The sequence below is a fragment of the Lichenostomus cassidix genome, chromosome Z, assembly GCF_008360975.1.
Source record: "Lichenostomus cassidix isolate B80296 chromosome Z, HeHo_3.0, whole genome shotgun sequence".
Taxonomy (NCBI): Eukaryota; Metazoa; Chordata; class Aves; order Passeriformes; family Meliphagidae; genus Lichenostomus; species Lichenostomus cassidix.
This window is the reverse complement of record NC_139511.1, coordinates 73,029,151-73,286,640: the sequence shown is the minus strand read 5'-3', so window position 1 is coordinate 73,286,640 and position 257,490 is coordinate 73,029,151. Positions and strand designations below refer to the sequence as shown.

General features: G+C 45.9%; 2 protein-coding genes across 9 annotated transcripts; both read left to right on the top strand.

The window, feature by feature from the left end:
• The first annotated feature begins 14,588 nt into the window (after positions 1–14,588).
• Positions 14,589–148,157, top strand: ZBTB7C (zinc finger and BTB domain containing 7C). Of its 2 annotated transcripts, none has more exons than XM_085042031.1 (5): positions 14,589–14,719; positions 53,927–54,023; positions 97,252–97,333; positions 135,028–136,221; positions 141,666–148,157. In XM_085042031.1, the coding sequence occupies exons 2-5, from the start codon at positions 53,972–53,974 to the stop codon at positions 142,300–142,302; spliced, it is 1,965 nt and encodes a 654-aa protein (XP_084898157.1). In that variant the 5' UTR covers positions 14,589–14,719; positions 53,927–53,971; the 3' UTR covers positions 142,303–148,157. The 2 variants fall into 2 exon arrangements, with proteins under 2 accessions (XP_084898157.1, XP_084898158.1); XM_085042032.1 differs by lacking the exon at positions 97,252–97,333 and adding an exon at positions 70,847–70,904.
• A 25,169-nt stretch (positions 148,158–173,326) lies between these two features.
• SMAD2 (SMAD family member 2) lies at positions 173,327–223,413 on the top strand. 7 transcript variants are annotated; one of them, XM_085043480.1, is made up of 12 exons: positions 173,327–173,474; positions 184,262–184,554; positions 206,605–206,694; positions 207,830–208,023; positions 208,488–208,622; positions 211,698–211,772; positions 212,714–212,776; positions 213,393–213,446; positions 214,524–214,736; positions 216,458–216,595; positions 216,751–216,895; positions 221,413–223,413. In XM_085043480.1, exons 2-12 carry the CDS (start codon positions 184,319–184,321, stop codon positions 221,534–221,536), a joined length of 1,467 nt encoding a protein of 488 aa, XP_084899606.1. In that variant the 5' UTR covers positions 173,327–173,474; positions 184,262–184,318; the 3' UTR covers positions 221,537–223,413. The 7 variants fall into 7 exon arrangements, with proteins under 7 accessions (XP_084899606.1, XP_084899608.1, XP_084899607.1 ...); XM_085043482.1 differs by lacking the exon at positions 206,605–206,694; XM_085043481.1 differs by lacking the exon at positions 212,714–212,776.
• The last annotated feature ends 34,077 nt before the right edge of the window (positions 223,414–257,490 follow it).

The window sequence follows — 257,490 nt, the reverse complement described above, 5'->3', positions numbered from 1 at the left end:
GTTGCACCAGGGCAAGTTTAGATTGGATATTAGTGAGAATTTCTTCCTGGGAAGTGTTGCAAATGCTGGCACAGCTGCCCAGGGAAGTGCAGGAGTCCCCATCCCTGGGGGGATTTAGAAGCCATGTGGATGTGGCACCTGGGGAAATGGGTTAGTGGTGGGCTTGGCAGTGCTGGTGGAATGGTTGGACTCAATTTTAGAGAGCTTTTCCAACCTAAATGATTCTGTGATCTGGGATTGGCTTTGCAGAGACATGAGCTGCTGGCCTTGAGTTCCTCTTGCTGTGGTCTAGGTGTTTGGTGGCACACACACTTGCATTTGAAAGGTCTGTCTGAGACTCCATGCCATCCTAGAGATGGGGCTTCTGTGGTCCTCTTCTGCTTAGACACTTAGATAGATGGGCTGTGCATCAGAGTTCTTCTGTTTGCTTTACTGGGGTTTTCCTTGAGATTTGAGGACATCTTCTGGCTGGATGTCCGTTCCCCACCAGCACCAGCCAAGATGCTTCCTGTTCTCCTGTGTGATCTCTAGAGCTGCTGTTGTCTCCTGCTGCTGCTGTCAGGCTGTGTATTGATGGCACGGCCTCAGTCATGGTTGGCACCTGAATGAATTACAGCAATACAAATAAATAACAGAAGAAATAGTATTTGCAAGAGCAATGGGTTGAAGATCTAACATTTATGCGGTGCCATTCATCAGAAATGACACACAAATGCTCTGTAAACTCTCACATGCACATAAAATGCTGCTCCCAGGCTTCAGGGTAGTGTCAACTGTTTAATAACAAAGCTGCACTATGGTTCAGGACCTGAAATGCAAAATTACTTCTACTTCCCCTGCAGGGAAAATTCAGGTCCACAAATAGCATGAACCCTATTTGAAATTATCGGACACCCCTATGAACATGATGTGGACATTTTATTTATGTCTTTCAGTGGGTAAAACTGGCAGCTCTGTGGCTTATCTGAAAGTTGTTGTCTCTGCCAACCAAGAGACATGGGCTCTTTTGGGTTGTGGGGTGCACTGTGCTCTAGAAAGTCGTAGGATTGTTTGGGCTGGAAGAGACCTTAAAACTCATCTCATTCCACCCCCTGCCATGGGCAGGGACAACTTCCACTATCCCAGGCTGCTCCAAGCCCTGTCCAGCCTGGCCTTGGACACTGCCAGGGATCCAGGAACAGCCACAGCTTCTCTGGGCACCCTGTGCCAGGGCCTCACCACCCTCACAGACAGGAATTCCTTCCCAAGATCCCATCTCTCCCTGCCCTCTGGCACTGGGAAGCCATTCCCTGTGTCCTGTCCCTCCATGCCTTGTCCCCAGTCCCTCTGCAGCTCTCCTGGAGCCCCTTTAGGCCCTGGCAGGAGCTCTGAGCTCTCCCTGGAGCTTCTCTTGTCCAGCTGAACACCCCCAGCTCTCCCAGCCTGGCTCCAGAGCAGAGTTGCTCCAGCCCTGGCAGCATCTGTGTGCCTCCTCTGGACTCACTGCAGCAGCTCCATGTCCGTCTGCTGTTGGGTACCCCAGAGCTGGGAGCTCTCCAGGTGAGGTTTTACCTGAGCAAAGTAGAAGGGGCACAGTTTTCTCCCTTGACCTGCTGCCAAGTCCCAAGTAGCCTTATGAGTTACTGATTTGCTGAGAAAACTGGAGCCTCCCAACCTGCTGTTGCTGCTTCTTGCAGGTCTTCTGTCTCGTGGGTACAGCATCTACGAGTCTGCAAGGTGGCCTTTGTTCTGTGGGACCTCTTGGTCTCTGTTCCTGGTGACATGAGCTTTTCATTGCATCATGTTTAAGAACATGCATCAGAGGAGAAGGAGGTGGGGAGGGAGGAGAAAAGTTTACTTCTTGCCATTTTTTGAAAAAATTTTATTTTTTCTTTTTCATTTTAATAAAGGAATCCCATTTTAATTTATTTGCTCTGGCCTTCTCCTTCCTCCAGGCGTTGTCTAGCGTAAGACCTGAAGATTTGCATGCTTGATGGAGTCTGATGGCAATAACCAAATCAGCATTAGCAAATGCAGCTCACTGGCAGGAGATGAGCTCCATGACTGCCACAAAGATGAGCCCGTGTGTGGAGCACGTTGTGCCTTGGCACAGGGGCACAAGTAGGAAGCCATTGGCAAGTTTGAAATACAAATCCCTTTGGGGCTTTTGTTTTTAGGTTGCCTTGCTCTGTGGTGAACATGTGATCAAAGTGAGGCTGAGAAGAGGGTGGGCAGGAGCGTGGTGACCTCTGCCAGCTCCTCAGGGAGCTGGAGGCTGGAGTCCAGAAGATGTGAGAGAACATATTTGGGGTATTCATTGTCTCTTTTAAGCATCTTGATTATGAATTAAATGGGCCAAAAGAAACCTAACTGTTGGTAGTCACTGAGGTTGCTTGGGTAGTGCCTTCACTAGTCAGCCTGGCCTTTGGCAACTGTCTTTGTTTTTGGTTGTTTCCATCTTAGAGTTTCTTTTTGGGGCTGGAATTTCATATTGGGGACCTTGATCTTCTCTTCAACCCAAAGGTACCAGGTATTTGTGAGACCAGGAGTTGGGCTTTGATGATCCTGGTGGGTCTTTCCAGCTCAGGGTATTTATTCTGTGCTTCCATGGTTGGTACAAAGCTGGTGCACTGGATTAATTAAATTAATGTCTGATATGCAGTTGTTGTTTTCCCCACAAGAAGATAAACACTTCTTGGTCAGCCTGTTGAGAAGCACAGAGCTGCCATGTGAATTGTAAGCAGGACACAAGCAGCAGGGTTTCTTTTAGCTGTTTTAAACTATAAGGCTGTAAAATGAGTCCTTTCATAACATGTAATTAATATGGTGATGCATTAATTTCCCATGTAAAGGTTTTAAGTTAAAAGTGACCCAGCACTGACAGGCTTCACTAAACAAACGTCAACTTGTAAATTAATATTGTCAGGTTAGAAATGACCCATTTTAGGATTCCTTTTCAAAATATGAAAAAGAGAATGTTAACTTAATTTTTTGTCGATGCAACTTGAGTATCCCATTGAAGCAGATTTGTCTCTACATATATATACAGACTCCTGCAACATGGTCTGTGTTGTTTTGATGCCTTTTTAAGTGTCCTTTATGGAATGGTTTGGGTTGGAAGGGTTCTTAAAGCTCATCCAGGACACCTTCCACTATCCCAGGTTGCTCCAAGCCCTGTCCATCCCAGCCTTGGACACTCCAGGGATCCAGGGGTAGCCACAGCTTCTCTGGGCACCCTGTGCCAGGGCCTGCCCACCCTCACAGCCAGGAATTATTTCTTTATAACATCTAATCTGACTTTACCCTCAGTTTAAAACATTTCTCTCTTGTCCTATTACTACATGCCCATGTAAAAAGTCCCTTTCCATCTTTTTTATAAGCTCCCTTTAAATGCTGAAAGGAATATATCTGTGGATCTTCAGGAGGAACAGAGAAGCAGATCGTTTTACCTCCTCTGAAATAATCTAAAAATGGGGTGCTGTATGTAGCACAGCTCTAAGTTGTGATATTTTTTTTTTGGGTCACCTCGATTGGGAGCCTAGTATGCCTGAAAACTATAAAATAAAAAGTGCTCCAAGTTTTCCATAACTGCAAATCCCCCATGTTACTTTCACATGTTGCAACAATTTATACTTTAAAGGCACCATTTTAGTAAAGCTTAATACTGCCTCTCCTGTGTTTTAGACTTGCATAGTTGTGCAAGAGATAATTGCCTGTTTGGGAGACAAAAAGCTAATTTTGCCTCAGGCCCTGTACTTTTTCTTAACAAAGTTGATCCTTGTTGCAAAGCAGCTTGCAAGTGGTGTGTGTGGATGAGTCTGGAGGGGCACAGATGGGTGGATGATGTGCAGGTGTGGTTTATGAAAAAAAACCCCAACCCACAGACCATTTTTCTGGATGCTGCTGAACGTCTTTTCCTCACACCCTCTGCCTCATCTCCTGCTCCACCATGAGCTCCTGGGGATGGGAATATCTTTGGAGGCTTTGGCAGCCGTCCTGGTCGGTTCAGCACGGGGTGTGCACCCCCAGTGTATTTGCAGTTGCTTCTCTTTTGCTCTTACTCTATTTTTATTGGTATTAGGGGGTGTTTTTATGTGGTTTTCAATATGCAAATGTTCAGACAGTGTGCCCTGAGGCTGGCGGCTCCTTTCAGTGCTTCCCCAGGGCTCCCCACACCGCGCAGGCCGCGGGGCTGGTGGTGCCTGGGGTGGCTGAGCTGGCTAAGGAGTGTCTGGTGACTCATGTCCTGGGGACACCCAGGTGATTGAGATGACCCAGAGGGCTAAATCTTCCTTCCCTTTGTGGTGCTTCACGCTCGGGGTTGTCCTCTCCTGCTCCTCCATCTCTGGTGTCTCCATCACTTCAACCTTGTGCTGTGGGTCTTCCTCAGACTCCATCACCAGGATGATCCTCTCCCCACCTTCCCATGGGCTCTCCTTCTCCTTTACCCTGAGGCAGAGCTCGCTGTCCAACCCCATCCTGGTCAGGTCCTTCATCAGCTGAGCAAGAGGAGCCTCTGCTGCAGGAACAGCAGGTTGGCTGGCCAGCTACACCTATAGGTTATCAATAGTAATTAATTGGGAATGTAAAGAGGTCATGCATCTGCATGGAGCAGTTTTTCTGCATGGTGAGGGATGGGTGCTGATGAGGGATTGGGGTAGGTGGCTCTGCAGCATGGCTGGGCTTGGGAAGGGGCTGTGCCACTGGACGCTGTTTTCGGGAGGGACAGCAGTCAGGTTTTGCTCTTAGCGCTGGAAGTGCTCAAGATCAGTCTCCACAGAGGACAAAAGGAAAAGGGAATCCTCCTCAATCCAGACTGAGCACTGCAGAGCCCCACGAGGGAGGTTTGCAGCCCTTCTTGTCTGAGATTGGAGCCATGCAGAAGTGGCAGATCTTCAGTCTTTACTCAGGGTGTACCTCACCGAGGTGTACTTGGCAAGGTGACCTTGTGCTGGCTGGTGAGATGTCAGCTGAGAAACCTGCACCATTTCTCACCCTCTTTTGCCTCTAGTTTTTGTTTGCAAAAGGGCTGTAGCTCACTGAGGCTCAGTCAGACCTGACAAGGCACCAAAATCCCCAAGCCATGTGCTTGCTCTCTGCCCATCTTCCTCTCTTCTGCTGGAGCTGGGGGCAGTGGTGGGATTGCACCCTAACCCTACAAAAATCAGTGGGAAAAAGGCAGACCATCTTCATCAGCCAACTCACTGTCCAGCTTTGCAAGGCCCACTGTGCTCCAGCTAATATTAAACTAAAGATGAGGGTGAAGAGCTGGTTTGTTTTTTATTATTTTGACTTTAAATTTTGAAAACTGTTATTTGAAAGAGGAATAAAAGGGTTTTCCTTCAAGAGGAAAAAGCTCTGACACGGAAAAGAAAAACATGAGCTAGATGTTTCTGCTACAATTGATAATTTTGTGTTTTTTTGGTGTTTGCATCTTCCAGCACTGAGTGCCCCAGCCAGCTGTGGGGTTGACAGAAGGTTTTATAGCTCATGGAATCAAAGGAGCCCTGGTGTCTGTAGAGTGAGAGCTGGGCTGAAGGGATGCTGTGATGATTGGTACCAGCTAAAGGTGAAGGGACACTCATGGGCAGGGATGCCTTCCACCATCCCAGGTTGCTCCAAGCTCCATCCAGCCTGGCCTTGGACACTTCCATGGATGGAGCAGCCACAGCTTCCCTGGGCAACCTGTGCCAGGGCCTCACCACCCTCAGAGGACAGAATTTCTTCCTAGTATTGACCTTTCGAAATGCTCGTGTGATGCAGGAGGAGAACTTGTGTCTGTGGACAGTTGTTAAGTTGGGGTTCCTCTAGGGTTTTGTTCTTAATGAGATATACCATCAATATGAGTATGTGTAATAGAGATTTTGGTTCCTTTCAGGGTGGGCTTCTTAATTTATACGAAAATGGCATTTGTGCCTTGCTTGTTTTCAGTATGCTTTAAGTGAGGAGTGAGAGTTGGTCCTGAAGAGATACAGAGAGAGTTTTGGCTGAGGATTGAAGTGTCAGTTCTGGCTCTTTTACAAGGGAAGACACAATAGGTGAGACACCGAAACACCAGGAAAAAGAGAGAGATTAAAAAAGCCAAACGTGATATGGTGGGATGTGCTTCAGAGGGTGGCTGGGCATTTGGGAGATGGTTCATGAGCTGCAGGTGAAGGATCTGACCCTAGGCCAAGCCTCAGTTTTGGGGAGGGAGGAGACAAGCTCTTGGGGATGGGATTGTCCCAGTGATGGATTCTGGGGAAATCCCACAGCCTGCAGCTGTTGTGAAGGAGGGACCACTGATGGAGGAGCAGGACAGGTGAGAATGGGAGGTTGGAAAACACCCAAGTTTTGAGCTTGACTTCAGAAAAGTGAGGGCAAAAAGTTTTTAAGTCTTCCCAGAGAGTGCAGCCAGGACCCTGCTGGAGTCACAGCCCTCTGGGAGATGGGGTTTGGGGAGGCCACCAGTGTGGGCACCTCAGCTGGGTGTCACCTTGCACACAAGCAGGGCTGGGGGCAAGGTGACAGAGCTGGGGGACACAGCATTTCCCCTGCAGGTGGGAGCAGTGGATGGGGTGTAGTTCCTTCACCCAGGCTCTGCTGCCCAGCCAGACCCAGCAACGGGTGGCCTGGTGGCCGTGATTCCTAATTAAAAAGCGGGGAGAAACCTGAGGAGCATGAAAGTATAAGCCCAATGCTAAAGCAGACCAGATGCTGCTCAGATCACGATGCCCCACGGTCCACTGGAGCGAGGATGCAGAGGCAGTCACCTGTAGCCTGCCTGGGGGTGGCAGGGAGGCAAGGGGAGGGAGAGCACAAGGCAGAATAATCCCTTTCTGGTTTTTCTTTTTCCTCTGGAGCGTTTTGGTCTCGCCCCTGGACAAAAGCAGGATAGTGTGGTGTGTCATTTCCTCCCTAGCAGCCATTCAGCCTGGCACCGTGTGGGCTCTGCCACCCCCTCCCCTGCCCCGGGCACAGATTGCTCCTTGTTCCAGTTGTCTGTACCACCCAGGGCTTCCTTTCCAAGTTTTCTCACACCCTTTTATAGCTGCGCAGAAGAAAGCTTTAAAGCCACACAAAGGAGGAACCAAGCAGGCAGGAGGGATATCTTTAAAAACCAGGCGTGTTTCTCTGCAGAGCCTCGGTGGTGGAGAAGGGCTGGGTGAGCTCTGGCCAAGAAGAACGGGCTCAGCCCTTGTCTGATAGCCAGGAGGGCAGCTGGTCATGTGTGCTGTGTGTCTGTGAGGCTTTACATGTGAGATCAGCTGTGTTTGCAGATCCCAGTCCAGGCACAGTGACACGCTGGGAGCACCAGGTCCTGAGTGGGATGAGTCTGAGCTGGGGACCACTGGATGTCCTTGCTGAAGAGCTGGTTGGGTACAGTGGCCTCGATGGCATTGGTGAAATCATCAACGCCAGTTGTGTCTCATACATTTTGGGGATGAGGGAGAAGTCCAGCTTTCCTGGTCTGGGCACAGAATGAACATCAGACTGTCCTGCTTTCTGTTTCTCTTGTTTCTCTTGGTCAGCAGCTCATTTCACCAAGGACCCATCCCAAAGGCAGGACCTTTCGCCCTCACCAGTTTGCTTAGTTGGCAATCAAACAGATGACCTAGAGGCAAGCAGCAATTCATTACAGCCCTCATTTAGCATGCAATAAAATGTGCTGTATACCTTGTCTTTTGATCAATAAGTTGTATATTATACACAAGTCAATGTGTTTACATCACAAGGAGGCTTCTCGCTGGCTTGTTTCTGCTGGGCTCTCTTGGCCTGGGATGATGGATCGACGCTGGGATGGTGGGGAGGGATATTGTTAAACAGTAATTGGTTACTGAATTATTTAGCTGCACAATCCCTGTAGCAGCAGCACCACCATTCAGTGCTTAACTTGCAACTGTCTCAGCTGAGGAACAAATACAGGGCCCTGCAAACTCAGTGGAGCCTGAGGCAGAATAATTCTGTAAGACTGTGCTTTGAAAATGAGGTTTACAGTTATTTTGACCGTGATAGTCTTATGCAGTGGGAAGTGTATGCTAATCGTTTACAGGCTGCAGCCTTTTAATTTGTAAGCAGAATTCTGCTGCTTCCATAAGGAGAAAGTGATGTTGATCCGTTGCAGGTTCCCCAAATTAAAGGTGAGCATCTCCCTGCACCTTCTGACTCCAGTGGTGTTTGCTGCAGGTGCAGCTGGTTTGTATCTCTTGGGCTCCTGGCCTGGGTCCCTGCAAGAGATCGGTTAATTCACCAAGGAACCTGAGCTGGCAGGCAGAAAACCCCACCCAAAACACCTGCTTTGCCCCCAGAGCCTTGTTGCAGTGGCTTGCAGCTGGTTGAAGACCACCAGCCCATTCCTGGTTCCAGACCAGTGGTGATGCTCTCCTTGCACTAACCTGCAGCAGAACCTCACCACACACGATTCTCTCCTGAATTTTCAGGTTGGCAATTCCTGAAAGTCCTCTACCTTTGAGGTGTGCTGAGAAAACCTTTCAACAGATTCTGCTCCAGCACAAAACCTGCTCCTGGTTTGTGTTTCCCTGCATGTTTCAGGCAGCAGAGCCAGGAAGGAGGCATTGCACACTGGTGCTTCTTCATACCAACTCCCTTGTGAGTGTAGCTCTTCACTTAAGGCTGTTTCAGTTCCACCCCTGCCAGGCAGTTCCTTTTGTCCTTTTGGTTTTTGTGTGTGTAGGAGTATCCAAGAACTATCTGGTGACTCTTCAGGCTTTGCTTTGGACTGGCCTGAGATCTGGTGGCTTAAACTTACTTCTTCCTTGTAGATGCACCCTGTGTTCTCAGTGTGGATGGCAAGACCCTCATTTGATGCTCTTCCCTTAACTAAAAGCTCAAAGCTTTTATTTTGCTCCTGTGGATGGATGGCAAGCTGGGAGGGATGTGGAGGAAGGAGGTGCAGGCAGTTTGCAGTGGATTGTTCACAGTTAATTTGGCACTGAGGAATGGGAGGTTCCCCTAATGTAGGGGTGAGGTGTGTCATCCATGGCACACTCCAGAGTAGCAGAGGGTCTCCATGAGCATCACCAGGGACCAGCAGCTAAAACTTTCCATCCATCACGTAGGCAAGACCACTGGTTGATGCTCTGCTGACTTTCCCAAGCACAATTTGCTTATTGCTATCAATTTTACTGACTTGCCCCAGTGCCTGGCAGATCCAGCACTAGGGCAGGCCTCTGTTTTGCTGCACAGGGCATAAATATTCTGCTCAAAAGTCCCAAATGTCCCTGTCCAGTCCCACAGCAGGAGGTTTGATGCTCACCAGTTCAGCCCAGCTTTGTTTTCCCTCCCCTTCTTGCAATTCTTGTAATGCTGCGTAACCAAGAGCAGGATCCAACCCTGTGATTCAGACCTTCCCAAAGACACATCTTGGGGAAGATTAATCTCCCTAATGGAATCTAGCCTGGTGACAGCTGTGACTTTCAAACCCAAGTCCCAAATAAACCAGGGAGATCTGGGAGGCTCGGAACTTTCTAAGCAAGTGATGTATAAAGCTAAATAGTTATAATTAACTTCAAAGCATGAAACCGTTCAAGAAAAAACAGTACCAGAAAAAAAAAAAGAAAAAAAATTCCTCCCTAGACTTGGGTAAAAATGAGTTGATTCTTCTGTCACATAAGCTGTGCCTTTAATATACAGAAGATACTTCTAAAATTTTGAATTGTAATGGGTAACTGATAATGAAGTTCTCTCTTTCCTTGGAGTAGTGTGGTTCTGTCACTGGAGGGAGCTGCCTGAAGCTGGTATGTTTGGAAACAGGGTTATTGTTCTGTAAATCAGCGTGAGGTCACTTAATTAAACACAGCCAGGGCTTTGTGGGTCTCTGAAGAGAGCAGTGGAGTGGTGGCAGGGCTGGTGCAGGGGATGGGGACAGAGCCTTTTGCACAGTCTCTATATACCTGTATATAATCTACCTTGTGGCTGACGGGATAGAGCATGGATGGATGGATGAAGAGCATGGGAAGACCGTAGGGAGCTTTAAACTTTGCCCACCACCCCGATGGATTTTTTGGGGTGCTGTATGGACCCTGTGCATGCACCCCAAGCCTGAAAGGTTTGGCTGGTGCTTTCCAGGCACCATCCAGCAGCTCTGGCAGTGCAGCCCCACTGTCTCCTTCCTGCACGGAAATGCCGGGTGAGTTTCTTCCGAAACAAACTCCACGTTGGCAAGGCAGCCCCATCTCTGTTTCATGCATCCTTGCTTTCAGCGTGGGACTGGAGCTTGCATCCCAGGAAAATAATACATGTCCAGGAGGCCAAGACAAACAGTGTCTGCTTGCTTTTTTTACGACCTCTTGTTGCTCCTCCCAGCCATCACCACTATTCCCTTAATAAGGGACTTTTTGATCTCCAGAAGGAACTTCCTCACTTCTCAGGGTTTAAACCAAGGTGGTTGGCAAAGGGAAGGCCTGGAGAAACAGGGGACTCCTGCTCTCTGCAGCCCTTTGCATGGTCATGTTTTGATTTAGAGCCTCATTCTAGTTCAGAACTGGGGATGATCATCAGGTTTTTAACTGCCAGAGGGCAGGGTTAGATGGAATATTGGGAAGAAATTCTTCCCTGTGAGGGTGGTGAGGCCCTGGTACAGGGTGCCCAGAGGAGCTGTGTCTGGCCCTGGATCCCTGGCAGTGTCCAAAGCCAAGTTGGACGTTGGGGCTTGGAGCAACCTGGGATAGTGGAAGGTGTCCCTGCCCATGGTCAGCATTTTCTGTAAGATCCCTTCCAACCCAAACCATTCTGTGATCCTGTGGGAAGGACTGTTAGGTTTTAGAGGAAAATGCAGACAGTGCATTTTGATGAGAGGTGAGATGCTCCAGGTGCCAGCCAGCTCCCCCAGGACTAACCCAGCAGCAAGTCTCATGCTGGTGACTTCAAGCACAGATGGTGGCCCTGAAACCCCCAGGGCCCTGTGAAAACCCTGCCAGGATCATTGGGTAGATGCAAATAATTCAGCCCAAATCTTGGGACAACAGCATCAACAATCCACTTGAAGCCCCAACTCCTGGTATCAATTGCTGGCTGTCCACTTTGGTCCGTGGACTGAAGGGGAGAGAAGGATCCACTTTTACCTTCATGGTTTGGAGCAGAAGCTCAGAATCTTGTCTGCCATTCAGACTTAGAGGCAAAGAAGTAATTTGTTTAAGCCATGGGAATTTTTTTCGTTTGGAAACTGCCAGGGGGGTTTTGAACCTCCAGGGCTTGCAGTTCCAAGTGTGACAATTAAAAGTTTGGGGTATTTAGTGAACTCTGCATAGCTGTTTTTCCTCTTTCATAGCTCCATCATACCTTCTAATTAATTCCCTTTAATTGCTTTTAATTTCCTTTCCTCCTTATTTCTCCTTCCGTATAACTAGTGCTGTCATCCTTTTAGTCTGCCTTTCATGTTGGAGACTCTCTATTTGATTTCGTTTCATCCACGTTGTGTCTTGCAGCTATTTCATTCCTGGAAAGCTCCAGCTCCGGTGATAAAATCTAAGTGGATTCAGAGAACCTGAAAGGATCGCATGCTTCATGGTTTTCCCTTCAGTAATATGGGAGATAAACAGGATGTAATAAGGGATCCGTCCTCCTTGGAAAAGAGCCATTTCCCTGTGTCACCTGTGTTTTTGTGGTACCGTCATGCCAGGGATGCTCTTAGTCACTGGTGACAAGATAAAGAGCCTGCTGGTCCCTGGTGCTGGCGGGTGTCTGGGGCTGGAACAAGCCCCTGGGATGACACACTGTCTCACTGCGTTTTGATTTTCCACTGCTGCTCTGCCCGGCAGCATTCCCACTGCTGGGACACCCAGCACGTGGCCTGGCAGCCTGCTGGCAGCCCTGGTCCCTGCCTGGATGGAGGGGACACAGGGAGGGTGGCAGTGTGCTGCATTTGGCCAGATAAGGTCAGATTATGAAAATCTTGACATTTGTCTCTGATAGCTTTTGGTTTTAATGTGCACTAAGGGCACTGTGTGTTTTGACTGAGGTACTTTCCAGCCCAGTCAAAAATAAAAAGTAAAAGCAAGCAAAACCTCTCTTGAGCACTCAGAAGAGTCCAAAGGGGTTGAATATGTGGGTGACTATCAGCAGAGCTCTGTGGAACTTGGTCAATATTCACCATTTGAAGAGCTGGCTGAGGGTTGGGAGTCACGGATTAAAGTTTTATACACCTTTGCTTCTTGAATGAAAATCAAATTGCTTTGTCTAATCTAGCATTTTTCTTTGCTGCTTCTCCATTGATAATGGTTTTTTTAACACTGCCTGCCCTGATGTTTTTCACCCAGCAGAGCTAAGTGGGGGCTTCCTCTCTTTCTTTTCCTAGGAAAAAATGACCAGCAGCATCTAGTTCTAGCTGGAATTGGCCCAGTTGCCTGCTTTATGTTGTAATGCTGGTAAAACCCTGGAGTAGTTAACACTGGCATCATGAGAAATGTGGCTGGAAGTCAGCTGGGGGCTTTGGTGGTGAGGAAAGTTCTGGAACTCTTGCTGGGAAGTAGAAGGTAGCATGGAGCAGCACAGGCTGTCCCAGAGCTGGGGACATGCGCCTCTGCCAGGGTTAGGTTGTGGGGCAGTTCTTTGGAGTCTGGTGAAGAAACTTTGGGCTATCAGGCTGCTGGAAGGGAAGAAAAAGCCGAATTTGCGTGGAAAATGATAGTAGAGGAAGCTGTGGGAGAAACGTGATCCCAGGACTTTGAGGTGCCAAGAAGAGCAGTGCTACAGACAAACACATCTTCTGCCACCAAAAAAGACTGAGTCACGCTGCCTTGGAAGTTTGTTATGGATTATTAGTGTTCTTCTACTGGCAGTGTGAATGGCAGTGAATGGCTCCCTGAGCCTGTGGTGGTGAATGTCTGTCATGGTGAGTTGGTGCAACAGAATGGGTGGGAGATGTTCAGGACTGGTCCATGAGCTGTAGGTCTGGTTTTGCAGATCCTAGCAGCCTGAAATCCCCTTTTAGGGGATACAAGACTAATGAGGTCTTAGTGAAGTTCCTGTCTTTGAAAGGGGAGAAGTCCCACAGTTCTCTGCTCTGTCCAGGTGGGACCAAGCTATGGGCAGGAGCTGGTGGCCTCCAGGTTAGCCCTGGGCTGTCCCCACTGTCTGGGCGCCCAGGATTGAAGTGGCTCTGCGCCAGGCAGTCACCAAGATGTACTATTTTGCAATAAACTGATCTGAGCACTTTGTGCCTTTGCATTTGAGGGTGAATCATCCTGGCGAGAACTGAGAGTGAGCAATCTCTGGTGATGGCAGTGGGGCAGGTTGCTGGCAGCCCCAGGCTGGGTGGCAGTTGTGGGGGAGCCTCCTTGTCCCCATCCTGGCTGGGCATGTCCTTGTGGCTGAGTCTGGGGCTGAGGGAGAGCAGCTGGCTGCAGACTTGACCCCTGGTCCTGAGAGCAGTGTGTTCTTGGATCTTTGGGGGAATTAGGGAATTGTAGAATAGTTTGGGCTGGAAGATCTACTCCAACCCCCTGCAGTGAGGAGGGACACCTTGACCTGGACCAGGTTGCTCAGAGCCTCACCCACCCTGACCTTGAACAGTTCCAGGGATGAGGCAGCCACAGCTCTGGGCAACCTGTGCCAGGGCCTCACCATCCTCAGTGTAAAAATTCCATCCTTCACCAAGTCTAAACCGACCCTCTGTAAATTTAAAATCGTCATTGCAATAGGCCCTGCTAGAAAGTTTGTCCTTACCTTTCTTAGAAATCTTTTTTAGGTACTGGAAGGGGCTCTGAGATCTCCTTGGAGCTTCTTTTGTCCAGCTGAACACCCCCAGCTCTCCCAGCCTGGCTCCAGAGCAGAGTTGCTCCAGCCCTGGCAGCATCTCCTTGGCTTCCTCCAGCAGCTCCAAGCAGCAGGAGCTGGAGATCCTTCTCCAGGGTGTGATGGGGAGATGCATGTCTCCTCTTCGGCATGAAAAGCCACCACAAGAAAACTGTGGGGAGCCAGCCTTGGGCTACTGCCCCACCCTGAGAGCTTGGCAGACCCTGCAACCCCCGAGCGAGACAGGATGCTTTATTTCCTCGGCAGCCAGGCTCTCGGCCGAGCATCCCTCGGCACTGTGCTCCTGACTCTTCCCGCTCCCATCTTAATAACTGTAAAGATCGGGGTTGCCAAGGTCTTCCCGTTGCTATAGTGAGATTAGATAGGGCAGAGTGCTGCATTCCCTCTGCTGAGGGGAGAAATCACTCCCATCCCTTCCCTGGGCTTCACCAGCCAGGTTTTTTTTCATCCACCAGCAGCAGCCGCTAATTGCACCTGAAAGACACGCCACGTATTTCACTGCAATTAATATTTCATAGCCTTAAAAAAAAAAAAAATTAAAAAAATTTAATTATCAAGGCATTTTCTCCTGGAACCAACTTAAAGAGACTCTCCGGCTGGAACGAGTTTACAGCGCTAAACTGTGAAGTTAAAATATTTATCTTCATAAACACGTCACTCGAGCCGTGCTATTCCTCGCAGGGTCATTAGCAAGAGGCACGTTAGTCCAATCAGGAGGTGCCTGGGAGACAGAGATTTGCCTTTTGCTTCTGGGCGGGGTTAGGAGATGATTTATTAAACGAATTTGAGAGCTGCGAGTCTGGCCAGACCTCTGAGTCAAACGGCTGTAGGAAAAAAAAATCCCACCAGCCAGAGGCTTTTGCAGGCAGAAGATGGGGTGCAGTCATTTCGATACGGTTGGTTATTTGCTGATGTGGAGGTGTCCTCCCCAAAAACTCCTGAGGACATACAGCAACTGATCCAGGGAGCCGTCATATTGCAGGAGGTAGTTCGCATTTTAATTTTCTTAGTTTTAATTTTAATTTTCTCAGGTTTTATTTTCACTTTCTCAGTTTTTGTTTTAATTTTCTTGGCGCACCTGTGGGGCTTGGGTGGGTTTATTAAGAATTCAGGTGAGATTTCCCTGAGTACAGGAGTGCACAGCTTGGGGCATGGCAGGTTGTCGTTCCCCTCCACCTCCTCTTTTGGGTTTAAAATGTTGGGTTTGAGGCCATGAAGTTTAACCCCCTATAACCCATTAACCAGACATGCCCTGGAGAGTGATGCCTGTGATCTGCTCAGTGTGTGGGGAGGGCATGGAGGGTTTAGGTAATAGTTTAGTTTTTGGACTTGAGGTGGTATTTTGTGCATGTTGGGTGGTGGCATCTGAGGACATGGAATGGGGTGAAGGACATGGGGTTTTTTGGAGGTGTTGCTGCATGGTGTGCTTCCCAAAACTCATGTCTTGGGAGCCAGAGGTGGTTGTGTCTGTAATACCTTCTGCTCCTGAGAGTGGGGAGGAATATGCATGGGAAGAGCTTTTGGTGGCTCCATATCCTGGAAGAAGATCCTTGGCTGAAGCGTGCTGAAGATTACTCAAGCTGTAGATCAGTCACTGGGTTTTTCCCCTGTGAAATCCCCTTCTACTCTCTGGGTCCCCATCAATTTATTTGTGCAAACCACACAAGCAATGTCACAGGGGCTGCCCAGGATTGTTCCAGGGTCTTGCACCACAGCTGGTGCATGGGCTCACCCCTTGCTGCAGCTTGAGTAGGTGGGAGTGGAGAAGTGTGTGATACCTGCCAGGTTGCACAGGTCCAGAAGAAAGGCAAAGAACAAGAGATGCTGTTGGTGATGGGGGAAGGCTCTTGTTTCTCATCCTCTGAGCAGACAGATGTAGCCTGAACAAGGGCTGAGATACCTCAGCCTACCTGCCCAACAGCAAACCTTGACTTCGAGTGAAATTTTTGAAAACAGATCTCCTGAGCAGCACTTTGAGCTGTCTGTGCAAAGAGGTGTGTTGGATGTTCTGTATTCTATAGGAAATGAGTTCTTTCAGAGATTTTCCAGAGGGTCCCAGTTTGTGCTGTCTGCCCTCGTCTCTCCCACTTGCTGTCTGCCGACCTCCCCCAGACGTGCTGAGGCTTTCAGCCCAAGGTGTTTATCAGGTGGGCTTTCCCTTTCTTTGCTGGCACATTTGCAGTAGCAGACATCACTCAATGTTGACTGTCTGGTCTGCTTTGCTTCGGCAACCTCAAATCTTGATGCTCTCCTTGCTCCCACCGCTGATCTTGGCTTGAGGTTGGACTGGGAAGCACCCAGTGCTTTCCAGGTGCTCTGTTCACGTGTTTTTTTGGTAGGTCTGTCATGATTTCACATGGTCCTCTTCCAGCAGTGATGGCACAGGGTGTGCTCAGTGCTGATCACCTGAAGGAGGTGTGTTCAAAGGTTACACCCTGGTGGTAAATGCTGTGCAGTTCAATCAGGGCTGATACTTGAATGATCGTGGAGAGCCCTCCTCCCAGAGAAACCCAGATCTTTTGGATGCAGCAGGACCTAACCACCATTTCTGGGAAGTTTTATTGGCTGCCCTTTTCCAGCAGAAGGTTCCTGCTGGTTGCAGCTGCCACAATGAGCATCTTTGGTTTACAGGAACCTTCTGGAGGAGCTTCTGCCTCACCATGGCATGGCCAAATGTGACCTGGTGGCATTGTGGCCAGTGTCCCAGATAGGGGATTACTGGGATGACTTCTGGTCTCAGTCCTGTGCATTTTTGATATAAAAGAGAGGAGGAAGTCCCTGGTTTGTGCTCTCAGTTTGGCTTCTGTGCCAGTGGAGTTGAGACTCCATGTGTGGAAGGGACCTGGTAGAACCTGGGTCCTGGAATGAAACCCACCTGTGGGTGTCCAGGTGAGGAAGTCTCTTTCTGGAAAGCCACATGAGCTAAAGGGCATGGTTGCCCTTGGTAGAGTGAGTTTATTACAGTTTTAGGGAGAAGAGTGTTTTGGGATTATGTAAAACTTGCTATAACATTCTCTCAGGGGTTTCCAAGGGTGTCTAAAACTTAGTGGGATTTTTAGGGAAGGACCAAGAGTGCAGGAAGGGAGGAATTAGAGTGGGCTGGGGAAGAATATATGAGGGAAAATAAGGGGAAAAGCAGAATCAAAGCAGCTTGCCTTCACGTGGAGATAAGGAGGGGGTCACAGCTGGGGTGAGGGCTGAATCTTGATGTCTGGGAGTGTGTAGTGGAGGCTGGATAGCAGGAAGGTAGCTGGGATGGTGATAATGAGGTCGGTGGTGGATTGGTAGGGGGAATGGGAAGGAAATAGCAGCAACAAGGAGCAAAGGAGCAATTCCATGGAGTATTGTGATACTACCACAGACTTCTGAGTGTGGGGCGTGTCACACCTGGGAAAGTGAGTGGTGCTTACAGCTGATAAACTATTCAACTGGCTTTTTCCATACTCTGTGAGAGCAGGGGGAATGTGTGTGAGCAATATGCTCAGCCCTCATCCAGGCTGAGGAGCAGCAGATACCCACGAGCAGGTAGGTGCCACCCACAGCCAAACCACCCATGTGTTACTGCTGCAATGGAGAATGTGGGGAAAAAGCTGGGAGCAGAGAGATAGAGGAGAGCCTTTGGGGTGTGACAGGGCACTTGGAGCTGTTGTGTGGTTCTTGGGGTGTCCAGTTCCCCAGCACTGCGGCTGGTGCTGCCAGCTGTGGTGCTCATCTCCCGCTCCCCCAGCCGTGCCAGAGGACATGCATTATGCATGGCCACTAAAACTCTCACCCTGTTGCTTCTGATTACAGGGAAATTACGGGTTACTGGGCCAGACTGTGCAGCTGGTGACGTCTGTGGGGCTTTGATGCCCCGAGCAGAATTCGGTCAATGATGCATTGCTAAGTGCAGGTGCTTGGCAGCAGCCTGACCTCAGCCCTGGAGCTCTGCGTTATCCCAAGCCTGGATTTCACAGGGAATTTGCAAGCCCTGAGACTTGCCTCAAATCGTTTGTATAAATTTTTTTTTTTTTTCCAGTCTTGCAGAGCTTTGGCAAGGCATCTGTTCTGGGTGCTGTTTCCCGTGACTCAGAGGGTAAATAGCAGTTGCTGTGCTCACCTGGTTTGCTTGCTAAAAATGAAAGCGGAGCAGTCCAGGGGCTTGTTTCCTGGTTGTTTCCTTCTATTTCAGGCGAGTTCATCTCTCATTATGGGCTGTCAAACCTCAGAAATTCCTAGCTGCCTGTCCACTCTCTAATTTTTTATTTTATTTTAAATGGAACAGAAAAGGAACATAGCCCTCTTTGAGTGGAAAGTCATAAATACTCCTAGGAGCAGGTGGATTTTGCAGGGCTCCTGATATATAGCAGATGAGGATGCATGCCTGGGTAGAGATGCAGGCATGGGGAGCAGCCCCATTTTTTGGCAGTGGACAGTAAGTCCTGAGAAGCTTTATCATGAACACATCAAAATATTTACATCCAACTCCACAGATTTCCCTTGGGCCATTTGTTGTGACATGTTATACTGGGAATGTCATGAAGAGCAGGGCTGTCTTTCTCTGCTACATTTAAGACCTACCAAACTGTAATTACAGTCATTATTTCAAGGCTGTTTCCCATTTTGTGGTGCCCAAGTGGGAAGGCAGAAGGACAGAGCTGAGCGAAGAAGGCGTTGGTGTGGATTTATGTTCTGGCAGGGTTGTGCTTGGTGTTGGAGGAGATGGGGAGGAGCTGGTGTGAATCTGGAAGGGGATGGATGCCCACACAGTCACAAAGGCACAAACCAGTACCATTGCACACACTTTTTTATTCATGTTGGACACTGCCCCAGCACAGACAGTGATGTTTCCCTCTGCCACATGCTGGAGCTTGCTGAGATCACCTTGGCTTGCAGGGGACTGGGATAAGGTGGAGCATCTCTGCTGTGGGAAAAGGCTGGGAGAGCTGGGAGTGTTCAGCCTCTCTCCAGGGAGACCTCAGAGCTCCTCCCAGTGCCTGAAGGGTCTGCAAGAGGTCAGACCATGACAGAGAGGGATGGAGTCCTCAGCAGGACATGTTGCAGTAGGACAAGGGGTAACAGTTTTGAAATAAAAGAGGGTTTGTTTAACCCTTTAATAAGGGTGAAGATTTTCACAATGAGGCTGGCGAAACACTAGCACAAGTTGCCCAGAGAGGTAATGCATTCTCCATCCAGGAAACATTCAAGGCCACATTGAATGGGGCTCTGAGCAACAAGATCTAGTTGAAGATGTCCCTGTTCACAGCAGGGGGTTGAATTAGATGAACTTTAAATGCCACTTCCAGCTGTAACCCATCTGTGATTCCTCCTGGATCCTGGCATCAATCAGCTCATACTGGCAGCTGGGAATGCTGCTGTTCTCCACACTTGCTGCAGAACAGGTAACTACAGACAGATTAGCTTGTGGGAGGAAGTAAGGTGAGGACAAGTCACTAAAAGCTGATGTTGAGGGCTGTAATTCATCCTAGGAGGTGAGGATTCCCTGAGGAGCCTGGGGTGTTTCCCTCCTTTGCTACTACCTGGCTGTGTGACCACAGCAGGTCACTCCAGGTTTTGTGTTTCCACTGCCTGTGGAGCATCTCTCTGCTTTTCCAGGGCAGGAATTGTTTTTAATCTTGCAAATAAAGCAGTAGTAGCTTGCCTAGCATGATAATATGCCCTCTTGCAAAATCTATGGATGTCTCTGTAATATGGTAGGGAAATGTAAGGATACAACATTCAGCCAATGCCCAAAGCCAGTAGTTGTGGTTCTTCTGATGTCTCTGTCCTTAAGGAGGTGGAAGATGTTGAGGTCTGCAGTGAAATGACCCTGACTTGCACTAACTATCCAGACTTTTAGATTGTTGCCTCCTCAAACTTGTACAAGATCCAAAAATAAAAACAAATGGCTTGGATTTTCCCCTTTCTCCTCAAATACAAGGAACCCCCAAATTTGTTACACTGATCCTTGAAAACTATATGGAAGGCAGTGGTAGATTGACATGGGTGGGACAATCACCTGGAAAGGAAGAAATAAATGAAGGAGATTTTGGGCAGTGAAAACGTGGTGGGGAGCCTTAGGCTGCTGGTTATCCAGTTAACCTAACTACAGCCAAGGAGTGTCCATCTTCATGGGAAGGGCTGTTAATTACTGGGAGAGGCTGTCCAGGGAGGTTTGGAGTCTCCATCCCTGGAGGTGTCCAAGGAATGCCTGGATGTTGCACTCAGTGCTCTGGGCTGGGGACAAGGTGGGGATCAGACACACTTGGACTCAGTGACCTTGTGGTTCTTTTCCAACCTGTGTAATTCTGAGATTCTGTGATCCCACTAGGATGTGGTGTCATCACGGTGTATGATACACCTGGTGGGAGGTGGGAATGGCTCCAGAAGGAGAGAATTTGGGGTATGGAATTGGCAGCCAAGGCAGGAACACACAGCTCAATCCTTTCTGCCACGAGGCTGGAGCTGAATGTTGTGCTGGCGCTCATTTCTGCTAATGAGCAAAGGGCAGGGCTTGAGGTCCAGCTGCTCCATGGGTGGGTTGGTGCTTCAGGAAAGAACAGGCTTGGATTAATGCAAAGTCATTCAGATCTGGGAAGTAGAGTGCTTTTATTCTCCCTTTTAAATCTTCTTTGGGCTCTTCACAATTAATTTCTGCTCAGGCTCCATTCGTGACGTTGAGCAAGCCACTCTAGGCTGAGATACATGAAATTGATTTTGGTGGATACCTAAATAAGGCTGGAATCTCTTGTTTATGTGGTCCTCAACTGTGAAGCCCATGAGTTAATTCCATGTGGGAGACTCAAGCACATAGGCTTGAGCATTCTTATATGGTAATTGAATTCCTGAGCTCTTTTATCCAACTGCGGAAGCAAAGACAATACTTCTTCTCCCAAGCTCTGGGAGGTTTATCAAGCACCTGGAAATTGGGTTTATCAAGCACCTGGAAATTGGGTTTATCAAGCACCTGGAAATTGGGAATGTGGAGCTTTTCAGAAAAATAGAGGGGAATTGGCCAGGATACTCCTTGTGATTGTGATTTGTAAAGCCAGCTGATGCCCATGATCACAGACTGCTAAGGGTGGATCTTTCAGGTCTCTGCTGCTCCAGCTCTTTGCTCGTCTGTGGGTGGAGGTGGCTGGAATTTCAGGCCACAAATCCCCAGGAGACCATCTGAGCAAGTTTATTTTGCTGTAGTTTTTTGCATCTCGTCAAGGGGACTCCTCCCTTCCCCTTCAAACCCTTCCTCTGCTCTGCGTTTCCTCCTCTGAAATCCTGTTTCCTTCTTCCACCAGGATTCAGTCCCTACCAAGAAAATCAAAGCTGCATATTTTAATGTTTGAGATATATATAACATATGATTGAGGGTCTGGGCACCTCCATTTCAAAATGCCTGCAGTGCCTGTTTGGTTTTCCCAAACAGCCACTGCCTGCAGTTACTGGCCAGGGGGAGGCTGGCATCTTGGAGAAGGGTTTTTTGAAAGAGGTTACTGTGTGCTGGGGTTCGTAAAGTGATTAAATGTGTGCTGGTGATTCCTTTCTGAGGGTTTTCCAAGCCCTTATTCCCACCTCCACATACCCAGGGAAGAGTCTGGAGGAGTACCAGCTCTCGGTTCTCCTCATTTTGCTCTCATTTAGAAGCTCTGATCAGTGCTGCTGAGAGCTTTGCCCCTGCGTGGTAACGGAGGAGTAGTCAGGGTTTTTAATCACTTCTTCCAAGTGTAATTCCCAGGCTGTTCTGAGTCACATCAAGAGCTGCAGAACAAGGCGTCTCACCCCCGTCCCTCGTGCTGGAGGACGATGACATCGGTGAGGAAGAGCATTCCCAGCCCTGCCTGCCATGCCCTGGCTCTGCACACACAGCCTGGGAAAAACGAGGGCCCTGTCTGGTAGGAAAAAGAAATGAAATGGGAGCCAGAGGGCGATTTGCCATGGTGACAGTAAGTGGGGCTGTTAAAAATTGTCTATGGATTGTGTTGCAGGGCTGTGGTGTGGTGTGAAGCACACAAGCACAACAAGACACGTGGCAGGCAGGGGAGGTGGTGCATCTCAGGGGGAGGCTGTGGGTCGGGAGGTGCCTTCTGCTCCCTGCAATACAGGTTGCTGTTAGGCCGTGCAGAGATGTGGCTGTTGGAGGAGGAAGGAGAAGGATGCAGTGGTGCCTCTTGATGTTGCCTGGAGAAGGGGTGGATCCCCCATCCCTGAAAATATTCAAGACCAGTTCAGGCAAGACTCAGAGCCTGATGTTGTTGAAGATGTTCGTGCTCATAACAGGGATGCTGGACTAGATGACCCTTAAAGGTTCCTTCCAACCCAAAATTCTATGATTCTGTGGTTCCCAGGAGATCTGCATTTCCCATAGAGCTGCTTTGGGTGAAAGCTGGAGAAGCATCAAACCAGGACTGTGGGTGCCCAGATATGCTCAGTGGGAGAAGCAGCCTCCTAGGAGAAGGATGAGGTTTTTGGGAAGGAAACATCCCATCTCCCTCAATGCAGCAGTCTGGGGGAGACTGGGTTAACATCTCATTATTGCAGTTGCACTCAGGAGACAAGGCAGTTTTACTTTATTTTGATATTAAAGACATCATTTAAAGAAGTGTCATCCCATAGACTGTCACTTTTATAGTTAAAAAATTGTAGTTGCTTGCCTGGGGTGTATTTGGGCACAGCAAGGAAGAGACTGTATTAGATTAATAAGTGAGGGTTTAATTAATTTTCATTATTTGCATAATAGTGTCCTCTAATTAATATGTAATGGGCAGCCTCTGAATTAATGCACGAGTGGGGTCTCCAATGATGCCATTAGAGAAGGGTTTTATGGCTGGGAAGTGCAGTTTTGCTTAGTCTTTTTAGTGAATTTAGTAACTGTGAGAGCCAAAGGGTGTCTGTGACAGTGTGTGCTGTGCCTGGGGTGGAAAGGTCTTTTAGGGACAGGAGGCATCTTCCCTAAATGCATCAGACCTGGAGTGCAACCAGGGTTTTGTTCAAGTCTGTTGCTGGCCTACTGCAGGCAGAGGCCAGACAAGAAGCTGTTCTTGTGTTTTATTCTGTCTCCAGTAGTTTGAAAAGTAGTTGCTTCTGTCGTGGCCGTGGTTTTCCCCTCGTTTTTGTCCTTAAAAATCCCTTATTTGGGATTTTGTTGTCATTTTGCTGTCATTTTGGTGTCCCTTCTTCAGCTGGGATGTTCCTTTCTGCTGGTCTACAGGCACATTGATGGTTCTAGTCAGAGATACATGCTGGAGGGGATCTCTTTTCTCCATCTCCGTTTCTCCCTTCTTTTTTATGCTTTGGTTATGACAGTGTTTGTGATAAATGGAATGACTGACATGGAATGACTTAAGATACAGAGCTTGGTGTAAAGCAAAACCTGGTGTTAAATTTGAGGATTGAAAGGAGATGTGAGGCCAGCCTTTTCACTACAGATAGGTCCTGGAAGGAGGTAGGACTGAAGGCTACGAGAACTCAGGATGCAATCAGCATCCTGGAGAGTTCACCATGTCAGAGGAGATGGGCAGAGGGATGCAAATGTGGGAGAACATTGGGGAAACAATGGGGCACAGATCCAGGATAACTATTCCTTCTTTTTCCTATCGAACCACCCTAAACCTATCCCACCTTAATTTTAAAGTATATTTTGCCCTTTTCAGTCAAATTCAGGTATTCTTCCCTACATCCTAATGTGCAGTCAGACACTGGCATGGGTTGTCCAGATCAGCTGTGGCTGCTCCTGCATCCCTGGAAGTGTCCAAGGCCAGGCTGAACAGGGCTTGGAGGAACCTGGGAGAGTGGAAGGTGTCCCTGCCCATGGCAGGGGTTAAGAACTGGCTGAGTTTTAAGGTCTCTTCCAACCCAGGCCATCCTGTGGTGTTACTTCCTGCAGTGATAATCCTGCTGCCTTCAGAGAGATGGGTGTGGATGTGGCTTTGGCTCTGTGTTGGAATTTGCTACCACTTGTACCAGCAGAGAGCTGAGACCTTCGAGCTTATTTAATTTTCTTTCATTTAATCCACCCCCCATCTTCAAATGAAAACTTCCTTTATGAACCCAGGGAGTTTTTCCTCTCATTTTCCACTGAACTCTTGTGAGATGCCATGATTTTTGAGTGATGGTTATAAGCTCTGTCAGAGGAGAAGCATCATTCTGACAGACAGCAGGTATTTTGGAAATAAATGACAAAAAAAAAAAAAAAGACCAGGTTGTGGAAGTAAAAAATGTGTATTTTTGTTGCTTCTGTGGTTGTGAACAATTTCTCCCCACCAAAGGCAGCTCTTCGAAAGAGGAAGCACAATTTGGCTAAAACTGCTAGAATGAGGTCATAAAATTACACTCCATGAATGGTCCTGTTATTCACAAAGCACAGTTGTTTGGGTGGAAATTGCTGAAGACCCTTCACTGATACAGTGGGGAAAAGAGATAGGTTTCATGAGCCTCCCACAGTTTAGCTGCTGAGGGGTTTAATACTTATGTAACAGCCAAACATCCTGTTAGAGACCATTTGTACTCTACCGTTCTCCAGGGGCTGTTGCTCCTTGGATGTGATCTTGAGCAGAGCTCATCAGGTACTGCTAGCAAGAAAGTACATTTGTGTTATACCTTGATTGTATCAACATGTGTATCCAGGATCCTCTTTTCCAAAGCCTGGAGCTCTTCCTTGCCATTGCTCCTTTAGGGGAGTCACTGCTCATGCATGGGGTGTTTCTGGATGTGGGATTGGTGGGAAAAATTCCCTCATGCAGTAGGATGCAGAGGATACTCCACTCACCTGGAATGACAGAGAACTTCTACATGAGCAAAATAGTTACCAAGATTATCTCCTGTGCCAATCAGCAAGGCCAGGGCTTGTTCTTGCGGAAAAGAGTCAAGGAACCTTTAATGCATCTTGCCTGGAAGAGTGCATGTGCATCAAGTCTTGGATATGCCACCTTAGTGCATTGGTCCAGTACTAATACACCTGGTGTGCTCAAGAGGATTTCCTTCATGGCCTTGGTTTTCAGCTGGAGGATTTGAGTTGATGAAAAGCCCAGATCTGACTTTATTACCAGCAGGTTTTTAGTTTAGGAGTCCAGAGAAAAGGAGCAGCCTCCTTAGGAATACTAAACTGACAGAGGGCAGGTTCAGATTAGGTATTAGGAAGAAATTTTTGCTGTGAGGGAGGTCAGGCCCTGGCACAGGGTGCCCAGAGAAGCTGTGGCTGCCCCTGGATCCCTGGCAGTGTCCAAGGCCAGGCTGGACAGGGCTTGGAGCAACCTGGGATAGTGGAAGGTGTCCCTACCCATGGCAGGAATGGAGCAGGATGAGCTTTAAGGTCCCTTCCAACACAAATCATTTTAGGATTCCCAGAAGCCCTGTATTTCTCATAAGATTGCTTTTTAATTTTTTTTGTAGTTCAGCAGATGAAGAGCCAACTTCATTTAATAAGGGATGTTGGCTGAGCTTCAGGGCATGGATTAAATACAGTAGTGTGTGGGGAATGGTGAAAAGGCTGAATGTGAAGAGGCTGGTTCTTCTGTCCCTAACCTCAAAAAAAAGCAAGAGGTAAAGGGATCCAGAGAAAGGACAACAGGAGAGAAAAGCAAAATATAGATCTTTTCTTTTCTTTTCTTTTTTTTCTTTTCTTTTTTTTTTTTTTTTGGCTATTGCATTAGTTCTTTTTTCTGCAGGTGTCTTACAAAAGCAGTGTTTTGTCATCTTCTGTATTTCATACCTCCTGTGTCCGTGCCAGGATACCTGCTTTTATATGGTGGACAATGGGAGTGCAGCTGGCGCTGAGCCGAAGCCTGAGCTGTTCTGCACCTCATGTGGATTCAAGTTCAAATAAATAGTTTGACTCACTCAAGGAGTGAATCAGAAGAAGGAACTTGAGCCTCTAGCCTACAAGCACCGTGCTGTGCAAGCAAGGTGTATAAACATGTAAGTTTTTCTTTAATGTGCAGTTCAATGGGAAGCTCATGCTGGTGCAGAGTCGGCATTTCAGACCCACCATAGCCCTGCTCAGGAGAGTGCAAGGATATTTTGGTTTAGACCTGATATTACAAACATCCAGGAGAGTGGAAGTTTGTTGTCTGTATTGTCCTCAGATCTGTCTTTGGTGCTAAGTGCTTTCAGTATGAGAAAACTGCAGTGTTAAAAAGTGAAAACAGGGAAAGCAAAGTCCTGGAGCCTCCACTGCAAAATGGGGATAAGGTGCTGATCCTGCGTTCAGATTTCTTGCTGCTGGAAGAAGTTGGTACCTTGCTGATGATGGCTGGGGGCAACTTCTCCTGGCCTGGATTGGCTTTGGTCCCTCAGTCACCCAGCGAGGTCACACCAGGGTGGTGATGGATTTAAACCTAATGGTACAAGTTTTCCCTTAGCCACTGTCTGGATGGTTCCAAGCTGGATTGGAACCATTGAGCCTGACCAGGGGGAATAGTTTGGAACCAAAAGAGGAGAGATTTAGAATAGATACTGGGAAGGAATTCTTCCCTGTGAGGTTGGTGAGGCCCTGGCACAGGTTTCCCAGAGAGGCTGTGGCTGCCCCTGGATCCTTGGAAGTGTCCAAGGCCAGGTTGGATGAGGCTGGAGCAACCTGACCTTGTGGGTATCATTCCCATGGCGGCTGGGGATGGAACAAAATAATCTTTCAGGTCCCTTCCAACTGAAACCATTCTGTGATTCTGTGTGACATCTCCTAGAAACACAGTGGTAGGACAGCTACATCAGGCTGGACAGCCCAGGTTCTTGATGAGCTTTGCAGCTGCTCTGAGGTCTCTGCTGAGTCCCACCAGCAGCCTCTTGGAAGGAAGGGGTGTGACCACCCCAGAAGGGGTGTTACCACCCTGGTGTCCCCAGAAGTCTTCACCAATGCCTCAGGCTGATGGATGTGCTTATCTGCATGAGTATTACTCATCTGAGGAGGGGTTGTGAGATGATACCCTTGGTTGTCATTGCTGGCTGTTTTTGTCATGCCTCCAAAGCCTTGCAAATCACTCATGGTTGTCTGTGCCTGTGAGGTGAGATGTACTCAGAAATTGTTTTTATTATGTGTTAGTGATAGCAGATAAATAATGTTTCCTCTGGCTTGTGCATGGGGAGATGGTTTTCTCCCGTGCCTTCAAATCAGGTGATTAATAACAACCATTAATCCCCATGAATGACAGCAGTATATTAGGAGCAAAACACATGTTAAAATAATTTGAGAGGCTGTTGTTGGGTCATAGGCTAACTCGTTCTTTTCATATATAATATCTTCATAACGGGTACGTATTTCTAGGCTTGAGATGTTGGCGGGAGATCAAGTTTTGTGTATCAGCATCACTGTCTAGACCCAAAACTGAACTGAACTTCCAGTGTAAGTTAATTAAAGTAGATTTAGATTGGATACTAGGAAGAAATTTTGTAATGTGAATGGGGTGATGTCCTGGCACAGGGTGCCCAGAGAAGCTGTTGCTGCCCCTGGATCCCTGGCAGTGTCCAAGGCCAGGCTGGACAGGGCTTGGAGCAACCTGGGATAGTGGAAGGTGTCCCTGCCCATGGCAGGGGGGTAAAATGGGATGATCTTTAAGGTCTCTTCCAATCCAAACCACTCCGTGATTCTGTGAATTCAAAAGTTGAATTTGGGAAAGCCTGGACTATTCATAAGCTTAAATTGAATTTGGCAACTGGACATGTTGAAAATCCCCAGCGGGAACTAATTTATTTTTAATGTCCAGGCATTTCAAGTGAAATGTCAGAATGAAATATGTCATTTTGGAAATGCCAAAACATTTACTTTTTGACAGCTTCTCAATGAAGCTTTTCAGCCTTTTGTTTGGGAACTGCAGGTAACAGAAGGAGGAATGATTAAATAAGACTTGGTAGTAGTGGGCTAAGACATTTAGTTTTGATTCAAACAAAACGTGGAGAGGTGGAAACTTCTCTTTTTTTTCTGCATTGCCGAACCTCTTTCACTTCCCTGCAGATCTATTTCTCATTGACTCAAGCCATTTTCCTCCTACTTTCAATACAAGTAGTAGATGTCACTGGATTAAAAAAAAAAAACCAAAAACTTATTCACCCCTTCCAACTCCTGGAACGCCCTGGTTTGGAATTTATGAAGGCAACTGATGGAAAACCCATGCAGGAATATGTAGAGCAGCCTGTTAATGTCTGGTGATCCTAAATTCAAGGTTTCATGGCAGGGTTGTAGGGCTGCCCATGATGCCCAGTGCAGCAGCCCAGCCCTCTCTGGCCACCCTGGTCTCCACAGTAGAGCAGGTGAGGCCCTGATTAATCCACTGGCAGGAGTTCCTGAGGCATCATTCCAGGGCTGGAGGAGAGAATGGAGCACCTGGGGGAGCTGGCACCACAGCTTAAGGGAGCGTTGTCCTGACTGATCCTGCCAAGCACAGCAAGGTGGGTTCCCCATCTCTGGCATTGTCCAAGGCCAGGTTGGACAGGGCTTGGAGCAACCTGGGACAGTGGAAGGTGTCCCTGCCCATGGCAGGGGTGGAACTTGGTGGTCCTTCCAACCCAAACTCTTCTATGATTTTACAATCCTGAGCTGCTGCACTGCCCATTCTCTCTCAGCACCATCTTCCCACTTGCCTAAAAGCAAACTCTGGGATTTTTTCAGGTCATTGCCCCTTTTTTTTTGGAGGGTGAGCTCAACAGACAGCTCGGTGATGCAAGATGTTTTCCTTCGTAGGGCTCGTTACCTCGTCTGGCGGTGGAGTGACATCATTCTCACTCTGGGGTCTGCAGTGAGCCATTGATCTTGATGTACCCTCTTTGCAGGCAGTAATGTGTGTTCTTTCCGTAGCATTTTGGGCAGGAGATGCATCATGCTGCCTGCTGGAGCCCGGGGAGGAGCATCATCAAAATGAGGGATGCCAAAGGCTTAATTGGTCTTTGAGGATCAGCCCCCAGCTCATTTCTGTCTTCAGCTCCTTTCCACTGTAGCTGTTCCCCTGGGTCTGAAGAACTGGTAAGACAAAAGAGTTTTGCATCGGTGTGAGTCTCAACTAATTTCATTCTGGGTTCTGGAGGAAACTGTGTGATATTCAATAGGCAGGAAACAGATGAAATTGAAAAAAAATAGAAATTACAGGGTTGTCTGTGAAAAAGCTGAAATTACTCTGAAAAAGCTGCTGATTTTTCAAACCAGAGTGTGAAATCCTTTACACTTTCCTGCCCTATTTGAACCATCCCTTGGCAACCTTGGGGGCTGTAATTCTCTGTTGTGCTGTCATTTGCTCCCACGAGGCAGAGAGCAGCCCTGTCCTGCCGAAACACTGGAGGCTTTCTGCAAGGGCAACACCACCAAAAAGAGGAGCTGAGGACACTGGAGGTCAGAGCTGGACATGTTGACTTCCTCTACCCTAATTAACAGGCTAAGCTTCCAAATGCAGCCCAAAAGCAAGTGTGTGGTGGTGGGGGAGGCAGACAGAGTTGGGATGCACGGAGGGGTGAGTGATCCCTCTGGAATTGCTGGAGAATTCCCGTGCCCACTGGCGACTGGGAGCTGTCAGCGGCACGGCGGGTGAGATGGAGGTCTCAAACCTCTGGAGGAACATTTTGCACAGTGTGGATCCAGTAGTTGTCATCCACATCCGAGGTTTGGGAAGAGCTGTGTGCAGGGGGATGGCAGCAGCCCCGTAGCTTTTGTTTCTTTAATTGCTAACAGCAAGGCACTGCTGTTCTCTGGAGGAGAGGGGAGATGCTCGGGTTTATATTTGCTCTTCTCTTGTTACTTTCACCTGGCTTGCTTCAATCTCTGCTGCTGAGCTCTGGAGGGTTTTTATGCTGTTAAAATAGACTTAGCCAGCACCAAAACGAGGTTTTTTTTAAAAAATCACTTATTTAACTGTGAGACAGCAGTGGGGAAATGGCACCAAACTTTTACTTGGTTCTGCCTTCAGGTTGGTGTTGCAGGGCTTTCAGATGGTTGCCCATATGTGGGGAAGACACATTTTCTGTTACTCATACTGCAAACAACTGTCTGGAAAAGACCACCTGCAGCTCTCTGCTACGGGGTGCAAAGCAAATTAATTTTCTGTGGCAATGGCAAACTTTGGATGGGTTTTAGAAGTGATTTGGGTAGCTGATGGTGTGAAAGTATTCCTGCTCTGCATGGTGGCTGTTCTTTTGCTTTAGCTGCTATGGCCCTAATCCTAAAACAAGGCTGAACTGTCATCCTTGGCCTGTTTTGTCCATGTCCCTGCTGCACCAGGGTTTGCAACTGAGCGTTGGTGGAGATGTTTCCACTTTGCACAGTCGGAAGAGATAGAGAGTCCTAGAATGCTTTAGCTTGGGAGGGATCAAAAGATCAACTTAAAGCTAACCTTGTCCCCTCCCCTGCCATTGGACAGGGACACGTTCCACTATCCCAGGCTGCTCCAAGCCCTGTCCAGCCTGGCCTTGGACACTGCCAGGGATCCAGGGGCAGCCACAGCTTCTCTGGGCACCCTGTGCCAGGGCCTCTCCACCCTCACAGCCAGGAATTCCTTCCCAAGATCCCATCTCTCCCTGTCCTCTGCCACTGGGAAGCCATTCCCTGGGTCCTGTCCCTCCATGCCTTGTCCCCAGTCCCTCTGCAGCTCTCCTGGAGCCCCTTTAGGCCCTGGCAGGAGCTCTGAGCTCTCCCTGGAGCTTCTCTTGTCCAGCTGAACACCCCCAGCTCTCCCAGCCTGGCTCCAGAGCAGAGTTGCTCCAGCCCTGGCAGCATCTCCGTGCCTCCTCTGGACTCATTCCAGCGGGTCCATGTCTTGCCTGTGCTGAGGACCCCAGCGCTGGATTCAGGACTCCAGATGGGGTCATTCCAGAGCAGAGGGACAGAGTTCTCTCCCTTGACCTGCAGGCAATATCTCCCCAGATATCATCTGGTGTAGTGGGTTGACCCTTGCTGGATTCCAGGTACCTACCAAAGCTGCTCTCTCACTGCCCTTCACAGCTGGACAGGGGAGAGAAAATGTAATAAAGGATTCAGGAGTTGAGATAAGGACTCTGAGAGATCCCTCACCAAATACCATCGTGGGCAAAACAGATTCAGCTGGGGAATATGGTTTGAATTTATTAACAACAAAATCAGAGCAGGATAATGAGAAGTAAAAACAGACCTTAAAACACTTTCCCTGCACACCTCTGTCCTTTCCCAGCTCTACTTCCTCCCCCAGTGGGGCATGGAGATGGGAATGAGGGTTAATGGTCAGTTCAGAACAAGATGTTGTGCCACTGCTCTGGGAGAGGAGTTGGAGTCCTTCCCCTGCCCCAGCATAGGCTTCATGGGTTTGCAAGGGGCTCAAAGCCTCTCTCAGGCATCCCCCTGCTGCAGCCTGGGCTCCTGCAGGGGCTGCAGGTGGATCTCTGCACCCCTGTGCCTCCATGGGCTGCAGGAGCACAGCCTGCTCACCATGGCCATCACCATGGGCTGCAGGGCAATCTCAGCTCCTGCCCTGACCTTGGTGTCTGCAGAGTTGTTCCTCTCACATGTTCTCACCCTGCTCTTCTCTGGTGATTACAACTGGGCAACCACTTCATTTTCTTCCTAAATCTGTTGTCCCAGAGACATTATCATCATTCCCGATGGGCTCAGCCTTGGAGTCTGTCCTGGAGCTGGCTGGCGTTGGCTCTCATGGGGGAAACTCCTGTCACCTTCTCACAGAAGTCATCCCTGCAGCCCCTACCACCACCAAAACCTGGCCACACAATCCCAATACGTCTGGGTAAGAGCAGTTTCCACCCACACACCCACAGGCAGGTATGAAGCCCTCATGGACATTGGGATCTCCCATCCATCAGCTTCTGCACTCAGTCAGTGTCTTCAGGGTGGTCAGGATTTGCTCTTCCAACCTGTGCTGTGGTTAACCTTCTCCAAACCCAGCAGGATGTGTGCCAAAGGAGCACATGCTTGTCTGGCTGAAAAAAACCCCAGCAACCCACCCTTGAGTCTATTTAGGGTGCCTGTGATTTATTTTTTTCTTTATACAGTGCAAATGGGGAGTGCCTGTGTGGCAATACAAAGCCGGGAGAGAAATGCTGCTAAGTGCTGATTATTTCTTCATGGGGGCACAGCAAGGGTTCACTCAGAGGTCTGGGGAGAATGGTGTTTTTGTGATTCTGTAAATGGCTGAACTCAAAGGCGGTAATTTGAATTTCTCTAGTCCCTAATAGATATATTTTATGTAATATATATATGTATTTATTAGCCTGGGTAGAGCTAGCGGTGAGGCTTTGGCTCACCTGCCCCCCCCACCCCTTGTTAGCAGGATGCTTCTGTTATCTTTTGAGATGAAAGGTGCCCCAGAAATGTAAACCACCGACAAACTGTGCTCCTTTTAATGTAAAACAGTAATAATAAATACTGTCCTGCTGTTCCCCTCATCCCTTGCCGTCACAAAGCACTCCATAAATTGCACTCCAGCCTCTTGCATTCCAGCTGTTGCACGTACCGAGACAGCCGTGTGTGGGAATAAAAGAAATACTACCTTTGGGGTCACTGCTGATGTTACCCACAGGTTAATACGAGCGGTTTGTATTTCCCTTCACTCCCCCTTAATCCAGTCTCTGATCCATGTTGATCTGGAGGCTGAGTTCAGCCTGCAGCAGTTTATACCTTTATCTCATTTGAGTCCTAATGCCAGCTGGCACAGGGGCTGTCTTGCATCTCTCTGGCCTGGGCAGTTGGTGACCTGGTCTCTGCTCGCCAGGCAGTGGATTTAGGCTCAGTGAAGTCCTGGATGTTCACCTAGAAACAGGACAGGGTTGTGTTTTTGACAGCCTTGCTTTGCTGCCTTTTCCCATGGATTTAAAACTGCTGCCTGGTGTGATGTGATACTCAGGTTTCCCTTTGGCAAGCACTGTTCCTCTCCTCCTGGGCTTGGGTCTGTGCTCATGAAGAAGAGTCTGAGCCATCCCTAAATCATCTTTCCTTCTGTCAGCCACACCTCCTTCCCATCCAGCATCCACTCAGAGAGTGAGTGTTTTGGAAGGAGGGACGAGTGTGGCTGAGCTCTGCAATGTCTCCATAGGGAGCTCCTGGCTCCTCAGAACATCCTCGAGCTCCCTGATTGTCCTTCCTTCCTCATCCTCATGCTTCGGGCCAAGGAGAGAAAATCAGCCAGTAAGTCACATGCTCTCCTGGCCCACACATAACAGCTGAAATTCCCCAAGTGAAACTAGTTTTTTAATTTCGTTAGACATCCAGAACTCTTTCTTAGCACTTAACCATCTATATTTTGGAGTCATAAAATGGTTTGGTTTGTGAAGGTCGCCTAGTCTACTTGTAATGAGCACTTGCAACATCTTCCATTAGACCAGGATGCTCAGAGCCCTGTCCAATCTGGCCTTGAATGTTTTCAGGGATGGGGCAGCCACATCTTTTGGGAGTTTTTTTGCCCTCCAGAAGTAGAAGGCTAAAGATTTAGTTGATGTGCAGCTGCAAACTGGCCTCTACACACATTTGCTGGGGCTCAGGCATATCCAAATTATCCAAATTCAGACCAGGCTCCCGTGATGTGGCTGCAGGCTGGGGGATGATAACCTCCATCACAAAGGTCCCATCCTGCAGCCTGGGTTATTTTAAAGCAGATAAGTGGAAGAGCCCACTGAGATAAATGCTCAGGTAATCACACAGGTCCAAACCATGAAACCACCTTATGTCATCAAAGCAATTTGAAAATCAATTTGATGTCTGGCAGGGAGGCAGACACGTCGGGTCCCTTTGGCGTTCATTAGCATTCAGGTGGCAGCACTCTGCCAAAGCTGCTTTTTCTGGGAAAGCCATTGAAAAAAAATTAAAGGAGAGGGAAAAAATTAAAATTAGGCATTAACCATAATTTCCTCTCATTAAAGGTAACAACAGCCCCAGCACCAGCCTGGAATGGGGCTGGTTGATGGGTTTTTAAGATGGGGAAACAGAGTGCACACCACAGAAGTGGAGTGATGATCAAATAAGAAAGCAAATGAGGCTCCCCCCTCGTTTTTAACAAAGGCAGGAGTGGGGCCAGTGGCAGAGTGGTTTAACTGAGCAGTTAGAAAATTGGAGGTCAAAGCCTGACATGGCTATTGATGAATTGAGGGTGTTGGAAGAAGAGTAGCAGACATCACGAGTGGGCTGTAGGGACTGAAACATGAAGCAAGATTAAAAGAAGTTAAGTACCTGGAGGTGGTGTGGCTGTGCAGCAGCGAGGTGAACCATAATTACAGTCACCACATGCTGCAGACTGGAGAGAAACCAAGGGAGAGAGGATCAGAGTGGGGTAAGGCAGAGGAAGGAGAGGAAAGATTCAACCTGTTCCAGATGTGTTTGGACAGGTTGTGTGGTGCAACACCTGCTGGTCAGCTTTTTTTTCCATCTCTTCTGGAATTATTCTAGTTCATGCCCTGATGTTTCCCATATAGCCACAGGTCATTAATGAAGGGCTGGATTCTGCTCTGCTGACTGAGGATGAGGCTAAGGCAATATCCTGTAAAGCCTCCTCATGGACATGGGGTTCAGTGTTTGAAGGAGCAATTCCTTTGAAGCTCATACTCTATGGGCCATACTGGGCAGGGTATTGGAGCTGGCTGGGGGCTGGTAGCAGCTCTAAGGAGTTCCTGCCTGGTGTGTTCTCAGGTGTGAGGCTCTCATTGCAGCTTTTCTTGCAGTGGTGTCACTTAGCTGCTCTCACTTGATGAGGTCGCTTGTTTTCATGAAGACTTTATGAGCTTCATATATTCCTATCATCATGCCTCCCTTTGAAACTAGAGTGGAGATGATGCCCTGGGCAGGTGATGTACTGAAAATTGTAGATGCAAAGACTTGCATGTATTTTTTTTATTAAGCTTTCTGGTTTACAAAGCCAAGTTCCAAATGAATCCCTAACGACTGTGACTGCAAAATTATCTCAGTGAATCCAAGCGTAGCAGCACCTCCCTGAGTCTGCAGGTAGCCTGAGACAGTAAAATAATGGGTGAACACTTCTGCCTCTTACCAGATGCTTCAGGGAACTCAGCTTGGTGACTTTGCCTGGATTGGTCTAGACTAACCTTTTTCCGTGATGATTATTTTGGTGCCTTAAGTGACAAAGGGAATGGACTCAGGAGTGGTATGGGGATTGCAAACAGGTGGTCTTTAATGTTCCTTCCAAGCCAGACAAGTCTGTGATTCTATGGTTCTCAATCTCCCAAAGCCTGTTAGCACCACACTTTTCTGTGTTTGCACTGATTGCATGATCAACTGATTGACTGAATCCATGTTGGCATGTAGCATTTTTCATCCTGGCTCCTCAAGGAAAAAATCTGAGACCTGGCTCTTTCTCTGCCCCATCAGTAATTCTTGAACCATGCAGTGGGTGAGGGTCAGATTTGTTGGAGAGCTAGCAGTAATTTGAAATGCCTAGATTTCTTCAGAATAAATATCTCGCCAGAGACCCTGATGACCCAAGTGAGGGAAAATCTGCAGCGATGGTAGAGCCATGCCATGTGGTTGCCACCCAACTGCAGATGGGTGGATGCTTTTAAACAAATTAATCCTGAGGGTGCCTGCAATCTCTGTGCAGCCAGACACTCCTGGGATAAATCCTGGACCTAATTCCAAGCTGTCTGGCATCTCATGTAGTCATCCAGCTTCGCAGAGCAGGGACAGGGAGCAGCCACGCTGGTGTTTGACTGCGAGGCACTGAGGGATTGAACCTTTTGCATGTGTCTGAGCCAGGCAGACGTGAGTCTTGAATCAAATTAAAAAACACAGCAACTTGTGAGTTTGTTAGACATGACTAAGGGCTGCCTGGGTTAATGGAAAAGTTGACCAGAGCTTAATTGTTCCTGCATAAAGAGCACATGGAGGAGCTGTGGAGGCAGACAGAAGGGATATGTGTGAGGTGTTACTTGGGTGCTTGTAGGGTGGGAGGGAGTAGATAAGCCAGCATCACTTCAGAAAAAATATAAAACTAAGACTCAGAAGCTTTTATTTTGAGGGCTGTTGGTGCCAGAGCAGCTGCAGCAGGGAGCTGGCCTGGGATGCTGTGGTTCAGCTGTGGTTCAGAGTTTTTTTTCTTTTTCTTATTTTTTAACACATTTGCTTTATGTGGGGGGGATTTTGTGCCAAATGAGATACCATGTGCTGGTGACAATCTTGCTGTGTGCCATGTGGCTGTCTCCCACAGCTGACACAGAGCCCATCTGTAAGTGCTGATGGGTGGGAGGTTGTCTGTGTGTCTGCAGACCCCTGTCAGCTCTGAGTGATGCTAGACACATGGACTGAGCCACACACCCCAGGACTGCTGGGGAAATTGTGCAGGGACACAGAGAAGGTTGACAACTTCCTCCCTAGAAGATTTCCAATGTCTTCTCCAGCCATCCTAGAACTCTGCAATGGTTTATGTTAAGGATCACCTAGTTCCACCTACTGCCATGGGCAGGGACACCTTCCACTAGTCCTGGTTGCTGTGACAGAGCCCAAGGGTGGAAAGTGATGGGCAGGAATCCTTCAAATCTCTCAGCAAAGCATCTTCCCTCCTCCCTAACCACTCCATCCCATGACAGGATGTATTTTTGCCTCCCAGCTTTCCCTTCCTTAAATCCCTGGTCTCCATGACCAGCCTCCGCTCTTTGCTTGTGCATCACTTGCTGATTCGTTTTGCAGTTGTTTGGGAAGGTGGGAGAAGAGGCAAAGAAGAGAGAAAGGGTTGGGAAAGGCATTGCAGTTGTTGGGGTGAGTGGTCAGATCCCTGCTGCTGCCCCGAGGGGAGACATGGACACCAGGGTGAGCGTGGGCAACCCTAGCCAGCATCCAGACCCCTCCATCACAGCTGTAAGGAGTAAAGGAGAGCTCAGTGTTATATCAACACAGAAAAGCATACTTGATGCAGAAACCTCATGAGGTAAAATAAAAATTTTATACACCTTCTCTTTTTCTTTATCTGTCTTTTACACCTCGGTAGCACACACTGAAGTTGTCTGGGTGGATCTGATCTCAGTGCTTGGGTCATTTTATGACTGTTCCTGCTGTTTTCTTGGGAGTCAAGTGATTTATGTGCATCTTTGCAGATCTGGGCCTTTAGCTAATATCGAAGTGCACACCCACGCATACCACTATGGCAACATCTAATAACCCCAGTGTAGAAAAATATTTCCTTTTCATTGTAGCAGTTAAGCTGGAATTTCTGAGAGGACTGATGGCATGAAGTGCTGAACTCCCACCCAGGTAAATAAGAGTTGAACATGTTATTCTTTCCAATTCCCTTCTTGACAAACTCCTTGGAGCGTGTCTCTGCTGATGGTAGATTGTGTGGGGAGAGGAGACAGCTGGAGCTTGGGTGGCTTCCTGACAGCCACTTTTGCTGGTAGTTTGGAGCATTTAGGCATCACCCCAGAGCTCATGTGCTGGGGAGAGCCATCCAGCCAGTGCTGTGCAGAGCAAGGTGGTGCTGGGTGGGGAGGATGCTGAGGTCTGACCTCAGCTTTCCTTGATAACTGACTCACCCAGGGTGACTGCAGAACTTGAACTCTATTTTGGCAACTCTGGCTCCTAACCCTGCTGCCTTCAAGGGCTGCACCTTCCCTGGAAGAGGTTTGCACTGTGATGATGATGCTGAGGTCCCTTCTGGTCCTGAGCTGAGCTATCAGTTGCCAAATGCTCAGTGTGCTCCGATAAGTGCTGGTTTTCTACCAGGACTTAAGATTTAGCAGAAGCATTTGTCCCCAGAATATCTCTGCCTGGGTCACACTGAGGGAGGTTATGTGTGGATACCAGGAGGAGATCCCTGAAGGTGTTTGAAAGCTGAGGGGAGAGAGGGGAGGAATTAAATAAAAATAAGAGAATGTTTGTCCCCCCTAGCCAGCAAAGTGGGATTAATGAAATTCTGCAGAGGGCAGAGGGAGGACAAGGACACAGTCAGCAAAAAATGGATCTGGATGGCTGTAACATAAATATGGAGGAGGATGGAGGAAGCTGGAGACACTGCCCTGCAGAATTAGCTCAGCACTGACCATATCTGGAGCCCCTGCTGGCCTCAAAGGCCTTCATTCAGTACCCACTTTGTTTCAACAATTAGAAAGACCAAAGAGCATCTGTTGTGCAAATTGTATGGTAGGACAGATGCCCAGTGTGAGGTCCTGCACTGGCAACCAGTGGTTCAAAACAAACAAGCAAAAATGTCCCTTTCAGTCGAGATCTGCTGTTGGGTTGTCTCCAAATGCCTGTACATTGACAGAGTATGCTTTTTTTCTCAGGGTGTCCCTCCAGAGCTGGGCTGTGCAGCAAGACAAGCTGCACAAGCTGTGTGCATCATGAGTTAATTACCAACCTCTGATCACATCTGGTGTGGCTGTCCAACAGGCCATGTCCTGGCTGTCATTGTGACGTGGTGAAATCTGGTGATAAAGCTGAACCTGCTCATCCTTCTAGGTTTTCCAGAGAAGCTGTGGCTGCCCCTGGATCCCTGGAAGTGTTCAAGGCGAGGCTGGATGGGGCTTGAAGCAACCTGGGATAGTGGAAGGTGTCCCTGCCCATGGCAGGGGGTTAGACTGGATCATCCTTAAGGTCCCTCTAAACCCAAACCATTCCATGATCTTCTGTTAAGGAGCTCCTAGAAACAGTTGTGGAGCACGCTGGAGGAGAAGCACTGAACAGTTTGGGTTGGAAGGAATCTTCAAGACCATCTAGTTTCAACACCCCTGTCATGGGCAGGGACATCTTCAACAACATCAGGTTGCTCAAATGCCCATCCAGCCTGGCTTTGAATGTTTCCAGGAGTGGCACATCTACCATTTCTCTGGGTAGCTTGTTCCAGTGGATGGGTTGGGTGGCAGAATTCCAAGGGCTGATCTGATGCTCTTAAGCCCATGATGATGCGCCTTCTTTGCTGCTGGGTAAATGCCAGGTCCTGTTGCGGGGTGAGAAGGAGCGATCTCACATGTCCTCTCAGCTTGAAATTGCAGATGGAGAGGAAAAATGGCTTTTCACTCATTCATACAAATTGATGTGGTTGGGAGAAAAGCTGCAACAGCATCTTGCCTTTTTTCAGGGCACATCGCCGTTCCCTGGTGAGAGGGGTGGGAAGGGTGGTGGTCCCTACTCACAGAGTGCATGAGAAGAGATATTTTCAAAATGTTCTTAAAATACATGATGGAAACAGACTTTGGGGTCAATACTGCTGAAGCATCAGTGACAGGGAGCCCTACTGGAAGTGGAGGCAGGATTTCCTGGGAGAGTGTGGGTTTGGTGGATGCTTTCATGGGTTAGTGTCCAAGGCTGGGTAGACCCAGTGGTGGTTCCCATTTGGAGCGTGTGGATCCTCATGGAGAGGGCTGTGGGTTGTCCTCCTCTCAGATGTTAGGACTGCTGGGGTAACAACCCTTCTGATAGAATAAAGAGAAAAAGAGCAGATGACTCTCCGAACAAGTCCTGTAGGCACTTGATTGGAAAACAAACGATGGATTCCTCCTCTTGAGGGCTTTCAGACACTCCTCTGTGTTTCGCTTTGCTGGACAGTTTAAAGGAAAATGCTGAGAAAGATGAAATTTCCTATTCAGCCCTCTCAGTTCATTCCCTGAAGCTCGAGGAGGGCTCTTTGGCAGGTCAGCAGCAGCTCCTGCAGTAGCGTGATGGACTCATTTCCCTTTCCCCACCGTCCCTGCAGGCAGCCCCGTCTCCAGGCCCTGCTGTCACAGTGCAGCTGTGCGAGTGGCAAAGTGCAGATGCTCGTTTTTTTACGAGCTGGCCGATCCTTCTGCCGTCCCCCAGCTTTGGCAGAGGAGGCTGCAGCTCCACGCACGGCATCTGCTGGAGTGCCCGGGGGGCTGGCAGAGCATGAAAGGAGCTGCAAGGCCAAGCGGGAGGTGCTGGGGTGGCTCGGGCTGGATGTGGCCTCGGGAGGGGTTGGGAGCAGATCCTGGTTTTTTCCCTTCTTCCCCCGTGTCTGTTTGTGTTGGATGTCCCAGCCAATTGTGCCCTCTGCAGATGGGCTTTGACCTTGGCTGCCACCCAGGCTTGCTCTGCTGGGGCAGGTAGGGGTGGGATGGATTCACAGCCTTTGAGGACCAGCATTTGGCCCGTAGAGCATTTTCTAAATATGAGGTCTGATTTATGCCTGGTAACTACCTTTTTCCACTGTAAGGAAAAAAAATTGGTAATTTATTTTCCCAGGGTTGTGGGAAACTGCACTTACTTGAGCTTGAGGTAACTTCAGCTGAGCTTGTTGAAATCTCTGATCCATCCCAAGGCTCCTGTGTTCAGAAAATAAAAATAAAGCAGTGATAACAATCCCAGAGTGCCCCATGAGAGACAGAATGGGGCAAATAGCAAGAGTTCGGCGAGTTTTTTATCTTGCACATTGATGTGCTTCATGGAAAATAAACGCACTACAACTTTAAGGCTTTGCCTGCAGCTAAATATAAGGGTGTACTGGCTCCACCCTGCCGCTCTGTTAGGGATACAGGCATTTATTTTTCTGGGGTGGGTTTTTGCTTTATTTTATTCCCTTCTCTTTAATTTTTTTCCGGGTGAATCTCCACCATGGAATAACCGACAGTTTTAAGCGAGTGGTCCTGGAGCGTGCAGGAGAGGTACCTCCTAACGTTCTCCCCATGGAAAGTTAAAGGATTGGGACTTAACCAAATTTCAACTTCCATGTAAGTGCTGCGTGCTGTTGTCTGATGCGGAGATGAGGATGGCAGGGATGAAGTCTTAAGGCAGCAAGTCTGTTTTAACCTGACTTTCCTGAGCCCCCAGCCTGCCTGGTGTTAAGCCAGGTTAGCCAGGGGAAGCTCAGCTTCGTGGCTTGGGGATGGTCAGCCCTGAGTGGATGACTATTCTTTTCCTAATTTTTTTTTTAGGTGAAAACTCCGTTGGTGTTGGTAAAACTCAGCAAGGTGGTGGCAGGGTGTGTTTTCAGTCAGCATTTGCTCAGTCTAAACTTATTTTTTCTCTGACTTTCTGTTTTTGAAAGAGAAGCCAGTTTCATCTCCATTTTCTATAATCATCTGCTTATTTTATTAGCTTTTTTCCAAAAGGCTGTATTTCCCCCGATGCCTGGCCACCTGTTTTCTATGAGCTGCTGAAGGTCTGAGCTCTTGCTCTGCGTGTGCAGAGCAGATTTCTTTCAACAGGCCAAAAGAAACGACACAGCTATAGACTAAAAAGGGCAAAAAAACCCACATGCTGTGCTATTTTGGTAGTAGCAAATTATGCGTCCTACAAATTACCATTGGTTATGAACATTGTCCGTCTGTCTGGATGACAATGTCCTGCTTTCAGACCACTGCTAATACGTTTAGAATTAGGATAATACTCATTCAACTCCAAAGCAGCTCCTCTTTTCTTTGCCCTGATTTATTCCTACCAGCAAATGTCACATGCAAGTGGAAGTTTTATGGCTGGATAATTCACAGCCTGTTGGGCATCTTATTAGGAAGGACTTGCACTTTTTAAAAAGTGACTTGGGGTTGTTCTTTTAGTATTGGGAAAGTATCAAATTCTCTAGGTTTTCTTGCTTGCTGACTTTCTCTTTTCATTTTTTTTTTTTTGTTCTTGATCTCACCCTTTTTTGTTTTGATTTTGTTCTCTCTTTCCCTCTTTTTTTCTTCACCCTACTTTTCTTCTCCCCCTTTTCTCCCATTTTCTTTGTCCCCTTTTCTCCTTTACTTCCCCCTTTTCTTCCCTGTTTCTTTCCCCCCTTTTCTTTTCCTCCCTTTTCTTCCCCCTTTCTTTCCCCCCTTTTCTTCCCACATTTTGTTTCCTCCTTGTGTTTCCGCTGTTTTATCTTGCCCCCTTTTCATATTTTTCTCTCATTTTCCTTCTTTTCCTTCCTTCCTTCTTTCTTTCTTTCTTTCTTTCTTTCTTTCTTTCTTTCTTTCTTTCTTTCTTTCTTTCTTTCTTTCTTTCTTTCTTTCTTTTTCTTTTTCTTTCTTTCTTTCTTTCTCTCTCTCTCTCTCTCTCTTTCTTTCTTTCTTTCTTTCACTCCTTTCTTCGCGCCTTCTTTCTTTCGCTCCTTCTTTCTTTCGCTCCTTCTTTCTTTCGCTCCTTCTTTCTTTCGCTCTTTCTCTTTCGCTGTTTCTTTCTTTCCTTCTTTCTTTCTCTCTTTCTCTTTCTCTCTTTCTTTCTCTCTCTATTTCTCTCCTTTTTTCTCTTTCTTTCTTCTCTCTTTTTCTCTCATTTTCTCTTTCTCATTCTCTCTCCTTTTTTCCTGTTTTTTCAATTTTCCCTTGATTTTGCTTCCTATTTTAGTTTTACTTCTTTTTGTCCTATTTTCTCTCTTCTTTTTCTTTCATTCTTTCCAGTGAAGCACAAGTTGAATTGAGGGCTTATTTGCCTTTCAATCTGAGCTTCATGCACATCAGCTTTGAAATATAACTCCGAATCCACACTGAGGACTGTGGTACTGTAAACACAGCAAGAAATAGATGAGCATTGTATATAAGGATTTTCCCACTACAGTATCACAAGCATATTCAGCATTTGATATGCCTTGCAGAGGTGATTCATGCCCACATCTTGATCTGTGGTTGGTCTTTTTAGGCAGTCTAGAGTGAGTGCCCTAAGCAGATATTTCCAGATACGAGGTTGCATGGGGGTTCATGGGCAGGGGTGAGCGCAGGGTGAAGCTGGTGCTGCAGCCCTGTGGTGGGGTGTCTGTGTCTGCTGGGTGAATTCCAGCACAGGAAACCCAGCAGGCAGCTTTCTCCTGTCCTACAAACCCTCTCTGGACCAGAGTGTCCCTTGCAGCCACACCAAGGGCAGGTTATGCCCTTTCCAGCTGCGAGGCTTGAGAACAGATGGTGTCTTGTTCCACTTTCACACCACCCCTGGCTTCCTTTCCAATTTCCCTGAGTCACCTTTTTCACAAAAGGGATTGAGAGGAAGAGACTGGCATGTCCATGGGCGCAGGTTGCTTTTTCCCTGCCGTGCTGCCTGGCACACTGCTGTTGGAGAGTGTCTGGTTGGCACTTCTGCAGCATCTCTGAGCTGTAACGCGTCTGTGCTGCTCCTCTCCGGGGTTTTCCATGCCGGTTATCAGTGCCAAGCAGGAGACAGGAGGTGAGCTGCTTTGCTGACTGTCTGGGGGGAAAATGGTGCTGTGGTCTCGTTTCATGTTGGGTGGGTTCAGGCATTGCTCCACAATTAATTCAAAGGCCTCTTCCTTCCTTCTCTTCCTCCCTCTTCTTCTTCCTCTCCCTCTCCTTGTCCTTTCTCTCCTTGGCTGCTTCCTTTCCTTCTCCTCCTCTCCTTTTTTCCCTTCTCCTCCTCATCTTCGTTCTGCCTTCTCCTCCCCTCCCTTCCTTTTCACCTTTTCCTTCTTTCCCTTCCTTTTTTGCCCACTTTTCTTCCCGTTCCCTCTCATTGTCCTTCCTCTCCTTCACTGCTTCCTTTCCTCCTCCTCCTCTCCTTTTTTTCCTCCTCCTCATCTTCCTTCTGCCTTCTCATCCCCTTCCCTCCTCTCCACCTTTTCCTTCTTTCCCCTCCTTTCTTCCCCACTTGTCTTCCTCTCCTTCTGCCTTTCTCTCATTCTTTTCTCTCCTTCCTTCCTGTCCTTCCTCCTACTCCACCTCTGTCATAACCACTGCTGCATGTTGGTGCTGCTGCAGGATCCAGATGCTTCACAAATCCACAGCAGCATTCCCAGCTCTAACTGCCATGTCTGTGACCCTTATCCCATGCCAGAGCTCTGTGTCCCTTGCACTGCAGAGGCAGCTTTTGCAGAAGTGAGACCCTAGAGCATCCCAGCTGAGGGGTGGTGGTGTGGGACCCCCCAGGAGCAGCTTTTGACGTTCCTCCCTTCAAGTCTCAGGGGTGTTTGTTGCCAAGATCAGTCCCACTGAATGCTGCTAGGGTGTCTCAGGGCTCTGGGTGGCCAACAGCAGCCTTGGACCTCCTGGGTTACATGCATGGGCACAAGAAAGGTGTGAAATCCCCATCATTGTGAAGGTGCTTTTCAGAGGGCTCCATGCAGAGGGACCCATTTTCAACAGGCTTTTATCCATTGCAGGGTGAGTGCAGGGTTGCCTGGGCTGCATCCTTGGATGTTCAGGAGCTGCTTTGGGTGGTGTTTCAGGTCATAAAACCCAAGTGCTGTGCCTGGAAAGACAGACTGAAGCCACAGCATAAACAAATCTCTTGAACTCAGGCAGCCAGCAAATTCACCATGTGCAACCTGTGTGTGTCTCTCCTCCCCTCTTGTGCTTTCCTGGCCAGACTGAGAATGGCTTGGGCATTGAGGGAAAGTCCTATGAGGAGTGGCTGAGGGAACTGGGTGGGCTCAGCCTGGAGAAAAGGAGGCTCAGGGGGACCTTGTGGCTCTGCAGGACTCCCTGACAGGAGGGGACAGCCAGGGAGGGTCAGGCTCTGCTCCCAGGCGGAGAGGACAGGCTGCCCAGGGAATGTTCAGGTTGGACAAGAGGAGGAATTTTTTCACACAAGGGGTGATTAAAAAATGGGCAGGGGCTGCCCAGGGAGGTGGTGGAGTCCCCATCTCTGGAGGTGTCCAAGGAGGGACTGGATGTGGTACTCAGTACTCTGGGCTGGGTAACAAGGTGGGGATCAGTCACAGATTGTACTGGATCTTGGACCTCTTTTTCAACTGAAACAATTCTGTGATTCTCTGATTGCTACCCTCTTGAGAGGGCGAGAGGTGATGTGTGTAGGTGGCAGGTGTCTGTTATTTAAAGTGAGCCCCATGTGGATCCCACGGAGCTGGGACTGGTGTGAGATGGCACTAAAGCTTCGTCAGAGCCTTTGTCATCCTGTCTGCATCAAACCTGTGGGGTAGGAGTGAATTTCCTGTCCTCTGAGTGGCTTTGGAGGAGCTGTGTAATGACTGCTGGAACATGGATGTGTAAATCCCTTCTTACAGATCCCTGCACTTGTGGCAGTGGATAGAAATTAAAGGCTGTTTTTGCTGAAGGATTGATGAGCTGCGGCTGATGCTGCTCGTTGATACACCTTTTCCATCCCCTAATGGCAGGAGTGCAGTGGCCGCTAGCAAACTGAGCAAAAAGCTCTGTGGAAAGCCTAAAAAGGGCTGTGTCTGTCTGTGTCTGGGCTGCAGAGGGGGAGTGCACGTCCACTTGGGGGTTAGCATTGCTGAGAAATGGCAGTTCTCCTTTGGAAGCCTCAGTGAGCACCACTTCCCGGGAGTTGCCTTATTTAAATCATCTTTGCTCTGTTTTGTCCTATCCATTATTTTCAGCTGTCAACATTAAGTGCCACAAAGACCCTGTAATAGGCTTCTTTCTGCTTCCCTCTTATAATCCCAGAAACAGTCACTGGTCCCTTTGTCTGGGGCTCTGTGATGGCTCTCAGTGTTCAATTTGCTGGAGAGGAACCACTTTGTGGAACAGTAGGACAATCAGTGAGGCAGGGGCTTGAGTGCTGCCATCCTCACTTTGAAGAGGCAGGAGAGGAGCGAGATGGAATTGTGTTTTGCCCATCATGGTTAATGACTTCTAAGAAAAGCTTCAATGGCAGCTCAGCCAAAGTGATCCTGGCTAACAAAAATAGATGCTTGCATTTAATTTGCCCCAGAAGTTGTTGGGGGTTTAGTGTGATCCTTGGAGCTGAGTGAGAGCAGTGAGATCTGGTGTTCAGGTCTGGGTTAGGACTCAGAGTCTAAATCCAACAGGAGGGTCCAAGCCTTGCATGTCAAGGCCAGGATGAAGTCCAGCAGAGGTAAGTGTTGCATGCCTTTCTTGGATCTTTGAGGCATTGGTGGGATCCAGTGAAGGGTCTTTACATCGATACCAGATCCACTAAGGAAAAGGTGAAAGGTGAAACACCAGGGTCCTGTCAGTGGTGTGGATGCATCCTTGGCAGTCCTGAGCTACACAGACATTTCCTTTGAGTCCTCAGGGATGCCTGCTTTGGGCTGAGGGGAAACCAGAAGGCTTCTTGAGGTCTTTCAGTAGTCAGGTGCTACAGTCTTTATGTCTTCCTGCAGGGCTGTGTAAGGCATCCCATGCCTAACTCAGCATAGATGGGGGAAACTCTACCCTGGTTTCTTACTCCTCATCTTTTACTGAAGTGGAGGAGCAGCAAGTACCTCCATTGCCCGAAACATCTCAAAATATCCAGCATTCCATGTGATTCCATACACTGATTTTGTGCTAAGCTTTCCTTATCGTACTGGTGCTGCTGCTCTCAGCCTTGCCCATCTCCTGCCTCTTCTGCCATCAGTTCTTGCTCCAGGTCTGCCCTCTCAGTCAGACACCAATCTGCTTCAAAAATTCCCCTTTTCAAGGGATCAGCTTAAGGCAGCTAAAAGTACCCTAATTACAGCTAAAAGTACCCTAATTACAACTAAAAATACCCTAGCAGTGCTGCATGGGGGGTTAGAAGACTGCTTCTATTTGTTGGTCAAGAATGGCTCTGTGACAACCTTTTTCTAGAGATTTTAGGGAGGATAAAGGTGTAGAGATGGAGTTTGATGTGTTTTTGAGGATCTTCTCTATGCACTGCCTGTGATTCCTTTCTCGTTCAGCCCTCTGGTCCTGGATGTGAAAGGTAGCAAGACGGAGGGAGTCAGGGATGCCTCAGAAAGCAGGTGAAGAAGGCTGATAATTCAGCTTTTCTGTAAGTGCATAAAGAAATAAGCCATTACAGTGGGAACATAAATAATGAGGAGAAAAATAACTTTCCAGGTAGGTGTTACAAGTAGAAGTCAGTTTGATCTTTAAATTTGTGCTATGCATGCAGAAGCACAGGATGGTTGCTTCTGAGTCTATTTAATCCTGAAACTTGATTCTTACAAGGGCCATTGTCAGGGGTTGTTTTTGCCCTGGTTTTATGTTGACTGGTGCTGCATTTCATCTGCCACCTCTCTGCTCAGTCCCTTTGCCTGCTGCTTGGCTTTCTTGAGTCCTGCTGGAGTGTCTGATGGGTTTTAGTGGCCTCGAAGCTTTATTCCACTCTGTGCTAAGACAGCAGCTTTAGGAATGAATAACGAGTTTAAAAATGTTATTAAAGAAAAGCTGTTGGTGTAACACGATTTTTGCTCAGTCCCATATGGCTTGGGTTAGGCTCATTAAAAAAACCCACTTAAAGTGTGCTGTGCCTCACAAATGTCCCACAAATGTCCCCTTGATGTTCACATGGCCTGTGGCTACACCTTGGTGGAAATCTAAGGAAAAGTGTCATGACAAAATCTGGACTTGTTTAACCCACTTGGTTGTGGAAAGAAGAGTTGCAAACTGGACCTCTGAGCAATCCCAAAGGAAAAGAAAAAAACTCCTCTGTGTTTAGAAGGAAAATGGAGAGGGAGCTGGGAGTGTTGAAGGCAATCTCATGGGTTTGGGATGGCGTGAGCTCTGGCCAGGGCTGGCAGTAAAGCTGAGGCTGTGGTCGAGGAGAGAACTCGCCCTCTGGCTCTTCTTTGGGCTCAAGGAAGGTGGATTGTTTTCCAGCGATGAAATTTCCTATTGAAAAATTGAATGCTTCCTTCTCTCCCTTGTGAATGGGATGCCCGGGAAGCGAAGCATGCTGGTTCCAATTACCAGCACAGCCAAGCCAAGTGCTGCAGTCAGTCAGGAATTTATACCTTTTCATATGTAGGAGAGATAAAAACTTTTTCATTTTTAATTTTTTTTTTAAATTCTTTTTTCTTTTTCAATCTGTGTAACGAGTTCAAAGCAGGAGCTCAGCCAGACTGCTTTTGATTTGTTCCCATATTAATGTTTTATATCTTTAATATGTGTGTGATCACTCAAATCAGTCAAACTTGCTACTTCAGTTGAGCCCAGAAAAATGGTCCCAAGCAATGCAGGCTCATTGATAGGGCTGGAGCACCTCTCTTGTGCAGACAGTCTGGGAGAGCTGGGATTGTTCAGCCTGGAGAAGAGAAGGCTCTGGGGAGACCTTATTGTGGCCTTTCAGTACTTAAAGGGGGGGTTTATAAGAAAGACAAAGGACAGAGCTTTTGTTGTGATAGGACAAGGGCTGATGGTTTTAAAAGGGAAAAGGGGAGATTCAGACTAGGTGTAAGGAAGAAATTGTTTTACTGTGAGGATGGTGAGGCCCTGGCACAGGTTTCCCAGAGAAGTGGTGGGTGTCCCATCCCTGGAAGTATATTGAGCTGGATGGGCCTTGGAGCGACCTGGGATAGTGGAAGTCTGGAATCCCTTCTCCCCAGACCTTTCCCTGCCTGCGTGGGCAGGGTGGATGTCCCAGTTTTCAGGCTGTGCTGGTTGGAGCTGGTGTGAGCTGTGGCTGCAGCTGGGCCCGAAGGCTCCATCTTTGCATGATGCCTCTGCAGATACCTGGCAGAGCACAAAGGCCTCGTTAAGGCAGCCAGTTTGACTACCAGGGCACAATTGACTAAACGGTGCTGCTCCAGAACCAGGCTATTGCATCCCCACGTTCCTGTTGATATTTAAAGTACGAGCTTACATGTCTGTTACTGTTTGCATCCAGTGAGGCCTACAGCTCTTCAGGCAGGATCCCTGCTTTCCTGCAGGGTTGCACAAAGCCTCAGCAGAGCCAAAGCTTGCCCTGCAGTCTGAGACAAGGGGCATTAGGCAGATTGTGGAATCACAGAATCGTTTAGAATGGAAAAGGCCTCTAAGATCATTGAGCCCAACCATTCCCCAGCACTGCCAAGGCCACCACTAACCCATGTCCCCAAGTGCCACATCCACATGGCTTTTAAACCCCTCCACAGCCCTGGGCAGCTGTGCCAGGCCTGGACAACATTTTTCATGAAGAAATTTTCCCCAATATCCCATGTAAACCTGCCCTGGTGCAATTTGAAGCTATTCCCTCTCTTCCTGTCCCTTGTTTCCTGGGAGCAGAGCTCGACCCCACCTAGCTGCACTCTCCTGTCAGGGAGTTGTGGAGATTCAAAAGCTCTGTCTCCTCTCAGACTCCTTTTCTCCAGGAGTAACTAGCTGGAGGAGAATGAAAAAATACACAAAGCAGCTTACAATGTATGGAAATGTTGGATATAGATCTGTGTGATAGCAGAAGATTCCCGTTGTACAGTTGTGTTACCGGAGTCATTAGGAGTGAGCTGGAGTGGGAACACCTGCAGGGCCAGAGTTAAGGGTGATTATGCAGCCCAGCCCTGGCTTTTCTTCACTTTGGAGAGCTGCACAGCATAATTTCATCATGGATTTATATACAGCTAATTGGCATATAGTTTGATATGCAAATAAAACCATATAAATATCAAGAGAAAGACTTAAAGCCGTGCTTTCCACTGTCATGTTACAATCCTTGCTTTTCTGGTCAGCTTAATCTACTCGATTGCTCCTTTCATCATCTTGTGTTTTGAAGACATGCTATCTCTTTCAAAGAACATCTGTCAGACGTATATTAATTAGTTAATTTTTCTGCATGGAATGTAAACACGAGGGTGGAGAACCCAAAGCCCTGGGGATCTGATGAGGTGTGTGGCCGAGTAATTATTTTGGGCTAATGTAGAGATGTGGCCTGTGCTCAGTCTATGAAGGCAAGAAACAGGTTTCCTACCAGAGATAGTTTATGCTAAAGGCTGAAGTGAAATTGTCTTGATGTACGCTACAGAGCCTGTGTCATAGGCACAGCATGGAGATGGCACTTTGAAACTGAGCTTTCTAAGCCAAGGCTGCTACTGGCAATGCTGCTGAAGGTTGTTTAAATTCAATTTTTAATTGAGAATATTAAGCTTAAGTAGTTTAAGAATGGGAGAAAGCATGGAGAGAGCCTGTATTTTTATGTTGAAGGAAAATTGAAGGAGTAAATTTGTTAGCAGGTAGCACCACATTTCACTCCTAACTTAGGGATGCCTGGATGCTTCTCACGTGGTTCACACTGAGAACCAGATTTACTGGGATTTTTATGTTGTGATCTTGGGTGAATATCTTTTGCTGTGACTGTGAGTCTTGAATCAGATATATTTCATGTGATAGCAAGAAAAAGTTTTTATGTGAGGGGACTGTGACCTGGTACATGGACATCAGCTGGGCTGGAGAAGAGCTTGGGGTGCAGGTTTGGGGCTAAATCCAGTGCTGGCAGTAGTGCAGTGCAGAGGAGTGAATTGAAACAGAGCCATGCACATGTAGGTGCAGGACAGGAATTCCCAGAGTGTCCCCCAGTGCTGGAGCACATCACTGGCATTAGAGCAGGTCTTGCCATTGGGACATTCAGGAATCCTGCTAAGGCAGGATCCTCGCTGTCAAATCCCTCCTTGGCACCTCTGGTTCTCCAGGGCTGAGGTGTCCCGAGGCTCACCTGGATTCCCATTTCTGACCCCATGTGGGAGAGCTGCCCCTCCACCTTCAACAAGGCTCAGAAACAAAATGCACTGTCTTTGCAGGGGAATGTTTTGGATTTCTGCAGGTTGCACCAAAGCCATGTTTAACTTCCACCATCTGTCTTTACCATTTCTGCCTTTGCTTATGTGGTTTTGTTTTTTTCCAATTTTCTTCCAGTCCTTTTGGTAGTGTGTGGACTATTAATGTATCCCAAGAGAGCAACCCTGCTCATGTTTTACTTCTGGAATAAGGATTAGATAATATTCCTTATTCCTTCTTCTTTTATTGCCCCCCCTACCCCTTTTTAGTTTTTTCTTTTTTCCAGTCCTTCTCATACAGAGCTGAACTCCACTGATTCACAAGTTTTTGCCAGAGCAGAGGTGCCTGAAGGCTGTAAACTGGTCTCTGGGTGCTGGGTCTTTTACCAGGTCCCTTGGAGTGGGAGGAGCCCTGGGAGTTCACTACACTTTAAAAGTTGGTTTGTTTTTTTTTTTTTTTTTGTTTTGTTTGGTGAATGCTTCATGGTCTGCATCTAGCTCTGGGACCCTTAGGATAGGAAAGACCTGGAGCTGCTGCAGCCAGGCCAGAGGAGGCACGGAGATGCTGCCAGGGCTGGAGCAACTCTGCTCTGGAGCCAGGCTGGGAGAGCTGGGGGTGTTCAGCTGGACAAGAGAAGCTCCAGGGAGAGCTCAGAGCTCCTGCCAGGGCCTAAAGGGGCTCCAGGAGAGCTGCAGAGGGACTGGGGACAAGGCATGGAGGGACAGGACACAGGGAATGGCTTCCCAGTGCCAGAGGGCAGGGAGAGATGGGATATTGGGAAGGAATTGCTGGCTGTGAGGGTGGTGAGGCCCTGGCACAGGGTGCCCAGAGAAGCTGTGGCTGCCCCTGGATCCCTGGCAGTGTCCAAGGCCAGGCTGGACAGGGCTTAAAGCAACCTGGGATAGTGGGAACGTGTCCCTGCCTATGGCAGGGGGTGGAATGAGGTGGTTTTTAAGGTCCCTTCCAACGCACACCATTCAGGGATTCTTTGAGTTATGCAATTGTTCAGTAGAGTGCAGACAGTTACTAAAGGCTTTTTTTAAAAACATGCATTGTTTTGCCATACCCGTCCAGCCAAATAATCACAAAAACGCCTCAAGGAGAAAGAGAGATGGCATCACCGTCAGCTGGGGATCTGTAAAACACCATGTATCAGACTGTCAGTGAAGTCATGACACTGGCAATACTAGGCAGAGGATTTTTTTCCTGGGGCTCATGGTTTCCTTGCCTCACTGGATAAAATAAAACCTGCCAAAGCAGCGGCAGTGAGCTCCCATCTATCTGTTCTCATACTCCCAGCCGCTTTTGCCTGAATTATTCATGCTCAGTAAGTGATCTGCAAACAGTTCCTGTGATCTCCCTGTGATCTGTGGGTATGCCAGACTCACCCCTGCTTAGGTCAGGGCATTTTCTTGTTTCCTTCCCCGCGGCAGGGAGTCTGTGGGAATCTCCAGATTCCTCACCGCCTCTTTCTGATTAACCCAGACGTGTATTTATTATTTACGTGGCAGGATTTGTTCTGCTGTCCCAGGCACATGGTATTATCAGTGGATAAGCAAGAAGACTCACTGCAAACATCTGTAGTTGTTGCTTGACAAATCCTGTTTGTATAAATAATATTAAGGAGCTGCAGAGACTGTTGTAGACTTAATACCCTTGTGACTAAAGGCAGCACTGCCAGCTTTTCACCTGAATGTGCATCTCAATAGAGATTTACTGGGCTGTTTTACATATATATATGTAAAACATATATATATATATAAAATAATAATTTCGTTTAGTATTTTAGTTCCTTCCAAGGCAAATTATTCTGTGATTCAGTTATATATGTATAGATGTTTTATGTACTTACCTGTTTTTCACCAGCTCTTCTCTTGTCTTTATTTCAGTTTTTAATTTTTTCTTCTGATTTGGTAATGGAAATAGGTTGGCAAAACTGGTGAGAAGGGCAGTTTGTGGGCAGATAATTGGCATGTATTCTGTGTACTTTGCTATCCATATAATTAATGAAATGGAAATGGGCTGTAGGCCCACCTCTTCCACCACATCCACCCCAGGTACATCTTGGATCTGCCCCTCCAGTATCGTCTATTTCAACCACTCTTTATTTTGGGATGAGGATTGAGATGCTTCAGGAACCATTGCCAAGTGGAGCTGGAGTTAATCCTCTCAGCGAAGAACATGGGACCCCCAGGTCCCTGTCCCCAGCTGAGGGAGTAATTTGGGGTGAAAAATCTCCATTTAGGCTACCTGCGTTTTTACACTAACCCTTAGGAGGACCTGTGCCTTGCCTAGGATATCCCTCACCTATGACATAACCGGGATACAGCGAGTTTGTTAAAATGTCCTGTCTCTCTGCATTCTGGAAAGAGGATTTTCTATTAAACCTTAGGGAAATTACTGGGCTTGTTAACTAGTGTGGAAGTAATGAACCACAGCAGGGTGACTCGGGAGATTTGGGCCCTCGCTTCGTAAGACTGCATTGTTTCTTCAAATGAGAGAAATAATTTAAGCAAACAAACGAACAAAGAATTTCTGGAAATTAAAGTACGGTACAAATGGGATGATTTGCTCATCCTCTGTTTAATAGGAGCGGTGCAGTGAACAATTGTGTGGTCGACCTCAGAAGTCTATCCATGGTAACTAGTCACAGGAGAGAAAAATAGACAGCCTGCCACCAACTCGGTATTAACATTCTATTTTCCGTTTTTTCCACGGTTGCGGGCCAGTCAGGGACTTTCCATGAGCAATCAGCATAGCAGAAATCCCCTTCTGCTCCATAGCAGCCACCTCTGCTGAACAATCAAAGGTGGTTTTTATACTGGTTTTTGCTGAAGTGGGATTTGGTCCTGGTTTTCTGTAGGATCAGGCTGGAGCAGACCCTTCCTGCCCGAGGCACCCTGCTGAAGCAGGCCTGAATCACAGAATGGTTTGGGTTGAAAGGGACCTTAAAACCATCCAGTTCCAGCCTCCTGCCATGGGCAGGGACATCTTCCATCTGACTGGGTTGTTCCAACCTGGCCATGCCCCTTACATGTTGTGGCCGAGGCATGTTTGTGGTGGGGTGTCTGGTGAAGGAACCTCATCTTTGGTTTTGTCACCTCTACCAGGTGCTGGATGTTGAATCTCTAATGGGGTTTGAGGTCTCTGTAAGCCCTGCATGACCCGTGCAGTGGCTTTGGGTGGGTCCTGCAGAGCAGAGGAAGGACAGAAAGACACTGCCAGGCTGGAGTTCATCCAGAAATAAATAAAACAGAAATACTGGGCCTTCAGGCCTGATGGTCTGTTCCTCAAAAGACAATTTTGGACGGGATCACTGTGCTTTTGTTCTTCCATTAGGCAGCTGAGGAGAGAGCATTGTTTTCCTCCCCTCATCCGTTCCCCTTGTAGGGGAAGAAGGAGAACTTGGCCACCCTGAGCCAAGCATCCCAGGGGAGCTCCCCAAACAAAGGGTTGCATGGAGGAGGATCTCGTCATCCTGTCCCCATCGTCCTCTTCCCTCCCTTCACCCTGCTCTTGGCACGGCCATGCCTGCCTGGGGCTGGCCTGTTGGGGAGCATGGAGAGTTCCTCTCTGGAAATCCAGCTAACTTCTCTTGTCTCCAGGTTTATTGCTGCCTGTAGACTTGGCAAGGCAACCCTGCTGGGGTTTGTCTCTGCCAGGAAGGTATGTGAGCCCTGCGATAGTGTGGCAATGTGATGTGTCCAGGTGCAGTGGCTTGGATAACACAGTGCTCCTGAGGAATGTCATTCAGTGTTCCTGGATGTGCACTGAAGCTCTGTGGACACATCCTGGTTTAATTTCTCTCCTGTGTGCTGCAGGCGTCCATCCTGATCTGCAGAAAATGCCTGTGGGTTGGAAAGCATCTCCTCAGCCACTCTCTGCATGCCCCTTGGGTTAATTCCATTCAGCACGTGGAGCTGGCATGGTTTTGGGTTTATTTTTTAAAATTATAGGTTGTGTAGGTTTATTTACAAATAATTGGACTAAGACCAACCTATTTTGTTTTGCCCAGGCTCCAAGACTGACCCTGCTGAGAGCTCCTGAGATACTGAACTCTATGAGCGGAGACCACTTGACTGCACTCAGCACCTTTCAGGATCAGGCTCTAGGTAATTATTCTGATTTTCTGCCTGGATGATGGGGGAAATTTGCTGTTCTGGACTCTACAGACCATCTGAAATGACATTCCTAGTTGTTCATCCCATGAACCTGTGGAGTTCTTTTTCCTGCTGAGGGTTGTCGCTTTAGATCAGTGGCTTGACGCTACACTAAAACCACTGATCCCTTAAACATAAAAATAAAATACCTGTTTTGCTTCTGGGGGGAATCATAGAACGGTTTATGTTGGAAGGGACCCTAAGATCATTTAGTCCAACCCCCTTGCAATGGGGCATATTCAACTAGATCAGGTTGCTCAGAATCCCATCCAACTTAACTTGAATATTTCCAGGCGTGGGGCATCCACCACCTCTCTGGGAAACCAGAACTGCTGGATAAGCATTCTGGTAATGTTCACCAGCTCTTGTGCTTGGGAAGGTCTCCTGAAGTTAGCTTGCAGAGAGCTGTAAAAACAATCAATCAATATCAAGAAAGGTTTTCACTCCCATCAAAAGCAATCAAAGGCTTAAAATACCAGTATTTGTTGGCAAGGATGCTTGTTCAGGTCAGGCTTTTAAGAATTGCTCGAAACCTACAGCTGCAGGAGCCCGCTTTTTAAAATAAATCCAGCATCTGGTTTATCTGGGTTTACAGTAGCTGCATTCTCTCCTCCAGACCTGGCCTCACTCTTGTGCCTTTGAGGAACTTTAAATCCTTGCTCCAAGGTGGATAGATGGAAATCAAAGAGCCTGGGGCCTGGCACTGTCCTGCTATGCACCTTCATGGAGATGTGGTGCCTTGCCTGAGGGCTGTGGGCAGGATTAGACCCAAGGTTTATGCTTTTATCCCAGCAAGGGCAGCTCAAACACAAAGCACGAGCTTGAGAGGTGAGGATCTCAGGGGTGGGTTTTAAGAGGAGTAAGAAGGAAGCCAGCAGGATGCTGTGGATGTTACTCCAAAGCACTGAGGATGAAGGATTTCCTGTAGGACTGACTTCCTGAGCGAGATGACATTCCATACAAAATTCTCAATGCTGGTAAAAGTATCAGTCAACAGAGGGCTATCCTTTTTATCCCAATTTGCTGAGTTTTTCCCCAAGTCAACAAAAGACAGCTCCATGCTGATTTCAGCCGAGGTTAAAGCCCATCTCTCTGGATCAGAGTGGCATGAGGGCAGATGGTCTCACTGTCCAATCTCCCAGGGCATCCTCTGTTTTTGCAGGAACAGAGGACTTTTCTCCATCCCCTGCAGCTCTGTATGGTGACATTTTCAGGACCCAGGCAGGAGGACGTTGACTGGGTTGTTTCCTGTTTTGACAATCTCCATTTCAAATCCCCTGCAATACAGCATTGTGCAGGGAATTAAACACCACAACCCATGTCCTTCTCCCTTAAATATTGCATTGGGGAGCTAAGCTCATGTTTCCAGTGGGGAGGGACAAGATACAGATGGTGAAAGAGGCTCAGAAAGTGAAAGAGGGGAAAATGAAGAATATGAAAGAAGAAATATGTTCAGCATCAGGGCTGCAGTGCGATGTTTTTCCTTATCCACTCAGAATTTGTAGGAATGGGGTGCTCCCTCGGTGCCAAAACTCATATGCTTTGTGTTTAAACTGCTGCTGTCAAAGCTTGGAGAATAACTAAAACAAAAAGGTCACAGGTCAAGTGGATGTTTTCCAATTGACCGGAGCTCAGTATAAATCCTGGGGAAGGAAATAACCCAACAAACATCCACCAGCCCTGTGTCTGTGTCCCCTGCTCTGGTGCTGGCTGCTGGTGGCAGGTCCAACTGGGACATGCCATGGGCAGGCAGCTGCCTTGGCATCCCAAAATATTCCTCAGGTAGCATCCCCTCCCCAGTAAATTTTTGTGAAAAATTTGACAGAATCACATCCAGATTTGATCTAGGTCAGCAATTAGGAGGGTCAAGAGGTTGCTTCAGGTAGGAGAGAAAACACCTGCCTGTGAGGAGCCTGGGCTTGAGGCTCTTCCTAAGCCCCTGCAACACATCTTCAGCTGAGGGCTGGTATTTACTGCTCTGAATTCAGCAGGTTTGGGTAGGCAGTGCTCCTGGGGAACATCAAGGCAAATGTGTCTCTGCCACTGCTTCTCATCGCCCCTCACAATGTCCTCCCCGAGGCTTCGGTGTGGCCAATTGCTCTTCCATGAGTTATAACCTGAAAATAGGGATAGATAAAGGCAATATGTTCTGGGAACCATGCCAAGCCAAAGGCACCAAGTTGTTTAAGAGATCCATGTCTTGATAACGGATTTTTTGCTCTTTATCGGCTTTTAAGAGAAAATACAGTGTTTGCAGGAGCAGATTGGGATCATCCTAAGGAATGAAGCTCTCCTTTTCAGATTGCATTGCTTTTATTATTATTATTTTAATAATAATAATAATAGTATTTCTGCAGTGAAGCCATATATGAGAATGTTATTTGTGTAGGAACTGGAAATGAACCTGAAACGATCAGCGTATTTTTTAAAGGCACTTTACAAGTCATTTGGCATTGGAAAAGGTACAACTATCCATCAAAGCAGGTCTTGGGGATAAAATAATTAGAAATCACACAACCATAGCAAAGGAAGATTAGTGCTAAAATTAGAAGCCATAAAGTTGTTTTTAGATTAGTCTGGAATCTGGGCAGGCTGCTTTATTGTACCCTGTTACTTAAAAAAATGCAAGGTGAGAGGTGTGAATTGTCTGCATTTGGTTGTGTCCCAATGGAAGTGCTGTTGTGAATGTTGGGTGAAAGGATCTATGAGGTGATTCTCAGGGAATCCTTAGGGGCTGGAATTAGAGTCCCATGGGAAAGATAGAAAGCTGCTAAAGGAGCTGGGGTCAATGCTGAGCTTTTCTCCTCATGGGTATCCCCATAAGGTTGGTTTACTCCCAGTTTTGTTTTGGGGCTTGTAGTGACCAAGTACCCACACAGCATCCAGAAAAGGTGGTGGGATGGCTGGAACTGGGAATTTAACTTGGAATTCCCACCCACAGATGGGGTGGGTGCGAGTTGGAGCTGCTGTGGTCACCAGACCTATGTCCTTGGACCCAGAAAGCAACCTCAGATGGGCACAGCCCATGGGGTTTCATCACTTTATTCTTCTGCTGGAACTCCTTGAGCATGAATAGGAATGAATCCTCTGTCAGGGACAATCACAGAATTGATTAGAGGACAGATTAGGAGAGCTGGGAGTGTTCATCCTGGAGAAGAAAAGGCTTCAGGGAGACCTTAGGGCCCCTTCCAGTGCCTGAAGGGTCTCCAGGGGAGCTGGAGAGGGACTTTGGACAAGGACATAGAGTGATAGGACAAAAGGGAATAGTTTTACGCCAAGAGGGGAGATCCAGACTAGATAGAAGGAAAAGATTGTGATATTGGTGGTGAGGCCCTGGCACAGGTTGCCCAGAGAGGTGTATATTCCATAAATGCCTTCAGGAAAAAGGGTCTTGATACTCAAACCCTTCTGATACAGCTGGAAGGGTGTAACATGAGCAAGAATTTGGAGGACAAGGTCAGGCACATCCAGATGTTTCCACCAAGGAAGATGCCAAGTAGAAGTCCCTTCACGCAGAAAAAGGTGACTTCTTCAGTTCCGGTGCTTTTAGACTGGGGACTGGGGGATTTCTGGGAGAGAAACAGAACTTTGTGGGATGTACTGTCTAAATACAGACACAATTAGGTGAACCCCTTCCCCTGGTGCCACCAGAGGTACCAACTGAGGTCTCAGTTTCCCTGCTGGCTGGGAAGCACCAGCTCCGTGTGACCACCCACAGCATCTTGCCTGCACGTGCATTTCCCAATGCCTTTAGGGGAAAAGTGGAGTTGAGCAGACTGCCTGCTCCCCCCGGCGTGCTCCCTGCTGTGCCTCCAGCTCAGTGAAAGCAGGACAACTCCTCATCGACTCTTTGTAGCCCGAGAACAGAGCCTTGGAAAAGTCCGGCAGCGGGAACTTTACTAATTCCAACTAATGACTCCGAAATACTGACTGAGGGGAACAATTGCGCATCATCAAAAGTCACAGACAAAAGAAATACACTGCATTGTAATAGCAAACGAAGCTGAGTTTGATCTGATGGAGCACCTTTCATATTCCAAGCGTTTCAAAGCCCTTGGCAGAGTAATGAGCTGCATGCTGACAGCGGGGCCGCTGGACCAGGCTTTATGAGGCCAACAATAGCTGGCACAGTTGTTGGCAAAGGACCTGCTCATGGTGGGAGAGGGAATGTATGGTGGCTGAGATCTTTGGGTTATCCTGTGCTTTTGTGGTTTTTTTAGTGCTGCTGGAACTCTGGATGTCGTTTGGATGGGCACTGGAGGTGATCAGGAAGGTCCTGTTGGTCTTTCTTGAAGAGGGCTTAGAAGAAAGATACAGACAAAGGTTTTAGTAGGACCTGTAGTGATAGGACAAGGGTTGGTGGTTTTATATTAAAAGCAGGGAGATTCAAAGCAGGTATGATGGAGAAGGTCTTCATGATGATGCTGATGAGGTCCTGGCACAGGTTTCCCAGAGCAGCTGTGGCTGCCCCTGGATCCCTGGCAGTGTCCACGGCCAGGTTAGACAGGGCTTGGAGCAACCTGGGATAGTGGAAGGTGTCCCTGCCCATGGCAGGGGTGGAATTAGAAGATTTTTAAGGTCCCTCCCAACCCAAAGCATTTCAGGATTCTGTTAAAGAGGGGTGGAGAAACATGCTCAGACACACGTGAGGATCCCTGGGTGCAGCTGAGAATAGACCTTGGCCTGCCAGGTCACCATCTGGCCCTCTAATCTTGTGGTCCCTATGACAGTTTCATGAAGGCCCACATACAACTTCAGCTCTTTAATTTTAGCCAAGCCAGAATAGCATTGGTGCAGCTGTGGGAACAGATATCTTAGTCCTGGTACTATTTCTGTGGCAGGGAAGTTTCTTGCCCATTGCGAGGAGAGGAAAAGGTTAACTGCATATTTTTTTCCTTTTTTCTTTCCTTTTTTTCCAAAGAGGAAATAAATGTACCTACCCCACCCTAAGGAGACAGCACAAATCTGTCAGCCCTTGTCGGGTGGGGGCAGGCAGCTGGGCTGTGTTAAGGAAGTCACCCTGGGGAGGGAAGGGGTTCAGGGCATGGGTGGGGGGCCTTGGCTGCCTGCCCAGAGCTGCAGGCAGAGAGGGGGCTGTGCTTCTGGGCAGAGACCAGGCTCTAATGATGCCTGCAGAGCTCTACAATCACAGAATGGTTTGTGTGGAAGGGACCTTATAGCTTATCCCGTTCCACCCCTGCCACAGGCAGGGACACCTTCCACTATCCCAGGCTGCTCCAAGCCCCAGTGTCCAGCCTGGCCTTGGACACTGCCAGGGATCCAGGGGCAGCCACAGCTTCTCTGGGCACCCTGTGCCAGGGCCTCACCACCCTCACAGCCAGCAATTCCTTCCTGATATCCCATCTCTCCCTGCTCTCTGGCACTGGGAAGCCATTCCCTGTGTCCTGTCCCTCCATGCCTTGTCCCCAGTCCCTCTGCAGCTCTCCTGGAGCCCCTTTAGGCCCTGGCAGGAGCTCTGAGCTCTCCCTGGAGCTATGGGACTTCTGATGAGTTAATCTCACCCAGGGTTGGAATAGAAGATCTGTAAATAAGCCTGGTTTGGAGTTAGAAAATACACTGAAGGGTGAAGGAGATCTCAGACCTTGTCCTGTGTTACCCAGGTCCTTCGCAAACTCCTCCTTCCTTCGGCTCCCTGCTAACCAAGACAACTAGATCCCAGCAGTTTCCTGGCTTTCCTGGAGGAGCACATTGGGTTGGCATTGGGTTTACTGCATCACCCCCATCCCAGCAGTTAGGGGAGGGTGGGAAACTAATCTGCTTTGGAAGCCTGGATCCTACTCACTCCATCTGTGTTTCCGTGCGCTCCAACTGGGTCGGGCTGATGCCATGGCAAGACTTCCTCTTGCAGACAGCAGTCTTGCATGCTGTCATCCTGCAGCAGGGGCTTGATGGTGTGCAGATGGATTTGCTTCCTGTTTCCCTTCCTGTCAGCCCTGTGCTGAGGCTGGCCAGCCCTGCTTCCCAAGCAGGAATATCTCAAGTGGCCGGATCTGCATCTCCGTGATGACCCAACCTTGTGTAGGTGTTTTGTTTCCACTTTTGAATCAATGCTCAAAGGAATATATAAAGAACCAACATTTTAAAACCAACATTTGGGAGCTGATTGCAATAAAAGATACACAGAGCCTTTCCAAATCTTTCTTGCTGTGGTGTTGTATCAGCAGGGCTGGTGTGATCAACCTGTGCTCATCATCTTCTGTGCCCAATCAGAGGCAGATTGGCCCTGGGGGCTCAGGAGAGGCTGTGCTCAGAGGAGGAGCAAGGGAAAGTGGGGTTGATGTTGGTCCTGGTGGTGTGTTTTAGGTGGATTTACGCCTTTACACTTCACCAGAGAGATGCTTTGCCCATGTTTCTCGTTTCAGCTGAATGTTGCGGTAGGAACAGGAGGGAAGATGTTAGGAAGGCAAGTGTTGGATTTGTAATTCCAAGATGGCACTGTTTGGTGCAGGAGAGCATCAGTGGAGCCTGGGTGCTGTTTTCCAGAGGAGGGGCAGATCTCCTGAGCCTGTGCATCCCCATGGGGCTGGGGGACAGTGCTGTGCCCAAAGCTGAGCCACAGCCCTGGGGCTCAGGGGGCTCTCACTTCCCCCTCTGGCACAGCCCTGGGGCAGTGGGCTCCTCTGGATTCTGCCAAATAGCTTTCCTTGCCTCCTGTCTGGGATTCACCATGTGTTTGAGCTTTTAATATCACTTCATTCTCCCTCCCTACATCCCATGCCCCTGTCCCAGATGTATTTGTTTAAGTGGCCTTAATTAACTTACATTTTCTTGTGCGTGACAGCTCCTTGAGGCTTTGGTAGCTGTTTTCTGTCCTTCCACAGTTGTCACTGACATGTAGCACTTTCCCTGCACACCACCCTTCAAGCCTACCCTGTTTTTCCCCTGCTCTGCAGAATTATTTTAACATACTGAAGGAAATGGTTTCCATGTGAGCATAGTTGCACACACTCAATTGATTATTAGGTGTGATTTTCCTGATCCCTGCTAGTATCTATGAGGATTTTGAGCAAGGAAGCCAGAGTGGCGTAGGATGATGGCTTAGGTCAGATAGATTTATCTTCATGAGTGACAAGACTGATAACTCTGGAGTGGCATGGCTACAGGTGTTATCATTTGGGTGTCTCGTCAACAGTGAAGGTTAATGTCTTGCCACTACTGATCCATCACAGTGTTATCTGCAGGATTTACAGGTCTTCTTGAGCCTTTCCAGCAGCAGCAGTTCCAGTTTTCTGGAGCTCAGAGCTCTGTACCTGCTCCCTGCTTGCAGCACCCATAGGGATCATGTCAGCAAGCCGTTACTCTCATGGATTTATTTAAACTCAGACTTAGGGATAACTTCTGCTTGTTATTGCATAGTTTTATGCTCCCTCAGTGGGGGAAGGTGAGGTGGATTGGGACAAGCCCAAAGGCTGAGTCCTCTGTCAAGGGAAGGCATCACAAGATGGTTTGGCTTGGAGGGGACCTCAAAACTCATCCAGTTCCACTCCCTGCCATCAGCAGGAACACCTTCCACCATCCCAGGCTGCTCAAAGGCATCAGGGAGATGAAGGCAAGACAAGCCTTGATCCCAAGGATCACCCAAGAAATCTGACCAGGAGGATGGAAAGGAGCAAGGAGGAACTCAGATCTGAAGTAAAATCTCTTGGGGGAGAAAAAAAAAAAGGAAAAAAAGCAAGAGCAATAAATCCAGCAAATTAAAATGAAAAGGCAGCTAACATGAGTGACAATTGTACAGCATCAGATAACGCTACATCCTGAATTCCAGTGGGATAGGAAATATGAAGCAAAAATCACTCAGGTGCTTCTAGATAGAGATAAGGAAAGCAATTCCCATTTACCGGTAGAAATAAAATAAGAGGTCGTGATAAACCCTCCATGACTAGACTGGATTAGGGCTCTGGCTGTGAAAATTCATTACAGGCATGCAAAAGAATGTGTATCGTGCCAGCTAAACTGACTACAAACACCATTTATTTGGAGAAGAGACGATTCACTCAGAATAAATAGATTTCTTTCAAAGGGAAGGGAGGGTGATCTGACACAAATCTGTATTCCTGCCTTGTCATTTATTATGCAAATAAGTCTCACACCTTTCTAAGCCATGAGGGATGAGTTTATGTTGGAGTTTTATGTCAGGAGAATGATCTTAAGCTGCTGCAGGAATCCAAGGCCAGGTTGGGGTTTCTTGCACACAGTGGCAGGAAATGCTGATTTCAGGAGGGGTTCTGATGGCATTGAGGGTCATGCAGGTTGGTTAGATGTTTTCAGATCTCCTCTAAACAAACCCATTGCTTCACATTTTTTCCTACTGTTTATGATGTTTTGCTTGGGTTTATTTTATTTAATTTTGTTTTATTTATTTTATTTTTCTTTATCCTATTCTATTCTATTCTATTTTTAGAGTCATAGAATCACAGAATGGTTTTGGTTTGGAGAGCCTTTAAAAACCTTCTAATTCCACCCCCTGCCATGAGCAGGGACACCTTTCACTATCCCAGGTTGCTCCAAGCCCTGTCCAGCCTGGCCTTGGACACTGCCAGGGATAGGGCAGCCACATCTTCTCTGGGAAATAGATTTTCTTGTATTTTCTTTCACTTTCTACTATTTTATTTAATTTTATTTGCTCATTCTCTGTAGGAATGACCATATAAGGGGGTCATGTGCAGAAGGGAGCCTGTGCCATATTATCTATCCTTGTCTGCAGTTCTTTTTGGCATCAGCACCCATTAGAGCTGCATCACTCTGCTGGGCTCAGTGGAGCAGGACATGTTTGAGGTTCAGACTCTGAGGTGGTTGTAGATGGCTGCAGAAGCACTTAGCCTGATGTGCAGGGACCGAAACGTGACCTAACACCTCCTGCTCTAGCAATTACATCTCTCAGGATGCTAATTTTAGAAAGAGAATTGAGCTGGCAGGAGCCACAAATAGTGGATGAAACCCTGAGGTTCCGTTTGGTGGGGAGAGGGCTGAGCCAGTGTTAAAAGAACGAAAAGCACCAGCAACAACAAAAATGAAACAGAAAGGTTATCTCTAGAAGGAGATACTGACGAGGAGGTTTTAATTTTTGTGGTTGTATTTTGGAAAGATGCCCTATGAATTGTGTGGTCCTGAATTATATACATGTGAACAAAGCTCCAGGGATGGAATCCTGACCCATAAATCCACCAAGCTCCCATCTCTGAGATGGGCTCTGGGCGTGAGACAGGCCAAGTGAGTCTTCTCTCTAAGGCAGTGTGGAAATCAGGGGGATGCTTGGAGAGTAGAGGGATCCAGGTGGGACATTGTACAGTGGTAGGACACGCAGAGAAACTGGGCTGTAGCAAAAACACACTCAGAACTTTCCTAAATGCTTGATCCCAGATCCTTCTCCATCACCGCCAGTCATGGTATTTGCACAGATTTTCTGTTTCTGGTGGTCTTAGGAGACCACAGCAGAGATGGCTTATGATGGGAGTAAGGGGACAGGGAACAGGTCCTTGGATGAACACAAGGACTGACCACCCAGCCTCTGCTGGTGTCTTCCTTCTCCAGGGGTATTTTACACTTGTCCTATACCCTCAGCATTTCTGTGGTGCTGGACTGGCTGGGCTCCTGCAGCACTCTGGAGAGATTCTGCTAATGGGATCTGACCTGATGGCTTCGCATGTTTTAAGTAAATTAAACACAGCTGCTAGGAAAATCCGGTAACCTTAACAGCACCACGGCTCCGTTGTCTGCATTGTAATTACAGCGGCAACCACCGGGAAGTTCTACTTTCTGGTTTATTTTTAAATAACTTCTGAGCCACCCTTTGATCAGCTGCTTCATCCCCAAGTCCTGCCTGTCCTATCCCAAGGTTTAACCCTTGATGTATCTTCAAGCATCTATCTCATTGCACTTTCAGTCAGTCGCAAAGACAAGCAGCTGATTGCAAAAATTACTTTTCTCTCCAAATATATCCTGTAATTTTGACCTGAGGGAGAATTTTAAGTCAGAGCTTACAGGGTGCATGCAGACTGCAGACACTGAGTGGTGTTTTATGGGTCCTGGAGAAGTTGAAATATGCATATTTTTGTAATGCTTTAGCCAAAATCCTTTGTACCCCTGCAGAGAAATGGGCTTTCTGTCGTAGTGACAATAGTGAAAGGACTTAAGACTTATGTAGGAAGCAAAATTAGAAGCCTAATTAGTTTTTCCCTTTTCAACCCTTGAGTGGAACCCACGCCTGCAAGAGCAAATGGTCAGCTCATGGCACAGGCGTAGCTGCATTCTCCTTTCCTGCATTAAAAACTCTCAACATCTTCTCTGAAGGAGCTGCTTGGGTTTAAATTTCTGAAGGACATCCAGCATTAGGGAAATGACTTGGAGTATTCCCTCAGAGCCTGCAAAAGGGCTTGAAACAGCTTTTGAGCATGTCCCAGTGCAGGGAGGTTGGCTCAGCATCAGGGGATGGCAGTGCCACCTTGATGGCAGTGTGTTCAGGGCACCAGAGCTGCTGCCCCTGAGGTCGTGTTTTATTTGATTGTGGAACTGTAGAATGATTTGGGTTGGAAGTATCCTTTGAAGGTCAGCTTGTTCCACACCTGCAGGACACCTTCCACTATCCCAGGTTGCTCCAAGCTCTGTCCATCCTAGCCTTGGACAATGCCAGGGATCCAGGGGCAGCCACAGCTTCTGTGGGCACTCTGTGCCAGGGCCTCACCACCTTCATCATAAATCATGGTTCTGGCTATGCTTCATCCTGCTGGACATGGAATGAGCTGTCTAACAGAGATCTGAGGCTACCTTTTCCAGCTTGTTTTCCAACCTGACTCCTTCTCTTTTCAGCCAAGCCACTCGGATCAGGCAGTGGTGCCCTGGTCTACTCTCCCACCCGCTGTCGTCAGCACATTGTTGTGTATCTACCTCAGAGAGTAAACCGGGTGTCTGTGCATTTGATTTGGGTGAAAACACTAGCTGAGTGTGATTGAGGTTGTAAAGTTTATGAGATTCTGTGTTTTATGGTAAATTTTAAGTTGACACTGCAATCAGGAGCATTAGGGTTTGTAAAGGAAAGTCGGTGTGATGTGTTGCAGAACACAAGGTGGTAATTTCCTCTCTTATGCTGATCCTATCAACAGCAAAGAATGAAGCAGCTGCTTCTTGCAGAATTGTTTTTTTAATGCACTCATTTAATGTAATTTATGGAGTATTATTTATTATGTGGGGTTTTTCCCCCTTTGCTGTCTTTTCCCTCTGCCCCCATTTCGAGAAGAGTGCAGCACTCCTACCTACCACTTCTCACCTGTAGATTTCAAAGCCCTTTCCAACCACAGCTTACACTGTTGTTTCCATTTTCACATAGGAGGGGGAAAACTGAGCATTGGAGATTGGAAAGGATGTCAACCCAAAGATGCAGCCAGGTCACTCCTCCCTCTGAGCACGATCCACACACTCAGTTCTTTCCGAGCTGGGAGGGATGATCTGTCTCAGGGAGTTTCTTTTGGGTTTTTTTTTGCTGGAAGAAACAGTCCCTGGCAATAAAAAAAAACGCCAGCAGTAATCATCCCAAACATTCTCCTAGGCAATGAAATGTCCATGTATGCCAGGGCATGGTAGAAATGCCTTTTCAGAGTATGTTTTCCATGTGGGATTTTCTGCAGGGATGTGGGTGACTTGGCTTCCATGAGTCCAGAGGGCATCTCCAGGGCACTGCCCTGTTTGAGGCAACACAGGCTTTCAGTGAAGCTCAGGAATAGTCTGGGGAGTTCAAAGACTCCTCAGAGTGTATGAAGGAAGTGGGCAGAGGCCTCTAGGAGGATTTTGGGGGTTACCTGGGCATGGAGGGAGATGGGAGATGAGCTCTTCCTTGGGCTTAGACTCATTTGCTGTAGCTGAATCACAGCAAAGGGTTTTTTTAATGATGTTTGGTTTTCAGATATGCCAAGAAGATTCAAAAACAACTGATTGCAAAAGTCCTGGGCATTTGGAAGTAATATTTAGTGGGAATTTATTGAAGATGCTGTAATACAGCCTACTGTAGCAGCATCTGCTTCCCAGATTAACAGAGGGTTTACAAAAAGCACTTGGGAAGCAACCTCCAGTATTTCAAAACTGCAGAACAGATTTGGTGAATTACTTAAAACATGGATTTGCATATCAGTTGCTCTTTCTCCTTTCTTTGTCAAATTTATTTGTTTCAGTCCTGTTGTGCAGAAGGCACATGAGCCATCCTGGAAGTATGGATCTGCCAGAATTGTGGTGCTCATCACAGCAGGGGCCTAAGAATGCAGAGCTGCAGGGCATCCCCATCCCATGCAAATAGAGGTTTTTTTGGAGCTGTTGAAGCTTAGACCAGGAGCTGGAGGTGGGCTGCAGTGGAAGATAAAAATATTGACTTGGTGCTCAATCTCCTTTTAGAGTCAGTGGAGTCTGGAGGATGTTTCATACTCCGAAAAGATACTGAAGTAATAAAATGGATCACCAAACACCCAAAAATCATGCTAAGTGCATCCCCATGGGCTGCAGTAAGAGCTGGGGCAGCCACCACATGTGTAGGTCACAATTCAGCTGCTGGACATCAGTGTCCATTTTTACTCTACGACATATTGCTTAGTCTCCATCTGTCAGCCAGGAGGGATGCAGGTCCAGGGTTTTATCTGGCAAAGCCAGATGGGTCTGGGATAGCTTAGGGAGTCCAGTGCAGCATTGAAAACCTGCATTAAGGCAACTAAAGCCAGGATCTGCATGTGGACACCCCTGCTGAGATATCTTAACTGGAGCTGACTCCTGCCTGGTGTGCCAGAGACTGGTACAGGTTTGTCAGGCTGTCCCTGGGGTCACCCTCAGACATGGACACAGGGAAGGGATGCCCATGGTCTGTGCTGCTGCCTGTCAGTCCAGGGCAATCCTGTGCATCAGGTGAGCTAAATTCCAGCTGCTGCTTGGTCAGGGCTAGAGCATGGATGGCAACCTTGGAAATCCACTGGAAATGTGCTTGTTCTGTGGAGAGCAGGGCTGTTCCCAGTGCAGACACCCTGGAGAGAACTTTGGTGGTCCTCAGTGTGGACATGGACCTCTTGGAGTGAGTCCAGAGATGCTGCCGGGGCTGGAGCCCCTGAGGAACAGCAGCACAAGGAGCTGGGGCTCCTGCAGCCAGGCCAGAGGAAGCACAGAGATGCTGCCAGGGCTGGAGCAACTCTGCTCTGGAGCCAGGCTGGGAGAGCTGGGGGTGTTCAGCTGGACAAGAGAAGCTCCAGGGAGAGCTCAGAGCTCCTGCCAGGGCCTAAAGGAGGCTTAGAGGAAAGATGGGGACAAACGTCTTAACAGGGTGTGCTGCAAAAGGACAAGGGGTGATGATTTTAAACTGAAGAAGGATCAATTTAGATCAGCTGTTAGGAAGAAGTTTTTTACAATGAGTGTGGCACAGGTTGCCCAGAGAAGCTGTGGCTATCCCAAAACATTCAAGGAAACATTGAATGCCCCAAAACATACCTGGAAACATTCAGGGTCAGGATGGACAGGATTCTGAGCCACCTGGTCTACTTGAATATGTTCCTGCTCATGGCAGGAAAGTTGAAATAGACAGCCAACCCAGACTACCCTGTGATTCTGTGATAAAGGCTTTTTCTTCAAATGGGCTTGACCTCAAGGGCAGGACAAGCATTCCCCATCACCAGTTTATTTGGGAATCATGTTTCCCAGCCCAGCAGCTGAGCCCAGCCAGGCGATGGGGAGGCAGAAGCTCCACTGCTGGAGACACATGATGAGAGGGGCAGCCCTGCTGGGTGAGGTGATGTGGCACATCAGTGGTGCATTTGGGGAGGGTAATTAGAAACCTGACTGTCATCTGCAGGAGGGTGTGTTCCATTCATTCTTCAAACCACCCCAAGAAGTTAAAAGGGGCCTTGTGGCTGAAGGGGAAGCCACAGGCAAGCCTGGTTGATTTGTAGCTTCTCATTGCACGTGTGTTTTGGGAACAGGAGAGTGAAGCCTGGGCTGCTCTCAGCAATGCCCATCCTATTTTGGAAACTGCTACAAGGCCACCAGGGCATCTTCTGGTTCAGAGGGTGGATCATGGTGTTTGTTCCAGCTACTCTTCTTTGAGGGTTGATGAAACTGTGATTCAGGTGCAGCCTTTTCTTTGCCCAGAAACTCCCTTTTATTGCTCCATGAGAATTCTTCCGTGCTTCAAACAGCAATTTGAATGGTTTTTCGGTGGAATCATAGAATCACAGAATCATTTAGGTTGGAAAAGCCCTCCAAGACTGTCAAGCACAGTCGTGCCCCCAGCTCTGCCAAGGCCACCACTAACCCGTGTCCCTAAGTGCCACATCCACTCAGCTGTTAAATCCCATGGGGTGGGGACTCCACTACTACCCTGGGCAAACTTATGCCAGGGATGGACAATGTGTTCTGTGAAGAAACCTCTCCTCATACGCCGTCTAAACCTGCCCTGGCTCAACTTGAGGCTGTTCCCTCTTGCCCAGTCGTTTGTGAGAAGACACAAACCCCACCTGCCTGCAACAAGGTGTTGCAATACAAGCTGAGCTCCCCTTTCTGGAGGGAGCAGCTGCAGTGAAGGGCCTGTGGAGAGAAGGAGACTTCTGCTGGAAGTTAGAGCTGAAGCCCAGCTCTGCACAAGGGAAGCGTGGTGCCAGCCCCTGATACCAGAGGGAGGTTGTGCATTGACCCAAGCAGAGCTGATAAGCTCTGCCATGAAGCCAGAATCCATTGCAGGATTTTTGTAGCCTCCCCTGTGAATTTTGCCCTAAACAAAGATGATGGTGCTGGCCCAATGTGGGCATGTTGATAGTGGTCTGCGTTAAACTCCTTGCCCTCTTGCTGATCACTTTTGGCTGTCAAGTGGCAAATGAGCTATTAGTCCTCAGCAGTGGTGGCTCCTTGTGAGTTAATGATCTGAACAGGGCCCTGGCTAAGGAAGGAGGTCGTGCTGGAGGCCACCAGGTCACAGCAGCTACTGTGACTCATTAGCTGCAGGGAAATTATGTTCTTGGGGCTGATCATGGCCCCAGGGCTGGTCTGAGCCACTCTGTGCTCCACCACTCACATTGCCTACTGCCTAAATGTCCTCAGACTGCCAAAAAGCCCTCAGGCTGATGGTTGTAGAAGCACAAGAAGGAGAATTAGAGGCCATCAGAAAGGTTACCCGTCATGGCTTTGCTGTTCCTTGAGTGCACATGCACAGCAGTTATTTACCAGTTTAATAAATTGGCTAGGGTGTTCAGAGCCCCATGGTTTCTCCAGGTGTCAGCCTGACTTGGAAAATGTTGTTGACACTTTCCCTTGAAAATAATGAGAATGAGAGTCCCATAAAGGCTGAATCAAGATCAGTGGCTCCATCCAAAAGCAGGGAGAGGATCCCAGTTGCTTCCCTATGTCATGAGTAATGGGAAGTAGTGCTGGTGGACCCTGCGCTAGTAAACCCATTCAAGGGCTGCCTGGAGAAGAAAAAGAGGTGCTTGGGTAATTGACTGAGTCAGGAACCTCTTGGGGAACCTGGCAAGAGAAGGCAGTGCCTCCATCTCCAGCTGCCCCATGATAACGAGCATCTCCTTGCCTTGATTTCAGCTTTCTCCTGTAAAAGGGAGAGACTGCAAACAATGAGTGGCTGTTCCTTGCTTTGCACACCCCTAAGCCTTGGCAGAGAGGTCCTGTTCCCCTTGCAGCTTCCAAAAGCAGGAGGGAACCTCTTGACCCTGGCCAGGACTCAGGTACAAATCCAGATTTAAGGACAGGTGTGAGCTGGTAGTGCCATTTTATGGAAAATACCCCAGATTGTGGCTTCTTTGGCATCCAGATACTGAATTTCCATCTGACTGCTGAGCCGCAGGAGCAATTTCCAGCTAAGCACTCTCATATTGTAGGTGCCCAGTCTTGTAATAGCCACAATGGTCTTTCTGTCCTTACCCAGGAGAAGGCCTGGGCCACCTCCCCAGGCAGTACCAGGGGGACTCAGGACCCTGTAGACATGATGGCTGCCTGCTGGTGGGGGTCTCACACCTTGAGATTGTTCTGAAGTGGAGTAAAGAACCCCAAAACATCCTCCTGCTGATCTCCTTCATCAGCTCTGAGTCCTGCCTGCCTCCAGCCAAGCTGCTGGGCCTCCCACATAGAGGTGTCAGCTTCTGGAAAGGCAAGCCTGCTGTCTCCATCATTTGGAAGTGCAAGTGGTGGCCAGCAGCTTTGGTAGAGCTCCATTTCTCCAAAAGGTTGCTCCAAGCTAAGAGGAGCAGGAGACTTTTATGGGCAGAGCTGGGGGATGCTGGTCATACACTTTCCCTCTCTGCAGCCCAGCACTTGTGGAATGGGGATTTATTGCAGGTACTACTGCAGGTACCACTGAGCTACCACTGGCAGCTGAACTGGGGGTGTGGGAAGCCCTGGGAAGTTGATAACCCCAAGGGGACCGAAGTGTAATGTTTAGCTGTGGGGTGGGATGGGTGAAGCAGCCCAAAGCTGCTTCGGTGTGATCTGTTCCTGGAGAGTTCATCTCCCAGCTGTCACTGGAGATGTGATACAGTGGGAGGGTGGGATGGGCTTGCACCTCCATGGCACGGTGTTGCTAGGTGATGTTGTGATCCAGGGAAGGGCAACAAGCAGATGAACTGACCATGGAAACACATGTGGTGGGAGAACAGGAGCAGGCCTGGCTCCGTGTTTTCTCATTATCCTGGCAGAGCTTCCTCCAGAGCTTGCCCTTCTTAACCATGTAATCAGTCCTGGGTCTGATGAGGGGTTTTGTTTTGGTTTTTTTCCTCTCTGTTTTTCCTTAGGAAATGGTCAGAGGAGCGAAAGGAGTGTCACCATTTTGAAACAAAACCAAGGGTACTGGTGAGTACACACTGGGGTGAACTTTGAGGGGACAGCTGGCAAGCAGGGTGCAAACTGGGGAGTACATTGTGGTTGTCCTGATACCTTTCTGGGGTCTTGCAGTTCTGATCTGCCCATCAGTTATTGAGATTTCCTGTGGGAGAGGACGTAGTTTGTCATGTTAGTGGATCAGCACAAATCATCTTTACCACCACCACCACCATGATTCTCTGCTCTCATCAACGACTGAACCTCTAATTGCTCTTCCTGTAAACCTGTGGAAGATGCTCTCATCAATATGCGTGTTCTCAGTGCTGAGTGCTGGAAGGAGCAGGCGGCAGATACGCTGGCAGCTGCACAGGAGTGCATCGAGCAACAATATTTGTTAATGTTTGGAGTGCTTTTGGCTGTTGTTGTGCTTGGCCCCGTCCAGACTCAGTCATGGGGCTGCGATCTGGGTGGCATTTCAAGGTCCTCTCCAGACCTGTTTTCTGCAGCTGTCATGCAGGAGGCTGAGACTTGGATGTTTGCCTAGAGATCTTGTACAGGAAGAAAGGAGAATCCTTTTTTTGTCATCTGAGCTGGTTCAGATATGCCAGAGCCAGACACTGAGCTGATGTTTTTGAACAGAGATGTTTTGCATTGTGTAAGGCAGGAGGCTGATGTTTTCTTCACCATCTTCTCATGAGCAACTTCCCAGTCTGCACTGGCCAAACCCTCAGCAGAGCCATGCTGTAAATCTCTGCAGGTTCCCATCCCTCAGGGACCAAATTCCCACAACTTTCCTCTGTGCATCTGTGATGGATGCTGAGGAGCATCTCCGTGCTGAGGTATCACAGAATTGTAGTCCCAACTGTGGTTTGGGTTGGGAGGGACTTTTAAAGCTCATCCAGTTCCACCCCCTGCCATGGGCAGGGACACCTTCCACCATCCCAGGTTGCTCCAAGCCCCATCCAGCCTGGCCTTGGACACTTCCAGGAATGAAGCAGCCACAGCTGCTCTGGGCAGTCTATGCCAGGGCCTCACCATCCTCATCATAAAGAATTTCTTTCTTGCATCTGTTCTTACATCTCTGCTGTAGCCTGGACTACAGAAGCAGTGCTGGTGGCAGTTGGGTCATGGGGAGATGCATTTTAATTTAAGACACACCTCAGCTCCTATAGTGCAGTTTGAGTGCAGATGAAGGGAGAAGCTGACACAATGTGGTTTCAGGAAGCAATCTTCAGACATTTAAACTCATGGGGACCATCTATAGTTAGTGGAGATGTTTTTATCCCACGTTACATCTGATCTAGTTTGGGCAGCTCTCAAGGATGGGCAGAAGCCAGTTCCTCTCCTCTGGCTGCTGAAGCAGCCCAGGTGAGGGGGTGGTGTGTCTGCAGGGTGACCTCCTGACAGGGCAGCCAGGGAGGGTGCTGATACCCTGCTGTCCTTCAACACCCCTGCCAGCAGAAGAGCCTGGTAAGGGTTTCTTTGTTCACAGGAATCATCCCTGACTCCAAAACAGGTTCTAATCAGTGCCTGGAGCAGAGACAAAACTCTCTAGCTCCCACACCTCCTACTGCTTCCCTGCTGCCTCTTTGCAATCAGCTAGAAAATAAACCCAGACTGTCTTCCTGGGAGCAGCAATCCCTTCTCCTGTAAACAGGGCAGCCAGAAAGGCTACTGTCTGGAGAGCTGAATGCCATCTCCAGTCTGGGGTGCTGAACATGCTTCCCCACCTCAGGGACCTCTTGCAGCCCATCTGCTCCCAAATTCCAGCTGTGTTTCCCCTCCATGCCCCCCAGTCCCCAGGCAGAGATGGTGATGAGTGGAGTGCCAGTATGTATCTGAAGCACCAGGTATTTCACCTTGCTAGCTTTCCTGACTTACACCAGTGGGGGTTTGGCCCCTTGAGCTCCAGCACTCCTGAAGTGATCCAGCTTATTAAACACCCGTTTGCGCTGTCTTTAGCATTAAATAATTGGTTCCTCAGCATATTTGAGTTGGAGGGTCGCTAATAATCCTGTGAACTATCCGTCAGGCTCCATTATCATCTCTGCACTCCTGTGCCAGCTGCCTTGTGTCAGCTCTGCCTGGGGTTTACAAATAGATTTCATTTCTCCTGCAGTTTTGCTTCTTTTCTTGTCTCCCTTTCTCAGAGGAGCTGTTCCAGGCTCCTTAAAAATTTGTGCAGACACTCCCACTGCATCTTTGTGCTGACTGGTGAGCGCTGGGTCCCGTCCTTGTGCTGCCTCCACTCCTGACAGGATCCCCAAGCAAAAACTCTTCATTTACCTCGAAAGGAATAGAATTGTTGTCTCAACTGAAAGAATTTCCACCTGCAAACTGATAAGTCATCGAATTGTTGGAGTTTCCTCCTTCCTCAGAGGATTTGTAGGACGCACAGTGATGACTTGTCAGCTGCCCTCTGGCAGAGCAGCACTGCACCACTCACATGCAGGGCACAAGCCATGTGTGTCCTGATGGCATTTTAATCAGGATGCTTAAGGGGGCTCCTAAAAAGCCTCCTAGCCAGGTGGGCAATGTGAGAGTTGAGAATAGAATAGAATAGAATAGAACAGAACAGAACAGAATAGAATAGAATAGAACAGAATAGAATAGAATAGAATAGAATAGAATAGAATAATAGAATAGTTTGGGTTGGGTTGGAGGGGACCTTTAAAAGACATCTAGTCCACACCCCCTGCAATGAGGGGCATCTTCAACTAGCCCAGGTTGTTCAAAGACCTGCCCAGTCTTTATGTCATATCATCTTTGGTACCTGTTGCTGCTACTGCCATGCCAACTATGGGAGAGATGCTCAGCTTCCTTCAAAAATCAGGCTAGTGCTCACCTCCCTGGGTCTGCAGCATCCTGGAGGAGGTGGATGCGCTGGGAGATTGTATCCTTGTGGATCTGATTAGCTTTTAGAGCTAATCCTAAAATCATACACACCAGGGCCAGGGGTTGCAGATGCATATATTCCCATTTTTACAGGCTTTGGAGGTGCTGCTGGATGTTTCACCACTATCAGGAAAGACATAGCTGGGTTTTATTCATGCAAAATGAACTTCTCCCTTTTTATGTAGCTTAAGAAATAGTCTTCCCAGTGAAATGCTGGGGTTATTGAGGCTGGTCTCTCAGGCTGACAGGATGGAATTAGACCTGTCTCTTTTATAAACATCTTCCCATATAGTTTGAGGAGTGGTTTCCTGACTTGTTCTAGAGGTGTCTTTTGCTCCTAGGGTATAGAACATGCAAGGCAAATTCCAGCAGCTTCAGCCCATTTAGGAGTTCTCCAGTCTGTCCATTAAATTATACCCCCGCATTTCAGGATTGCCCTTTAAAAAATCTTTCCTAGTTCTAACCTGTCAGGAGGAGATTGGTAAGAGGAATTTAATATCCTAAAATAGCCACCTGGCACTTCCGTAAAAACATGTCAGTGTGATTGTCTAAAGGACAAAACCATGGTATTTTGTAGTGAAATGTGTTTGCTTTTGCAGTAGTAACTTTCACTTTGCATCCTTGCCATGGGTCCAGTATATTGTTGGACAGGAGCTGTCTTTAAGCTAGTGAGCTTGCAGTGTTCAGAGGAAAAACAGGGTGGAAAAAAACCCGCTGTAAACAGGGTAAATTATTACAGAACAGGGTAGATTATACGGAACAAGAGGTATTAATTCTGATTAACACAGGGAGGAGACCAATCCTGGATGGTGTAAAGTGACCCACCAAAGTCCACATACCTTCAGCAGAGGCAGAGACCTGGTTTTCTGAGACATTTGCAGTGTTTTAAAGCCTACGAATTCTGCTTGTCCAGAAGACGTGACAGCACTCCGGTGTCACCGTAAGACAAAAACCTCCCTGATTCCTGCGCCTGTGCCCTAATGTCATTACTTTCCTTCTTTTGCAGATCCGCATAATGACATTCATGGTCACACATGCACACAAAAATACTTTATATAAAGAAAATGAATCTGGCTTCAGCCGGCTCTCGCCTTCTGCTGCAGTTACCTCCAGACCCTGGCTCGCCCAGGGTGAAATGAAAAGGGGAGTTAATGTGGCGGGGTCATTTCTCACTGCTGAATTGGTCAGCCGTCTACGGAGCCAATTTCTGCAGCTTTTCAGTGGCGTGGCAGACCCCTGGGTAATATTTGCCTGAATAGAGCCCTAAGTGTTTAAGCTGTATTGCTAGGAATGGCTGTTTTATCCTATGCATCTGAGATTTCAACTCATCAGACATGAAGCAGGTCAAGACTCTCATGCCATTGTGTGCATTATAGTGAACAGAACAGAATATGCTTGATAAAAGGGAGGACTTAAAAGAAATGCTTCTTCAGACCTGAAACTTTCAAGTCCCACAATGCATCAAAGACCCCTCGTATAGACTTTGAAAGGGGTGAAAGGCATTACCTAATATTTGGAGGAAATGAATAATAAAGCATCCCAAGTGCCTGGAAACTAATTTAGGAGTGCACGCTGCACTGTATTGCCTCTGCTGGATTTGCTCCCCAGAAGAGTTGCTAACAAAAGGTTTAAAAAAAATAAAATAAAATGACGTTTGGCGACCAACTTTTCTGCCTTGAAATGCCCCCTTTTTTGTAATGTTTCCCGGTAAGAGTTACTTATGAAAAGATGAAATACAGCCTGTGCTGCAAACACCAGGTCTCAAATGAATCTCGGGAGCTTGTAAGGTTTCCCACCATTCCCCTCCCCACAGCAGCCTTTTGTTCCTTCATGTTGAAAGCACTGCTTGCAGGATGCTTGCAGGATGCCCAGGCACTACCTGCTTGTGGAGTTTAGTCATATCTTAGGAAAAAAAAATCAACCTATTTCTGTGGCCTTTGCTTTTGTTCCAGCAATACCACCTTTGTGTAAAGCTGGGGCTGCTCTCTTTGTGACCTGTGGCTCCTTGCAGCAGGAGCTGGGAGCTTGGCACCCTGCTGAAGGTGCCAGTTGTGTTTCTGGCATCCCCATGGATGCTGGAGGTGCTGTTTGGAGGCTGAGACATTTATCAGGGAGTCACAGAATGGTTTGGGTTGGAAAGGACCTTAAAGCTCATCTAGTTCTAAACCGCCTATCACGGGCAGGGACACCTTCTGCTAGACCAGGTTGCTCCAAGTCCCATCTGGCATTTCCAGGTGCTCCTGGCCATCTCTGCCTCTGCGATGCAGTGGCTCCTAATGCAGTGCTCTCCCAGGCTCCCATGGGATTTGGGAGCTGCAGGGCTTGTGGGCTCAACCTCTGCCTTGTGTCATGAGATGAGAGTGGCTGGTGGGACATCCACCCCGTTGGGCTTGGTGGGAGTGACCTAATGGCTCTGGGAGCATGGGATTCAGCAGAGGGGAGGTTTTGCTTGCAAGGATAACCTGCTTCAGAGCAGACAATCAAACCTTGTGGCATGCAGACTTTCTTCAAATCCCATGAAGTGTTGGGAGATGAGCTCAGCTGGGCATCCACAAGGATGTTTGGGCAAGAGGGGCTCTGCTGTCCTGCTTGCCCTGCCCTTGCCCATCCCCTCTGCCTGTGTTTGTCTCATTGAGCTCCATTTTTACCATTTGTGGAGATCAGTTAAATTCGTGTGCTTTCTTACCTGCTTCTCCCCCAGGCCAGGTTTAATTGAGGGCAGGAGGGCAGGCAGGAGTGCTCAGGCAACATATGCAAGAAGAAAGGGATGTTAATGGGCCAGCAGGGCTGCATCCATGGGGGATGGAGATGCTGGGCAGTGCTGGTGAGGGCAGTGAATCATCTCCCACTTCTTTTTTTTTTTTTTTCCCAGTGACCAGGGATTATTAAAACCTTAGCTTTGTGTCCAAAAGAGTTAAATCTGGACTCCTACCCATATAAAACTCTCAGTGCTCGGGCTGCTGTTTCAGTGGAACCTTCTGTAGTGGGAAAACAATGGGATGGGGGAAGATGCCTGTGAGTTAACAGTCACTGCAAGGTTGGGGGATGGAGAACTTTTAACAAAATGATGTTTTCTCTTATCAGAGCTCAACCCAGCAGCCCCCTTAGGCTGGGCCCAGTTATTTTAGTTTTCAGTTATCAGAGAGGTGGTGGATGTCCCATTCCTGGCCAGGTTGGATGGGACTTGGAGCACCCTGGTCTAGTGGAAGGTGACCCTGCCCATGGAAAAGGGACTGGATTAAATGGCCTTTAGTAGTTCCTTTCCAACCCAAAACATTCCTAGTTCCTATGGGTCTTTTTAGCATTTCTCCACAGCATCCTTCCTGAACAGGATGTGTGGAATTGTTGGTTCGAGGCACTGAGGGTCTCAGCCACAAAGCCCAGTGGGTAGATGAGACACAAGAAATGATGTAGAGGGGTGACACACAAGTCCCAAGCCTTTCCACCCCCTTTTTTCCTTAACACTGGGGAGCCAGGTGACAAAAGCCTGACCCATTTTTGATAAAACAATAATCAGAAACCAGGATAATATCTCATGGAAAGGAAACCTGGCAGTGCTGCAAGGGGAGTTTCATGCCTTATCTTAACGACACATCAGTGTCTGGGGACTTTTTAGTCTTATGCTTGGGTTTTATGATCCATATTACTTCTCTTTTAATTTTTATTGCTTGGCTTTAGTTTTTGATACAGTGCTGGCAGCACCTTGGTGGGCAGAGCTGGCTCCCTTAGCACTAGCTGTCACCTTGTGGCTTGACCCACATTTCAGGGAGGAGCAGAGGGGCCAGACGTGGGCTCAACGTGTGTGAGCTCTTTAGTGTGGTGACACCCCTGCCTGTGTCAGCTTCTGCCTGCCAGCCCTGAGAGCTGAAGGGTTGGCCTTGCTGATCACTCCCCTGGGCTGTGCTGCTTTCTCCTGGGCTTCAACCAGAGCATAGCAGGACATCATCTTTTCCCCTGCAGAACATCTCATTCAGGGGGTCTGTGGTTCATCCTTGGTTTCCTGGGACATTGCTGAGCCAGGTAAACCAGGTAAGGCATTGCTGCTGGCTGGCCCTGGTATCTTCTTCCCAGCAGATCAGATGAGGGTTGCTTCTCTTCTGTGTGGGTCACTCTTGCTGTATTTTTGTTTCTTATTTCTACCAGTTGCAGAGAGAAATAAAAGCTTCTCTAACATCATTCTGATAGATAAAGGTAGTAAAATGTGGAAAACTATGAGGTACATCTGGGAAACTTGAATATTTCAGGAGTACTGGGGATCAGCCATGCTCTCCTGAGCTGGACCCTCAAACACAATCCTCTCTGGTCTGCTGGTGGCTCTTGTCTCAGAATAGCTCTGGGTAAGATGTGCTGTCAGGGGAGGCAAAGGGAAGGGATTTATTTAGCCTGAATGGGACGCTGGCATTGTCCAAGCTTTATGGTAATGGGGTGACATGATAAGGAGATAGTCAGGCTGCACTGGTTGGCACCTCAGTGTGAAGGGATACCTGCCCTGGGTGTCCCCTGGGGCTCCCTCCATGCCAGGTGATAACCCATGTCATTTAGGAGAGGTTTTGCTCCTTGCTGCTTGGCATTCCTGCTCGCTGCTGCAGGACAGATCCAAACCCCACCGGCGTCAGGAGAGATTTTCTCTGACTTCAGCTGGCTCTGTCCTCCCAGAGAGAAGACGTGACACAACTTCTGTGTCGTGGTTTATTCCTGGTGACAAGTGCACCTTCCCCAGTGACCTTTCACACCATGGAACGGAGGGAATGGGATGCTGGTCCCCTCCCAGGCAGCCCAAGAGCAGGGCTGTCAGAGCCAGGGAGCTTGCATGCAGTTGAGAGAAACCCTCCCCTCAGTACCCAGGGGACCTGCGTGCTGGTTCAAAAGGTTGCAGAGCACTGTCAGCTCCTGTTTGGGGCTGCTGTGCTGAAGGGAGATCTTGCCAAGGAGGTCACAGGCTGAATTTGAAGTGATTGTGGTTAGAAATGATCTTTCAGGTTTGTCAGCCCTGTCAGAATTTAGCTTGTGTAAGAGCAGCCAGAAGTTTGGGGTGTATCAGGCTGGGTGAGCAGCCAGCCAGAGAGGGTGGCCTTACAGGTGACACAGCTGGGCCCTGGCTGTCCCCAGCAAGGCAGGGCCCCAGTTCATCTGCAGCAGGAGATAAACTGCAGGTGGCCAGCAGAAAGGAAGGAGCAGTGACAGCAACCTCAGCATTGAGTCTGCCACAGTGCTGAGGTCCTTCTGACCTCAGTGGTCAGAAGTGTGGTCAGAATCCATCTGTCCATCCATCCATCCATCCATCCATGCATCCATCCATCTATCCATCGATCTATCCATCCTCCATCCATCCATCTTCCATCCATCCATCCATCCATCCATCCATCCATCCATCCATCCACCCTCCATCCTCCATCCATCTACCTATCCACTCATGTAATTTCCAGACCATGGGTATCCTTCCCCATGCATGTGGCTCCATCCCTTTCCCTCCTCTCCTGATCAGATCTGACATTTGCTCATGTCCATAGTGGAGACTCTGTTCACTTCCACATCTCAGGGTGAATCTTGCTGTGCTTGTCTTCCACCAGCATTTCATCTGAAATCTAACCAGCTCATGAATACTCTTGCTCCAGGTTTCTTTATTGAAACACTTTGTAAATAAAATTAGAATACCAAAGCAGCAGAGCCTAGCAAAAAGTAAGGGGGAATATTTCTTGGCATGGAAAAATATCCTCAATCAAGCAAAAGCCTAATTTATTCTGGTGAAGCAGAGAGAATCCAGCAACCTCCCTTTTGTTGTGCAGTTCACATGTATTGCTATATTCACACCTGAAATCTTTTACTTAAAGTTTGGCATAATTTCTTCCCCTTTTGCTCAGAGAATTGCTAGATTCAAAGTGGCTTCACCCCTTCTGGCTCTCTAAGAGCTGATTCCTACAGAACCCACAGCTACCACAGAGGTGGCATCGTTGGGCTGGGAGCTGCAGTCTGCATTTCATCGCCTACCAGGACTCCCATCTGTCAGTGGGAGCTGCACAGTTCTCCCCTGCTAACAAAATTATTTATTTTGTCCTGTCATTAAGGATATTCATGCGGCAGAAATGGGAATGATCTCTGCTTTGTGAGTTTTAGAAGCCCATTTTCTATTTGTCTTGGTGGTAGAGGAGCAGTAAAGAGCTCTGTGATCTCGCCTGTTACGATAAGTGAGTTTTGGAAGAGGTTTTCTGTCTGATACTCTGTCTAAAAGCGTGGGGAAATGCCATTCTAAAGGCTGTTAAAACACAATTGCTCGCTGATTTACACCGTCAAGGAGTGCCTCTTTACTGGGAGATGTACACTGAATAAAAGCAGTTCAAGTGGTGCTTTTAATAAATAGATAATGGAACGGCATTTTATCTTCTGCTTTAATCCGTTATGTTAGCATAGGGTAGTGTATCCCTCTGATAGATTTTGAGATAGCAGAAACTGTGAGTCAAACCACTTTCCTTCTCAGTCTTTGAAGAGAAATTGCTCACTGGTGAAAGGTACTGGGTTCTCAGTGAACTGGGATTTTTTTCCCATGGATGGGTTCAGTTGGGTCCTGCTGGGTTTCTATTCAGGGCCCTGATATAGGATCATGAGTGTCATGGAATATCTTGTGTGTCCACGGAAGGGAATGGAGCTGGGGAAGGGTCTGGAGCAGCAGGAGTGGCTGAAGGAGCTGGGAAAAGAGAAAAGCCCCTTCTCAGCCTGGAGAAAAGGAGGCTCAGGGATGACCTGGCTCTGCACAACTCCTGACAGGATGGTGCAGCCAGGGGAGGTTTAGGTTGGATATTGGGGAAAATTTTGTCATGGAAAGGGTTGTCCAGCCATGGCACAGGGCAGTGGTGGAGTCCCCATCCTTGGAGGTGTTTAAAAGCCACGTGGATGTGGCCCCTGAGGACATGGTTAGTGGTGGCCACGGCAGTGCTGGCAGAATGGTTGTATTCAATGATCTTGGAGGGCTTTTCCAACCGTAACAAGTCTGTTATTCTAAATTGCAAGGAACCTATTAGGACCACCGAGTACAACTTCCCACTCCTTGCTGGACTGTAAGAGCATCTTCTAGATGCTCCTTGAACTGTCAGGCGTGGGGCCATGACCACATCCCTGGGGAGCTGTTCCAGTGCCTGACCACCCTCTGGGGGAACAGCCTGTTCCTGATTTCCAGTCTGCAATTTCTCTGATGCAGCTTCATTCCATGACGCCTTGGCTTTGGCCGTGGGGCTGTCACCTTGCTGCGTGGCAACACCCATGCTTCACATCCCAAATGCCATGTGGGATCCTCTACAGCCCCCATGGGTTTGAGTGGGAAGGGTATGGAGCCACAGGGAAGGAGGTTCCTCTGTGGGAAGCTCCTCTCTAAGCCCTTGGGCTTCTCTAGAGGCACCAGGTCTCTGGGGCTGAATGCCTTGAAGCTAAATGAGCTGTTGGCTGCTTGGTTAGGAAAGAAACAGGACACTTTGGGAGGCAGGGAAAAGGTCATTTATCCTGTTGCTGCTCATCCTTGTTAATTCATTGTTTCCGTTGAAAACCCTGCACTTAGCTGCTTCATGAATGAACCCAGTGTCTGTGCCTCCAAAAACAACTTGGCTTGGTGAAAAATAAGACCTCCTTTCACCTCCTCTCTGCTCTGCCGTGTTTTTTCCCCCTTATTTTCTTCCACTCACATCCATCCTGCCTGGGTGGCAGTCCCAGTTTTCCCAGTGGAGCCCAGGGGCTGGAATTACAGAATGGGTTGTGTTGAAGGGATCTTAAAGCTCATCTCTTTCCACCCCTGCCATGGCCAAGGATACCTTCCACTATCCCAGGGTGCTCCAAGCCCTGTCCAACCTGGCCCTGGACACTTCAGGGGTCCAGGGGCAGCCACAGCTTCTCTGGGCAACCTGTGCTGGTGTTTTGTCACCCTCAGCATGAAGAATTTCAGAATCTCCTGTGCTCCCTGATCACAGGAATCCCCTCTGTAGGTAAGGTTTGCTGGGATTGAAACTGCAGAGACACTCCTGAGCCAAAGGGGATGGGAAAGCTTGAAGGAGAGCTTTGGAGAAGGGGAAGTGACTCAGCTGGCATGGCAGGAGAGACTGTCAAGGAGGAAGGGTGGGTAGGGAGATCCAGAAAGCGTGGGGAGGCTTAGTGTAGGGGGCAGAGGGGCTGGGGGGTGACCTGGATGCTGGGATGGGGCTGAGACATTGCCCAGCTGTGGCAGCTCTGGTGAGCAAAGCCTTTTGCAGTGATTCTGTGGGTGTGGAAGGGCAGATGGAGCAGGGAAAGGTCTCTGCACAGTGGTGGATGGTCTGCTAATGCCCTTTAGCAGCTGGAGTGGAGCAGAGCTGGCACCACGTCAACACTGAGCTCTCCAAGGACCATCTGTGAGCCAAGGGCAATGAGAACAATTACCAGCCAGAGGAAAAAATCACTGAGAGAGAGGCTGGAAAAAGCTGTGGGGGGGATTTAGAGCCAAGCAGAGGCAGGGAAAAGGGGATCTCTGAGCTAATGAGTGGCCAGAGAAAGTATGCTGGATGTTTCTGATCTCCCTATCTCACAACACAGGGTCTGTTTAAGGAAGCAGCTGTGTCCATGAGAAAATGTTTTCCCCTTGGGTTGAGTCTGTGAAAGTGGCAGCCAGGGGATGCCTCCAGAGCCGGGAATTTAACACTCAGATAAGGCTTGGATGTTGTTTGGGAATGGTAACGAAAACAAGAGTTATAAATGAGACCTGGAGGAGTGATCACTCTTTATTCAGGGGTTTAAAACAATCTTGAGCTTCTTGGAGTTGAGAGAGCACCTTCTTGGAAGGGCAGCTGGGGCTTGGTGCATCAGCCTGTGGGTGTTGGGCTGTGTAGGGCAGGTGGTGAATCCAGGGTGTGACCTAAAGCCATAATGCCAAGCTGCTTGGGTATAGGACATTGGGGAGTACAGCCTAAAGAAGGGAAGCTCCAGGGAGACCTCAGAGCCCCTGCCAGGGCCTAAAGGGGCTCCAGGAGAGCTGCAGAGGGACTTGGGACAAGGCACAGAGGGACAGGACACAGGGAATGGCTTCCCAGTGCCAGAGGGCAGGGTTAGATTTTATACTGGGAATAAATCCTTCCCTGTGAGGGTGGGCAAGCCCTGGCACAGGTTTCCTAGAGCAGCTGTGGCTGTCCCTGGATCCCTAGAAATGCCCAGGGCCAGGCTGGATAGGGCTTGGAGCAGCCTGGTCTGGTGGAAGTGTCCCTGCCCATGGCAGGAGGGTGGAATGAAATGATCTTTAAGGTCTCTTCCAACTCAAACCATTCTGGGACTCTGTGATTGCTGGCCTTGTCCACAGAGCTTTTCTCCAAGGAATCCTGCCAGCAGGGAGAGCAGCTTTGAAGCTTTTCCCAGGGTAGGGAAGAAACCAAGAAAAGAGTAGGTATTTCCTAAGAGTAATCTGGCTGGTCCATCTGGTGCTCCCAAAAAGGCCGGTGAGATGGCACAGCACGGGGGGGAGGCTGTGAAAGATTGGAGGCATCAAAGTAGAAGGTGATTAAAACCCAAGCAAAGTAGCAGCAAGGATGGTCTCAAGGGAGGGAGAAAGCCTGGCAGAGCTCCATTGGGGAGGGTTAGCAAAGGGAGGCCGGAAATTAAAGCAGGGCAGTAATGAAGGTCAAGCGTATCTCCAAGGCTTTGGGAAGTAGGAGTATCACTGACTCTGAGCTGCAGAGCTGCTACTCCAGGGAAGGGGGTTGGGAGGGACACATTAATTTGTTAAATGGGTAGAAATAAATTAGTGTATAAACCTGTAACATTGGCTTCCCCAGTCTGAAGGGGAGAGCTGCGCTGAGCCTGGTTAGGCTGATGTTTTAACCAGGTTTGCTGAGGTTTTGCAGGTTTTTAAGCCAAGACTCCCTTTTGAGTAGCCTTGATTATAAACTCTCTATCCTGTCTGCCAGTGAAACTATGTGCACAGGGGATGCTGCTTTTCTGACCTCTCTGTTAAGTGCTTGGTGGCTCTTTTCTCCCACAGCCCTGGAGTTCTGGGAAGGGAATCTGGAAGGGGATGGACTAGTTGGGTCACCTTGTCCTGGATGTCGCCACTTCATCAGTGTCACCCCAGCCCTAACCTGGCTTAGGCTGCTGGCCCCTCCAGAGCCTGTCACCTTTCCAGGGCTCTTCCCTTGCCTGAAAGGGTCAGGACTCTCTCATCCTGCATCCCCCACCCGCATCCCACCAGCAGCAGAACAAAGTGCTCCCTGTTAATGAGGCTCGTTAGGCTCACACGGGGGAGTGGACATGTGGGGCCCTCACCATCTCTCATTCCCTCCTCCTGACTGTGCATCTCTCATTCCCTCCTCCTGACTGTGCATCTCTCATTCCCTCCTCCTGACTGTTCCAGCTGTCTCTGCTCCATCCTTCAGCTGGGACAGTGCCTGCTCTGGCACTCAGGCTGGGGGGGTGTCATGGGGGCACCTGGCTGGCCACCAAGCTTTCCCCACCATGAGCAGGATCCCGTGGTGATGGGGTTCAGAGGTGGGCAAGGGAAGATGCTGCCACAGCTTTTGGTCCCCACTCTTTTGCTGAGCTTTCTAGAGGGTTTTCACTGCACCCACACACCTTCTATCTCAAGGAACCTCCAGGAGTAGGTGGTGTAGGTGTGACTTGCTGTTTGAACAGGTCAGAATTTGTGTTGAAATGGCCTGGAAGTGCCTTCACCCCCAGCTGTGAGGGGGGCAGCTCTGGCCCACATGGGTTTGCTATGGGATCAGAGCCCCACTGTCCTTTCCCAGGGACCCACCACAGACAGCCAGGACCACCACCTTGGCCTGGAGCACCTGGAATTTGGGTGCAAAGTACCCCCAGCTAACCTAGTCCAGCCACCCCACCACCAGCACGGGGATTACAAGCTCTGGGCTGCCACCATTTCCACAGCAAGCTGAGCATGACCCAAATGGAGGAGCTTTTAGCAAGACCAGGCTCTGCAAAACAGCTTTTTGATGTAAAGCACATCTCTCATGATTGCACTCCCTGAAGCGACTTCTTCTCATTTACAGTATCTTGACCTAAAGACCTGTCCCAGCAGGAGAAGAACAGGTGGAAATCATGGTGCTCCCCTGCTTCTGTAAAGACCCTGATTGCCTTTTTGTCTCTTTGCCGACTTTCTCTGTTCCCATTACCTCGTGATGGGGGAGTTTTCTAAATAAGTAGGTTTGGGAACAGCAAGGCCATGGAGGTAAGAGCTGAGATGACTCCTGCGCTCAGAGATTCATTACCTGCTCCCATGTAAGCCAGGAGAGAAGCAAGCCTGCTTTTCTTTTTCTTTTTGTTAATAAAAATATTGCACTGAAAAATTTTAAAAATCAAATTAAAGCACAGAAGGACCTGAGAAAGTGTGGGGGCTACAAACTACTGCTGGAGCCAAAGGGCTCATTAAAATACAAATTATTTAGGAGGACAAACTGGAATGCCATTATACAAAGTGTCACTGACTCTGAGTCCAGCCTAGTGTTCGGCTGCATTTGATAAATGAGTCCATTCTACTCCTCCTTTTTTTTTTCATATAAGGGAGAAAAATATGCAATTACAAGGTTCAACCTGTTGAAAAAGCCACATCTCGCTGGAGCAGTCAGAGCCAAACCTTTCAGGTCTTGCACATCTCCCTAAATTTGAAATCTTGGGTCCTTTCCACCTGCTAAAAACTGAGTGCCTGGGTGAGCACTTGGGGACCCTGTTGCTGAATTTGGGAGGGTGCTGCAATGGGGTGCCCAGAGCAACCCCAGCACAGCTCCTGCCAATGCAGCATCACCTGAGCTTGGTGCCAACCTGCCGTGTGTGCTGGCTGAGTGAGGGTTTTAAGACAAGAAGCCTTTGTCTGCTGTGGTTATTTAATTTTATTTTTTTTCCCTTCTCTTCTAAGTAATTTACTCTGGCTGCACCCTCCCTCGGGCTCGACTGGAGCAGGGGGGTGATGTTCTGCCTCGTCAAGCATTAATTGTGGCAGAGGAAAAACATGCTGTCCCAGGGAGCTGAGTTGGAGGTGAGGAGGAAGGTGGGAGTGGAGGTAATACCTTTCTTGGAGGAATTGAGTGGCCATGCTGTGTTCCTCAGCCTGGCTGCTCATGGATGCAGAGCCGGGGAGGAAGAGAAGGTGGGAGGCAGGCAAGGCATTCCCTGGCAGAGCTCTCACCCACTGAGGGCTTTGTGCCAAGCAAAGATATTTAAAGGCATGCTCAGGAGTGATGCTGTGGTGATTCTGTCTCCCCTTTAGTGCACAGAATCCTGTAGTCCCAGAATGGTTTGGGTTGGAAAGGACTTTAAAGCCCATCTCATTACAACACCTTGCTCTAGAACAGGATACTCAAAGCCAGCTCAAACCTGACCTGGAATGTTTCTGAAGTTGAAGCAAATAAATTCAGGTCAAGTAGAAGAAGCAATCAAAACTGGTGACTCTTTGGGGAGATGAAGTTTCCTGTGAGCTCCTGACGGTTTGGTAGTTCCATAGCAGAGAAGATGATCCTGTGTCCAAAGTTTTTGGCTGGTACCTGCTGCATCTTCCCAGTAGCATTTGCAGGTGAGACCCCTGATGGTCTTTTTTTGGATGGGCACCTATTTTTTACCTTCCATCTGGGCAGCCCAACAAGGTGGCTGCAGCATTCTTGAAGAAAGCTTCACCTTCAGTTTGGATCACCTCACCAAAACTCTGCTGGCTGGCATTCAGTGATTTTAAAACAAGCTGGCTTTTTTTTTTCTTTCTTTTTCTTTTTTCTTTTGGCAAAGGTTGAAACATTTTGTAATGTCTAGCATTAGGTAAGACGTTTGATTTAATGCCTTATCCTTTCAATTCACCTTCAGCAATAACAATGTATTCTAATCCACTGCTCAGGTGTTGATGGATGGGGCCTGTTTGGGTTAAACATTTGGGATTTGAATTGTTGACCTCATTCTGTCCCTGGAGCAGGAGCAGTCAGAGGAGCCCTTGAGGAACATTGTGAGCAGCAGGTTCTCCATCACTAGCTAGTGGCAGAGTCAAATGGAAACATGAGGGTAGCCTGGCCCTTAGCCAGACTTCATCTCCAGTTCCCATGGGAAACGGAATGTTTAGGACATGTGCCGTATTAACAAATGTGTCTGAAAACCCTGACAGATGGAAAAAAATAGGTTGAAAGCTAAATTTTTCCTTGAATTGGATTCAGGAGGACAGAAAGACATGAGATAAAAAAAATTCTAGCTTTTCTGTGAGGCTGTTTTACAGAGACCATTGCCCTGCTTTGTTATGCTGGTGGAGGTGAGCGATCCTTGAGCTTGGTTCAGGCTGGGATTGGGGAACAAACCTCCTGGGTTCTCCCACTGGAGAGATGCCACAGTGTCCATCCAGTGTGAGACCCTCCTCCCCATCCTTGCTGCTCCAGGGACCTCCATGAGGTCCAGTGAGGGTGCCTAACCATGACACTGGTCAGGGCTTTCTTGGCTCTTGAGATGGACAAGTTTCCTCTCATCTTTTGTGGGATTGAGCTGATCTGGTGCCTTCCAAGGCAACTGCAGAAGCAGAAGGAAGAAGAGAAGGTACCACACTGTCCTTCCAGACCCAGGAGAAGACACAAGTGAAGGCTGGGCAAGAACCTCTGCTCCTGTGACCTGGTTTGGTGTGTCCAAATCACTAAGGACGTGTTTCCTTGCTCCTGTGGAATTCTGAAGACTGCTCCTGGGGTTTGAGAGCTAGGAGCACACATGAACTGGTGGGCATGCACTCTTCTCTCTCCCACAGATCTCTCTTCTGCTCTTAACCTAGAGAAATGCACTCTCCCATGAATTTCCTGAGCCCCACATCTCTCCAACATCTGCCCAAGCAAGGGATGGATATTGGCTGGCCACAGCCAGGATGAGCAGCTTTTCCTAAACAGCATTTGTCCCATGTAAATACGAGTAACTTCTGGTTTTCGAGGATGGGCGAGTAGAAATAAACCAAAGTAAAATTGAGTTGAATTGAATTGATGATGCCTCAGAAAAAAGAAGACATGTTGCTGAAGAAGGTGCTAGAGGTAGAGTAAGATACTGGTGTAACTACAATGCGGCAAAGCTGCTTCACGTAGGGTTGTTTGAGAACTTAGGCTTGCTAAAGGTTTCTGAAAATCTTTACTTTCCACTAGATTTCTGGGTCTGGAGCAGCATACAAGACTAAGGTGTCCAAGGTGCCCACAGGGGTATCACTCCATGCCTGGTATCTCTGCACTTCCCTTTGGGGGGTCACTGAGATTTCTGCCCATGCATTGAGTGTTTTCCCAAGGGACAGATCCCAAAGCTCAGGGATGCAAAAGGCCATATGGGATATTCCTTTCAGGTAAATCTCGTTCAAGCTTTAGTTGATTCCCTCAGGGTCACAGAGGTCAGTGTCTGGGTCATGCATCCTTTCCTAGGCAATATCCACTCCCAGATGCAAAGTCCTGCAGTATGGAGTTGTTCCTCTCAGCCCCCCTCATCCCAGGCTCTGATCTACCTCCTGATACCCACCCAAGAAGCTTTCCTTAGGGATGTGTGACATCCAACCTTCTGCCCTCTTCCATCTCCCTGGGGGCACATAGTCCCCACCACCACCTGCTACAGCATCACTGCCCTGATTCTGAGCATCCCACCTCTGCTTTTCCTCAACTGTCCCCTTCCTCTTATCCTCTGAGGTGCAGTGATGACCCCAGCCAAATGCTGGGCTGTCATCATCTCAGCTCTGCTCAGATGGCTTGGCCTCTCCTGTTTGTGTACCTCATAGCTGATTTATCAGCAGCGATGTTGTATTTGCTTCCAGATAAGAAAATGCTGAATATTGGCGCTGGGATTGAGCCATGTGAAATCCCCCTGGAAACAGCCCAATTCCCCTCAGACAGCTTTGTTGGGATCACCTGCGAATCCCCTGCACATGAGCTTAATTCTCATAATGCAGTGCTTATTTGATAATCAACATGCCACGCCCTAGTAAATCAAATGCTGTACAAAAGCATATGTATATTATCTCTAAGCAATTATCTTTATTAACCAAACTTGTAATCTACTCAAAGAATGAAATCAGCTTTGTTTGACATGGTGTGTTGGCCGCAGAACCGCTCTGACAAACATGAGCTGCATTTCCATCCTTTAATTCCTCTTCTGGGTGACTTTCACTAGGGCTCCCATTTTTTTACCCATGACTGATGGCAGGCAAGCCAACCTGTTCATCAGGCCATCCCACTTGCCCCTTTAGCAGATTAGTGCAGTATTTGCATGCTTCCATCCATCTGGATCTTCCCTGGTATTCCAAGATTTATTAAAAATTAACATCAGCAGGCCAGAGAGCTTCTCAGCCAGCTGTTGGAGGGCTCTTGGGAGCAAGTTATCCAGGCCTGCTGATTCAAAATTGTTTATCGCTGGTAGATGCTGTTTAACAACCTCCTTGGTTACTAATGGACTGGAAAGTGCTTCATCCTCCTCATGTGATACAAGCACCTCATCCTGCCTTCTTTCCAGATGCAGAGCAGAAATATTGATTGAACACTTCTTGCCTTTTCTGCATCATTACTTTTCTCCCCATCTGAGGCTGTGCTGCTGATTTACACAAAGGCATTATAATATTGCCAGGATTGTTCGCCGTCCCTTTTCCATATGCAGCCAAACATGCTGTGGGCTTTGCTCTGTGCCTCTGCACCGACCAGAAGTCTCTGCTGTGTTGCCTCTGTTGCTGGGAGGTCAATTCCTTGCATTGACACAGTGTAGGACCCTGGGGGAGGCCTGAGGAGCAGAAATTCCTCTCCCTGCCCTCCATCGCTTTGCATTCATTGAGGAGGAGTTAGGAATTTGCTGGGCCACCTCCAAGAGCTCCAAAACCATCAGACACCTCAGCCCTTCCAGAAGGGATGAGATTTGACCCCAAAACTTTGAGATTTTTTCAAGTTGTGACCATTCTGCATCCCAGCCTGTCTGTAAACCCCCCACCTCCAGGCTGCCATGCTAATTTTAGGTTAATCACTCTTGGATGTACAAGCCCTCGTCTGTCCTGGCAGTTTGTGGCTGCTTGCTCTCTCCCCTGACCTAGGGCAGAGCTGCTGTTTCTTTCTCCCATCTTGCCTTTGCAATTTTAATTTCCTCCCATTTTCCCAGCTGTGGGTTGTTGCAAGAACAAATGCCACAGCTTGTGGCAGGGAGGGCAGGTGAGCTCGATGGAGGGGTAGAGATCTGTCAGGGGCTTCTTCTGCTTCATGCTGGTGAGACCCCACCTGGAGTCCTGTGTCCAGCTCTGGGCCTTATATCAGGATATAAGGAGACATGGAGCTGCTGGAATGAGCCCAGAGGAGGCCATGGAGCATCCAAGGGCTGGAGCAACTCTGCTCTGGAGCCAGGCTGGGAGAGCTGGGGGTGTTCAGCTGGACAAGAGAAGCTCCAGGGAGAGCTCAGAGCTCCTGCCAGGGCCTAAAGGGGCTCCAGGAGAGCTGCAGAGGGACTGGGGACAAGGCATGGAGGGACAGGACACAGGGAATGGCTTCCCAGTGCCAGAGAGCAGGGAGAGATGGGATATTGGGAAGGAATTGCTGGCTGTGAGGGTGGTGAGGCCCTGGCACAGGGTGCCCAGAGAAGCTGTGGCTGCCCCTGGATCCCTGGAGTGTCCAAGGCCAGGTTGGACAGGGCTTGGAGCAATCTGGGATAGTGGAAGGTGTCCCTGCCCATGGCAGGGGGTGGAAGGAGATGATCTTCAAAGTCCTTTTCAGTCCAAACAATTCTGGGATTCTGTTGTGAGATACTGTGGGAGATGCTTGCAGCTCTCATACTCACAGGATTGTAGCCTTCAAATCTCCACTTTGGGAAGAGAGTCAAAATGTTTTATGTAGCAGAAAAAGGGTTGGTGTGATGAGATGCTCAGAAACTGGAGTTAAACATGTCCAGGCAAAAAAAAAAGGAAAGAAAAAAAGTGCAATTTCTTTTTCATAATGAGACTGATAAACTTCTAGAAACACTTGCCAAAGGATCAGGGCAAGCCCCCTTGATTTGAAATCTTCCAGCCAAGATTGCCTCTGCTTCTAAATGCTGTAGGGCAGGCAGGAATGAGAGCCTTGCTGCAGAAATTACTATGTGAATTATTTTATTTTGTATGAAGCTGGAGGGCAAAGTACATGATCATAACGGTCCCTGTTGCTTGGAAATACCAATATGAAATAAACCTTTGTTTTGTAGCCTAAATTTCCTATGAAGTGTGGTCTGAAATCCATGAGTAGATTTAACATGGATGTCAAAACCCTGAATAATGGAGTGATGGGTGTTAAAATCTTGAATAATGGAGTGAACGTTGTGAGGGGAACAGGCCAAAAAAATATGTTCTGCTGTAAAGTTTGGGGTGGCAAGGGATGAGGATGCTTGGGGAGTAAAGATGGGAGCTGTGCAGGAAAATCCTCCTGCACCCACTGGAGGGGGATTGATCGGTTGTGTTCAATATTGTGTGTAGCTCAGGTCCTCCCTCCCGAGTACGGCGTGAAACCAGTGGAAATAAAAGCTTGGCTTTTGCTAAGGAAAAGAATGACCCACAATGTCAATTTTTTTTTTTTTTCAGTAGGAAGAAGGGCTGAATTCAATGTTTTCCTTTCTCGCTCCATCCTGCCGCAACGCTTCGCTGTGCGGCTGGGCAGGCTGGAGAGCAGATAATGAATCTGCCGAAATGTGGTTATTGATATAGCTGAGATCATTATACCTGAGGGTCTTGTGAGCTTTCCCATCTAAAGAGGCATTTTTCAGAAGGTTGTGGTCATGACATAAACAGTCTCATTTCGTCTGAAATCTCAGCTGGCAAAGTCCTGAGCCCGGGAACATTTTTTTAAATGCATTATCAGAAAGGTAAATCGGGTCAGCTGCATTTTTATTTTTTCTTTCAGCTAGGAGAAGTAAAATGGTTCATTTGCCTCTCTCTATTAATGTGATGCTCTGCAAGGAGCTGTGGCCTGATCCATAGCTTTTGGAAGCAAAGGAGATTTGTTTCCACCTACCTCACAGAGCTTCTGTGGGATTTCTTATTCCCTTGTAAGGATAAGTTTCCAGTTTGGGAAGGAAAGCAGGTGATCTGGGCAGAGGGTTACCAATGCCTGGAGGCTGAAATGCTGGGTGTGATAGGCCATTGGCTTGGTTTTCCTTAGCCCATCCTCCTGTGGGGTGGTGTGAGTGGGACTAGCAAGAAGCTGCAGCTCATTTTGTGTGAGAGCAAAGCAAAAATAACCCATCGAGAAATTACGAGGCAGGGAAAGCATTTCAAAATTGCAGCTGGGACTGTGAATTGCACAGGGAGGTGTAAAGTGATTGCAGTGGAGGTCAGGCTGCTCTCTGCAGCATCAGGAGCATCTGAGTCTTTGCAGATGCTCTCCTTCACCTCCCTTCCATCCCACAGCAGACTGGATTTAGGGTTTTGCCACCCATCTCAAATTTGGTCTGGGATGCTGGGGAGGTCTTTTGGCACTGGGGATGGTGACAAATGTAAAGTGGATGTTTAGAAGCTCTGTGTGGTCCGAACCTCCTTGGGGGCTTTCATCTCACCCAGCCCTGGGGTGTGACAGGTGCCCCCAATAAAACTCTGCATCAAGCCACCAACCTCTGAAAAAAGGGTCTTTGATCCACATCGAGCCTTTTATTGTTAACATCCATTTGTGTTTAAATTTAATTTTATGGCCATTTATTTTTAGCTGCCCTCACCCAAGCCCAGTCCTGCATCAACACAAGCTGTAGGAGACTCAAAAATCTTTCTCAATGAAGAGAAAGGGAGGACTGAAGCACTAAAAACAAGTAAAGTCACCTGGTCTAGTGGAAGGTGTCCCCATCCATGACAAGGGGGTTGGAAAGAGGTGGTCTTGAAAGTCCCTCCCAACCTAAGCCGTTCTGGGATTTTTATGACCAGGATGTTGCCTTCAGGCATGTGTTATCTAACCAAATACAGGTTTAATTGAAAGTTTGTGCAAAAGTTTTGCCATATTCTTGCTTATGTAAAATCTTCCTCATACCCTGAAGCTGCATGGGACCAAAAAAGACTGGGAACTGTGGATCAAGAAGGATTTGGGAGCTGTGGGGCCCAGAGGTAGCTGCATTTCCAGGTCAGGGGGGCAGTCAGGGGGAGGTCAGGGAGGCAGCTCTTTCAAGAGTTTTTCAGTGAAGTCATATGATGTAGAAAAATCCTTCCCTGTAGTTGCACATATATTGTTAAAACATATACACACACACACCTGTTCAATATCACCATGGCTCTGTCCAGCCTTGTTCCTTGAAAAAATCCAACTGTGCTTTCATTCCTTGAGGAAGACTCTGGGTACCATAACTGACCATTTCCATTGGAGACAATGGAGCCTCATTGTCTTCTGCTTTCCATTACAAAGCACTGGGGATCCCTCAGGATCAGTCTGGATTACAACCATCAAGGTCTCAAATATGAAATCACTGATATTGTTTAAGCAAAGCACTTCATCAGTGTTGGTTTCCACTGATTTCCTTCAGAGCTTTTTGGTTTTTTTGATAAGAGCCTTGCTGCCCTTGTAAAATCCTTGCTCACTTCTGTTAGTTTGGCTAACTAGAAAAGCATTCTGGGAGTGACCCAGCCAAACTAGAGGTGAAAAACAAGTTACATAATTGTAAAACAATTATTAGAACCAATAAGTGCTCACACTGTGGGCCTGGTGATTGGTTACATCCGATGCCTGTTCCTGTTGTGATCTATGGTAGCTAGTTAATCACATTTGTTGTACCACACAGGTATATAAACTCATAACAAGCTAACAGTTTAAAATACCTAAATTTTTGCAATGAAGTGTCTTTGCTGTACCATTGTAGAGGTTGTGTGTTTAACGCCGCAAGGGTGTTATGGCAGCAGCAGCTTTGTTTTTAGACACATCCTGGACCAGTGAATCTGCCTAGTCTGTGGCATGAGGTAACTGGTAATTCCTGCTGGAAACTGCAGGGTGTGGGGCAAGGAAATATCTTCAACGATTCACCCCTTCACCCTTTCCCAAGGCCCATGATTCCCTTTTAAAAATGGAAAACCAGCAGCTCATCCTTGCGCCATGAGCACAGAGACCTTAAACGAGTTGGGTGATGTCCCCATCCTACTCCTTCCTGCCCTGCTGGTGCCCCAGCCATGAAGGTGTTTGTCAGGATTGTTGGCTCACATCTCTTCCTTCCCCTTCCTCTGTCACCTTTAAAATAAGGCCAGCATTTGGAAGCACTTAGGCAAGGCTTAGCTTTATGGCCATGTTGGAGTTAATGGGGATATGCAGCACTGCAAACGGAAATGCATGTGGGTGTGTGGGATGGACACCTCGGAGGAAACCTCCCCAGGCTTTTCCAAGTTTCCCATTTGCAAGGATCTTCTGTGAGATTTGGGGGGGGAGAATATTTTTCTGGGTTCTATTTCTTACCAAAATCAACCCGTTAAAAAAAAAAAAAAAAAAAGTGGGGTTTTTTTTACCACCGTGGTTTGGCAATGAAATAGGGATGTTTGAGGAAGAAAATTATTTTCCTTTGAAAAATATGACTGATGCAGCAAATCTCATTGCAAAAAATACCTTCCTTTGGCTCTCAGAGAGCTGTATTCATTGAAGTTGATTATTGGGCTCCAACTAGAAAAAGCTTCAAACCAGCCTGAAAAACGGAAGGACAAAAGGTAAATACTGTACAAATTCACAAACCAAAAAAAAGCCACCCCCAAAACTGTGTCAAAATTTATTTTGCCCATGAAAATCTTTGCATTTGATGATCAATTATTTTTCTGATTAGAAAAGCTTCCTTCAAGTACTCTTCTGGGAAGCTTTCAATTCAATATAACCGAAATTAGAGTTTTCTTCATCTGGAATAAGCAATCATTGCAAGCTTTTCGATTGTATTTTTACTAGGTGTTTCCTGTTGTCCTTGTGAATCAAGGTGGGGCCTGGCACAACTCTTTCTTTTCTTTATCCTGCTGTTCTTATTTCACACCCTCTTAGAAGTACTTTATTTTCTTCTCATTAGTAGTGTAGGAGACCTGTTTGACCTTCCATTAATGGTGATACAAAAAAAAAAAAAGGGAGCTAATTTCATATGGAAAAGGGCAAATAATTTCCAGGGTTCAGTGGGGACTTAATTGGTCTGCAGTGGTTTTGGACTCAGTTATCACTGACATGTTTCAATTGTCACGGTCCACACCCAGGTATTTTTCTGTATGAAACTACTGGTTTTGCCTTGCAAGGATTTGGGGTTGGAATAGTTTAGGCTAGAAAAGCCCTCAAGTCCAGCCATTCCCTCAGTGCTGCCAAGGCCACCACTGATCCACGTCCCCAAGTGCCACATCCACGTGGCTTTTAAATCCCTCCAGGGATGGGGACTCCACCACTGCTCTGGGCAGTTGTGCCAGGATGGACAACTCTTTCCACGAAGGAATTTTCCCTAATATCCAATCTCAAACTCCCTTGGCACAACTTGAGGCTGTTCCCTCTCCTCCTGTCCCTGTTCCCTGGAGCACAGCGTGACCCCCCTGGCTGTCCCCTCCTGTCAGCAGTTGTGCAGAGCCACAAGGTCCCCCTGAGCCTCCTTTTCTCCAGGCTGAGCTCCTTTCCCAGCTCCCTCAGCCTCTCCTGATGCTCCAGACCCTTCCCTGGACACTCTGCCACAATGGTGCTGAGGACATTTCCATACTCACTGATTATAAACCATCTTGAGAAGCAGGACAATGAATGATGTGCTTTGCTGGCATGGGACAGATGTCTTTTTTTCTTCAACACATTGGCTTTGGTGAATTGATGAAGGCAAATCCTTTTGATGGGAATCAAGAAAAAAAAAAAGTAGGTTTTGTGGGAAGTGAAGAGTTGCATGGTTTTGTGATTGAGGAGCTTGGGTGGGTGGTTGCTTGGGTGCTCCCATCCCACAGGGGATGTCAGCTACAGGAGTACCAGGAAAAGCAGTGGGTGGCAACTGGTGTTCCTCTCCATGCCGACTTTGGCAGTCACTGGATGCTGCCCAAGTTTTGCTCTACGCTTATCTGGGGCCAGACACATTGTTCACTCCGACTTCATTTACTGATTTACCCAGACACTCCTTAGAAACCCAGTAGTCAGTGGAGCTGCAGATAGTGGTTTGGGTGTGGGGATGGAAACAGCATTAATTTTTTTTCCTACAGGCCAAGAAAGTGTGTAATAAAAGTTTCAAAAGTAACCATGCGCTGAGCACGGAGCTCTTCCAGGCTGTGTCTGGGAGTGCCAGGTTGCCCCAGGCTATCTTACACTTGATTTTGCCTTGTGCTTCAGAAAGATTTCCCTTGTATAAACAATTCTGGTTGTGATTTGGGGCTTTTTTAAAATATGCTTCTTTAAAGGAAAACCATCAGAAAGACATGTAACGTGGAACTCAGTGTCCAGCTGCTCTCATCAGATTTATTGGATTAACAAAAACCACGTATTTCCTTGTTGTCATTATACCTGTGCCAGAAAGGAACTAGCATTTTATGAAATGCAGTATTTTACTCAGTGTGACTGCTTAATTTGGGGCAGAGTCTCATGAACAAGCTGTTCATGAGGGCACCCAGTGAGGAGGAGAGGCGAGAGCCCAGTTACTGATCAGTCAACAGGATGTCCAACCCTTTGGGGTTGTGTGCATGCCAGGGAGCCAGGCTTAGCCAGGAGAGGCTGCTCATGGCTGCTGAGATGGGCTCCCGAGGGGTGAATCCTGCTCTGGGGGCATCCTTGTGGCCAGGGGCCATGGGAGGTGCGTGTGGAATGGGATTATTGGCCATCTGGTGCAGCTGAGGTGGCCAGGAGTTGGCTTCCAAATCTGGGTGCTGAGGGTGGGGCTTGGAAGCCCCACGCTGCCCACTTGGGAAGGTTTTCCAGTCGGGCATTTCCTGGATTGGACACCTGGGTTGGGGTCTTGTCACCAGGGTAGCTCAGTGACTGGGGACTTGAGTAAGCAGCTCCCCCATCTGAAGACACTTTGCCTCCGTCTTCTCGCTTGTTAGGGTCATTCATGCGCAAACCTGATCTTTTACTTAAATTATACTCAGTTCCTTTTTTAAAAGAGGTGGTTTTCACCCCCCTCCCCTGGATTTATCCGTCTCAGATGGGTGCATGGTTTGCAGGAGAAGTGGAGCAGATCATAGGAAAGTCAATCACAGAGTAACCTCTGTGGGGGCACGTCGGGAGTCGCCAGTCAGACCAGGGAGTCTGGTTCTCACTGAGCAGACAACAAAAAGAATGAGATCAATCTGCTTTAAGAAAAATGAGATTTAAAAAAAAAAAAAAAGCCTTAGAACAAAAAAATCGAAACCACAACCACCCCCAAGTTTTTCTTTCTGAAGAACTTTGTGTGTCCGTTTGTAAAAGGAAACACTAACAGAGCTGGTGAAAATCAGTCCGTGTCCCACGTGTTGTTTAGACCTTAATAGTACAGGTGGACGAGGAGGGCTCGGTGCCAAATACTTTTGGTTTAGAGGGAGTGGTGGGAGTGAAATCTCCCAACCGCTCCTAGAAAGGCTTAACTTTCTGCACACAAATCAATGACAATCTCCGCTTGGCTGCAGACACCCGTGGAGCGACGCTGCCGGATTCCCCGCAGCCACGGCAGCCGGCGGGAGGACGAGGGTCGGCACCTGGACAGGGAAGGTGGGTCACTCGCTCTATTTTTGCCTTCTAAAATGTGTGATTTTTAGTTTCAACCCCCACCTTTCCCCCCCAGCTTTTAGGGTTTTTGGAGGATATTGCGGGGAGGGGAAGGCTCTTGAATTTATTGCTCGGAGGCTAATCGTGTTCGTGTTGGAAATCTTTGGCGCTTCGTAGCGATCCTCTGTACTAATCTATCGCCATTTACATGCGTTCTTAATTGCTGTTTGAACTCAAACCCGTGAATCTCCTTGATTTCCTTCCTTGGTATCTTGAATCTTTACCAAGCCCGGAGATTTTGGCTCTATATCAACACCTGTACGATACAACCTCTCAGTTCGCGGGGCTTTTTTTTTTTTTTTTTTTTTAAAGTCCAGCTTAGTTATATGTTTATTTGTTTTAGATAGAAAATACTGGTGCAAAAACAGATCTGCCAGTGTGTCCAGCTGGGTAGGCAGAAGAGATCTCATGAGGCAGTTGATTAATATTTAAAATAGAGTAGAATAGAATAGAATAGAATGGAAATATGTATTAACAAATATGTTAGTAGATGGAAATATGTAATAGAAATATATGTCTATAATAATAGAAGATACTATCTGTCATATTCCATTATATATTTCTAATACTTGTTTGTTAGTATTTGCGTTGAAGTAGTTTTTGTTTCAATTGTACTTTACAGACAACTTGTGGGAAAAAATCCCATTCTCTTTAATAGTTAAAAGGTCTGGGCAGATTTAATGCTGGCAGAGAAATTGTGATTAAAGACATGCTGGGAAGCATGGTTGGGAGGAGGTTGGTGCTTGGTGCAGAGTTAAGCCCAGCTCAAGGCTAACCTGCTCTGCGCTGCCCATGCTGCAAGCAGGGCTTGCATGGGGAAGCTGCAGGTCCTTTTCCTGGACACCCCAAATCTGGAGCTTGGTGTAAATCTCAGTCTATCTTGGGAACTTTTTGCTTCTTCACTAGCAAATGGGATGCAGCAGGACAGTGTGTTATACCTCGTTAAGCGCTTATATTTTTAACAGCTCCTTCTCGAGATGAAACGCTGTTTCAGCAGCACAAATCCCCTCTCCAGCTCCTCTGACCCCACGTAGGCAATTCCCAGATCTGCGCCGCGGATAAAAACAACAGTGGTGGTTTTGTTTAAGGTTGGGCTGAATGAAAACAGGAGGGGAGGAATGTGCTCAGTAGAGGAGGAATCGGCGCTCGGCTGTCCCAGCGCTGCTTCCCGGAGCGCGTCGGGTGGACAGAAACACTCAGCGCGGTCATGGGGGAACCTGCAGCTTGCTCTGCCCTCAGAAAGGGGATGTGGAACCCCTTCCAGTTCACTCAGGGGCAGTATATGAGCCTGAATAGGACTTTTCTCTCCTCTCTGCTTGGCGGAAGTGGAATCGAGGTTTCTCCTCCTGGGAGGATTTTGACATTGCTGGGTCTTTCCAAGAGCTGTTTGCAGGGAGCAATGCCATGGGCATGGCCAACCCTTTGTGCCTTCAGCATCTCCAGCACCTCACACCAGAGAAGACACCTTTCACAGGCTTCTCAGCACATATCCTGATGTATCAACAGCAGGACAGCCCAGCGAGACTCCTGGAAGGGTAAAGGAGATGTTCTGTGATCTCTCCCTGATCTTCCAATGCATTCTGTCACTCCCACCAGGGCAGCAAGGACTTTCCAAACGCCTGCTCCAGAACAGGCAGCATTTAACACTCACTTTTTGCCTGTGCTTGACACTGTTTACCTCAGGTGCTAGGCAGTGAGGAGTCAGACCCAGCGTGTTTGAGCACTGAGCAAGCATCAGCTGGAGAAACCTGGGATTTTCCAGCGAGCCCGGGGCTGTCCAGCACCTAACTCCCATAGCCTCCTTTGAAATTCCTCCTCTAATTAATAAATAAGTAGCAAGTTTCACTGACATAATTTCAGAGCTATTGCTCTTAATTAAATAACAAGTTATTAAAATAGTTTCAAAAGTAGAGGCTTCCCTGCCCAGTTCTTAGTCCTGGTCTTTTTCCCATCAAGTGTCCCCGGTGGAATGCCTTTATACACTTGAAAGTAATTGGAATAAGGTGAAGGATCTCAGACCACAGAGAAACATGATAATATTGTGTGGGGATGATCCTGGAAAAGCAGGCAGTGATGGGAGGACTCATCCCTCATCCCTGCCCGTGCCTCTGCCTTTCTGGAAGGAGGGAGATGGGAATGCAGAATCATGATGGGTCTCATCTGTGTGGTGTTATTCCCCTTAATATTTGTATTACTTTAAATATATATATAATATAAATGAAAAATAATATATATATAAAATATATATATATATAAAATATTTTATAGAAATACTTTATATAACATTTAGACACATATACACCCATGTAACTTACATTTTCATGTGTAAGTATAATGCCTATTATAAATTTACATACAGTACATAAATTAATATAATGTATATATAAAATGTGCTATTTTATTGGCATTTAATGTTGGAGAAGGGGCAGCCAGCACCCAGCTGCACCCTGCTGCAGGTCGGGTCAGCGAGGTAGCTGCATGGTTTATTTTCCTTTGCCTGAGAGAGCTTTAGTGATGAATAGAGGGAGGGGATCCGAGGCTGGGATGCTTCTGCCAAGAATGATTTGGAGGCCTCTTTATATTAGTCAGAGGTTTTTTATTCCTTACTGGAAGCCTGAGAGGAGCTGTGTTCCTGATGGCAACTTAGCTTACAGGTCTGCATAATTCTCAAGTATCACTTGTGTGAGCAGCTTGCCTTAATTGCAGATTTATTTCTTGCTGCTCTTGGATTGCTTTCTTCTGTATTCTTCAAAAAGATGCCCTTGCACCTAAGGAGTGGGTGTGTGGTGGTCCTGGGTGATTGTTTTTGAGGTGGGCGAAAGGACACCACATCCCAGCTGTTGGTTTTGCAAGGGACTTGATGTTCTTGGCAGCTGCAGAGGAGGAGGAGGGAGAAGGAGGAGGAGGAGGAGGGAATGTCCACACCATGAAGTCTCTGTGCCATCTCCATGTGGGTTCAGGCAGATGTTGGGACCATCAAGTGACTTCCACTGCCCAGGAGAGGCAGCAGCCCAGCACTGCCATCCCCCACCCTGCCCTGCTGAGCAGGGAACCAGTTTGGGAAGTGACTCCGTGTTGCCTGTGGATGAGCCAGCCCAGGAGGAGGAAGGAGACCACTTTGGATTGAGGTCCTGGCACTGCTGGGAGGAGGCAGGGTGGAGGGATGGAGACCAGCCAGCTTCCTAACTATGCAAACAGCCCACACCCATGTTCAGTGTTTATCCCTGCCGAGCCCGTCACCATGGTATCTGGGCACCTTTTGCCAAGGTGAGTTGGAGCTGATGGAGCAGATCCTCAGCCAAACCCCAGGCTCTCTAGGCATGTGCCTGGGAGGTCTCCTAGATCAGCTGGATCTTCCAGAGCTACTGCTGCTGGGATAATCCAAATCATTTTGCTGCTGCCTTTGGACCCCCTGTCGCTACCTGCCCGGTCCCTGGCTGACTCCTGTTGCCATGAGCTCTGCCAAGCAGGTGGATCCTCATCTCTGCCATGGAATTTCCTTACACTGTGTCACACCACGGTGCCAGATGGGCAGCTGGAGAGGTGGATCCACAGCCCCCTGTGCTGGCATGAAAATTTGGGCCCTTTCTCCACCATGTAGCTCTGGGAGTGAAATGAGAGAAGAGAGACGAGAGCAGAGAGCAAAGAGGGAAGAAAAGCAAGAGCGTATTTTTCTTCTGCAAGTCTATTTAGCCGAAAAAAAAAAAAAGAAAAGCTTTTCATTGCCAGTGTTGAGCAATTTCAAAATGGGAAATGTCCCCTCCTGCCTTACTAGCGAGTCACTGCCCTGGCCACTCACTGAGGGGGTGTGGCAGGAGATGAGCCACATCAGCTCATCCCTGTCTCCAGTGTGCCTCCAGACCTTCTCCCCAGCCTTGCAGGGATGCAGGCTTCTGGTGCAGCTGCCTTCCCATCACAGAAGTAATTGTGCAGGGCATGAAACTCAAGGCACTCAAGGGCATGAAACTCAAATCCGTGGATGGATTTGGTAGCTTCTCATTTCCTAGTGGCTGCACAGTGATTGCATTTTTGCTGCTGTTGCAGTCTGTGCTGAGGGACTGAGTGCCAGCTGGGATGGGGCTCTAGAAGTTCACCTCAGCTGGGGTTAGTATCTGCATGCCACAGTTGGATGCCTAAAAGGGATGGACTGTGAAAGAAATGTGCCAGATTTGCTTTCCTTTGTTGTAGAATGGTTTGGGTTGGAAGTGACCTTAAAGATCATCTATTCCACACACCTGAAATGGGCAGGGACACCTTCCACCACTCCAGGCTGCTCCAAGCCCTGTCCAACGTGGCCTTGGACACTTCCAGGGATGGGACATCATCACATCCAACTCTCATCATCACATCCATCTGTCTTTAGGGAGATCTTTTGCTTCATGTTGAATTTATGGATGAGGCAACCTTCTCCATGGACAGGAAGCCAGATCCCAGCCTCTTCAAGATGCTGGGTGGCTTTGGGAGCTGCAAGGGAACATGATAACCTCTAAGTGTTGCAGGGTTGTGATTTACATCCAGGCCTGGGCCTGGTTTACTTCAGGTAATTTATACCCTCTTAGTCACGTCTAAAGATAAATTAAAGAGATTAGCTCCTCTGAGCCTTAATTTCCCTGGATGTAACATAAGTCCATAGTTGCATTCCATGAGTCTTGGTCTGTCTTTGAGAGGTTTTGGATAGCCCCTGGATGTAGGGTGGTAAAATGAATGCTGAGTGTTGTATGGAAAGAGGATGACAGATTTTATGCTTGTGGCTGCAACAGAGGAGTCAGGTTGCAATATTCCAGCCTTTCCACTGTGCACATGCACTTTCCAAACAGTTTTGTTGCAATTAATTACAGTGCAATTAAAGCAGAACGACAGTGCTAACTAAGGGCAAAATCTTGTGAAACAAATGGTGTTTGGGCTGATTTTGTAATTGCTCCAGGTTCCCCAGATACAAATTACAGTGTCAGGGCTCCTGATTTATGGTAGAGCAATATACACACAGACAACTCAGGGCAAGAGCTGTCTGCGTGGGCTGCAGGTGCAGAGGTCCACATCCCATCAGTTGTCCTTGTTGTTGACCCATGAAGGGTGGATTCTCTTTGTACTGTCCCTTGGCCAGCAGGACACAGGTGGCACCAGCTGTCCCCCTCTGCTGCATCCCCAAGGCTTCCCATGAGGTTTCCTCACCAGGGAGGTGTTGGGGCTGTTCTGGGTTCAGAGGGATGCAGCCACGAATGGGGATGTGGTGGGCAGAGGGATTCCATTCATCCATGATGGTCCAATCTATGGAATAGCGTGGCTTGATGATGTGGGAGCATGTCCAAGGAAGGGCAGTGGACATCAGGAAGGGTCTGGAGCTCAAGTCTGAGGAGGAGCAGCTGAGGGAGCTGGGAAAGGAGCTCAGCCTGGAGCAAAGGAGGCTGAGGGGGACCTTGTGGCTCTGCACAGCTGCTGACAGGAGGGGACAGCCAGGGGGTCAGGCTGTGCTCCAGGGAACAGGGACAGGAGGAGAGGAAATGGCCTCAAGCTGCACGAGAAGAGGTTCAGGTTGGATATTAGGGAAATTTTCTTCACAGAGTGGGTGGTTAGGCACTGGCAGAGCTGCTTGGGGCAGTGGTGGAGTCCCCATCCCTGTAGGGATTTAAAGGCCCATGTGGATGTGGCACATGGGGACATGGGTCAGTGGTGGCCTTGGCAGTGCTGGGGAATGGTTGACTCAACAGCCTTTTCCAATGTGGATGATTCTGTGGTTCCACTGAGTGTTTTAGCGCTTGTCTCCCAACTTTTAGGAGCTTGCAGGAGGTCCCAATGAGGGTGAGCAGGTGAGGTTTGTCATTGCTAAATCACAGACAGACCCTGCTGCTCGATCCTTCTCGGTCTGTCCTGTGGGGCCTTGCAAACCACGATGGATCACCATGACTCAGCTGGGGAAGGAGACCCACAGAGGCAATACAAACAGGTTTGCCCTGTCTGCTTGTCCAAGGGGTGCCAGGCATTTTGTTTCAAGGATTTGATTCCTCTACCTCTGTTTCCAGCTGTACAGGGAATATCACACTTTGATTTTGTGTGGGAAGTCCCTTTCCAGATGAGAGAACTGCAGTGGGTTTTTTCTCACCTGTAATTAAAAGGAGTGAACCTGTGAGTTTTTAGCAAAGTAATCCTGTGTTGTGAGTGTTTAGAGGTTATTAGAGTTCAAGCCTTTCAAGAAATACAAACAAAAAACCCCAGATAATTCAGATATCACTATCTGGAGTTTAAAAAAAAAGTGAGGCAAGTTTCTGAAAATGTCATGATATCAAGCAAAAAATGAGATGAGCTTAAGTATTCATTCTTATAGTTAAGCCTTTCTGTATTCATTTTTTACCACTGGACAGTGGGGTTTGGGCTGTGAGTTGATGTTCCAGTTCTGCCATGAACCTGTGTGGACACACCAAGGACTCCCCAAAGGGTCATAAAATCACAGAATTACAGAACAGTTTTTTGGAAGAGACCTTCAGGATGATCTAACTCCGGCCTTCCCTGGGACAGGGACATAGACACCTTCCACTTTCCCAGGCTGCTCCAAGCCCTGTCCAACCTGGCCTTGGACACTCCAGGGATCCAGGGGCAGCCACAGCTTCTCTGGGCACCCTGTGCCAGGGCCTCACCACCCTCACAGCCAGGAATTCCTTCCCAATATCCCATCTCTCCCTGCCCTCTGGCACTGGGAAGCCATTCCCTGTGTCCTGTCCCTCCATGCCTTGTCCCCAGTCCCTCTGCAGCTCTGCTGGAGCCCCTTTAGGCCCTGGCAGGAGCTCTGAGCTCTCCCTGGAGCTTCTCTTGTCCAGCTGAACACCCTCAGCTCTCCCAGCCTGGCCTCATAGGAGAATATTCAGCTGTGGAGTTACAATCTGTTCACCAGCCGCCACAAAACCCTGTGGTGTTCACGAACATCCTTTGCTGTGGGTCTCAGGTGTGCCTGCAAAGCCAGGGTGGTTCTCACCGCCACCCCAGCCGTGGATTGGAGTTGAGCATCTTCCCCAGCAGGCTCTGGTGTTGGTACCAGTGCTCCCTGCTGCACTCCCTGCCATCAGCCAGGCTCCTGCTCTGAATACTAAATCCTGAGACAGAGAGAAGGAGCCGAACACTGATTAATTTGAGCCTGCGCTGCTCTTATCCTGGTTTCAAAGTAATTGTCTCTCTTGTCCACAATTTTCTCTCCTTACATTTCACTGCATATTTATTAGGTTTTTGTGAGGCTATCTGCAGCCACATTAAACCAATTTACTTCTTGAAATGTCTGACCTTTGATCTTCCAGCCACTGCCTTTCGGAGCCAGAAAAAGAGCCTTTAATAACGTGTCACATGAAAGGCTGGCTGCAGAGCCTGTCACTTGCACACCCCAACTCCAGTTAATAAACTATCGGATGAATCAATTATTGCCTCATAATTGTTACCTATATTTTTGTGCCAAACAGGAAGAGTCTTTCCCCCCTCTTCTCCCAGTCTCTTTGCAAGGTGAACGCGTGCAAACAGCTGTAGCTAATATTTCTCAAAAAATATCCTCAATCTTTTTAGCCATTTCTGATCTTGGCAGGGGCTGGGGGGGTTTTGCAGAGACATTAGACTGTGTGAATCTCATTTTATGAGTCCTTGCAGCATCCCTGTGTGCTGTGTGTCCCGAGCCCCTCCAGCTGCCCACTGCAGCAGGCACAAGAGAGCAGAGGGGGTTTAGTGGGTTGCAGAGTGCTTTGCTGGGCGTATTTCAGTTGTTTTCCAGGCAGCAGCAGTGAGGCAGGGCTGTGCCTGGACTTTTTTGTCACAGCAAGGTTGGAAGCAGCCACCCCAGTGACCACACTCCTCATGGTCACCTCCCAGCACCTCCTGGTGTCCTTGTGCATCACGGCTGGATGCTTCTGTGTCGTTGCTGAGGGACAGGCATCCTGCCCCAGGGCTGATGCCTCATCTCCTAAGCCATGGAAAGGACAGACTGGGGACAGGAGCCCTTCCAGTGGGCTGCTGGCACTGTTGGCACAGCCAGCTTTCCACGATCTGAGTCAGCACAGCTCACACTGTAGTCTTGGCTGCAGCCAGCCACACCATGTACCTTGTATTTTGCATTGCAGTTAGGTAGTTGGAGTGTCAAATGTGTTATCTCTTATTGCTACAGAGCCACGGAGCTCTTGGGGGTGTGAAAAATAGAGGCAGATGTGTCCAAGCTGCTGTTGAAGTAAGGATTTGGGGATGGAGCTGCTGGGATGCAGTGTAGCTGCCTTGGGCTCTCTGCAGCCTCTGCACACCAGATGTTGCTGCCCTGAACCCCAAGGAGACACTGGCTCTAGGATCCCTTTTTTTTCAGGCTGCTGGCTCTCTGCACCTGGTTTGGGCTGCTGTTGGGGAGGATGAAGAGCACTGTTCAGGTCCTCAGGGAAGCCAGAGTATCCACAAGGCCCCAGGGGTACGAGGAGCCCTCTGCTCAGGCTTTGGGGAGAGGTATCCCTAGCAATCCCAGCTGCTCTGATCGAGGCACATCCATCCCTCTTCTGCTGAAAGCAGCAGCAAAGCTGGGTTTCACGGGGGTGGAATGGGCAGTGAAGTTTAAGCACAGCAATTACAGTTTCTGTCACCCACAAGGTTTTCTGATGCATCACTCTGGAGCAATGTCTTGCCCAGGAGCTCCTTTTCACTCCCAGTGACATCTCTCCAGGGCAGGAGCAGGCAGCTGTCCAGAGGGTACAGATCCATCCTGGAGGTGGCCTTGGCAACACACTTCAACCTCTATGTATTATTTATTTTCCCTGACTCTTTTCATCTCTTGTGTAGTTGCTTAACAGCACCAGCCTTTCATGAAGGGATGGACAAGGGCTGAAAAATGCAGGAGGCAGCCCAGGTCTTCTCTCTCTGCTTTAATCTTTCTAGAGTGACTTCTTGCTTGCCATATGGGGAAGGGATGTGCTCTTGACATCCCCAGTCTGCACAACACCACAGCACTGAGCAGAAGCAAAGTCTCGAGTTTCAGGGGAAGGAAAAACCATCTGCATTGCTCTCTGGCACATCTGTGCTGATCTGGCTCTGTGAGGGCTTGGTTTCAAGCTTGTAGAATTCAGCCTTTTCAGAAAGGCTGGGATTAATTGCTGAAATGAGAAATGCTAAAAGCTGTGTGAAGAAGAGGCAGAGAGATTGAGGGAAGCATGGAAATACTCTGGGTTGGTAATTCCTTCTGTCAGTCTTGAGTTTATTAAGGTTTATGGTTAAGATTGTGCTGTTGGAGATCATCTGCTGGGCTTTGCCTACCATGGATGCTAGGGGTGGGAGAAGTGAGCATCACTGGGGAATCATAGAACCACAGTTTAAATTGGAAAATCCCTGCAAGACCATCGAGTCCAACTGTGCCCCTAGAACTGCCAAGGCCACCACTGACCCATGTCCCCAGGTGTCACATCCACATGGCTTTTAAATCCCTACAGAGCTGGGGACTCCACCACTGCCCTGGACAGCTGTGCCAGGGATGAACAAAGCCTTCCATGAAGAAATTCTCCCTAATTTCCAACCTGAGCCTCCCCTGGCCCAGCCTGAGGCTGTTCCCTCTCCTCCTGTCCCTGTTCCCTGGAGCACAGCCTGACCCCCTGGCTGTCCCCTCCTGTCAGCAGCTGTGCAGAGCCACAAGGTCCCCCTGAGCCTCCTTTGCTCCAGGCTGAGCTCCTTTCCCAGCTCCCTCAGCTGCTCCTCCTCAGACTTGTGCTCCTGACCCTTCACTGTGTAAATTTCAAAGCAAATCTCAAATTTGAGATGAGATCCGGATGGTTTTGAAGACCTTCATAAACGTTCATGAAAAAAGTAAACATGCCAAGCCAGACCTACTCTTCATTGTCGATTACATTTTGGATAGAAGCACTTAATCTACTTCCCAGCTTTAATCCTGATTCACACCTTGCTAGCTGCTTCCCAAGGCAGGTAAAAAGTCATGATCAGGCACACATTTTATTCAGGACTGTTCCCAAGCTTCAGGGAGGGAGTTAGCCTGGAGTAAGACAGAGATGGGAAGAAGCCACATGACCACATTGACATGGAAGTCCGGGAAGCCTCTGTGGAAACTTCCACCTTATCCTTGGGTGTCTCAGAAATCAGCAGTTTGCTTTCACACATCCCAGCAAGGAGAGCCCTGGCACTGTGGGTTGATTCTCCTTAAAATGATGGTGTCACTTCTGCCTCTGTCTGACATTCAGCACCCTGTGGTACCCTGGCAGGAGCATCCCAGCTGAGGTGCTGTGCATTATTTTCCAGCCCCAAATCTGTGCATGCTCGTCTTTGTGGCCCCCACCATACCCCATCCAGGTGGGCAGGGAGAAATTCAAGCCTTTTTGACCTTCAGCTTTCCTCCTTGGTAGATGAAATTAATACTCCCTGCCATACCTTGGAGGGATGCTGCTGGGATTAATTAGTTAATAGAACAAATCTCGCTCGCCTGCCTCTGTGAGGGCAACCGCCCTGTGGCTGAGTCTAACATTCACCTTTCCAATGACCACAGGGGCCCTTGGGTTTCTGTGGCTGGGATTTTGCCACGACTTGGGCGGGAGCATCCTGTGGATCCTGCCAGGACCCACCCCTGGGGTGGCAAAGTGGGGCTGTCGCAGGGATGCCGCGGATGCCTCCCTGCAGCCCCACACCGCATAATTCCAGGCTCGCAGTGCTGCCTCTGCAAAGGTAGATTTGGTTTCTATTAATAAGAGGATAATGGCACGGGAAACCTGGCTGCAGGATGGCCCATGCCCAATTACTGCGGTCGCTGGGCTACGGCAGCAGCTTCCCTGCAATTATCCCACCGCGCGCCAGCACAGCACAGCCCTCTGTGTTTTATTCTTAGCAACAGAGCCCCGGGCAAGGTCAGGGGGGTCCCTGCAGCGAAACCCTCTGGCTGGGGGATGCAGAAGTTGAGATGAGGGATGGCAGAGCCACCTCAGTGTCGCCTGCCCGTGATGGGGTTGGTGGGGATAACATAGAAGCGATGCCCCCCTGCCCTGGAGTATGCAGCCGTGAGGCTGGCAGCAAAGCAATGCCCTGTTTTGTCCTTGTGCCGAGACAAGCCGTGCCAGGGGAGTCCTGGTAACCCCCAAGGGGCATATTGCCTACTGTGGGGTCATAGCAATCAGCCTCGGTTTTTGGGGAGGCACAAAATTCCCAATTAAGTCAAAATTCAGGGTGGTCTTTGCCATGCTGGGTTAACAGTTGGACTTGATGATCTTAGAGGGCTTTTCCAACCTAAAAGATTCTGTGATTCTGTGATGTAAGGCTGGATGTGATGCTTGGTCTTGGTTCCAGTGTAAAATGGGTTGTATGGAAGCTCTGCTGGTTTGCACCCACTGGGAATTAGCCCATCCAGCTCAGCAAGCTGACATTGGAATCACAGAGATCGGAAGGGCAGGGGATAGTCTGGGGATTGAGATTTGGGAAAATGAGGGCAAATTTCTTTTCCAGCACATTCCCTATACATCTCTGTGAAACGACTTTTCTTCTTCATCCCTCGAGTGGGTATCCTTAAACATGGTTAATGGCCTGGTGAGAGAAGAAGTGCATTCCAGACAGGGAGATGCTCAAAGCCAAGCTACCCAAATCACTCTAAAAATGCAGAAGACCGTTCTTAAACTTGTTTTGGTTTTGGGAAAGAGATGAATGAAAAATATGTGCCGAGGATAAAAAGTGATGCTTAAAGGGCAGGAGTAAAGCCTTTCTGTGAGAAAAGTCCAGCTCGAGCCTGTGCTGTTTCAAATTAAGTTTTTGGTTTCCTAGAGGCAGCAGACAATGGTTCACTCAATTCTCTCCCCACTGTCATTAAAACTCGAGTGTGTTGTCTGGATATAGTATTTTGCCCTACCTTAAGAGCTCTAATCTTTTTAGGACCATTTCTTGCTGCTATCTGCAGACACTCGAAAGCCTTCTCAACCGCGGAGTGAAATACAATCCCTGTCTTGGGGAGCTTTCCCTCCCCTTTGTCTTCTGCACAGACAGAGGGAAAATTACCACTTAACAAATCTGCCAGGTCTGAAATTTTCTCCCCCCCTCCTTCACCCCTTTTGCAGCTATCATTTGTCGGGGGTTGCTTTCTCCCAGTGCCATCTGCCTTTTGCAGGGAGATGGCGAGGAGCGCTTTATTGTTTGCCGAACAATTCGCTGCAATTTGCTGTTCGCTATTTCTTTTGGGCTCCTTTAATCCATTTTTTTTTCACTTGCTGCTGCTTATTTTTAGCTTGCACGCCATTTGTGTTTGTTCCCCAAAACTGTTTGTATTTTTAAAAGCCTTACTTTGTTGGGATGGTACTTTTTTGGAGTGTCCCTCCTTGCATGCAGAACGCTCCCTGACCTGTCCTTTCTGCAGCACCCTATCAGGCTGCGTGATGGATGCAACAACTGTCATTCCCAGCTTCCCAGACTATCCCTGTTTTTCCCTGGAATCCCACTCTTCTTTCATGCCCACATCATTTTGGGTTTGTTAAGTGAAAATCCCAGCTGAACTGTGATGCTAAGTGATGCCACCAGCCCAAACCCGGCCAGCCCCAGCCCTTTTTGGGTCATTTAACACAGTCCTCGTGCAAACCAACACCTTCTGGCTTTGCCAGGTGCCAAAACACTGCCAGTGATGGGCTGAGCCACCTGGCTGCCAGGCTGGTGCCACCAACCATGGTGTGTGGGCACAAGGTTCAGCATGTGGCAACCATCTGGCATTTGGGATCCACTCAATGGTTTAGGTTGGAAGAACCTGAAAACTCATCCAGTTCAACCTTCCTGCCCTGGTTAGGGACATCTTCGTCCAGACCAGGTTGCTCCAAGCCCTGTCCAACCTGGCCTGGAACACTTCCAGGGATGGGGCAACCACAGGTTCACCTGGCAACCTGTGCAAGGGCCTCACCATCCTCATTATGAAAAATTTCCTCATATCTAATCTAAATCTCCTCTTCTTTAGTTTAAAACCTTTACCCCTTGTCCTGTTACAATAGCACTGTTAAAAATAATTTGTCTCCATCAAAGCCCATGGGGTAGCCCTGACCTGGAGCCTCTCTGAGCTTTAGTGTGTCCTTGGGATAAAGCTGAGCCTCAGACTATAGCTTGTTCAGGCTGATAGTCCAGACAGAGGGGTGAGCTGGGATTTGGAAAAGCTAACATCAAATTTTGTCTCTGCCAAGGGCTTCATCCATGGCCTTTGCAAGTCATCAAGTCTCTCTGTTCCTCTTCTGTACAGAACAGGCAGTCTCTTTTTTTCCTCCACTGTCTCTTTGGAGCACAAGCATTTAGGAATGGATTATTCCTTCCTTGGTCTCACTTACACAGTGTCTTTAAAAGAATGAATGTCCAGCTTGTAGCTATAAGACACTGGTGCAGTTTAAATGGTCACTACAATTAATAGTAATAGTAATAATAATAGTAATTGTCGTAGTAGTGGTAGAAGAAGTAACAGTAATAATAATAATGATGATAATAAAACCTTGCCCAGAAGAAACTGAGTCACATCTGAACATGCTCTGAGCTATCGTCAGTAAACAGTAATATTGGATATTTTTATTTCCTTGCTTGTATGTGCACTGGTAGAGCTATGCCTCATTCCTGTTATTCAGTGCTGCAACTGGAGAATTAAAATCCATCTTTCCTCCAGCCCACTCTGAGGATTCAGAAATTCAAGCAGGACTTTGTTATCTGTTCAAACACCTCCTGATCTGCCCCAGCTGACTGCCCTGAGGGCAAGTAGCCACATCCAGCCTGACCCCCTCGTTCTTGAGCTACCCAAACTGTCTCTGCTGTGACAGCCAGAAATATATATTTCATTTGTCCCTGGTGGTCCCTTCTCCTCCCTCGTTAATATTGCAACAACCATTTCTCCCCAGGAACAGCACCTGTCCTCCAGGAGGGCTCTGAGCCTCTCTTTTCAGGCAGGTACATGGTAACTCTGCTATTTCCATCCTTCCCACAGACTTAAAACCACTGCCCTTTTCCTGGGATCACCCAGAAAGTAGATTTATCACAATCAACATCTCTTCTATTTTTTTTTTTCCTTTTTAGTGAACAGGTGAATTTATGTTGAAAAAACAGCTTGAATTTGATTGACCTCAAAAATTATTAGGATTAGATCTGGAGACACTTTCATTTTGCTGCTTTTTTTCTTGCTTTTCCTGGAGGTGCAACCCCAGAGCTGCATCCTTAATTGCTGTTTTCATGAGCATCACAGCAAATGCGCTGTGGTTTAGGGGAAAAAGGAAAAAAAAGTGGGATCTCTGTTAATAACCAACACATCTTGCTGCCGATATCTCAGACCAACAGAACAGTGTTATTTCTCCTGTCTCATAATAACAAACTGATTTTCTTTGTTGTCTTTCAACATCTGATGAGTTCTTGCTCCCATTTCCCTTTAATAAGTGCTATTTTGTTTCCATTATTACTCAATAGTAAAATCTTTTCCCTGCGACTTTACCAGAAGTAGATTTACAGCTGTGAAAATAAGCTTGGGTGTGATGAGATCTTGTCATTTTATTATCTATTAAGTGCCTCGTACGACTTTGTCGTTATCAAAATGTAATTATGCATTTAAATAGTTCCATCATCTCTGTTTGTTGGTTTGTTTGTTGGTTTTGGTTTTTTTTTTTTTATTTTAGGAGGGAAATTATGAAAAACTCCAAAACTGATGCTTAATATAACTCAAAATATGAATGCCACTGGCTTTGCTGGCTTCTTCCAGGGAAGGGCAGGAAACACCTAGCGCAGCGACGGTGCGGATCTGCCCGGGGTGATATTCGTGTTAAGGCACATCTTTGGTTTGGTTTTTTTTTCTTCTCCACGCACATGGAAAAAGCCGGCGTTTCCTGGTTTGAGATACGGTATTTACTGATCCTCGCTGGATGTTAATTGTCGTCGGAGGTTCTGGGCGTGGGCGAATCATTGTATAATGCCCACACCCTTCGGGTGGCTTAGGGCGCGGCGTTGTCTTTGCCTCACCGTGCAGCTCTAAGATGTATTATTACCCAAAAGCAACACGCCCTTCCGTGCTTCTTTTGTTTTTATTAGGGATCGCTCTGAAGCAGCGCTCCCAGCACCTGGCAGAGCCGCCGCTGGATGTGCAGCTCCTAACTTAGGCTTGCCCGGGCTTCCCTCTGGGATTCCCTGCGGAGCAACTCTCACCGCCGGTGCTTTGGGGTGGGAATGGGACAACTGGGGCATCTCCGTGGGCTTGGTGGCTTCTAACCAAAGGCATCTGGTGGGGCTGAAGACCACCAGGGGTTTGGGTTGGTGTTACCTAGGCTGAGCTCCCAGACAGCGCCTAGCTAGGCAAAGCTTCCCCCAATGAGGAGGGGTGGGAGATGGAGAGGAGGGAAAGGTGTTTCTGCCAGAAGTGGACAGGGCAGGAGAGGATTACCCCTTTGCAGAGGACTTGCAGCCTGATCCCTGTTTTGGGCACTTTGGCTGGAGATGCCCCATGCAAGGGCTTTTGAAGTGAGCTGCTCTGCCTCAGTTTCCCAACCTCCTGGCAGCTTTTCCCACGTGGTGCAGGTCCTGATGGTGGCCAACACAACCAATTATTTTTTCAAATGTAATAATTTCCTTCAAACTGTTTGGGAAAGAGGTGTCTCACTGAAGAGCCCACTTCATACATGTCATGTAGCCTTTTGCAGAAACACACCACAGGTGTCACCTCTCCTCCACCCTGGCACAGCCACCGTGGTGACTCTTCCACTGCCTCCACCTGGACAGCCTCAGGAGCATCCCAGGTGACACCCCATTAGTGGTGACTTCTTTTCTCACCTTTAGGTCACCTTCTCCAACCACCCAGTTTTCCTTCTGTGAAGAGTTTTATTACTTTTTCTTGCCTGAAGCAGGGGGCCATATTTAAATGAAACACATCCAAGGCAAACTTGCAGACAAATCTCACCTTTCCTGTGTGGCATGATTGAATAGGGGGGCAAAGATGCAACCCCCTTATTAGAGTAATATAATTTTCCATCTCAAATAGGAACCAGGGATGTTTTAATGATTGGGCTCATTAGGTGGACTTTCCACTTAAAGTGTCTGTCTGGCAATTAAGTCTGGAAAAAGCATGACTGATGACCACACCTTCTGTGACTTAATGGGGAGTCTGAAGGCTGATCTTATTATCACACTGATACAGTCTGTGATAAAACAGAATTTAAGATACTCTCCAGAGATTTATTTGCCCATTAGGAAACTGCCAGGAGAAGGTTAAGGGAACTCGTAAGGTCAAAGCTGAACAGAGAAAAGTACTAAACACTTGGGATCCAGATGGGTAAAAACAGGAGGACATGATTTCCACTCTTGGCTCTTCTACTGACCTCTTCTATGGCCTTCACCAAGTCACTTTCTTCCTGTTTTTTCTAGTGTGAGTGGTCATCACCTTGTTGGGCCTTGCGGTGGCCCTGCAGATACTTGATGTAACAGCACTGTTCTTTGCCTCAGTGCTTCAAGTCCCTGCTGCCATCCACTGCTGGATGAGCATGTGGAAAAAGTGGTGTGGAGTGGAAGGAAGTACATACAGTCAGGAGGAAAGGGATGGTGATTAAGGCAGGGAGATGAAAGAGGCAGAATTTCTGTTCTCCTCCAAAAGGATCCTCATGGGTCCTCAGTGATTCCCTCACCTATTCTGTCTGCTTTAAAACATGACCTGCTGTAATATTTTACTTAAGCCCGGTGTTTAATGGACTGGAACTTATTGTAGAGCTCACTGTGCTGGCTTCAAACCTCCTGTTGGGTACCATTTTACTGACATTAGCTTGCCATAGCTTGTCAGTGATTTTAACTCTGCCGATGGGTTGAATGCCCCAGGATAGAGGAGCCGACTCTTCCGGTTTTGTACTTCACTTTAGCGTCCTTAAGTGTGCTAAAGAGGGGAGAGATAATTCAGCTAAATATGTTTTAGTACAAAGTGAAGGTTTTGATGACAAAAGAAGTGCTCTGCGTCTGGGCCAGTTTTGTCAGATTTATGGAGGAATTGTGAAAAATGGAAGCATTTCATTTCAGCATCTACAAAGTGAAAGTCTTGACTTTCACAGGCAGCGTGATTTGTTTAACTCGGCTTTTGCTGTGTTTTTGATTAAACAGACTCCTGGAATTTAGGAAAACATTTTGTTTCAGGCTGAGTGAGTCAATTTTTAACCTTTTGCAGTTCCAAAAACAAGTCCTGCTCACTCCTATCCTTTTTCTCCTGAAGAGCCTCCTCCGCTTCGCTCCGTGTCCTTCACAAGGGGGTCTTGCCAACTCCAGCCTGTCTCATCCATTAGAAAAACAAAGAGTCCCAGACTTCTCTTATCATCCTTCCACTTTGTCTTCCCTCTGTATCAGATAGAGTGTTGGGAGGCAATCACCCCCCACACCCCCATATACTACTTAGGTTTGTGTGGAAACTAAATAATTGTATATAAAAGCATTTGCTCTATGTCTTCAAGGAATCCTTTTGAAGTTGACTCTTTTGACCTTCAAGGCCCTGCATAATTTTTCCTTCTCCGTTTTCCTCCTCTTTGTTGTTCCTTGCACTCCTGTAATCTTCTCTCCTGCCTGCTTCCTCCACCTCCTCCCACCCTGCTCCATGACTCCAGTTATCTGCTCCCTGTGTTTGAAGCACTTGGTGGCTGGTGCAGCCAGCATCCTCCTCTGCCTCACAAGCCTTCACCTCTCTGCAAGGAACCTCTCCTGCCCACTCTGTTCTCTCCAGATGGTGTTTTACCTGTGCTCTTTCCACCCCTTGAATTGCTTTTTTTATCTCCCTCCCATTGGGAAATGTTCAATTAGGGGATGTGCCTTAATCTTCTGGCTGGCCAAGTGCAATACGTCCACCCACAGCTTCCAGCAGGGGATGAGCTCCCTTCCCTCTCTCTGGACAGAAGTAGATCTCCACCCTCCTGTGCTTTTAGCCTTGTAACTCTGTGAGCTTCCTGAGCTGAATCCACATTGTGTCCATCCCCACTGATTTCTCTGCTGGCCTCGTGGTCTCCCCATGGGGGGTTGTATGTTCCCACACTGCCCAGCACGCAGCAGGGTCCTGCATCCCCTGACCAGGCTCTGTGATTCACAGAGTTTGGAGTAATTCAATTAAAGAGGTTGGAGACAGTGGGGGGAAAAAACGAAAACGTTTAGGTAGTATGTAAGAACTGCTAGAGAGTCTCAGTTTTACAACTTCAGGGAATGGTTTCCTCTGTTTTGTCAGGAGTTGCAGCATCCCGGGGGTGAATAGGAGGACTCAGCTGACCTATCACAGAATGATAGAATGGTTTGGAAAGGATCTTTAAAGCTCATCTAGACCATACCCCTGCCATGGGCAGGGACCTTCCACTATCCCAAGTTGCTTCAAGCCCTGTCCAACCTGGCCTTGAACATTTTCAGGGATGGGGCAGCCACAGCTGCTCTGGAAAACCTGTGCCAGGACCTCACCACCCTCAGTGTAAAGAATTTCTTCCTTCTTTCTAGCTTCAATGGGACAAGCAGTCTTCTTTCTAAAGAGTAAATACAGCTCTGAATAAAGGATGTGTACACATGCACACACACATATTTCACAGAGATATTTAGCCATGGGAGTGCTGGTATTGGAGGGGAAGCAAAGCTCTCACCCTGCATTTATCTGGGCAAGGTTTTCCTGCTTATTCACCAGGTGGGAGGAATATGGATTTGCTCCTGGTGGAGGTAAATATTCACAGTGATTTCATGAGGACTTGCACTCCTCCTGCAGCAAACGTGTGAGCTGAGAAAGAGCAGCAATGGTTAGTTTTGTGAAGAACTGCTCTCCCTCCTCGTCAGGGTACAGAGTTCATTTTTCCACTGACGCATCCCTGACAAACACCCAATGAGAACTGGCATGGGCAGCCAAGTGATTGTGTTGTCACGGCAAAGACTAGTGAAAGAGGAGCAAGATTTATATCGTGGCTGCTCATGGGTTTGGAGAAAAATGGCCCAAAGCCAGGAGTCATGCAGGCACGGCTGATACTGTCTTCAGTCTTTTGCCAAGTGTGGGCTGGATGGTGGCTGATGTGAAATGGGCTGCAGAGTCCTGGTCCAAGTCTTGGTGGGCATGGTTCCACATTGCAGAAACCAGCCATGCAGTTGACACTTTCACTAACAGTCTTAGCAGAAAGATGAGTTGCTGAATTTGCCCCGAAGTTGAAAAAAAAAATTGAAACTCAAAAGAATTTTGCAGCAGGAGAAGTGTAACCTTCTACCAGGGAAGGAGATGACCCCAGAAAGCCCAGCACACATAGACAGGGCTGTGGTGATGGGTTTAATTTACTCAAGAGCAGTGAAGGTAGGGCTTTAGGTTGCTCTGTGGAGATATGCCTCAGGTGCAGGTTGCCTGCATACCTGTGGTTGTGTTATTTCATCTGCTCTGTGCCTTGGCTCCCTGTCTGCACAACTGGAGCATAGAGTCAGGGAATGGTTTTGGTGGAAAGGGCCTTTGAAAACTCCTGATCCAATTTCCCTCCTCTCAGTCAGGCTCAAGCCTTTGTGTGGTTGAGTTTTGAGCATCTCAAAGGATACAAAATCCCAGCATTTCTCTGGCTTCATGGTTCAAGGTTTGACCAGCCTCATACTAAAAATATGTTTTTCTTACTTCTGATAAACTTGCTTTGCTGAAACTTCTGCCCATGGCTTCTCGTGCTCTGAGAAGGGTCTGACTCCTTCTTCTCTGTAGTTTTGCATTAGGAAGGTAGATGAAAAAATGAGATTCCCCCGTCATGCCCTCTTCTCTGGGCTGAACAAACCTCACTCTTCTCACCGCAGTGCTCCAGCTCACTGACCATCTTGGTGCCTCCACAGTGGCAACATCTGCCTGGAGACCCCAAGCTGGACACAGTGCTCCAGCTGTGCTCTCACACGTGATGAACAGAAGGGAAGGCTCACTTCCCTTGACCTCTAGGCACCACTTTAGTTCATTCAGCTGAGTGTGTGCCCAGCCATTTTCACTGCAAGGACACAACATTGAGTCCTGGACACCTTGGTGGCCACCAGGTCTTTGTCTACAAGGTGTCTCTCTAGACAAGCACAGGTGGTAATTGCTTCCTCTGAGGTGGTATGGATGGGAAGTGCCAGGGTCTTGGCAGAGTTTGGCTGATTGTCCATAAAAATGCAGGCTCTGGAACGTTACACGGGGCAAGAGCTTGGCCATGTCATGTTCCTGTCTACACCAAGAACCAGCCAAGGCTCAAATGTATTCTTTGAAAGAGGGAAGCCTGCTAACTACAGAGAGGTGAGGTGGCTGTAGGAGCTGGAAAATGCTGTAGAAAGGCTGAGGACACACAGAAACACCTTTTTTTTTTTCATCTCAAGCTTGTTCAGAGGAGGTGCAGCTCATGTAGCCATTGTGGTTGCTGATTCAGTACCTGCCCTACAAATATAATAGGAAGATTTCTGTCTCCACCACTGCCCATCCATCACCTTTCACAAGCCTAGGAGCAAAAGGAGGAATAAGAGGAATAACAAGAAAATAAAGAAACATCGCAGCCAGAAAGCTATCCTCTGTGTTTCACAATTCTATAAATTATGCCCTTCCCTTCCTCTTTAATCGCCAGGCATATAAAATATGCTTGCAGCAGAATCATATCCTTCCATTAAAGTTTCAGAAGAGAAATACAGGTCCCATCTGCCTGTTTAGCAAAGCCAGACAGTGCACAACCGTTTCTTTTTTTTTCCCCTCAAAATCTACTTTATGGCAGGAGTTTCCTCTTTTAGGACTGGCTGTTTATTTCATTTTCTAATTTCAGCATGTGTTTCCACAAGCAGTCTCCTCTTTGTTCTCACAGGGGTCTTTCTCCAGTGCCTTCACACTCAAATGAACCTAAAGAGCAGAGGTGCAGTCTGCCCTTGGTGAAGGTCAAAGGAGAAAGAAGGGCTTTTAGGACTTGAGCAGGGTTCTTGGGGGTGAGTTTCTGCTCTGCAGAAAGGACAGACACTGTCTGAACAGCAGGAGTCGACAATAGTGAGAATTATTAAACTGGACCGTGGAGGTAACCATGTGCTTCACTGCCCATTGCTGCTTGCTCCCAAAGATAATAATATTTGTGTTGTTCTGGAGTCAGGATAGGCTTGAGATCTTAGGGATCTAAGATCCCTGCTTAATGGAGGAGTGGGTGTGGCATTGTGCCCTTTCATACAGGAGCTGTCCCCATGCACCCTCTGTGCAAAGGGCAGGGAGAGGAGGTAGCTTTGGGGTGAATGTCTGCGTGTAGGGTGGGGTGTAAGGGGGATGGGAACATCCAGGAGGACATCTGACACAACCTGTGTCTGGTTGGGCATGTGGACAGGGCTGACTTACAGCTTTGGGAAGCACTGATGGATGGGAAGGCACCACAGGCCCCATTTCTAGTTCAACCCAGTGGGACTCCATGGAATCACGCAATGGTTTGGGTTGGAAAAGGCCTTTAAAGGCCAAATAGTCCAACCCCATGCCATGGGCAGGGACACCTTCCACTATCCCAGAGGGCTCCAAGCCCTGTCCAGCCTGCCCTTGGACACTGCCAGGGATCCAGAGGCAGCCACAGCTTCTTTGGGCACCCTGTGCCAGGGCCTCACCACCCTCACAGCCAGGAATTCCTTCCCAATATCCCATCTCTCCCTGCCCTCTGGCACTGGGAAGCCATTCCCTGTGTCCTGTCCCTCTATGCCTTGTCCCCAGTCCCTCTGCAGCTCTCCTGGAGCCCCTTTAGGCCCTGGCAGGAGCTCTGAGCTCTCCCTGGAGCTTCTCTTGTCCAGCTGAACACCCCCAGCTCTCTCAGCCTGGCTCCAGAGCAGAGTTGCTCCATCCTCCTGATAATTTTTGTGGTATTCCCAATGCCTGCTCAGTGTCTCATCATGGCTTACAGGAGACACGTGCAAACTGGCTTGAATGATTATTTATAGCACTGCACCCTTAGAAGTCTCTCCTATCCAGCAGAAGGACATGTACCTCTTTTTTACCATAAAGCCTCATTTTTATTCAGTGGCATTCAGAGCAGAGTGGATCCAGAGGGCTGGGGCTGTGTGTCTGCTTTTTCCGTGCCTGGAGATTTACACCCGCACTCCTGCTGCCATTAAAAGTGCCCTGCTCCAAGTATAAATCAGACTGTGCTCTGGTAGATGCTTTATGTGTTTCCCAGAAGTCGTGTGCAATGGTAGGAAGGACCCACTGCAAATTTTGCCCTGGCTTTTGGGGGCTTTTTTGAATGCTGCGGGGGGAATACAGCCGCAGGAGGATTTATATTCCCTTTTCCTGAAGGCTTCATGATAGAAGAGGCTTTGCTTTATTTTTTTTTCACCACCTTGGGCAAGAAGCTTGGTTTGGTTTGATATAGGTTCAAATTTTATTTTTAAGCAAAATATGAGAAACACAGGAGAGGAAACCACACTCTGTTCCTTAAAATTAGTGGAAGAAAAGACAGGGCTACAAAAATATTCTCTGATGCACACACTTGATGAGCATGTACCTTGGTTAACACAGCATTGAGGGGCTCTGGATGTCCAACAGAATTGTACCTTTTCATCTAAAGGTGGTTTTTTTATAAGGATTCAGCACTTGGGCTTAAAATGTCCTGTAGTGCATCTCTGTGTGTAAAATCTGTGCAGCTCAGATTGGGCTCTGATTTTGCAGTACCATTTGGAAGAGGGAGCTGAAACCAAACCCATCTCAGACCACAGCCTTTCAGTGCTTACAGGGAGAATTTAAAAAGAGATGGAAGGCAACTTTTTACGTGGGCAGATAGTGATAGTACACGGGAGAATGCTTAAAACTTCCAGGGGCAGGATTAGATTGGACATTGGGAAGAAATTCTTGGTTAGGAGGGTGGCAAGACCCTGGCACAGGTAGCCCAGAGATCCCAGGCTGCCCCTGGATCCCTGACAGTGTCCCAGGCCAGGCTGAATGGGGCTTGGAGCAATCTGGGATGGTGGAAGGTGTCCCTGCCCATGGCAAGGGGTGGCACTGGATGAGCTTTAAAGGTCCCTTCCATCCCAACCATTTTGTAAGTCTCATGACCTATCTGAAGGAGCTTGTGTCCAAGGGCATAACTTAGGGAAAAGGGAAAAAAAAAGTTGTGGGTAATTTGCCTGTCCACCTCCCCTTAATCCTGTTCCTGTTACTCCTAACCAGGCTCTCTCCTGGATTATTTTTTAAGTTCTCCATGCTTTGCCTCCCCTGATTCAATGCTCAACCTTCAACAACCACTGAGGAAGACTCCAAATCTCCCTTTTCCACCCTCCACAAAATTTGGACCCACCAGCAACCACCTGGGCAGGGGGAGCAGCCCAGCTCTTAGCCACATCTGCGCTGCGTTGCACACACGCCCACAGCACCATTACCTTGTAATTAAATCTCTTTTTCCCCGACTGGAAAGATCCTGCTATAAACAAGGGTTTTCTCTAACCATAATTGCGCCCGGCGGAGGGCACAGCTCTGCCATAACTCGGGGCTTTGTTCTGAGAGTCCCTCTGCCTCTCCTCAGGTATGCCAACAATGCGAGCGGAACTCCCCGCGACCTGACATGAATCCCAGGGCAGGGTTTGCAAACACAGGCAGTGGTCAAAACGGGCTTAAGTGCCTTTATAAATATTTTGAAGTGCCGGCTTGGAAAAGGAAAGTCCCCGGCGTGCTGCGATGCTGGTGTTTCATCCAGAGCTGGTGTGTGGCTTTGAAGTGTGGTGTGAGCAAGCTGCTGGGCTCCTGCCCATCCCTGGGAAGGATTGAGGGAACAAATACACATATATATATGTGTGTGTGTGTTTAAAACTTTGCAAAACACAAAGGATTGTATCCACACCCCTTTTTGTTGTATGTCTTCATGGACAAACAGGGGGAAGAAATTACTGTGCTGCAAGGGGTGTTCTGTTCATGTGGTGGATGTGTGAAACAGCATAATGGGGGTTAGAGAGATCCAGAAATGGGAGGCAAGGTGGGTGAATGGAGAGGTAGATGCTTCCAAGTGTAGCCCCTTACCTGATGAATTTTCCTTCTCCTAGGGAGTAATTTTTCATTTATATTTTGTATTTAACCAGAGGCTGTCATATTTGTGCTGTGGAAGGAGATGCAAAGCACAGACGGTGCGACGGGGGAAAAATGGGGTGAAACACTGATGTTTTCCCACCCAGGACAAAAAGTAGGTCCTAGGATAGCGTGAGGGATTCCACATGTATGCTGGTGCTCTTCAGAACATTGCTCAACCACAAACACACACCCAGAGCATCCTCCAGTCCTTTGCTCAGGAGGTGAATCAAACCTGCACCCTGGAAAGAGTATGAAGAGGCAGCCATGTGCTCCCCATGCACGTGCAGTGCCCTTTTCCAGCCCACAGATCCTTGGGGTTGCTGTTATGTTAGATGTTTGCTTAGTTTCTTTTCTTTTTTCTTTTTTCTTCTTTTTTTCCCCTTTTCTTTTTTGGTGTAAGTGAGCAAGAGCAAAGCAGCTGCTCCGTAAGACACACTCTGGATAGGAGCTGAGAGCTAAAACATTCATAGGTAAGGATATTACTGACCAGTTTGGGTTGGAAATGTCCTTAAAGATGATCTGATTCCAACCCCTGCCATGGGCAGGGACACCTTCCACTATCTCAGGCTGCCCCAGTCCTCATCCAGCCTGGCCTTGGACACTGCCAGGGATCCAGGGGCAGCCACAGCTGCTCTGGGAAACCTGTGCCAGAGCCTCACCACCCTCATGGGAAAGGATTCCTTTCCAATATCCCATCTCTCCCTGCCCTCTGGCACTGGGAAGCCATTCCCTGTCCCTCCATGCCTTGTCCCCAGTCCCTCTGCAGCTCTCCTGGAACTCCTTTAGGCACTGGAAAGGTCTTTAAGGTCTCCCTGAAGCTTCTCTTCTTTAGGCTGAACATCCCCAGCTCTCTCAGTCTGTCTCAATGTGTCACAATGCACTGCAAGGTTGATCTGTAACAACCTCTAGGTTTCTCTGGAAGCTGTAGCACTTTAACTGGACCAGCCTTGTTAGACTTGGGCCATTTCCCCCTAAGGAGAGGCAATCAGAGCTGTACAGATGTTGCCTTCTACATCCAGCTGTGCCAATGGAAAATATGCCTCTCTTCTGGAGTTTGCTGCTGGAACCATACTCCAGGAACACCAGCCAAGTTCTCTTCACCCAGCTGCCCATAGCAGTTGGACAGAACCTGATTTCTGCTTTTTCTGAGCAGAAATTGGGATTTTCTTCACATCTCAAAGGCTGAGCTTTTTTGAGCAGTTACCTCTGGCCTGGTAGTGGATGGGAAGCTGGGGTTCCTTTCTTATGGTTCTGGCACACCTTGGATCAGAAGGAATCAGCTGTCCTCAGTTTTGAAGTGTTGCATAGGGGGTGTATCTGTGAAAGGGGATTAGCCACCTTGATTAAACATGCTTTTGCAGTGGTGTAGCTGTCTTTGTTCTGCACTTCCATATCCCATCCCTGGAAATGTTCCAGGCCAGGCTGGATGGGGCTAGGAGCAACCTGGTCTGGTGGAAGGTGTTCCTGCTCATGGCAGGGCCTTGGAACAGGATGGGCTTTAAGTTCCTTTCCAACCCACACCATTCTAGGATTTGTGATCTTCTTAGAGGCTCCAGAACAGCATCAGTTAAATCACTGGAGTCAATCCAGAATTACACCAGGATAAATAAGAATACATTTTACCCAGCAAAGCCCAAATACAGTGTAATTCAGTCTCAGCAAGGCCAAGTTGAAGCTGTAGGCAGTGCCCTGTAATTCCAAGACTCCTTTGGACATCCCCTTTGAGTTGAAGCATTTGAGCAGCTTCCCTCTTCCCTTAAAGCTGTTTCCTTGTAAAGCTTCTGTGAACTTGTGCATGTGTCGATGTTATGGTTATCACACATGTAATTTCATCTGACATTGTAATGACAGCATGGGGAGTTCCAAATGTAACAGTAAATATAGTTGTTAGGGGAAAAAAAAATACCAACATCCTAGCCCATCATCCTGAATGCCTCTTCACGTCATGGGAGGGATGAAGACAGACTCCAAACACCATCAGCATTTCTGGGTTCCAGTTGGAAACTGCCTGGAGTTCAGGATAGGCCAACACAAACAGGCGAGACTGTCTCTCTGCATGTCAGGGCTGCATTTTCTCCTCCTTTTCCCTTTTTTTTGTTTGTTTTGGAAGGGTCACCCCTCTAAAGAAGGAAGAGTCTGGGGGTTCCTGCGGCTTGCTTGGGGTGTTTTATAGCCTGTGGCATGATGGCCCCCAGATCCTGCACTCACCCTTGGCCGAGAGCTGAGTCCTGACTCGACCCCTGGTTATTTTTGAGTGCTGTCGGCTTGCGATGCTGCATTGAAGGGTCATTTGCCAATTCCATTATAAGCCTCATTTACAACTCAGCTGGTTTAAATCAGATCAGACTGTGAGCTGGCATGTGCAAAGAGTCAGCTGGGACGTAGGACTTGCCTGCTGAGGGACCTGATCCCGCAGACCCCTTCCTTGCTTGCAGAAGCATCGGCTGAAAAAAATTAATCCCATTGATTTTCAATATTATTCTTTTCCACGCGTTTGAGCGAAACATCTAAGCAGTGGATATTTTTCTTTTCCTTCTTCCAGGGAGAGTTCAAATGTTTTTTTTCTGTTGGTCCTCGACCAGCTTTGACTATATTTACCAAGCTGGGCATGGGTGGGCCCCGCCAGATCGCACGGATTGCTCAGTCGGGTGAGGCTCTGCAGGATCTGAGCACTCGGCTGCTGTTTAGCTTGCAACCAGGCTGGCAGAGAAACAGGGGACTTTGCACACACAGAAGGAGCTGAGATACAAATGAAATCTGAATCTGACCCCAGATCTTCAGTTAAATTGCTCTGTAACCTTGAGAGCTGGATTAAATCATCCCTGGAAGACAGGGAGTTGCCTCTGGATATTTGGTGCTTGGGCCACGCTATAAGGTTATGCCCATATATTACCTATGGTCTTCAGAGAGCTCATTAGATGGTTGGTTTACATATAAAAAGTCTGGATGAAAGTCTTATCCCCCTTCCCTGACAATCCTGTGCTGAAACCTGGCAGCATTTCCACTAGAAATGCCCAGCACAAGAGTTAGAGATGTGATGCATCTCAGTGGGGCTTCAGCATGGTCAGGACAATGTTGGCTTGCAGAAAAAAATGGTCACAGGACCACAGAATCATCAGATGGCTTGGGTTGGAAGTGACTTTTGAAAGTCATCGGGTTCCAGGCTGCTGCCATGGGGGCAGGGGACACATTTCACTGTCCCATGTTGCTCCAAGCCCTGTCCAACCTGACCTGGAACACTTCAGGGATGGGGCAGCCCCAGCTTTTCTGTGCAACCTGTGCCAGTGTTTTACCACCCTCATAGTAAAGAATTTCCTCCTCCTAATTAGTCTGAATCTCCACACTTTTAGTTTAAAGCCATCACCTCTTGTTTCCATGGATGGAGCATCCATGAAGCTCCTCTTCAGGGCAGCAAAGGATGGGAAGATGCAATATTCACCCACTGTGCCCAACTCCCCTCTATGATGGGGCAGGGGCTGTAGGTGACTCAAAGGAGGCACTCATGGGTAATATCTCTTTGGTCTCTTCTCTGAACCAGGGTCTGGAATTTTCATCCTGCATTGGGTTTGACTGTGACAGCACCATACAAACCCAGGACTATCTTTCTGCCCATGGTTAAAATAATGGGGTGGTGGTGCTGGAGGGGCCGTGTCTTTGCAGGCTGGATTGCCATTGCAGAACCAGATGCTCTGCAGAGGCATCTCTCATGAATACATCTCTCCAAAAGCCACCTCGTGTCTGTGTGGGAGCTCTTCTGGCCCGGCCATAGCATGGGAACTGGTGTGTTTAGATTTCCAGGACTGAAATGGCAATTACAAACCAATGAGGCTGCAAGGGCTCTCATGAGAGTCGAGCAGGAATAGAATATTTTGAGTTATGCTAGAGTTAAATAGACCAATCTGAGGTACCTCTCTCCTAAATACCTGTGGGATTATGAGTCTAATGAACAGCAACACGGTGTCAGCAGTGCAGGGCACAGCGGGAGCCGAAAGGAGAGGAGCTTGTGTTATGGAGCTTGGCCCAAGGCAAGCAGGGCTTTAGAGACGTGGTGAGCTGCTGAGGTTGTCCTCATGTCCTCATGAGGTTGTCCTCCAGATAGGACAAGGCTCCTGCCTCTGCTTTGGTGTGAGTTTGCAGATGGCTCAGGCCTGGCTGCGTCTTGGCCAACGCATGGTGATGGCTGGGTGCTCCTCCTGGAGGGATGATACAGGGAGACAGAAACAGAGACCTGCAAGAACCCCCCCAAATCGGGATGTGTGCCCCTGGGGATGCCTAGTGATGCTGCCAGGGAGCCTGGGCAGGGTCTGGAAGAGCAGTCCTGCCTGGGCAGGGGATGGGGCGCAGCTGCTGCCAATGCCACCGCCGAGCTGAGCTTCCCACCCCACCGCTGCTGGAGCCTGCCTGTACCTGCTCCCAAGCCGATATTAAGCCTGCTCAAACACTGCACCGCCTTCTCCTCACATTGTTTTCTGTACCCCACACCCAGCACCAAAATAGCGATAACCCCCCTTCCCCACCCTCCCGCGGTGACTCAGGCTGGCGAGCAGGCACACATCTGCTTCTGATTTAATGTGCGAGCGCTCTGACCCTTTTATTTTTATTCCCAAAGTCCTCCTGTCAGTGGCTTTCTCTCTGGGGGCGAGGAGGGAGAAGAGAAGGGGAAGCTGGATCCCCATCCTTTGCGCTCTGCCTTTTTGGAGCCCTCAAAAAATGTATTTTATTTTGGAGCCGTGTTTTCATGCAGGCTGGTGACAGCCTCACCCGGATCCGTGTCCAAGTCCCTCGCAATCCTGTCCACTCCGGAGGGACGCCAGCCAAACCAGTTTTCCATGGTTAAGCTGGGCACATTTTTCCGCCGTGGTTGGTTGGTTGTTTTTTTCTTTTCTTTTTTTTTTTTTTTTGTCAGGAAGCAAACCCACCCAGTGTGTGCAGGCCATTCAATAGGAGCCTTTTTTTAATTTCTTTTCCTTTTTCTGGGCCTGAAGAAGAACAGGACGAGAGAGAGTAAAGGGACTGGCCTGTTCTCCCAGGAGAGTTCAGAATTGAAGGAAATGGCTTTTTGGGCTATTTTTAAGGCCATGCTGGAAGGAGGTACCTACCACTGATGTGCTCATTGGATTGTAATGTGTGTCCATGAGGATGTATCACATATATATATATATATATATATAACCTACTTGACTCTCTATAGCAGGGTCTGGGCATAAGGGGAAGGTGTTGGAGGAGAGTGGCTACAGACACATGGGCAGAAATGCCACCAGAAATGTCACATCTCTCATGGACCCTCATCTATCTCATGCCAGAGCTGCTGGTGTGACCAGCCACCTGACGTTCAGCCAGACCCTGGCATGAGCATATCTCTGGTGGGGCTTTTCCTCTTGCTCTCTTTTTTCCCTCGTTTTGGTGGCGTGGGAGGGGGAGCGCGTCACTTGAAGTGTGAATGAGTTTCCATGAGAGTGGGGTGGTTGCAGAGGATGCCTGGAAACTCTCCTGTTTCACTTAACATATTCCCCCCTCCCACACATGTTTCAAATGTGTGCATGTAGATATTTGGGGGGGAGATACTCACCCAGGATCATTGCTTGTACCAGGAACAGCGTATTGAGCATGGCCAGGAGAGCATCAAGGCTACACAGAGCTGTGTAGACAGGGTTCACTAAGGGTTTCAAGAAAAAAAACTGGATATTGAGCATCTTCAGCTTTACAGCATCTTCTGAAGCCACAGCAGAGAGGAGCAGCAGGGAGCTGATGCCCAGAGCACCATCTCTTCAAGCTCCAGACCTCCAAGGAAATGCTTGAATGAGGGGCACAAGGCTGCTAGAAAAGACTGCAGTCAGACATGACCACCCTATGAGGTCTCCTCTCTTGTACCTGCCTGGACGCAGTGGTTAATTAATTTGCCCCTGCTCTGTGTGTGGATGAAGCCCTCAAAACACCATCTGGAGCCAGGCGGTGCCTTTGATGTAGCTCCACTAATTGTTTATGTTTATTTGACCATTTATCACCAGGATCCCCCTTTGCCAAGACCTGCTCAGCACATCAGATGGCATTTGTCATGTAGCATGCAGACTTCATCATGCTGCCACCCAGAAGTGACCTGGAGCTCCTGATTTTGGAGCTTTTTATAAATTCTGAAAATGGGAAGTGTGCTGGGCAATTTAAGGAAGCCAGGAAAAGGAAACCAAAGTGAAAACGTGGCCCTTCAATTATAGGAGGCACTGAACTCTATTCTGGCCCTGCCAAGGCTCCTGTTGGCATTTATCTGGGGGCTGAGAACTGGTTCCAAGGAAATGGGAGGGGCATGGGACTTAGTCCTGGTGATGTGATCATAGAATCACAGAATGGTTTGGATTGGAAGAGACCTTAAAGATCAGGTAGTTCCAACCCCTTGCCATGACCTTAACCTGTTCATCATCACGTGCCACTGAAGATCTCAACTTGAGCCACAAGTCCCTCCCCAGAGAGGAACTGAGGCCAGAAAATATGGCGTTAAATGGACCAGGGTTAGGTTTTGGTGGTCATGGAGCAGCAGCAAATTCCCATCACAGCCAGTAGCACCCAACTGCTCAGCTCGCTGAGGGATGATTTGCTTGCAGTTTGCAATTTTGCCAGATCGTATCTGTATGTAAATGAAGTTGATGAAGTACAGAGTGCTTCATGTAGGCTCTGGGTAGCTGGAGTTAACCTGCAGGGATGGATTTGTTGACTGATGTATATTTGCTGTGATGTGAAAGAAGTCTTTAAAAATTTCCTGGGATGGATTCACAAAGGGCACAGGAGATGCTTCGGCCTCCATGCCCTGGTGAGCGAATGAGTGGCACCTGTCACCACCTGTACCTTCCTGAGCAAATAGTCCTGGTGCTTGCCAAGTGATGTTGTACCAGAGATATCCAGCAGATCTCCAGCACTGATGTGCCTGAGATCTGCTTGCCTGGCTAAACTCCTGCGTGGATTTTGGAAACAGGGAAGAGAAGGGGTTTTTGTTGGGATTGTTGGAAACTGTGGAGTGGTTTTAGAGCACCTTTTATTCTGGATTCTCTGATAGGACTTCAGTGCATATGCCTTTTTTGTGGCCTGCTTATAGGAAACAAATAGTTCAAGATGAGAAAAAGGTCAGTTTTATTTAGTATGTGCAAATGTAAATAGTTCATATGGGCTCAGTTTGCCAGCCAGATGTTGGTAAGGATGAATCCTTGTATGCCCAAGGATTTTGTTCAGAGATTAGTATGAATACTGAGAAGTCCAGTAAGTGATGAAGAAATACCAGGGTGAAGGTCACCCCTGTGATCTCACTCCCTGAAGCCTAACCACTTTAATTATGTGATCAAGCCATGCTCGACTTCTGGGCTCTTCTATTTCATGCATCCTGTGGAGGGCTGGGCTCCTTGGCCGCCCCTCTCCTCCCCATCAGTGGGAGGTCTCCATCTGTGTCTGCATTTCGGAGGCCCTGGCTGTGGCTCTGGGCATCTCACAGAGCAGGCCTTTAAGCTGTGCTGACCCATTCCATGTACAGACCTGCTCCCTTGCCAGGAGATGTGTGGGGTGATGCCACCTCTGCAGCCACCCATGGGGCTTCCTCCCCATGCTTCCAAGGAGAATGCTACCTTCTGTGCATCCTTCCTTGCCAGAGCATCACTTTGGAAACCTCTGCCCTTTTCTGCTCTGCCCAGATCCGAGCAAAATCTGTGAGTGATTTTGCTCAACCCCATGTCTCCCAGACTGGTCCCAGTTACTGGAGGGTGGGGCAGGTGTCCAGCCCAGCAGTAAAACCCTGGTGCTGTTGCTGTGAGGTGATTCCTTCCCACAGAACTACCTTTGGGTCTGCAGAGTGCATGGTGTCCTGCAGAACCCCGGGGATTTCCTTGTGAGGGAGGCAGCAGTTGGTGTCGCCACGTTTTCCTCATCATTTCAGGTATCCCTGGGAAGTGATTGAAAGGCAGGGAGCTCTCTGCCCCACCTTCCTGCTGGAGGGCAGAAACGCTTGCTGCTGGGGTGGGTGGTTTAATAACATGTTCTTCTGGAGACAAGATGTTCAGAGGGGAGGTGTGCCCCTATGTTAAGGAATAAATATTAAGGGAATATTTGCCTTTTTTAGGTTTTATGCCTTCCTTTTTTTTTTTTTTTTTAATGAACAAATAATCCCACCCCTCTGCCTGCCTTCAAATAGGCATTTAGGGATCCCAGTTCCTTCTTTGTCTTCCAAATTCGAGTGAAGTGCTTGGCCAAGGCAGTGATGATGGCTGGCTCGAGTGGAGTGTCAATGTGGGTGGCTTTGCTCAGGAACATTTGCACAAGGAACTTGCTCAAGGTCGTGGAGCAGTTGGTGGATGCAGGAACAGAGCTTCAGCATCCATGTGCTGCCAAAACAGAGTCCTAGACTGGTTTGGGTTTGAAGAAACCATCTTGTCCAAGCCCTCTGCCTTGGGCAGGAACACCTTCCACTCTCCCGCATCGCTCCAAGCCCTGTCCAGCCTGGCCTTGGACACTGCCAGGGATCCAGGGGCAGCCACAGCTTCTCTGGGAAACCTGTGCCAGTGTTTTTCCACCAAGTAACAGGAGCAGGAGTAATCAATCACTGGCCAGCGAATCCCATTGAAAGTAGCTGCAATATTTTGACAGATTACAGTGATCTCACATGCACATCTTAATTGCCTCATTATGAAGAGGCACAAATAAAACTGGGGGAAAAAATAACCGAGATATATTTATGAGCTGATGGATGTAGCAGGCAGGTCTGCACAGACAGGACCATGGGTGGATGCAGAGGAGAGCAGCCAGCCCACCCTGGCTGCTGCCTCCACTCCTGCAGCCTGGAGCAGGGATTGGGAAAGAGGTGCAGGTAGCAAAGCAGCAGAGCCAAAGCATCTGAGCCTCAGGGTGCTGAGTGCCCCGGGCCGGGGAGGTGGTGGTAGAAAATAAATCAGGGTGAGGAAAGGTGTTGAGATCTCCTACTGACTCTCCCACCCCTGGCAGTGTCCAAGGCCAGGTTGGACAGGGCTTGGAGCAACCTGGGATAGTGGAAGGTGTCCCTGCCCATGGCAGGGGGTGGAAGGAGATGAGCTTGAAGCTTCCTTCCAGCCCAAACCATTCTGAGATTCATTCTGTGGTTCTCTGACTCCCTCTCCTGACAGGGTCAGCAGCTTGGGGTGGCCTGGCATGCCCAGTACCCCAAAGCCTGGTTCTGATACCTCTGGGATGCTTTGCTGGGTGGTCTCATGCTTCAGGGGTAAAGCTGGGATCCTTTTTTATGTCAGCAGGGACCTTGGGATGCTTGGGAGGGGGAGCAGCAGCTGGCAGGGGTGGGGGAGAAGTGATCAGGGATGTTCAACCCCAAGCTTTGCTCCTGGCCTTGCACCCTGAATCCCTCTCCAGCACGGGCTGGGTGAAGGGAAGAACTGGAGACACCTTGTTTTGCCTGGAAAAATGACATTTTGACACCAGGAGCAGGCAGAGATCAGCCAGAGCCTCAGGCTCCTTCCTCTGCTGTGCTGAATGCAGAATGAGCCTGGCTTGGGGGGGCAGCTGCTTTGCATGCCCTGCTTGCCCCGGGGCACCCCCATGTCTTTGGGGGAGAACTTCCACAGACAGGGGCTGTAGGCACACCAAAAAGAAACCCAGTCAGGAGCCAGCACTTTCCTGAGGGAAAATTGTAGCAAAGAGAAGGCCAAGCAATGCACATTTTAAAGGGAGATGCTCAGAAAATCTCGATACAAACATCAAAATATAAAATAAAAACGCATAAAATATGAATGTATACAATATTAATGCAAAATTATAAATATCTAAAATACACAAATAATAAAATATTAATGTACTGGAGTATTAATATATTAAAATATTAGAGTATTAAAATATTGAAACGCTGCATGTTACAGCAATTATGTTACATGCCAACATACAATTAAAAGCTGAATTTGCCATCTCCCAGCCAAGACTCAGGCTGGGAAGCACTGTCCCCATGGATGCAGTGGATGGGAAGGCGACACCATTGCCACCCCTACGAATGAATACAGGCAATACAAGTTTGCTTTATCTATTTTCTACGCATATATCTTTATAATCTATTGAGTGTGCTTCTGGTTTTTACTTACCATGGTGCTAAAACCAGCATTTCACCTCTCTCTTTGATATTTCAGTTTCACGTTGCTGATTTGGAGATGCTGAGATCCTTCAGTATTGTGCTGAAGGAGGTTGGAGAAAAAATATATTATTTAAAATATTAAAATAGAAGGGGTTTTTGAGCAGCAGAGTGCCTGGATGAGCTTTGAGTCACCCAGAGAGTGCACATTTCAGATGGCTTATGATATTACTGTAGTCCCTGGCTTGTATCTGGGGTTTTTAATCTGAAAAAGGGACAAAGCTTAGCTCCCTCAACCCCTCTTTTCTTCCTGTTGCAGCTTCAGGTGTCTAAATCTGTTGGCAGAACGTGGGGGGAAGTGGTCCAGTATCCCATCATCATTTTTTTATAAGTAGGGCTTTTCTTGGCAAAAAAAGTAATGAATGAGTTTTAAGCATGACCATAAATGCAATGTTTCACAACGTCATTTGCAGAATACGTTTATTTTAGGTGTCCCTCCACCCTTTCCACCATCTCCCTCCAGTTTATTTTAACAATGCTGTAATTTTCTATTACAAAAAAAGGGATTTTTCTGTTTAACTCCATGTCGTCTGCTCAGCATTTGCATGTGTGTGTGTATGTGTGTGCATGCACTGGTGACATTTGTCACCATCAGATGCTATTTTTAAGCCTGTTATTATTGAGGACCCCACCCTTGGCTTGGGGAGGGGAAGGGGGGAGCGCAGGGGGAGGGAGAGGAGGGAGGAGAAGGAAGGAAAACGTCAGCCTCAGCACACTTCCAGCCTCTGGCCATCAACCTCCCCGGGGGCATGGGAACCATAAGGTCATTTCTCAAGCTCGCTGAGCTCCAGAGCTGTCAAACCACCCTGCGAGTTTAAAAAATGCAAATGTATGCAAATGAATGGGCTGTTTCTCTCCCTCTCCCCCCTCACCCCCAGTTTAAATGACATGAATCACCTTCAATTTTGCCAGCATCCTGTAAAGTTATCAGCTTGCCTAAACGCTGCAGTTAACAGAACCACATCTCAGGAGGGCCAGGGAGGGATAAGAAAGAAAAAATGGCTAATTACCACAAAAAAACAACTATAATTTTTAATATATTTTATACATATAAATGATATGTAACTATATATATAATCACACCCCAATCTCCCAATTCTAATTTTTCTTGCTGTCAAGTGAATAATCCACTAATTAGGGAGAATGAGGCTTAGTGTCCAGAAAAAACCCTCTATAAAAAAATTTCTCTGAGTAGTCTAATATTCTGCTGTTCTGATTTTTGGCACTTAGGGTGATCTGGCAGTGAAAGATCAAAATAGGAGGACACGTTCCTTCATGCAAGGAGCTCCTTTAACACTCAGGCTCCTTCCAAACAAAAATAAACGAGTGGATGATAAAAACAGCAATAGAAATTTAATTGCTCATGCTTATTATTCGGGATACAAAGCCCTAGAAAGGAAGCTGTCTTTTCCTCCCTGGCTCAGGGGTTATTTATTATCCTACACTCCACTTGGAGAAGGTATTGGATTTACTGTCATTTATCGGTGATTTTCAAGGAGGATTTGATACGGAGCTGGTTGGGATTGCAGAGGAGCGTTGCTGGTTAACATGGTTAAGCACAGCACACTGTAATGAATCAATTTGTTTCAGACAACAGACGTAATTAGCGTGGAGGTAATGGGCACACCGCGGGATGCGGGGCTGGAGCACCCTCCCTCCGCTGAAAATACCAGTGGCTGGAGCTGAGTGTGATTCCTGGCTCCTCTCCCCAGCTCTGGGCATGGGGAGGTGGCTGGAGAGCCTCCTGTGAGCCTCCGGTGACCAGGGGCAGCTGTCCCCCATCCCTGCTGCTCCCAGCAGCCCTGTGGTCATCACCTCCCTCTAGGCTGCACCATCCTCCCGAGACCTTCACTCTGTGGCTCCCACACGCCCGTTTTTGGCAGTGCTGGATAGGTGTGGGGGAGAAACCTGCAAGGTCTCCCTGGGGAGGGAGGAAAAGGGAGACAGCTTTCCTTTTCCCACGGGAACGTTTCCTGCAGAGTCTGATCCCCTCTACAGGCCCCCCAGGCTTCCCCAAGGGTTGCTGTCTTGCTGGCCAAGGGGAAGCACAGGTTTTCATGGACAGCCTCCGTCAGACCAGGCTCTTTCCAGTCCTGAGGCAGCTGAAGGAAACCTGGTCCCCACTGGTGGTTTAGGAGGAGGTTTGGAATCAGCACAGCCAGGAATTGAGCAGGACATGGCAATGGATTCAGGGAGAGATGCAGAGGTGGTGTGGGGTGGAACTGGGAACCTGACAGAGCTGCAGAGGGTGAGATTGGGAAGCTGCCTGATGGTGTCAGCCTTGCGAAAGGGATGGAGTGGGGCTGCAGTTTTACTTTCATGTGCCCTGAGTTCTCCTGGAGATTAACTGCTCTGTCCCTCGGCTGTGAACCGAGTGTCTACCTGCAGTAGGGCCGGGGCTGGTAGAGGTGACACTGCATGAACACATGCTCTGTGTCCTGGGGGTTTCCAAGGGTTAGTGTATTCAAAGTTATTCTGTCTGTTTGATGTATTCTGTCTGTGAGGGGATTAATGTATTCGTCGCCTGCTGGAGGAAATCGCTTTCCTTTCCTGGGATTTCTCATGTGGAAGGGCTGCTGGAGCCATGTGAAAGAGGAAACATCTTACACATTAAAAAATGGCAAAAAAAAAAGGCAAAAAAAAAAAAAAAAGGCCAAAAAATAATCAGGTTTTCCTCTTGGGTGTGGGCTTTTTGCTTCCGAGTTTTCCTTTGAAGCTAGAGCTGTTCTAGCAGGGGAAGATGTCTGCCAGATGCACAGGGCATTTTGATACCATGCTGACAAGTCCAAGCAGGATTGGGAATAGAGGAAGCTCAGGTCATGGGAAGAAATAGCAGACAGTGATCTGTGTCTGGCCAGGTCCTTGCTACCTCGTTGTCTTCCAGTGAGTGTTTAGGTACACTGTGACACAAATCCTTGCTTGCCTCCCCATTCCCAGGCCAATCAGGAAGACATTCCCATGTAAGGTGACATGTCTTAGCTTCCAGGCATGAAGTAGCAGAACTGAAGATCCATAAGGATCACTCTCCTGCTGCAGCAGGAAGCCATAACCCTCCTATCTGGCATGTCCAGTTGTAACAGTCCCGAAAACAGCCGTGTAGGTGAGATGGGCTCCTCTTGTTTAAGCAGTGTAGGTGCTGCTCTCGGCAGTGTGAAGTAATGCAGCATTACACTTTCCCCACATAGCTCCTGGCAGGGCAAATCAAGCATGTGCCTGGAACAATGCTGGCTCCAGGAGGATGTGGAAGAAACATGATGGGGAGGGAGTCATTGCACAAGGTTCCTGGGGGAGCAGTGTGAAAGGGAAGAGGGAGCTTGTGGTGGTTGTGAAAAGGTGAACAGGGATGTTCACCGAGAAGGATGAGGACAAAGAAGGAGATGGAGAAAGGTGGAGGGAAGCAGAGGTTCTGTCACAGAGGATCTGGAAGGAGCTGAAGGTGGCCTAGAGATGCAGTGCAAGCAGGAGGTGATGACAGGTGAGGTAGAGGAGAGAAGGACACCGGGAATGCCCTGCTAACACTCCTCTGTCTGTGCTTCATCCTAGGGCACTAAATGAGAATATGGCCAATAGCATTGAAGATCTTATCGGGATCCCATTCCCGAACCACAGCAGCGAGGTGCTGTGTGGGTTGAATGAGCAGCGGCATGACGGGCTCCTCTGTGATGTCATCCTCATCGTGCAGGACCAGGAGTATCGCACCCACCGCTCTGTCCTGGCTGCCTGCAGCAAGTACTTCAAAAAACTCTTCACTACCGGCACTTTAACAGACCAGCCCTATGTTTACGAGATTGACTTTGTCAAGCCTGAAGCACTTTCTGCCATCCTCGAGTTTGCCTACACCTCAACCCTCACCATCACCACCTCAAACGTCAAGCACATCCTCAGCGCCGCCAAGATGCTGGAGATCCAGAGCATCATCAACGTTTGCCTTGAAATCATGGAGCCTGACAGAGAAGCTGAGGAGGAAGATGACAAAGAAGACGATGATGATGATGAAGATGAAGATGAAGACGAGGAAGAAGAGGAGGAGGAGGAAGTGGAAGATTTTGTCAATCAGGAGAACCTAACTGATGTACAAGAAGTAAGCTGCCACCAAAGCCCTTCTGAGTCTGATCTTACCGAAGAAGCTTACACAGAAGCACCTAAAGATTTTCCAAATCACTTCCCAGCCAGTAACTCCTCTGGACACTTGGGCATGATACGAGACTTCTCCATTGAGTCCTTGCTGAGTGAAAACTTGTACCCTAAGGCAAACATCCCAGAAAGGAGGCCAGCTCTGTCTCCTTTTGCCCCCAGCTTCTTCCCCCATCTGTGGAATGGCGACTTTAACTCCTTCTCCCAGCTTGAGGAGCCACAAGTAGACAATGGCCCCTTGGATCTGGTGATCAAAAAGAGGAAGATCAAGGAAGAGGAGGAGAAGGAAGACCTGCCTCCGCCTCCTTTCCCTAATGACTTCTTCAAGGACATGTTTGCCAACACTCCAGCAGCTCCCTTAGGGCATATTAAGGCAGAGACTGACTATAGCGCTTATCTCAACTTCTTAAGTGCTACCCAGTTTGGAGGAGTTTTTCCCCCATGGCCCCTGGAGGAAGAGAGGAAAATGAAGCCGAAGGCATCCCAGCAATGTCCCATCTGTAACAAAGTCATCATGGGAGCTGGCAAGCTGCCCAGGCACATGAGGACCCACACGGGGGAGAAGCCCTATATGTGCAATATCTGTGAGGTTCGCTTTACCAGGTGTGTGTTGGTCACCTCTGGCGTGGATGGGGAGTGGGGTGATGGTTTCAGGGGCCACATCATGACCCATGACTGATTTCTCAGCTACACATTGGGAGTTCTTTTCCCCAAAACTAAAGTAGGGAAGAAAACAGGGCATGATCTTTATCCCTTTGGAGGGGAAAAAAAAAAAGGAAGGGAGGGTGGAGGAAGAAAATGAACCTACTGATTTTTGTGGGTTGTGGATGACATCCACAACTCACTGGATCCATCCCCTCACTGGACAAAAGCTTAAATAAGTAACAGGATATTTTCAACCCCACCATAGTTCACCACAGTGGGACCAGAGTGAGCTGGAAAACAGATGGTCAAACAGCCAAGGAGGCTTCATCTCTAATGTGCTGAGAGACGCATTGAGCCGGGAGGGCCATTTAGCCACAGGATGTAATTAGTTTGGGTTTGCACATTTTGGCATCAGTGTAGACCACAACCAAGCTGCACATGTCCAAGTTTGGACATGACAGTATCTGGACTTTCTGGGGCTGGAGCAGCACTAATTATTATGTGTTAGTAGTGCAGTTGGGGTCTCGGCCTCTTCTCCAAAGTAACAAATGACAGGACAAGGGGAAATGTCTTCAAACTTCACCAGGGAAGGTTTAGATTAGATACTAGGAACGATTTCTTCATGCAAAGCACTGTAACAGTCAGCCCAGGACAGTGGTGGAGTCCCCATCCCTGAAGAGATTTAAAAAAAGTGTATATGTGACACCTGGGGACATGGTTTGGTGGACTTGGCAGTGCTGGGGGAACAGCTGGACTCACAGAATCATGGAATGGTTTGGGTTGGAAAGGACTTTAGAGTTCATCTAGTTCCACCCGCTGGACGTGTACAGGGACACCCTCCCCTCTTTCAGGTTGCTCCCAAGCCCTGTCCAGCCTGGCCTCGAACACTTCCAGGGATGGGGTGTCCACAACTTCCCTCGCCAAGTCAGATTTGTCTGTGCAAATCTAATGTTCCAGCCTGAAACCGTGCTCTGCAAAGCTGGGCAAATTTAATCGGTGAGCAGAGACAAATAGATTCCTGGACCTGCTCTTGCTGAGTATAATTAATATCTAATGAGAACAATCTTTACCATAATAATAAAGCTTTCTGACAAGAGCATGGTATTTCAGCTCCTGGCTGCATGTGAGAGAGAGAGCCCTATTAAGCTGGGACGAGAAAACCAGAGGAAAATAATCTGCACAGTAGGCAGAGGCGAGCTTCTGACAATGGCCGGACACCTGGGGTGCTCCTGCATTCAGTCTGTCTTTTCTTCTCCTGTCCCTATGATAATAATCGAATGGAAGATATGCAGATGATGAGAATTTGACCTGAAAATAAATTTCCATGCTCCCCTCCATTAACACAGCAGACACCGTATTATAATGCGGGGAGCATCGTGCCTCGGGCGGGCATGTGCGACGTGAGCCAGCTCACCCTGGTATTTGCAGGGGAAAGGCCACTGCATGGTGATAATTCCTGCCTGCAGGAATTTGGATCTGGCTCCTGCTGGTGCTGCATCCCCAGGTTAGCACTGGGTTGTTGTCTCTGCAGGGTGGGTTCAGCCCCGTGAGCGTGGTGGCATCTCGGACTGGAGGCACCGCCTGGCCAGCCCCATCCTGTGGTCCCTGTCACTCTCTTGTGTGTTGCTGTGGGTGCTAATTGCTGATGAGGAAATAGCCTGGATAGATCCGTCACTGACACCTTGCCTGGATCAGGAATAACAGAGCTGAGCCATCCCAGAGGGCTCCCAAAGTCCTTTACAGAAAAGGGCAGCACTGGTCACTTAGTTTAGGGAAACTGAGGCACAGAGTGATGCTGGTACTGACCACTAATCCAAACAGGTGATGTCATTGTGGTGGAGGTTAAAATCTCCACACAGAGCTGGTCTAGCATGGCCCATTAATAATGCAGGACTAAACCAAATAGTTTCAACATCCCCCATGAGCTCAGCAGCTTCTAAACACAGGGCACAGGGGTATGGGACTTCATCCAAGGGAAAAAAATCACAAAACTGGGACTGACCCAACAGTGCAGTCCCACAACATCACTGATGAAAAAATAGCTGTTTGTGTGGGTCACCCTGTGCAGAGCTGGGTGCTAGAGGGTCTTTTCCTTCTTTAACACCTTGAGAAAAGTGCCTATCTTAAAATACTGGTTTGTTTTTAAGTGTATTTGGAAGGTTTTTGAATAGCATGCAGCTAACTGGTTTTGTTTGGGGTGAGGTTTTTTTAGATGTTTTCATCATTACTCTGATGTGAGAGCTCTCTTTTAGGAAAAAGCATATTTTTAAGCAAAGTTAAGTGATTGAGATGTAGAAAGAGATTTCTGCTGGGATTTCCTTAGTGCTGCCACTTGCATTATGTGTTCTGCTCTCGGGGGGGAAATCCCATGCTTCCTGGCAGCACTGGACTTGCACCCATGATGCTTCACTGGGGACAGGCAAGCTCAGATGGTCCCTTTTGGGGTCTCCTGGGAGTGAGGGTGAAGGGAAGCAGGGGTTCCCAAATGGGATTTCAGTATGAATCAGTCCATTGCATTATTTCTGCATTTAAGGAACTGCGGAGGAAAAATCAGCTGGGGGAATAGAAAAAATATATTTTCCTAGGTGAGGAGTCCCCCAGCTTCCCCCATCAGATCCCTTCCCCTTCACATCAGTGGGATTTGACATTCCCCAGCAAAGACCCCACATGCACCTATATCTGCCACTTCCTCTGCCCAGGGACATCTGATCGCAGGAAGCAGGACTTCATTTAATAGCTCATTAATTTTTTTTCCTTAAACAAAGGCTGCTTAGCTTCTAGTCTGCTGTTTTACCCTGCTAGAACACCAGAGAAAGCTGCAAATATTTCAGCTTTTCCACCAAGACAACCCCAGAGTGCTCAAGGAGATACTGTTCCAGCCAGAAAGGTTAACATTATTTGTTCCTATTATTTGTGTTGTGACAGCTCGCAGAGCCCTAATCGCTCTCCTAATGCAATTGCATTAAGGTTATTCACACACACGGAGCGTGGATCTCCGTCGGAGAGAGCCTCCAGCTCAGCTCCCAGCTCACAAACCCCGTGTTCCCCATGCCACATCCCCCCTGAGGTGCTCCACCACAGAGCATCTCAGCCCCCCAGCCCCTGAGCAGCTCCAGGTAGAGCCATAAACCTCTCTTGCATTGCCTGGAGAAGCTGCCGGGGCAGGGAGGATTGGGTTTCTCCCTGTCTGCTGCCAGAGATGGGTAATAGCCTGAAAAGAGCTTCGCCTGTATTTACATTATACAGTCCTGGCACGCGGCGTGTTTATTAGGAAAAGCGATCCTGCTAGGTTAAACATTACATATAGAGGTTTAAATTAAATTATAGGTGGGGCCGGCAGCTCTGCTTTTTATTAACATTTCCCACCGCTTTGCAGTGTGAGCCCCCCATCCATCCATGCACGAATTTGCTGCGATTCTCCGTTTGGGGTGAAGTTGTCTCTGTTCCTGCTTTGTCTGCTGCTGCTGAGCACCAATTCCAGCCCCTCCAGGGTAAATGCACCCTAGTGAAAACCTTGGGGTAACACCAGCTCTAAAAATGCCAGAGTGGGAATGAGCTTGGCACAGGGACTGAGAGAAGCCTTTTTTTAAAGTCTGCCTAAAAAATCTGTAGGTGCAGGACCAGGCTGGGATCAGTTTCCCAAAGGCAATAAAGCATCATCTGGTGAAGAAGTGACTCTCCTGCTAGGGATACTCCTTTGCATCCTTGATCCTGAGGGATTGGTGAGAGCAGGGAAATCCAGCCCAGGGCTGCATTTCTCACGGTGTGGCCAACACCTCTGTGCTGGCCACCAAAAAAACTGTTTCAATATGTGGCAAAAATTAGTTCAAAGGCAGCACCTTACAAGTTTTGAGGGCTTGACCTCCCAGAAGAAACAGATTTTAATAATAATAAATTTTAATAATAAATTGTATTTACTTTTTATATGAAAATATACCATATAGTTTTATATGGCATATCTGTAATATATAATACATAATACATAATACATAATACATAATATACAATATATAATATATAATATATAATATATAATATATAATATATAATATATATCTAATAATGACATTACTCCACATGTTCTACATATTTTTAGCTTCAATACTAGCACATTGGAGGGCTCATACTGAAATCATTTTTGAAAACGATATTGATTTTTCCCACTTTGGTCTTCACTTGAACTCCACTGCTGCAACCTAGTAAGCAGTGTTCAGCTCAGTTGAGCCACAATCAGCTTCACTTTTTATAATCATAAACTTTAGCTGTGATTTTGGTTTTTTTCCCTTTTTTGGCTGCAGAAGGAAACATTTATTTACTGGGGGAAAAAACAGTGATTGGATTGCCAGCAGGGGAAAATATTCTTGCTTTTAGATGTTCCCCTTAAAACATACATACATATTTTTTTAAGTAAGTGCCATGGGGATGGATATTATGCTATTCCATGGCTGGATTTAAAAACCTCCTCCAAACTGTGTGGGCAGCTGGATGTGTGCTGGCCTTGGAGACCCTGGCAGGGAAGGACAGAATGCCTGGGTGTTGCACCACTGCCAGCATCAGCCTCTGTGCTGCTCCTGCTCCAAAAGAAAGCTCCTGAGACACCGTGTGGTCAGTGCAAGAATAAAAGGAGAGGAAAATCTGCTCCGAGAGGGACTGAATTTAAGCAGCATTGTCCCACATTGTCAGGCTCTCGAATCCCAACTAATTTCCTTATTTGCAGGCTGGAATAGGGCTGTATTTATTTAACATTCCCAAATTTAGATATAGATGGATATATTCCCATATTTAGGTACTTGCTCTTTACAAATACACAGAAGGAGGCTGCAGCCTGCTGGGGGTCGGGATTTTCTCCCAGAGAACAAGGGACAGAACAAGAGGGAATGGCCTCAAGCTGTGCCAGGGAAAGTTTAACTTGGAAAATCAGGAAAAATTTCTTCCTGAAAGGGTTGTCTAGCCCTGGCACAGATGCCCAGGGCAGTGGTGGCATCCCCCTCCCTGTTGGGATTTAAAAGCCGTGTGGATGTGACACTTGGGGACATGGGGTAGTGATGGCCTTGGCAGTTATTGCTGGGGGAACAGTTGGACTCAGTGATCTTAGGTCTTCTCCAGCCTTAATGATTTTGTGATTTTTGGGTTTATTCCAGAGGTTTTTTTCCCTCCAATTTAAGCTGTTTCAAGCTCTCTGGGATGGGTTGCAAACTCCTGACACGGAGGGCTCTGTGTGTGTGATGTTTTGGTGCCCAGAAAAGAGGAGGCGAATGCAAACATCAGCCTGCAAGACCATCCATACATCGGGAGAGGCCCCAGGATGAGCTCCCCACCTTCCCATCACCTCCTCCTCCCTGATCCCAAGAGCAATCCCAACCTGGCCCACACCACCTGACCAAGCCCCTTCTCTTTTGCAGGCAGGACAAGCTCAAAATCCACATGCGGAAGCACACGGGGGAGAGGCCTTACCTGTGCATCCACTGCAATGCCAAGTTTGTGCACAACTACGACCTGAAGAACCACATGCGCATCCACACGGGCATCCGGCCCTACCAGTGCGAGTTCTGCTACAAGAGCTTCACCCGCTCCGACCACCTGCACCGCCACATCAAGCGCCAGAGCTGCCGCATCGCCAGGCCCCGCCGAGGCCGCAAGCCGGCGGCATGGCGGGCAGCCGGCCTGCTCTTCGCCCCTGGCGGCCCGCCGGTGGAGAACAGCTTCGTGATGCCGCCCACGCTGGAGGAGATGAGTGGCCACCTCAGCAGCACGGCCATGTGCCTTCCAGGCCCCAGCCCCAAACACTTCCTGAGCGGGGCCAAGACGCCCTTCAGCCTGCAGGAGCTGGAGAGCCAAATCGAAGAGACGCAGATGAAGCTCTTCAGGCGGGCCCAGATGGACATGGAGAGGAACGCGGGCATCTTCGCCTTCGCGCTGGGCCACAATGAAAACCTCGCTGCCCAACCCTTCTTCCCTCTCCCTGACCCTTGGAGCACAGGCTTCAGTGGCTTGGCAGGGCTCGGCCACGTGGCTCCCATCTCAGAGGCCAGCAACTAAACCCACGCTCGGTCCCACCATGCGTCTGCTCCCGTCCCAGCAAGGCAGCCAGCTCCCTCGGGCCCCTGCCTGCCCTTCTGCGTCATCAGGTTCCCAAGAAACTCTTCATCCCCTCACTGCTGTGGCCTGCCATGGGCTTGGGGCACGGGGCCATCCCTGGGGCGAGCAGGGGATGGGCAGGTGCTGTGCCCCATGGCCACCGGCACTTTAGACTCTGCACTTGGCTTTGGGGCCACTGGGCACTCACTGTCCATCCCACCACTTGTGGCTCTGCCCGGGAAGGCCAGGCCAGGACTGCTGCTCTCTTCAACACTCCCAAAAATGTCACTTGCCTTAGTCCGGGGCTCGGCCATCACCATGAGATGGCTTTTCTGTGGGAAGTGTTCCCCATTTCCCACCTACGGAGCTCACTGGACACTGAAAAGCCGTCCAGACTTGGGTTTGTTATATTGCGTTCCTTAGCCCTTTTGGCCAAAAGGACTTTCCTGTTTTGTTTCTGGTTTTGGTGGGGTTTTTTTCTTTTTAATTAATTCCCATGTCTGGCAACAATATTTATTCTACAAGGGATAAAGGGGAGGTCTAGCAGCCTTGCTAGGAGAGGGAGGATCCTGGCCATTGCCTTTCTCAGCAGTATATCAGATTTACAGGGCTGGTGAAAGCCCTAATCTGCAGCATGAGTTGGGACCTTAAAAACATTAAAAAAAAAAAAAAAAAAATGGAGATAGAAACACACCCAGTGCAAAGCTGGGTGGAAAAGGGGGATTTTACTTATTTTGGTTCTTTAGCTATTTCAAAGTTTCAAAAGGAGAACCAAAGCCTATTTTGAGTATTTTAACTTCAGTTGCTTGAAAAGGTGAAGGAGAAGTTTTGAAAGAATCAGAAATGTTTCGATACTGAGCTTTTATTAAACCCTTGCTTTGAAAAAATGGACCACGTGGGAATTTTGAAATGAAAAAGTCGTTTCAAACCAAAGAGTCAGAATTCGCCGCCACTGACCATTCTAAAATGTCTGGGGTTCTGTCCTCAATTCCCTCAAATTCCTATGTGATAGTGATGAGAAAAATTTGCAAAACACTCACGTGTCCCCAAGTCTGCAGTGTTGATGGGAAAAAATGAGGTGTGCAAATATCCCTGGTGCTTGTCTCAAGGCATGTTTGTGGAAAAGAAGGTCACTGAAGTTGTCTTGATGGTGATACTGTCTACTTGAAAGCAAGTAGAAATGCTGTTTCTTCACTGTTTGTTGGTTCAAAAGTGAAGGTGGTGACATATGTGACAGGGTGCTCCAAGCTGAAGGTTGCCCACGGTGGCCAACAGGTTTGGGGTGATGCCCCAGCATCCCTGCACGCCCCGTCTTGGCCACTCCATCTAGTAATTCTTCTGGGGCAAAAAAAAGTGGCAGATTGGCTGGAATAGCCCTGTCCACCTCCTTCAGCCCCAAACCCATGAGCTACTCTGAATAATAAAGGCTTTAGGTGGCCATCTGCCTCTCAGGGCTCCTCCTAGATGAGCCATGGGAGGCAGATGTGGTGGGACCCACACAGCTGTGGTAGTTCCACCACTGGCTGAGGTGGGTGGTGGGTGTTTTGCATGAAACCAGCACTTGGAAATGTAAATGGTACAAATTAGGGCTTTTGATTTCTCTTTTTACTGTGACCTTTCAACATCAGCAAAATCGAAGGGAATGAGAGGACTGCGGGTTCATGAGATTTTTGGTTTTTCCATCAGTGAACTGGTGGCTGGATGAGAATCTCCCCACTGGAGGCAAGGAGGGGGACACAGGGAGTCAAGGGTTCCACAGCCCCCACGAGGGTGTGAGGGACTTCTGCTCTGAGACCACCTGCAGCAGAATGGTCCCAAGGAATGATCCCAAGTGCCCAACACTCAGCCTCCTCCTCCAAAAGGAAATCCATAAAGACTCCACGTGCAACAAAAGTCAATGGAGAGAAAAAAAAAGGAAGAGGAAAGCAATCTTCTTAAAACTGCATCAAACTTCTTCTTTTTAATCCACATCAACTTCTTACACAAGCGATGTTTTGCGGATGGTTGGTTCCTTCAGGTGTTTTTTTGTCTACAATTTGGAGTCATTGTAAAATATCCAAAGATGCTGAGTACTGTATGATCTGCAAGAACTTGAAGCAAGGTGTTTTTTCTGTCTCGGTTTGTTTGTTAGGTTGGTTGGGTTCTTTTTTTTTTTCCTATATGTCTAAGTGGGGATAAACCTTTGCAATTTTTCTATTTATAACTATTTTTATGTGATTGCTTTATGTACAAAACAATGGAAAAAAATCAAAACAAAAAAGTAGAGAGAAACACACACGTACACAAACAAATTTGCCTTAGTTACTCACGGGACAATCACCCTTAACTTTGATGGATGCTAAAAAGCAGATGGAAAAAAAAGAGACTAGATCATTTTATGTATTTATTAAACTGTATTAATTGATGCTTTTAAATTATAAGCAGGACTTGATTCTCTTGCCTGTGGCCGTGGTGAGAAGGCAAAGCCACCGCAGTTGCTGAGCTGCCAGCACAGCCATCCGTGTGGCTTCAGCTCTGTGGATGTTTGCCTGACACCTCTTGGAAAGGTAGAATAATCAGTTATTAATAAAGCATTGAGCTGGTACGGCCTCCAGCCCGAGGGGCCATTGGCGTTGTGATGCTGATGATGATTATGAAGTTAAGGTTGATTTTCCCGCGTTGGCGCTGGGTTGGGTAGGGCTGGAGGGAGCTGAGTGCTGGCAGTGATCATGTTTTGGGGTGTAGAGGGATGATTAGAGAAAACCCTGTTTCTTCCCATTTTGATGTTGTGTGGTGAGTCCAGGCCACAGGTATCCACATGGGAGCCCAGCTAAGAGTGGAGGTGCCTTCCTGGGAATCTGCTCCCCTTTCCCAACAAGCACAGGTGTAACGAGCACCAAACCTTGGGCTGGAAGGACACAGAGTCCTGTCCCAGCTCACTTTTTGTTCATCTCATGTTGGCTCCTACAGTCTGGCTGCAGCAGGGGCAGCAGAGCAGGAGAGGATTCTGCCCCTCTGCCCCTATGCTCAGGTGAGAGCTCAGCTGCAGAGCTGCCCCAGCCCTGGGAACAACAGCACAAGGAGCTGGAGCTGCTGCAGCCAGGCCAGAGGAGCCACGGAGATGCTGCCAGGGCTGGAGCAACTCTGCTCTGGAGCCAGGCTGGGAGAGCTGGGGGTGTTCAGCTGGACAAGAAAAGCTCCAGGGAGAGCTCAGAGCTCTTGCCAGGGCCTAAAGGAAAAAGACAGGGGCAAACTTTTTAGTGGGGCCTGTTGTGATAGAACAAGAGGAGATGTTTTAAACTGAACAAGAGGAATTCAGTCTAGAGAGAAGGAAGAAATTTTTTACAGTGAGGGCGGAAAAACACTGAAACAAGTTGCCCAAAGAGGTCGTGACTGCCCCATCCCTGGCAGTGTCCAAGGCCAGGTTGGACAGGGCTTGGAGCAACCTGGGATAGTGGAAGGTGTCCCTGCTCAGGTCAAGGGGTTGTACTGGATGAACTTTAAAGGTCTCTTCCAACCCAAGCCCTTTGATGATTCTATGACTTTATGAACACAACTAACACAAACATGAGCCCTGTAAGTTATTCAGGAGTTGCAGAATTTCTTTGTTGTTTTTGAAGGAGGTGCAAAATCCTGGAAAATAAGCTCCAGGTAGGAACAGTGGGAGTCATCCCACATCATTCAGCCATTTGGAAGCAAAGTAAACAGGTACCCTTGTGCCTATTGAGACACCTACATATTGACGCATTAATTTTGGTTGTCCTGCAACCTGCAGTGTGATTTCCAGCCTTCCTCTGAAGCCATCCTGGCTCTAGAGGGCGGCAGGTACTGATGGAAGGTGATTCACCCCACCCACGCTGGACCTCCCAGGGCTGGGATGAATCACTTTTGGGCACCTCTCTGTTACCAACCAGTGTGTTCTGCTTTCCCATAGCTCGGTGAGATAAAGTTAACCACAGGCGGGGAGGTTCCTACCACCACCGCTCCCTGCTCTCTGTTCAGTTGATGGGACAGTCCCTGGAGAAACCTTTCCCAAGAGGATGGGATGCTGGCACAGCCCAGGGAACCAGGTCAGGCAGCCTGATTCCTTCCCAGTCCATTTTAATGGAGAATGCAATGGGAAATAAAGGTTGAAGTCCATCCTCCCAAGCCTAGGGAACAGGGATTCAGGCTCATAGGTCATACACCCTGCTGCAATCCCAGTGAAACATCCCCAGTTCTTACAGCCACAGGATATTTTCCTTCCTTCACACATCTGAGAAGAGCTCCACAGCATCACATGCTTGGGCAGGGAACCAGATCTGCAGGCAGAGTCCAAAAACCTGCCTTGGGAAGATAGAAATACCAATCCCCCACCCAGGATGGGTGTTTGGTTGTTGAGCAGCTCCTCTGTGCTTGGACCTGCAGGACCATGGCAGGGTGAGCCCATAAACTGTGAGTTTCTGAGCACAAAAAAAACCCCCACAAAATGAAAATTATGTGAATGACTTTTAAGCTATTTAAATACACTTAGATTTTTTTTTCAGGTCTTGTTGCTTTTAACCCCATTTTATGCTCACATCCTAATTTGCTTATAACACCACCACAACAACAATAACAACAAAATAAAGAGATAGATTTGCGATTGGAGGGTGAAAAAGAAATCTAAAAAATTGCTCAGAGGAGCTGTGCATTAATCAGACACATGGGAATCACAGGAAGAAACCAGCTTCAGTAAAAGCTTGTTAGCAGCAACATATGGCTGCATGCTTGCTCCTGAACAGCTGCTGTTATCTGCTGGAGCATCCAGGCTGCAGAGGGGGAACAGCACTGGGGTGATGCACGCAGCGTTTGCTCAGACCAGGTGTTGCTGCCAAAGGAGCATCTCCTGGCACGAGTGGCAGGGAGCCGGATGGGCAAACCCTTTCCCTGGGCTCAAAACGCTTTGCTGAGCATTGCAAGAGCCTCTTCCTGCAGTTGTGCAGAAGGAAATTACATACCGAAAAAATATTTGTGTTTTCAAAACGGAAGAAAGAGCCTGCAGTTTGGGAAGTGAGAGGATTTTCCATTTGGCAGTCACCTGCCAGGGGAAAAAAAAGAAAAGTGGAATAATTTTGCAAAGTACAGCCTAAAATGTTTTAGACTTGAATGTGTCAGCAGGACTCCTGGTGGCACCAGTGGGGCTGCAAATGCTGCCCATTCTCTGCTCCACCTGTGCTCTGCCTGTAGCCCCCTGGAACCTGCTATGCCCCCATCCTTTTCTATCCATTTTGGAGGGGGATAGTGCTTTATTTACAGCCTCAGTGCCCTGAAGCTGGAATATTTTGTGGTTACGGAGGAAACTTTTAAGATAAGAGAGTAAATGAAGCAGAATCCCAGCCATCTCTTTTAAGAAAATGCTGTTTGGCAGCAGGTCACCCACCTGTGGCTGGGTTTTTAAGATCTGTTATTCCCTTTTGGTACCTCTGACTGTGTGCACCTTGTTGGTCTTCACCTGAGTTTCTCTCCAAGCCAAAAACAAAAAGGGAAGAACTGAAAAAAAAAATCAATATTTGTAGAAGATACACCCGATATAGTCTGAGCCCGAGTGAACTCATCCTCATCCCACCTCCCAGCCCCACCTCTGGGATCTCCAGTAGAAGGAGATAAAATACCTGTGGCTTGGAAATACCTTTTCCCCCCGTGTTTTCCTATGTTGAACCAATGTTTTACATGACTTGCACTATTTGCTGTAGGGCAGGATACTGTTTAGGTTTCTTTGTTCTGGTCTCTTGTTCGGTTGCGACTCCTCTTGGCAGTCCTGTACACGTACCTGCTGCACATCTTACACCCCTGGAGAAAATAAACTGTTACCTGAAGCACTGAGTCTGTCGTGTGTCCTTAACGCTGCTCTGGGGATGGGGAATTCAGATCTCAGCATCAGATTAGTGCTTGGACTTGATGATCTTGGGGGTCTTTTCCAGCTGAAGCGATTCGGTGATCAAATGAGGGTGTGTGGGGTTATGGACCATTTTGTGGTGGCCCTGTGGGGTGATCCTTCATGTGGCATCTGGGCTGTCACCACCAGGGTGCAGGGGCTGAGGAGCAGCCCCTGGTGATGCCCAAATGAAGACAAATGCAGAAAATCCAGATAAAAACTATAATACGAAAGTACAATCGTTCGGGTTTTGCTTTTCCCCATTTCGGCACATCTGCTTGCTCAGCTCCCTGCACACTCGAACTCTGACTGCCCTCGTGTGGTGGCCTGGAGGCAGCTCTGCCACTGGAGCGATGCTGGGGACAGCAGAGGGCTGGGACACACATCTGGAGCAGTTTTGGGGGTCTCAGTTGCACCAGCACATGCAGGACCCTCCATCATCTCCCATCACACCCAGCCACATCTACTTGCCAGGAAAAGGAAATAAAAACATCAGCCACATCCAGAGGGTGTTTAATGGTTGGACTTGAGGATTTTAAGGGTCTTTTCCAACCTAAACGATTGTATGATTCTAAGAATTTTTTACATCTCAATTAACCACAGCCAGGTAATAAGGCCAGTGAGGCTGGGAGCATGCCACAGCTGTCAGTGACCTTATGGGAATCCTGATTTTTAGGAAATTATTCCTGAAGGGTAGGCCAGGACAGGACCCTCTGATGCCCAATGCAGCCTCAGCTGATATTTCTCACTTTCCCTCATGGTACCTAATGGTTTTGCCATGGTACCACTAATAATTTTGCTCACTTTGAGCAAGTAGGGATTTCAAATTTAAATCTTGCGCAGTTTTATAAAGCTCATTTCCTCATGAACTGAGACTAAAAACCATAAATGCAAATACCACGGAAGAAGCCAAACAGTAATGCTGAGCTACAACCCCCAAAGTTTCATTTTATTTCTTTCTTTCTGCAGAGATGACACTGACTGAGATGTCACAAATCCGTTCGGGCTTCCTAATAGTTCATGCAGTGCCTCAAGCCTCAGGGGTCATCTGAAATTCAGGCAGCCAATTTGCAGGCAGGAGATGCAAAGCCAGACCAGGCAGGGGCTGAGGTTTTAAGGACAGACCCTGTCTGTCAGCTAAAACCTTCCACTGCTCTTGGGTAACCTCTGGCAAATCCTTATAGGGATGGCTGTAAGCCTGCCTGTCTTTAAGGTGTAGCTGTTAACTCAGTTTCCATAGTGAGCAGGACAGCGTTGGCTCTCTGGGACCAACTTCTGCAATGTTAGCTGGAGTTTTGCATCTTTGGGAATATTTAAGGCTTTACCTTTGAGTTCTCAGAAATGGGGTACTCATTTAGGCAGCTTTTATTATATTTTTCTGGAGGTCTTGATGATATGTTCGTTGAAAAATCAGTTGGAAATACTAAATCCTCACAATCTCTCTGAGACAAAGTCCTTGGATCTGAAGTGAAGGTGAGTGAGCAGTGATTTGCTCTGGGTGTTGCTGCAGGGGTGAAGCAGCCAGGCTGTGACACCCCAAAATTTAAACACAGGAGCTGGATGAGAAAAGTGAACAGAAGCTCTATGGGAGGTGGAAGAAAATCTCTCATGGGGAGAGAGTGAGGCCACACCTCGTGGAGTGACACAAGTGTTGTGTCCAGCTCTGGGCCTCTCAGGACAAGAGAGACACTGAGGGGCTGCAGAGTGTCCAGGGAAGGGAACGGAGCTGGGAAGGGTCTGGAGCACCAGGAGAGGCTGAGGGAGCTGGGAAAGGAGCTCAGGCTGGAGCAAAGGAGGCTCAGGGGGACCTTGTGGCTCTGCACAACTGCTGACAGGAGGGGACAGCTGGGCAGGGGGTGGATCAGGCCCTTCTCACAAGTGACAAAAGGAAATGGCCTCCACTTGTGCCCAGGCAGGTTTAGGATGGATATTGGGGAAAATTTCTTCCCTAAAAGGGTTGTCCAGCCCTGGCACAGCTGCCCAGGGCAGTGTTGGAGTCCCCATCCTTGGGATTTAAAAGGGATTTAGAAGACACGTAGATGTAGCACCTGGGGACATGGTTTGATGGCCTTGGCAGTGCTGAGGGAACAGTTGGATTTGATGGTCTTGGAGGGCTTTTCCCACCTGAATGATTGTGTGATTCTTTGATTCTGTGAGCTAGGGGCAGTCACCACTGCTGGAGCAGCAATCCACACACAGCTGCCCAGTGTCCTGCTCTTTATGTTCAGTCAGCTCAGCCTATGACAGAGATTTGTAGCTCCAAGCACTTTGGATGCTTTTTCCCTGGAGCAGAAATGGCCAAACTGGATAACACACGTATCTACTTTCAGATAGATTCACCAACCCTAACATATGTAGTGAATGTATACACAGACCTACATAGATCTAATATGTATTTAGCTGTCATCCTCGCCAGATTTTCTATAGAATACAATGGCATTTCTCCTTTGGGAGGGGAAACTGAGGCACGGGGAGGCAGAGAGATTTATTTACGGTGTTCTTGCAGCCCCCAGGTATCTGTGTATGTGCCGCCAGCCTACCCTTTACTCAGGTGCAAATCATCCTGTGGGGAGTGCTGGACCTTGGCAATGGCTTCATCAGTCTGTTAATTGTTAGGAAGGAGTATTCCCAGGAAACCCCATCTCCTTGTCTCCAGCATCCCTGTCTGATTCAGCTGGCCACTGTGCAAATTACCATCCAGCTGGTGAGGAGGATATTTGGAGCAAGAGGGAAAAAGAAAGTAACCAAGAGAGGGCGTTTTTTGACCAAGAAGAGGCCATGCCGAGATGAGCTGATGAGAGCAGCAGGAGCCGTCGGGGACAGAGGCTGTGGCTGGTTCAGGGCACAGCGCTCTGCATCCACAGACATCTGTGATCAAGGTTTGTCTCTGAGGGCTGAGGGCTGCCAGCACCCCGGCCCTGAAAAGAAACCACCACCAGAGGTGAATGTCCATGTCTCTGGTGATGCTCTGAAGGAACTGTGCAACAACGAGGGGGAATGAAACACGAGGATGATCCCAAATGCCAGCGAGGAAGGAGAGTCCTTTCCTGACGTCCCTATAAGCAGCATCAGAATAAATCCCAGCAGCAGGGAGGGGCTGCAGACACTGCCACCAACCCCCCTGATGGGGCAGGGATGTCCAAAGCATGGGACATGGCCACGTCACACACGTGGGTTCCTTGTTTGCAGCACAGCCGCCGTGCCGAATCCTGCACCACCCCGCGCCAGCTGCTGCATTAACACCCCATATGCCTGGCCATATGCTCCATCCACGCAGGGGGGGTGCTGGGTGGGCCTCCAGGGAAGGAAAAGGGACATGCCAGCATGTGGGAGCAGGTAGGGTTTAGAGAGGCCTCGGGGAGCAGAGGTGTGGGAAGGATGCTGGATGATTGTGAGAAGTGGCTCAGGGTGAATGTCTCTGTGCCCAGCAGCAGCACAAGGGGACCAGAGGGTGTTAGGGGTGTGTTGAAGGGAACCACAGACCTTTTGCAGTGGGTAGCTGGTATAAAGCAGCTAAAATTTGAGCAGGAGGATGCTAACAGGGTGTTGGAGGGCACCACTGACCCTTTGCAATGTGTTTCTCTACAGCCATTTGGCAGGACGTTGCACCTGCAAAATTTATTATGAAGTGAATTTTATGGACACCAACAAGCTTTGAAAAATGTCATGGTGTTAATCAGAGGGTGCTGGGTGTTGCTGCATATTTGGAGCATACCCTGCCTCGGTGGCAGCAGGAGGGTGGACGAAGGAAAGGGTTTCAGCTCATCCAGGACAGACACTCACAGCAGGGATTGTGGTGTTTCAGGTCTCCCTACAGTCAATGGGAAAGCAATCCCTCTCGAGGTAAACAGCTGGAATAGGTCAGATAAGCACACTTTTGAAAGGCTGGTTGCTCTCCAGTGGCAGGTAACAGAGGACATGTCCTCAGTGTCCCTTCTCGTGCCCTGTCCCTTTGGCTATCAGTCTCCTGGTCCCTTGCACCCAGCATTCAAAGCTTTCACTGATCACCTCTGAAGATCCCAACACATTTAAGCACTCAGGATGCGATACAGCATGGAACCAAAGGCCAAATTCTCTGAATGGAGCAGCAGATCAGAGAGGCAGGAGGCTGTGGATGCATCCAGAGCTCTCTATGTGCTGGATGAAGGGGTAATAAGAGACCACCAGCCGAAGCTCCACAGCTTCAGCCCAAATAATTTGAGCTGTTGGGCTGTGCTGTTAATCCCACGTTCCTAGGGAGAGGGCATAGTGTGGTCTGTCCCATCTTCAAGCCATACTATGGGATAAATGTGTTTTTTCCTGCATTTTTGGTAGCTAAGACAGGTACAGGTGAAAGAGAGAGAGGAAATCAGCATCATGTAAAAGGTTAGTGAAAATGCATGAAAAGGTACTTTTGGCTTTGAAAATTCAATTTATCTGGCCATATTAGGGTATTGGCCTCAAACAAAGCTGGGGACCTAAGCCTCATTACATTTAATAAACTATCATGTTGTCTCACATCAGCCTGCACCAGGCACTCCATGATTTACAGCCCACAGCTGTAACCTGAGCCATCTCCCTGCTTAGAGAGAAACTCATTTAATTTGAGTCCAGGACTGAGGCTCCTTGAGGGAAGGCAGCTAATCTTTCTGCCTTAGCTCCTCTATTTGTAAAATGGAAATGGTGACTTTATCCATCTTTGTGGGTTGTGGTGGGGCTTATCACTTAATCTGAGACTCTGCTGTGCCTTGATGAGGGAGCCTGGTGTGAGAGGCTGTATTAGCTGTATTGTTTGGGATGCTGCTTCCCTGCTACAGCTCCGAGGATGTGGAGGGATTTGTGAGGGGAGAACAGGAGGGAAGGATTGGGGAGCTGATTTTGGTGTCAGGGGAGCAGATACAGGCTCATTCCTGTTGAAAAGTAAGGAGCTGCTTGCTCAGAAAGAGATTGGAATTTTGAGTGTAAGGAGAAATTAGTCTTCTTGTGGCCATAAACCCATTGGGACCAGTCCAGAGGAGCCACAGAGATGCTGCCAGGGCTGGAGCAACTCTGCTCTGGAGCCAGGCTGGGAGAGCTGGGGGTGTTCAGCTGGACAAGAGAAGCTCCAGGGAGAGCTCAGAGCTCCTGCCAGGGCCTAAAGGGGCTCCAGGAGAGCTGCAGAGGGACTGGGGACAAGGCATGGAGGGACAGGACACAGGGAATGGCTTCCCAGTGCCAGAGGGCAGAGAGAGATGGGATATTGGGAAGGAATTGCTGGCTGTGAGGGTGGTGAGGCCCTGGCACAGGGTGCCCAGAGAAGCTGTGGCTGTTCCTGGATCCCTGGCTGTGTCCAAGGCCAGGCTGGACAGGGCTTGGAGCAGCCTGGGATAGTGGAAGGTGTCCCTGCCCATGCAAGCCTTGAGCTCAGTCAAGGCAAAAGGACAGAGTTGTTGTTTGGTGCTGGTGCAGCACCAAAGCCTGAGAGGATCTGCATCTGCATGTTGTCTTCCAGTGTCTTTATAATTCATGATGGTCTGTCTGAAGGAAGCTTCTGGCAATGTGTTTTCGTTACTGCTCTTAAAATAGGATGCAGAAGAAAGGTTTCTGGGAGATAATTCATTTTATTGGCTCTTCTGCACCAGAATTAATTGCAGCCATGTTTATTGCTCCAGCAAGTAGAGATGAGTTAGATAAGGGAATTACTTTGTTAAGGACAATGAATAATTTATGTCGCAAATTCACCCGAACCTTGAAATTTGAAGGAATGGGTTTGCTTCCTTCCATGTTCAGGGAGTGAGATTGAGCCATAATCCTTGTTTGTGATGAATGTTTTATGACTATTCCATCACTCTAATCATCTGTTCAAAAACACAAAACATGGAATTTCTCTGTGTAGGGTGCCTTGGCATTTGGGTTCCTTCTGTGTGTGATGGTGAGTGGTCAGAGTTTTGCCCAAGAAATAACCCATTCTGTCCTATGGCAAATATCTAAGGCAGAGTAAAACACAAAGTTGACTGTGGAGAAAGTTTTGACAGCTTTGATAGCTCATCAAATTACCTGCCAAGACAGGGCTTTTGTGTCAAACCCACAACTTCTAGTTGAGCTGGAGGAAAAGGTTTTAGAAAGACACCCTGAGCATCAAGGACTAAAAACCTCCCAAACTTTACTAGAAAGCTGCAGTTTCTTTCCCAAAGTGACTTTTCCCCAGGCTATGGGTTCCTGATGAGTATTTGAATCATAGAATATCCTGAGTTGGAAGAAACCCACAAGGATCATCAAACTGAACTCCTGGAATAGTAGTATTTGTGCCCCAGAGAATCCCTGAGTATCTATTTTTCCAAAGACGATAGATCTGTTGTTGAGACTCATTCTGTCCCTGGGGTGGGCACAGCTGCCTGCCCACCTCCCTGAGAGCCTCCACAGCTGTGGCCTGAGTCCCAGGATGGGAGTTGGATGGGTTTGAAAGCCTTTTCCTTGGAGATGGATGGTGCATATCAGTTCATCAGTCTGGTCTGCTTGTGTTCTGGAGCAGAGCTGGAGGGCTCTCAATCAAACACACACTGGTGTCCCTTGGATGATCCTTTACTTCAAAATGAGGAGGGTAGGTAGGAGGGAGAGACAGAGAAAGTCAGAAACTGTAACTTCAAAGACAAGCTGGGATTGGAGCCCATGTCAGCTTCTGAGAGGAAAAACAGGGATGGTTTTCATTAGTGAGAAGGTAAAACACATGGCTAGACGAATAGCAATGCCCTTGCATAGCTCTCTTCTAGTCCAAGAAAGGACAGTTGTGGGGGACACTGGCATCCTCAGTGGAAACTGTTATGTCTTGGGAGGAAAATCTATTTATTTTAACCAACTGAGAAATAGGCTTCAGCCTTGGAGTGGCCCCCATTGTGTGACACCAGGGTTGCTGCTTCTGCAAAACAGAGGACTCTGATAGCAAACCAAGGCTAAAAGAAGGGACTGAGTGAGGGGAGAAGGACATCTTTGAGGCCTATCTGCTTCTGCAGAAGGTAATGTTGCTCTAAAGAATGCAGGTTGAAGGCTGGTTATCCTGACCTTACAGTCTCAAGGGAGGTCACCACCACGTCTCAGCTGCCATGGAGTGTTCACTGTACCATCCAACACGGGCAGAAGTCCTTTCAGAGCACACAAAATGGGTGGGTGGGCAGCTGCAGGGAATACATGTATTTCTGAGTCACTAAAAGCAAAAAGCAGCAGCAGGATCATGGTGTAGAGTGAGCAGGCCACGGGATGGCAGAGGAAACCCAAGCTAGAAAAACCACAAGTGCTGAGTATGGAATGATGCCACTGCAGTGACTTGGGTGGTTTGGCCAGGGTCTGACAGATGATGACAAACATCAACGCTGGTTGAAAATTAATATTTAGGGCTTGGATTTTGGATGTGGTTGCCTAAAATGGGATTCAGCTGCCTGATTTGGCAGTGCTCTGGTAGCCCTAAGAGTGGCCCCCATGTTTGTGCTCTGGTCAAGCCTGAGCTGTGTCCTGAAGCTCTCCAAGGTCCCTGCTTCTAATACCTATCCTCACATCCAACATGCAGCTGAAGCAAAACACAAATAAAAGGAGGGAAATAGAATCTCACTGTTTTCTCTTTTTTTGTTTTAAAGTAGAAGTTTGCTAGTGTTGCTTTCCTTCCTTGAAGGAACAAGGAAGGAACAAGTGTGTTGCCCACGCCTGCCATGCACTTTCTCCAATTTGCAGGTCAGTATTCATCCAGCAGCTGAATTTTCATCTCTTGCAAAGGCAGAGAGAAGGAAAAAACTATGATAGCTAAAAAGCCACCTGTGGATCAGTCACAAGCAGACAGAGCTGGATGCTGCTGGGGGGGCAATTTTCACTGGCAGAACTGACCTAGTGGGCAGCATTTTCTCTTGCTTGGTGTTGAGAGTTGTCAGGCAGCTGGTGAGATGGTCTCTGTGCTGGAAATTTCTCTGTCAGGAGAGGTAATTTAGAAGCTTCTGAAGTGTGTTAGCCCTCAGCTTCTCCTATTCTCCTGGACATGGCTTTAAAAGCCATCTTCTCTGTGTGGGAAGATTGGAACACCTGGGCACTGGCTCCTCCAAGAGGATATGCTGCTGTCCTGGTGAAGCAGCTTTGAGGCAAAAGTTTGGCACGTGTTGAGGCCCAAACACCAAACTTTTAACTGTGCTTTCTCCCAAATTAACCTCATCTATGCTGTTTGCCTCTGCTGCCTCAGTTTTTCCTTCAGTATTTTTAACTCCCATTTACTCTGGACTTTAAAAATTATCCCTCCTTGGCTAAAAGAACAGCCAAGACTGCATCAGGTTGGTTATAAAATGGTAGGTCATGACTTTTTGAGCCAACTGGGGAATGTGGAAGCTGGAGGAAGGTCTGGGCAGAGACATAACTGTGCTCCCATGGGCTCAAGGTGTGCAGCCTGCCTGCAGCTGGGGAGGGGTCAGGTTGGAGGGTAAGGGGAGGAATGGATCATCACATGGAAAAGGGTGAACACTTGTCTTTTTTTTGTCTGAGCAGGCTGTGGTTTCACAGAAGGGTAGGATGAGCATGCCATGCAGGATTAGATTTTGGTGCAGGGGCACTTTTTACAAGAGCACATAGTGACAGGGCAAGGGGGAAGAATTGCCAACTGAAAGACGACAGGGTAAGATTAGATATTAGAAAGAATTCCTCCCTGTGAGGGTGGTGAGGCCCTGGCACAGGTTGCCCAGAGAAGCTGTGACTTCCCCATCCCTATTAGTGTCCAAGGCCTGTTTGGGTGTGGCTCTGAGTAACCTGGTCGAGTTCAAAGTGCTCCTGCCCATGGCAGAGGGCTGGAACTACATTATCTTCCAAACCATTCCACAATTCCCCAGCAGGTGTTGGCCATATGAGGCACCATGCCACAAGCACAGCCCTTGAGTCACCACTCCTTGGAGTTACAGGTTATTTTTTCTTCTCTAATGCTGAAATCACTTATAAGGCAAATGACAGCATATACCAGAATGCAGTTAGTGCAGACTGAGGCTGCTGCCCTCCCTAGCAAGGCTTGCACCTGTGTGTCTGTGATCACTGCCTCTCTGCCTACTCAGCCATGGGGAAACTCCACAAACACTTCCACTTGCTCACATCCATCCAAGGCTCTTCCAGATTGTGTAGGGGAGGGGGAGAGGGCTGAGCCCATCTGTGCTGTGGGACTGCACTGAGTGAGAGGAAGAATTGCAGCCCCTGACACCACTGGCCAACAAGGTGCTGGTGGGCTGCAACAAAACACCATGTGAACCTTGTGCTCCTCTTCACAGACTCACAGAATTTTTGTTTGGCTAGGAAGGGACCTTAGAGATCATCCTGTTCCAGCCCCTGCCATGGGCAGGGACACCTTCCACTAGACCAGGGTGCTCCAAGCCCTGTCCATCCCAGCCTGGAGCACTCCCAGGGAAGGAGCATCTTCAGATATACCCCAATTCCCCTTCTTCAGATGACTCCAGAACTTCGTCTATGTTTGTGCCCAGGCATAAGAAAGCTCAGCCTGGTGCTTAGCCAGTAGCAAAGCCTCTCCCACATTCACTGTGTTATATTGGTCCTCAGAGGGAATACCCAAGTGCTGCCTTACTGGAATGGCTTTAGCAGCATCTCTGGACTGTGTAAGATCAGACTTCAAGGTGTTTATCAGAGAGGTGGCTGCTACAGCCCCTACCACAACTCATCTGTGCCCCTCTGCTTCAAAACTTAGTCCCCACCTGGAATTTTCTAAAGCAGCCAAATTGGCAAATTCACAGACAGATGTCTACTAAGGAAGCAGCTTGCTGTACAGAGGGTTTTTTTCAACAGTACCAGGCTGTACAGAGGGTTTTTTTCACTGAAAACTAAAAACAGGTAGCAAGTTAGGTTTCAGTCAACCAAGAGAACAGATATTTAAAATTCAGTTGTTAAAATTATTGCAATGTAAAGTAAAGCTCCAATGAAAGCTCATGAAAAATATTTATTCTGAATGATATGAAGCAAAAAAGGGAGTAACTACTTAGCTAAACTACAGTTTCATTCATTGTTATTAGGTGGATTTAGATTACTTGCTCACTCAAGATTAGAGATTTGAAATACATGGCTGAAATCCTCTTTCTAATCCAGAATTGCTAAATCCTTGGGTATTTCTTCACAATCGTGCTTTGATTTGCATCTATGTTGATGTTCAGGACATAATTTCAGTTCTCTGCCAAATATTTGTTCCTTTCTTCTCCCCTAAACATAGTCCCTGGTTTTCTTGATAACAAACACTGTAGACAAACCAATGGCACCAAGGTTCCACGAGGCTCCCAGCATTTCTAATCTCAGCAGGGGGTTGTAACTATAAACTAAAAGCAAAGAGAACTAACTTTTCTAAAAGCAAAAAGTGCCAACAACATGAAACCATTTGAAATTGTGACTTTTTTTTTTTTTTTTTTAACAGACCTGTAGAATCATACACTGGGATGAGTTGGAAGGGACCTTAAAGATCCTCTCAATCCAAACACCTGCCATGGGCAGGGACACCTTCCACTATCCCAGGTCACACCAACCCCTGTCCAACCTGCCCTTGGACACTCCAGGGATCCAGGAACAGCCACAGTTTCTCTGGGCACCCTGTGCCAGAGCCTCACCACCCTCACAGCCAGCAATTCCTCCCCAATATCCCATCTCTCCCTGCCCTCTGGCACTGGGAAGCCATTCCCTGTGTCCTGTCCCTCCATGCCTTGTCCCCAGTCCCTCTGCAGCTCTCCTGGAGCCCCTTTAGGCCCTGGCAGGAGCTCTGAGCTCTCCCTGGAGCTTCTCTTGTCCAGCTGAACACCTCCAGCTCTCCCAGCCTGGCTCTAGAGCAGAGTTGCTCCAGCCCTGGCAGCATCTCCGTGCCTCCTCTGGCCTGGCTCCAGCAGCTCCAGCTCCTTGTGCTGTTGCAGTACACAGACTAGACAAACCTTCTTTCTCAGACTGCATCTACCAGAGATGAATTCTAACCCCTGTCTCCAGTTGCTGGATCCCTTTGGCTCTGCTGCCCAAGAGCTGTTGCTGGGTGTCAGAATCTGTCAAAAGAAGGAGAAAGCAGATGGAGTTGGTGCTCCAAGAAAGAGAAGCTAAACCTCAGCTGCATTACTGGGGTGGCTCTGATAGTGCCAACAGGGTTATGTCAGCTTCTGCTAGGAAAATATTTTCTGGTCCTTCATCTTTTTGGAAGAGGGTTTCTAGACTCTAGTGGTTCTCATTTCTTTTGGTGTTAAGGTACTTGGGGAACTCCACAAGGTGCTGCCTGTCTTTGTTAGGGGAAGAAATGTTTATTTCTGGGTGCCTGTGTGATGTGAATCTTCAATGAGGTGGAGTAGATGGTAATTTTATGTTGCACAGTGAAGAGGGAAAGGCATCCTGTCCCATGACTCTGCTCACTGAAGTTCCACCCATGGATTACTTTGGGACAGCAGGATGTCACTTCATGTTTGCTGCCACATCCTAGGAACTGAACCCTCACATCAAGATAGGGAGCGAGGAGTTGTGCTCAGGAGCCAGCTCTCAGGGACAGTGTTTAGGCAGCTCTTGAACTTCAGCATTCACCAGCCTGCTCATTAGTACTGCTGGAAAAGACACCCATATTTCCTATGTAAAGTAAAATAAAACCAAGAATTGTATGAGGAAGGAAAAAATCCCAACCACATCTTTTCAGAAAAAAAAGAAAACCACCAGAAAACCAGTCTGGTGGAGATCTACCTCCAGCCCTTTTGGTTTTTCATCAGCCTAAATAAATGCTCAGGGTGTGATCTTGGGTGCTGCCCAGAGCTGTAACCACACTGGTTGATGTTTCAGTCACGTCTGGTTTCTAGCTGTTACCTGCTCTCACTCAACTGATTTTTAACTCGCTTGGCTTTTTCCGTGCATGCAAGATGTTTGATTAGATCCCTTATGTTGCGTGTGTGGAAATAAAAGGCCAGCTAAGAACAGACAACTGATTAGGCATTAGGTGAGGTATAATCCTCCCTAATCACATTTCTAAACGTGGTAGTTGGAGGTGGGATTAGAGTTATTAACATGCGGACAATAAAGCATATAATTTATTTAACAATTACTAGCTCTTTGTGAAGGGGGCCTATGCAAGATGGAACCACACTCCAGCTCCTTCATCCCATGCAGGATAGAGCTGCTGTCAGTGACAAAGCTGGCAGATATGGATTGCTGTCCATTGACATGAAGGGTGACAAAATAATCAGAAGTAAACCTGAAATCGCCTCACAGGACCCCTAGGTAGTCCTACAGGAGAACACCTGACATCTAGATATTAAGCTGTATAAATACAAAAAAAAAAGAAAATCAAAAGGTGAAAAAATTCTACTGAAGTTTCCTAGTCTTATCTTCTGGAACACACTGAAATGCAAAGGTACAATAATCTAAAAAGCTGTTTAAAAACTTGTACAATGAAGAACAGGAGGCAAAGGCAACAGCTGGCAAGCAGAGGTGTTGTGCAAGCACAGCAAGGAAGGGAATTCCAGAGCTCCCAGATCAATCCCTGTCCCGACCTTGTCATACAGTTTCCCCAACTATGCTGGGCACTGTGGTGTTACACCAGAGATCTACACGTGAGGTAGAAATCCTGGTAGTCAACAGATTTGTATTTTAGTTCTTGAGTTTATCATGCCTGCCTTTGGAGAACTAAGGCTTCATCTTGTGATTGTGCTGAGGATGTTTGGGACAGCAAGATTTTTTCTCAGTGCATTAAAAAAAAAACCAACAAAAAACCCAGGAAATCCCAAACCTAACAAAATAAACAAAACCAAGCGTGAAACTCTCAGAAACACCCAAAACCTCAACTCTGCATCCCAGCCTGTTGCCTGGTGTATATTATCCTACTGAGGGGTAATTCCAAGTTGCTCCAAGAAGGATGTCAAGTCTGCTCTGTAGCAGAACAGGACACCAAAGCCTGGGGACAGCTCAGTCTGATTCCAGCACCAAGCAGATGCAGATGGGAAAGCCCAACACACAGAGCTCCCCTGTTCACACTCTCTGATTGCTGCAGTCATGGCAGAGGCTGGGCCCTGGGCCAGTTGCTCTCTTCCAGACAAGTCTTGAGCATGGTTTGGGATGTAGGTCAGGCCAGGGACCATTTGCAGCAACGTTTTCCATGTGCCTGCCCTGTTTGGAAAGCAAAAGGTCTGGCTCTCTCTGGGTGTTGCTGGTTCCACACTGACAGTCTCTGGCTGTGGCCAGTTGGAAAGCTGCATCCACCAGGCTCTGCTGATCTGCTCATAGTGCTACAGAAGGGGGAAATGAGACTGCTATGGCCAGGTTTAGGCCTGGTTCCAGATTTAGACACCTCAGGTTTAGACCCTGCATCCTCTACTGTGTGTCTAGAGCCAGGCTTGCAGACTTGGAGCTGCCTGAGGCATCTAAAAATTAAGAGGCTGCCTTTATAGCCAGTGCAGAAAAATAGAGGGAATTCCTATTGTTATTAATCTCACCCTAAAACAATCTCTAAAACAGGCCAGATGAACTGTCCTCTAGAAACTAGGGTGAGTAACTTGGACTTTGATGTCTAACTTCTAACATTTGGTGAAGTGCATCCAACCATCTGTCTGCTGGGATCTGGTGCTGGAGATAGCCTCAAGGCACCCTCAAAAGCCAGCACAGGCCTAGCCTGTAAATCCCTCAGATGCCTTTTTCAGATGGCTATTATACAGCAAACCTATGTTACAAATATTCTTTCACAGGAATGAGGTTGGCCCTGTTTCCCTGATCTTCCTCCTCAAGGCTTTGTTCTTGCCACAGACAGTGGCCACGCAATGCAGCTCCTGGCTCGGAGCATGGAGATCTTCCACGTAAAGCATTCTGTGAGTGACCTGGCAGCTTCACCAGCAGCTGAGGCTATAGTTGGGTCATGTCACAGATTTGAGTCATATCACATGCCAGTAACTCTTTGTGCTCAGAAAAGGGCAAAAAGACAGGAGAGGGCAAGGGCAGGATTCATTCATGGGGTCAGTCTTATTTATCTGGATCATAAATGATGCTGGAATAATTCTCTCACTATTCTCTGCTCCTCACCCTTTTGCTGAGAAGCAAGCTAAGAGCAGATAGTGATGTTCTGTTTAAAAACTTGTTTTCTTCTAAGCCACTAGCTTTAATTTTTAAATGTATGCTGAGTGTGTATTGTCACAGATTTTCTTCTGACTTTATCTAGCAGCAGGAGTCCACTATCTCCTGACATTAGCTGTTAAATAAGTGCAAACTACCTGTAACTGCAGCACTGCATGTACCTGGGGAATTTGTGTAAGCCTGAGCTGATGACAGGGATGGACTTCAGAAAAAAAAACCAACCCCCAGAACATCTTAAAGAGGCAGAGTTGATTCATCAAATTGTGTCTTCATCTGAAAATGTTGTACTTGCCACTGACACAAATAACCTCTGAGATCATGACTGAAAGAGGATTCATAGGGAAAATATTCTCCCCTATCATTTTGTTAACTCTGTGCATTTGACAGCACATCACTGTGTCTAGACAGTTCCACAGGTAGGCTGGCAATCAGCTGTCTGGCACTGACACGTGGTAGGTGAGACACTGCAGGTGCTTTTCCTCCGGATCAACTGCAGGAGAAATAGCAGGAATATCAGCTGAAGGATGAGAAGATAGCATCCAGGAATGCATGATCAGAAAGAAGCCCAAGTGACTGGCTGTCACTTCTCTTAGTATTTTCAGGACAGGGCAGTTCTCACATGGAGCACTGTGGCTGCCAGTGCCCATCAGCAGAGTCATTAGGGCTTGTGCTGGGCACTTTCCTTGGGCAGAACAACTGCTGGACTCAAACCAGCTCCAGGCATGTCTCTGCAGTATTTCTTAAGAATGGACAGAGTTCAGACTGACATTCCCTGACTCTCTTCCTCCCCAAACAGTGTAATCACCTGCCAAGTTTGGTGCATTGCAAAATCCACCAGGGCCTCGGTAGCCAGCCAGCCCTGAACTCCACACTGCGCTGGTTTACACAAACCCTGAGATACTGAGCTCAACTAAGAGGTTTTCAACTCTCATTAAACTATAGATGAATCCTGGGAACAGCTTTCCAGATGATTCTTCTGTTTTCTTTAACTTCTAAGGGGCTTTTTTCTCTCTGGTGGGCCAGAGTTCAGCTGAGCTTCACACACGAAATTGAACAGGAACAATTGTACCCAATTCAAGGTCCTCCAAAGCATTGCACTGTGATAAAATCACCCACCAGGAGTGCTTGGGCCAAAATTCTTAGCCTCTGCCCTGCAAACCACAAACATCTATCCCCTTTGTTATCTAAGGAGAAGTCTGTGGTTACACTGAACACAGTTAATGTCAAAACTACACACAGAGGACACAATGGGTCCTTAAGTCCAAAATAAAAAACTTGCGTTAAATCTTTACTTAAATCTTTAATTTAGCTTTACACTTACAAGACACTTACATTCATTCTGCAAAGGAAAACATAATGTCCTTGGAACATTTCTTGTAAAATGTCTTAACAGTGCTTGAGGTGCAAACCAATTTTTTGTTTTGGTTGATTGGTTGGACTTTTTTGCTTTAATCTTCAAGCCAGTGGATGGGAGCAAGATGCTCCTGCTGAAGGCTGTTACTGTTTGTCTTCTGTTGCTGTAGACTCTGAATTGCTGCAAATCGCTCTTTGTGCAGGCTTGGAAAGCAATGTATCTTGGAATGAACACATACAGCAGAATTATTGAATATTAACTTCTTCCATTTGCTTTTTGCCCTGTGCAGACCACTGCTTCTATTTCAGATGCAGCTACTTTTTTTTGTTTGTGGTGTGCATCTCCCATGTTTTCCAAGGTTTTCATCTTTTGTAGCTCATTCTTGCCCTGCTCCCTGCTGTGACATGTATCAACCGGCTGATTAATTCTGAATCTGACTTTTGCAGTCTGTATGCTGTGATTTCCTTATCTCTGCTGTGTAAAACTATATGATCTGTAATCTGTTTGCCTGCAGCCGTGTCAAGCTTGCATGAAGAAGCTAACTCAGACAGACTGCAGTTTCAGGTTTGGTTTGGTCACATCTACCAGAAGACATACTTCTCCATTTCCATTTCAACTTCCACCAGCAATACCACCCTAAAGCATTTAAGTTTCCATTTTTTTCTGACCTTTCCTCACCTGTAAGTCAGGAGGTCTGAAAAGCCAAAAGCTGTCCTTGCCTGTGGCTGGAAGCTGGGAGTTTTTTCTTACTGCCATGTTTCATAAATATTGACAAATTACTTTTACAGACCGATCTGCACAGTGCAGTAACCGTAGTCACTCAGATCGGTGTTTTTAAGACAGCTGTCTGAAGGAATCAGGGCTGCACATCTCAGCTTCAAGAGCAGGGACTCCATTTGGGAAAGCAGGGGCTTTAAAAAGGATTTACAGGTCACTGTATCTATTCCACGTTTAACATAGTAGCTCAAAATGGAAAGAGGGTCTTTGAATGCATAAACAGAAACAACTGAATAAAGGCAGAGAATTGTTATACCACTGTAAATTAATTAAAGGACTGTTCATGGTTCCAATGTCCATACTTTAAGAAGAAAACTGAAGAGGTAAAGAGGATTTGGGATAAACGTGGAAGTTTGGAAATCCTCCTTGAAGGGGAAGACCAAAGTATTAGACTGTTTATTTAAGAAAAAAAACCCACTGAGGTGTCTCATTCCCAGTTGCAAAATACATGGGATAAAGATTTCTAAGGGAAGACATCAGTGTAACAAAACAAAACCAACAAAAAGGTATAATGAGATCTAATGGCATGAAGATAAAAGACAGAGGCCCCCATTTTCACCATACTAACCTACCAGGCAGATAGGGGATCCTTCTCAACTCAAGTTTGTCATTGAAACCGAGCTGCCTTTTTTGCAACAGCTCACAGCTGCAAAGGTTATGGACACAAAAGGGATTCTTTGGGGGAAATTATTTGGCCTTTGAAGTGAGTAACATACAGTAGATGGTTGTAATGATCCATCTTAGTCAGAGATTTGAAAACTCTGGTAAAACGTTAATTTTTAACCTCTCAGTGCCTTGCAGCCAGAACACGGCATGAGGACAATGACTGCCCATATATTGGTGAGATCTGGTCAGTGTTGGCAGCAAGGCACTTAACATACATGTATGCAAGGCACTTAAGCATACAACAGGGCAAAACTTAATTTTGCAGGGTGGAGTTTGCTGTGCTGAGAGAGGACATGTGCCCAGCCCCAGCTCCATGCACCAGCTCAATCCCAGCCTGGGGGAGGACAGAGCCAGCTGACTCTAACACCAAACAGCAGCGGCAGGGATAACTCCTTGCATTCTCCCCATCGTCCTCTGTAAACACAGCGGCTGTCACAGCATCGCTCCAGGGCTGTCCAGAGCAAAGATCCCCTTCTCCTGTCACGCCAGTCGAAGAAATCAGCCCCTGGCAATGCAGAGTGCCAGGGATGGAGGCTCCGACACAGGCTCCCCTAGGGATTACACAGAAAAAGATATCAGTTGGCTTCAAGCACTGTGAGAAGGATAGACATTTTTTTTGCATCAGTTATTCATCATGATAAATGCCAAGAGCTAAAATAAACAACATGACAGTTTTGTAGTGATAAAGTTGCACTATATTTTAAAGGCCTAATTTTTTATTATGGCAACATTTTTATTTTGTGTTATCTTCACCTGCTTAAAAGTAATATATGTTTTATATCTCTAAATAAATCTAAGCAAGAAAGGATTTGTCAGGTCCTTTAAAGTCTTGCTTGATTTGTTTGGTCCATCAGAATAAATCTTTTAAGATGATAACTTTTAATCAAAACTTTTAAATTTATATTGTCATAAATCACTAGTTTTTGAAAACACAAGGAGAATGGCCAAAATCTCTAAGTAAAGCTTTTCTAGACCAATAATAACAAAAAGAAAACTTCTACCTCAAAGTGTTCTAAACACTTCTTCAACTACTACAGACAATATATAGAGAGATCACTTCCAACTCAGCTACCAATCTTGCACAGATGGTGTAGAAAACTGGGGTAAATCTCATTGAGACTAATCTATACAAACATATGCTTAATTAGCATAGTGCATCTTACACAGTGTAAAACAGAAACAGACTGTATTGCAATAACTGATCACAGCATAAATTGGTTTATTTTGATCCTTCCTACAGAGGCAAAACTATTTTTTTCTTGATTATTTTGCAGATTTCAGTGTAATGAATTAATGTCAGCTTCCTGGAAAAAGCACACAGAAAAAAGAAATAAAGATGATAAAAAAATTAATCATACCAGGTTTGCATTTACGCTGAATTTTGTTTCTATGACTGGCTTATTCACAGCATAGATTTAAACATGTACTCAAATCCTTCCTGGACCAAGGCCTACCATTAATTCAGAAACAAAGCTATTGTCCCCCAGGCCTACTCACAAATTACACTTGTTTATTTAAGTCAATAGAGATAAACTTTTGTAAATCTCTTTGTAAACAAGGCTATTTCACTTTAATGATGGCTTATTTGGGGTTAGCATAAATGTGTTTCTAATCAACTAATCCAAAATAAAGGATGTAGGCAGATGAATGGTGCACTATTTGGAAGAATGAAAAAGGACAAAGGAATAATCTGAGGAAAAACAGAAATGCTGGCAACATGAAATGTTTCTAAGCAATAAAAAACAGAATTGGGGAAGGAAAAGCCAGTTTCAGTGCATTAAAGTTTCCTGTAAATTTCAGAACAAAACCAAGCAAGTTAATGCCGCTTAGGAACTAAAAATTTGAGTGTCTGATGGTGCCAAAGTTGTCTGTCAATTCATTATGATTTCGTTACTCCAGGTAACGGGGTTTATGTGCACAAAGGCACTAGGAATTAAGGTAAGTTAAGGCAGTCAAATAATTTGTTAATCAAAATTATACAGTGTAAATTAAGAACAGATATATAGGTCTTCTCATTGTGCCATGAATGTCTCAAGAGGGTTGTCACTTCTAAGGATTATGTCTAACTCCATTCCATCTGATAAAAGCAATGTACTTTATATCACAAACACCGACCAGTTTGTATGATGATGGGTCAGAAAGGCAGAACTTTGCTTTTAGCATATTATTTTGAATAGTGGTTATTTCTTAAGTCTGCTTCGCCAAGGGGATAGGACAGACACAGCAGGCTTACATCAAGAGCTGTCAAGTTTTATTTTTTGTCAAATTTTTTTTCACCATGGAACTGATTCCCCTTTTTTTTTCTTTTTTTTTTGGCTTTGTTTTGAAATCTCCCAACAGCCCAGTCTGAAGTGACAGTGATTTGTGTAATATTGGAAACATACTTCTGCATTTCAGAAGAGGTAGTGAACAGATTTGTGTTTCAAGGTTTCAGAGGTTATTTATTTCATTACTAAAATAATGAATAATTTCATTTTGAAAAGATAAGAGTAACACAAATATGCAATTTTTTAAAATGTATTTTGTTGTTACTCCCCCAGACTTAAGTTGCAGTGATTTTTTTAAAAGTTTGACAAGTTTTGTCAGTATCTAATTTATACCAGTATGACTGAGAAAAGTTGCTGTTTATTTTGGAGATTTTTATGCCTCGTGCAATGGCTTTATTTAAATTTATGATGCTAAATCTCTTCTCTAGTCACTTTAATGCAATGCCTGTTTTGATGGTACGCCAGACATTACTTGCCTTGGAAATCAACTGACATGTTCCTCATGATGTGATGGGGAAAGCAGAGTGTGGTTTTCTCTTTAACCCTCTTTGTGCTGCCAGAAGAAATTATACAATGGGAAGCTGTGTGCAATCTTGATGAGATACAAGGAAAAGGGGTTTAAATCCGTATTTACCCTTCTGAGGGAAACACAATCTCAGTCCTCCAGGAGTTTTTTCATGCTGGTACCAACAATAGGGGCAGTTTTCGCCAGTGCTGTACTGTTCCCCCCACGGCAGGCAGTCCTGCAAATGGCATGGACAGGCTGTTTCCATGTTTGGCCATGAAGTAACGCAGAGTGAAAGGGAATCTGTCCCTTTCACAGCTTCCAGACTCAGCACCATTCCCTCCTTCATAATCTTTCGCAGATTTGTGCAAGGGGAACTTTACTTCCATGTAAGTTGGGAGAGAAAATAATGTGCTTGGATGGCATTTAGAGAAAGCAGGGAAGCAGCACTGCAGCCAGTGATGTACCTATTGAAATACAGGATAGTTCTTCAACAGAATGAGCTAGGAAATCTAGGAACATTTAACTGTGGTTTTCCATGGATTTGTGGTTGTTTTTATACATAGAAGTAAATAGTATACCCAGACTTGGATGGGAGCCACAAGGATCACAAGTCCAGCTCCTAGCCCTGCACAGACACCCCAACAATCCTCTCTGCCTGAGAGCATTGTTCAAACATTCCTGGAGCTCTGGCAGCCTTGGGGCTGTGACCATTCCCTGGGGAGCCTGTTCAGTGCCCCACAACCCTCCAGGGGAAAGAACCTTTCCCTGATATCCCACCTAACCCCCACCTGGCACAGCTCAAGCCATTCCCTTGGGTCATGCTCCTTGTCACCAGAGAGCAGAAATCAATGCCTGACCCTTCAGCTCCTCTCATGAGGAAGCTGCAGACCAGGGTGAGGATTCTCCCAGACATATATTGTTTCCTGTGTTGATCATGCCGGTTGATCTTTATATATCACAACTCTGCTCAAAGCTCTTCCATTTTTTCCAGTTTAACACATAATTTTGACATGTTGGTAACAATAACTTCAACACAAAAACTCCTCTGCCTCCAAGACCTGTTTTCCCAGCGTTGCACTTTGCACTTGTCTCCACCTCCACACAGTGATATCTACTAGTGTTGGGTCAGAATTCCTATGTGCCTTTGAAGTTATCTGATACTGTATTTCTTTTACCTCCTACAGGATTTGATCACAGACTTTGGGAAGTCAACATGTATCCTGTGCAGCACAGCACAGCCAGCTACTGCTTCATTATGTTTTTCTAGGCCCTAGGTTGTTTCACATAATCACTAAATTGTTTGGGTTTGAAGGGACCTTGAAGATCTTCTTGTTCCATGGGCAGGGACACCTTCCACTAGATGAAGTTGCTCAACCTCCTTTGTTCTTTCTAGCAGACAGATGACAGATACACAGAGCTGTTGGTGTCTCTGCACAAATGTCCTTTGTGAGGATGCTGAACCCCTGACACACATTCAGACACCTTGAGGGAGATGCTCATGCTCTCGTACTGCAGCCTCAAATCCAAATGGCACTGACAGCCATTTGTACCTAACTGCTCATGTCCAAAATGTGCTGAGCTGTGTGGTTAGAAAAACATGTGGATGTGGAGTGAGTCCAGAGGAGGCCACGGAGATGCTCCCAGGGCTGGAGCCCTCCTGCTCTGAAGCCAGACTGGGAGAGCTGGGGGTGTTCACCTGGAGAAGAGAAGGCTCCAAGGAAACCTCACTGAGGGCTTTCAGTACCCAAGGGGAACTTAAGAGAGAGATGGTGAGCAACTTTTTACACAGCTGATAGTGAAAGGACAAAGGGAAATTGAAGCTAAAAATTGGGAGATTTAGATTAGTTTTTAGGAAGAAATCCTTCACTTTGAGGGTAGTGAGACCCTGACCCAGGCCTAGAGAAGTTGTGGCTGCTCCTGGATCCCTGGAAGTGTCCAAACCCAGGCTGGATGGGGCTTGGAGCAACCTGGGGTAGTGGAAGGTGTCCCTGCCCATGGCAGGGGCTGGAATGAGATGAACTTCCAACCTTCCAACCCAAACCACTCCAGGATTCCATAATTAATAGGACACAGCAGTATCCAGCTTTGGTGTCAGGGACTGAGTTTTGCAGTTTGTTTTATTAAATCAAATACTATTTCACAGAATTACAGAATAGTTTGGATTTGGAAGAGACCTTTAAAGGTCATCCAGTCTAACTCCTCTGCCAAGGGCAGGGACATCTTCAATGAGATCAGGTATCTGAAAGCCCTGCCAAACCTGATGTTGAATGTTTCCAGGGATGGGGCATCCACCAGCTCTCTGGCCAACCTGTGCCAGTGTTTCATCACCCTCATCATAAAAAACTTCTTTCTAATATCCAATCTAAATCAATGCTCTTCCTGGCTGGGAGCTCTTTCTAGAGTAGATGCACATCCTGCCTGCCTTCTCCACAGCTTCTCTGGTAACTTCTGGGCTCTGGGACTTGCAGCAATGATGCTGCCTTCTTCCATTTGCTTTCTTCCTCCTGCTGCTTATAACTTCCTTTCCTTGAGAAAGGTTTATGCAAATGTTGGATTTTTTTTGTGTGTGTGCGTGTTAGGGTCCACCAGTATTACTTAGCGAACTTTTTTACTAATTTCAACCACACCTGAAAGAGAAGTAGAGCTTCTGGAAATACAAAGTCTGTCAAGTTTCATGGCAAACAGCAGCTGCATTAGAAAAGACACATGTTGTTAAGTGCTCTGCCCTTGAGAAAGGCAGGGAGAGCTTAGCCCTTATCAGTCCTGCTTGGGTTCCTTGGCAGTAGATAACGGGCAGGCAGCTGGCCAGCCAGAGCATATACATCCCTGAACCAGGCACAGCGTGTGCTGCTCTAGACAGAAGGCCAACACAAGCAGGTTGGGGACATAGAAGGGAGATTTGGATGTATCAGGAATCAGCCCTAGAGATAGGAGGAGAGGGAGCCATGGATCTGTTGCAGAGGAGAGGTGAAGGGAAAGTCTGACACAAATCCATATGAAAGCTGAGCTTAATTAACTTGCTGTTCATAGAAAAAAAATTACTCTCTCAATGCAGTGAAACCTCCAAAGCAAGTGCTGTGCTGGCTGAATAGCCTGTATCTGTTTCCAGACACAAAATGACTGGAACACCTTATCTTTCAAAAACATGATGGCAATCTCTCAGATGCTCTGCTTTGTCTGCAGCGGGGGATCTTCTCTATTTCACTTTGCTGTTAATTTCACGACCAGCTTGAATCTCAAACATTTGGAACTGGGTGAAAATGCCACCATAAAATTAAGCCACGTGTCTGCTTCAAGCTGGAAAAATCCAAGCACAAAAGAGACATGAGGGAGATTTCTGCGAGTCCACATGTACCATTCTGTAGAAAGGCTAAATATTGTGAGGTGTCTCACCTGGCTCCTGGGAATACCACCCCTGTTGAGATGGGACCTGTGCCCAAGACACTGAATCATAACACCTACATCACTTGAGCGCAGAAACCCTTTCAGTCTAGAAGACAAGCATGATTCTGGAGAGACAACTGCTATGTTAGGGAGATGTCACCTCAGGTGTAAACGAAGTAGTCTGAAGTGGAGCTTTATGGTATATAATAAGAAAAGTATCAAAAGGGCAAAAGCAAAAAAACCAGAGGATCTCCGACAGACTTACAGCAAATCAGGAATTGACCTTCCCACCTCAAAAAACCCCATTAAACTCCCACTTTGTGGCTTCCCACTCATAGAATTATAGAATGTTAAGGGGCTGGTAGCGACCTTAAAGCTCATCTAGCCCTGACCCTCACTGCTGTTGGCAGGGATGCTTTTCACTAGACTGAGTTGCCCTAAGTCCCATCCAACCTGGCTTTGAGCACTTCCAGGGTTGGGGCATCTACAACCTCCTTTGGCAATCTGTCCCAGTGTCTCACCACCCCCACAGTAAAGAACTTCTCTCTAATATCTAACCTAAATTTTCCCTCTTTCAATTTCTATCCATTCCCCCATGTCCTGTCACTACAGCTCCTGACAGAGAGTCCCCCTCTGGCTTCCTTGTGGGCCCTTTTGGATACTGGAAGGTGCTGTGAGGTCTCCATGCAAACGTCTCTTTTTTAAGCTGAACAGTCCCAGGGAACCTGCTGGGCATCACTGCAAGGGTCTCTGCAGACAGGACAGCCATGGGTTTCACAAGCTGACAGTCTCCAGCCATGCACTATTAGACAACAGGCTGTGATTCCCTTGTGGTGACCCTGCATAGGCACAGCAATTTGGTTACCTTTCACCATTACCACAACACAGGTGGGTAACGCTTTGCAAAGTCTGTGGAAGGCAGTAGCTAACAGAAAAAACACGCTGGGGGGGAACTGCTGTGTCAAGAGCTACCGAGTTGGGTGGCAGCCCCGGGTGAGTGCAGGCAGCACAGGGAGGCTGGGGAGGCTCCAGCACTGCCTCATCCCTGTGTCACACCTCGGGACCCCTGGCCTGGAGCTGTTGTCTCATTGCAGGAGCTTTGGGAAGTTTGAATCTATTTAAAACCATGGCATCGTTTAGGCTGGAAAAGCCCTGCAAGACCAGCCAGTCCAACTGTGTCCCCAGCACTGCCCAGGCCACCAGTGACCCCAAGTGCCACATCCACACAGCTTTTGAATCCCTCCAGGGATGGGGACTCCAACTCTGCCCTGGGCAGCTGTGCAAAGCATGGACAGCACTTTCCATAAAGGAATTTTCCCAAAAATCCAACCTGAACCTTGCTTGGGGCCATTCCCTCTCCTCCTGTCCCTGTTCCCTGGAGCACAGCCTGACCCCCTGGCTGTCCCCTCCTGTCAGCAGCTGTGCAGAGCCACAAGGTCCCCCTGAGCCTCCTTTGCTCCAGCCTGAGCTCCTTTCCCAGCTCCCTCAGCCTCTCCTGGTGCTCCAGACCCTTCCCAGCTCTGTTCCCTTCCCTGGACACTCTGCAGCCCCTCAGTGTCTCTCTTGTCCTGAGGGGCCCAGAGCTGTCCCCAGGGCTGGAGGTGCCTCAGCAGAGCCAGCACACGGGGGCGGTCGCTGCCCTGGTCGTGGTGTCACACAATTGCCGGTACAAGCCAGGTGCCATTGCCCACCCGGGCAGACCCCAGCTGCTTTCCAGCGGCAATTCCCGCCGGGAACCGATGCACTTTTTCTCGGCTCGCACCGTACCCGCCGCGGAAGGATACGGAGCCAGCACGCCGCACTGCGGTTGCGCTGGTGCAGCTCACCCAAACCTCCGCTTCTCCCCGATCAACCTGCCGCGGCGGGCGCGCGGGGCTGTGATTGGCAGCCAACCTGACCAATGAGAACCGCGACCTCGACCCGCCTCCCTCCGCCTCACGCTTGTTTCTTCCACTCCCCTTCCCTTATCTCTTTTTTTACCTTATCGGGCACTCCATTGGCGACTTTAGCTGCCAATCAAAGCCCTAGACCAATCGTCCTGCGGCTCCTTAAAGAGATGATAAGTGAGGCCAATGGGGGGCTTCCCCGCCCAGCAGCGGGGGCGGGGCGGCGCGGGGGGCGGGCCCTCAGAGGAGGTAACGCTGAGGGAAGAGGCGGCGGCCGCACAGCACTCGGGGAGACGGAGGAGGAGAAGGAAGGGGAGAGGAAGAAGAAGGAGAGGAACGAGAGGCGGCTCTCGGCGGATCCTGGTGGCTCCCGGTAGGTGCTGGTGGGTGCCGGGTTCGGGGTCGCTGCCCCACTGGCAGGGTCGCCCGGCTGGCGCTGCGCGGGCCGTGGGGAACCGTCCGGGCCTGGTCCCGGCGGGCCGGGGGCGCCTCCCCACGCCCTCGCCCCTTTTGTTGTGGTGGGACCCGGGCTGGGTTATCCCGCTGCCGCCGGGTAACCCCCGGGCTGGGGTGGTTGGGCCGCGCTGTGCTGCCCGTGTGTGTGTGTGTGGGTGAGGGGAGGGGGAATAAAGAAGTTGTGCTGCTCCTTTTTTCCTCCGTGCTCCCTCCCTCCGTGCCCGGTGTGTTTTCCTTGCAGGAGTCCGCAGAATATCCCGAGCTGGAAGGGACCCGCGAGGATCATCGCGTCCAGCCCTTAGCCCTGCACAGGACACCCCCATGTGTCTCCTGGACGTGCAGTCAGGGGTAGATGTTCAAAACTCCGCGGAGTTTTGTAGGAGAAAGCTAGGAGCAGTGTGGGGTGAGATGTGTTTGGAGCTAGGAGTTAGTGTTTGGGATTGCGAGGTTTCGCCTCACCCTTTTGTATGTCCTCTCTTCTTGTCTGCAGAGCCGCGGGTGCAAAATACACTCAGCCCGCGTGAGAGAGGACTCGAGATTAGTGGTTTTATTCACGGCATTAATGCTGCAGCAACCTGTGTGTTGTCAGAAGGCAGGGGTAGGTGGGATACTGGGGAGAAATTCTTCCCTGTGAGGGCGGTGAGGCACTGACACAGGTTGCCCAGAGAAGCTGTGGCTGCTCCATCCTTCGGTGCCGTTTGTAAACAAACGTAACCTGGTGTCTCATCTGTCTCGATAAGTGCCCGGGGGAAGTTGTGTCGTGATAAGTGCAAGTGGTTGGTGTTGTTGCTGCAGAGTTGTGGAGTTCCTGTTTGTAGTTTGGTGATTTTTTTTTTTTTTTTTTTTGTGGAGAGTGGAGGGGAAGAGAAGTGCCATACAGCGTGATCTTTTAGTCTTCACTCTGGGGAAATAAAAGAAGGGAAAAAAGTGTGTGAATGAGTGAAGAGCTCTTGTGATGAGAGCTGTTGAACAGCTGGGCTTCAGACTGCAGGCTGGTCTTGTGTCTTTCTCGTTGTCCATCACAGTTTCTGACTGAAAAAAACCCAACACGTGTGCTGTGCTCTTTTCAAATGCTTTGCAAGCAGGCTAGCGATAGGAAAAAGTTTTGTTTACTGGGTTTACTAAAACAAGTGTCTCTGAAAAACTGCAACCTGTGTGTGTTGTGTGTGGAGCTCATCACAGTCCACGGGTATAAACAAGTGAGATTCCATCAGTAGCGAGAGGTTTATGATAACAGCTTAGGAGACCACAGGTAACAGCAGGTTTGTGTTTTCTCAAGTGTTCTCAGCCTGAAGAGCTGTACTTTCAGACTGATTCTTGACATTATTTCTGTGGGGGCTGGACTCTGTAGTGAGGGACTTGTTAATCCTTGCTCTGTTCTCCAGGCTGGCAAAGAAACACCCTCTGGTTAAGGTGAGAGGCCAGCAGAGCGAGGTTTCTTGTTTAGAATTTCTCATGCTTTGTCGAGGTGTTGGTGTGTGAGCGGGTGGTTTGTGTGCTGTTCTGAGGCACAGCTTTCAAACTTCTAACATTTACAAGCTCCAGTGAATTCAAGGGGGATGAGAATGTAAGTAAAGGAGGTGTTTGTGAAGTCCCTTCCCCCGCTTTGCTTAGCACTATCATGATGAAAGATAACATTAGTTACAAATGCCTTTAAGAGGAGGAAGGGGAGGGTCTTGTTTAAGGTGGTTTCCACTTAAAAGATGAGTCTGAGGACATACTGAACAGCATTTTGGGATGTTGAAAAGAGTAACCGGGCAGCTGATTGTTGTTCTTCAGTTGTGTGGGTCAGATACACCGACAGTCACCAAAAGGAGTGTAAGTGTTTGAAGATTCAGTTTTCTTTATTGAAGAAACTGGATGTGTGTGGTAGAATCTTGGAGAAGAATTCATCAGGTTTCCTGAGGTTCTGTTTAATGGTAAAAGCACAATTGAAAGTACGAGGTTAAAGAATGGTCTCTGAACTGTTCTCTTGTTTTCTTCCACCCAGCAGCTAGATCCACCAACAAAATCGAATATGCTGGGATTGCACAGTGAATCTCCAAATGAAAGGCTCTCCCTGGGTCCTCCTCCATCTTCCTGTTCCATTTGATCTTTCAGAAGTCTTGAGCACCAGTTGATATAATTGAGTTTATTGGAGCTCAAAAAAAAAATTCCCTAGTACTGAGAACAACGTTAAAAAACAAACCTTGTTTCCATCTCTCTAATCCCTTTCCCACAAAAGTACTGGGAGAACAGGCTTTGTAGTAAGTTCTGTGTAACAATGAATCTGAGCTCTGCTTGAGACTGAAGCAAATTCCTAAGTTTTGTTTGTATAAAGAACAGTACGCAAAGTTTTAATTATTATAAAAAGTATTCCAGAGTTTTCAAATGTATTCAATGCTGCCTTAATGGTTGTGCATGTAAATGCCCTGTAATTGAAAGCATCCATTTATGGGCCTGACTTGCTAAGTGAGCTGTAAATTCTGCTTTTCAGATTGGATTTAATGACTTTTATCATAAAGCCATAAACTGGTTGTGAACTGTGCCGAGAGGCAAACAATACCTAAGCTTACTTTGCCAAAATATTTGTAATTGTTGATTTGTTAAACTGAATTGCTGCAGGTCATGCGATGGGATTAGGTTTTTGTAATAGAATGGAGAGTACAGGCAGCCCTGTGCTCAATACTCTCTGGGCTAGAAGAAATTGGCTACTGCAGAAAACCTTCCTAAACATTCCTCTCTACTTCCAGTAGCAGAAACTCCATTGCAAACAATTAGCCTTCATTCCAGATGACTTTTTACTCTGGTTATGTGTTTGACAACCACAGTGTGAAGACCAAACAGACTGAGAGAGCAGCTCCTGGGTCTCAAGGTTGGTTTAATATGCTGGAGCAGTAAGAGACTAACATCAGATACGTAACATAATGGAACTCTGCTTGTCAAGGGGATGGGGGGCTGGCTTGTTTGAGGAACACTAGACCTGTATCAAAAGTGAACTCGCATTAACTCATTGTTAAATGCAATTGTTTGGGCTTTAACAAAGTGGAGGAGCTGCTAAGCTATAAACTGAAACAGTACCTAGGTAACTGATAGCAATTGTGTGAACATCCCTGTCAAATGTAGCCCAGGAGTATTTATTTTCTAACATAATGAAGCTAGCACTTGCCTGTTGCACATGGAAAATTTTAGTCAAAATTAATGAGGTGAGAAGGGCTTAAACTGCTGTGGTTTGGAGTGCTTATTCACTGCTTTTCTGGGGCTGTTAATGTCCCTTGGGTTTTAAGAAGCAGTACTCTGTTGTTCATAGTACTAAATAGGTGGAAGAATTTTGCATCTTTGTAGAGACAGGTGGATTGGCCAACAACAGTTGTGGTTACTTTGCTCTTCTGCAATTCTAGGAGAGTTGCTAAAATACATTGGTCCCTCCAGTAGTTTAATCAAAGGTCAGTAAAATTAGCAACTCTTCCTGAGTTGTTTCTGACATGAGACTGTCTCCTGTTACAGGCAATTTTAGTATGCCATGTATGCATGCGTTGGATGGAGTGCTAATTTTTTAATGGCAATATACGTTTTCATTACTGCATTTGGCTATAATTTGAGGTAGCCCTTAGTAATTGAAAAAAAAATCCAGCTTCTCAAACTCTTTTAAGATCATGATCATGTTTGTTTACTTCTGTATATGAGAAATTTGAGTTTTCTCATTTGATTCATGAACTAACTTCATGGAGTGAGAGAGAGGGAAAGAATACACTGTCATAATAGGTGAGTAATTATGTTTTCAATGAGTACAGTTATGTAGATTTTCAAGATGCGTTGCAGTGCTAGAGCATGGTAAACTTGAAAATGATCTTGTAAATGGAGTCTCTGTATGGGCATGTTTCAATTTCTCACTCTAAAGCTGGCTCAGAGGAGGAAATCCCTTTGCTCCTGCCCTCCAAGATCACAAGCATCATGCCTTGAGCTTCATCAGCCTCTGTCAAAACAGAACCAGGACCTTGGTCTTGCTCCTGAGAGCTCTGATCTCTGAGCTGAGCTGGCCAGGGCATCTTGGGATGGGAACTCTCCTGAGCCACCCTCTGAGCTGGGCTAATTGACTGAAAACCTAAACTGGAGTCTGAAGGCATTACTCAGAAGGGTTGATCTCCCCTTCCACCAAAGAAAAAAACAAACCCTGACACCCAAACCCCAGTAAGGGAATACAGCCCTACTTTGACCTGTGTATGAGGAGGTAAGAATGGGCACCATGTCACTCTTTTTTTGTGGTGGTTCTTCAGAAAGGTATCACAAAACCAGATGCCTAATACTTATCTATAGGGAGAGAAAGAATTAGCCTTTCTGGAATCTCAACAGGCAGTTTTTGGAGGAGTTGTGGGTGCAATAGGCATCTCCTGTCTGTTCCACTGAGTTATTTAAACCTGCAGTGTGTTCTATCTGAAATGGAGAAGACTGAGTTTGATTTTAGTTTGAAGTTCATGTAGAATTCAGGTGTACAGTGTGCACGTGGTGAGATTGATAAAAAATCTTGTCCAGATTCCAGGATTAACGAAAAAAACATTGCCTTTAAAAAAATCTCAAAAATGGGACTAAAATAGGGAGGAAATGAGCTTGCAGACTGTCTCTCAAATACCACAAATTATTTTCCTCGATCTTCTTTCCTCAGGAGCTTAACTTCTGTCCTCTTTATTCCAGAAGAGCTCTTGCAAATGAAATTCCTCTAAGCCAGAATACTTCTAGTAAAACCAGGAGAGATCAGATTTCTTTATTTCGAGTTTAAGATGAATAAGCAGACTGATATGAAATATGTTGCATAAGGCTTTAGAATAAATTAGCCAGAAATCACTCGATATTTTTGGTAGCACCAGTGTGTTTATAGTATGTTCCAGACACTCAGGAAAGGAAAATTTCCCTTGAAGATTTTAGTCTGCTAGCATGCTGCCCTTAAGGTTTTCTTCATCTTTTGTGCTTAGTTATTGCTGGGATCATGGGCTTAATATTTAATACTTGTTCCAGAGAACCACAGTAGAATGGAATAATAGCAGACATGACTCAAACTTTGACTTTAGAAGTTGCCAACTATGACACTGTTTGACCAACTATAGAAACATGTGTGCATCAGGGAGCAGAGATATGCTGTGGGGGCAGAGATGAAGCAAATACCTCCAAAGTTAGGCAATTTGTAGCTTTTCCAGTCTTAATCTGTTGGGAGTAACAGCACATGGTCTCTGTGTTCCAGCAGTCTAAAGGAGCTCTTGTACCTTTCTGGGTAGCAGTGAGCACTCCCTGAGTATCCAAAGCTGCAGTTTGAAGGCACAGTCCAGAGATGGATTTGGGATGGAAAGAGATAAAATGGAAGTTTTCTGCTGTGGAACACACTGCTGACTGGGTAGTACTAATTCAACAACAATTGAGCTTGAAAAGGAATCTTGACAGTCACCCTACAATTACTCCCAGAGTCCTTGAATCTTGGTGTGTTGTAGTGGATATTGGAAATAGTACGCAAGAAAGAAACGGAAGGTGAGATTTTGGCCATGCCATTGGGCCTCAGTAGAAGAGAGCAAATGGGAGATGGTGCAAAAAATGGATGATGGCAAAGTACATCTGAGCTCCTTTTAAAAGCAAAGGCTGTAGTTTAGTACTCAGTTTTTTGAGGTGGTTGGCTGGAAACTACAAGGGAATCACAAAAAAAACATTGCATGTCAGAGGGGATGTTACCTATTTAGTATGTATGTAATCTGAAGCCATTTTAGCAATGTGGAAATGTTTCTTGCAGCATTGGTAAAGATTGTTTTCTATGTGCATTTGGGGGAAGAACATACTTATTTTTTTAGTGGTTGAAGCATGTGACCAGGCAAAAATCTAGAGTAATGTTTTTAGCAAGAGGCAAGTGTCAGCAGCAGCAGTGTATGCAATTATTGTTCTTTAGGAGATCAAAACTTTTCTATTACTGTATCCATATGAAAGTAAAAGTTGATGAATAGAAATGGGATTTGTTGATCAAAAATGATCTTTAACAGTGACTCCTAAACCCATTAGTAAAACAAAGTCTTTCTGTTACTATCTGCATGGGTACAGTTAGAACCCAGCACAGGTTCTAGGCCTCCTTATTTTTATTTGAGCTCCTGCCAGATGTTCAGCAGTAGACATGTGCACCCTGCCTTCTGTCTCCAGTTCTCAGGAGGTGTAAATTTCTGTCTTTTTATGTAAATTGCAATGTTGAGAGCTTTAGGATAACATGAACAAAGAGATAAGTGCAAAGGTAACCTTAGGCTGATGGAATGTTTTTCTGTGGTCCTTAGATTAGTCCTTATGCAGTGTCTTCAAGTACTAGTAATTTAATTGAAGAAGTAAAGCTTTCAGGCTTGGCATGTGTCCAGTGGAGCATCCCAAATTGTGTGAGCTGTCCCGATGCTCTCTTTGTGATGAGAGGCTGATAGCCCTCTTACTTGAGGGAGGGACGTGATTCAAGTGTACAGAATCATGAAGCTTGCAGACCAGATGAATACAACCAGTTATTCAGCAAAGTTTGCTGTGGTAGAACAAGAGCGACTTTCTGAAACTAGGAAGGGAATAAATTAAATTACTAAAAGTAGTTCTTCTAACAGTGGACAGTTAAATACTAGTGCAGTCTGCCACAAGAGGTTGTTGGAGGCATGTTCAGAAGGTAGTCAGATGGATTTGTGGACAGCAAGTCCATAAATTGCTGCCGATGGCAATAAGTAGCAATGTAGCCTTTAATTTTGTCTTGTAACAGTTCAAATTGCTGAAGGATTATGAGGAGAGTGGACTACAGAAAACAGCCAGGTTTGCATGCTTTTCTTGAGTAGCATGTCGTTTTGCCACGTTTGGAGCCATTGGAGCACTAGCCTGGATGCACCATTGCCGCTTTTTCATTGCAAAACCTGCATTTATCCAAATTGCTCATAATTCAGCCTAATCATGTCTTGCATTTTGCACTGTCTTCTCTAGGCTTGGAGCAGAGTGCCTATTTTTCATAAATTAAGCTGCCTGAAACACTCTCATGTGAGTACTCATCACAATTGGCTGAAGTATTAAGCTGAATGAAGTCCTGTCCTACTTGTGTCACATTCTCTCTGCTCACCCTTTGAAAGATACAGGCCACTACTGGAATAACTTACTGAAATTCTTATTGATAACTCCTGGCAAATCCCTGACATGGCAAAACAATAGCTAGAAGGAAGTTAGTTTAAGCCTCCCAGACTCCTAGTCTGCGGCTGTGATGTATGTTGTATCATGAAGGGACCTTTAAATGTGTCCCTTGGTGTTTTGGGTGTTTTTGCAGCTAATTTTCATGGAGGTAGCAGATCAATTGGTGCTTTCTCACATCTCCTGCACTGGTGATGAACACACGTCTTTAAGGCAACTGGATTAAATTAAGTATAGTATCTGGAAGTTTCTAGTTAGTTCTGAGCCTACGGTCTCTTGGAAATGTGAAGAGAATTGTTTTTTTTTTTAATTTGTTTTCCTCTGAGAATGTCAAAATAATATGAGCGTTCAAGTATGGAGGAAAAAACTGTAGTGTATGGAATTTCTAAATTCTTTCCTGCTCCAAGACTTAAGTCACCCAATGTGCATTTGAAGCAGAAAGGCAAATCTTTGTTTAAAATTAAAAACCACCAGAGAATACAGAAAATTATATATCAATTTTAAGGGTGAGAATACTGCCAAATTGGATGCCTCATCACAGGGAGTATTGTAAAACTGAAAAAATGGATAAAAGCATTGAGATTGTTTGGAGGGCCTGGAAGAATAGGCGCTGGAAGAGGCTATTTACCACCTTGGTGGTAAATGAGACCTCTCTGAAGTCTGTTTTATAAGGCTGACAGTCAAAGGAGTATTCTGTGGCACTGAAAGGTGTCAAATTTGAAGCAAAAGAACAGGAAATACTCAGATAAGGAGAAGAATTGATGTGTGGATCAGCAGTGATGGTGGTGCTTGATAGCCTACATCTGTCAGCACTGAATTTGATGTTCATATGTTATACCATCAATTGCTACTCTTTGGAATGGGGTCTTTAAAGCCAAAGAGACCGTCTTCTTTGGTTCAGTCTTTCTGAATTTCTTGTGTGTGTTGCTGAAGCATCCAATGCTGGCCTTCCTCAAATGCTGAAGTCTTTCTGTGAAGCTCACAGTGAGTGCTGCTCCCTGCTTTAGAAACCAGCTGTGTTTCTTCAACCAGTGGAGGCCATGGGAACCTACCTGTTTAATCTCTGGAGGTACTTGCTGTACTCGTTAGGGGTCTAATGTGTGTCACTGCTAGCCCCTCAGATGGTTCGGAGCTTCTCAGGCTGCTTAGTTTGGCTTTGTCACCAAAATATGTGATTTGAATTAAAGCACATTTCCAGCTATTCAGTCAACACTAGAACTGCAATTGAAGTCTGGGGTTTGAGTTCTCCTTACACACTCCTGTAACTGTCATGACCAGTAGTACATCAGTACCATGTGTGAGCAACTTGTTAACTTGAAAGAGAACTAACTTGGTAAAGAAGCCCCACCAAATTCATTAGTTTTTACTCTTACCTGGCTGAATTTTTGTGGCAGGGCATTAGCTCTTGTGCCACAGGAAAGAAAGGAAGGAAGGTTTTCCCATGGCAAGAAGCTGTTTTCCCTATGAAACTACCCCAAGTGGTAGTTTGCTCTATGAAACTACCCCAAGTGTCCTGGTCAGGGTTTAATTAAAATATGTTGTCTATTCAGTTTATTTTTCTTGTTTGTTATAGCCAGTTAGTAAAATCTGCAGTTGGAGTTACTGGGGACAATTCAGTAATAATTTAATATTATTGAAAGAATGAAAGTTCTTTATAGTCTTATGTGAAGACAAATGCTTTGACTTTTTACCAGGGCCTCTACTGACAAAAACCCCCACAGTTTAAAAATGAGAGAGGGTTCATGTAGATAAGGGTGAAGGTGAGGGTGGTGTGGCCCTGGTACAGATTGCCCAGAGAAGTTGTGGCTGCCTCATCCCTGAAGTGTTCCAGACCAGGTTGGATGGAGCTCTGAGCAGCCTGGGGTGGTGGAAGGTGTCCCTGCCCATGGCAGGGGGTGCAGCAGGATGATTCTTAGCAGTCCCTTCCTAAACCACTCAGTGAGTCTGTGATTTAGGATTGAGCATTTTTAATGACTTGCATAAAATTATGAATGTTGATCTTGGTTACTGTTAATTGGAACCTCTGTCTTCTTGACCCCAGAAAATTACATTGGATGCTTCAGTCATTTTTGGGCACTCTGAGAAGCTGTTTGATGGAGGTGTAATTTATTTGAAACTGAAATGTCATGCCTACTGAATGTTCTGTTTTGTTAAAGTTGCAAAGTTATGACTTAAAGTTGCCTGTAGAATATAATCTAGTGTTTGTTGACTTGGCCCTCACCGAAACTGCAAAAATGTGACAAGGCATAAATTAGCCATGAATGCTGCAGCCTGAAATACCTCGGATCATGCTGTTGTGCAGGTGGGAGACTTCAGTAAGACGAAGTTGGTATATTTTGGATAGATGTGGGGAGTGTGCCTGTACAGGTTGGAGAGGCACGTAAGCTGCCTTCAAAGCTCAAATCAAGTAGCCTGAAGGTAATGTTAGCTTTTAGCTAAAACAAGGTATTTGCAGCTGACTGAACTAACTTATACAGCTTGGGAATATGGGAACTTCCTGCAGTTCAAATACCCATTTCTTGCCTGGAAATAGGATCATGTTTGACTTCAAAGCTGTGCTTCAATCTGTAGGACCATTAATGTCTTTGAGCAATTTCTAACAGCTGTCTGCCTGTTGATTTCAGGTATTCTATTTAAATGCCTGAAACTGGCCTAATGGAAGCTGCAAAAGCAAGATGCTTTTTCCTAAGTGGCTATCATTTCTCTTTTAAGTGATTTGAAGTGCATATTGCAGTGAATGCTAAACATAGCTCCAGTTTCAGCATTCCTTTTAATATTTCATTTTATATTAAAATCCTGATCAAGTAGTTATACTGAATGAAAGGCTATCAAAACTGAAAACAGACAGTTCTACTACCCTGGTGCCTGCAAATTAGGATTTTAACTGTTCCCTTAATGAATTTTGAAAGACTTGATTTTAAGTGCTGCCAGTTGAGAAGATTAATTATCTGTAGGCCATTGAATTTTAGAGAGTAATAGGCTTATTACCAGACTTATGGGTGAATTTGAAATTGGTGCCTCCATGGAAGAAAAATTGGTAGTTATTTAAAACATGACAAAATGAGAAAAGGTTTGTGAAATGCCTGGCTGTTGGAAGACTTCTGTCAGAGCATATTGACTAAATGACCTTCCAAACACAATTCCACCTGCTAAATTAATTTGGGGATGGGCATATATGTGTATGCAATTTGTCAGTCACTTTTGGAAAATATTAATAAATTACTAAAACTAGCTAGCCTAGGTGAAAAGCTAGACTCAAGTTACCTTCTGATTTGTTGAAGTTTGCTTGAGTCAGGAAAGACTCGAGGAAAAACTGAATTTCTATTCCAACAACAATCTTAGTCTGTGTTAGCTGTTGAAGAGTCTACAGCAAACTTGATATTTGTTGACGAGGTACCTAACTGTGATGCCGGCTACTTCTGAGCTATTTATCTGACCTTTTTTTTGGGATGCAGTGTCCTGTGGCATTTGGCAGTGAAAAGTCCCAAGGGAGGTAGGTATTTGTTTAATGTGAAATCTCAGTGTTAATGTGTCTCTTGTTTTGGTTTGTGTTTTTAGGGATCAGACGGGAATCTCCAGTTCATTGCTTGCTGAGTGTTCTGTCTGGTGGCAGTCATGTCATCCATATTGCCATTCACTCCACCAGTTGTGAAGAGACTTCTAGGGTGGAAGAAATCTGCTGGAGGCTCTGCAGGGGCTGGAGGTGGTGAGCAGAATGGTCAGGAGGAAAAGTGGTGTGAAAAAGCAGTGAAAAGCTTGGTCAAGAAGCTAAAGAAAACAGGACAGCTGGATGAACTTGAGAAGGCAATTACCACTCAGAATTGCAATACAAAATGTGTGACAATACCAAGGTAAGTGCTGTTGTGTTTGAAATTGTTTATAGCCACTTAAGAAATGGCTAAATGGATGCTCAGACCTTCTGTGAGCAAAGAACTAAAAAAACAGTTGCATGCTTTTGATTCTTGAAAAATTATTTAAAACCCACATTGGATTTATATAGTGCTTGCTTATAACTGAATCACATGCTTTGTGAAGTCACAATTTCTTTACACTTCAATTTTCATGGCTATGTAGGTTCCTGTTTGTGTGTATTCTGGTGATGTTTAACATTGCTCTCAGTTTGTAGCACTGCCTTATGCTTTTATTTAATAACCCTGTCAATACTTGGGGAGGGGGGCATACTGGAGCCAATACTTCCACTTAAAAAAAAATCCCAAAAAGACTAGTTTTTCCTTGGTCAACACTTCAGTCATCTAATTATTTTCAGTTATATCTGCTAGTTTAAATTGTACAAGCTACCTCCATTCTCCCTTTTGAAGGTAAATTTTGTCTTTGGAGGCAGGTTGTCTGAAGACCAGTATATTTACTGTAATTATTGTTATGGTTTAATGAAAACATTTTTTGTTTCATAACTTGGGGTATTTGTAGAATTGCTCTTCTGCTCCTGATTTGTATAAACATTTAGATGAACAACTTGCACTCTACCCCTTTGATTTTCCCAGCTTAATTCATAGCAACTGCTGTGCAAGAGCAAGGGTTGTGTTTGTAAGTATAATGCAGTCTGCTCTTGATTCACGTTGCACTGAAGTCCCACTGGGGTGCCTAGGCAAGCTGATTGTATCTGACAGAAGTATTAAATGACTTCACAGGTGTGTTTTTCCATGAAAAAGTTAGAGGGTCTCACTTTTCTGGGCACTTAAATCACTCAACACTAAAATTATTTCTAGGGGAGAGGAACTACATCTGGTTTATGAACTTAATTTCTGTATTATCACATTCATCCCAGCTACGTTTAAACTTTGTATTAATCACAGTGCAAACCAGATTTGACTGGTGTCACTAATGATTCCGTATATCAAATGTGTTGTAGCTGTTGTCTGATAATGGTTTCAGCATTCTGTTTTAGATTTGACATAGCTGTCTGGGAAAGTCATGAGTATGTCCTGAATGAATGACTACTTTAATTCTTTCTGTTTTTCTCTTTTCACCTTTCATTTCTAACACTGCCCTGTGCTTGTATTTTCTTCCCTAGAATATACCCAAAAATTTCTGGCTTTCCCTACTGCTTTTTTCCTTTTGCCAGATGGAAACAATAAATTAAAAAATATTAGCACTCTTGCTTACTTTATTATCAGCAGACAAGATTGGAACCTGTAAAGTTAGATATTTCTTGAGATGGCTCTTATTATTTAGCAAGTCTTTACTGTAACTGAGATGAAGTGCTTAACTGAAACGTGTTTCACATGACGGAAGTTAAACACACGATATAAAATGTGTATCTAAGTTCTGGAGCTCTTGGATTTTCTAGAGCAGTAGATATTTCTGCTTTGGAAGAACAGATGTCTTCACTGAATTTTGTTAAAAGATATGAACAGTATTTTAATACAATATTATTTTTTAATAGACTCTATAAAAAGTATGCCTGCATGACCTTTAATGCTAAAGTAGACATAATAAATAATTCTTTAAAATGGAATACAAATATTCTGTGACCAGCAGTTCTTGCTGTTCTGTCCTCCACTCAGCTGTAAAGAGGACTGGAAATGGGTTTTACTCCTCTTGAGTACCTTAGGCATAACTCAGGAAGAGTTCAAGTGATGTTGGCTATTATACAAGGTTTATTTTTAAATTAAAAAGTGGCTTTGGCATTGAGGGTCATGGTGATATCAGGGTTGGCAGCAGTGCCATACAGAATTTTTGAATTTCATGGTTAGCTTTTGTATTGTTGATATTATTTCACTTTGACAGCAGTAGTCTGGGTTCCCAAGAAATTACAAACGCCAACTCAGTACTGTAATGACTTCTTGGAGATTCTGTTCTTGGATTTAGTAAGTTAATGAAACCACTGCTTGAGACCCACTTTAATGAATGTCTTAAAGATCTGCAGATCAGCAGGGATAAATAATAAAATGCTGAATTTGAAACTTTTTTCCTTACTAGTCAGCAGGAAGTTTGTGGTGCCAAGCTGCTGAGATGCAGTTCTGATGTGACAGCTGGGCTAGCTCTCCAAATGTTGTTCTGTTTGGGGAAGGTTTTTGTGTGTTGTTTTTTTTAGCTAGCTTTAATTTTACTAATACTGTTTAATTCGGTGTAGTACTGACAACTGCTGTGGGATGCTTCTCTTTGCCACTATTGCACTTTTCTCACAAGGAAAGTTTCAGTTACGCTGTTACAATTTTCTGGACCCCTTGGAGATTTCCAGAGAGTTTGATACAGTGTTTAACTCTAGTATGCTTTTTCATCATTGAAACCTAAAGCATCTGAACTCCCGCAGACTTTCCACAAAATTGAGAGTGCCTTGAGCAAAAGTTGTAGTAAATCACCTACTAAGAAATCTGCATTTCTTACTGTGTGTCATCAATAATCGTGCTGAATCAGGTTGGTTCTGCTCCTGTGCTGTTTGTCAAGGTGTCTGCACACTAAGGGAGGCTGATCCTGTGTGTACTACACAAAAGCTGCTCATGTGGTAATTAACACAACTTCTTATGAGACTAATGGAGGTTCTGAGAAAGCAGAAGCAAACAGATGGAGTGGGTGTTGGCACTGCACAGCAGGACTGCTTAGCTCTTCATAAGTGGGTCAGTAATCTAGAGCAGAGGCTAAATAAGTACAGAAGTCCTTTTGACACTAGCCCTCTAAGTAATTTGTAGTTATCTTGCTGAATCCTCCCAGCAAGCCAGTGGGATTCTAATCACATAATCCCTGTGTATTCTGAAACTAAATGTTGGCACGTGAGTTCACTTTTTTAAAATACATAATGAAGTTGGTGGCATTTAAGAACTTGTCTTCATGTTCTCCCTTGCAGTTTTGACATGGGCACAAGATGCATTCAGTGGAGAACCAGAGTATGAGCATCCTTCTTCTAATGGAGCAGTTTGTTCCTTCTTAGCCTGGATTATTCTTTTGAATCAGAATCTTAGACTAGTTTGGGTTGAAAGGAATCTTAAAGATGATATAGCTCCAACTCCCCTTCCATGGCTATGTGCAGGGGCATCTTCCACTAGACCTGGGTCCTCAAAACCTACTCCATAAATGCTTTGTAACTAGTGATAGCTAAAATCCAAGCATTTAACAAACCAAACCATGCCATGTAGTGAATAATCAACTGTCGTATTCATTCTCATTTATCTTCATTATTTAAAAAGTTGTTTCAGTGGCAACAGCACAGAGAATTGGAATCCAAAGTATGGAAACAACTAGTTTCAGCATCCCAGTATTTTGATGTGACCAGCTGAGTAGTTTTTCTCTCTTAAAAAGAGTACAGATATGCTTCATGCTTTACTTTCACTTCTTTTAAATGTGACCAAAATAGAACCAGTTGCTTTTGTAAAATTGTAACAACTAATGAAAGAGTTTAGTTGGGTCAGGTTTGGGATAATATTGTCCTGAACTATCATAGTTACTATTTTTTCAAAATTGGAAATAAAATGAAGAAAAAAAAAAGGTAGGGGGAGGGAAGCATTGAATTTGGACAAATTTTTGTTGGCATTAATAGCAGTAGTTATATTACAGCTATTACATATGGTTGGGTTTTGATACTGTGTATGGAATACTAGTTAACACTTGAATCTCAGCTTTAATTGAAGGCCTTAGTTCCTGCAGAGGAGGTAAATTCTACTGCTACTTTATATTAAAGTGCATCACAAACACAGAGCAGTATTGAATGTTGATGGAAAGTGATCTGGCAGATTTTTGGCTGAAGTAAGGTTTAAAAACTAACTTTCTGAAATAGCAGCTCTCAGACTTTTTGCTGGGGTGCTGGTACCATGCAGGTGCTTCAGAGTCTCAGGTGAAATGCAGCAGTTTCTTCCAGGGCAGAGTAAGGGCTAATACTCCTGTCAAGCTCTTGCATTTTAGCCTGCTTTGCCATTAGAGTTTTAGTATTATCTGGTCTTACATGTGCTCTCTGTCCCTCTCGTTTAACTTGAGGAGAGTATCCCTGAGCTGTGGTTTTCAGAAGCTTATTTTTGCTTGTTTTTCTGCAGCTTCCCAATTTTGACAGAGAGAGTGAGAGTAATCCTGACATTTTTTTGAAGAATGTAGATGGTCTATGGAATTTACAGTCCATAGTTAGATTTCTAGAGCACCTGGCTTCTACTTCCAGTAGAATGAGTTGAATTCTGAAGTTTCGTATCATTCAGAATCAAAGAAAAAACTCTACAATGGGTTCCATGGTTTTGGGAATGTGGAAGGTTGTGAGGGAGTGTTGGGAATGTGAAGCAGACAGCTACAAAAGAAGTGATTGGTTGTAATTACTGATCAACTTCACTAAAATTAGTGTTTCTTTGAGTTTTTTAGGATGAAGTAATAATAACTCAAGTATTTTAAAGCCACATTTGTATGGCTTTCACTTCATCCAATAGTGAAGGCTGGTAATTTTTTTAACTACTCCCATGGGACTGATCACACCCTGATTTTTCTGGGAAATAAGGTGTTGATATTCTGAATGTAATGCTTAAATAACTTCTTTATATTCTTTCTTAAAGGAAGTAAAAATATAGTAACATATATTGATTGCATCTGAAGGCTGTAATGTTTTTGGGTTTGGTTGTTGTTTGGTTAGGGGTTTTTTTATGAAGTAAATATCCATGTGACTTCTTAGCCTTGAAACAGTGCTCTTGATGCTGAAGTGAATAATGCTATTGACACTTGACTTCTCTTAGACTTGCTTAAAGCATGCAGGAAATAAATCCAGTATATCTTAATTCTGCTGTTTTTCTGGTGTATTCTGCAATGCCTCGGTACTTAAAACTGCAGAATCTGATGAAAATTTATCAATCACATGAAAAGGCCATTTGACATGATCAAGATCCTTTAGAGAAACTGTGTTTCTCTATTATATTGGTATTATTCCTTCGGTTGCTTCTTCTGCAGCCCTTTCTTCATTCCCTGCAGTGAATTAGCACTGTGGATAAGACAAGGAGCCTAGGCATGGCTTATGGCACATGTTACAAATTGTTTTCTGAAGATTGGCTCCCTTTATTACTTACTCTGAGCCTCCTTACATGAAACTCACAGGTGCTGATCACCATGTCTACACAAGAGTTAGCAGCAGGAGTACACTGGGCAGAGAAATGCCCTGCTCAAAGATGGGGCAACTGGCTTGGAAGTGCTGTTTGAAAACAAACAAATCTTTTAAAATTATGGCTTTTTGGTGCCTTTTTCTTCACATAACTGAGTAAAAAGTAGTTTTAGGTGTAAAGAGCACAGTTTTTATTGAAAAAAATCCCCTCTTCTACCATTTAGCATATTTTCTTGAATTCCTTGGGAGTATTTGTCAGGAAAGTGATCACATAGCTGCATGCAGTAACCTAGTTTTAGGAATGCTTTTGATCACTGATAGAGCAGAGTTGTCAAGATGATGTGGCTTCTAGAATAGATTGTTTTCAGGCTTTAATATCTTTCCCCAAAATAGTTTACCTCAGAGGAGAGCAATACAGGTACTCCTTTGTTCCTTCTCAGGTTAAAGCCATAGGACATGGGTGATTTCAGCAATTAAACTGGGGAGCAGGGAAAGTTCTCTGGCAACTGTTCTAGGAGAGTTCCCAACATCTGCTAAGATAGGAGCAAGTTGGTGAAGAGGATAGCAGTGGGCAATTGGGTTGGCACAGTAGATCCTAAAATAACGTAGCAATCCAGACAAAGGTGAAGCTTGTTTTCTCAGCAACAAAACTTGGCACTGTCTGATAGTTTGTAGCAGAGCTGGGATAATTGACTGTTCAAATTGGGGATGCACACTTAATCATCGTTTAATACATAAAAAACTTCCTCAAACCATATAGTACTTCTCAGTCTGGATGCATTCAGTTGGATGTAAATTAGTTCTCTAAATGTATCAAAACTATAGTTGAACATCTTAAGCTTTCAAAAATATGTTTTTATGATTTTTAAGACAATGCTTCAAAGTTCAGTGAAGTGCCATTTTTATTGCTGAGATTGCAGGAATAACATGCTTGTAAATTGTCTGTTGATAAACTGATTCCCTTTTCTCATTATTGAGGATGGAGCAGACCCCCTTCCACTTTTCTTTGGCTTTGTTATAAAGAATTATTTTTACTGAAATTCCAACAGGAGAAATCTTTTCTGGAAGTATGGCAAGAGACCACTGAGATTTTGGGCAGTGTTGGCCAAGATTGGCTTCCTAATCCCCTGCTCCTCCTCGTGATAGGTGGTGTTGTGAATAATTGAGGTGTGTTCATTGGAAAGGGGTAGCAGGAAGATCAAACTGCCCTTGCTCTGCAGTCCCATAATTATGGATGAACTTAAATATTGTTCTCTGTAAAAGACTAAAGGATGTGGTTATAGACAAAAGGATGCTGGCCCTAATTACGTAAAATGACATGTTCAAACTCTGGGTTGCAAAACACCTTTAGATGTTGCATGGACAAATACAGGGAAATAAAAATTCACCTGAGGTTTGACTTCAAGTCTCCCTGAAACTTTTAATGTCTAAACTTGAGTTTAACAATTAATATGACAATGTTGGTAATGTTACCATGTTAAATACTGCTATTCCTTCTTTTATTAACCCTTTCAATATAATTTCCACATTGTAGCATAAAACCAAATTTTGTTAGTTTTCTCCTATTTGATTCATGATATTGGTGTATTTAATGTGCAGAGTAGGACACAAGATTTATATGAGCACAAGGTAATGTTTTTTTGTTTGTTTGTTTGTTTTCTCTAATAGCTTAATTTTCTTCTACTGCCACTTCCTACTGAAATAGTCTCTCTCCAGGGATACCTTAGAGCCCCTTCAGGTACCTTAAATGGGCTGCAAGAGTGGGACTTTGGACAAGGGCCTGGAGTGATAGGCCAAGGGGGAATGGTTTCCCAGTGCCAGAGGGCAGGGTTAGGTGGGATATTGTGAAGAAATTCTTTCCTGTGAGGGTGGTGAGGCTCTGGCACAGGGTGCCCAGAGGAGCTGTGACTGCCCCTGGATCCCTGGCAGTGTCCAAGGCCAGGCTGGACAGGGCTTGGAGCAACCTGGGATAGTGGAAGGTATCCCTGCCCATGGCAGGAGGTGGAATGGGATGAGCTTTTTACTTAAATTAAGAATAGCAGTTGTGTTCAAGTGTAATTGAGTGAGGTTTAATTGCAAATACTAAAACATAACAGTTAACTTGTTTTGTGGCACAGCTGTGGCTGGTGGTGAGGACTGAATTGCTGTAGCTGAGGTTAAGCTTTAGTGTAGACATAGCTCAGGTTACAGCATCTTACAATGATGTCATCCTGAAAAAGGAAGTCTTAGAGTATTAAACAAAGATACTTAGGGCTGCCAGTTTTAAGCTCGTGCAATTCAGGAAGCCATGTGACTTACCCACATAATTTGTTAGAGTTGGTGTGCCAAGCAGAGAGTATTGGCATGTCATTTGAGCTAGGTCAATGTGTAAAAATATAAATGTGCAAGATACTTAGCCAGTAGCAAAATGCTGTGTAGTTCAAAGGAACTTGTCTCTCGAGTCAGGAGGAAAACATGTTGAATTTTGAGGATGATATTGAATACTAACTGGAACACTGGATAAAGGCTCAGGGAATGTGGATTCTGGCCTTGGTTCTGCTGCTTTTTCCCAGGTAACCTAACTTTTTAATTTGCTATAATTTTTCAATCTGTAAATGGAGGGTGTTTTTTTTGAAGAATTGTAATAGTGCCACCTTCACTGCTGTAAGATGTATTAATTGTTTAGGGAGTAAGCTTAAAGTATTTTTTGTCATTGCAGTATCAGTGATGTGATAGCAAACTCAGAGGTGAAAATTTGAATGGTTAGAACTGGTGAAGATTCTTCATTCAAAGTAGTATTGCTCTTCATTAGGATTGCTTTAATGGTAAGAAGCAGGAAGAGTCAGAATCAAAAATAAGTGTTAGAGTAAGTGTTAAAGCTTGCTTAATTTTTTTTTTTTAATGTGCAATTATTTGTCAGGTTAACAACTGATGCTGGGGCTATTTGTGTTACTTTAGCACCTTACCTGCTCAGTAGATTCTGGTAGAAAGCTCTGACTAGGAAGAGTAATACCAGCATCCTGACAGTTCATGCTGCCGTTAAGAAGACATATTAGTCACTTTAAAAAAAAAAACCTAGTTGACTGTGCTTTGTCAATACTGAGCCCAAAATTATCTCATAAATAGTAGTTATTTTATTCTCCAACAAAGGAATCAGTCTTTACCCAGTTCCAGTCAATGCTAAACTGTTCCCTAGCTTGCTGTGGTAACTTATGCCTTTATATCTCACCAGCTATTCACTGTGGTGATGATTCCTGTCCACATTTTATTCTTCTTCTGTAGAAGTCAGCCATTTTCATTTTCTTGGTACTGCAACAAAACACCTGAGTGCTGTTTTTACTGGTATGAATGTTTTATGACAACCTGCCCAATTTTACAGGAAAATCTTCTCAAATTTGTAGCTCAAGCTGTTTTTCTAGGAAGAATTTATAGGATAAAGAAGATACTGCAGTTCCTTTACTGCTTGCAACTTTGAACACAAATAGCTGGTTAATAGGCTCCCTACTGATTTAATCCTGCTTGTAATGTACACCTGCTAATTTAATAGAAGTAATTTCCCATGTCTTTTTTACTACTTGGGTTTTTTTTTTCACTTACTCTGACTCAGTTGCACTGCTGATTGGTGGAAAGCTACTAAAATTTACTGTGTACAATGCCGTAGTCTCATCATGAACAGCTTTCTTTGGCTTCTGTCACGCTGCATTGTTTGAAGCTGACTGGCAGGATACAAGAGAACAATCGGGAGCTGGAGTAAGTTCACATCTCACTGCATATGCTTTAGAGTTGGCAGAAGAACAATGAGGTTGGGGAAATCCCCGTGAACAAGTGCTGCACAGCAATCTGACTTCAGCGTTTGTGCAGAAAAGATTCTCCAAACTGTTACTTTTCATTACAAAACGTACTAACAAGTTTTAGAGTAAGAGAAAATTTTTACTAAGATTCTTGGCTCATAATTGTAGGTGAAGAGACCCTTTTTTGGGTAATCAGTTTGTTATTTTCTTGAGTATTGAGAAAAGCCCAGTGCAAATGAAGTTTTGCTTAAATGCAGAATTTCAAAGTTACTGATTAGTTGAATTAGTGAGTTACCTCCCAGAACTGGTCTTTACTTCCCCTTAGTTTTGTGGAAGACTTCAAGCTGAGTTCCTCTGACACTTGAAATAATTTCAACTCATGCTGCAGTTTTGAAGTTTTGAACATGAATAAAGGCTTATACCAACTGATGTGGAATATTGCAGCTTTGTGACACAGAAAGTCATGTTTGAAATAGTTTTTGACTCCGGTGTTTGGCTGAAAAAGTCTTTTCTCTTTAATAGACAACTCCAATGTTCGTCTCATGGACTTCAGCTACATATATCAGGAGTGGCTTCTGAACCTTGCAGTGTTTGCATAAGCCTACAGCAGCACAGCCTCCTGTTACCCAAGCTTATTGATAATTCTTTACTATCTTTATGTCTGTCATAAATATCCCCTTCTGCTACAGTGGAGGGAACTTGAATATAACCTTTACAGCCATACCAGGGAAGGGAATTCAGATGTGTCCATACCGATGAATTCTGCAAAGCTAATAACAAAAATGCTCTTTCAGTTCTTTTGCATTTTAAATTTGGATGTCTAATGTTCTGTTTGTCCCATGTACCTGTCTTGCAGACTGATGCCTTGTCTAAGCACAGTTAGTACCCACAAATTAATGCTTTGCTGTCTACTGTGTCTCAATTCGATTAATATAGGAGGAAAACAGAAGGGCTTTACCTAGTGCAAACTGCATTAGTGGCAGACATTAAAAAAATTCTGTAATTCTGTTCACTGATGGGAAGACACTTTTACTGGAGTCAAGTGCCAGTGTGTTTGTTGATCCTCTGGGAACCCCCCAACGTTTTGGCCAGCAACCATAGACATTCCACGAAGGGTTTAAGCAGCTTTCTTTCTAGCAAAATCCATGTATTTGTTAACTTAATGTTCCGTGGGCCTTTGAAACTCCCATCTTTTTGGCTGCCACAGGACAGAGAGATAGAGCAGGGCAACTGCCACCTCAGCATAAGGCAGGTGGTGGTAGATCAGGGTTGACTTCTGATAGGTGGAGTGAGCAAAAGAAATTGTTGGATGTCCTGGGAAAGAGCTTTACCTGTTAAGCAATTGGATGTGAGGCAAGAGCACTTGTGGGCACGGTCTTCAGATGCATGTTGTGGGTGTGGATCATGAGCAAGATGTTGAAGACTTCAGGACTTGGCCAAGGTCTTAACACATCCTTTCTGCCTAAGCTCTAATCAGCAAAGCTTGGGAAGTAGATTTTGGTTCTTACTCTAGAGGGGTCTCCTTCATATTCCAATTTTCTGATGACAGTATCTGCTGTGGGGTCCCATGTTCTCTTCCGGGCCTGAGGAGAGTAGAGGTTTCTGATTAGGCACCTTGGCTATTAGCTTCTTGATTTTGCCTTACCAAAAGCATATAAGGTAACACAATATCTCAGCAAACATGCAAAGTGCATTTTAAAGGTAAAATACTGCTTTCTTCTATCTCAACAATGCAACTCGTTCTCTTTCTTCTCTTCAACAATGCAACTCTTCAAGGCTTTTTATGGCTTTCTTGCTAGTTTTGAATTTTCTTTAATATTCCTCATTAAATATGGGCATTGTCAGTGTTGGTGATGTCATTGTCAGACATGATTTTGTATTTTTTTGGCAAACAGTGATGTCACAAGTACCATTCAGCTCTCTGCCTCAGTGTTAGAATAAGTGTTGGGGAAGCTTTCTCTAAGCCTCGAACTTAATTTGAAATTCTTTATAGGAAACACTTACACTTTAGGTATATTATAGTTGGTTTTTCTTTAAGTTTTCATAAAGACAGTCTGTTGTTTGGGATATGTATCAAGGTCAATGTATTCTCTGCTTCACCAGTTCTGTGCCAGGTGTGCATGGCTTGGGCTGCAGCAGGGATCACTGGGTTTAGTGGCCTCCCTGCATTGAGCACTTCATAGCATATATCCTGTGTTTTTCTTCTTGGGGTTCTCGAGATTGGTGTGTAATTTGTAGGGGCTGTCCAGAGAAGGGTTCAGTTTGAAATGAGGTATTAAAAGATCCTGTAACAGTCATTCGAAGAGTAATCTTTTTGCCAAGTTAACATACGTTTTGAGGACTGTGGGCAAGAGAAATATCTAGCAGAGCTAACCTCTCCCCCTCACTACCCCAGATACACAGTAGCTTGAGAAGGTTAATAAAAACATCTCATGTTTTCTCAGCTGTCCCTCAGTTGCAAAACAGCCCACACAAGTGGTAGCATCAGCCTCTCACCCACTTGGAGGATGATGGACTACTCAAGAAAAATTACATTACTTGGCCCTTGCTTGGTAGCTGTACCTGTTAGCTTGTGGGGAGAGCTTTCACCACACCTACTGTGACTAACAGTGGTTAGAGAACTTGAGATAAAGGTAATTTTTTAATGTCTGTTGAAAGTATGATCTTCTGTGAGATTTGTCTGCTGTTAACAAACCAATTTGTTGTGGATAGATCAGCCAATATTGTGATGGATAGGTCTTCATATACAGATACATTGTTGTTTGTTATTTCTGATTTTCAGGTCTGTAAAGAATGATGCAGCATTAACCTGTGAAAATGCACTGGGTGTCATCTCAACCCGCTGCCTGATATTATCATAGAGCAGTTTAAGTTTCTAGAGATGAGAAATGGCAGCAGTCAGAAAACCTTTATTGGATATAATAATGTAACAAATGAAAGCAGTGTAGGAATTCCAAGTTACCATTTCAAGAATGTCATCTTAAAGCATAAACAACCTCAGAGCTTGTGGATTCATATGGTAGTAGGTTTTTCTTTATTGTTGGTTTTGGGATGAGGTTTTTTTGTTGTTTGGTTGGGTTTTTTTTTTTTTGTTTGTTTTTTGTTTGGTTTTTTTTTTTGGTTGGTATTTTGTTTTCTTTTTTGGTTGGGTTCCCTCCATCACTTGGTTTGTCTTCAATGAGCTGCCATTGTGAATGCTGTTGTACACTTGTCATCTTCACTAGATACAGGGCATCTAGGAGTTGGTTTTAATGGCTGTTTTTGAACACCTGATGAGGAGCAGCTTTTCTGTGCTTAGGTTCTTATCTCCAGTTAGACTGCCTCAGTTTGTGATATGCAGAGCTGCTGAAAGCTGTGGTGTTTGGTTGTGAGTAGGGAACTGCAGGGCAAGTTTCCCAGCAAAGCTGTTAGCTCATGATTTCCGTGGGCTGCTTTTGGATGCTCCACATCTTTGGTCTTTGAGCATAAAACTTGTGGCCAACTCTCTGTTGAGTCTTGAAGGAGGCTGAGCTGCATTGCATGCCTTTTATTTCTTAGTCCTGAACACCACCTCTGTGCTGCTTGACCTTGCCATTTAGAAGTTGTCAGGCTCTACTCTCCATCTGACTTTGAACAGGGAATAGAGACTCCTTGATAGGGTCTGCATCTGAACAGACCATATGGACAATGAGAAAAGAAATAAATATTTTACTTCAGCTTGGTTTCCATGGCATCCTGGGAAAATTGCTCTTGAACTTTGAGGTGCTATCCTTCCAGGATCTCCTAGCATTGAGACAAAAATAAAGGTAGCACTGATTGTTGTTGGCTGCTTTATTCTCTCTGACAACGCTGGGCTAACATGTCAGGGTTTGGGAGAAGTGAGGACAATGAAGTGCTTTGAAGAGCCTTATTATCTGTATTTTTGCCTATGTAGGCAGTTTGTTGCACATGTGACCAGGAAGAAGTGTGCCTTTAGAAAAGGCAACAGAAGCATATACTGTTCATCAAGATGACTTGTTGGCCCAGCACTCAGCAAAACTGGAGGAAACTAGCTACTGGCCCTGAAACAAGCACTGGGCAGCTCAGATGTTGGGCTCTAACAGTATCTTTTGTACATCATGTTCCACTTTTGTGTCCCCTGTGGACATCCTTGAAGTTTTAATCTGAAGTCAATGGGAGTTATTCAATGACTTTTTTTTTTTCTTTTCCCACAGTGTTAGAGAGGTTAATTGCATCCTGTGCCTCCTGCTTTTCTGGCTATTTTGATGTGTTAATTTTTTTTAGCATACATCCATTTATAAGGAAGGTTACTAAGTCATTTTCATCAGTTCAGATGCTGCATTTTGTATTTGATGTAATGGTTTTGAATATACTTTATAAAATTCTATGTAAACTTTATTCGTAAAAGCATTCTGAAAGATGAGAGGTTGTGTAATGGTTCCTGATTTATATTCCACTAAATATGCACATACATAAATGTTTTTTCTTGGCTGTAGTGTGTACTGAATGTGTATTTGGGGTGGAGGGAGGCAGGGAGATAAGGTGTAGTTACAGTTTTCAGCAAGTAATCTGTGTCTTCTGCTTGAAGCAGAAAGATCTGCTTTTGGATTCTGGGAAAGAAAGAAAACCAATTTCTTTCTTTTCTTTTTTTATTAGTAACTATACAAGGCCAGTTGCTTAAATAAGTAAATCTGAGGGGTTAGAGACACTTGACGAAGCACTCCTACTTGTAGGAGCTCAGTGCCCCTCTCATGCTTTTGTTTTGTTGAGTTTGTGCTGAGAGAGAAATCTGTGCTTTCAGTTCTGCAAGAACATTCAGTCTGGGGCTTTGTAAGACATTACTTAATATCCTTTCCCTAGACTTGCCAGGCTCTGTTTCTTCTTCGAAGAATGGGAGATTCTGGTGGCAAACTGCCTATCCCACCTGTAGTTGTGTGTAAGTGCATAGAAATATTTATTTGCTCTGGTTGCTAATACTGCCCTTTAACAGAACTTTTCTAGGGGTCTACTTTCCTACCCCAGGGTCTGTCACAGAATGGTCTCCATAGAAGAACCTTTGTCCAGCTCCTCTTAAAAGGCAAGTGCCACTGCAGAATGGTGTAAATAATTTTCAAGAAGAATTCATACCTGTGGTTTTCATTTGGCATTTGTTAACTTATTACCTCATCCCTGTAGCAGGTGATTGGAAGAGAAATCATTTATTTCATAGTGAATTACTGAATCTTTACATTTTCTATTGCAAGATAATGAGGTCAGGACCTCTGTAACTTGATGTCATTGACAAGCAGGAAGGGACTGTTGTAGCTTTGAGTCATTCCATTTGATGGATGTGTATGCCTGGTTCTGTACACTTTAGTGAGCACGTGACATTATGTCACTGTCATATGGGATGCTGGAGATACAAGTGAAAACATTGGTCAGTTCTGCAGGGATGCAAAATGATTTGAAGGAGGAGTATGGTAGATATCTCATGAAAGGAACTTAACGTTCATGTCCCTATTGCAGGTTGTTTTAGTCTTTCTTGAGTGAGCATAGTGCAACTATCCTTTCTCCTGTCACCCCCATCATGGGGAAAAGAGATGGAAGCAACATGCATTTCAGTAGGTGAGACACTTGGGTCCACCAGACTGCATTTTAGAGGAAGCTTTTGTTCAGGCAGTTGGCTATACAGCTAGCTGAGGTGCTTTTTGGAAAGACCTTTAATGTAGTTAGCTTTGCTCCTTTCTGGTTTGTAGGCATTTTAGGCTGTAAGAGTGAAAAGTGCTAATTGTCAGTATACAGAAAGGACTATCAAATCAGAATATAAAAGCAGCTACACATATTTTCATTTGAAACCCAGAATTAAGGAAACAATGATCAGGCAGATTAGGTAGGAGCTGTCTGCACTGAATACAATACTGTATGTAAGCCAGTGAACTTTTTTAATTGCTGACTTAGTTTCATCTCTGTCACACCTAAGCCTTTCAATTCAGTCTTTCCTATTATTGGAGTCTTTGAGACCCTCTCTGATCTAGCTCCAAGGGCTTGGTATATCTCCTCTTAGCAGTTCTTGAATCTTATTTGCATCAGGAAGAAGGTAACTGGTAGGAAAGGAAGGATTCTGTTCTACCATACTTCAATTCACTGGTTGTTTTCTCAAAGGTAGAGTCAGTGGAGTGTAATGGGCAGTGTATTCACAGGAGTACAGCTTCAGTGTAGATACACCAGTGATAAATTGGAGGCTACATCCATGTTGTGATGTTCCTGCCTTGGTGTCCTGCTCAGTATATTGCTCTGAAGTCTTGGATGTAAGCCCTTACATAGCAAGATTGATTTTTTTTTTTTTTTTTTTTTTAAACACTGTACAAGATACAGATCTTGAGTTTTTAGATTTCAGCCTGTTTCCACAGTTGAATTTTACAGAAACAGCCATGAGCAATGCTAAAGCATTGGCATTTGCCCATTTGTTAGAAAAAAATGGGATTCCATAAGTCTAGTGGCCATTTCTTACTGCTCTAATTCCAATTTGGATAGCTTGGTATAGCTCTTGCAGCAAATTTTTCATTTCTTTTCTGCCTCCTTCACAAAAAAACAGTCAAAGTACTAAGCCTAGTAAATGTCAGGCTGGTATAAAGGTGCTTGTATAAGTAACTTCTCCAATTCAAGTGAAAACCTGATAATCAAAAAAACATTTTTATGTTGTTATTGTTGTGTTTTTCTTGTTTAGTCTTTGAGTAAAAGCAGAGTGAAAACCAGCATGAGGCTTACTTTTATAGGGAAGGCTTTGCATGAGAATTCTAGAATTTTCATTTCAGCCACATCTCCAGCACTACAAATGTGTCAGAAAATGTAGGAGCAGACAAATTAGATTCAGTGGGAGAAAGACCCATGATTATAAGATGCAGGGGAAAGGTAAATGGAGAAGATTGCCGTGAGCATAAACTTGGCAAACTTGTTAGTGGCTGCAGATTCTGAAAGATGGGAAGGATTCAGGAAGGATATTAGGGGCTCAGAGTAATACTTCACAAATAAGCAAATTAGATGTCCAAGACCATTTCTGTAATGTTTTCTGTATAATGTGGGCTTTGACTAGCACAATGCTATTTGCATTTCAGGTTTTATCATATTTCTTGTGCTACCACTTCAGGTAAAGAGGAGGCTGTCAACTGAACTCAGTGCCTTTTAGCTCCTTTAGGGCTGTTCCACCTTGCAAGACTTTGAAGAAAAATGTGTAACTGCAGTTAAATATGAATTGTGACAATATTTAACAACTTCTTTATAGATTTTCTGGTACTTCATATGTAAATATCTTTGAAGTGATTTTGCCTGCTTTCATTTGATGTTGTGCTTGTGGCAAGCACTTCACTTAGTACAAAAAGGACCTCGAGCACACATCATTGCCAACACTGTAAATAGTGGCAGGATAGTTATTTGTTCATTCTGTTTCTCAGTAAAAATTGGTAATAAATTTCTAGTAGCAACAATCTATAATACAGCTAGACCAGCCTAAGTACTCTGTGTAATACAGTGCACGCAGTAAAACTCTGCTGGCTTCAGGTTTTTTAGTTACACATAAAGCACATCTCTCTAAAAATTAGTATTGTTGATAAGATCTGCCACCTTTATCCCTGGTTGTATGTCCTACTTTGCAAATGCTCTTGGGAAAAGTGCAGGAATGTCTTGGAGTATGTGCAGTGCCACATGTAGACACCAGCTTGTTGATGCTGTGGCCATGAATATCTGGACAGTACTTGCACATACCTGCTTGGATCTGCAAATCAGTATGTCTGTCTTTTAACTGCTTTGAGAAACTGATCCTAATTAAGCAGCCTACGTTGAGTACCAATAAGCTTTAATAGTTGGCATCTGGACATCAGTGAGGGGATTGTGGATTGAACTGTGTACCTACATCTCCAACTACTGATGTTTCTAGTTTAGAATTACTGCTGCTGCAAGCCAAGATGTAAATATCTTTCTGTATTCACTAAGATGAGGTTGTGCTGTCTCAGGTCATCTTACCCTGTTCAGCCTTCTCCTGCAGTGTCATTTACTACCTAATTATATCTAATACAAGAATTTGGTTTTGGGCAGTGTGTTCCAGTTGATATTATGTCCATGTGGGGGTTTTTTTGACTCAGGAAGATCAGTTAAGTGTTTTTCTTTAAACTGTTTCATCCATATAGGTTTTTTTGGTTGTTATGGATTTTGATATGGGTGTTATTCCTCCAGTAGAGATATATTACATTAAAACAATTTTGTTGCTTGTTCATGAGTGTAGCACAAACTGTGTTTGTCCATGTTAATTTTTTGATAGGCAGATCAATAATTTATCTGTATTTGCACCAGGACTTGATAGTCCAGTTTTTGTAGTAGACTTGCAGTTAACTGTTACTCCACTGAAGTAGTGGAATAATGACTGGGAACACCATCCTTGTCATGTAGATAAGGCACTAAAAATACTGTCAGGTAATCCTTAATAGTTGGGGTTTTCCTGTGTCCACATTTTTCTTGTGTACATCAGTGTTTTCTGTCTTACAGAAAGACAGTCAGTTTTGGCCATTTTGTCTAAACTGCGAAGCATTGCTACAGCTCATTGCTGTGTATGTAATTTCTTGCCCAGAGTGCAGGTTTTTTGAAACTCTGATTTTCCTATTAAAGGAAATGATGAAATGGAAGAACTGAAGACATACAGTGTACTGTTGCATACTGATGGCCACATTAAAGATTCTTCTCACCAGAGTTGCATGGTACTATCTGAAATGCTGCTCCTTATAAGCAGATAAAAAGTCAGGCTGAAACACCAGCTCTTACAACTCTTTCCACTTAAGGAAAGACTCTGACACAAATAGCTTTGATTCCACCATGTATTAACTTGTCTGATCATTTCTTCACCACATCAGTCCTCTGGTCAGACCTAAATAATTGTTCCAAAGCTCAGCTGTCCCAGGTTTAGTGTATAGGAGTTTAATGAGATAGCTGCTAGATTTGGAGCTTTCCTAAAAGTACCTGGGTCTCAAAGAGAAGTTCTTACTCCTTCCAAGTATTTTTTCAGCATTTCTTCTTTCTCTAGGAAATAGTTTTCTCTTGTTAGACCTCTGAATCACCTGGAAAACTGAGCCAAATTGGTGCTTTATATCCCTGAAGTCCCTTTTAATAAATTCACTTACTTGTGGTATCTGTAAAAGTAACAACCTACTATTCAAGCAGGGAGTGCTAGAGGCCGCTGAACATGGTGATTTACTGTTCTGAGCTAGTGTTGAAAAGTGTTGGAAGGATAAAAAACTAGCTTTTGTATTGTTGACCAGATGTTGACTTGTTTCTGTCAACAGTTTGTTTTGAGAACAGCAGTGAAAATGCTCCTTGGAATGAAAGTGTCCTTTCAGGAGAGAGGAAGTACATTAGCTTTGAACTTGTGTTTTGGAGTATATTTAAACACTGTCTGCACAGGAGGGTTTAGATACAGCATGGACACAGAAACCAAATTATATTTTGAAAACAATGATAGCTTACCATTGATACAGTGGAAAGTGGGTTCAAACCCAAACCCCCTTGTCTGGTAAAATACAAAGCCTGAAGTGTGCTTCTAGGCTTCAGCTTGAGTGCTTAGTGAAGGTGAAATGGTGATACGTCTTGGCTGCCTCCTTCCTAATAAATCAAACGTGCCTGGGAACATTCCCAGGCACCACGTCCAACTGGCTCAGGACTGCCTTGTCCATACTTCTCAGCCTTCAGCTGGTAGGGTAGGGGAGCTGCTCTGAATTGCCCAGTGTGAGTGGGTCCTGATGGTGTGCTACTCATAAACCTGGGAATTGTGTGGGAGACCAGTAATTGGCACGGCCTGATGCTGGGGAATGTCCTAGCTGCTTTCTAGCATACATGACCATGTTGCAGGGCCTGGGAATATTTCCAGACATGACTTGACTTATAAGTACAGATGTTAGTCCTTGATTCTCCTGAAATTTTTATGGACTAAGGCATGGAGAAGAGTTTTCACATCACAAGGGATTTTGGATGCTTCAAAAAGGTGGATTTAAGAGTGAGTGATTCCTGTGTATTTTGAGGCAGTAATTCTGCACTACTAAAAATCTGTACCTCCTGCCTTGCTTTCATATGGTTTTAGTGGTGGTTAAAACATCTTTCAGAATTCAGTCACCTTTCCAGCACCACCTTTCAGGGATGAGTAGACATGTCTGCCCTCTGTCAGGCGTTAGTTTGTGTATGAATGAACATACTGTGGCCTTTCGTGGAAGTACTGTGTATGAAGTATGGTTTTTAGGGTTGTGAGGAATTTAATTTTGATCGGGTGTGCGTGCATGTGAATATTGAGAGTCTTGATTTATTGCCTGGGTGACGTGGGTGAGGGGACGGTCTTGCACCTTGTAGGCAATGGATCTATTATGTCAGCAGGAAGTGGAGAAACCTCTTTATTTTTTTAGATGTTTCTTCCAGCAAACAGTAAAAGCTTTGTTGAGCTGACTTTATTGATCATATGGAATGATTTCCTTCAGGCTCTCCTGTGTTTTACTGTGCATTATTTGAGTTTAAGTACAGTCCTAGTGTGGATGAGCCAGTGAAACACTGATACTAATCCCAGCTCTAAGTAGATATGTGTCCCAGAAGATAGGATGTCATGTAAACCGATGACTGTTGGAGCAGTTCTGCTCTGGCTGATCACTCTTCTGTGCCTCCTGGCCTGTCCTTCCTCCATGGTGTTTTGAGCTTCATTCCAAGCTATGGCTCTGTCACACAGTCCCCTTCAGGATACTGTTTGTCTTTCTGTAGGTTGTGGAATATTCTGTCAGCTTTGATAGTTTGAATACTTATAGAGAGAAGAGGTTAGCAATATAAAATACTATTCCTGTTCATTGTGTTTTGGCAGGGGGGATGAAATTTTACTTTTGCATGTGCTATCTTAAAAGCCTTGTGAACCAAATGTGTGGCATGTCATGCTTACACCCGTGATGCACCCCACAATTTTGGGAACGTGTAATCTGTGTGACAGTGTCAGCTTTGGAGCACTGCTTTGTATGAAGGATCCATTGTTCAAAGGCAGTGAGCTGTCAGAGCTCACTGTGTCAATTAATATGCAGCAGGCTTTGTCTGCTGATTGTTCTTCTAATTGCATGTACAGGATGATCTGTCTTACCAGCACTAGTGGTGCATATTTAGGGACACAGTACAGTACAGAGATGCTCCCTGTTGTCCCACGGGCTGCCTGTGTGTGTTCAGGGGAATTATTTCAATCCTTGCAAAGCTGCTGGCAGCATTTTAGGAGTGTGGAAAAGAGGGGCTGCAGGCTCTGCTGATGCAGCCATGGGCAGGATCCCTCTTTGACCACTTGTTCTGGAGAGCTGTGATGCTGCTTGTGTTTGAGATGGATGCAACTTGTTCAGGATGGCTGGCTTTTCTGAAGACCTGGTTCTGTGCCAGAGAATGGGCCTTCATCTCTGACTCTCTGCTGCTCTCTATTAGGCAAAGTCATCTAGTACAAGGTTTTACTTGTGTCTATAATCAGTCAAATATCAAAAGGCCATATTTTGTTTAACATATTTATTTGTGATAAAAGCAGGCTATTGCCACCCACAATTACATTCTCACTTCTCCTTTGTAGTGCTCATGTAACTGCAGTGAATAGAAGTGATATGACTGAAAAGTAACTCAAAACATGTATTTTCAACCTTTTTTTTTCCTGTGGTCAGCCAATTTCAGCCTCCATGGGATGGCATTAGAAATGAGGTATGTGCTAGAGGCAAGAAGGGAGCAAGACCCATTCATTTCCCTTCACCAGTAGCCAACACATAGGTTTTATTAAAAGTCACTGTGGAATTGAGGTGGTTGGCAGCCCTGAAAGTAGTTTCAAGTCTAGTGCTGTGCTGTCCTCTCATTTGTTTTATAGCACTAATGAATTTTGCTTGTGTAATGAAGAGAAATAAAAACAGTAGCCCACTTCTCTCTTCTTAAGCACTCAATCCAAACTTGAGTGTATTGGCTAAACTTGATAATTTAAATTTTAGTCATAAGACTTGTATTTGAAATCAGAAGTGTGGTGACCTTGGATTCTTCCTGTTGCAGCTTTTCAGAGGGTGTTAATTTTAAAGGTAATGTAGCCGCCAGCCAAACTTCAGTCTGCATGGTTAGGAAGCAGAGATTCAAGCTGCTTGTGAACCAAATTCTCTTCATTTCTGAGGTGCAAGGTTTAGTTGTATGTTACTTATATAAAATAAACTGTCTGTTTTCAGTGATCACTGAGCAAGTATGTTATAGAACTGAGCTTTGTTTATGCTTCTGAAAGTCTGCTGCCTGTTTACAATTCTATGCTGTTTTCTGCCTTTGTTACAATCTGTCTCTGCTTTTAGTTGGTGTCTATGACTGCAGGTTCCTTTATCTTTACTTTTGTAATCTTTTCCTTGAACCAGTTTGGTAAAGACATAGTTGTCTTTCCTTTTCTCCTGCTTCATTTAGCAATTAAAATTGTTACTCTATAGTTGAATTCTAAAGTATTATACTGTAAAATTGTGTTAAACATTCTATATTTTGTGTACTGTGTGAAAGAATATTTGGCTGTTTAATAAAGGAGAGTACAGAAAACAGTGAAGTATCAGCTATAATGTGTTTTTCTTCAGAGTTTGAATTTTCCTTTTTTGGAAAAGCAGCAAATTAGTGTGTCCATGGAAAACAAGATTAATGCTGAAGTGGTGGTATTTGAACTTTAGATTGTGATGTTCAGTTTTGGATACACATGGCCTTTGATTGAAGTCTTTGGGCAGTTTATGTTTAGAAACAAACAAAAACAAAAAAAAACCCACCCAGAAACTACCTTTTAAAATTTAATTTTGTAAAAGACTAGGCTGAGGAAGTTTTGCCTGTTTTAAGGAACATTGCAATTGTATCAATTACTTAAAACCTGAGAACTTGTTCACCTTTAAAAACATTTATCATTTACCTTGAGTCACTTGTTCCATTTTGATAGCCTCCTTCATATAGAAAATATAGCATGAGATGTCAGTTTAAATACCAATCTAACAGTGCTCTATCTTCTATGTGAAAGGAAGTATTCTGTACATTTTTCCATGTTTGACATCATGGTGTTTTGAATAACCATGTTCCATATTCATATCAATTTTTTGTTTTTGTTTTCAATTTATGCACAGCACTTGCTCTGAAATTTGGGGACTGAGTACACCAAACACGATAGATCAGTGGGATACAACAGGCCTTTACAGCTTCTCTGAACAAACCAGGTGAATATTCTGCCCTCTCTCGCATCATAAAAATCTTGTGGGAGGGATTGGCTTTGGAGGGTCTGTAATGGGATGCTTTAGCTGTAAAATAGACATAAATGCTTCCTAGGCCTCTCATGGTACAGCATTTTGAAGTATTTCCTTGCCAGTGTAGAAATCAGTGTGTTCACAGCTGATGTTTTGACCAATGAAACTCTTAATTCTAGAAGTATTTCTTTTTCATGCCAGTGCTATTGAACAAATGGGAAGACTTGTTAAATGCAAGCTCTAATGTGATTTGGTATTTATATTAACAAAGTTGGAAAACTTAATTCTTTAGACCTAATCTTACAAAGTGTTTAAACTGCTTTGTATGCCACAAGCTTTCAGTTAAATCTTGCTAATTGGCTCAGATACGAGCTACTAAAGAATTGTTTGTAAATTCTTCAGTAGTTAATGGTGGGCAAATTCTAAACAGGGTCTTTATTTTTTCATGTCACATTACTTGATTTGTGTATTGAGGTTTGTCTCCCATCCCATAACAATCATAAACATCTGCATTTGTGTAAGCATATGCAGTCTGTCTTAAAACTAGCAAAACATTTTCAGCTGGTAGCAAGGCAGATGAAGTGAAGAAGATAAACTGTACAGCCCTTACAAGATGTGCATTCATGCTTTTTGCATTACAGTTATACTGCCATGTGGATCACTTGGGCAGCTGACTGCTTATAGGCTTATTTGCAGTCCTGTGGGAATTCTTATGCTTAAAACCATAAAGCATCCATGCCACAGCAAAGCCTCGAGGTGCCTTTAGCAGTGGAAGGGACCATTAAATGTGTGATTTTATTTTTAACAACTGTCTTCTGCATTTAAAAAAGTATATGAAGCAATCATCCTAAATACTTGCTTGGATGTAAGTGGCTTTTAATGAACTCTAAATTCACTGGCAATAATTTGAGCAGCTCAAAAATAAGTTGACATTGCTTGATATGATCATTTTCATTGCATTTGAAGCCTTTTAAATAGAGTATAAATGTCACTAGCAGTGTCGGTGCACTGAATTCTGAGAATGAGCTACCCATGTGTGTACTCTGTTGCTCTAGTGATCAAGACAGCATGCAGTCTGTAAATGCTTCTCAACATCTTTCCCCTGCAGATCTCTCGATGGCCGTCTGCAGGTGTCTCACCGCAAGGGATTGCCACATGTCATTTACTGCCGCCTGTGGCGCTGGCCAGACCTTCACAGCCACCATGAACTTAAGGCAATTGAAAACTGTGAATACGCTTTTAATCTTAAAAAGGATGAAGTATGTGTAAACCCTTACCACTACCAGAGAGTGGAGACACCAGGTAGGAGAATTGCTTCTGATTCTGTTGCCACACACAAGTCTGTGTGTGCTTGTTCAGCATAATATTTTAAATGAAAAGAGAGAGGTGATGCCCTCTCTTGACAGAAGTACAAGACTCTTAGAGATACAGCTTTTGAGATCATACCCCTGAAAGTTTTTAATAATAAAGTTACTGAAAAATCTTTCCAAATGTGTTCATAAACACTTCCAGGACGGCTAGCAGTATCCAGCTGGCCAGGTGCAATTCAGACTGATTAGGAGAAAAGAGTTGATTTACCTTTGCTAATGTGGAATAGTCTTAATTAAGGCACCTAAGAATTCATCTCCTTCAGTAAGTAACAGTGCCAAGTTTCAGAAAATTTCAAAACATCTGAAGAAACTGTTAGATATTTTAGATTTATTTTTTTCCTTTTAGCTCACAGTCATGTATTTTGATTACAATGTTTTTGAATTTTGCCTTTCCAGTCTTGCCTCCTGTACTTGTGCCACGGCACACTGAGATTCTAACAGAGCTTCCACCTCTGGATGACTACACCCATTCCATTCCTGAAAACACTAACTTTCCAGCTGGGATTGAACCACAGAGCAATTACATACCAGGTATTTTCTTAACTACCACTGTAGTTAGTGTGTTCTAACATTGTGTCGCCGGAACAGTAAGTAAGATGGTAATTTCATCCTTGTAAGCGATCAAATTAATTGAAATAATTCACCAGTAAATTAGACTTAGTTGATTTCATGTATTAATTCCAGTGGAAATGTCTAAACACTGTTGTTTGCAGAACATGATCCTGCATGAAACCATGTTGCTGTCATTTCACAATAGCTTACTTGGTTTCAGTAGCTTATTTAGGATTCAGAATGCTAATAAGTGCAAAGTAGATCTTCACCTTATGCTTAAAGCCTCTTTTGCAAACACACAGGGGTTGCCAAATGCTGTGCATTGGAGATTGAGTAATAAACTGATGCTTGATCTCATCGCATGTAGTATGTGAAGAAAACTTTTAAGTTGCAAAGCAGTGTCTTGATTTGTAGTTCACTGTCAGTAATGGTCTGCATTAGCTTTTACTCAGTATTGTTTGCATAGTTTTGTTTTTCAATATGAAAGAACATTGAACTGTCAAAGAATTTCTCCTCCCCCTCTTTGCCCCTTTTTCCACTTCAAAACAACACCAATGCTAATCTGCTGCACCCGAAACCCTGTCATCCTTATTGAAACATAAAAATCAGTTACCTTTGTTTCCTGCCCCAACTTCCTGTTTCCTGTCTCTTCAGGAAGTTGCCTGGAGTGTAAAATCAAGTAAAGCTGAAGTTTGCTGCTAAATGTTTAATGCATTCATGTTAGAAATAAGCTGAAAATTCACATCTGGAGTCTCTGAAAGAATGAGATGACTGCCCTGAAACTCAAATGCGTGCAATGTACAAATTGTACCTACAGGTCTTAAGCAGAATGTTGCTTGTGTTTTCTTTAAATATATCCAAGAATTGAAACGGCATTAAACAATCAATGTAATTTGACCTTTCTGTTTAATTTGGGCAACATCTGTTGCCACCTTTTTAGAGTAATTTAAGGTGCTAGAATTTGTTGTTCCTTTCTTAACTTGTGTATACTTTTTGACTCAAACTGAGGGCTTTTGATTACATTTGCAAGCAACTGACTGGAAAGCCACCTTTTGCAAATCCAGTGCTATGGAAATGAGCTAAAGTAGTTATTTGCAGGAAGTTTGCTCAAGGTGATTGTAGGAATTCACATGATCTTCAGATGTTTATGCAGGTAACCACACCTCATTCTCTTTGTCACTGACACCCTTCTCTTGTGCTCATATCGTGGTATCTTGCTTTATTTGACCTTGCTGACTTAATCTGGAATGCTTGCCTGGCTTCTGATAAGCCTCGTGTGCCTTCAGCCTTCTTCAGAGAACTGTTTTCTTTAGCTGTAGGGCAGCTTAACATCTGGTAGCTTCCCTCCAGTCCTGTCTCAGTACTTGATCTGCAAGAGAGTTTGGTGATCGTGAAGGTGCAGGATGACCTTTGGGAGGTGTTTGTTCCAGTTCAGGTTCTGGATGGGCTGAGCTGCATCATCCACACTTCTGGCAGCACTCAAGCTCTGCTAAAAATGTTCAGTGTCCCACCTGAGTGTTCATTTCCAGCTGCGTGGTGCTCAACCTCTGACCCTAAACTATTAATAGTACTAGGTGGAGTAAATCTCTGTTTGGGCAGAGACTAGACATGGAAAATAAGCTGTGCCAAAGAGCCTAGATTAGCAACTGGAAACAAGAGTCGTGGATTTGATTGGAAATGTGTATTGACCTTTTGCACAGCTGTGGACTTAACTCTAGTGAATGATTTGGAGGAGGGTGAAGTCCCCTTTATCCCAATGAATGCTGTGAAAATCTTCAAAACGGGTATGATTTTTGTTATATTTCTTACTAGTGAAGATTTCCCTTAATCATCCTTTTAAATTCTTGCTTGAATTTTGTCACATCTATATTTAGCACACAGAATGAATCAAAGATAAAAGTCTCGGTTCATTTTAATTTAATCAACTGACTTAATCTAGTTTCCTCTCACTGGTTTCCTTCTGATCTCGTGATACTGCAGTACATCTAAGACATGATATTTGTTATAATTTTATTTTATTTTATTTTATTTCTTAAGTAAAGGGGTTTTATCTTTAAATTTCTGCTGTTTGGTAATAATGTATTTAAAAGTGTTTAATCCCTGGAAGTTTCAGAGACAATTCCAAGATGATTGCAGAGATAGCTAGCTTCAAACACTTTCACTAAAGAAATGCAGGTTTTGCCTTTAATATGTAGGAAAAGACACTTGCCCAGTTCAAAGAAAATTATTTCCTGAAAGGCAGTTGTTTAACTTGTTATCTGGATTACAAAGAACATTTTGAATGGAGAAGAGGAACATGCATACTCTCCTGGGTTTGAAGATATTTCTGAGGAATTAGACACAGTTTCTGGTATCAGAACACTTCAAAGTTGGTACTGAGTTTACTTTGGTCTGTGAAATTCTGTCTCTAAAGAAAGCTAGTTAAAATAGATGATAGGTTTAATACAGCTTAGAAATATTAGTAATAATAATAGTAGAACTTTTGCTGTGTTCTAAGTTAGTTAAGATAGTTATAAATGAGTCAAATCAGCTGTTGGGTGTTGAAGAAATATGTATTTGGGGACTGAACTGAAAAATAACCTTTAAATCTAACAACTTCAGTAAAGTGTGGGAGGGTATCTGATCTGATGGTTATCCTACATAAAGACAGCTCACACTGTTTTTTTGTGGAAGTCACCAGATGGTTTTTTCATTTGTAATTCTACTAAATATGAAAGCTGTTGATCACAATTGCAAAATTGTTACTCATTGTAGTGACAGCATCTTGTCTTAAATGGAACAAACAAGGATTCTGGTAATTATGTAATATATTTGAGCAATTGACTGACATACAAGAGAAGATACATTTTACATACCAATAAGGCAGGTAATGTGTTTGAAGTCATAGTTGAAGGAAAAAGGGATAGCAAAATGACATTCTGATTCAGTGTTCAGGTGTTACAGAGCTCATGAAGATGTGATGACAAAATGCACAAGAGTAAAATCTTACAGAAGTTTCCTCAGTCATTCTACAAATTGGTGGATTTTTCTTTTTTTTTTTTTTTTTATTTATAGAAACACCTCCTCCAGGGTACATCAGTGAAGATGGCGAAACAAGTGACCAGCAGCTGAACCAAAGCATGGATACAGGTAATGTTTATTTTTCATTTGTTTCAAGGCTTTGGATTACAAGCTGTGATCCCTCTGCATAGGAGCGTGAATTCAGCCCAAAAGGTGGCAGTTTTCCTCTGTAAAACTTGGTGTTTTCTGCTTAAAAATACCACTTTTAGTCTTTAATGAACAAAACAATTTTTTACCAGGGGAATGCTTTTAAAACATTCTGTGCAATATTAAGTATATTATATTTGTTTTGCAACAGAAGTATACAAGTATAATTAAGACTTCACTAGAAACCCTTAAAATAGATTTTAATAGCTAAATTGGTTTCAGCCATTCCGTGGTAAACAGGTTAATTGAAGCAAAATGTCTGTTGGCCTGAACAAGTTGCAGACAATCTGTGTTCTGAGAACCTCTCTCTAACTCTGACAAACTTGCCACTTCTGCCATGTTTCAAATTAATTCTTGTATGGAAGGCTCTGTGGCAAAAGTAGCAGCATTTGTGCCTTTGTATGTAAGGGTTTCTAGATAATGTGGTTGACCTTAGACTTGCACAAAGCACAGTTAATGTGCTGGGTAAGAGCCTCCTGCTGTGCGTTGGCAGACTCTAGTGTGCTTGGTTAGCTGATGTTAGCAACCATTTTCAGTTAGTTGGAGTCAGCTGCACCAGTTTCTGTAAGAACTGCAATATTTTCCCACTGTGTGACAATAAATACCTTAATTAAAACAGCCTGACATCAGCAGTCACTGTAGGAATGTTTCTGTGAAAGCCTTCTTGTGTATTTTGCCTTCTTGTGTGCATATTGTGTTGGAAAGTTCATGTTTTTTTTTTAATTTTTAAATTCCCCCTTCTGGGAAAGAATTGTTTCCTTAAAGGAGGAAATCTAGCTTGCTGTTTTCTGGAGATCATACAATCATAAGTTATAGAATGGTTTGGGATGAAAGGGACCTTAGAGATCCTCTCTTTCCACCAGGGACACCTTGCACTACCCCATGTTGCTCCAAGCCCTGTCCAACCTGGCCTTGGACACTTCCAGGTATGGGGCGGCCACAGCTTCTCTGGTAAACCTGTGCCAGGGCCTCAGCATCCTCAGCATAAAGATTTTTTTCCTGATATCTAATCTAAATTTCTCCTCTTTCAGTTTGAAGCCATTCCCCCTTGTCCTGTCACTACCTGCTCTTATAAACAGTCTCTCTCCAACTTTCTTGAAGGCTCCCTTCAGATACTGGTTTATCTTTTCGAAGATAAACCTTCTCCTTTGATAAGACAGGCAATGTCTTGCTTGTCTCATCCACTCTTTCTTAGCTGCTTTCTCACTGAATTTGGGAAGTCACTACCCTCTCACTGGAGAAGTGCATAAATAATGTTCAGAGTGTGCACGAAGTGAGAGTTCTGACAAATACAACACTAAATTGAGTATTTATGAGGAGGGGTGGGTTCCCAGAAGTCTGGAAAATTGAATGAAATCCTAATTTCATTCAATCCTGATTCATTTCAGAGTGTGTGACATTCCAGACAACTGGTTGTAGGATTTCTGAGATTTCTTCCTCTGAAAAATTTCAGTGTAAAACTGATTTAGGTAATGGTTATGCCTACTGATCTGAAATAATGAAAACCATTTGCTCTGAAACCTGTCTGTCTTGCTTCAACAGGATCTCCAGCAGAGCTGTCTCCTAGTACTCTTTCTCCAGTTAATCATAGCCTGGGTAAGCTGGAAATACTTACAATTATTTCTCTGTGTGTGGTGACTCTTCATTATATATGTAATTACTTTAAAAGTGAAAATGCACTTTAAGAAATTAAGAGCAGTATTAAGAGGTGACTGTTGGGTTGGCTTCCTGATGTTAAATATAATGGGGCTGGGTTAATCACTTGTTAACAATTACTCTATTTCTGTAACTGTTGAGCTCCTAGCAAAGAGTAAGAGTGGTATCTGTGTGTGTACAGGAATAGCATTTATAAAATAAGTAGTTTAAAGGATGTTTGCTTGTCCTTAATGCTGCTCAGACTTGCTGTCTCCCTTGTGTGTGTGTGCTCTGCTGCTCTTCTCATGTACTGTTTCACCTGTAACCACAGCACAGTTGTTGCTCCCACATTAGTAGCCCACCTGCTTTGATCCGGTGCCATTGCTGTGTGTCTGTGTAAGTGCCTCAGGAAGATCAGATTGCCATGGGTTTGTTTAAGGAATGGTGACAGGATGTGACAGGAAAATGCTGTTCAGAACGCTGAGTAAGTAATTAGGGTAGGTAAGAAGGGGAAGCAGTGAAGAAAAAGCTGAAGATACACGGGAAATATACTGTGCTCTGGTAGGGGATAATAAAGTAGCTTAGAACTACCTTTATCTGAAGAGATGGTGTAGTACAAGAGAATGTGATTTTCATATTTTTTCCCTTTTTGTTGTTCAGTGTTTGATAGTTTAATCTTTTCTTTAATGCTGCCAAAATGTTTACAAGCTACAGAAAAAGGCAACACGAATGTGTCAACGTCTGGTGCTCAGAGCACCATTAACTTAATCATTTTGCAGAGCAAAATGCAAGTACTGAACTAGATGAGCTGTGGTCAGATTAGATCACCCTTTCTTCCCCTCCTCCTTCCTTTGTGTGGAAGATTGAATTCCATTCTGTTTACTGAAGTAGGTAAAAAGGACAGCAGGCAAAATGTAGTTTGAGTAGTTTGAGGAGAACTACTGCTGTCATTTCTGGGAGAGACAAATAGCAGGGTAGATCAATCTACTTTCAGCCTCAAAATCTGTGTTAAGCTTGGTTTTTAAAATTTTTTTTTAGACTTGCAACCAGTTACTTACTCGGAGCCTGCGTTTTGGTGTTCAATAGCATATTATGAATTGAATCAAAGAGTGGGAGAAACCTTCCATGCGTCTCAGCCTTCCCTGACTGTAGATGGCTTTACAGATCCATCAAATTCAGAGCGATTTTGTCTAGGTCTGCTTTCCAATGTAAACAGAAATGCTACAGTGGAAATGACAAGGCGACATATAGGTAAAGATCTCTGATCTTTTAACTATTTAATTTCATTTTGTTGGTTAAATTATCTGGAATGATCCAGGTAGGATGTGTGTTGGGTTCCTTTTACCCTTGTGCAGCCAGCCATCAACCTTCTCTCTCAAGGTTGTCAAGGCTAGTTTGGTCTCTGGCTGAGAGCAGAAGTGGAAAGACACAGAGGTCACCGCTTCAGAAATTAAGGAGAAATGTAGCAGCTTCTACAGAAGACAGTTGGAACTGGGAGGGGATGTAGTGATGGCTGGAGCTGAAAGGAGCTGCCTTTCATCACTCAGTAGCTGCTAAGCTGGTGGCAGCAGCAGTCACACAGCTGTCACACTGTGAGCAGCACAGGAGGAAGCCACTCTACTGTGTGGCCTTCTTGTTGCTCACGTTGCTGTTCCTGCCTTCTGTGAAGTGATGGTGCACCAAACATCCTGGGGGGCAAGTTCTTGGCTTCCAGGTTCCTCCATGGGCCACTGTCCTGGGCAGCGTTTGCATTCAGAATTGCTTGTAATTGAAATTTAAGCTTTAATTACAAAATAATATGTTACTTAGTTTATTGTACTTTATAAAATACAGAATGGACACTGATAGGATGAAATTTCGAATTCTTTTCCAAAATGGGAAAAGCTGCTATTAAGAACAGATTGTTTTGACTTGATGAAGATTTTCTTTGTAATAGTTAGTCAAGAATGTTTTCCACAATGCAGTTTCTTGACTTTAGATTCTTTGGTAAACTACTTTTTTTTTTTTTTTTCTGGGTACTTTCATTAGCAACATTTACGAGATTTTTTGTTGTTGTTTTTACTTTCAGTAGAATTTCAGCCTCTTTAGTAGAACAGACTCCTTTTATGCCAAATTCAAATGCCGAATCCAAATGCTTGTCTAATAAAATTTTAGATGTGCAGAAACCCAGGCTGTGCCTGTGCTGACTGGTCAAATGATCAATGATGAGGAAAAGCAAAAATCTCATGAGGCCTCACTCTTTAATAGAGCAGCTCACGTTTTGTTTGAAAAATTATTTTGATGAGAAAAGGGAATGGAAACTATGGCCTATAAAGGATCTGTTAATTATAAATAGTTCTCTTTGGGAGATCAATTGCACATAATTTATTTTCTGCTAGAAATAAACCACACAGATTTGTTTTCCACTCAGAGAGAGAGAACAAAATAACAGTTTAAAAGTGGACAATTGGGATTTTTTTTACAGTTTTTTTTTTGTAATAGGACTAAATGAAGTCCTGTTGTTTTTGTTAAAGCAGTGCAGGAGTATGCAGTGGGTTGTGAAATAGTGTGGGTACATGTAAGCAGAGAGTGTTGCAGTGGTGATCTTCTTCTGCAGTGTGTTTTCTCTTTTGGCCATAGTGGCCCGTGCTGCTTCACATACAATGCTTTAATATTAGCACAAGTTTTAATTCTGGTTTAATGAGCACTGCTTCTGAGCTAAGATTTGGTTACAAGCCATTATATGGCTGGAAAATTCTTTCACTTTTGACCAAAAATTATTCTGCTTCTCCTTCATATATTGTACATTTGTGGGAGAAAAATGCAAGTTGTGTTCTGCTCCTGCCACAGCTGTCAGCACAGCAGCAAGGTCCTGTAGATAATTGATTTCGTTTCTGTCGTAAAGAAAAACCTTGGCTTTCTCTGAAAAATAAACTCCCTTGTCCTAATCTGCTTGTGTCATGTTATAACTAGAGTTCCTTTGGATTCTCTAGGCAGGGGAGTGCGTCTGTATTACATTGGAGGAGAAGTTTTTGCTGAGTGCCTGAGTGATAGTGCAATCTTCGTTCAGAGCCCCAACTGTAATCAAAGATATGGCTGGCATCCTGCAACTGTGTGCAAAATTCCACCAGGTTAGTGGCGTCCCAAAAGTCTCACATGAAAATACTCAGTGAAGGTACTCACTGAGTAATACTTGCTTTCCTTTTTTTGTAATTTCTTGATATATTCAAGCTTCCGTGTAGCAAACACAAGAATTCACTGACTGTACCTTTCTGACTCTTTATAGGATGCAATCTAAAGATCTTTAATAACCAAGAATTTGCTGCTCTCCTGGCTCAATCTGTGAATCAGGGCTTTGAAGCAGTTTATCAGCTTACTAGAATGTGTACCATAAGAATGAGCTTTGTTAAAGGATGGGGAGCTGAATACAGGTAAGAAAAGAAAACCCTTAGCTCTTAAATTTAGAGTTCATAATTTTTGTTCTTTCGCTGGTGTACCATTTCTATCTGGCTTGAAAGCCGTATGTACACACTTCTTGCTACTATTGTGGATATGCTGCCTGCAAATTGAACCCATATTTTCCTCGTCTCCCCCTCAGCTATGAAACTGCTAAGTTACAAAGTCCATAAACTGATTTTAGTGTTGCATTGAAGCCAACTGTTGAGCAAGGAATGTCGTCAAAGTTCCTTTCCCTTGCTTAGTCCTGCTGGCTTGCATGTTGTGGTGAGATCCCTGACAACATCTTGAAGTTTCACACTTTGTGCAGTGAGATTATTTGGTGTTTGTTAGACATGGAGTCATTTTGGTCTCTGTCTTGTTCTGCATATAGCATGAGTTCCTTAAGTTGTGGTGCAGGATGGTGTTGGTGGTACCCAACTGAGAGACTTGGAGTCACTTGCAGTGCCTCTTGCAGAATGAAGTAGCTGGGGAGCATGCATCTAAGGGATGGCAAGTATTTTGGAACTTGTAGTGGAAAAAGCTTTGCAGGAGTAAGATGACTGTGTTTGTGTAGTAAAACTTCTAAAAACAGTTCCTTGAGTGGAAAAAATAGCATTTTATCTACTTTTGAATAGATTCCAATTGTATTCTCTATTAGCAGAAATGAAAAGCTGTAGTTGAGGACAGTGCCTGTTTTTAATGTACTATGGGAGTTCAAGAAAAAAAGCAATTGACTTCTAACTGAGCAGTTTTAAAGATTTCATTATTTTGCAGAGCTTGAACTGTGGTTTTAAACAAATTTCTTAAACCTCTCTAGAAATTGCCCACTGAAGAAATGAAGCCTACCATGTCAATACCCTAATGAGATACATAATGATTTCTTTTTTTTTTAATCCATATAATTTCTGAAGTTGAATAATGCCGTGTAGGCTCCACTTGGGTTGATTCCTTTATCTGCTCTTGAAATACATACATGTAAATAGCGGTGTCAGTATGTGGGGGAGGTTTCTCAGCTGAGTGAAGCCAATTTTGTAATAGTCTAATGAGATGAAATGAGAAATTTGAGTAATGGAATAAATCGGTACCTCTTTGTTAGGAAGAGGTACACAACAAAAAATCTGGCTCAGGTTTAAAGAGCTATTGGATTTGGCTCTGAAGGAGTATGTATACACTTAGGCATAATTAAATACAACATTCAAATCTGCACCAAAGACAGGCTTAATCAGTCAGGTTATACAGAGGCATCTTGGAGTGAACAGAGTGTAAGTGCTGGTTTAAAACTGTGGGGAGGCTTTTGTTAAAGTTACTTCTAAGTGGGGTGAGTTGTGGTCCAGAGGATTAAAAAGGCTCCAGTGGTAACACTGCCAAAACATCACAGAAACTGGTTAGTGACTAATGCCGAACTAGTTTCTTTGCACCTCTCTCTAAGATGATGCTAATAAATTACTGATACATAAAGCTTGTAAGCATGCTGCAGCTGGGATTAGAGCAAGAAGAGGTGGCTCCAGCAAGCACAACCTTGAATTTAAATTAGTGTAGTCTGACTTGTCAAAATGGACCAGGAAACACTGTAAATCCCATCACTCTTGTTAAAATGTCTGTGCTTCATTATTATATGAAAGAAACATTTCTCAATGAACAGACTTGGGCAAAGGCAAAGCATTATTGCATTTCAGGCATATGTGAATAAACATGCAGGTATGGCAGGGTGATACGTTTTATAGGCTTGGTAGACAAAATAAGTTACAGCTTTGTGACATGTTGGCCCAAATTGGGGATGGTGAAAGTTCAGATGACCAGTCAAATGTTTATGTGAGCACAGGAACTATCAGGTCTGGGATCATCTTCTAAAGAAAGTTCAGTAGAGGTAATTAGTGGTATTTGAACTGGAAGTCTGTGGGTTGATGAAGCTGTCTTTTTAGCTTTAAAATGGTTGCTCAGTGACTGTCACTATTTGATCAATTTTTACCTTCCTAGTGCAAAGCCAGGGTGTTGAACAGAACCAGTTGTAAAATTTTGAGGAAGTGTGTTGTGAAACACATTGTAGGGGAGTTGACAGTTGTGGAATAATGAACTTCCTTCTTTGGGAGAGGGTTCGAGAGTAAATGGAATTATATTTCCTGTGGTTTAGATTTGTTTTTCTGCTATATCACTTTGTTCTGGCATAGGCATTCTGGGCTAAGATAACTGTTTTGTTGAGTGCTGAAAGAGCACAGACCCCATCTGCTGTCTTTTAGAAAATGTGAAACTTTTAAAGTCAATCTTTGCTGTCTTAATCTTTTTGCCTTTTCTATTCCTCTGTTTGTATAAACAGATTTCCTTGAAGCAAAGTTCTGCAGTGCCGACAGTAAAAATGAAGGAGCTGGGTTTGTGTCTGACTAATCTGCTGCCTTTGAATCTTGGGGTAGCTGGAATTACTAGGAAAAACTGGCTTAGCAACCCTAGTCTTGCCAGTCTAGTTAGGGAAAACTCCCATGCCTGGAGTGGGTACACTGAAATAACAGGATTTCTCAGGCAGAGTGTGTCCAAGACTGATTTCTTTACTTTGGAGATGAGAAGGAAGACGTTTGAATAACAGGTCTCTGAAACAAAGATACATGGGAGACAGAATGAAGATTTTATGGTTTTCAGTCCTTCAGCTTTACTGAAAATTGCTATATGGTGTTTAATTAAGGGCTTCTATTGTAGCAAGTTGTAGGCAACTTAGTATAGAAGAGAAGAGAAACACAATTTCTACTTCAGTTGTTTGTGTGAGGATGTTACAGTACAAAACACATGTAGAAGTGTAAGATTACAGGAAATAGGAGATAAAGTTTGGTGTTCCTTTGAGATACCATCAGTTAGCGTGCTGTTTTGAAACAGTGTTTCTGACATCATCTACCAGTTTCCTTATACATTTATCATGTCATTTGCTCCAAAAAGCCGGAGCTTATGATCACCATAGCGTTGTGCTGTTTGGCCATGCTGACAGTGTAGAGCCAAGAGTTTCTATTCCATATTTCTCAGTAGTTGTCTACAAAATTCAAATCCAGTTAGCAAGCAGGCTCTTGGGAAGTTGAGATACAGGTGCAAACAGTTGTTTGTGGTGTGAACACTGCACTGGTTGGACAACCTTCCATCATGAATTTCTCTTTTAGAAGTAAGGCTCATGGTGTGGTACTTGAAATACTCCTGTTACTATTCTCCAGAGTGGAATATTCTTGATGTATTAGGGACAAGCATATACTTACTGATGTGTCTTACATATGTGAAGCATTTTGGAGTTTTGGGGCTTTTTTTTCCTGGAAAAAGTTTAATTACAGTTATGGTAATGGTTGCAGATTTTTCTCTGTGTACTAGATATGGATGGAAACATATTTAATCATATGATGCAGGATTTTGTGGGAACTGAACCTTCTTTCTGGCTGTAAGTGGTTGACCTTGGCTGGATTTCAGGCAGGGTCAACCAAAGCAACTCTCTCACTCCCCTCCACAGCTGGACAGGAGAGAGAAAATACAGTAACAGGTTCCCAAGTTGAGATAAGGACCGTGAGAGATCCCTCACCAAATACCCTTGTGGGCAAAGCAGGCTTGAATTAGAGTTATTGATTCAATTTACTACTAACACAATCAGAGCAAGATAATGAGAAGTAAAAGAAGACCTTCCCTCACCCCTCCCTCCTTGCTGTCTCTCCCTCCTCCCCCAGCTGTGAAGGGAGATATGAATGGTTGTAATGGTCAGTTCCTCACATTTTTTTCCTGCCACTGCTCAGGGAGAGGAGTTGGAGTCCTTCCCCTGCTCCAGTGTGAAGTCTCTGCAATGGGAGACAGTTTTACATGAGCTTCTCCAGTGTGAGTTCATCCCATGGGCAACAACTCTCCATGAGCTGCTGCAATGTGGATCTCTCTTCCATGGGGTGCAGTTCTTCAAGCACAGGCTGCTCCAGCCTGGGTCCCCATGGGGTCACAAGTCCTAGCAGGACACCTGCCCCAGCATGGGCTCCTCTTTTCACAGACCAGCATATCCCTGCCAGGACCCTGCTCCAGCATGGCCTTCCCATGGGCTCACAGCCTCTCTCAGGCATCCCCCTGCTGCAGCCAGGGCTCCTGCAGGGATCTCTGCACCCCTGTGCCTCCATGGGCTGCAGGAGCACAGCCTGCTCACCATGGCCATCACCATGGGCTGCAGGGCAATCTCAGCTCCTGCCCTGACCTTGGTGTCTGCAGAGTTGTTCCTCTCACATGTTCTCACCTAGCTCTTCTCTGGCCACAATTACAACTGGGCAACCACTTCCTTTTCTTCCTGAATCTGTTATCCAGGAGGTATGACCATTCCTAACTGGCTCAGCCTTGGCCAGCAGCATGTCCATCTTTGGAGCTGCCAAGGATTCGCTCTGCCAGACATTCGCTCTGCCAGCAGCTTCTGCTTCTGGCAGCTTCTCACAGAAGCCACCCCTGAAGCTCCCTGTGCTATCAAAACTTGCCCACACCAACCCAAATCACTGACTTTTCCCTATTCTTTGTTTTCTAGGCGGCAGACGGTAACAAGCACTCCTTGCTGGATTGAGCTTCACCTGAATGGGCCCCTACAGTGGCTGGACAAAGTATTGACTCAGATGGGCTCCCCTTCAGTTCGCTGCTCCAGCATGTCCTAAAACTCTCCTCTTTCACCAGTGGGCTAAAATTCTGGTCCAGTCAACAGACTTAATATAACAGCTCGTCTGTCGTAGTATTTGTGTGTGGTCCCCCATGAACTGTTTACTATCTAAAAAGGTTTTTTAAAAAGAAAAAGAAAAAAAAAAGAAAAAAAAAAAGAAAAGGAAAAAAAAGAGAAAAAACAGCACTTGAGGTCTCATCAGTTAAAGCACCTTGTGGATTCTGTTTCCTATACTCTGATACTAGATGAAAATTTAGTGTATAGAAAAGCCTTCTTCAGAAAGAAGGGACAGTTCTAAAGACTCTTTAATGGTGTTTTTTATTGGGTATATAATTGAGTGTCCTAATGGTTATCAATAACATGAATAGCTAAGTATATATACAAATAATGTATCATGATCTCAAATATCACAGTATTGTGCTGTTCTACATTTTAGTTCCCATAAGTAGTCATTTTGGTTTTTTGATTGGGGCAAGTATCTCATAAAATTCCAAGACTTTGCTCTCGTATTCTTTTATATTTTTTTTAATATAAGCAGGTTTTCAAGTTGTCCTAAACATAAAAAGACTTTCCTTATAGAAAAGCTTGATTTTTTGTCTGCCTTCTTAAAGAAAAAGAAAGTCCCTCCATTGGAAGGGAAAGAAATGTCTTGAGATTCATCTGTGAAATCTTAAGGCACTTTATATACTTAATGGGGCCTAAAATGAATCCATATTATAAATTCTGAGTATCCATCACACTAGCAGTCTACTTTTTGATACCCATCTGAGTTGATGCATCTGTTGCCAGCAGTATTCCTGGCAGTGGTGTAATTTGGGACTTTTTTTGTACCTTGGATCATTGAAATGAGTGGTTTTTCTCATGGAATGAGAATTTGCCATGGCTTTGGATATTGGATTAAGTGCACAAGGTTATTGGCTTAAACCTTACATCTGTATTTTTTTCACTGAATAAGTCTTACCCTTTCCTATCTGTATTTTTTTCATTTTTTCATATGTGACTAAAAATAAGGGGATTTAGTTTTTGGAGCCATATACCTTGAAAAATCATTTCCCGGGGTAAGCTAGACTCTTTTTGTTTAGGTTTTAAAATAGATGCAGCTTCTTAACATATTTCAGTAACAGAATTGACATTTCTTATCTGAGTCGCTTCTATAGTTTACTTACACACCAGATCATAAGCATTCATTATGTCATAATGGGCCTTGTTATTAAAAGTAGTTGCTTCTGCAAAACCTCTAGGATAGTGGTTGCTGAGGTATGACCAGCCAAGGAGGACTTCCAGGTTCTTCATGACAGTGCATGTTATTGTGAACCCTTGGACACTACAGCTGCACCATATTAAAAATATTCTGAAATATATTCTACAAATAAGTCTGGGTTGGGGATGGGTTGGGAAACTGTATAGAAGGGTTATTCTGACTTGAAAAATACACATCTTACTAACAATCTTGTGATCTAGCTGTCTGTCATTCTTTTGTTATTGTGGCAGTAGCAGGATTGCCTTTGTCTGTTTTTTTCCATTGTTTCATCAATTACACTAGTTTTGTACTTTGTAAGTACAGCTAGTGATAACTTAGCTTTGAGAACAAAAATGTGGCCAGTGTTACAGCTTTTAATCACTTGACTGAATTGATGATAGTGATGGATATTTTTATGCCATAATGACTAGGGCATAGAAGCAATACCAAAAATCAAGCCTTGGAAAAGTGGGCCAGACACCTTTCAAAAATTGGCAAAGCAGTTACCAGTTTGTGCTAGTTTTACCAGTAGACTAATGTATTGGTAGAACTTGTGAACCTAAGAGATAAGCTTCATGCGTGTTGCATTTGCCTAATATGTGAATACACTAATAAAAGTTTTAATTCTCACAATGGCTGTTTGGTTTGGTTTGTTTTTTTTTAATTAATTGCTGTATATTTTTTGTTGGAGGTTAGGGATTATCCTAACCCACCCAGATAAATGGTACAAGTGTCTTGCATGTGGTGGGTGGAAAGGTTGAGTTCAGATGTTAATACCACTTTTCATGCAGCTGTTGTGCAGGTTCTGGCACTGTGTGTGTTTGGTGGTACAGACTCCTACTCCTGATGGAGTTTATTACAGCAGTTGCTTTTCCCTGCCACAATCAAATTGCATCCTACTCTATCTCAAGTGTTTACTTTCACCTGTGAGACAGATAAGAGCAACTTGTCTGGGTCAGATTCACATTTTTGAGCAGGTTGCAGCTTGAATCAGTTGGGTGGCCCAATTCTGTGGTCTCCTTGCTGTGAATTTCTGAATGTGCCTTTCCCTTGTGGCAGTGTTAGTTGCTGTGCCTTGAACACCATAGTAACCTTGGCTCTGCTTCTTCTCATGGTGAGCACTTCCAAGGAGAGCCAGGACACTGCAGACATGGCCTGAGATGCTGCCTGTGTGCAGCATGATTCTGGTCTGTGCTGAAGCCACTGTTTTTGACTTCTGTTAGTGCCACTGAAACGTTCTCTCACACCATTGCTGCTCCAGCCACAGCTTAGAGGCACAAGGGAACTTACCTGTGTTTGTAATGTTTGCTTGTCTGTTTCCTTTAAATGCCTTTGGCAGTTCTTGACTAACTTTAACTTACCCCTATTTCTTAATCCAGTGCCATTCTGACTTACCGCACTGCTGCTCTGCTTGTCTTCAAAATCATGCAGATGACCCCAGCATCTTAATGCAGAATGCCTGTGTTACATAAGGAATGTGATTTCCACCCTCTCCTCTTCTGCTAGTCAAAGTACTGATGGCCAAAATACAGATAAAAAGTGAATTACTTTTTTCAATGAGGCTATTTTGTAAAATAAAACATGTAGCAAGTATGGAGTACTCAAGTGGAGACGCTTTCAGTAAAGTATGGGTAGCCAGCTGCTTACCTGTGTCACAGAGCTGGAAAAAACTCTGTACAAACTGTTGCATTGACTTTAATTCCATAAGCCTGGGTCCTGATCTCTCTCATCACTAGCCCTGCCTGAACTTGGTTTTCATAGAATTGCCAAAGCCAAGTAATCAAAATCTAGGTAGTTGATGTAAACATCCAAGCCTAAAAATGGTTTTTGAGTTGCCTTTTGGCAGCTTGGAGGCACAGATCTGACTTTCCAGAGCCCTTCCTCCTCCAAAGAAAAACCTGATTTCATTTATAAGTTGTCTCAGGGCTGAGGCTTTGAGAATAATGTCAAATGCCTAGACTCTTGCAGCTTTAAACTGTGAGAATTGGCAGTAGAATGTCATAATCTGTGCATATTTCCCCCATTTTGTACATGGTTCCTATCTAGGTGGCAAGCTCCCTGCAATGGGAATTCTTTGCTTGTACCTTCAGCATTTTGTCTGGAGTCCTTTGACTTCCAGGTGGTGCTATACAAATCTAGAACACCTTGAGAGCTGTGATTCTCTCATGTTTTTATTTGGGACATTGTGTTTAACCAGAAATTACTTTCCTTGAGACCAGTTGCAGGCAAGGAGAGTAAATAATTTGACTTCAGACTCCTATAAAATCAACAGGGAGAGGCAAAATCTGAATGTGGCTGTCTGCTGGCATAGGCTGTCGGGTGAGGGGCGTGTTTTAAGTGCATAAAGTGAATATAAATATCTGCCTTAAAAGGTTCCTAGGTACTATCAGTCAGCTAAGATGTTTAGGAATAATAGGTTTAAACTAATTAACACATAGCTAGAAATCACAACTACTCTACTTCACTAAGCTTTTTGTTTTCATGTGTCCAGCTTTTCATGTTGAAGTGGGAGGGTGTGAAGTTTGGGGGTTTGATAATCATGTGCAGCTCTGAATAGTTGGCACAATGAACTTTGTTTTGTTTTAGCCCTCAAACTTGTCACACTTCGTTGTGGTTACAGCTTTTTTTATAGCATTGCAAACTGAAATTTTACTGCAGCTGGGTTTTGAGTTAAAATATTGTGAAATACAGGATTTTACTATATTCCGCCCACACAGTGTTTTACTTGAGTATGAAGCACTGTTCTTTTTACCGAAACAAGATTGACTATAACCTAATTTTGGGGATGCTGAAACTTCAGTGCTACCTCTGAAGCATCAGTGAGGTTCTGTCTTCGCTTTAAAAATTACAAAAATAGCAAATGATGTGCCAGGTGCATTAGCAACTGCTTCTAGAAGGACCTTCTCAGGGACTTAATCTGCAACTGGTCTGAAACTATCACTATTTAGAAAATATTAATGAAATGTGTTTTTTCTGACCGCTTAAGCTTGGCTAGTGAATAACCATCATAAACTGTATTAAAGAAGGCCATTTAAAAAACCCTTCAGTCATGCTGGTCCTCTTTTCCATCTCTCTTGGATAAAAAGTTCTTTGAGTAAGGCTGACATTTCTTCTCTTGGGAAAGCAGTGTGTGGAGCAAGGTTCTAGTCCTGGATTGTCACAGCTACAAGAACTAGAACCAAGGCTTCAAAGCTGAGAGCAGTCTTTGATGTTGCATTACCTGTTGTTTCATTAACTATAATCAGGATTAAATCTAGTTAGCTGGCAGAAGAAAAATGAATGACAATGGATATGTAAAGATGTCAGATGTCAGTGCTCTTGATCCTTCACCACCGTGTAGAAGAATGGATTTGATAAAGCCCAGTTGCTTGTCCTGTTCCTTTTGGACTAGGATCCAAAGTGTCTATGGGCGCAGACATTCTGGCCCTACTGTTTTCCCAGCAGGGGAAGGTGGAACAAAGCAAGCTTCTGACACTCTTGATTTTTCTGTTAGCAGCAGAATTTTTTGCTCTATTTGCTCGCCTAAAACTACAGTAAGGTATCATAAAGAATTTATGCCTCATGAATTAATTGAGCTTATGAGCAATGAGTACCTGCGGCTGCAAATTCAGTTTGATTTTAAAACTTACTCTGCTTTAAAGTCTTGTTTGCTTGCCTTTTTATTTAGAAGTAAAATTCCAAGAACAGCTGTTGTGCACTTAGTGTAGAAGGTTATTAAACACAGGTTGCCAGCAGTTGCAGTTTATCTTTGGGTAAAGAGTTGGATGCCCTCCATCAGCTCGTATTTAATCTTGGAGGGGAGCTGCTTAGAAGATGGTCACCTTTGATCAAGGAGTAGCTACACAGGAAGACTGGAGCCTTAAACATGCACCTAATTTCTGAGAAAACTGGAGTAGAGGCAGGTCAAGGTGTGCAGCCAAGTCCTGGGCCAGGGAGTTACAGACCCCCCCCAGGTATCTGCCACACACTCAGAACTCTTCAGAGATACCAAACAGGTGGACAGATACAGTGGAATTGTCTACATGCATGCATTGCTGTGAAATTACACCAATGCATAATGAATTTGGAAACACTTCAGATGTCCTCTCTCTTCTGTTTGTGTTGCATGTCCTTGAAAGGATGATCTGCAGAATTCACAAAGTGAAGCTGAGAAAAATGTATGTGAGCTGGTGAGGCTCATGTGGGGATTACTCAGCATGGATTCCCCAGGGCTTTCACACCTGTGTGTTGGTGTATTTTTTTTCCCCTGTGGGATCACTGATGGAGTCTGTGGGTAAAAACAGAAAGCCTCAGGCAGCAGAGGCGAGTTTTTGGGGAGAGGGGCAGGACTTGATCATAGTGAAGCTCTGAGAAGAATCGCACTGACCTTGCTGTGAAGAGATTTGTGAGCTGCAGGAAGAATTACCCTGCTGAGTAGCACCATGTGAAGGACAGTGTACTGTCACAGGCAGTGTTCATTCAGATACAGGCCCAAGTGAATTTCTTGCAGGCCTCAGCCAAGTTGTTCACAGACAGAATTAGGTGTGCTCTGTGCCTGTGCTGTGCTTCCTCACCTGCTTGAATTCCAAAGCTGGCAAGGCAGGGGGAGCCTGGGCTGGTCTCCCCTGCAGGCATAAATGGGTGAAGATCAACAAGATCCTCCTGAGGGTTGAATGAATAATTACTACCCAGGCTGCTGCCCAATTGTGGAGAAAGACTTTTGCCATGTATTTTTGTAAGTGATGAATAGCAAAGGCCATTAAGTTTGGTAGAGGAGGTTCTTGAAAAAGCTCAGCAGCATGGCAGGACTGTCAGGCACTGAGGCAGGCTGTGGGTTGGGAGGCACTGGGGTTGCTCTGGAGAGTGTCCACCTCCAAACTGGACATTGCCAACAGGATCCTGGTTTGCAGAGGGGATGCATCTACAGCACAAAGCTTCATAGCCCAGCGTCTGTTTTGGTACTTAGGCCTGGGAAACGATAGCATTAATTTAGAAACAATAATCTCCTCTAGACAGGTACACTCATCTTTTCTTCTACAGCTTCAGAAGTCTGAGAGTCCAATGGGAAGAAAAACCACAGCAATTAGCAATGCTGCTGTTAGTACTGATGGGAGGGAAAATGTCTTCATAATGTATTCAGACTTTGAGGTTTGTGCAGCGTACGAAATTAAAACGGGCAAAGAGCCAGGGCTTAGAAATACCAAGGTTTAGTAAAACAGGAAAAGTGGAGCTGAAAAAAAAGAATGAGAGGGTGGCTGATACTCAGCTTCAGCAGTGATACGTGGTCACAAAGGCACCCTGAGCAGCTATCTGAACACTCATGATATGCATCTGCTAGTTAAAGATCATAAAACTCATTTTCCTTTTGTTACAGTACTGAAAGAGTTGTTGGAGCACAAAGTTTAATGGCAATGGGGCTGAGGAGCACAAATCCAGTTTTGCATCTCTTGTTGTCAGAGCAAAGGCTCAGCATAGTCCCTTCTGGAGCAACTTGAGTTCAAGACTGAAGAACTGACAGAACTTGTCCTGTCTCCTGGTGGTTACCTGACCACGAGGATAAACAGTCTTATAAGTAAATAAATAGTAATAAATAGCCCACAACCTCTGCGGGAAGAGGTTTGCTGTGGAATATTAATGAATTTTTATTCTGAAGAAGACATTCTTTGCTTTTTCTTTAATGCTTGGACAGTCCTCGGGAGGTGTTCAACTGTTCCTCAGCAAATAGTACATCTCATCCTGTAGCATGAAGGTGTTTTGTGGTGGGTTTTGGGGGAGAGGGCTTTATTTTTGAGGGATTTAGAAGAGCATCTGACTTACTGAAACTCTGCAAGACTTTCTTGTCTCCGGATTTTATTCTAAAAACACTTAAATCCAAAGTTAGTGGAGTTTCGTGTGACAGCAGCCACACTTGTAAAATGTGGAGAAAACACTACACTCTTCTGAGGCCCTGAGGAAGAATATTAAAGAGGAAATTTTTCCAGCATGCTTATTTGCCAATAGCAGGAAGCCCTATTAAAAGGGGGGAAGAAAAAGCCAGCTTCAAAGTTTTCTACTTTAAAACAGGGCGGGGGAGGTAGAAATGGAATTAGCATGCAAGTAACAGTCTAATATTTTAATTGTGTTTGGATTGCACTGGGTTGAAAGTTGCCTGGCTGATGGACCAAAGCCTTGATGAAATGAAGCTTGAAGAGACCAAGCATAGGACACTTGGTCATAAATGTGCATTATGTTTTTAGTTTGCTGTGTCAACAGACACCCTTGTTCTGTGTAGTTTCGTTTGGCGGACAAAAGCAGTGTGACAAAGGTGTTCTCTCTCCACTGGAGACACTTGGAAACAGGTGAGCCATCAGTTGAATTGTTGTGTTGTGTAAGAAACTAACCTGGTGCCCCTGGGAAGGCAGTTCTGATCTCTGCACCATCCCAAGGACACAAACTCAAGGTCAGTATTCCCATTTCCCATGTACACATTCACATATGCCCTCTTGGACTTTATTTCTGATCATCTTTTTGAAATCAAAGGGGATTAACAGAGGTTTGTTCAGTAATGCCATAATTACATGATAATGACCATAATTTGTGTGCTCTCTCTGAACTCCACCTGCTGTGATGAGTTTACACAAGTGGACCCTTTGGAGCCAAAAGCCTTGAGCTCATCGAAAAGGTGACTGTAAAGTTTTGGGATCTGTTTGTACCCAGTGCTTCCCCCAGGCATGCTCTGAGGGCTGAGACACTTACATGAGCAGAAGGAATGATTTACCCTGATTTTGGGGCAATGAGCAGAACTTTGGGATGGTCTGTCTCTGGCAGGGGATAAGCAGATTCCCCTTGTCGTCTCTCAGTCTCCAGGTCTGGTGCTGTCAAAAGGTCTGGGCATGTTTAGAAGAACTAATGTCCTGTTAATTAGCACTGCAGTAGGTGGCACTGGTCATACCAATTGCTAACAGTGGACCTGTTGTGTCCACCTGTGTGTCTAACAGAAAAATAAAGACAGATGTATTTCTGACTGTGGCCTGATGAGCTCCAGTGTCCTTGCAGAGGCTGCTGCTAGCCTAAATTTGCCATGACCCTGCCAAAAGCCAGCTCCATGGGTGAGCCAAATTTAGAAATGGATTTATATTTCTTTGATATTAGGCCAAATCATTGAAAGTCATCTAATTAAGGAAAAGGCCATGTAGTTAAGCAAGTGATTAAAAACAATGGAGGAGCAAGGGAGGAAATTGTGGACTTCTTCCCATGGCATGGGTTTTTTAAGTGGCAGATCCAGTTCAACCCAAAATTCATGTATAGGATGCTAATACTGGTGTGCTTGCACCCGTGGAGCTCTGGCTGTAAGACATTTCTCCAGCTGTGATTGAGCCAATTCTGAAACAAATTGTTTCCAAGATGTGCCTTTTGAGGTGTACAGCTGGTATTCCCCCCTCATTTGGTATTCTCTACTGTCCTGAGCTCTGGCTGGCAATGGTGAAATCTTGCCTTTCACTGAGTAGTGTGAGATTTCTTTTTTTTTGTATTTTGTGTTCTTGTTATCTATGTGGTCACGAAAATGTCAGCACTACAACAAGGCCAGGTCCCTTATAACCTCTTCCCTACAGAAAACAACTAATTAGGTGTGCAGATTGAAAAGGAAGGAAATACTCACACTGAACGTGATCGAGATAATACCATAATTTCTGAAGTTAAAAAAGGAGATCTCTTTTCTCAGCCTCACTCCCTTAAAAGGTGTTTGTATGGGTTGTTTCATGCAGGAGAGGCATCAGATTCTCTCCATGTGGGTGTCAAACCTCCACAGCCATGGGAGGGAAAGCAATCTGCTGGAAGTTTGTGTGGAGGAGTGCCAAGGGAGGCAGACTGAGATGAGCAGTGTCTGTGTACAGATGGAAAGCAGATAAGTGCAGTCAGTGGGTAGTGTTTTATGCCCTTGTTTTGCTGGAGACCTTGGGTACTTCTCGCCTGTGTCAGCCTGACGTGCTTTCAAATAAGGTTAAAGTCCTGGGGAGTTTCTGGGCTGCCATTACCCGAGGATGCATCTGGAGCACCAGCATTAAACCCACGTCTTCCTGCCTCCCAGCCTCAGGCTGACTTCACGAAGCCACAGTGTTTTTCTGACAGGGTACCACTGTTTGCAGCCCATAGCTCTGAGTCATGGAAACTTTGAAGTGACTTGTGTGTGACCACAGAGCTGTTTTGCTGTTTTGCTTTGTGTCCCCCTTCCTTTGGCCTGTGGAGCTGGTTTGGTTTGATCCCAATGGGACCCATCAGGGTGTCTCTCCTGCCCTTGGTTAATGAGACTGTGGTGGAGGTGCTGTGACCAGGATGTAACCAAAGAGGGGTGTTGGCCTTCTGACCTGCTGAAATGGGAAAGTGTCTTCTTCAAAGGGGCAAAATAATGAGAAACAGGTGCTGGTATTTATGAAACTGGTGGTATAGCAGTTGATTGACTATTTTTGTTCCAGGTAGTCTTGGAATTTGCAGATGTGACACCACTGCAAGCTGCCCTTGCTTGCTGGGAGGGTAGAGCTGCTTTGCACAAGGCCTGGGGACCTTCACTGACCTTCTTTCCTTATGCCAGAGGAGCTGATTTGACCTTGAGCATTAACCCAATACGTGTTTCCAGAGCGATCTGATAAACAATCTGTGCACTTCTCACCTCACAGTGAAGGTGGGTGAGGATGGCCAGTGACACAACCCGCTGTGCCACTACCAGTGGGGTTTTAAATATAACCTGGTGCTTGTAACAGTGAAGTTTGAGACAACAAAAGCAAATTCTCACCTTGAAATTCAGGTTGTGTTGAGAATAACTCACTTCTTTGAAAATTACTGCTATTTAAAAAAAAAATGAGGTTACATTTGTTGATTAAAATGTTTTAAAGAATTCAAAATGCCAAGAAATCCTTTATTGAACAGTACTAGGTGATAGTTTTCAATCTACACAAGAGAAGCGAGTGGATTTTGTTGTATTTTGATTAAAAATTGGGAGGGGGACGGGAGAAGAAAATGCCAAGCGCTTTTGACAGAGTTGAAATATTACATGAGGAAGTGTTGATTATGTAGGACTGTTAAATAAAAGCAAAGCAGACAATTTGGTCCCTTGGCCATCATTCCAGACAGGCAACCTCCCTGAGTTGATGTCATCCAATGTGTCTCCAGCTATTTAAAAATTAAATTTTTCTGACAAGCCTTCTGCTGAATATATCTCACTTCGAATTTTCCTTTCACATGTAACATGGAAATGATCTGTCTTTCCACATAGGGTGGGCATTCAGTTCTGAAGTTCCTCCAGCTGTTGTTACATACATCACAGTAACGTTCAAAACTGCTGTATGAATTCATGCTGCTTCTCAATCCTCTGTCCCTGCCTCCTAACAACAGGACTGTCTTGTGCTCCAAAAATTGTCTGTGCTATGTTGGTATTTAACTCTCCAGCCTCATCTTCTTACCACTGGGGGAAGCAATCTCTTGATCTGTGTCATTGATGGGTGACACCTTCCCCTCTCAAGATGGTTTGTGCAAAACCCTAGACCTCCCCAAGCCTCTGACAGCTACAATACGGGAAAAAAAGCCACAAAACCACAATTTGAAGACATCCTACAGTGGTTGCAGGGTGGGATCTCAGGTAGGTGCCCAATTTGATTGGAATCAGGTATTACTGTGAGAGTGGAGTTTGTTAGAGCACCCTGTGACTCTCTAGCAAGGCAGCCTTGGCTTCCTATGGGCATGGAAGCCCCATTTCCCCTCTGCTGAACTTGATCCTGCAGCTGCCACCCCAGCCAGCCCGTGGTCAGATGGTGTCTGTCGCTCGTGGGCACACAGCCTTTGTTCTTCGCTTGGGGTTTTGTCTGTGAGCTTTGCTCCAGGTGTTCCCAGCTGGGGCTGTGCTCTCTTTGCTCTCCTGCCAGACTTGCCCACAGCAACCTGGTCACCGTTCATGCTGTGGCAGGACCCGTTGGGTGGTTGGGAGGGAAATGCTGCTGCTCCCTGGGTTAGTGTTAGCAAACACCATCTTTTCTGCTCGGAGTAGCTCACACTGGGAACTTCAGTAGCCTTGGCACGGTCCTGGTAGACACAGAAATTTCACATTCATGCCCTAAAGCTCTGGGCTGTTTTAAAAGGCATTCATGCAAAGATTTCTGGTCTGTCAACCACAGTTTGCTATATCAAAAACTATTACCTTTTCCTCTGTCAGGCAGTCCCGATTTCCCTGTGGGTTTGGGGTAAAGACAACAGGATTTGCTTGTCTCAGCAGCTCCCCTCCTGCTTGTCCTTGAGTGCTCTAGGAGATGAACTGAGTGGAGTTTTGCTTTCTTTCCCCCCAGGTAGGGGATCTATTTTGAAATTATTTCGAAGGCATGTGATGTGGGGTTAGCCCAATGTAAATAAACCCAGCCTGCTTATTTCCCATGTGGTTGGGAAATGTGGATGCCTCTGCTTTTCAGTAGCTTCATGCCCAGAGTCTTTCTGAGATGTTTTGGATTGCATGGCTGAACTTTTGTGGAATCTCTCAGGAAGCAAAGAGGCAGACAGTGACAGGACCTGAGGAAATGGCTGGAGGTGTGTCAGGGCAGGGTTAGGTTGGATATCAGGGAAAAGTTCTTCCCCCAGAAGGTGCTGGGCAGTGCCCAGGCTCTCCAGGGAATGGGCACAGCCTGAGGCTGCCAGAGCTCCAGGTGTGTTTGGACAATGCTCTCAGGGATGCACAGGGTGGCATTGCTGGGGTGTCTGTGCAGGGACAGGACTTGGATTATCCTGGTGGGTCCCTCCCAGCTCAGGATATTCTGTGACTCCTGAGCTTTGCTATTGCTCTGTGCAGCTCTGAAGAAGACACAATGATGGTCTGATGATTCTGGCTGGTGAAGCAGTTTGGAGACAGTTTTCAGTGTCTGTCCCTGTCTGCAGGGACGGTCAGAGCATGTTACCGGAGCGGGGCTCAGCCTTCAGCCCACTCAGCTCCAGCTCTGTCCCTCCGGACTAGCACCAGTCGGCCCTGGTGGCACCGCCTGATTCCCTGGATGGGGAGAGGAGGAGTAGGCCGCCCTGCGGCAGAGGGTTGGGCCCGGTGGCGGGGAGTCGAGTCAGCCTCCAGTCCCTGAGAGGCAAAAAACCACAGAGGTCGAGAGCTTCAAGGTGCATTATTGACGGGATAGCGGAGAAGCAGGCACCCTGGAGGCTCTCAGGCTGTCCGTGGACATGAGATCTCGCTCCCAGAACCCACGAGGCACGAACGGCCCAGAGCAACGGCAGCTGGGGGGTTTTAAAGGGGGGTACGGGGTTTCCAGGGGCGGGTCAGCAGGGGCAGAGCCAATCAGCTCGGGTACAGCCTTAACGGACAAGCAGGGTAGCAAATGAAACAAAACCAGGGGAGGGATACAATCCAACCAATGAGGGAGCGAGGGAAACAGAACATTCTAGATAGGGGTGGCAGCTGGGGTGGTAACAGGGGCTGGGTAACTAAACTTCTAACCAGTAAACAAAGAGAGAACTTTCAGGGGGCAGGCTGCGGGAGGTTACACTTCCTCCTCGGAGTCTTCGGATGAAGCTACGTCCCCTTTGGGGAGCTGCACCACGTTGGCAAGTGGAGCCCTGGGCTCCGGGCCGGCCGGTTTGCACCGGTGAACCTCCACAAGAGCAGGGCCCAGGCTCTGCTCTGTGGGACCCAGCCAGGGCACAAGAGGAAACGGCAGGAACTGATGCTTGGGAATTTCCATCTGAACATGAGGAAGAACTTCTTCCACGTGTGATGACCAAGCACTGGACAGGCTGCCCAGAGAGCGGGTGGAATCTCCCTTACTGGGGATATTCCAGAACCATCTGGACACAATCCTGTGCCCTGTGCTCTGGGATGGCCCTGCTGGAGCAGGGAGGTGGCACCAGAGGACCCACTGTGGTCCCTTCCAGTCTGACCCATTCTGGGATTCTGTAATTTATATTAAAGCCTTTATGTCACAGTCTGGTAAAGACTGAAGTCCCTGAAATCTGTGTGGGACAATCCCTTCTCTCCTGAGCCAGAGATTTGCCCACTTTCTTCTTCCTGAGCCTGAAATTCTGTACCTCACAGCTGGGAAGTCCTGCAGGTCTCCTAGTTTGCAAACTCCTCTTCCCCTGTTGTACCAGAGGTCAGAGATAAGGAAAGGAGGTCTCTTAGAAGAGAGAGACCTCTCTTTCCCGTCCTCCTCTTACATCTTCTGAGTATTTTGGGACACCTGGTAGAGCCAGTAGCCTGTGTTTCCCCTCTGGCTCTTTTAAGGTCTTTTGTCCTGGCTCTGGTTTGGGCATTTGTGTCCTTTGTTTGCTCTCTTGGGCTGTTCTGAGAGGGTGGAAGAAACCAGAATCCTCCTGGCTGACACAGCTCAGCCCTCAGGGAAGGAATGGTCCTTCAGAGTCTTCCCTCCAAGCCTGTGTGTAATTCACCCAAGAGACTGATCTTTTGCTTTCCACGCCTCCTCCAAGCAGAGTTGCCTCTCTGAAGCCCTGAGGGCACTGGCAGTGCTGGGCTGAGCAGCTCCATGGCTGTGTTTTGGCATGGGGAGCTGACCCTCTGCCATTGGAATTAATGACATACGGGAACCGATGGGATTAGGGGGGATAGGATCCAGCATGAGTGAAAAGCAGCTGTACCCTCTGGTTGGTCTGTTCCCACCAGCATGTGTGGAGTCTGCTGGAGCTGGATTTCTATCTGAAAGGAAAATTAAAGATGTGTGGTGGGCCTTCATCCACCCAGGTGCTGGATGCCTGATGATTTTTTGCCTTTTCTTTTTATACCCTTTTTATACATTTTTATCCTGTTTCCTTCTCCTTGTACCCATTACAAACACTCCTTGTATCTTAGCCCTACATGTTTATAATTATTGTAGTCTGATATTTAGCTTAGTTTGGGGTTTTGCAAAGCAGGAAGACCAAACATTCATACTATCTCACAACTCGAGGCTCCAACCTTGAACAGAGCCTCCTCTCTGGAACTTGTTTTTGTAAACCAGGCTGTAGCCTCATTTGGGGGGGGGAAATTAGAATAGGGGGATAATTACTTCATTTAGGGGGGTGTAATTAGAATAGGGGGACAATTACATCATTTGTTAAGTCTGGATTTTAGGTAGATATGCTAATTTGCAAGGTCCATAAATTTGTGTATGAGTTGTACAGGGCGTCCCTTCCAACCCACACCATTCTGTGATTTTGTGAGGTCATTCAGCTAAATGGTAGTGTAGGGGTAAAAAACCCCAGGAAATAGTGAAAATACTTTTGAATTATGCAGGACCAATGGCCAGTGCATGCACTAGGAACCTATGGAAATGGTGCACACCAAAAAACCTCTAGAAAAGGGATCTGGGTCATGTTTGGTTTTTTTTTTCTGATTACAGCCAACTGTTCTTGCTATTTAAATCACATTTTATGGGGAAAAAATTTGTGGTAGCCCCAAGCCATGAAAATTCAGATTTAATTTTATTTTTTAAGAAAAGAAAGCACACAGCAAAAGTTGAAATGGAAAAGCTAATGAAACCCATATCCCACCGAGCACTTGTACTGAAACTTTATAAACATGAAAGAAAATATTCTTAAGCTTGCTAATGCTCCTTGAATAAGGAGGACTTTCTGTGATCCACTCTGGTAGGGTTTGAACCATGCTGTATTTCAGGCAGTCAGGAAAATAATGAGATTTTTATGTCAAATAATATTTTTCATATATTTTACTTAAAGCAATTCATTCCAGACTGATTCTTGAGCCGCAGCATCTGTTTTGTAATATGCATCATTTTTATATTAGCTGTAAGGATCCAGACTCCAAAATTTCTAGGGTTTTGAGTTGTTTTTTTTTCTTCCAGATAAATGTTAATCTAACAGGCAGGGCCTTCATTTCAAGTGAAAGGGTAAATACGTGAAGGTTTCCCAGGAAATTTAATACACCTCAAGCCAAAAAGAAGAAAAAAAAAAAAGGATGAAACCTCTAAATGCAGACGGGCATTATCAGTGTGATATTATGGATGGAGAAAGCCATCAAACATTGGCTAAATGCTAGTTAGGAGAAATAATTTTTAAAATTCCTGTCAGCTGGGATGAAGTTATGTGCCTAAGCTCCCCGTGGCCTTGAGAAGCTGCAGAGAGATGTACGTGTGGCAGAGAGCATCAAAACACCCCAGCTCCAACAGCAGAGAAAGTAAATTAAAGGAACAGGTTTGATCATAAACCTCCTGGAAAATATGAGGATATTAAAGCTGGCTGGATAATTAGCATAATTACATCATAGTGAATGCAAAGGAGATCATCTTAGGGGATATTGTATTGTGGGAGCTCGGCTTCGACTGGTAGTGCATGTTGAACGACAGACTAATAGACTGCTCCAGGGAACAGAGCAGTAAAATCTTGTTATGAATTTGTTTATCAAGAATGCAGAGATAGGGAGGAACAGAGATGGCAGTTAGTTGGCTGAATTATTGCTTTTTTAACCTTGCTTTTCTGCTGGTAGTTTTTGTCAACACCTGGGCATCCTATTTACTTTAGGGGCAGAGGGAGAAATAGGAGCTGGCAGAGAGTTTTGAGGCCATGAGCACCTCGTGCACCTGGAAAGCAGGACACAGTTTTTGTGGCTGTTTCTTTCTCTCTTCTGTTGCCTTTGCCTTGCTCTGCTTCTGGCTCTGCTGGTGCTTCAATAAATGGGTCTTGCTCCTGCACCAGTGTTGATTTGTTTTCATAAAATAATAGAGAAATTTGGGTTGGAAAGGACCTAAAATTTCATCCAGCCCCACCCCCTGCCATGGGCAGGAACACCTTCCACTAGCCCAGGTTGCTCCAAGCCCTGTCCATCCTGGCCTTGGACACTGGCAGGGATCCAGGGGCAGCCACTGCTTCTCTGGGCACCCTGTGCCAGGACCTGTTTTCACCAAGATGGGAAGAGAAGTGCTTGATGACTCAGAGATGATAAAAATCTATGGGGAAAAGTTAAGATCCCTTCTTCAGTATACTGATTTGCTGCTTTGCAGATTTTCTGAGTACCTTGAGAATGTCTCCTGTGGACCTTTGAGTTGGCACAATGGCCTGTGCCATTGTCAGTCAGAGCTCTCCCCTCCTATGGCATCTTGAACCCAATCACCAATTTAGGTCATGTTTAACAGAGGATCGATCTCCTCTGGTCTTCTAGGGCCACCTCAAGGAAGATCCGCACCTCTTACCCTGAAATAATATGAGCTTGATGTTTCTCTTCTGTTTGGTCTGCCACTGGTGACCCAGTATCTACAGGCCAGCCAGGAACCAGGGGTTCAGCCTGGCAAGGGGAGATGTGATCAGTGGGAAAACTCTCCCTGGTGACTTCCTCAGCTATGGAAGGAGTTGAAATGCAGTGCAAGATCTGGAAATAAATCACCAGAGGTGGATGCTTGCAGGCATAATAATGCATTAGCCTGGGTTATGGGTGACACTTCACATCATACTTCAATTAACACCAAGGATCTTGGCAGTGTCCTGGGTCTCAGCAGGATCACACTGGTTGGTTCCTCCATCAAACTAGAAGTTTTTCTGCATGATCATGTTCTGTCCAAATTTCGGTGCTGGGATCATACTCTGGGCTTTTGGTGCTGTTGCTGTGGCATGAAAAGTAGTGATTTATACTTTTTAAATTAGTGACTGCTTTCCACAGGAGTGCAAAACAATTCCAGAAACCTTTCTCAGTGCTGCAGTTTCAAGAAATCCTTGCAATTCTACTTCCCTCTGGTGAGGCTCCACCTGGAGTTCTGTGTCCAGCCCTGGGATCCTCAGCACAAGAAGGATGTGGAGCTGCTGGGCCAAGTCCAGAGAAGACCATGGAAATGCTCTAAAGGCTGAGCCCCTCTGCTCTGGAGCCAGGCTGGGAGATATGGGAGTGTTCATATGGAGAAAAGAAGGGGTCTGGGGTCACCTCATTGCAGCCTTTCAGAACTTAAAGGCGTTTTAGAAGAATTATGGACACAGATTTTTTTAGCAAGGCCTGACAGAACAAGGGGTAATGGCCATAAACTGAAGCAGTGTCAATTTAGAGTAGGTGTAAGGAAGAAGTTTTTTATGCTGAGAGTGGTGAGGCCCTGGCACAGGGTGCCCAGAGAAGCTGTGGCTGCCCCTGGATCCCTGCCAGTGTCCAAGGCCAGGCTGGACAGGGCTTGGAGCAACCTGGGCTAGTGGAAGGTGTCCCTGTCCATGGCAGGGGGTGGAATGAGATGAGCTTTAAAGTCCCTTCCATCCCAAATCACCCTGGGATTCTATTTCATGATTCTAAGTCAAGTGGCATATTATGAAGAAGATGCATTTCTGATATTAGATAGGAGCAGTTCTTGTCTGCTTAGTGGGAAATTAAGATGTGCTTTTCTTTTCTTGCTCTGCCAGCAGCTTCACTTCCAGTGCATTTAGCACCAGAAGATCTCCCAGACACTCTGGTTCCCTGCTGAACATGAGTTCTGTGTTCTCTTTGACATGTGTGCTGGAGATTGCCAGGTCCTGAAAAATCATGGTCCTGGTGTTATGCCAAGGTTGGTGCTGAATCCTGACACTGCTTACAATCTCTCCTCTCCTGGGTGGGATTTGCAAGGGAGATGCTGGGTAAGGGGGCAGTAAAAAGTGCTGCTCACCCAGCTGGGATTAAATCCTAGCCACTGACTTCAGAGACCAGAACAAGACCTAATAATCAACTGCTGAGTCCTGGCAGCTTTCCGTGGTGTCAAAAATCAGCTTTTTCCTGGGAAGGGGCAAATATCAGAGATCTTTCTGTGTCTTCAGGCTCCTGGGGCTTTGCCTGTGTGACCAAAGGCGAGGCAATCAGCTGCCCGTGGGCAACGTGGTTAAACCAGGGAGAACTCACTCGGATTTCGCAGCTTTTAGCTGAATAAAATGAAATATCCACCTGATGGCAGCAGAGAACGGGGAATGGGAGAGCCAGGCTGGGCGAGCAGCCGCAGCCCCCTGGCTGCCCAAAGCCCAGCGTGCACCGGGGATTCCCAAAACGTGGGTCGTGCTTTGGTGATGTGGCCTTTCCATGGGGACAGCCAGTGTCCCCTGCCCCTGGGAGAGCTCATTCACATCTCCTCTGTGCCCTCCTGGAGAGGAAAAGGCCATGCAGGGTTCAGGTACCACTTTTGGGGATGCTGGGGCACTGTGAGCAGCGTGAAGTGCCTGGTGTAGTTGAAGGGTTCTGCCCAGCAGCAGCATCTCCAAAATGCCCATGCCGAGGCTGTGATGGCACAGCTGCAGGCTGGGTGCCCTTGGTGAACCCTGGCAGTGCTGCTGGCCCTGGACATGGTCCCTCCAGCCATGGGCATTATCCTGGTGTGGCTATGGTGTCATGGGGAGCAGGAGAATGGGACATTCGTGGACCTAGCAGGGAATTTGGGCATTTGCCACGAGCTGTTTGAGCATGAGAGTCCCCAGAGCAAAACTGGGGGTTGTTTTACAAGGACAGAAGAACAGAAAAGCAGGAGAAGGGTTGATGCCAAAGCATGTCTGGGGGAAAGGGGTGACCACGACCTGGAGCAGGCACCTTTCTGCAGAGCACAAATGGCTTTTTCTGGCCATACCATCAGCACTTTTCCTGGATTTGTTGAAATAGGATGTTGAAATAGGATGTGGGTCTTCTCATGTGCCACAGGGTCATGGCTGTGTGGCATATTGCACTGAAGACATTTTTTTTCTCTTAACTGAAAACCCTTGTTGAGGAATAATCCTGATCCTGTGGCTTTTAACATCTATTCTACCAAACTGTTTGGGTCGTGGGAGGGGGATTTAAGAAAACCTTTAGGGAATGTCTCAAAGGAACACTCTTAAAGCAAAATAGCTTTTTGTATTTAAAATATTTTCCATTTTGAATTTGATTCTGCTGGGAAAAAATATACTTTTAAACACTACATTTGAAAAAAAAGTGCAAAGCCCCTCCTGCACCTTCCCTCCCCAAACCCTGCTGGGATGTCCCCACCATTGCCATCAGCTCAGCTCACCAGTCAGGAGAGAGGATGATTTGTTGCCATAAAAATGTGGGGCTGCTTCAGCCCGAAGGCCCTTCCAAAACCAGCCAGGGAGTGGAAGCTTGTTGTCATCCCAAAGGTAAATCCCATGTCCACACTCTCATGCCTGGGCTCTCCTTTTGATGCCTTTCAAAATACCAAAGGGAAAAAAAAATCAAGAAGGAGCAAACCCCAGTATAACTGTTTGAAAACTAGTGCATTTATTGAAAACTATTAGGAAAGATTTCTTTGTGGAAAGGGTTGTCCATCCCTGGCACAGCTGCCCAGGGCAGTGGTGGAGTCCCCATCCCAGTAGGGGTTTAAAAGCCATGTGGATGTGGCACTTGGGCACATGGGTTAGTGGTGGCCTTGGCAGTGCTGGGGACAATGGTCTTGGAGGGCTTTTCCATCCTAAACAATTCTGTGATTCCGTGCTGGCAGAGTAACACAGATGTTGTATGAACTTGAGAAAAACAAATGTGGAAGGTCACTGCTGCTGTTGTTAGCTTTGAAGAGTTGTCTGGTCTTTGTGTGATTACTGGCCCATTGACGAGAATAATTGGAAAATAGTATTTATATCCATATGACCTTCCAGTGACCAAGTAATCAGAGCAACAGCACGTCATTGATTTGGTGTCAGGTGAAGACCAGTTGGGAACACTCAGTGATGAGCAGGAGGGCAGCCTTGTTTGAAGACCAAGGAAAGCTGAACAAGGTGATTTCAAAGATAATCTCATTCTGCATTCAAAGCGAACCTTTAGCTAATAATATTAAATGCTAACAAAAGGGACTATGGTCAGTTGCGGGTAATAAACTATTAATTAGAGCTTTGTCAGAAACGACTCTTGACCTTTGAGCCAAGACAATAAGCAATTGGGGGTCCTTTGTTTCCATGCTCTTGACTCCAGCAGTGTCAAATGTTGGATACAGGTGAGTTATGTTGTTCTTCCCCTTTGGGAAAGGTGATGCCCGGTAATTCGAGGATATTCAGCAACTTAGAAACTAATTAGTTTAAAATTAAATTTTCCACTCTGCCAGGCCAAGCACAATAAGACAAGGCCTTAAGACATAAGAGAGCACTTTGGAAAGGAGTAAAGGGTGACTGGGCACATGAAAAAGCTCAGCACGCCTTTCAGGCAGATCCAGCCACCCTAATTAGGTGCAACACAAAACTGTCCCCTGGCTCCTGCAGGCCTGAGCTGCTCATGGGATCCCAGAGCCCTGAAAACTGCCAGGGCTGGGGGAGGTCTCCCTGATGTCCCCAAATCTTCCCCATGCACCACTTTGTCATGGGATGGTCTCTGCCCACCTATACCTTTGGTTCCTTTCCACTCTCCTCCCTGGTGCTGTGCGCAGCAAACTGGGAGGATAAAATAAGCTCAGCTGCCCCTCTGAAGACCATTTAAAATTTTTAAAAAATTAATTAAATTAATTGTGGGCAGAAACGATGGGCTAGCAAAGCTCCACAGTGTGTGTTACATTCCACTGCTGATTTAGCTGAAGTCTGTCCCTGAAGGGTAGTGACCCAAATCCCATCTGTTCCCTCACACTTGGATTTCCTTCATTGTGCCTCTTTCCCTCACAGCCCTGCTTTACTTAAACCTCATGCTCCCCATTCCCAAGGTCCTGGCAGAACTCCAGCTTTCTGGGAAGGCATTTGTGAGCTCCTTCTGACCCCATGGTCATCCCAGGGCTGGACAGCTGCTCAGTGCAGGGGTCAGGGTCACATCTTCCCTTCTTGGCCAAACGTGGTCAGTGTGCCCAGCTGGACACAAAGGGTCTGTGATGAGAAAGATGAGCTTTTATCATGGGATTTACTTCACTGCCTGGAGCCTGTTCACTGCACCCAAACTCCACAAATATTTGTAAGATTGGGGTCTAGTGGAGGAAATCCTGCCAGGTAGGAATCTCCTCCTGAGTGCCATCAGGTTACAACTGATTTGGGTTACTACAGAAAGGTGTTTTTTAAAAAAACAACCCAACCCAACCCAAAAACCAAAAAAACCCCACAAACAAACAAAAATCCAGCACAAACCCACAACCAGCAAACAAAAAAACAACAAAAAACCCAACCAAAGCAAAAAAATCTTTCTGAATGTCCTCAAACTATTTTTTGAAATACAAACAAACCCAAGGAAGGGTTGTTTTAATATTGCTAAAAGCTGTTCCCCAAGCCCCCAGAAGCCCCAAGCCCCTACTCCCAGCCAGCTCTGCACCATCATCCTCTATCTTGTGGTTAACATTGCTGAATGCTGGAGAAACTGTAATTGTTCATAAGCAAAGTAGCACTTCCCAAAGTACAGTATTTGTTTAATGGATCGTTAAACCAATATAAATAACACTGAAGCATGCATGGAAGCAACGAGGATTTAAACGTAATTACACAGGGAAACTTGGAGCGTGACTGTCCGCTCTGAGGCTGTGGTGCAGCAGGAAGGAAGGGAGGGGATTAAACCAAGCTCAGGAGGGGTTTGACTCTCCAAAACTCCCTTTTAGGCTTTTGCATTTCTTTTCTTCTTAAAGAGAAAATTTTGGGGACGGACTCTGACCTTTTTACCTTATTCCTGGAGTACTTTCCTCTCTAATGATTTCATCAAGATCAGTGAAATTAAATTAAAAAGGAAAAAAAAAGATCATCACTTCTACAGCCATGGGAGTTGTTGGGAGTGAAATGAATGAAAAAACCATGCCAGTTTTGGAGAAGATTTTGGAGTTGCCCTAGCGTGTCTGACATCCATAGATTCAACTTCCAGAGGGGAACTCAATGACCATTTTAGTTGACCTGCCAGAGAATTTGCTGCAGTTTTGACTTGTTCAACTCACTGCAGGGCTTCTTGGTATGCAGCTAATTTATCTTTTTTTTTTTCCCTTTTATTTTTTTGAGAAAGAAGATCTCAACATTGCAACAGGAGGAAAACAGTGTGGTTGGGGCCAAAGCCTGGTCTGTACACTGGCCATCCCCTCTGACCTTTACTGCATGGGGAGGTAATTTACTGCTCTGAAAAGGCCAGTTATCAGCCCTAGTGCAGCCTCACTGCCTGGTGCAGACACACAATCAATGGAAGTTTGTTATTCTGTTCATTATTACTTAGGCTAACGTAAACACATTTGCCAATAATCAAAAATATTGCTCAAGAGAGCATCGTTGCACCAATAATTTAGATGCTCTGTATGCAGCATTGGGGAGCACTTGGGGGGTCCTGATATCTAAAATCTAACTGTAATCTGAACAGTGGAAAACACAGAATTCCAGGGCCCTCATCTCTATGACTGTGAGTTCTAAAATAAACTGTTGGGAGCCCCTTGCAGAGGAAGGGCTGATTCTGTCATAAAACCATCATAGAATGGTTTGGACTGGGAGAGACTTCAATTGTCATCTGGTTCTAACCCTCCTGCCTTTGTCAGGGAAGTCACCTACTGAAGAAAGTTGCTCAAGGCTCCATCCAGCCACTCCTCACATGCCTGCTGGGTGCATCCTGAGGATCTGAGATCTTCATGGGTCTCTGCTCCAGGCACCCCATGCATTGAAGGGGAGTTAATATTTCTCTTTTTGCATCAAGAGCTCAATTCTGGGCTCTCTGCTGTGTTCGGTGTCTAAGAGCTCTGGATTTCATCCCTCCTGTCCTGCATGGCTCTGGGTCCCCTTGTCAATGTGATGTGGGGAGATGGTGATCCCCACAGTGGGATGCTGCTCTCCAGCTCTTGCTCCAAACCCTACCACGGTATAAACAACATCTATGAAACCCTGACCTGCCTAATGTGTCCAAACCACTAAGCTCTGTTATTTTTTTGGCTGACAATAAACAGCTGGACATCCAGAGGGACCTAAGAACCTCCCTTCTAGCTCCTCACCCCCTCTAATCCCAGCTCTGGAGCTCAGTACTGTGTTTTCTGGAGCCAGCAGCATCCAAGAGATGCAACCAGAGAGGGCTTGGATACCCAAGGGTGCCCAGTGTGAGGGATTTCCCTGTCTTTCCCTGGGACGTGAGAGGTGACAGCTCTCCCACCTTCCCGGACCTGGAGAGGGCAGCAGAGAAAAGTGGAGCATCCTTGGCTGCGAGTGCCTGGATGGAGCAGGAGCAGCTGCGTTGCAGTATCCAAACACACTTCTCTGTGAGGAGGGTAATTTAGAGCAATTACACCGATTATTATTGCTTTTCTAATTAGTGCTTTTCCTACAGAATTAGCTGAGTGTTTATTAGGAGCCGCTTGTTGCCAATAGCTTAACTGCTTCAGTACCAGTTTTTATCAAACATTAGAGTGGCTTAATTTTATTTTTTTTCCCCCTCTGTGTGTAACTGGTTTTGTTATCTGGTTTCACATAAAAGCCCCAATTAAATATTCATTTTGCTTTGTTACATATGGCATTAAATTTTCATGAGCTGTATGTTCTCCTTGAATTTTGGTGGGGGGAGCAGGGAGGAGAGGGACGAAGTAACCCTCGTTCTCTTAAAGGCAGGGATGCTCACATGTGTTTTCTGCTTTAGTGATAGTGAGGGAACTGGGAAAAACAAAAGAAAAAAGAAAAAAAATCAACAGAAAAAACCTTTTCTCACATACAGGAGAGATCCAGCCTTAAACCCACCAGCTTAAGGGAAAAAATTGTGAGGCAGGTGGAGTTTCGGTGTCCCTCTTTGCATTGCGGCACAAGGTTGCGGCATCAGGGCTGATCCGAGGGAAAAAAAGGCTCCTTGGGGGCAGAAAAGGTGATTTTTGACTCTCAGCCCTTTCTCCCCATCTTTCTAAATGTCTTTGAGCAAGTTTTGTGGGTCTGTAGCTCACACAATCCTTCCTCTGTTCAGAGGAACTTGTATTCCTGGGAAGAGGTTACGTCTTAGCAGTGTGGATGGTAAGGGTTGGGATCAATAGTGGCTTGATCAGGGGATTAACAAAATTAGCAACAATTAAATCCTTACCCTCCTCTCTCAGGAGGGGGTAAGGATTTAAAAAGCAAAATTCTGACTTTTTTCTATTTTTTTTGTAAGCCTTGAAATTTAAATTATAACAGCAAAGATAAAACTGCATTTGAAGAAAATTCTTTCAATTTATCCCAGAAAAATCCAATTAAATACTTTATCCAAAATAATACTTGTTCTTAAGACACCTTAGAGGTTTGTTGTTCAGCTTCCTTTTTTTTTTTTTAATTACGTGTTCACTGTCAAGGGAAAAATGTGGTTTTGTTTAATTTTTTGACCAATTCTCTTTGGTCATTTCTTAAGCAGTGTCACGACTTTGTATGGAATTTAAGCACCCCCATCTTTATCCTTAGAAAACAGTAATGCTTCCCATCTGTACTTTGAATTATAAAGAGAAACAAAAGTGGAAAAATGAGAAAAAATATTATTCTCAATTTTTCTTCCTCTTCATTTGCATTCAGGAGGCAGACGGAGGTGATGGGACAAGGAGAGCCAGGAAAGAGCTGACACCTTTTTCCTCCTGTTACCCTCAAAATCAGAGAAAATAATCCAGTGGTTTTCAAAAAGCTTGTAGCATGAACATTTCTGATGACTTTTAATAGTAATATAGTGGGTTTTAACACGGGATACAGAGGAATTCCCATGTCCTGCAGAAGGTGCTGGGATGAGCATGTGGGCTCCAGATCTCAATAAAGGGATTGAAATTATTATTCATAATAAAAAAAGTTTCTAGCTGGTGACATTTCTGCCGATTCTGGTTGTCACAGCCATGCCTGACTGCCTGTTGTGAGCTCAAAGAGCTGCCTTGAGCAAGGAAACACAATTTTTCCTCTTTTGGGGTAAAATAGGTTCAGGATACTTGTCCAGCGTAGGCAAACCAAATGTCCTTGGTGTTCCTGTAATTTGTATGACTGATTTTATATACTATAATTAAATACCAAAATATAACACAAGTAAAATTATCTATATTTCTGTGTGCATTATATTTCATCTATATTTATTTAAGGACATATTTCTCCGCAATATCAGGGCTCGCGGAATAACTACTCGGCAAAACATTGACCAGAATATCAAATCCTCCGAATTATGTCCTACTTATGGGTTTCCAAAAGCGAGCTTTAGAATAAATTCCAGGGGATAAGTAGGATGGGAAACACACAGGCTAATATGTGTGCACGCATCGCGAGCAGCGCCGCTGCAGCGGCTCGAGCCGGGGAAGGTGGGAAGATAAATGAAATTCATAGTCAATACATCATTTCTTATCCCCCTCTTGGGGCAAAGGGTTCAGGTTTTGTTTGGTTTGGATTTCTGTTTTTGCCTGTGTTCATCTGTGACTTCTTTGCGGCTCTCCCTGAATGTGGCAGTAGGAGCAGGGAGACCTTGGGGTACCTGGTGGGACAATTCCAACCTTCCCGGGGTCTTCAGGCACATCCCTGACACTTAGGGATGGGTCCCTGTGAGGCATCAGAAGTTCTGATTTTGGATAATGTCATTAACTTATTGTTTTCAATTTTTTTTCAAAGTCAACTTGAATTACTAATTCCTTTCTTTGCTTTAAATTGCAAATTTTAAACCAAGCTTAACTCTGAAGAACCTATGGAGCATATTAGAGAGTGAATGAAAGCTGGAGGGGAACACAAATCATTCCCATGTCAAAAGGTGAACAAATTCAATAAATAACATTTACTAAATAACATCAAATTAAACAGATATTGTCTAGAAACAAAATATTCAAAAATTTAGAGGCAAAGCATCATTATAAGTTAATCTATATGGCATATTTAAATTTCTAAATAGTATTTTGAAGTGATCCAAAATTTCTTTGGAAATGTGAAGCCCTTGTCACCACTGCTGTCTTGGAAAAAAAAATTAAGTGAAATGAGTAGGGTCAAATTAAACAATAATATTTTATTTCAAAAAATTTGAAATAATTTTTTTTATCTTTAAGAGAAAAATAAGCCCTTTGCTTATGGGTTTCCCAAACTCTTTTTCTCCCAATTATTTTCAGGGGCTAGAAAATAAGGGAGACCCTTTCAGTGTGATCTCTAGGACAGTAGGTGGCTGGTAGGGAGGCTGTGGGGTGCTCTGGGCAGGATGGACATTTGAGTGGCTCATCTCTCCACCAGTATCCAAGGCAAAGGGAATTTTCTGCCCTGACTTTGTCTCCCTGTCAGTTTAAATATGGCTTTTTCATGGATACAAGCACAGGTATGTCACTCTTGGAGGATTCATCTGGGTTTGGTATTCAAATTCTTCTCTTGTATCACATACATCCATCAAGGACTTTGCATCGTGGACTGAAAAATGGTTTGGTTTGGAAGAGAACCTAAAGCTTACACCATTCCACCCCCTGACATGGGCAGGGACACCTTCCACTATCCCAGGTTGCTCCAAGCCCTGTCCAGCCTGGCCTTGGACACTGGCAGGGATCCAGGGGCAGCCACAGCTTCTCTGGGCACCCTGTGCCAGGGCCTCACCACCCTCACAGGCAGCAATTCCTCCCCAATATCCCATCTCTCCCTGCCCTCTGGCACTGGGAAGCCATTGCCCCTTGTTTCATCTCCACATGCCCTCATACATTCCTATAAGATGAGATAAAGGACTTCAGGAGAGCAAAATTTCCTCATATTTGCAACAAGAGGGGAAAAGCTGAAGACATTTGCATGATGAAGTGCCAGGAGTTACTTTTCAAATTTTTGCTCACCTAATTGAATTGTTGCCCAGAGAAACTGTGGCTATCCCTGGATCCCTGGCAGTGTCCAAGGCCAGGTTGGACAGAGCTTGGAGCAGCCTGGGACAGTGGAAGGTGTTCCTGCCCCTGGGAGAGGAGTATAGTAACACATCTTGAAGGTTCCTTTCCAGCCCAACCCTTCTAGGAGTCTGTGGTCTTATATTCTCACTAAAGATGGTCTAAAGATGGGAAGAAGAGAGAACAAATGACTACATTCAACCTGGGAAAAGCAAAAACCCCGCAACTCCATTTTCATTCTTAAAAAGTGTGTGCAGGTTAAACTTGAAAAAGAAAAAATCATATATCAAAGGAAAAAAAAATATTTGGCATCCAGCAAATTTTGCATGGCTACCTAAAATTTCTCGAAGTTACAAATTCAAGGAAAGTCGTCTTGTTTAGACCATAGCCTGAAAAGTATAACCCTTGACTTGGACTGTGCACTGTATTCCCAGTGAATTTGTCTCTTTCCTAAGCACGAAGGTGGGCAGGTGCTTAGCTGATCCTCTGAGCCATGCAGTCTGGGAATGGGATCACACATAGGGGTCTCCAGAAGCCAGAGCTTAGAGAGAATTCGGGGCAAAAAATGGGATAGGAAAATACACAGGCTAATACATAGAGGGTCAGCAAAGCTGTTCTCCTAAGAGTTTTAATAGAGCAAGGCAGCTGGGGATGAATTTTGGTTGCTGTGGGTTTGAATGTTTCAAGTTCATTTCCATCTGCAAGTTGTGGCCAAGATGCTGCTGTGGCTCAGTGATGTTGGAAGGACCAGGACTGTCAGTGCTTTTGGTGGCCAAGCAGATACTGAGCAGGGGTTTGCTACTTGGTGGGACAAATGAGCCCAGAGAGGTGGTGCTGGGACAGTGCTGATGCCACAGGGGTCAGCTGAGGAGGGCTGTGCCTCATTTGGGAAATCACAGAATAGTGAAACAGTTTGGCTTTGGAAGGCACCTTAAAAACATCTCATTCCGATTCCCCTGCCATGGCAGGGACACCTTCACTAGCCCAGGTTGCCCAAAGCCCCAGCCAGCCTGGCCTTGGACACTGCCAGGGATGAAGCAAATGGATGTGTGGAATCTGTGGCTCTTTGGAGAAAGTGACCAATTTGCCATAGACACCACCAATTTTCTAGCCATGAGCTGGTGAAACAGTAACTTGCAAACAGTGCTGTGCTTGCAGGATTCTACTCTTCCCAGGCCAAATTTGACTGAGCAGCAGTCAAATCCAGGTCAGCTCTGTTTTCACCTTGAGGCTGATGAGGGAGTTTCTGCCAGAGTTGGTTTTTCTGATTTCTCTAGACCAGGTTTCCCCACATGGAAGTGCACCCCTCGCTTGGGAAGAGCCATGGCACCTTCTTTCCCTCAGGTGGCAGCCACCCCTCAGGGATGCCAGGCACAAGGAGCACCTTGTCGCCTGGAGAACCCCACTTCTGGAGTCTGATGAGCAATAACCCAAGGTGGGAAGCATACAGGGGTGGTGAGTGATCCCTAAAAACCAGCATGGGCCACCTTTAAGTGTGCTGGCCCCACAGCAAGGCAAGGGCACAGAAGCTCTTTCCTCCAGCATGAAGATCAGACTGTGTCCCTGCAGGGTTTGGGTTGGAGGTTGGAAATCAAGCTGAGTTCCCTCGCCTGTGGCTCAATGGCATGGAAACAGAAATGCCCCAGCAGGTTAGGAACTGGCTCTTCCACCTAAAGGATGGAAAGAAGGGGGGGGAAAGCAAGAGAGAGAAAGAGCTGCTGCCATTGAATAATTGATGAGTTTCAGACCAATCAATGCGACAGCAGAGCAGGGCTAATTAAAGGTTTCTGAGGAATCCCTGTAGTAATTTACTTGAATGTAAGAAGTTCATATTCTCTCTCCCTTTTTTTCCCCTCCCTGTTCCCAGGAATTCCAGTTTTAGGCTTCGGCGGTCTCTAACCACCGCTCACTTTTCCCCTCCAGGGGGATGTTTGCTATGGAAATATGCAATTAATATTGCAGTGATCGTAATTGCTAATTATTAAAACAATGCTACCCCCTTTTTCATGGCCTACTTTCTTGCTCAAAATGATTTAAATAACAGGGAAAAGAAAAAAAAAAAAAAGAAGCAGAGACAAGGTGGCTGGGGCTCAGCTGAGACAGGATTAAGCACTGAGCATGGCTGGGTTTGGCTGTAATTTGGTGAATTCCCACATCTGCATGAAAACTAAGGGCAAAGTGATGCTGCAGGTGAGTGGCCTTTGCCATAACCTTGAGCCATGCCAAAAAATCACCATGCAATGGCAGAACAACCTTAACCCATTTAGTGATGAGGGAATCTGGATGGTCTGCCTGTGTTTCTGAAGCAGCTGTCATGGTACTGTCCTGGTGTGCCATGAAATATTAATAGTCAGTGATGAGGAATTAACTGTGAGAGGTTTAGGCTGTCACAGGAAAGGTGAATTAGGCAGGGGAGAGATGCTCAGTGCCAGGGACCTGGTCTGGGGAGAGGATGCAATTGCTTTCCGTGCCTGGCCAGGACTTGCCATCTGACAAAAACAAAACAAAAAAATGGGGGTTTTTGGGTAGCCCAGATGCTGGAAACCTGAGGGAGTGGAGAACAGCCAGTTCATGGTGCTTTCCACAGGACTTAAAACCCCAAGGTCAGACTTTGAGGAAATGTCCTCAAGCTGTGCCAGGGCAGGTTTAGGCTGGATATTGAGGAAAATTTCTTCATGGAAAGGACTCTCAAGCCCTGGAACAGGATGCTCAGGGCAGTGGTGAAGTTCCCATCCCTGGAGAGGTTTAAAAGCCAAGTGGATGTGGCACTGGGGGACATGGATTAGTGGCCTTGTCATGCTGGGGGAATGGCTGGACTCAATGGTCTTGGAGGGCTTTTCCATCCTAAATGATTCTGTGATTCTTGGATGGCCACGAGTTGAAATGCTGTGAGGCTGTGTTGCTCCCCATGCCCTGCATCCCAACTCTTTCCTGACCCATAGCTTGGGTCAGATGGCAGGGAAAGTGGACTGGGATGGGATGGGATGGGATGGGATGGGATGGGATGGGATGGGGTGGGGTGGGATGGGATGGGATGGAGGGAGCACACACATCATCACAGGTTGGTGCACAGATTTAAGGGAGAGGCCATGGGAAGAGCTGCCAGCACCCGGAGAATTTGTGGAACTCCTTGGAGCACCTCCTCCATGCCGGGGCAGCTGCTGGCATTGTGAGGGCAGAGCACCTGAATTCCAGGCTGCACTTAACAACAGCACAGCCACGATGTGAGGAGCACCAGGGTGGTTCCATCGCCTGCATGAGTGCAGAGGGAGAAAGATGAAAACCCTGCTGCTGAGGGTGCTGGTGTTGTGCTCAGCCATTCGTGCACTGACAGCAGACTGCAGGAATCCAGGAGGGGGGGATCTGCTGGGGGTTTTCTGGAAGCAATGTATGTGGAAATAAGGCTTTAAAAAGTCCCCTTGTCTGTTGAGGCAAGCGACGGAGCTGTTTTCTCCCGCACATAAATGAAAGTAAAAAAATTGTCAGGGTTATAATAAAACATGAAAGGCTTATGTATAAGCTAGGAAGCAAGGCTTTGAATGGGTTCCTGGTGGTCTCAGGTGGTGAAAGGTGTAGCTATAATACAGCTAGCAATTAGAAACAGGTTTGCTATTAACTGGCTTACTTTGATGGAGCTGACCTTTCCCTCCCAGCCTGTCCTGGAGCAGGTGACAGGTTGGAGAGTGCCTGGCCCTCACCCCTCCCTGTTAAGTACAGGTTTCAGTCCAATGTATCATATCTTTTCCTGCCAGAGGTGAAGGATTTGGTGTGTGTAGAGCTGATGGAGTGATGGTTGAGCCCTGGCTCTAACTGCAGCATGTAGGCAGTGCAAACCTGTGGTGGGGAAGGCAGGAGGAATGGGTTGATCTCCCCAGTGCTCCTTCAAGAGCAAAAAAACCCTGTTGGGTCTGGGATGTTTTGAGGAACTTCCCCCCACCCCCCCCATTACTACCTCTAAAAATCCCTGTGTATTTTGTGGCACTGTCAAAGGTTCATAGTTGATGTTGCCAGCTGGTGTGCCTGGATTTTTCTCCTATTTATCCTAGGAGCGAATGGGCAGCTCTGTTATGAGACAAAAATCTTCCTGATTTGTTGAGTTTTTATTTTTAAAGGACTTGAACTAACTAATCATTTCCTGCAGCTCATGAAGCTGCCTGGAAGTTACCTGATCTACTTTCAAACCCACCACTGATCCTGCTGGGATTTGAACCAGTAACTTGAAGAAGAGTTTTGTGCTGCTTTTCTTAAGTGTGCTCTGCTTTCCACCACCAGCAATTGTGTTGGGTGAACCCATGATGAAGAGGCAGAATGGGCAGGTGGTTGTTGGCTTCTGCAGAGGGAGAAAGGGAATTGCTGCCAGTTCCAGTAGGAAAGGAACTATTGGTTTTGGGTTGGGCCTGGCAAAAGTGGAAGATCTGCTGCTGTTACAGATCCAGCCAGGTGACTCCTGTCTCCATTTTGATATTCACCACACCTGAAGCTGCACCTTTTTGTTCACAGTAAATACCTGATCCTGGGGAAGGTGTTCCTGCCCATGGCAGGGGACGGAATGAGAAGAGTTTAAAGGTCCCTTCTAACCCAAATCATTCTAGGATTCTATGAAATGGAAGACACAGGTGTGGAAGCAACTGAGAGGAGTCACTCAAGACTGCTGAAAAGGCAGGCAGGTAGCAGAGTCTGCTACAGACCTTTTCTCAACCTTGTGCTAGCCAGAGCTTTAACCAAAACATCTCCCAAATCTGTTCCCCTCTTTTGGTACGTTCCTCATCTCCATCACACCAACAACACCTTAGCTGCAGCTTTGGGGAAGATTCATAGTAAGTTATTTAAGAAAATTGCCACTGCTGGTTCTTGCAGGCTTGAGCACCCTTCTGAAATGCTGCCAAGGCCCACCAGCAGGCTCCCAGTTCAGTGTGTAACTCCTCTCCTTCCCAAGCTGAATGAGTACATCTTCACCCTGAGTTGGTGGGTGAGAAGTTCAGATATGCCCCTAACTTCTGAGGGTCTTGGATCCCATCACTGGGGTTTGGGAGGAAATCAAAACACCCTCCTGTCAAGCAGGCTGATGGGACCATCCCATGTGGTGGATCCTACTCTGCTCCTGGATAACAGCAGGAGGGTGAAAAAATTAGATTGTTCATCCAGCCGAATCATGGCAACAAGTTGGAGGATGTTTGCATTCGAGTTCACACAGTTTGCCCTCTTGGATGAGGCTGTTAATTAAAAGGTGCAGAGAAGCAAAATCACAGAAAAACCAGAGAAGTGGTGACAGTGCCCAGGTGTTTTTCCATCACCTGTAATCAGGTGCACAGGAGGAGAGACAGACCTTCCGTGGTAAGTGAGCAGCCTTTGCGCTCATCCTGGTCTGGAGGGAGGAGGATGGATGGAGTTCCTGGAGGAGAGGAACTGGTTAAAGCCGTGCTGGGGTGTAGCAGCAGGATCCTGTGAAGGATTGGTGGGCTGTAATGATGCGCGGGCCGTATGGAAATGCCCACCAGCCCTTTCGGCGCAGACGGGGACGAGAGGCACAGGGAGCGTTATTGATGCGCTCGCCTCGGGGAGGGAAGCGGATAATGGATGTGGGATGTTGGCCGTGCTTTGTCATCAAACGAGGGGCCTGAAAGATGGTGCACTGGAATATTATCAGTCATTCCTTGATCAAGATGTAATGCTCTCAGGGTCCTTTTCTTTTTCTCTTTCTCCCCCACCGCAGTGGAGAACGCTTTTATTTCTCCCTCTTTGACCTTTCTGCTCCGGTGTTTGGGATGCTTGGATCCATTCTCCTTTTAACCAAGAGAGCACTAACCCTCCCCTCTCCTCTTCCTCCCTTCCCCCAAGCCTGAAGATACTGGTGTGAACTCGAGGAAATCATGTTTCCTGATCTGTGTGGCTTCATCTTGAAAAGGCCTCTTGCTTTTTGTTCCCCCCCGCCATACAGCTAATAGATTATGTGCATGCATACAAATACTTAAGTTTTATTTCTACGGTACTATAGGTAAGAATAGTGCTTCATAAACAAATAAAAAGGTCAGTACCTGCTTTGAGATTGCCATAACACAGCAAGGGATGGCAAATAAGGGTTTTATTACATCTCACCTGTATTTAGGCAAATCAAACAATAGCATTTTTTACAGCCCTGCGTAATGGCCTGATGCAACCAAATGAGACCTCTCTCCCGGGGAGTTTAAGCAGCATATTAGCTTTATCACTTGATGACCCATAAAATGGTTGTGCACCCCTTAGTGATTACCTGACTTACTCAGCACAGCTTGGCAGGGAGGATATTTAAACATTTTTTGCATTATCAGTTTCACAATGTCATAGTTCTAGTTGTCAGCCTTTCAAGAGAGGTGGCTTCCCTTTCCGTCTTTATATGGGGTATTGGAACAAGGAAGATGGTGTTGGGAAGAAAAAAATAAGTTTTCTCTGTATCTTGGAGGTGGAACTAGAGTTTGGAGCATCTTCTCTTCCCCCCCATGCTCCTCTGATAGCATTTCATTGTGTGAATAACTTTGTAGGCACAAAGTTGTTTGTTGTCCATCTTTCAGGGACAGGGTAAAGGGAGAAACATTTCCTCTCCTGGGAAGTAGCAGCGTGGTGTTAAGATGTAGAACAGAAAAGAGGTGGAGTTAAATCCTGCACATCATCTCTGCACTTATGGTCAAATATCTCCTATACTCCATTTGGGGTTGCTTCCCCTTCCTCGTGAATTACTCTTAAATAAAGTGTGTAAATGATGATAGGACCAGTGTTTACCTGTGATTCCCCTATCCTACAGATGGAAATGCAGGAAAAAGTGATGCAAAAGGAATGTGCTCCAGAGCAGTTTTTGAGAAAACAGCAATAACCTTGGATGCATGAGATCCAAAAACTGGGCCTTGGGAGGAGAACTTTTAACGACAATGCTTTTGAGCATCTCAGTTTTGGGGAGTTCCTTGGTGTGTAAAACAAGTTAGAGAATTTTTTTTTTTCATGTTGTTGAAACATCAAGGTTCCAGAATTTGCATTTTGCCAAATTTAGATAAAAAAAAAAATTGGATAAAAGCAAATATTTTGGTAACTTTTCAGAAAAACTCAGCTGATTATTTAATTGAAAAAAACCCCTAAATTTAAATTTGCTGAAGACATGAAAAGAAATATAACTTGAGATTAAATAAAATTTCTTGAAGTGAGACATTTCAGTATTTTAAAATGTTTTTCTATTTCATTATAAAAGATCTTGTTGCAATCAGTATGAGAAATACTTTGTGTTTACCAAAAGTGCATTGCTCCTGAAAAATGTCTTCCAAGCACAAACTTATGGACCACTCTGCTTTTTAGACACCTAAGGAGTTATTTACTCTGGTTTGGGTTTTTTAAAGATAGCGTCACACTGATTTTCTGGCCCTGAGTTCCCCCCAGTTTGACTCAGTCACCACACCTGTATGGACCACAACTGGGCTGCAACCTGAGGTTGTGACCTCAATCTGCCAGGGTTTGGGTAGCTTTTTGGGTAGTCCTAAGGCATCTGGATACCTGTGTTTGGGAATTTCATTCCCATCCTCTTTGCAATTTGGCTTTATACAACCTCTCTGGGTTGGAGGATGCATTGAGACTCATTGAGCTCCATCCAGCTGACCTACATCACTGGAGGGTGGATGAGACATCTGAGCATCAAGGCTACTCACAGCTGCTTACAGTATGTTGCCAATGGGCTCAAATGTCACCAGACTTCTAGCTGAGCCCAAAATCACACCACTTTAATGACTGCTTTCTCAAAATCCTCTCTGATGCACAAGAAAGTAATCTTTGCTGTTCTAACTTTATTTGGTAGACAGCTGGACCAGATTATCATTGTTATGAGTTTCATGAGCTATGGTGGTGGAGTCACCACCCTGGAGATAAAAAAGAAACACCAGAACAGAGCACTTACTTCTGTGGTCAGGCTGACAAGGTGGTGAACAGTCTAATATTGAACTCAGTAATATTGGAGCTCTTTTCCAGCCTAAATGATTCTGAGATTCTATTACTTTTAGATTTGATCCTACCTCTCATTTAATATCTGCTAAATTAATGGTAGGAAAGCCCATCCAGCCATCCTAAATTTGCCTTCCCTGGAAAACCTTTAAAGGGCTGAAGACAGCTATCTCTAAGTCACCAACTGGAAAATGCTCCTAGAATACTCTGAGTTTGAAGGAACCCACAAGGATCATGGAGTTTAAATCCTGGCCCTGCATAGACACCCCAAAATCCTCACCCTGTGCTTGAGAGCATTGTCCAAACTCTCCTGGAGCTCTGGCAGCATTGAGGCTGTGACCATTCCCTACAGAGGTTGATGGTGTTGACCCATTTCTAATTTGCTCACAGTAACACACATTCTCTTCTCATTTGCACCAAAGGCTGAAGCTTCCTTGCCTGTTTCCATTTATTGCTGCTCCACCAGAAATGACTATCACCTCGGAAATTACTCACATCATTTTTTCAGCTTGCTTTTGGATGTCAAACCAAGCAACAAGCCAGGACTCTGAGATAAATGTGTCAATTTAAGCAATTTTTTTTTGTTAGCCTTTGTAATACAACTTCACCCAAATGCTTCCTAAATCAGGGCTCTGCTTCAGATTTGACAATTCTTTGATGATTTCCGAGACTTGGAGCAAATAATGCAGCTGGCTGCTGAGGGGCTCTGCTGTGGGCACTACTTTGTGGGAACAAATTCCTAACTATTCTGGTCTATAAATCCTGAGCCTAACACCGTGAGACTTTCATCAGTGAATTCACTACCAGCGTATTGGCATTTTAACTTTTTGACAATCCCATTTAAACATCCATATTGATTGCAGGTTTGGGTATATACAAAGGAGCCTTTTTCAAGGGGAATTTAAATTCCATTGGAGTAGAAGGAAAGCCCCTGATCACGTCAACGCACTTTGATACTTAATTGGCAATCCTGGGATAGTGTAACTTCAATTAAAGTGAAGTCATCCCGCATACCTGTCTAGTGACCTGAGCTCCTGCATGAACATGATGATGTTTGATAATGAGCAGGGAGAGCACACAGTGTAACAGCCCAAGGTATTGAGTGTCCCTTAGGCACAAGGTATCAAGTCTCCTTAGGGCACCCTTTCCTTTTGTTTTTCTTTT

Excerpts from the sequence above, each read along its gene's own strand:
- ZBTB7C (XM_085042031.1), top strand. The coding sequence starts at position 53,972 with ATGAGCGGAGACCACTTGACTGCACTCAGCACCTTTCAGGATCAGGCT. Across the intron at positions 54,024-97,251 it reads CTTTCAGGATCAGGCTCTAG|ACACCCGTGGAGCGACGCTG; the intron begins GTAATTATTCTG and ends GCTTGGCTGCAG. Across the intron at positions 97,334-135,027 it reads TCGGCACCTGGACAGGGAAG|GGCACTAAATGAGAATATGG; the intron begins GTGGGTCACTCG and ends GCTTCATCCTAG.
- SMAD2 (XM_085043480.1), top strand. The coding sequence starts at position 184,319 with ATGTCATCCATATTGCCATTCACTCCACCAGTTGTGAAGAGACTTCTA. Across the intron at positions 212,777-213,392 it reads CTGGCCTTGGACACTTCCAG|GATCTCCAGCAGAGCTGTCT; the intron begins GTATGGGGCGGC and ends TTGCTTCAACAG. Across the intron at positions 216,896-221,412 it reads GGATGGGGAGCTGAATACAG|GCGGCAGACGGTAACAAGCA; the intron begins GTAAGAAAAGAA and ends TTTGTTTTCTAG.